The sequence below is a fragment of the Cavia porcellus genome, unplaced genomic scaffold, assembly GCF_034190915.1.
Source record: "Cavia porcellus strain 051 isolate PalLab524CR breed Dunkin Hartley unplaced genomic scaffold, mCavPor4.1 scaffold_23, whole genome shotgun sequence".
NCBI classification, from domain to species: domain Eukaryota; kingdom Metazoa; phylum Chordata; class Mammalia; order Rodentia; family Caviidae; genus Cavia; species Cavia porcellus.
Window position 1 is genome coordinate 32,199,887 of NW_026947506.1, and position 282,622 is coordinate 32,482,508.

General features: G+C 50.8%; 4 protein-coding genes across 25 annotated transcripts; 2 read left to right on the forward strand and 2 right to left on the reverse strand.

Moving 5' to 3' along the window:
* Positions 1-7,239: 7,239 nt before the first annotated feature.
* Fbxl18 (F-box and leucine rich repeat protein 18) lies at positions 7,240-34,645 on the forward strand. 2 transcript variants are annotated; one of them, XM_003469913.5, is made up of 6 exons: positions 7,240-7,397; positions 15,178-15,326; positions 17,006-17,239; positions 18,110-19,644; positions 26,005-26,223; positions 30,557-34,645. In XM_003469913.5, exons 2-6 carry the CDS (start codon positions 15,297-15,299, stop codon positions 30,711-30,713), a joined length of 2,175 nt encoding a protein of 724 aa, XP_003469961.2. In that variant the 5' UTR covers positions 7,240-7,397; positions 15,178-15,296; the 3' UTR covers positions 30,714-34,645. The 2 variants fall into 2 exon arrangements, with proteins under 2 accessions (XP_003469961.2, XP_013008139.1); XM_013152685.3 differs by lacking the exon at positions 15,178-15,326 and having other exon boundaries at positions 7,244-7,397.
* A 39,561-nt stretch (positions 34,646-74,206) lies between these two features.
* Positions 74,207-163,031, forward strand: Tnrc18 (trinucleotide repeat containing 18). 15 transcript variants are annotated; one of them, XM_063234059.1, is made up of 30 exons: positions 74,207-75,297; positions 79,014-79,438; positions 101,422-101,577; positions 103,697-103,822; positions 104,636-106,237; positions 112,288-112,390; positions 112,542-112,747; positions 113,069-113,215; positions 113,463-113,656; positions 114,569-114,998; positions 116,566-117,564; positions 124,556-124,731; positions 125,491-125,627; positions 125,848-125,976; positions 127,697-127,868; positions 129,560-129,920; positions 133,373-133,648; positions 138,140-138,400; positions 146,201-146,628; positions 152,051-152,203; positions 152,698-152,839; positions 154,036-154,153; positions 154,407-154,482; positions 154,571-154,679; positions 157,272-157,388; positions 158,490-158,654; positions 158,947-160,310; positions 161,797-162,033; positions 162,136-162,213; positions 162,341-163,031. In XM_063234059.1, the coding sequence occupies exons 2-30, from the start codon at positions 79,252-79,254 to the stop codon at positions 162,545-162,547; spliced, it is 8,856 nt and encodes a 2,951-aa protein (XP_063090129.1). In that variant the 5' UTR covers positions 74,207-75,297; positions 79,014-79,251; the 3' UTR covers positions 162,548-163,031. The 15 variants fall into 15 exon arrangements, with proteins under 15 accessions (XP_063090129.1, XP_063090127.1, XP_063090126.1 ...); XM_063234057.1 differs by having other exon boundaries at positions 79,017-79,438; XM_063234056.1 differs by lacking the exon at positions 74,207-75,297 and adding an exon at positions 76,728-77,136.
* A 1,695-nt stretch (positions 163,032-164,726) lies between these two features.
* On the reverse strand, positions 164,727-188,523 carry Slc29a4 (solute carrier family 29 member 4). Of its 4 annotated transcripts, none has more exons than XM_063234071.1 (11): positions 188,399-188,523; positions 176,218-176,406; positions 173,782-173,913; positions 173,443-173,556; positions 172,979-173,107; positions 171,154-171,228; positions 169,484-169,731; positions 168,245-168,374; positions 167,967-168,154; positions 167,132-167,372; positions 164,727-165,767 (listed from the first exon to the last, which is right to left on the reverse strand). In XM_063234071.1, the coding sequence occupies exons 2-11, from the start codon at positions 176,393-176,395 to the stop codon at positions 165,625-165,627; spliced, it is 1,578 nt and encodes a 525-aa protein (XP_063090141.1). In that variant the 5' UTR covers positions 176,396-176,406; positions 188,399-188,523; the 3' UTR covers positions 164,727-165,624. The 4 variants fall into 4 exon arrangements, with proteins under 4 accessions (XP_063090141.1, XP_063090142.1, XP_005003782.2 ...); XM_063234072.1 differs by lacking the exon at positions 188,399-188,523 and adding an exon at positions 179,664-179,823 and having other exon boundaries at positions 176,218-176,401; XM_005003725.4 differs by lacking the exon at positions 188,399-188,523 and adding an exon at positions 179,664-179,823.
* Positions 188,524-208,859: 20,336 nt separating this feature from the next.
* Wipi2 (WD repeat domain, phosphoinositide interacting 2) lies at positions 208,860-251,695 on the reverse strand. 4 transcript variants are annotated; one of them, XM_063234075.1, is made up of 12 exons: positions 251,468-251,695; positions 242,389-242,471; positions 228,598-228,767; positions 226,829-226,925; positions 226,134-226,231; positions 225,482-225,574; positions 217,565-217,635; positions 215,745-215,852; positions 214,235-214,399; positions 213,580-213,687; positions 212,729-212,853; positions 208,860-212,160 (listed from the first exon to the last, which is right to left on the reverse strand). In XM_063234075.1, exons 1-12 carry the CDS (start codon positions 251,539-251,541, stop codon positions 212,048-212,050), a joined length of 1,305 nt encoding a protein of 434 aa, XP_063090145.1. In that variant the 5' UTR covers positions 251,542-251,695; the 3' UTR covers positions 208,860-212,047. The 4 variants fall into 4 exon arrangements, with proteins under 4 accessions (XP_063090145.1, XP_003470102.1, XP_063090146.1 ...); XM_003470054.5 differs by having other exon boundaries at positions 212,702-212,853; XM_063234076.1 differs by lacking the exon at positions 242,389-242,471 and having other exon boundaries at positions 212,702-212,853; positions 251,468-251,648.
* Positions 251,696-282,622: the final 30,927 nt, after the last annotated feature.

A 282,622-nucleotide genomic window follows, 5' to 3' on the forward strand; every position in this document is an offset into this window, starting at 1 on the left:
CCTGGGTTGGGATGGCCAGCTTAAAAAACTTGACAGCAAGGGTGGTGGCATGGGGTGGAGCTCCCTTACTTGGAGCTATAGCTATACTGAGGATCTCCATGCTGCTGTCAACCTGGGCAGGGGACTGTAGAAGTAAGTGCCCCTGGGTAACCCGCGGAGGGGCGGTTCCAGCAGGAACACCATGAGCTGACCCGGAGGTGATCAATAGGGACCCTGCCCTGGAGTAGTCAACCTGGAAACAACCATGTTTATCCAGCCAGCCACTTTATCCAGCCGTTGCCTGGTACTGGGGGGACAGGAACAAACCAGGTACCTCCCTGCCCTCCCAGGATGCCTGATACAGGGAGGGTTGCAGGTGCAGGGGGAGGCAGTGATAAATGCAGAATATGGCTATCCATATCCAGGGGTTGTGTTGTCCCATGTGGTTCCACAGGTGGTATAAAAGAACTACCTCCATGAACTGCAAAATGTAGGTTGATTTGTTTTCAAACAGGTTCTCATTGTAGGCCAGGCTGCCCTCAAACCCAATCCTCCTGCCTCAGTCTCCTGAGTGCTGGAATTACAGGCATGTACTACCACACCCAGCTAGAAATACAGATTTCTTTAAAAGGCAACTATTTTTGCCTTTTTTGGGTAAAAAGGCAATAAGCCATCCTAGAACTAGGCAGGCTAGGGCGCTGGGAGACATCCTCAGAATTCCTCAGGGCGGACACTTGAACTGGCCTTATGGGGCCAGAGGACAGCAACCTGGGCAGTGGTGTGTCCCGCATGTCAAGCAGAAGCACAGACTGAATGGGGACCAAGGCCAATAGATGAGCCTAGCTGCAACCCCTGGGACAGACGGTGGCTAGGGACACGGCTTGATTACTTGCATCTCCTGAGGTGTCATGCCACTGATCAAGACCCCACCCCCACCCCGTCAGTGGCTGTGGGAGGCTGGACACTGCAGGGAACAGGTGCTCCACGGTCCTTGCCTTTAAAGGCTGCGGAAGTGCAAGGGACACGCATTTGACCCCAGTCAGTCCTCCGGTCCCGCCCCTCCGCCCGGTCAGCATCCCGCGCCATCAGAGGCCGGGCCTGCACAGAGCGCACAGTGTCACCAGACTCGGCCTGGGCTGTATGAATCCTGAGGAAGCCACAAATCTGGTGGCTTCTCCCCTGCACCCACTGTACAGGTTGGGAGCCCTATGCTTAGGACAGGTGGCTGTCACTCTGCACTGTGCCTCCTAGAAAAATGGAACCTCCGCACCCCACCCCTCTGCAAGGCCCATGAGCTGACTGCTCCCTGCCTGCAGCCCCATGGTTCCTCCTGGGTTTGAGCCTCCCAGGGGCAGGAGGCTCCCTGCTTTTTCTTTTTCTTTCTTTCTTTTTTTTTTTTTTTTTTTTGTCTTTTTCATTTTTATCGGTACCGGGGATTGAACTCACGACCGCCTTCTGGCAAGGCAGGTACTTATGCTGCTGAGCTAAATCCCCAGCCCGGCTCCCTGCTTTTTCAAGGTGACTCCCAAAGCTTGAACCCCTTAAGTAAGTTCACTTTCTTGTCGCTTGCTCCTCTCTTTCTTTCTTTTGTCTTTTTGAGGCAGGGTCGCTCTATGCAGTTCAGGCTGGCTTTGAGCTCACTTGGTAGCCTAGGCTGGTCTCTCACAATGATCTTCCTGCCTCAGCCTCTCAAGTGCTGGGATTACAGGCATGAGCCACCACACCCAGCTTCTTTCTTTCTTTCTTTTTTTTTTTTTTTTTTTTTTGGTACTGGGAATCAAACTCATGACCTTGCACTTGCCAGGCAAGCATTTGTGCCATTGAGCTAAATCCCCAGCCCTCTCTTTTTTTCTCTTTGCAGTGCTAGGGATTGAATGAACCTAGGGCCTTCAAACTGAGCTATAACCGTAGCCCTTTTTCATTTTATGCGTTTGCTTTTTTGTGTGTACCAGGAGATCAAACTCACAACCTGGCATTTGATTCTGCCAGGCACTTATGCACTGAGCTAAATTCCTGGCCCATTTTTTGCTTTTGACACAGGATCTTGCTAAGTCACAGAGTTATCTAAGCTAGGTTCAAACTTGGAATCCTCCTGCCTCAGCCTCCCAGACACTGGAATTGCAGGTAGGCACTCCCACATCCACTTTGACTCATCAAATTTAATGAAAATTAAGACTCCATTTCCTCAGCAGCACAAGCCACATTTCAAGTGTCCAGCAGCACAGGACACGAGTTTATGCAGGACTGATGGGGATGATTATCCTTGGGCACAAAGGCCAATGAGGCCTGCACTGAGGGGCAGTGGCAGAGGATGTCACAGGACTGTGACCTGCTCTTGGTTTGGTTTTGTTTTTGGTGCTGAAATGGAACTCAGGCTTCTGGTGTCCTAAGCACACACTACCACCCCAGCCCAGGGTACACATTGGTATTTTAAAATCGTTCTTTTCTCTTTTTATTTTTATTTTTCTGTCTTTTTGAGACAGGGTCTCACTCTGCAGTTCAGGCTGGCCTTTAGTTCACTTGGTAGCCCAGGCTGGTCTTGAATTTGCAACAACCCTCCTTCCTCAGTCTCCCAAATGCTGGGATTACAGGTGTGTGCCACCACACCTGGTTTAGTTTTTTAAAATTTTAATCAATTATTTATTTTTGATTTTTAAAGACAAGATCTGAATGTGTAATTTAGGTTGGTCTTGAATTCACTATGTAGCCCAGGCTGGCCTGGAATTTGAAGGGACCCTGACGCCTCAGCCTCCCAGAGTTCTGGGATTACAGACATATGTCATCAGGGCCAGCTTTAAAAAAAATAGTATTTATTTTTCTTTTAGAGTAGTTTAGGATCACAGAAAAAATGGGAGCTTAAGCACAGAGAGTTCCCCTGTACTGCCAGTCCCCACAACCCACAGCCTCCCCCACTGTCAGTGTCCTCCAGCAGACTGCTACATTTGTTACCACCTTGTTACCATGGCAAGCCTGCCACCCAGGGTCCTGGATGGCTCCCCTCCATAGGGTCTGCCCTGTAGGTTTGTGCCAAGGTTGATCAAGGGAGTGTGGGGCAGAGTCTTTCACTGCCTGAGCTCCCCCGAGTTCCCTCTGCTCACTGCCCCCACTCTGGCAGCTCCTGGTCTCCGATGCTGAGATTGAACTCAGATCCCATCTGTGCCAGCCAAGTGCTCTACCACTAAGCTCTGTATTGCCTGCACACTTCTGTCTTCCAGAATGTTCTACAATTGTTTTTGTTTTCTTTTTTTTTTTTTTTTTTTTGTAATTATAAAAATTTTATTTCACTCTTACAGTAATTAAATCTTTAGACGCACCATGTCATGAACCGGCAATCTAGAAAGAGGACACAGGAACAAAACTGCAAGCTGCAAATGAGACGTGACAGCTACGGGGTGTTTTTGTTTTCTTGAGATAGGGTCTCAAGTATATTATTTGTACAGTATTAGCTTTTTCAGGTTGGCTTTTTTCTTTTTAAAAAAATTTTTTTTTTGTTTTTGGAAACAGGATCTCACTCGGTAATTTTGGTTGGTCTTAAACTCACTATGTAGCCCAGTCTAGCTTCGAACTCATGGTAATCTTCCTGTCTCAGCCTCCAGAGTTCTGGCATACACTACTGTGCCCTGCTGGCAATATATATGTATATGTGTATATATATATATATATATATATATATATATACACACACACACACATATATATATACATATATATATATATACACACATATATACATATATATATATATACATATATATGCATGTGTGTGTGTGTGTGTGTGTGTGTGTGTGTGTGTGTGTGTGTGTGGTAATGGTATGCGTGGCACCAGCTCCTGGGAGTGGAGCTGTCTGTCTGTCCTGGACACTTAGGTGCAGCATCTCGTTTCACCCACATCGATGCAGTCTTGTCATCCACCAAGGATCTGTACTGTCAACCACTGCTCCACAGCAAGAAGCAAATAAGCATGTCAGGTCACCCACGGTAAAAGCCACATGCAATTACAGATGTCGTGGGTCCAGGAGCCTGGGAGCCCCAGCCTGCTGTGAGGAGGAGTATGACTGGAGCCAGCAGCCCTGAGAGAGGGTGCTGTCTCCGAAACTGCTGGTGTCTTCTAGGTGTCTTCTAGGGTTTCGTCTGAATCTGGCCAGGGTGGCTGGAGGGGAAGCCAGGCAGGGGCAGCGGGACCAGAGAGGGGACTCTGTGAGTTCCCCAGATGGTTGTCAGGGTCAGAATTGGGCTCCAGCCCAAAAACAAAGGAAAGAAAGGAAAAGAAAAGAAACAATGGTAGGGGCTGGGGATTTAGCTCAGCGGCATAAGTGCCTGCCTTGCAAGCAGGTAGTCGTGAGTTCGATCCCTGATCCCTGGTACCGATAAAAAGGAAAAAGAAAAAAAAAAATACACTATGGTAATAGTAAACAATGGGAGCCCCATTTACACCTTCTTTTGGGGGGTTTCTAAGACAGGGTCTTGATATGTAGTTGAGGTTGCCTTTGTACTGACTGTGTAGCCTATGCTGGCCTGGAACTCAAGGAGATCCTCCTGCCTCAAGTTCCCAATGCTAGGGAGTGTGCCAGCATGCCCTGTTTTTTTATTTTTAGTTATTTCACAGCCCCAAAACTATGGGTTGGATTCCTATCTATATTCTGTGCGTGCTTGTTTGTTTGTTTTTTGCAATCTTATTGAGGTGCACGCTAGTTAATTACTCTAGAAGTATCTGTCCCACATAGTTCCTTAGCTAAGACTGAGGACGCCAATACAAGAGCAGCAGAAGGAAGTCCACGGACAAGCTTCTTACAGTGCCCAGCTCCAGAAGCTATCCAGCACTCACTTGCCCCTGAGCTGGGTGTCCAGTCATCACTGTACCCTGGCAGCCACTTCAGATGCCAGGAAAAGTAGCACCTCACAGACCACCCAGGTCATTCCATGGCAAACCAGGGCTCCCCCAAAGCAGGAGCCATCATTCTAAAGAGGCAGCCACAGCATCCTCTCAGGCAGTGTCACCTCTCAGGACCAATCCTGAGCTCTGGATCACCAGAGAGGTTGGCTGTGATTACCAGGATTATCTACACTGCCAGCCAGGTGCCGCCCCTTGCCTTTGTTTTCAACCCAAAGCTTTTGTCAGCTCTCAAAGACAGATCTTCAACCTCCTTATCTGGCCTTCCCAGGTTTGGCTGTGCTGAACAAAGCTCCATCCTGCCCTTTACCCTGTTCCTGTCCCTTTGGTTGCCATCATGGGTTACGTGGCTGAGCCCCGTCTGTTGGGATTCCTGGAGTTGGGGCTTTTTCCCTTAAATTTCTAGAACACTTATGTCTCAGCCTCCAGGTAGCTGGGACCACAGGCCTGCTCTTCTGCACCCAAACACTTCTTTTTCAGAGTTAGGGTTACCCAGTACCTGTGTGCGCATAAGTTAAGCACTGTACCACTGAGATCCTTGACTGCAAAGCTATGCCTCCTCCACTGCCCTGTTCTGACCTCCAGCTGGTGCTCACTGGAGAGTTTCACATGCTCAGCTGCCGAGCCCTATGCAGTGAGAGGGAAAAGAGGGCTGCAGGGGTTCTGAAGCCTGTATTGGACTGAAGAGTGTCCCTCAAAGATTTCTTTGTTCAGTACTGGGCTTGAACCCAGAGATTACAGAGCTACATCCCCAGCCTACCACTGCTATTTTTTTTCAGGCAGGGTCTACCTATTTAGTTCAGGCTGTCCCTGAAGTTACTAGGTAGTCCAGGCTGACCTCAAACAACCAGCAATCCTCCTGCCTCAAACTCCCAAGTGCTGGGATTATAAATGTGTGCCACGACGCCTGGCATCGCCAACCCCTTTTAAATTTTTTTTTTGTGAATTTTTTATTTTATTTTTTTTCCCTTTTAAAATTTTACTTTGAGACAAAATATTGCTAAGTTGTTAATTGCCTGGTCTGGGCTTAAACTCACTATGTAGTTTGTGCTAGCTTTAAACTCATGGCAATTCTGTTGCCTTAGTCTTCTGAGTTCTAGGATTACAGGGATAGACAGTAAACTCAGATGTTTATTAATAAACTATTCAAAAATGAAAATACTTAAGAATAAAGGCATACCATTCATATATCACTTACTCAAATCAAATACTATATGTTCAGAGCCTACTGCATGCTAAGGTTATATAATAATCCAGCCCCTTCTTAGTCCCCCCCCCTCCGCAAAAAAAAAGATGCAATAGGTCACTTTGGCCTAATGATGCATGTCTGTGGCCCCAGCACTCTGGGAAGCAGAAGTAGGGGGACTGCAAATCGAAGTTCAAGTTCGGGTCTACATGTTCCCCCAAAACCTCATGCAGTCATAGGTGGATCTATTTCAGAGGTGGCTAAATCTAAAGTGTGTTTCTGATTCATGGTGCAATACTGGAATTAAGGGTTACTATATCAATCCACTGATAGTTTTGGTACCACACGGATGCCGATATTCTAAATGGAGTACAAAAGGGACACAAAAACGCTGTCAAGGCCCCTTGTGGGCACCATCAACTGTTCCCTGCGATGCCCCTCTGTCATGTGCCACCCTTTCTTGGAGCCAGCCAATTATGGACTGAAACCTCTACAAACTGCGATAAACCTTTTCCCCTTTCAGGTGTAGGGAATTTTGTCTCAGAAACGAGAGAAAAATAACAAAAACAAGCCGGGTGTGGTAGTACAGGCTTGTAATCCTCGCATTTGGGAGGCTGAGGCAGGATTTTTGAGTTTGAGACCAGCCTGGGCTACAAAGTGAGTTCAAGGACAGCCTGAATTGCAAAAGTAACTAAGACACGTACCTACCTTGGGCGATAGTGATTTAGCAAGACTCTGTGGCCCCCAAAATAATAAAGGCTGAGGATATAGCTCAGTGCAAAGTCCCTGGGTTCAATCCTCGGTTTAAAAAAAAGAGAGAGAAAGAGAGATTCAGCTCTGTAGAGAACATCATTCAGGATAAGCGGAAATTCAGGTCAGGTGTGAAGGTTGGGGAGGGGCCGTGTTATTTTATGCCGGGGGCTCGGGTGATCTGACAGGTGGCTTGGGTATACAGAAGCCAGTGAAAAAGGTAAATAAAAAGACCTGGCAGCGAGGACGCGTTGGGGCTGAAGGTGCAGACCAGGATGATTGGAAGGGGGCGTGCAGGGGGCAACTAGAAGGCTTTCCGGGCCAGCGTAGAGAAGACGCCGCTGGGTTCCGCTTAAGCGCCAGACCGTGCCACAGCTAACATGGCGACGCGCGGGGCCCGCTTGCCGACTAGCGGAATGACGAGTCAGTGGGCGCCGGAAGTGATGGGCAGCCCCGCCCCTTGCTGGGGTCTCTATTCAGCCGCCGACGCGCCGGCTTCGAGCATCCCTGGTGGGGCTGGCTAGAGGCCCCGGGGCTGCGGCTCCGGAGGCCGTGGCACAGCCCGCCTGTGACATGGCCAGCTCCGGAGAGGTACGGCTTGCGCCTCTCCGCGCTCTGCTGCTGCCTCGGCGGCCTGGGCCCCCCTCGGTCCTTTCCATTCCGACCCTGACCCCTCCCTCCTGGACCTTTCCCCTGGACCTTGGTTGTGCTCCTGGGCCCAACCTGGCCCCATCCGGTCCTGCTCCCATGCTCTCGCCCTGGCTTGCATCCTGTTCCCAGCTCCACGTTCCTGATCACACCAGAGTGGCTCCTCCCCTCCGCCCTCTGAGTTTCAGGTTGCTCTGGGCCTCCCAGGGGTCTCTTCCCGTGTCCCTGTACCTGGGCTCTGGTACACTGTCCCTCCGTGCCTACTCCTCACCTTTTTTTTTTTTTTTTTTTTTTTTTTTAATATCTCCGAGTGCTCAGTTTTAGTCCGGTCCCTTTCCTTCTGGAGCTTGCTTATTGTGTGACTTGGTGGAGGGGGTGAAGGAAAAGCCATTTTACCGGGGCATTTGAGATTACCTTGCAAGTCCTCCAAACGGTGCACAGATTGGGGGACTATGAAGTGGCCCACCTCGTTCCGTTAGAGGGTGCATGAGTTTTTCTCTTGCTATCAAGGACGTAGTGGGGATCTTTACTCTTGACTAATGGCTTCTTACTATTGCTTCTCTCCTACCTATATGTATACCTGGGTTTATATCCGTCTTTTTTTTTTTTTTTTTTTTTTTTTTTTGTGGTATTGGAAATCGAACTCAGGACCTTGTGTTTTGCCAGGCAGGCGCTGTGCCCACTGAGCAGTATTCCCTGCCATTGTCTTGCAGTACTCAGGAGTGGGTGAATGCCTGAGTCGTAGGAGCTTGCTTGGGTTCAAACCCTGAGACATTCTAGGTTTTCCTGAATTGATGGGGCTTGGGTATGTGAAAAATGGCTCCTTGGGGCTGGAGATTTAGCTCAGCGGCATAAGCGCCTGCCTTGCAAGCAGGCAGTCCTGAGTTCGATCCCCGGTACCGATAAAAAACGAAAAAGACCAAAAAAAAAGAAAGATGGCTCCTCATCATTTGAAGCAAGTTTTGAATTTGGTCCAGAATTGGCCCTCGTGATTCCTTGACACAGAAGCGTGCAATGGCCCAGCTGTTGGCTTATGGTGGGATCGAAGGACTAGAATCCTCCAGCTCCCTGAAGAAAAGATCTGGGGTAGCCAGGCTGTGTTGCCAGATTGCAGTAGGGTGTGTGTGTGTGTGTGTGTGTGTGTGCTGGAGGGTCCAGTACTTTGGGCTTAGGAAGTGCTGTCTCAGAGGCTCCTCTGTTCTACCAGCCAGGCCTCCCTCTTGTTGCATCTTAAATGTCTTTAAAAAGAAGGGAGATCTTATTTTACGATGGTCAGATTTTAAAATTTATTTATTGAGCACTGGGCATGATGCTGCATGCTTATAATCCCGGAACTTGGGGGCTGAGGTAGGAGAATTGCTGTGAGGTTGAAACCAACCTGGGCTACATAGCAAATTGAAGGCCAGTTTGAGTTACCTAGTGAAACCCTGTCTTCCCCTCCCTTGCCATATTTTTTCAATTGAAATTTAATTCACATACCACAAAACTCACATTTTTTTTTTTTTTTTTTTAACCAGGGATTGAACTCACAACCTTGCACTTGCCAGGCAGGCACTTAGGCCACTGAGCTAAATCCCTGGCCCAAAACTCACTTTTTTTTTGTCTTTTTCCTTTTTATTGGTACCAGGGATCGAACTCATGACTGCCTGCTTGCAAGGCAGGCGCTTATGCCGCTGAGCTAAATCCCCAGCCCCCAAAACTCACATTTTTTAAAGTGTGTAATTCCATGGAATTTTTTTGGAGGGGAGTGTTATTGAGCCCAAGGCTTTCTCACTGAACTACATCCCAGACCTTTTTATTTTTTTTTCCAGTGGTAAGGATTGCACTCTACCTTTGAGATACATCCTCTTGTTATTTTTAAGTTTTGAGTGGGGTCTTGCTGAGTAGCTAGGTGGTTCTCATATTTGCAGTCCTCCTGTCTCAGCCTCCCTCAGTATCGGGATAACAGGTGTTTGCCACTAAGCCATCTTCAGGATTGTGCAATGATCCCCACTCTTTGATTCCAGAATGGAATCTCCCTCAGTCTGCCACAGTACTGAGCTCATCTCTACCCCTTTTCTGTTTTTATTTTGAGAGAAGGTATTGCTAAATTTCCAGGGCTGGGATTGAAGTTTTAATCCCAAGTACCTGAGTTTATAAGCATATTAGCATCACACCTGGTAGTTTTTGAGATGGGGGTCTCACCACATTACCCAGGCTGCTCTTGGAAGTTGTGTGCTCAAGTGATGTGTGCTCAAGTGATCCTCCTGGTTTCAGTCCACATAGCTCAGACTGCAGGCATGAGCCACCCATACATGGCTCATTTTTTCTTTCACAAAAGGTAATAGAAACCTAAAGAACAAGGGAGAGAGACTACTAATTGAAGATCCTGTTTACTAAGCTCATATCATAATCCCAGTTTGAGGCCCTTCCCAGCAGAAGGGTGATACAGCAAGAGGTGAGGTGTTGGAAATCCTAATGCCTAGTTATTAATTGTGGCCTTATTTTTGATCTGAGGCAACACAGGGTCTAGAGAAGAACAAAACTGCAGGTGCGGGAGACAGAAACCAAAGCTTTGGGCTCAGAAGATAAAGGGCCCTCATGGGATGTCAAACCAGTGTATCCAGAGGGACTGCTGGGTTTTTCTAGCATCAAGTCTTTGTCAGTTTTTTGAGCCCTTCCTTCTGCCCCATTAAAACCAGGGCCAGGACTGGGATACAGCTCAGTGGCAAAGTGCCTGCTTCATAAGCATGAGCTCCTAAGTTCAATTCCCAGTACATCTCTCTCACCCCCAGAAAAAAAATAACAGAAAAAACAAATAAAAAAAAAAAAAAAAAACAAAGAAAACCCCAAGGCCCTCATATTGAGTTACATGCACAGCCCTTTAAAAAACTTTTAATTTTTCCTGAGGCAAGATTTCTCTAAGTTGCCCATTGGGTTCAAACTTGGGATCTTCCTGCCTCAGTCTCTCAGAGTATTAGGATTATAAGATTATAACTGTATATTACTATACCTAGGTAGTTTCTTTGGTTTTTTGTTTTTTTGCCAGGTTTGATACATCATAGTTCTGGGCCAGACGTATTCCAACTACATTGTCAAAGGTGAATCCATGGGCACTGTGGGAGGCTGAGGCAGGAGGATATCTTGAGTCCAGGAGTTTGAGGCCAACCTGGGGAACATAACAAGATCTTTGTCTTGAAACAGGAACCGCAACAAATCCCTGGTAGCAGCCTTTGCAGTTGAGTCTGGGGCTGGATGGGTGCCGCGATAGTAGAGGAGGAGCAGGAAGAGAAGCGCGTTGTGTCCTGGGGATGCCTGGAGGGGCTCCCTGAGGAAGGAGCTTTTGGGCTGCTGCTCCAGGGAGCTGCAGTTTCCCTGTGCAGAAGCTGTGATAGGGTCCACAGTGTACAGGAGGACAGCCCAGAAAATGCTACTGGATACATGAAGACCAGAGCAGAGAGAGAGAACTCAAATTGTGCATCTCTTAGATCGCACTTATGATTTCAGCTTTTAATTTTATTTTTGTATTTTTGGTACGGAAGATCGAACTCATGACCTTGCACTTGCCAAGCAGGCGCTTATGCCACTATGCTAAATCCCCAGCCCCAACTTTTTTATTTTCTTGAGACAAGGCCTCAGCTTCCTGAGGGCTGGGACTATGTGCATGTGCCACCACGCCCGCCTTGGCATTTCTTACGCTGTTCAATTTCACACATTTGTGAAAGGGTGGCAAAAGGGACCTGTGTGCCGCCGTTGCCAAGTCGTAACAGCTGTCAAAGCATGCCCCAGCTTATTCATGTGTCCCCTCCATCTGCATGATTACTCAGAGCACATCCCAGACACTTCACCCCCACATTGGAATCCTGTTCATTTACCCATCTGTCCTTCCTTTCTTCCTTTATCCCTCCCTCCCTCCTTCTGGCCCTTCCTTCCTTCCTCCCTTTCTTTCATGGTGCTGGGTATGGAACTAGGGCTTCTTGCATGGCGGGCAAGTGCCGTAGCCCTGAGATGCACTCCTAGACTCTTAAATTGTCTTGAGACTGATTCACTAAATAGTTCAAGCAGGTGTGGACTTTGTGATCCTCTTGCCTCAGCCTCGGCAGCTGGGGCTACAGGAGTATCCCACCATGCCAGGCAAGTCTTGTGATTTCTTTGGGTGTCTGAGTAGCAAGCAGTTCAGGGTCCTTTTGCAGGGCTGTCTTTGAGGCAGGTACTGAGATTTCATTTACTAATTTTACTTAACTTTTAAAAAATTATAAAATATTGTACCATATTTCCCCCAAATAGGATCAGGTTTTATATTTTTTGTTTCAAAAAGTACAGTAGGGCTTATTTTCAGGGATGTCACTTTTTTTTTTTTTTTTTTATCGGTACCAGGGATCGAACTCACGAGCGCCTGCTTGCAAGGCAGGCGCTTATGCCACTGAGCTAAATCCCCAGCCTTGGATGTCTCATTTTTTTTCGTGTTCAACACTCTACGTCTATTCATGTACAAAAATCTACATTTGTTGGAGTACAGTCATGTCAGCACCCTTCTGGGACAGCACCCTAGATCCTGGACTCCAGCCTCATTTTGACTCTGTTTCTCTAGAAGATTGGCCTCCATCTCTCACATCCAGCAGTAGAGCTCTCCTTTACTCTGAGCCTGCTCCTGGTGTGTGGGCAACGCCTGTTGGCCGTTGATTTTATCCAGTGAATTGTTCTCCACCCCTTGGAGGCTGGGCTTCTCAGTTTCCATTAAATCAGATGTTAATTGAGGACTCTTAAGACAGGAATGGCAACAAGAATAATGAGGGTTAAGATCAATGGGCCAGCTTGGGTGTGGTGACAAACACCTATAACTCTAGCACCGGGGAGGCCAGGCAGGAGGAGCACCTCGAACTCTAAGCCAGCCTGGGCCAAGTAGTGAGACCCTATCTCAAAATAAGCAAAAACCAATCCAAAAAATGGTAATCTGTACAAAAACAACAAATAATTGCTGGCAACAAAATTCAGAGAATGTGCATTATGCAGGTTGCAACACGTGACACATTGAATTCTGGAGATTTGTATTAGACATAACCACGTCCATTTGTTATCGGGTGTACACATTATTTGTGAGTTGTGTCTGTACTCCAATTGGTTATTTAGTCATTTGACAATAAGTCTGACATTTGTCTGTTTACATAGCCATTTATTTCTGGTTCAGAGATGCCCACATGGGTATTGACAAATACGTAATTATAGTCTATATTCTCATTTATTTTAAGTATTATTGTCAGTAATATTTATATTCTATATATAGTACGTGTGTGTGTGTTTGAGACAGGTCTTACAATGTAGTTCAGGCTGACTGAGCTGACTTTGTCGCCCAGACTGGTTTTGAACTTGCAACAATCCTCCTGTGTCAGCCTCCCAAATGCCACTATTACAGGCGTGTACCACCACCCAGGCTTCATATATTATTAATATTATTATTTTATAATTCAATCTGGCCACCCTGTGTTGCAATGCGTGGATGTAAATGCGCCTGTCTGGGTGATGTCTTAACTGGGTTTATTTTCCAGGTAGGGCTATGAGCATTGTGAAAAATCATGCTAAGGTTTAGCAGTTAGGTCTTATTTTCAGGGAAATAAAGTTCTATCTGAGAAGTACATAAAGCCCAGAGCTTAGTGAACATGTGAACTTTCTTTATGCCTTATCTTTTGTACTGCGTGCATTCCACTCACAGCCCTAGTTTCACTTACTTGCATTTGGCTTTTTGATATTGGGTCTTGCTGTGTAGTTCAGGCTGCACTTGAACTCACCACAGGATTCCTTCTGCCTTAGCCTCCCAACAAGACTATTGGAATGTACTCCCCCCTTTTTATTTTGAGACAGGGTCTCACCGAATTACTAAATTGCCGGGACTGGGCACGGACTTGTGATCCTCCTGCCTCAGCTTCCCAGGGTGCTGGGATTATAGTGATGTACCACCCTACCTGGCTAATATCTAAACTCTAAACCATTTTTTTAACTTGTCCATACCCAGTTCCAGCTGGATGGTTCACCAAGGCCTAATTCTAGGGTGACATCTTACCCCTGGGGGGGAGATTGCAGGAGACTCCTGGAATTTGTGCTGGTAGGACCTGTCCAAAAGGTGCTTTTCCAGGTTGGCCGAGGGAGTTTTGTGCCTGCAGGGTCAGCCTTGTAGAAGCATGGCTTGCCATCTTCCCAGAACTATTACCTAAATTTTCAGATGGGGGTGTGTCCGCTTCAGTTTCCCCAGCGGCTAAGAACATATTATCCAGGTTGACATGGGTATGGTGGATCTGGGGCTGCCTCCCAGAAGTTGGGGCACAGGAGTGCACAGGCTGGTGTGCCCTCTCCTGTCACCCGTCCTGGGTGTGAGATGCTGGTGCTTACATAAACTCCTGTTCAGGGAAGTCGGCAGCTGCTATAGACTGGCCACAGCCAGGCATAGTGGTGCATGCCTGTAATCCCAGCACTCAGGAGGCTGAGGCAGGAGGATTGCTACAAATTCAGGACCAGCCTAAACTGCATAGTAAGACCTTATCTCAAAACACCAAAATAAATAAGTAAATAAATAAGACTGGACTTCTCAGTCCTGGTGTCTCCTCGAATCAACTAGGCCACCCTGCACGGTGCCTGCCAGCCCCAGCACTGTTAGGGTGCCAAGTCTGGGGCCCAGAGATTGCCTCGCTTTCATTTGGGGCACAGAGAATAGGAGCGATGACCTCGTGGGTCATGCGGATTCTGGGCTATGAGGAAGGAGTTGGATTGCTTCCTGGTGTGCTTGCCTGTATTCTGAATCCCTGTGATTTGGAGGTGATTTAAAAAAAAAAAATTCAGGGGCTAGGAATGTGGCTGAGTGGCAGAGTGCTTGCCTACCAGACAAGGCCCTGGATTTGATTTCCAGCACTGGGGGAAAAATAATCTAGTGTGGTGGTGCACAGCTGTAATCTCAGCGCTGGGAGGCACAAATTTGGGAAGATCACAAATTTGGGTATAACCTGGGCAATATAGTGACTTAGTAAGACCCTGTCTCAAAATAAAAAATAAAGAGATAGAGATGTAGCTCAGTGCAGAGGCTCTAGGTTTAGTCAGTGGCACACAGAGACAGAGAGCGAGCAGCATTGAGTATCACAGTGTGCAGCCCTTGTGGAAATCACAGTGCACTGGCGCTGGGGACGGACCTGGGCCTGGCAGGGCTGGGCAAGCACTCTGCCATGGTGCCACTGCTCAGCACTTCTGAGAGGCCCCCATGCTCACTCTTGCCCATGTGAGCTGCAAGGTGGCTTTCTCTGAGAATTCTACAAAAATTAGGGGCTAGGAGAGGAGCTCCTGGAGCCCTCCCTTTTGGACCCCTGGCCTCCTGGGAGCCCCATTTGCATGATAGAGGTTACTGCTGGTTCTGGTGGAGATGGTCCCTGCTCAGGGTCCTGGTCTAGAATGTGTGTGTGTGTGTGTGTACCCATGTTTATGCAATGCTGGGATCAGACCCTAGGCCTTACACATGCACAGGCAAGCGCTGTGCCACTGCGCTATCCCCAGCAGGGACTCTGGTTTTGAAGCAGTCCCTTAGTGACTGCAGGATGTGCTGTGCTAAGGGAAGGTCACCTGCAAGTGGAAACACAGGGGTCAGAATACCACTTGGCACTGCTGTGGGCAGGGTCACTGGGCCACCTCTGTCCCCATGTTGTGGAGGTAAGAGGATGGGGTTGGGAAGGAGGGAGTGATGTCTGCCTGACACTTCTCCCCAAAGGAGGGAAGGTGGAAGAGACGGTGCTGTCGAGACAAGTCCTCGAACTTCTGACAGTGGTGAATACCCTTCCTGACCTGGCAGTGTCACTCGGCGTCCATCGTGGCTTCCCCCTTAGGAGGATGGAGGACGCTGCTTTGTCCCCAGAACAGGTGAGAAGCATTCTGTGAGGCTCTGGAGCAGACAAGGGCTGGGCAGGAGCAAGGGGTGTGCAGGAGGCCTGAGCCAGTGCATCCTGTGCCTTTGCAGCTGCATGGTTGCCATGGCAGCGGAGGGCTCTCAAGCTTCCATTCATGTATCCACACACAGGAAGCTGAGTGGAGCAGGAGCAGGAGCAGGCTGGTGACAAGCATTTTGTAGGCATGGTCTCTGGAAAAGGCAGTGGGAGGGACTGTGGGCATTCTCTCAGGGAATGTCATTTGGGAGAGAGCCCCCTGCATGTCGTTCTGGAAGGTGAGGGTCTCCTGCCTCCTGTCCCCTTGCTGTCTCTTGCTAATTCCTTTGTCCTTGATGTGGCTTTGCTGCATGGAGTCTCCATCTCCATGGTGTTCACATATGCACCAAAGACCCTGAGTGTTTGGACCAGGGAGGGACTCTCCATACTTAGCCAGCTGCATACAGCAAAGCCGAGGGAAAGGTGCAGATGTCTTCCAGAAGAACCAAGACAATGAAAAATGGAGGGAATCTGTACTATTTTTTCTGGTTTTTTTTTTTTTTTTTTTTTTTTTGTCTTCTTGAGACAAGGTCTCACTGTGCAGTTCAGGCTGGCCTTGGGCTCACTTTGGAGCCCAGGCTGTTCCTGAACTTGCAACAATCCACCTGCCTCAGTCTCCTAAGTGCTAAGATTACAGGAGTGTGCCACTATGCCTGGCTTGTACTGTTTCTATAAAATTATAAATCTTAGTGCTTATAAGATTTTAAAATATTATTAGTCCTTCTGGGCATGGTGCCTGTGGCTGAGCCAGAAGGATTGCATGAGCCTAGAGTTCAGGACCAGTGCGGGATTATAACAAGACACCTCATAATTTAGAAAAATAAAGACATCATTTATAGCTGTGTGTGGTGGTGAATGCCAGTAATCCTAGTACTCTGGGAGGATGAGACAGGAAGATTACCCAGCATGAGCAACTTAGTGAGATCCTGTTTCAAAAAAATAAAGGGGCTGGAGCCAAGGGTGGTAGCGCACGCCTGTAAACCCAACACTTGGGAGGCTGAAGCAGGAAGATTGCCATGAGTTCAAGGCCAGCCTGGGCTGCATAGGGTGACCCTGTCTCAAAAAACAAACAAACAAAAAACTCGGTTAAAAATAAAGGGCAGGGGGCTGGGGATTTAGCTCAGCGGCATAAGCGCCTGCCTTGCAAGCAGGCAGTCGTGAGTTCGATTCCTGGTACCGATAAAAACGAAAAAGACAAAAAAAAAAAAAAAAAATACAGGGCAGAGGGCTGGAGATGGAGCTCATTGTCAGAGCCCTGGGTCCAAGCCTCGTACCACAAAGAATGAAGCACACAAAAACAGCAGGAAAAGACATTATTCATGAGCAGGTGCCACTTGCTCCTGTAAGGTCGGGTCCTCTCCACTCCAGTGCCTACGAGGGCTCTTGTGTCACGCTCTGAGCATTCGATGTGCTGAGGCTCCCTGGCCCTCTCCCCACCCATCTTGAGGTCCAGATGGTCAAGACCCTCCACAAAATAAAATGAAAAGTGTGAAGGGCCTGAGTTCAAACCCCAGTACAACTGCTAAAAAAGATTGGTAAGAGAGCCTGCTTCCCATAGGTGCTAGAGTTGGCTGCTCTCGGGGATTCCATGGCAACTTGAGCTCCTTTTCTTTTCAGGACATGACCAGCGCTGATGTGGAGGCCCCGGACACCATGGCCCCAGACGCCACAGCTGAGACGGGGGGCAGCGTCCACCTGCTGGGCTTCTCCGACGAGATCCTGCTGCACATCCTGAGCCACGTGCCCAGCACGGACCTGGTAGTGAACGTGCGGCGCGTGTGCCGGAAGCTTGCAGCCCTGAGCCTGGACAAGAGTCTGGTGCACACCGTGCTGCTGCAGAAGGACTATCAGGTGCGGAGGGCCCAGTGGGTGCCAGGGACGGTGGCGCCAGGAGGGGCCCAGGCTGCACTGAGCAACAGGCAGGGTGGCAGGGGTGTGGGTCCATGCTGGCCAGGAACAGAGCGTAAGAATGCGTTGACCTGGTGTTGGGAGGGATCTGTGCTTTGGGCACAGGGATAGATGGAGACCTAAGAGCACTTGCTGGGTTCCAGGACAGATGACATTCTTTGTGAAGTCCGACCTACAATTTGATGGTGCCATGCTGTGTGGTACTAGAGATCGGATGCGGAGCAACCTGCTAAGCTACAGAGCCCAGCCTTTTACATTTATTTATTTATTTATTTTGGTACCAGGGATTAAACTTGGGACCTTTCACTTACCAGGAAGGCACTTAGGCCACTGAGCTAAATCCCCGGCCCTTTATAGTTTTGTTTTTTAAAATTTTGAGACAGGTTCTAAGTTGCCCAGGTTGGGCTAGAATTTACGACCCTCCAGCCTCAGCTTCTCAGAGTGCTGTATTGCCCCGCTCAATTTACATTGTTCCTCGCTGTGGCCAAATAGTATTCCGTGGTGAGGAGCAGCCACTGTCTGTGGTCACACTCCCCTGTTGAAGGACGCTGGGGTAGTTCTCCTCTTTTGGCTCTTGCGGTCAGCGCAGTGGTGCTCCTACCTCTGCTGGAGTCCCTGTCTTCAGGAGACAGCGTGGATCCTAGGAGCACAAGTGCTCACCCATCTTGTTCGGCTTCCAGCACCCTTTCTCCTGTGGTTGTGCCACTTTGCATTGCCACTTACAGGGTCTCTTGACACCTGTCTTTCACGCCCCTGTGGGACCACAGAGCTTTAGCCTCTACCTTTCCTCTCCCATCCGTCCCTGTCCTGCAGGCAAGCGAGGACAAGGTGAAGCAGCTGGTGAAGGTGATTGGCCGGGAGATCCAGCAACTGAGCATGGCTGGCTGCTATTGGCTATCTGGTTCCACCATCGAGCATGTGGCCCGCTGCCGTGGGCTGGTGAAGATGAACCTCTCTGGCTGCCACCTGACCTCCCTGCGCCTCTCCAAGGTGCTCTCAGCCCTGCAGCAGTTGCGCTCGCTGGCCATCGACGTGAGCCCTGGCTTCGACGCCAGCCAGCTGAGCAGTGAGTGCCGGGCCACGTTGAGCCGCGTGCGGGAGCTCAAGCAGACACTCTTCACACCCTCCTACGGCGTGGTGCCTTGCTGTGCCAGCTTGCAGAAGCTGCTGCTGTACTTCGAGATCCTGGACCGCACACGGGAGGGCGCCGTGCTCTCGGGCCAGCTCATGGTGGGCCAGAGCAACGTGCCCCACTACCAGAACCTGCGCATCTTCTACGCGCGCCTGGCCCCTGGCTACATCAACCAGGAGGTGGTGCGGCTGTACCTGGCTGTGCTCAGTGACCGCACACCCGAGAATCTGCACGCCTTCCTCATCTCCGTCCCCGGCAGCTTTGCTGAGAGTGGGGCCACCAAGAACCTCCTGGAGTCCATGGCCCGCAACGTGGCCCTGGATGCCCTGCAGCTGCCCAAGTCCTGGCTGAACGGCTCATCCTTGCTGCAGCACATGAAGTTCAACAACCCTTTCTACTTCAGCTTCAGCCGCTGCACGCTGTCCGGCGGCCACCTGATCCAGCGCGTCATCAATGGTGGGAAGGACCTGCGGAGCCTGGCCAGCCTGAACCTCAGCGGCTGCGTGCACTGCCTCTTGCCAGACTCCCTACTCCACAAGGCTGAGGACGACATCGACAGCAGCATCCTGGAGACGCTGGTGGCCTCCTGCTGCAACCTGCGCCACCTCAACCTGTCAGCCGCGCACCACCACAGCTCCGAGGGCCTGGGCAGGCATCTGTGCCACCTCCTGGCCCGTCTCCGCCACCTGCGCTCGCTGTCCCTGCCTGTCTGTTCTGTTGCTGACTCTGCACCTCGGGCTGACCGTGCGCCAGCCCAGCCTGCCATGCACGCGGTGCCGCGGGGCTTTGGCAAGAAGGTGCGCATAGGTGTGCAGACCTGCTCTGGCCCCTTTGCGGGCCACCAGCCCTCTTCTGCATTTTGGTCCCTGCTGAAGAACCTGCCCTTCCTGGAGCACCTCGAGCTGATTGGCTCCAATTTCTCCTCAGCTATGCCACGCAACGAGCCCGCTATCCGCAACTCCCTCCCGCCCTGCAGCCGTGCACAGAATGTTGGGGATTCGGAGGTGGCTGCCATCGGCCAGTTGGCCTTCCTGCAGCACCTGACACTGGCCCAGCTACCCGGCATCCTGACTGGCTCAGGGCTGCTCAGCATCGGCCTGCAGTGCCAGCAGCTGCAGTCCCTGTCCTTGGCCAACCTGGGCATGATGGGGAAGGTGGTCTACATGCCCGCCCTGTCTGACATGCTGAAGCACTGCAGGCGGCTGAAGGACCTCAGGTGAGGCTGTGGAGGCCTGCGGGGCCACGGGGTGGAGCTCAGGGGCCGGCTCAGGCCTGTCATGGGCATGGGACTCTGTGTGCACAGCGAGGAACCAGGGAGGCCTCGGGAGCTCAGTGCAGTGGGGCTGGGGTGCAGGGGCATCCTGGGGTAAAACATTGCAATCAACCGTTGTAGCTCCCTCAGCAACTGTTCTGCTTGGTGTTGTGTACACTGTGCCCGACTTCTTAACTGCCCTGCGAGGGGCTTGATTTTGTGTATGCGTTGTGGTACTAAGAATTGAACTCTTCACACTGAGCTACATTCCCAACCCTTTTTAATGGTTTTCAAAATTTTGCAGGTATTGAGGTGCATACCTGTAATCCCAGCAATCAGGAGGCTGAGGCAGGAGGATCACCAGCCTTTGAGGCCAGCCTGGGCTATATAGCAGGACCCTGTCTCAGAAAACCAAAAAGAAAGAAAGCAAGCAAGAAAGATAGATAGATAGATAGATACATAAATAGATAGATAGATAAAAGCTTGGGGTAGGGTCTTGCTGAGTCACTGAATTGCCCAGGCTGGACTCAGACTTGCTATCCTTCTGCTTCAGCCTCCCAGAGTGCTGAGCCATATCCCGTTCAACCCAGGGTGCTCTGGCCCAACCATGGGATTCATGGGGTATGTGTAGGAGTTAGCCAGGGGCTACAGAGCCGAGGCTTCTAGGTGCTTTGCAGCATGTGCAGGAGCCCTAGAGGTTGAACATTTGCCAAAGCCACTTAGGTCAGGGTGTTGTAGGGAGGTAGAAGGGGTGGGGAAAGTGAGGCAAGAGGGACAGGCAGGTGAGCTGCCAAAGGACTTTTGTAGAGACCTGCTGTCATCCCATGTCTACTGTGTGTGGGCCAGAGCTTGGCTCAGAAGGGGGTCTCAAGCTGGGCATGGTGGCACACGCCTGTAATCTCAAGACTGTGGGAGGCTTAGGCAGGAAGATGGCAACATAGTGACTTAGTGAGCTCCTGTTTCAAAATTCAAAAAGGACTGGATGTATAGCTCAGTGCAAAGGCCCTGGGGTCAGTCCCTAGTATCACACATAAAAGAAGGTTGGGTGGATGCAGACTCCGAGGAGCAGTGGCCTGGAGTTGGTGGCAGGAAAGTGGAAGGAAGGGGAGCCACAGGCCAGTCATTGTCACTGGGCCCCTGGCATTTCCAAAGCCACTTATGGGACAGACCCATGCTGAATTGTGCTTGGAAGGAAGTGGGTTCCCATCACATCCCAGCATTTAAAGGGTAAAAATTCAGAAATTCATCAAATGCAAAAGATGCAGTGCAGGCAGCGGAGCCCAGCCCCATACGCCGGGCAGCGCCCTGCAGGCAGGAGCAGGAGCAGCCACTCCGTGAGTCCTTAGCTGTGGGATGAGCGGGTGCTGGCATCGTGGGGGCCAGGAAGTCTTGTGCTGCTCCGGGTCTATGAGGATATCTGTCGTGTCCCCAGATCATGCCGTGCTGACTCTGTGCCTTCCCTCTGGGCCCGACACTGAGCCATAGTCCCCTCCACAGTCCCTGGAGGATGGCGTCCTCTGCAGTCCATTGCATGGCTGAGGTTTGGCACTCAGAGCAGACAGAGCCAAGGTCTCACTGTCACCATCAGCTTGAGTTTGGCCCCCAAGCCCTGCACATACAGCAGAGAGGACCTATCCTCTGTCAGACTCAGTCATTCCCTCCTGGCCTCAACCTGGCAGGAAGTGAACCGGATCAAGCTAAGCGCTGGTGTTTCCGATGCAACCTTGTACCTTCCTGACTGGGCTGAGCGCCCTGCCCCATGACCTCCCAATGGCTACACTGAAGCCCCCTGGATCGCTGCTGGTGCTGAATGATAGGCCAGGGTCAGCAGGCTTCCAAATGGTCCACGTGGCCTGGCCTTGATCCATACCCCAAGGCCTGTGGCTGAAACCTGGCTGTGAGCGGACACAGGCAGGTTGTCTATACTCTGGGCCTCGGTTTGAATTTGCAGTCCTCCTGCCTTAGCCTCCCAGAGTGCCAACATGACAGGTGTGGACGTCTAGGTGCTCTGTGTCCCCCTACTTGGGTCTCGCCATGCCTGTTCGTGCGTGCTGGCCTTTCCTGCAAGAGTGGTGGTGAGTGTGTGGTCAGGGCATACGAGGGAGAAGGCTATTTGCCTGTCACTGGGTCTGCACACCCTGGGTGGCTCTCCTGTCAGTCTGTGAGTCTTTCCACTAGGAACCGAAAGTTTCCTAAGTCTAGGAGCCCAGTGAGTGTGTGAACAAGTGTGTGAGTCAGCTGAGGTCTTTCTGGGTCTCTGCTGGCCATTTTATGCTTTCCGCTGACCCATTAGCCTGTGTGCTTTTTCTGGCTGGACCGTGGCCAGAGTGTCTGGTGATTATCAGGGAGTGCTGGGCAAAGACAGAAGCCAGGGACAGTAGAACAGGGCCTTCACAGGCCTCACAGAGCGGGCTCTAGGGGTAGTCGTGGGGGCAGGAACTGGTCAGGAAGAGGATGAAGAAGCAATGGGAGACCCGGAGCAGGCACTGTCACAGGGAGGGGCGGCTCTCAGGCAGGAGCAGCGGCTGATGGGGCCAGATGTCTGCCCAGGGACAGCTGCAGGTGCTTGTCACAGGCCGACTTTTGGGGAGCGGACCTGACTGTGGCATGTACCGGCATTGCGATGTGTAAACGCCGGCCTCTCCTAGAGCCACAGAGCCACAGTGTGTGCTCTGAGCTGGGCCCTGCCTATGTGTGGCCCCTTCCCTCTGGGTCCCTGTGTCCTGCAGCAATGTGTCTGCTCTCCGAGGGCGGGAGCCACACAGAGGGACCATGTCCTAGGCCAGGGGGACTCCCAGGCCTGCCTCCCTAAGGAATGTTCCCGAGGTGGCATCCTCAAGACCGCAGCTGACCTCCCTGCTCCTGCCACCTGTCTCCAGCATTGTGACTCTGTCTGCCAGCCTGGGCTCCTGGTGGGTGAGCTGTTGTAGGAACAGGTTGTTCCTGCTACAGACAGACGCAACTCAGGGCAGGAAAGGGCACCTTTCCACAACTGAGTGATCCTGCCCTAGCCGCGCTGGAGGAGGAGAGAGCCTCACCCTGGCTGCCTGACCTCAGAGCCAGGACAGCACCAAGGCAGCGCCAGGGCGGAAGCAGGAGCTGCAAGAGCCAAGCCTGGCACCACCCCAGGAGCACAGGGGCTGGGCACTGCTTGCTGTGCTGCCAGGATCCAAGCACCCAGGCTGATGTGGGGAGCCAGATCTGGAGCCTCGTCCTAGCTGGGAAGGAGCAGGGCTGGGGACCCCTAGGGTGCCTGTCAGGTCAGAGGTGGGTTCCTTTTCCTGCAGACACCAGTCATTGGTGGCAGCCTTGCCCATGGCACAGCAGGCTGGTGGGTCAAGAGGGGAGGGACAGGACACTCCCACAAGGTCCCCTTCCTGGACACTGTGCCAAGGACATCTTTCGGGGAAGGAGGCTGGGGGTGCTGCGAGGTCTGGAAGTATGCATTGGGCTTTGTGACTCAGTTGGCCTGGGAGATCTGGGGCCAGTAGTGCAGATCCACGTCGCCACCTAGTGCCGAAGGCCACAGGAGCGGCCTGGCCATTTCATCCCTGCAGTGTGGGAGGGAAGAGTGCTGGGTGACTGTGGCTGGCAGCCCTCCTGCTACCCCAGTTGGAGTGTGTGCAGGGCTGCAGGGCCCAGACATTCCCGGGCCTTGGACCTCACACACCTGTGCACACACACCCTCCAAATAAAGGAACGAAACTGTGTTTAAATATTTTGAAATCAGTTCAGAATGATATCCAAGGTAGCACGGTATATAGGTATATGCCTATAATCTCAGTACTTTGGGAGGCTGAGGCAGAAGATGGCTTTTTTTTTGGTTTGGTTTTTTGTTTGTTGGATTTGTTATGTTTTGTTTTTTGAGACAGGGTCTCACTATGTAGTTCAAGCTATTCTTCAATTCACTGATGTAGTACAGGCTGGCCTCAAATTCATGATCTTTCTGCCTCAGCCTCCTGAGTTCTGGGATTATAGGGCTCCACCACCACACCCAGTAGATGGTGTATTTAAATCTAGACTTGGCAGTTCACTGATTTAGTGAGATCCAGTATGCAAAGGCCTGGGTTCAATACCCAATATTTACAAAAATCCAAAAAAAAAAAAAAAAAAGACTCCAGAGGCAGAGGAAGAGGGTCTCCAGTTTGAGGCCAGCCTGAGCTACATGATGAGATCTTGTCTCAATAAAACCAGACTCCTCCCCCCAGAAATTCAAACCTGGAGGTGGAGTACCACTTCTTAGCTGCCTGGGCTTTATTGATGCAGCAGGCTGTTGTGTCCTTGGAGAGGGGGACAGAGCCACATTGCCACCTTAGCAGCCTAGAGAGCGTCTGCCCTGCTGCTGACTATCGAGGTTCCTCCTGTGTCTTTAAGGGTAACATTTGTCACGTGTGCCTGTGAGGTGAGGCTTATCTCCATGCACAGGACTAGGAGCAGCCCCCAGTGGCTGCCTTCGGCCACCCCAGTGCCAAAGTGGGCAGGGGGTGCTATGGCTTTTCTAGCTCTTTCCCTGGGAGGACCTGTACTCCCCCACATTGAAGAGCCCGTAGGAGGTCGGAATACATCAGTTAAAATAAAAACCAGTCTCTAGCTGGGTGTGGTGGCGCATGGTTGTAATGCCAGTCCTCTGGGAGGCTGAGACAGGCAGGTCACAAATGAGCCCAGCCTAGGCAACTTATGAACCCTGGTTCATAATTAAATATAAAGTGACTGGAGATAGAGCCCAGAGCAAAGCCACCAGGACTACAAATAAAGATAAAATAGGAGGAGGCCAGTCTGCATTAACTGTAGTCAGCTGTTGAGAGGCCACAAGGGACCCTTGCTGTCCCCTCCCTCCTTGGTAACCCCAGGAGTGTCCCAGTCTGGGGTGCCCTGTTCTGACTGGGCCAGCTCTGTTCTGTCTCTGTGGTGCTGAAGGGAGCCCAGGCTTCCCACAGGCGAGGGCAGCAGAGGGCTCAGCCTCTGTGGGGGTCCAGCCTGTGTTTTTGCAGGTACCCTCTGTCACCTCAGTCTCATGCTCATTGGTTTCCTGGGTGACAGGGACCTTGGGGCTGTGGCCCATGATTCTGGACCCTTGTCTGGCTTTGTGTCCTGGGGCACAGGATGCCCACCTTGTCAGCACAGCACAGTGTCACTGTTCCGTGCAACTCAGTACAGGGCTGAGAGATGGCCCTGCTGCCATGGAGGGCATGGCCTATCCTGCTGGTCCTGGAAGCTCCTCTCCCGAGGACATCCCACAAGGTCACCAGCATGGTCCAGTCTGCATTCCCTGAGTCCCCTCATGGACAAAGCTGGCAACCATGGGCTGCGCCACTGCAGCTGGGTGTGGTTTTTGCAGGGAACTAACCTTTGCTGTGCCATGCATGGAGTTGGGTGGTGGTGGCGGCCACCCTGTCCAGTAAGAACATTGTCACGTGTCCCATCCCTCTGGCCAGACACAGGTAACTGCAGGAGTAGAGGTGAAGCCTGCTCAGGAAAGAAAGCCTTTTGTTCTTCTGCACTTCTTCCTCAACCATCTGGGTAGGCTGGCGTGGTACTGGGCCCAGCCCTAGTCCACAGAGACGCACAGATGCCCTTCCATGTTCACCAGCTCGTGGCACCCTTGTGCCTGCCCGCCCAGTCCCTCTGCCTCCTGCCCGCTTCAGACAGATGTCCCTGCCTGTTAGCACAGCCTCCACTCTGCTGTCAGCCTTGATGCTGCTCCGGCACGGTAGCAGTGCCTCCTGCAGCTGTGACCACAAGCTTTTAAAGTGGGAAAAGGTAGCAGGGTGCAGTGGCACACACCTGTTACCCCAGTGCTCTGGGAGGCTGGGGCAAGAGGATCACGGGATTGAGTTCAGCGGGGGCAGTTCAGGGAGATCCTGGCTGTGACAAGCAGACTCCTGTTTCCTCCTCTCTGCCCCATGCCGGCCCTGCCCTGTCAAGGTCCCACCCAACTTTCTGAAAACAATTGTGGCTGGGCAGGCTCCTGCAGCCCTCTGGAGTCAAATCTTGGTTTTTTGGCTTGGCCCTCCAAATGCTGTCCACCCTCTGTCATGGCTGGAGTGGCCCCTACCCAGCTCTGGCCTCTGCCCTGCCCTCTGGGTTCCTACCCTCTACCCAGCTCCTTCCTTTGCCTTTCCAAGGGGCGAGCTCCAGGGGGCGGGGATGCGGGTGAATCCTGTCTGCTTCCTCTCCAGCATGCCAGAGAGCAGGATGGGGTGGTGGGGGACTCGGTGTGCCAAAGCCTCAGGCCCCCTGGGGCCCAGATCTCCCTGGGGTCACAAAGAGGAGAAAGCTGGGAACTAGGGTCCCCGTCGCTCTCACATGCCCCTCTGCCCACAGGCTGGAGCAGCCCTACTTCAATGCCAACGCCCAGTTCTTCCAGGCGCTGAGCCAGTGCGCCTCGCTGCAGCGCCTGTGCCTGGTCTCCCGCAGTGGCACCCTGCAGCCCGATGCCGTACTGGCCTTCATGGCCCGCTGCCTGCACCTCGTCGTGTGCCACATGTTCACCGGCGAGTCACTCACCACCTGCAAGAGCCTGCAGCAGTCCCTTCTCCGAAGGTGAGTGGTGGGCAGGCATGGCTGCCCAGTGGGGTGCGCCGGCTGCCTGCATCGACTGGGATTCTGGGGAGCAGAGGTCTGGCTCCTCCCTGCTGTCCCACCTCCGTGTTCTCCTGGCTGCTGGTTTCCTAGATGCCACAACACCCACCACCAGCCACCAGAGTTAGGCATTTACCCACATGATGCTATAAATATTTCCCTGGTGTATAAAATACACACCCCTGAGTTCTCCTCCCTCCAACTTCTACTTTAAGCTAATTTTAGGAAGTTGGGGAAAAACACTTTACAGCTACCAGATACCATTAATCCTAACAGGGCACTACGGTTACGTGGGGCACAGTGATTAAAGCAGAGACACTGGTTTGATTCCCAGTACCAAAACAAAAAGAAAAAACAGAACACTGGTGGGGTGAGAATAAACAGACCTTAAGCCACGTGTGAAGTCCACTGCCTATAATCCCAGCATTTTGGGAGGCTGAGGCAGGAGGACCCAAGGGTCAAGCTATGCTTAGGCAGTTTAGCAATTTATGAAGAGCCTGTCTCAACTTAAAAACGTAAGAAGGCTGGAGGCACCTCAGTGCAGAGGCTGTGGGTCCAAGCCCCAGTACTAGAAAACAAATACAAGGCTTTAGCAGCGTGGTGGCTGAAAGAGTGAGTTAGAACCTGGCCAGTGTCCTGTGGCATCCACGCTGCATTCTGGGATCGGCTGCCGAGCTGGGCCCAGCTCCTCTCGGTGCTGGTGCTCTGTCTCCCACGTCCGGTCTAGTCTGGCCCTGGCTGCGGCTCGGTCTCCTGGTCTTTCCCAGCCTTGATGCTGAGGCCTTGGCTGGTTGCTTGGCAACGCACCCCTCAGGCTGGGTTTGTCTTGGTCCTTTTTGCAATTGTGATTCTACATTTTTGGCAGAGAAACCCATGGGAGACGTGTGGGCTTCTCAGTGTGGCGTGTTCTGTCCCGGGCAGTGTGTTCCTTGATGGCCTGGTTCCAGTGGCATCTGCCCAGTTTCTCTGCTGTGAAGTCATTCTGTCCCTTGCTTTCTTGATGGAACCTAGAGCCTTGTGCATTCTAGGGTCACAGTATGGCCAAGCATACCCAGCAATTCCTGGGCTTAAGGGACAGTCTTGCTTCAGCTTCTGACCAGTCTGGATTACAGGCACACATCACCATGCCTGGCCTCCAGTGACTGTTTTCTTTTTCTGTTCTTTTTTTTTTTTTTTTTTTTTGTCTTTTTCCTTTTTATCGGTACCAGCATCGAACTCATGACTGCCTGCTTACAAGGCAGGCGCTTATGCCACTGAGCTAAAACCCCAGCCCCTCTTTTTCTGTTCTTTTCAATTTTCTCTTTTCTCTCTCTCTCTCTCTCTCTCTTTCTCTCTCTCTCTCTTTTTTTTTTTTTTTGCCTTTTTTGAGACAAAGTCTGGATATGCAGTTCAGGCTGGCCTTGAACTCACTTTGTAGCCCAAGTTGGCCTTGAACTCACAACAATCCTCCTGCCTTAGCCTCCCAAATTATAGGATTATAGGTGTGAGCCACCACACTGGCATCCAGTGACTGTTTAATGTCTATTTGGTGCTGGTTTTGTGGGTGTCATAGCTGGTTCTGTTTTTCCGCTGTCAGGGATAACTGTTTCTGTCACTGGCCTTCTTGTGCCTTAGATTTTGACTTTCCAGCTCTGGAACTGGAGGTCCAGGCATGGGGAAGGGTGTTCAGCTCAGCCTCTCCCACACCACTGCACCCCTGGATTCCTGGTGTTGGGAGACAGTGCTGACCCCTGTGGAGGGGCACTTGGAGGCTCCGTGGCATTTTGCTGGCTGGGTCATGGGACCCCCAACAGCTGGTCAAGGGAGGTGTCAGCCAGGTGGGACAGTTCCCCTGCTGGCTGTCCTTCCCTCTGTGTGGACCAAGGGACAGCCAGTTCGGTCACAAGTGTCTGAATGTCCCAGCCAGGGAAGCTGATTTCCTTCCGATTCTCAGGCCTTCTCCACAGGGTGGAGAAGCTTAGGCCGGCTGATTGGGCTTGGCACGAGCCTCGCCCCTCAGACATGCGCCCCCCACGCTGGCTGCCCAGAGTGTGCAACCCCTGGCCCTCTCGAGGAGAGGAACGCAACACGCCCTCCAAGGGTTAAGTTCATTGTGCCTCCCTTCAGATACTGGGCTCACTGGGGGCCGGGTAGGTATTGAGTACAGTCAGTATGGGAAGTCATTGCCAGACCCAAGACTGGAGAGGCCAGGTGGACTCCCAGGTGAAGCTGAGCTGCCCGCTTGTTCCTTTACTCTCCAGTTCTGTCCCTGTCCCATACCTGGCCCAGTGCCCAGAATTCTGTGACTTGCTGCTCCCCAAGAGGGCTCAGGACTGCAGCACCTGTCCTGTCCAGTTCCCAAGGTGATCCTTGGTGTGCTCCAGGGCATGAGCCATGTGGGCTGCTCAGTGCTGCAGCTGGCCGTGTGTCCCCACACCTCCCAGAGGAGAATCCTCCCGGAGGAGAGTCCTCAGCACATCACCAAGGGGACACTGAGGCCCTAAGAAGCATGCAGGCTATGACAGGGCCAGAGGCCACTGTAAAGGATGGGGGTTCCCATCGAAAGAGAGCCCCTCCACCCCGAGATGCAGCTCCAAGGTAGAGGTCCGGCCTGTGTTAGACCCTGGGTTTCAAGCGCTAGCACCTCAAAAAACAACACAGGCACACAAACAAACAAAAGTAGGGGAGACCCTGCTCTGGTCCAGGCCTTTTTCCTTCAGCCACAGCAGCCAGCGTGGCCCCAGGGGATGGGAGAGACCCTGCAGCGGTCACCTCTGCTCGTGCTTGCCCTGGGTCCTGGCCCACCACCGGCTGCAGTAGCTCTTCCACAGGCTCGTTCCGCGGGCTGGACCTGCAGACCAGTCAGATGCCGGCATCATCGGGGCATCCCGCGCTGCCCCTGTGCCAGCAGTTTATTCGCAGGGTCCCAGTAGATGGCGCTGTGGCGCTCAGCTTGCGGTGCCCACCGTCGAAGAGGCCGCAGTTGGGGGTGTTTTTTCCTGGAGCTTTGCTTGTCTTAACCTGTTGCTGTCTGGAGGGCACGGGAGCTCCTCCGTTCACCTGTGTGAGGTGGGATCGTCACTTTCTCTGTGACTCGGCAGCAGGCCCGGTGGCCCCACTGGAGCGCTGCTGTTCCCCAGGTCCCCCCTTCCTGCCGTCTCCACCTTTGGCATCCCTTCTTGTCCCCTGTGGTTTTGGTGCTGACTCCGCGGAGGTGCGAGCTACCTAGGTCTCTGGCTGCGGGGACTAGCTTGCCTCAGTGGCCTGGGGTGGCTGTGGCCCAGGAGGGCTTTTGTGTGTCCTGCGCATACCCCGGCTCGAATCACATTTGTTCTCCGTGTTCAGGACCCTGCCTTGACTGTGCTCTTCCAGATTTGAGACTGAACCCCGGGGCCTGTCCTGCTGTTGTTTTGGGTAGTGCCTGGGATTGACCTAGAGCCTTGGTACTGACCCACATCTTCAGCCCTTTTATATTTTTATAGTTTTGAAACAAGATCTTGCCAAGTCTCCAAGTTGCCCAGGCTGGGCTCAAACTTGCAATTCTCCTGCCTCAGTCTCCCAGGTGCTGGGATGACAGATGTGTGCCAAGTACCTGGCCTTTCCTGCTTTTGTGTAGCACACGGCCTGCTAGGCTTTGGACTTGCTTTCTTCTGCATGGTCCCCCTATGTGGCCCCATGTTGGTTTGGATTTAGAGTCTAGGGACACGTCTCTGAGGCCCTGGTAGCCCCAGAGGTTTCAGGCCTTCCTGAGGGTGAGATGAAGGCAACTTTCCTATGCTCCCTGCTCCTGCCACACGGCCTGGGGTGTTGGCCTCCCCTGACCTTGGCCTCTGATCGCTCCTGTCCTCCTGGAGACCCAGCCAAGCGAGCGTGCAGTCTGCAGCACCGGCTGCTGACGGCCCAGTCGGAGCGTCTGCTGCCTTCGTCCTTGGCAGGTCTCAGTGTCTATATTGTGGCTTCTCATGGCGTCCTCCGCCCATCTAGGTGGCCTAAAGGTTTGGGATCTTGGCTCTGCCACCTTGGGGAGCCCCCAGATCTGGGATTCAGGGTCCCTTCTGCCAGCCCCCATGCCATGGCTCACTGTGCCCAGGCAGAAGGGTGACAGCTTTACCCTGCTAACCCTCCCTACTGCCCCCATCCCCGGGCCCCAACTCTGGCTGCTACACAAAGGGCCGTTAAGATTGATTTCTGTATCCGCCATGTGTCAAGGTGACTCATGTGGGATCTCAGGCTGGGCTCGTGGGGAGGTGGGCACGGTGCCTCATGTCCCTGGAGGCCTGCACCACGCCCCATTGACCACTGGTCTCTGCTTCAGTTTCCAGGCTGAGAGGCCCGCCCTGAATGTTGTCATCTTTCCCCTGCTCCATGAGGGCCTGACAGACGTCATCCGGGACGTCCCCATGGTGCACCTGGATGAGATCACCTTGTTTAAAAGCAGAGTGGCCGAGGAGCCCCCAAACCTGTGGTGGTGAGAGGGCTACCTTCCTCTGCTGCTCACTGCCGCTGCCACTCTCACAGAGCCTGCAGCCGTGGACCCTTCGGTTTGTCACAGACAGAGGGAGAATCTCTCCGCCGCCCCGCAGCCGCAGCCTGGCGCCCGTCTCTCGTCTCACTTTCCTTCCCAAGGACTTGTCGTCACTGGAATCTGGGGTGAGGGTGTGCACTCCGGATGACAGGGAGAGTGGGGTGGGGTATCACTGTGGGGGCAGCGGTCAAGCTAGGTGGACTGTGGATACCGTCTTCCCCCAGCCATGTCTCCTCTGGCCGAGGAGTGCCCCTCTGCTGTGCTGTGGTCAGCGGGCGTTGGGCTCCGTGGGCTGGGATGAGGCGGCTCTCTCTGCCGAGACGTCCACGCTGATGTCTGAAAGTTTTGCACCTGCAGAAGTGGGGCGCCCTGTCCCCCTGAGAGGTATCAGGCTGGGGTGTGGCTCAGTGTTGGAGCACTTGACCAGCAGGTGCGAGGCATGTGGATCTAGCCTAGAGCCACCAAAAAAAAGGACACATTTTAACCCAATTATGTCTCTGAGATGTTTCCAGCTGGATGATGTTTGTGGCCCAGCAGGGAGCCTAGAGCAGGGGCCGCCGGGCAGGCCCTGGGGGCTGGGCCTGTTTTCTCCCCGGGCCACCTGGTCCATACACGATCTGTGGCATTGTTTGGCTTCAGAAAGCCCAGGTGCCATAAAGGCCACTGTGTGCCTCTGAGAGACAGATACGCATTTGGCTTTTTGTTAGAGTACCTAGAAACGTTAAACCCAGAACAGTGTTTAAGCCTTGGACGTGGTCAGGCAGCCATTCAGGGAACTTCAGTTAAGATTTAGGGAAAACTCAGCAAAGCTGTTCCAAGGCCGAGGACGGACCTGCTCCATCCAAGGTCACGCTGTGCCCCAAGGCTGTCTCTGCCTCATACTCGCAAGACTTGACCCCTCTGAGGAGGCTGTGGCTGGGTCCTGTCATCCTGGACTCCCGCCCCGGTGCCTCTTGGTCATGGGTCTTCACAGGCCATGGGCATTGCCAACCTGGGCGCTTCCCAGCCTCCCAGGGGGTGAGGAGTGTAGAGGCCACCAGGCCTTGCCCACTGCCCTCTTCTATGTTTCCATGGTAACAGGTCCCCCTGTCTATATGGTGTCTGGCACATCGCTTTGCTGATGTTGGTACCGCTCTATACTGGGCACTCGGGGCAAGCAGTGCCCATCAGCACTGCCCCTTGGGGCCTAGGGAGTCAGGGAGGCTTTCAGATGGGCCTAGGGCCAGGGCAAGGGGACACAGCCCTCTGCCTGCCTTGATCCTGGCCCCATTAAGTTGTATGTCTGGTCTCTTTCTCTTCCCTGTGTCCAGCCCTGCTCTGTTGGGAGGGGTCCCCAGGCTGCAGCCAGCCAACAGAGGAACCTGCTGCAGCTGATCCCTGGAGATGTGTGTGACATGGCATCCAGAGCCACAGACTGGTCCCACCCTCCCCACAGTGCAGGCCAGGCCAGCGGGGGCCAGTGTCCCACATAGCTATGGACCAGGCCCCAGCGAGTGACCGGAACTCTGTCCCTGTTTCTTTAGAGCTTTAAATTGGCACCTGAATTGGCCACCATGTGATGAGAAGGGAGGCCCTGGGGCTCTGGGTGCCCTGGCTTTGTGCCCTCTCCTTCCCTTCCCAGCAGCCCCCGCTTGGGCAGGGAATTGTCTTCCCGTGAAGAATTTACTCCAAAGGCTGACCTGTTTTTGTGATGTGGCTCACAAGCCTGTTGTCCTGAGCAAGCGGTTTTACCCAGCAGTGTAATTTGTGCTCATAAACAGGGCTGGGGGAGGGAACCATGCACAAGAGGCTGGGCGCACAGACACATTGGAAGGCCCCCCAAACAGTAGACCTAGTATTTTTACTGTCCCCTGCAATAGTCTTTTGACTTAGAGCGAGAATTTCCACTCCTTCTACACAATTCAGCAGATGTTAATAACGTGCTTATTTTTGCTAAGTGCTATTTTGGCACTGGTGTTAATTGCGATTTATATTCTGCAGCATTTTACGCTGGGAAAAGAACCCACCCTAATGGTCCCCAGTTGGCAGGACTGGGCTCTTAAGTGGCGGACCATATGCTGCCTGCTGGAAGGCGTGCGGTCAGCTTGTGTGCTGTAGCCTGGGTGTGCATGCGTGTGTGTGCATGTGTGGTTGTGTGCTGGGATGTGTGTGTCTCTGTGTATGTGTGCATGCACATGTGTGTGGCTCTGTGCAGGGATATGTGTGCCCATCTGTGTTTGCAAGTACACGTGTACAGGCCAGCATGAGTGTGAATGCTTGTGTGTGTGCATTTGCATCTGCACTTGCATGTTTGTGCACATGGTCTGTATGTGCACGTCTGCAGCACATTAAGTCTGCATCTGCTGAGTGTGTAAGAGATGGGTGGGAGGAGGGAGGAGATCAGCAGGTTTGTCCTTTGTTCTTATAAAGAGAAATCCCCTAATCTGCCGTGGCCACCTCCACCCCTTGTCCCAGGAGCAGATACAGTGTCCTTCCATCCTGGGCCCTCAGACCCCATAGCCCTGTGTCCCGAGTCCCTGTAACCTCCTCCTCAAGCCACACTGGGCCTCTGGCCTTGCGAAGTGAAGGCGTTTGAGGAAAGCAGATGAAAGGTGTGTTTCTGAGCCCCAGGTCCCCTGTTCTGTGTGGCGTGGCTGACCTCATTCTCATCATGCTGTCATACTCGGGACAGGCCTGAAGGCCAGGTAGGGGCTGTAGCCAGCATGGCTCAGACTCTTGGGCGCTAGACCTTGCTGAGCTCCTGTCCCTCAGCAGCAGCCAGCGTCTCAGCCACTCTCTGACCAGGATGCGGTGCACAGAGCAGAGGCCCACATGGCCAGCAGGCCTGGACCCAGGGCAGCAGGGCTGTGGGAGCCAGGGGTGCAAGGGCTCAAGACTGGGCCCCTGCAGGATATTTTCCAGGGAGGACAGCAGGGCCACCCTAGTTCCCCTCTGAGTATGGCTGTTCCCCACTTCCCTTGTCTCCAGCGATCAGCCCCTTTTATGGTCTAGAGATTACAGAGCTCCTATAAAGGGAAATGGGTTGGGGGTGGGTGTAACAGCAGCGTGGGATCCAGCCATGAGACCCGGGGCAGGGGAGTGCCTTCTGGAAAGGTGACAGGACCATCGCTGCCTGCCCTTCCCAGTGGCCTCAGCCACAGCACTAAGGCTCATTGTGACTGGTCCCTTATACATTTGGGGTTCAGGATTCCAAAGGAAGCTTCTGGGGCCTACTGGGTACAGTAAACCAATGTTCCGAGCTGTGGGTCCTAAACAAGTGACCAATGTCATCCCTGCCATGACTTTACAGGGCATGCAGGGCCTTGCACAGACACCACATTCAGGTGCTGGGTCTTGCACTAATGGCACGGGGTCACTGCCTGGCTGTGTCCCTCGCAGGACCTGCTTGAGACCTGGGGGCCCAGGGGACAGCCTGATCCCCCTGTTCATGTGAAGCATCGGGAGCCAGGCACGCAGGGAATGTGTGTCCAAGGGAGGTGTGCAGTAGGGCGTGCGCTGGCTTCCCAGGGTGTGCTGTGTGAACGAGTGTGTATGTGCCCATGCCGCCTGTGCAGGCAGCCTGCAGCTGGCCGCAGCGTCTCCCCCAACCCATGCTGTCCTCTGATCGTAACTTTCATGTGTGGCTTTGCCCGGAACAGTGGGGCTCAGTGGGGCTTTTTGGTGGGTGGAGCTAAAGCCTTTCCCTGCCCCAGGCCTCTCCCATCCATGTGACCAGGTGCTAAATGACCACCCCCTGCCTTTTGGTGACCAACCATCCCTTCCCTGCCCAGTGGGGCATCTCATGGTGACACCCACTCCTAACACTTCATCCTGGGTGGGTGATTTCATGTGAATTTGTGGCATGTGGGAAGTTTCAAATAAAGTGGATTCATTAAGAAAGCTGATGACTGTGGTCCTTCCCGTGGCGACACTATCCACCTGCCATCCCTCCTGGGCCAGGTGGTTGGCTCCATTCACTTCCTCGGTGGGGGTCAGGCACTGAGCTTGGGGGCCAGGGCCCAAACAGATGCTTGGATGGAGCCCTGGCATCTACACAGGGGAATCGGGGTATAGTGGGGCCAGCCTGCTGGGCTGGGGACACCAGGGAGGGAGAGTCTGCATCAGGGCAGGACTGGCCAGTAGGACACAAGGCTGCTGGTGTGGCCGGCTAAGGGTAGGCAGCCTGTTTGCCACACAGTGACACCATTTGACATCCCCACAGTGACAGCAGAGGATTTATATTTCTTCATATCCTTGCCATCTCTTGTTATTTTTCTTCCTATTTTTTGTGACACGGGATTAAACTAAGAGTTGGGCATTCTGCCTCGCCATGCCTTTTTACACTTTTATGACAGAGTTGCGGGGCCGGGGATTTAGCTCAGCAGCATAAGCGCCTGCCTTGCAAGTGTGTGGTCATGAGTTCGATCCCTGGTACCGATAAAAAAGAAAAAGAAAAAGGAAAAAAAAAAGAGAATTGCCATCTTCCTCCCTCAGCTTCCCGAGCATCTGGGATTAACACTGGGTAGCTGGATTCTCATCCACATGCAGGATGGAAATAGTTCGTGGGCTGCTTGTTGACCCTGCTGATGAAGGTCCCAGCTGAGGGGACCGTCCCAGAATGGTAACAGCGTGTGGGGTGGGGGGCATCTTGCTAACTGGTGTAGGAACCACAAATGGGCACAGCACAGGCCTCCGTGTGGAAGGCCCTGGGCTCTGGTCCCCAGCAGCTGTCACTCAGTGCTTGTAGCTCTGGTTGCCACTCCCTGCAGGTCTCAGGGCCTCGTCCCATCCATGCACGTGTGCTATGGCCCTGGTGTGAGCAGCTGGGTGCGCTGCTTAGATAGGAGTGGGAATGGGGCGGGAGCGTGGCAGGTGGCAGAGGCTTCATGAGGACTCCTGTCCCAGCGGGAGGGACCCAGGCTGACCGTCGCACCGTGGTCGCAGCGGGGTGAGCCTGGGAGGACCTGACTGAGGGGGTGTGGGGCCAGGGTTGCCTGGGACAGACATCGCCCCGAGTGGCCATGGCACAGCCGCACCCAGGCCATACCCAGGGCTCAGGGCTGCCGTAGACTGAGCAGTCTGGAGAGTGTGGAGTGTTGGGTCTCTCCCCTGGTCACAGGGTTACAGGCCTGCACTGACATCCCCACTTCAGTTTCTTCTTTTTTGGAACTGAGGACTGAACGATATAGGACCTGGGCACTGAGCTATATTCCCAGCCTTTTTAAAAATTTTATGTCCCACTGAGTTGACCACGCTGTGCTCCAACTTGTTATTCTCCTGCCTTGGTCTCCCAGGATTCCAAGCTTGGGGCACTGCACCTGGCTCTCTGGTTTTTTTTTTTTTTTTTTTGTTTTGTTTGTTTGTTTTGTTGTTGTTGTTTCGACACAGTTTTGCCATGCAGTTCAGGCTGTTCTTAAACTCACTGTGTAACCTAGGCTGGCCTTGAACAGCAATCCTCCCGCCTCAGCCTCCCGAGTGCTGGGATGACAGAGCTTGTAAGTTATTTACATGGTGTGGAAGCTAAACCCCATGAAAATTATCAGAATCAAAATGCAGTCTCTTGTTTACCTCTGATAAAAAATAAGATGAAACAAGAAATAAATGAGCCAGGAGGCTGTGAAGCAGGCTCTCAGGTGCCCTCACCTGATAACCAGAACCATCACAAAAGGCGCTGCTGGACCCGCAGTGCTCGTGGGGGGCTGCGCGGCCCAAAGAGCACAAGGACACACGCTGCCATCTCCGTGTGCACAGCCTTGGGCTGGTCCTTGTGCCCAGAATAACTCAGGTGGCCTCCCGGCTCCGCTTCACCCCGGCCCCCACGAGCGCGTGTGGTTTCCATGGCACTCGCATCCCGCATTGCAGTGCTGCCTCCTCCTCCCAAATACGCATTGTGCCTCCTTAGAGAATCCGTGCTTTTATTTCAAGGCTGACAATCCTTTTAGACACAGGACTTGAAAATTTGTGGGTTGTCTTTTCCATTTTCTTTTCTTTTTTGGTACCAGGAATCAAACTCAGGACCTTGTGTTTGCCAGGCTGCACTGCTGAGCTAAATCCCTGGCCCCTTTATTTTGTTTTTATACTGGGGATTGAACCCAAGACCTTAGCACGGAGTTGGCATGGAGCTGCATCCCCAGGGCTTTTATTTTTAGTTTTGAGACCGTCTTCACTAAGTCACAAAGCTGCCCAGGCGGGGCTCTGAGTTGCAGTCCTCCTGCCTCAGCCTTGCGGAGTGTTGGGGTACAGGTGTTCACTAACACCTCTGCTTCCTCTTCTTATTTTATTGCAGTACTGACGTTTGCACCCAGGGAAAGGGCTTTGTCTCTGAGTTACACCCAGCCCCTGCATCTCCTCTGCAAAAAACGGGGTGCCCCGCAGAGAGCCAGCGCACACTAAGTACTCTGTAAGTGTGAGCTGCTGTCTGCCCTTGTCAGGTGTCCCTGTGTCCCAAAGCTGGGCACCGGACAGCCTATGGCTGCCGCTGGCAGAGACCCTGTTAACACGCAATGGATTCTTAGCTGGTACCCAGCTCCAGGCTGGGCAGGTGCCAGCAGAGAGGTGTCTGAGATGTCACCCTAGCTGGAGATTTATGACATAAACACAATGCTTGAGTGTGCAAGGAAAACATTTCTTTGAACAAATAGGACCAGCCCTGCTTCCCAGCAGCATGATGATCTCAGAACAGCTCAGCTTCCAAAACAGAAAAAGATACTGCAGGAGACGGAGGGAGGAGGAAAAGCCTGTGTGGGGACTGCTTGGGTGCTGCGGGGTGCAGTGGCTGTGGAGGTGGTCGGTTCAGGACAGGGGAGGGGTGGCGGCAGGCCCCGCTGAGGGGAATTCAAACCTGTTACAAACACATTGCTTGCCTTGAGAGTCATCTGGCATTGAAGGCTTTGAAAAACAGCGTGTTTGGAAGGAAAAACAGCCAGGCGTGGCGATGCACACCAGTCATCCCAGCACTGGGGGGCTGAGGCAGAGGACTGGGAGTCCAAGCCCAGCCCAGGGAACGTAGTAAGCTAGTGAAGCCCTGACTCAAAATAAAAATTAAAAAGGGCTGGGATGTAGCTCAGTGTGAACGCATGGGTTCAATCTCCAGTACCACAAATAGACAAAAAGTCCCATCTTCTTGGCATGGCCATCAAGTCCTGTACCCCTTGTCACCTCCCTGACCTGGGTTCCCATGACCCAAGCCTCTTGAATCTCAGATAAATCCTGGTGCCTGCCTGGCCACACTCAGTCCCTGTCAGCCTCCCTGCTGGTCCCCTGTGGGGGCTGAAAGTTCTGCTTGTTGTGTGTCCCTCAGGAAGGGTGGCCTGGGCCTCCCCTATCCCCAGCATTAAGCATGTGCCAACCTGGGGCCGAGGGTTATGCCCATTCTTTGCTCCTGGGTCCTGAGCATGGCCCTGCAGACAGGATCAGGGGATGGCAGTCAGGATGCTGGCCAATGGCTCTCCTTGTCCTTAGTCTCAATGCACCAAGGAAGGCACAGGAGGCCAGAGGGCAGAGCCCACCATCGCCCAGAATCGGCCCCCACCAGTTTTGCCCACCTGCCTATTGCCAAGGCACGGTGTAAGCTATCCAGGACTCTGGGCCATTTGGCTTCTTAGCCTTGTCCACCCAGCCAGTGTCACCTTTACCAGGCAGGCAGTGGGGAAGCTGGCAGAGTGGGACGCTTTGCTTAAGGTGGAGGGGCAGCTGTCTGAGGTTGGGTTTAGACACCAACAGGAGCACCCCATGAGCTGGTGACCCCATGTCACCACGGCCAGCAAGAGGGGAGAGAGACCTAGTACCACACTCAGCTCTGCGAGCCGTGTAGGCACATGTGTGTTGCATGTGGCACATGTGTGCACTGTGTGTTCAGTGCTTGTGCATGTGAGCATATGTGAACATGTGGGTGCGTGCATGTGTTACATGTGGGTGCACTGTGCATACATTGAAGTTCACACATGTGCCTTGGGACAGCCAGGTGTGACTTCTATTTGGGGCACGTGGATGCAGTGACACCAGTCAGGGCTCTGTCACACAACCGGAGCCACAAGAGGTTTAGAGGATGTTGGTACAGGATTGTTGCTGTCACCTCTGGCCCTGGGATGAATGAATGAAGCCAGGGACAGTGCTGGAGCCAGTACGGCATGGATCATTCCGGGTGAGACACTGCTTTGCTATGTGAAGCCCTCAAGGACCCTTTGCCTCCATGACTCTGTCCCAGACAGTAGTTGTTTGGCAAGGCTGGGTCCCCAAGTAAAGGGAACATGAGATGGAGCCCCAAGCTCTGATGAGCCTTCAGAGTGGGAGGTCACATCTGATGCTCTGCATTACCTGGCAACAGCCACTAGTGAACCGCCTCTGGTGCAGGGCCTCCGGCTGGGCTCCAGCCACAGCAGCGCCAGCCAGGAGAGTGACCACAGTGCCAGAAGGATGGCTCGGTCAGAACCTCCCAGCACAGTGCCGGGGGGAACTCATGGCTGTGGGGCAGCTAGGAAGTCCAGAGATAACATCCTATATAGCCACCACTAGTCCTGCAGGTGTGTGTGTGTGTGTGTGTGTGTGTGTGTGTGTGTGTGTGTGAACCACTGTGCCTGCCTGGAGTGGCAGCAGCACAGAAAAGGGACTGCAGCAGGGGGAGGAATTTTCCACTGTCAGGAATCACAAAAGGCTTCTTGGAAAAGGTGAAAATTAACAATAATAGAAGCTGCACCTGGGAGCATCACTGGGGGGGGTGGAAGTGACAGAGTCGAACATCACCTGTGTGATGGCCTCAGCTGCTGGCTTCTCCTTCTAGGAACATCCTTACATGGAATGTGGCAACCTCTACAAAGTCATAGTAAGCTCACTCTTGTGGATGACTCGGGCATTCTGATTCCTCTCCCTCCATATTAATGCCTGTAACCCTCACAATGTACGAAGTAGCAGCCATTGTTATGATCATCATATTTTATTATGATTAATATTGTTTTTGTGGTGCTACGAATGGAAGCCAGGCCCTTCCCATGCTTGGCGAGTGCTCTGCGAGTGAACCACGTCTCTGGCTAGGTTTTCTTTCTTTCTTTCTTTCTTTCTTTCTTTCTTTCTTTCTTTCTTCCTTTCTGGTACTGGGGATTAACTCTAGCACCTTTGCACTGAGCTACATCTCAGCCCTTTTAAAACTTTTTATTTTGAAGCAGAGTGTCGTGAAGTCGCTAAGTTGCTCAGCATTGCCTCAAACCTCCATGCTCCTGCCTCTGCCTGAGATTTGCACGGGCTTATTTCCTCTATTTGTAAGCAGTGGACCACAGGGTGTGCGACCGCAGGGTCCCTCAGGGCCTGCAGGGTTCAGTTTTGTCATGCTGGGGTCTGCCGTGAAATAATGTTTTTGTTTCTCCCGCTTATTGGGTCCAGCTCTAGATTTGATCAAGCGACCATTATGCTCTAATGCCACTTACTGATTAGTTAGTGCACTAAGGCTGAGCAGAGGTGTGAGCCCCGTGGCCCATCCCTCAGACCCGTCTCCAGAATGTCCATCACTAAGAACACTGAAGCTCAGTCTGGGTTCTCCAATGTGACAAGCGTTGGCTACTTATTTATTTTTTCCAATGTTGGGAATTGAATGTAGATTCTTTACACTGAGCCTTTATTTGAAAAAGCGTCTTCCTCTGTAGTTCAGGCTGGCTTTCCTTGAACTCACTATGATCCCCAGGCTGGCCTCCAACTCACAACAATCCTTCTACCTCAGCCTCCCAAATGCTGGGATTACAGGCGTGCACCACCACACCCAGATGAGTCTCCTCTTTTTTATTTTGCCACAGACTCTCACTAAATTGTTAAATTGTCCAGACTGGTTTCAAATTTGGGACCTGTCTGCCTCAGCCTTGTAGAGCGCTGAGATTATTAGGTGTGCACTACCATGCCAGCTGCATTTACTTCTTTTTGCGTGTGTGTGTGTGTGTGTGTGTGTGTGTGTGTGTGTGTGTTGCTGGTGATCAAACCCAGGGCATCGTGCATGCAAACTGAGCCCCACCACCAGCCCCCCACTTCCCCTCAGAACCCCCTTCAGTCCCAGCGGGAGCTGCACACAGGAGACCTCTTCTCAGCCCCAGCCTGGTGGGTGAAGCCCCCTGCGGAAGAGCAAGGCCTGGGGGAGCTGCTTCCTGGGGAGTTTAGGGGAAATGCTGCCTGCCACTTCTCCCTTAGCTCCCTGCCCGGTTGCCCAGGCAACTGACTGCTCTTTATCAGCTCCCAGACAAACTCCAGGCAAATCCTGAACAGGCCCAACCTGGTTTTCAGTTTGTGGTTTAGGGTTTTTTTTTTTTAGGAAGTGAAATGAACAGCATTCGCTCTGGAAGGGAAGATAAGGCTCAAATCCGCCGACCGGTGTCTGTTGGAAAGAAATCTCTTTTAACTGTGGGCAGTTTTCCAGCCTAGCTTGGTGGAGAGGCAGCTGGCAGCATCGTATGGGTGAACAGAGAGATGGGCAGAGGCCCTGGTGAGGCAGGGGCTCTTTTCCTGGCAGGCGACCAGCCAGGTACAGCAGGGATTTGATGAGCTGAGAGCCTTGGGCCCCGGTCTGAGCTCTCCTGGCCCACAGTGCCACTCAGCATTGTACATTTTAGACCTCCTGTTGCTCTTAAAATCTAGCTTGATCTTCCTGACGCTACAGAGTTGGTCTCTGGCTGGCTGCCATGTGGAAGGCATTCTGTCTGGCTTCTGATGTGGCCTGATTGCCACATCGAGTCTCGGCAGGAACTCAGCCTGTCCCCTGTATCAGGATGTGTGGTGGCAAAGATAGAAAACCTCACTGAACATAGCTCAACCATCAAGGGAGTTTAGCGTAGTGAAGAAGATGCAAGAGAAGGGTAGGCGTCAGGTCCAGATTGACCCAGCTGCTCAGCTGGTTCCTAAGGACTCAGTTTAGCACATCACCAGCCACATGGGCTGGGGTTCCATGTTTCTTCCTCTCTGATTCCTTCATTTTGATGGGGGAGGAGAGGACAAGAACATCCGGATTTGCTGGGCTGGTCAGCTGCCCCAGGGGGAGACAGACTCCTGTTCTGCTGCGTGGTGTCATGGTGATGGGCTGCGTGGAGCTCGGCCCATTGTCCCTGGCCATCCAAGTGTTCTCAGGGGAAATGGCCCATGCTGGGTCTCAGCTCAGCATTGTCCCCTGTGCCATGTTCTGCTCCATGTCTTGTACACTCCGCAATGTCACCACCATCTTGGGACAGTGTGCCAGGACCCCAGTGGAAGGTGGACGTGCAGGCACCTGTGCCCACAGGGTTCCCCCAGCACCTGTGCTGCGGTTCACCTTCTCACTTACAGGCGATGTCATCACTGGCCTGTGTTTTGGGCCACTGGTGAGACAAAGGAGACTTGAGCACAGGTCCCTGATACTGTGACCAGGAGCCTAGAACTCGGAGGACTGGGGGACTCGAAGGTGGGGCAGACAACGTGGCTATGCTGGGTATGGCAGTGGTGGTGAGATTTCATCATGCTTCTCAAAACTGATTGCGGTTGAAACTTGTGAGGTGTTTAGTTGTGGAATAGCCATAGAAGTAGAGGCCAAGGATAAGGGAGGATTCCCACTCAGTCTGCCTCAGGGCCTCTGCACAGCTCCCTGACAGTGCCCAGGAGTGCTCTCCAATAGCACCCAAAATGTTTTCCAATGGTATCCAAGAGTGCTCCCCAAGAGTGCTCACAGAGGGCAGCTGGGCACCCCCCCCCATCCAGGCCATGGGTTTGGGATGAGCTCCTACTCATGGTGCAGCATGGGTCAGAATGTGCCCTCCTGCCCCAGCCTCCTGGCTGAACAGCAGCCTTAGGTATGGTACTTATTAAGCCAGCCCAGCTGCCCTTTAGGATTCAGATTTGCAGTGAGACCCAGGAGAGTCGGAGCTGGCATTTTCTCCAGGTGATGGCCCCTCTCCTGGGCACCTGAAAGCTGACCCTCACGGGGTGGCCCTGGGTGGGCCCCTCTAAGCCTCACTGCGGCCTCATTTGCAGGATGAGGTCCCATCAAGCTCCTCTTGGGGAGCTCACCTGGTTCCTTCCACTCAGAACCCAGCTGGGTGGAAAGAGCTGGCGCTGACACAGCGCCCTCCAGCGGTGCCCATGAGCATTTACTCTGCGAGCAAAGGGGCAGCTATGCAGCAGCGAAGGTAGCTCCCCTCAGTGTGAGGAAAAGGCCTCTGCGGGCGCTGGATACGCAGAGGGGCCCGGGATGCTGGTCCCTTCCTCAGCCCTGTTTCCCCTCTGTGAAGGGGGAGGCCGGGGAGGATGACCCCACCCGCAGCCGGTGCTCAGCAAGCCGTAGGTGTCCCTGTCCCACGGAGGTGCGCGTCCTCCGGGAGGTGGCCTGGCAGTGGCGCTGTGCTTGGAGCGGCCTGTGTTTGAGAACCTGGCGCACAGCGACAGCTAAGTGGATCTGCAGATTAGCAACACTAATCCCCAGGAGATGGCGAAGAGCTTAGGAAGATTCCTGTAAATGCCAGACACACAAAATCCACCTCCGATTAGACGCAGCACAGTTGAGCCACGATCGAGGTGACAGTGACACAGCCCAGGGCCAGTCCACTGTTACTGACCAGGCAGCCAGCAAGGACCCTCCTGCTGGCCCCGCCTGAAGGAACCAAGCCCTGTGAGGTCACTCAGGAGACTCCCCCCCACTGCGGGGGGGAGATGAGGGCCCTGGGCACTGGGCACTGCAGACAGGTGCAAAGACACCGCTTCCCAAGCAGGCTGAAGTGAAGAGACAGGCACCTGTGATTCCAGCCCTCTGGAGGCTGAGGCAGGAGGCTGCAAGTTTGAGCCCAGCCTGGGTGATTTAGCAACTTAGAGACCTTTCCTTAAAGTAAGAGATTAAAAAAGGGCTGGGGATGTAGCTCAGTGCAGAAAGCCCTGGATTCAACCTCCGATACTTAAAAAAAAAAAAAAAGCGCTGTTTGTCAGAGGTTTAAGTTTATTTTATTTTATTTTATTTTGTCTTTTTATCGGTACCAGGGATCGAACTCACGACTGCCTGCTTCCAAGGCAGGCGCTTATGCCGCTGAGCTAAATCCCCAGCCCCCAAGGTTTAAGTTTTTGGGCAAAAACTTAAACCTCTCTGAGCCTCAGTTTCCCTAAATTGAGGATCTGGGACCACCAGATGAGAGGTGGGGCCTTTAGATGGTGGAGGGTGGGACTAATGTGGGACAGGCATGGGATCCCCTGGCCTCCTGTCCTTTGCTGCCAGGGACCTTGAACTGCCCCATGTGACCCTGGTTTGTTTGTCCAGTGAAGGCACAGTGTGTACGCCAGGTTCAGCGTGGGCTGCTGTGTGCTTGGCCCCAACGCAGCTCAGAGCATGGCCTCGCCCTCCAGTCCGTCTTTGCCCATGGTTCTTTGCCCAGAAGTTCTGCTGGGCAAGGTGCTCCACGTGGAGAGATGAACAGGCCGGGCAGTCCCGCCGGTGGCTACAGATGCCATGAAATGGGGCCCCACAGCTGCGGCCACACCAGTGTGTGCCACTCATCGTGGCAGGAGTAGTTTAACTACGAGGCTATGGTGACCGTGGACGTGGTGGCAGTGGCTGGATCAGTCAAGGTTCAACTATAGAAACAGAACCAGTAGGAGATGGAGAGATAAAGAGATGAAATAAAAATTAGCCAGCATGGGGCTGGGGATTTAGCTCAATGGTTCAAGGGCTTGCAGGGCAAGCACGAGGTCATAAGTTTGATCCCTGGTACAAAAAGCAAAAACAAAACAAAATTTAAAAAATTTGCATGAGGGGCTGGCGAGTTAGCTCAGTAGCATAAGTGCCTGCCTTGCAAGCACGTGGTCGTGAGTTTGATCCCTGGTACCAATAAAAAATAAAAACAAAATTAAAAAAACAGTGAACTGAAAAACCCTGCATGGTGGCGCACCTGTATCATGCCAGCACTCAGGAGGCTGAGGGAGGAGGACTGCCACAATTTCGAGGCCAGCCTGGGGACAGAGTGAGGCCCTGTCTAAAGGAATGAAAGAAAGAGGAACAATGGTATAGCTCAGTGGCACAAGTGCCTGCTTGGCAAGCACAAGGTCCTGAGTTCGATTCTTGATACTATTAAAAAAGATAAAATAGGTCAGGGATTTAGCTCAGCACCATAAGCACCTGCCTGGCAAGCTCGAGGTCATGAGTTCAATCCCCAGTACAAAAAACCAAAAACAAACACACAAAAAAAAACCAGATAAATAAGAATGAAAGAAAGAAAGAAAGTTAGAAATCCGGATGTGGTGGTACACACCTGTAATATCAGCACTCGGGAGGTTGAGGCAGGAAGTTTGTTGAGAGTTTGAGACCAAGCTGGGCTATAAAGTGAGCTCAAGGCCAGCCTGAACTGCATAGGGAAACCCTGTCTCAAAATGACACTAAATAAATAAATAAATGTGTGGGGTGGGGTGGGGTCAGGCTCACTGTGTAAGGCCTTGGGATTAACCCCCCCAACAACAAATAGACACTGTATGCTTCATCCTGAAGGCAGCATCCAGTACCGCTGGGCCTCCTGTGTCCAACTCTGTCATGGACCCAGGGCCCCTCACCCCTTCGCCATGAGGGATCTTGAGCAGAGTATGTGATCCAGAGAACCGGGATGACCTTGTCCCACTGGGCTTGAGTGGAATCTAAATCTGGGTTTGTGGCCTGAGCAGTGATCACGTTGGCCCCTCCGTGGCTGCTATGGCCCCTGTCGTTGGGCTGGCTTTGGTGCTGGCTCTGGGTGGCACTGGTCAGGAGCACAGGGGCTGCTGGAATCTGTGGCCCGGCTGAGTCCACAGGGAAGGTGCTAGGTCCCCAGCCTGTGTGTCCTGGGTGCCAGTGCCAGGGCTGAGGGTGGTGTCGTCAGCCTCAGTGGTGGCTCATCCTGAAGGGTCACTGTCTCTTCAACAAAGACCTACAGTGGGGGATGGGGGAAATGGAGGCAGAGAGGGACAGAGACAGAGAGAAATGGGAGAGGCAGGCTGCCTGTGCTGTCCCCAGGCATGACAATCTCCCCTGTCCCCAGGTTCTATCCCCAGCCCTGGAAGCCAACCAAACCAAAGCAGGTAATGGGTAGGAGAGAGAGTTACAGGCAAGAAGTGGTACCTGGCTGGGCAGGTTGCCTGTGGCCGTCCCCAAGTCCCTCCGGGTCAGATATGTGGCCACTGTCCACGTGGCCATGACCAGACCTGGCAGAGCATCCCTGACATCCGGCCTCTCTGGACTGTCGGCGGACACCAATCAGAGCCATGAGTAGAGGGCAGGTCCTGGCCTCTCACCTGTGGGCCAACCTTGTCCATGGCCTGTTGAGGTTTGGGGCTCTCAGGGACATTCCAGGTACTGGGGTGGTGTCACCAGGCTGCTGTGTGTAGGAGCCAGGAGGATCCAGAGCCAGAATCCCAGGGCCAGGTAGGCATCAGAGAAAGGGCCAGTCTCCCTCAGCCACCATGGGCTGGCCAATATCTCCCATCCGTGGGCATCCTGTAGGCCAATCTGGTCCGAGCAGATAGAGAGACTGAGCCAGCCCAAGACAACAGGCCACCCAGGGTAGGCTGGGCAGAACCAGGGCTCCGGCGCCTGAGGCTGCCTCCCACCTAGACCGAGGTGGTGCCTGCCCATCTTTCAGTAGACCCCACCTCCTTTCCCTTCCTTCCTTCCTTTTTTTTTTGTCTTTTTCATTTTTATCGGTACCAGGGATCGAACTCACGACTGCCTGCTTGCAAGGCAGGCGCTTATGCCGCTGAGCTAAATCCCTAGCCCCCCTTCCTTTTTTTTTTTTTTAATTCCAGAAATTGAACCCTGAGCCTTGGCACCGAGCTACATCCGCAGCCCTTTTTTTATTTTTTACTAAGTTGCTGCGTTGCTCAGGTTGAGGTCAAACTTGTGATCCTCCTGTCTCAGCCCCCCAGAGTGCTGGATCTCAGGTGTGTGTCACCACGCCCAGTATGGAGACTCCATGCTGTCTTCCTGTCCCTGAGGACTCATGTGAGGCCCCAAGATAGGGGTCCCCAAGGACCGTGCTGGGAACCTGGGGCCAGCTGTGCCGAGGGCTGGCCCAAGCCCCCTCACTCAGCAGGATTTGCCTCCTTGATGCAGCCAGGCAGAAGCTAGTCCTCTTCTCTCTCTCCCTGGAGGCCCAGGAGCAGTGACAGGGACAGGAGTGTCCCTGAGGGATGGGGTTGGGGCCTGGAGGAGGGGCAGACTAAGTAGGGACCAGGTCAGCATGTATCTCTCCAGGCAGCCTGGGGCTGGGGTTCCCCCAAATCATGGCAGCATGTGGGACACCTTCACAGAGATGGGACAGTCACTGTCCCCAGGAATGGACAGTTTCTAGTAGGAGATAGGAGGAACAAGGCTCAGATTGGTCGCAGTGAACAGAATGTTCCAGAAGCTTTGCTAAACTGATGTTAGCAAGAGTGGAAGCCAGGGGAAGCTCTCAGAGGTGGCACCAGCACATGCAGGGGCAGGTGTGACGCCCAGATGCAGGAGACAGGACATGGAAAGGGAGATGGTGGAGTGAGTGGTGGCCCTGTCCTGTGTGGCTCGAGGACCCAAAGGCTGGGATCACTGCCTGAACCAGGGACCCTGGAGGCACCGAAGGAGATGGGAGGCCACCACCTGGGCTCCGTGGTGAACACGGGGACTGGGCAAGGGCCCCGCACACCAGCTTTGGGGGACAGGGGATGGGATGGTGGCCGAGGAAGGAAGGAAGACCCCAGGGATGTCTTGCTGGGTGTGCTGGCTCCTCTCCCCCTGTGCAGGGCTGCTCTCCCCATGCCTGAGCCCTGCAGTGGTTGCCATGGCAACAGGACACTTGGCCAGCAGGTGGCACTAGAGCCTGAGGAATCAGGAGGAGCTGGCAGGGGTGAGAGACTCCCTGACCCCTTTCCCAGGGCCTCCTTGGCTATGTTAGGAGGGAGCAGTGTCCCCGGGCCTCACAGCCCTCAGAGCTACCTCTGCCAGGAGCTGGGGACAGCAGCCTTGCGCTAGGCACAGAGCCCAGGGCCCAAGAATTGAGGGGCTGGAGGACAGCATTCCTTCAGCAGGTTGGTGAGAACCCCACCTGCCACCACCAGTCCTGGGCAAGGTGCTGTCCTGGAGCCTCAATTTCTCCATCTAGAAAACTGTGCCGAGAGCTTGCCCAGAGCAGGAGCCAGGTATGGTGTGCACAGCCATCATCCCAGGACTCTGGGAGGCTGAGGCAGGAGGATGGCAAGTTTGGGCCCAGCCTGGACGATTTGATGAATTGGTGAGATCTTGTCTCAAAATAAAAGATAAAATGGGGGCTGAGGATTTAGCTCAGCGGCATAAGCACCTGCCTTGCAAATGTGTGGTTATGAGTTCAATCCCTTGTACCAATAAAAATGAAAAAATTAAAAAAAAAAAGATAAAATGGACTGGGGATGTAGCTCAGGGCCAATGCCCTGGATTTAGTTTGCAACATGGAAAACAATAACCAAAAACAAAACAAAACACACTAACAACAAAGGAACAGGGCTTGCCCAGTGTCAGGGCTCAAAAGATCTCTGGTCAGAAACTACTTGAGCTGAGAAACCAGTACGTGAGGGACCCACGCCAGCATTTCCCTTCCACCTTCTGTGAATCATTCTTCCCTCTCCCTCTCCCTCTTCCTGTCTCTCTCCCTCTCCTGTTCCCTCCTCTTTCCTCTCTCTATCTCTTCCTCTCTCTATCTTTCTATCTTTCTTCCTTTTTTTTTTTTTTTTGAGACAAGGTCTTAGTGTGTAGTTCAGGCTGGCCTCAAACTCATTATGTAGCCCAGACCGGCCTGAACTCCGGTGATCATCCTGCCTCAGCCTCCTGAACCCTGGGCTTATCGCTGTGTGCTGCCATGCTGCTTTTCCATGAGCTCCTGACGCAGCCTCTGAGGTCTGAGCTGTGGGTCTTGGATATTGCTCGTTGACCACAAGCTCTTCTCTGTCTGTGTCTCTCCCTCCCTCTGTCTCTTTATCGAGTGGCTCCACACCTGGGGTGCAGTGTGGGATGTGTCTTGGCCCCCAAGGGTGTTAAATCACCTCCCCTGGGCGGGGCAAAGACCAAGCCTGTGGGAGTGACAGATGGGGAAACTGAGGTGAGCTGGGTAGAGCAGTGGCAGGCCAGCAGCTGTGGAGCTGACCACCCTGGGACTGGAGGAATCAAGGTCCCTGGGCCCAGCCCCTCCACCTCTGTCCCCCCACTGCCCATTGGTTCCGAGGGAACACGGCCAGGCGGGAGGCGCTGAGGCCTGCTCTTTTCCTAAGTGAAGTCTCCGCTGCCTCCACAGGTTTATTTTCTCCACAGAGCAAATTAAAGAGGCTGCAGAGGGAAGTGATATGGAGGTCACAAGAGCTGCTTCCACCTGCCCTATGTGAGGGCATCTGGCCCATTGGCCTCTGTGGCCCCTGGCCCTGTGCCCAGCCAGCGTTTCTCTTTGCCAGCCTCGGGAAGGGCTGGCATGGTAGGGCGCGGCCCAGCCCCCTCGATCCCTGTGCCTGCAGGTCCCGTTCTGTCCCAAAGCCCCCAGGGCCATGGCGGAGGCCCTGCCTGGCCCAGCACGCAGCATTGCTGTGTGGCTGCTTCTCCAGGGTACAGTGTCCTTAGGACTCAGGACATTCTGTCGGCTATGAGAGCCTGGGAGAAATGTTGGAAAACACAGAAGCCAATAAGAAGTGAGACTCTACTTGCTTGTCCCTTCCCCTCAGCTCTGCCCTGTCCCCTCTCGTGTCCCTGTTCCTCCCAGGAGGTAGCAGGAAAGTGGGTGGGGTGTGCTGGACCCCCAGCTTCCTGTCTGTTCCCCATGTAACCCTGCTCCGCAGCTATTGGAGGAAGAAGGAGGCCATTCATAGCCTGGGGGAACAGGAGTGTAGCATGGAGAGGGGGACCCCAGGGAACCCCGCAGCAGTGGCCCAGGGCAGGCCCAGAAAACGCCCCATGGCTGTCTCTCTCCTGCCAGGGAAGGGGTTCTGGAACAGGCTTCCCAGACCTGCGGCTCTTGGTGCGGGTAGAACGTGGCTTGCAGACTGAGTCAGTGTGCAGACAGCTCTGGTCCGTCCACCCAGTCACCTATTCACTGTGGCCACCACCTATGGTCTTGGATGACAGACTAAGCAGGGACTCTTGGATGGGCTGGGGTGGCTCACACCTGGAATCCAGCGCTCTGCAGGCTGAAGGAGGGTCATTGTTGGGAGTCTGAGACCAACTTGGCTACAAAGTGAGCTCAAGGCCAGCCTGAACTGCATAGTGAGATCCTGTCTCAAAAGAAACAAAAAAAGAAAAAAAAAACACACATACATACACGCACACACATGGACACACATGCACGCACATACACACACACACACAGAAAAGAAAAGAAAAGAAAAGAAAAGAAAAGAAAAGAAAAGAAAAGAAAAAAGAAAAGAAAAGAAAAAAGAGAAGGGAAGGTTAGGGATGTAAGTTAATGGTAACCTGCTTTCCCTGGGCTTAAGGCCCATGAAAGAGAGAGAGAGAAAAAGCAACCAAGCAAGCAAGACAGGAAGGAAGGAAGGAAGGAAGGAAGGAAAGAAGGAAGAGGGAAGACAAAAGAAAGGAAGTTTGGGCCACAGGATGGCAAGGCACCGGGTGGGGTGGTGGCCATGGGGAGCAGGTGGCCTCCCAGGACACGGCCATCCCTGGTCGGCACTTCCCCGTCAGTGCTGGCCTCTGCCCCCACCAGGCTGCTCTGTTTCAGCAGTGCTGAGGGGCTGCACACCCAGCTCCTGGGCTGTGTGGAAGGCGCCAGGCTTCTCCTGGCAAAGGCTCCTCTCTGGCCAGGGCTCCGTGGAGATAGCGGGGCACGGTGGGGAGCCTGGGTGGGCCCAGCCTCTGGTCATGAGCACCCCACACACACAGGCCAGCTCTGGGGCCAGGCACCCGTCTCTTTTGCATTCACCAGAGGATAATGGGACAGGACAGACCGTGGCAGGAAGAAAGGAAAAACATTCAACAAACTAAGAAAACATTTCGGCTCCCCTAGTCTGGGCGCCCCGTCTCGGACTCCTTTCTTCGGTGAGAAAAGTGAAATTCAGTTCAAAACAGTGTTTATGGAAAACAGACTCTGTGCGCAGCACTAGCTGAGCCCTGCAGGAGCCCACGGCCTGCGAGGGAAGCTGACATGGAGAGGCGTTGTCCACAGCTACCTGGGCATCGGGGGGCGGAGGCCAAGGCCACACGCCACAGCCCCCCACCTGGGGAGCAGCCAGACCCCCGGGGAGACCCCGGGACATGGGCCGACCAGCACCCCTGGCTGCCTCAGCCCTCAAGCCGGGCTGGGAGTTGTTGTCTCCAGCTTGGGAAGCCCATGGTGGATCTGACTGTGGAGGCCAGCGGTCTTTGGCATCTGTAGCTTGTCACCATCTTGTAGCCACTCAGCCTCCTCTCTGAGTCTCTGTGTCCTCTCCCCTTCTCCTAGGGGCATCAGCCATTGCACCTGAGATCCTGGGCAGTGGCTGTTTCCAAATAAGTTCCCATTTCCATACCGTTTCGGGGGTGCCATGCTGCCCACTGCAGTGCGCCCAGCAACCAGAAACACCCACCCCTGCTTTGTCAGCCCAGCACCACTTGCGTGCCTCGGGCTTCCTTCTCCCCTTCCTGGGACCCAGCAGACGCAGGTCTGGCCTCAGACTTGCCAATGTGAGGAGGCTGAGAATCAACCAAAATCAGAGTCAAATCAAAAACAGAGATTTGGAAGACACTGTTGGAGGAGCCTGGATCCCCTTGGTCTTCAGACACATGGGCTGATTAAACTTCCCTTTCAAGGCCTGGCATAGTGGCACACACCTGTAATTCCAGCACTCGAGAGGCTGAGGCAGGAGGATTGCTGTGAGTTTAAAGCCAGCCTAGCAAAAGTGAGTTCAAGGCCATGCTGAACTGCACAGTGAAACGCTGTCTTAAAACAAAGAAACAAACACACAAAAACTCCCTTCTCAAATCATTTTGATTGATCATTTTGAAATGTGTTGCTTCCACATTTGGATGCTCTGTGTATGTAGGAGGGGCACTAAGGCACCATTGAGAGTCTCCTTGTATTGTCATTGTTTTGGGTTTTTTTGTTTTTTTGTTGTTTTTAGACAGGGTCTTGCTAGATAGTTCAGACTGGTCTTAAACTCATTATTTAGCCCCAGTTAGCCTTGAACTCTCAACCATCCTGTCTCAGCTTCCTGAGTGCTGGGGTTACAGGTATATACCACCATGCCTGATGAGATTCCCCCTGATGAGACTTTTTTTAGTACTGGGAATCACACTCAGGACCCTGCACTTGTCAGGCAGGTGCTTGTGGCCCTGAGTTACATCCCTAGCCCCAAGACTCCCTTTTTGCAAATGCCAAAACTGAGACTCAGAGTGGTAAGGTTAAAGTCTTGTTGCATTCACAAGGCTTATTTATCCTGCTAACGCCAGCCCCCTATTGCCCGAGCTCCCTTGACTGGCTTCCAGCAAATTGTAAGCCATGGAAGTTTCCCGCAGCAGGTGAGGGGGGGGGCTCAGTGTTGTTCTCCAGGCCTGCGGTCTTTTCTGAAGCCATGGTGAGTTTGAATCCTGATTTGGGAAGGCAGGGATTTTAATTCCGAACAACTATATTACTCATCTTAAGAAAACGAGCAAAATTACAATTTTTCCCTCCAAAATGTTTATTCTGCTAAACACAACAGCAACTGAAAAACACCCATCTGGGCAACACAAGCTGCTCGGTTTGACCTTGAGAAAACAGGCCGGCTGTCCTTCAGATACCCGACCAGGGAAGGGTTCTCCCAGCGCTTCTGATGAGGCAGACACAGCACAGAGCTGGGCTTCTTTCCCTGCTGAGCTTTTTGAAGGAACTGAACCTAACAGTAGAGTGCCAGATCTTCAGACTCCAGCTTGCTGCTTTTCTGTAAGCATATAAATAATTTGTAATCTTTCCCACCACCTATGGCTGGAGGGCTGTTATACCATGTGACCAACTGATAGATTAGGAAATCGAGGTGCAGGGAAGAGAAAAATGAGGGCTGTGATGGTCACCTTTCTATTGCAGAAAACACCTGAGGTAATCAATGTATAAGAAGGAAAGTTTTGTTTTGCAATACTCGGGGTTAAACCCTGGGGCCTTTGCACTGAGCTACATCTCCAGGCATTTTATATTGGAGACACAGTCTTGCTATGTTGCCCAAGCTAGTCTTGAAATTGTGATCCTCCTGCTTCAGCCTCTCGGAGTGCTGGGATTACAGGTGTGGGCCACAGAGAGGTTTCTTTTGGCTCCTGGCTTCAGAAATTCAGTTCATGGTTGTTTCGAGCCTGTGGCAGCACGGCCCATCATGGCAGGAGCCCATGATAGAGGGGGCCTGCCCAGCTCATGGAAGCCAGGCAGCAGAGAGACAGGGCCAGCTTTCGTCTCAGAAGGGGGACACATCCACAGTGACCTCGCTTCCTCCCACTGGGCCCCACCTCCCAACAGCACTGCATGCTGGGGACCAAGCCTTGTTCTGTATGATGGCCTTTCGGGGACACTTAGAGCCAAGCTATACTCTGGGAGGAGCGATCCAGGAGGAACACAAAATTGAGCCCAGCCTGGGCAACTTGGCAACTTCATGAGTCCTTGTCTCAAAATAAAAAGGGGTTGGAGATGCAGCTCAGTGGGAAGGCCGAAGCTTCAATCCCCGGTAGCACTTAAAGTGGAGGTGGGGTCGGGGGTGCTTTCTGTGCCTCGCACATGAGAAGAACTTTATATAATGTAATTATTGCTGGGCATGGTGACTCATACGTGTAATCCCAGTACTCAGGAGGCTGAGGCAGGAGGATTGCTGTGAGTTTGAGGTCGTCTGGGACAATACAGTGAGAACAGCAAGGGCCAAGGGGTTTAGCTCAGCAGAGTAAGTGCCTGCTTGGCAAACAGGAGGTCATGAGTTCAATCCCTGGTACCAAAAAAAAAAAAAAAAAAACAAAAAACACAAAAACAAACAAAAAAACAGCAGGAACTAAAACAGGATAGTCCAAGAGGTCAGAACTCCAAGATGGAGGTGAGAGCTGGAGGCTTCGGGGAGCTGGTTGGTTCCTGGCACCTCTCCAGCCTCTAGAGCACTCCTGGGCCTGTAGATATTCCTTTCCACTCGTCCTTGTCACTGTCACAGCCTCCTGTGTGGCCCTGTATTTTCCATCATCACCCCATTTCCATCTGGAAGACCTTTCTTCCTGGTGGGGTTCCCTCCTGAGCCGCCAGGCAGATGGATCAGGTGGGGGATGCCAGGCGGCCCTTGGGACCCTAGCTGTGGCATCAGAGTGACAAGCCAGCCTGGCTGAGCAGCTCAAGTGCTCGGCCACATGCAGCAAGCCAGGCTGCAGTCCCATTGTCCTGAGAGGCCGAGTCTGCTCACCAGGTTTGGGATACAGGGACCCTGCAGCCCCCAACCCCCTTCTGGAGAGGACAGAGCCCTGCCTGACTGCCTTCCCCTTCCTGAGCCCCAGAAATTGTAGTACTGGGGGTGTTGGGGGCTCAGAGAGGGGGTGGGGACCACGCGGCCTCCAGGGCTGTGTCATCCCTGTGAGCATCCCTAGGGTCTTTTGAGCCTCCCACTAAGAGCTAAAAATGGTCCCAATTAAAATGAGAGGTTGCTGTGGCCTCGGGCTGGCGCTTGCCTTTCTCGGGGCTTCCGTGGCAGATTCTTTTAAATCCCCACAGGATGTGGTCTCCAGGGAAGAGTGGGTTCCAGGGAGAGAACCAAATTCAGCTCCCCATAGAGCCCTTTCCAGCTATCAGATTCCTGCAGAGGTGGGTGAGGGTGAGCGCTGCCCTCTGCCAGTAAAGACAGGGAGAGGACAAGGGCCAGTGGACTGCAGTGACCATTGCAGTGACCACAGTGATGCTCTGCAAGGGAGGCTGTGAGATCCTCATGGGATGGGGGTGTGGGGCCAGTGTGGCCGTGGAGCAAAGCTACCCCCAGGCCTCCAAGGAGATGTCACTTTGTTTGCAGTTCTAAAAATTGTGTTCAAAGCCAGGTGTCATGGCTCACGCCTGTAATCCCAGTACTCGGGAGGCTGAGGCAGGAGGATCGTTGTGAGTTCGAGACCAGCCTGGGCTACAAAGTGAGTTCAAGGCCAGCCTGAACACCCTGTCTCAAAAAGACAAAAACAAAAACAAAACAAAAAAAATTATGTTCAAAGCCAGGTGTAGCCAAGCTTCAGGAACTGGGAGCAGAGCCTGGAGCCAGCCACAAAGGTAAGAGCTCCTTATTTCACTCCAAGTCCCACGCCCTTTGGCTGGGCGGTGATCTTACAGGGTTCCCCAACTCCATCAGACCACTGCCCCCAAGACTGTGAACCCTGGGCAGGCAGGATCAATAAACATGTTGGAAAAAGAAAGAAAGAAAAAAGCCAGACATGGTGGCGCACACCTGTAATCTCAGTGGTCCCAAGGCTGAGGCAGGAGGATCACTGTGAGTTCAAGACCAGCCTGAATTACAGAGCAAGACCCTGTATGGGGGTGGGGTTTAAATATTACATGTACTCAATATGTGTGATTCTCATGTTTTTATCTAACATTTATAAGTACGTTTAAGGCCAGGCATGGTGGTGTGGGTTTATAATCCCAGCCCACAGGAGGCTGCGGCAGGATTGCCATATATTCAAGGCCAGCCTGAACTACACAGCTAGACCTTGTCTCAAAACCCTCCCAAAACAAATAAATTAAAAATAAATAAAAATTGAAAATAAATCAATTTAAAACATTTTGTTTGGTACCAGGAATTGAACTCAGGACTCATCAGGTTCATGCCACTGAGCTACATTCCTGGGCCTCAATTTAAAAATTATAAAACATATAGATAAGTATTGTAAAATAAATAACACATGATTTACCGTTTTAACTTTTTTCCCCCTTGTGATACTGGCGATTAAATTCAGGACTTCTACTTTGAGCAACTTCCTCAGCCCCTTTTTATATTTTGAGACAGGGTCCTGCTAACTCACCAAGTTGCCTAGTGTCTTAGTTACTTTTTACTCATTGCTAAGACAAAATACCTGAAGCCCAAAGTTGGGAAAGGAAAGGTTTATTTCTTACAGTTTTTGTTTCAGTCCACACTCAGTTGGCTCCAAGGCAGGCGGGCTTGGCAGAGCCACAGTTCATGATAGCTGCAAACAGCAAGCAGGAACCAGCAAAGAGCAAGACACACCTTCTTCCTGCCATTGCATCACATCCTGGCTCCACCCCTTTGTGGGTGGAGCACTAACACTATCAATCCAAGCACTAGACAATGAACCAATCACAAATGTACAATGCAAACTCATGAGGCCTGGGGGCCACAGACATAAACCATGACATTCCACCCCTGGCCCCCAGGACTCAGGTACATCCTTTATACAAAAGACATTTAGTCCACCTCCAAGAGTTGCCAAAGTCCTTAGTTTCAGCATTGCTGAAAAGTTCAAGTCTCAAGTCTCCTCCAAAGCATTGTAAACTCTTAACTGTAACCCCCTGTACAAATGATACAAGGTTAAACATTTCTGAAATACAAAGGCACAAGATAAACTTTACCATTCCAAAAGTTACAAACAGGGGAATATAAAACATTGGAAACAAAGCAAATCCAACATCCAGCAGGACAAACATTAAGTCCTAGAGTTCCCTGCTCAGCATCTGAAGCAATCTGGTTACAAGCTCCAAAAGGCTTGGGTGATTCCACCCCCAGGGCACTTCCAGGGATTTCAGCTCCCGCAGCTTCTCTCTTAAATCCTCTCTGCTTGCTTTTTGCAGTTTTCCTTGAATCACCACATTCCTGGCTTTTCCAAACTTCTGGGGTCTCCACTGCACCTTTGGCTTCACCTTTACATCTTCACAAATTGCCCTCTCAGGGGCACACTGCTTGGCCTCCCAGGTCCTTTGCAATCGAGGTAGAAGCCCTCTTACCCTCAGAATTTGTGCATTTTCCTTGCACCTAAAATCAGCACCTTGTGGATGCCGCCAAGGTCTGCTGCCAGCTGAAACAGTAGCCAGGCTTTACTCTCTCTTGGCTGTAGGGGTCAGTCGCCTGGATTGCAGGGCACTGTTTACCTGATTGTGATGAAAAGCTTCTCTGTGCTGCTGCCATTCTGGAAACTCACGTGGCCTCAGTCGCCATTCTGGAGCATGGTGTTCTGCAGCTTTCTCCTCTGAGCAAATTCTTCCACCTTTGCAGTGAGGCTGCGAATGGTGGGGACCCGCTTCCTGGGATGCCCTGGGGCCATCTTTCTTATCTCTTTGTTTCTCCTCAGCAATCAAAATCTCAACTCTGTCTTTACAATCCACCCCCTTCCTGGCATTTTCCTTCTGGCCAAACTCACAGTATGGCAAATTATCCTGCTGGGCTCTTTGCTCTTGATTTGCAACATAAAGCTGGATAAAAGCCCCCAACAATAGCCATGCCACAGACTCAACATTCGATTGCTTTTTAATTTCTTTTTCAAGATTAATCAATCCATTACCCTTTGTCTCAGTCTCAGGCAAAGTCTCTGAGCATGCAAAATGCAGACAAACTTTCTGCCAACCCATAACACACATCATGGGGAGTCCAACAACCAATGCAGTCCTTCTTCCCATCAGAAACCTTCTAAGCCTGGTCTTTACCATCAGGCTTTCAGTCAGCCTTCTGGCTCCTGATCTCTGACTAGTATCTCCTCTGCAGAACAGCCTAAGCTGCTCTAGCTCTATGCATCCAGGCAACATGTCTGAACCTTTCCAAACTCTGTCCATTTCCAAAGCTTCTTGGAAAACATGGCCAGGTATAGTCACAGCAAACGACCCCACTCCTGGTACCAAATTCTGTCTTAGTTACTTTTTACTCGTTGCTGAGACAAAATACCTGAAGCCCAAAGTTGGGGAACATAAGGTTTATTTCTTACAGTTTTTGGAGGTTTCAGTCCATACTCAGTTGGCTCCAAGGCAGGGTAGCATGGCAGAGCCACAGTTCATGGCGGCTGCAAACAGCAAGGCCGAAACTGGCAAAAGAGCAAGACACACCTTCTTCCTGCCATTACATCACATCCTGGCTCCACCTCTTTGTGAGTGTAGCCCTAACACTATCAATCCAAGCACTAGATAATGAACCAATCACAAATGTACAATGCAAACTCATGAGGCCTGGGGGCCACAGACCCAAACCATGACACCTAGGATGGAGTTGGCTTTGTGACCATTCTGTGTTAGAGTGCTGGGATCACAAGTGTGGACTACTTTGCCCAGCCATTTTAACTTTTTTTGTTTTTGTGGAAAGAGGGTCTTGCTATGTAGCCCAGCCTGTTCTAGAACTCATGGTGATCTTCCTGCCTCAGCCTCCCAAATGTTGGGATTGCATACATGCACCACTGCACCCAGCTTTTTGTTTTTAATTTTGAGATAGCATTTTGTTAAGATTCCCAAGGAGGGCTCAGATTTTTTCTTTGTGGGGTGGGGAACTGGGAATTGAACTTATAACCTCATGCTTTCCAGGCAGGTGCTATGCCACTGAGCTATATTCCCTAATCTTGAACTCAGACTTGTTATCCTCCTGCTTCAGCCTCCCAGAATGCTGGGATGACAGGCTGTTGTAGTCAGGGGTTGTACACAGAGAACAATTCAGATCAGGACATGGAGTTTATAATATTTTTATAATGGTCACCTGAAGTCAACACAGGAGAATGCAGGAAATCTATCCGCAACACCAACGACATAGATTATTTAGTCAAGAGTCTAAACCCCATGGCAATGTCCCACATGAGTCCAGATAAAAACCCAGAGCTCAGAACAACGCCTCCACGAGTCCAACTGGAAGCCCAGAGCCCACAAGAAGGACTCACACCAGTCTCTTTTACTGATTCATGCCGGGAAGACCCAAGGGTCAGTGGTGGAAGCCAAAAAGTCTATGCCAGCAGGATGAAGGAGCTGTGCTAGTGGGATGAGGGTTCTACACTGGAGCCGAGAAGTCACACTCACAACAAAGAGCGGGGCTGTCCTGAAAGGCACCACAGCTGTCCTCAGCGACACGGAGGCCCCGAGCTCCTCCGACCACAAGCACAGTCGGGTACGTGCCAGGAAGCAGCGTGACGAGTTCATCCTGGAGACCAAGCAGCACATGTCTTCCCCTCCGGAGCCAGGAAGCAATGCTCCATATGAGCACCAAAGCTTCTCCAGGAGAACCAACAGCTCAGACAGCAACTCGTAGGAGAACCCACAATGCCTCCTTAACGCCTCACCCCTTCAACACCTCCCTTCTTCTCCACCTATTTATCCTGACAACCCTCCTCAGGTGGAGCATCTTCTCTCAATGCATGCTGATGTAATCCAGCTGGCGTTAAGTTGACCACCAGTTTTCAAACCATAATACAGGCACATACTACCATGCTTGGTCCCTGGGTCTTTTTTTTTTTTTTTTTTAATAGATCTCATTACCAGAAAGTCCTTCTACCACAGAGGTGACCTGGCTTCCGTGCAGTACCCCCCACCCTGTCAATCTCCTGTGGTTGGGTTTACTGCCTTCATGGGATGAATGAGGCAGAGCAGTCATGTGATCTCTAGTTGCCCCTGCCCTGTCCCCATTCTCCTTTAGCTGAGGCGCTGTCAAGGTCACCCCCACCTGGACGTATCCCCCTCACTCAGGGAGGCTACACTTGCTGGACAGAGCCTCTGCCTCCTTTCTGGCACTGGGTGATTTGTGAGGAGCCTGGGGGTGGGGGCAGAGGCTCGAGTCTCTATAGATGCACTGTCCTGTGTCCTGTTCTGAGGTGCTTCCTGCAGCACACAGGGGTATCATCACAATGCCACTGGTGCGCCCAGCCCAGGCCCTGCCCTCTGGGCCACAGTGGCTGGAACAGAATCCAAGGCCTTTGCTTTACACTGAGCCACATCCCCAGCTCTTTATTTTTTCTCTAAGAAAAGCCTCATTGGGCTGGGGATTTAGCTCAGCGGTATAAGCACCTGCCTGGTAAGCATGAAGTCGTGAGTTTGATTCTCACTACAGAAAAAAAAAAAATCTCACTAAGTTTCCCAGGCTGGGCGAAGACTTGTGATCCTCCTGCTGCACCCTCAGTGCAGGGACTCCAAGCCTGCACCGCTGGGCCCAGCTGGCGTTTCAGTATTTTATCCATCGGCTGGTGTGGAGCTGCCTGTGCCAGGCAGAGGCTGGGGCATTGCATGGAGCAGCGTCCTTGGACCCTGCTGTACCTGCTGTGTGTCTGGGATGTTCTCCCACCATCCCGTGTGTGACCAGGTACCCGTGGCCTCCGGGGTGTGGCATGAATGTGGCCAGTACTCGACACTCTCGGCCAGGCAGGGACAGGAGTCCAGGCCAGCTGGGGCTGAGGAGGAAGATGGAGAGGTCAGAGGAGAGGCCTGGCGGGAAGCTGACTTAACCTGGGATGCTGCTGGGGACAAAGTCTTGTTCCCAAAAGACAGGCTGAAGCCCTAACTCCCCACACTGGCAGCTGTGGCCTTATGATTTTCAGATGCCAAGCTAAGAGGATGCCAGTGGAGCGGAGCCTAAGCCAACAGCACTGGTGTCTCCTTTTTTTTTGAGAGAGGGTCTCACTATCCAGTTCAGGCTGGCCTTGAACTCACTTTGTAGCCCAGGCTGGTCTCAGACTTGCAGCAGTCTTCCTGCCTCAGCCTCCCGAGAGCTGGGATTACAGGCACGCACCACCATGCCCAGATTCTTCTTTTGTTTGCTTTGTTCTGGTTTCTTTCTTTCTTTTTTCTTTCGTTCTTTCTTCTTTCTTTTTGAGACAGGATCTTACTCTCTGTAATTCATGCTAGCCTTGAGTTCACTATGTAGTCCAGGTTGGCCTCACATTTTTTCTTTTTTTTTGCTATCAGGAATAGAACTTATGACCTTGTACTTGCCAGACAGGTGCTGTGCCTCTGAGCTACACCCCCAGTTCCTTGCCTCAAACTTAGAGTGAGTGCTGAAATTACAGTGGTATATCCCAGGGGCTGGAGATTTAGCTCAGCGGCATAAGCACCTGCCTTGCAAGCAGGCAGTTGTGAGTTCGATCCCCGGTACCGATAAAAAGGAAAAAGACAAAAAACAAAACAAAACAGTGGTATATCCCACACCTAACTTGATTTTTTGAGACAGGGTCTCACTATGACATTTAGATTAGTTCTAATGTATTATGTGGCCCAGGCTGGTGGTGATCCTCCTGCCTCAGCCTTCCCAGTAGTGGAATTCCAGGCCTATGCCAGGCTATCTAGCTTAGGACTGGTGTTTTATAAGAAGAGGAGACAAACTGGGTGCAGCAGTGCACAAATGTTATCCCAGCACTCGGGGAGGCTGAGGGACTGCAAGTTTGAGCCAAGCCTGGGCAACTTAGTGATTTAGCAAAATCCTGTCTTAAAATGCAAAGGATTAGAGGTACATGTGGTGGTAGTGTATGCCTGTCATCTCAGAACTGAGGAACCTGAGGCAGGAGGAGCGCTGTGAGGTCAAGGGAACCTGGGCTCCATAGTGAGTCTGAGGCCAGCATGAGTCTACATAGTGAGACCTGTGTCAAATACATACAGAAACAAGTAAAGGGCTTGGGGTGAAGATCTTGGGTTCAAGTCTCCAGTACCAAGCTGGGGGTGGTGGTGCACTCCTGTAATTCCAGCACTTAGGAGGCTAAAGCAGGGGGATCATTGCAAGTTTAAGACCAGCCTGGGCTACAAAGTGAGTCCACGCCAGCCTGAACTGCATAGGGAGACCCTGGCTCAAAAAGACAAAACAAAAAACCAAACCCAAACCAAACCAAAACAAACGGAAAAAAAAAAAAAAAAAAAAAAAAACCCAGTCACTTCTCCAGTACCACAAAATAATAAATAAGTAGGAACAGACTTGCGACACATGCCCAGGGAAGACATCCAGATGACTGCCAGCTCTCAAAGCCAGAGAGAGGCTGGACGGGTTCCCCTAGGTCTGAGAGGGACACAGGCCTGCCATCCGCTGATCCTGGACTTTTGGGCCCTGGAACTGTGAGAATGTAAGTGTGTTGTTTTCAGTGCCCAGGTTGTGGCTATTTGACAGCAGCCCCAGGACACCGATGCCCCGGATGAGCAGAGGCACAGGGCCTGGGCGAAGTGAGGCACAGTGCAGCCTTGCCTTGGTGTTGGGCGGCCTTCCTGGCTTCTCCAGGAAGCAGACGTGAGTGTATGTGTGTGCCTGAGTGCATGTGTGTGTGTGTGTGTGTGCACGTGTCTGCACGCCAGGGCGTCTCTGCTGTGCTAGGGGAGGATCAGGTTCCAGCCCGGGTGAGGCACCGGTATCTCCGGCAGGCAGGCAGGCAGGAGGGTGGGCGGGCGGCCCTGCAGCCCAAACAAAGCCGTGTGCTATTTTCAACCAGCCCCTGGCAGCCCTGTCCTGACCCCTCTCCCTGTGTCTGTGTCGGTGCAGGGCTGGGCCAGCATTTGAGTGGCAGGTTGGAGAGGTTCAAAGGTGCCAGGCTCCACCCCAGCTTCCCAAAGGCCAGCAAGGGTTTCTCTTGCTGGGGTGCAGCCAGGATGGCCTAAGTGGGGTCCTCCCTGGGCTCTCAGCTTTGGTCCTGACTTTATTGCCAGTATCCTCTGGCCAGCTTGCTGCTAGCCAGCATTTTTCTCTTTTCTTTTGATCAGGTTCTTGCCAAGTCCCTAAGCTGGGCTTGAACTTGCGATCTTTCTGCCTTAGCCAGAGTGCTGGGATTACAGGCCTCCACCACCACACCTGGCTTCCACCCCCTTTATTTATTTATTTTTGTCTTCTTTTTTTTTTTGAGACAGGGTGTCACTATGGAGTTCAGGCTGGACTTGAGCTTGTTTTGTAGCCCAGGCTGCTCTCGAATTTGTAACAATCCTCCTGCCTCAGCTTCCCGAGTGCTGGGATGACAGACATGCACCACCACGCCGGCTTCCACCCACTTTAATAAGCACCATCCTGCCACGGACTCATTGGTTGCCAAGCAATTTCTAGTAAAAAGGTGATGCTGTACCTTCGCCCACCTTATTCACAGGATCTGGCACTGTGTGGCTTCTGCCTCTTCCCTACTAAGGCAAAATGACTGGGAAGGGAGACCTGTGGGATTGAATCAGAGCATGAGGCAGCAAGGCGTTCAGGAAAGAGGACTCCAGAACTGCTGCAGAAACTGGCAAGAACAGCCCGGCATGCCTGTAATCCCAGCACTCAGGAGGCTGAGGCAGGAGGACTGCTGTGAGTTGAAGGTCACCTGTCTCAAAAAGACAAAATAAATAAATAAAAATAAACACACACACACCATCTTTTATATTGCTATACAACAAACCACCTCAAAATTTAGGAATTTGGAACCATCCATTTACTACAACCTACCTCATCTGGGTTTTTACTTTCTGTGGTACGGACAGTCAACAGCAATCTGATATTATTAAATAGAAATTTCATAAACTCTAAGCACTCAGGAGGCTGAGGCAGGTGGATCACTGAAAGTTTGAGGCCAGCCTGGGCTACACAGTAAGACCCTGTCTCAAAAATAAATAAAACAAGGGGCTGGGGGTTTAGCTCAGCGGCATAAGCACCTGCCTTGCAAGCAGGTGGTCATGAGTTCGATCTCCGGTACCGATAAAAATGAAAAAGACAAAAAATAAATAAATAAATAAATAAAAATAAATAAATAAATAAATAAAACAGTAATTGGAGATATAGCTTGGTGTGAAGGTCCTAGCTTTAATCCCAGTATGAAAGAGAGAGAGAGACAGAGAGACAGAGAGAGACAGACAGAACTGTCTCAACACCAGTGGCTTAAAACACTGATCCTTTATTTCACTCTTGAATTTGCAGCCCAGGTAATCCAGGCAGGGGCAGCTGCCTCTGCTCTATATAGCACTGGTGGGAGGAGCACAGGGTTTGGGAGACCCTGAGCCTGCTGGCAGCTGGGTGTGGGCTGCTTGGGCTTCCTGGCAGTGAAGTGGCTGGGCTCCCTTGTGAGCATTTCATGGCACAGAAGACTGGGCTTGAACTCGGGATCCTCCTGTTTCAGCCTCCCAGAATGCTGAGATTATAGACCTGTGCCACCATGCTCTGCTAAGACCCTGCTTTTCAATACTAGGAGTGTCAAGGTGCAAGGCCAGGTGGGAGGCCAGATAAGAAAGGGCTGTGCCTGCCAAGGGCCAGCCACCCCTCTGTTCCCGCAGCGCCCCTGCCATGGTCCCAGTGGCCTACAGAGGGCGCCATATGCCCAGGCTCCTGTGGGCCTGGACACCAGTGCCAGGCCACTCACATGATGCCCACTTCCCAGATGAGGAGCCAACAGCAGGCAAAGGACGTGGGTGGGATTTGCCTCCTGGCTGCTCCCCTGTCCCCCTTGTTGTGGCCTGCCCCTGGTGACTCTGGAACAAAGACTCATTCAGGTCCCACCAGCCTTGGCTTCCAGGACAGCCTGGGCCTCCTAGATGGGACCTGGGTGCAGGCTGACTGACGGGAAGCAGAGCTGACACACGATTTGTACCTTGACTACGAAGATGCGGCTGTTGCCAGAGGAGAACCGAAACCAGCCATGAATAATTCTTATGCTTTCAACAAAAACACCAATGAAATGAAAGCCTGAATAAACACCACTCAGCCCAGTCAGCCGTGAAGGAGAAAAAAAAAACAAAAGAAAGCTAAACCACCGGAGTTAGGCTCTCAGCTCTGTGGGATCAGGCCTGGATCTGCCTGTGAGGGTGACTGGTCCCTTCGCCTGGTCCCCAGGAAGCTCCCTCCCCTGCATCAGGCCCAGCACACAGGGAGCCACACAGGCCTGCAGGCCTCAGCCCAGGATGTTCTTTCAGTTTGGAACACACTGCTGTGCTTATGCAGCCTAGTAAACTCCTACTCATCCTTGAAAACCCTTCTAAGATGATGTTGCCTCATTCAGTCATTGGATAAATGTTCACAGAGGCCTCCTGGACTTGGCACTGGGAGAGAGTGAGGATATAGAACAAAGGTCTGAACTGTGTCCTTCCAAATGCTGGTGTGAAATCCTAGCCCTCAAAGGGTTGCGGGGAACAGCAGCCCTAACGCCTCACAGCTTTTGCCTGGCCCGGTACTGATTGGCAAAGTCCTGGGGTCACAACAGCTTCTGATTAGAAGTCCTCAGGAGATGACAGGTGATGTGTATTTTAAGAACCAGCATGAGTTACCAACAATGTCCCCATACCATAAGACTTTGGTCTTTTGGGGGCTGGGGATTTAGCTCAGTGGCATAAGCGCCTATCTTGCAAGCAGGCAGTCATGAGTTCGATCCCTGGTACCGATAAAAAGGAAAAGACAAAAAAAAAAAAAAAAAAGACTTTGGTCTTTGAGCCAGGTGTGGTGGTACACATCTGCCAGTCCAGCACTTTGGGAGGCTGAGGCAGGAGGATCATTGTGAGTTCAAAGCCAGCCTGAACCACACAGTGAGACCCTGCTATGCAGTTGGAGGTCGGTGGGATGAGCCTGGGTTCAATCTCCAGTATGAAACCAAAAAAAAGGCACAAGCCACAAACATACACATAGATAAGGCGAAGACCCAGATGCAGAGGCAGAGACTGAAGCACCCAGCTGCATGCCTTGGACGGCAGGCTCCCCAGGGACCCCAGGAGGAAGCCTGGCCCACTGCTACTTTGATTTTGGCCTCTGGCTCCTAACTCAAGACAGACAAAAATTCTGTCATTTAAAGGCGCCGAGACTGCAATTATTTATTCCAGCAGCCACAAGAAAGCAGCGCAGTCAGCCAGTCCTGTCCTGGGTAGAAGTGAAGGGGCCAGTGGCTCGGGGACAGGCCTGGCCAGGGTCCTGCCAGTGATGTCGGGCTCACAACCAGCAGGCACCAGAGGCAGAGGAAGGGGGTCACAGGTGTGGGGCTGTCAGCATCCTTTGCTATCTGTTCCAGGGCTACGCAGGGCATTCAGCACAGCACCGTCTTGCCAGATCCTGTGGGAGGGGCTGGATCAGCCCTTCTGTCTAGATAGGGAAACTGAGGCAGTGACTGTGCCAGCCCATGCTAAGAAGGTGGCAGATGCAGGACTTGGCCTATATGCCCACTGCCCACACTGTCCCTTCGTGGTGCATTTGGTTGGCACCTGGTATCAGCAGGCACAGCCCCGCTGGGAGCCACAGAGCTGAGTTCTGAGCCCAGCTCTGCCCCTCTGTGTGACCCAGGAAGTCATGGAGTCCGAGCTTCACCCCCGCCCCAAGCTTGGCAGGCTCTGCCCTTCCTTGCTGTTGGCTGGGACCCTGGAGCCTAGTGGCCTCAGACAGTCAAACCTCTTCCTGGTGGTCAAGGTGTCACATCCAAGTATCCTAGCAAACAGGGCTGAGGTTGCCTGTCCCCACTTCTGAACTTGCTTTGGAAGTGAGAGTTTGTCACCCTCAGTGCATTTGAAGGGACAGAATGTGATGAGCTGAGCAGAGGCCACTTGGACACCAGCAGGTGGCCCACACAGGTGTTTCATTTTGGTCAGCAGTGGTTAAAAATAGTGCCAATAGGGCTGGGGACTTAGGTCAGTGGCACTGCCTGCCTGCCAAGCATGAGGTTGTAAGTTCGATCCCCGTACCAAAAAAAAAAAAAAAAAAAAAAAAAAAATAGTGCCAAGCACTAGGGGGTGTAGCTCAGTGGCACAGCGGTTGCCTGGCATGTGGCAGGTTCTGAATTTGATCCCCAGCACTGGTTAAACAAAGCAGGGCAGGGGCAAAGAATTTGCATAGACAATTCTCTAAGAAGATACACAAATGTGCAATTAGCATATGAAAAGGTGCTCCTTGTCACTGACCATTAGGGAAATACAAATCAAAGAGGGTTCCTATGGAAGAAAAAAAAGACCCAGAAAATAGCCAAGTGTGAGGGCACATGCTTGTAATCCCAGCACTCTGGGAAGCTGAGGCAGGAGGATTGCAAATTCCAGCCCAGCATGGGAAATGTCTCATAATAAAAAAGGGAGGGACGCTCAGCATGAGCCCCTGGGTTCAGTACCTGGTGCCACCACCACAAAATAAGACAAATACACAAGAAGGACAAAACCGGAACCAGGAAATAGCAAGTGTTATTTCAAGATGTGGAGAAATGGGAACCCAGGAGCGCTGCAGGTGGGCCCCAATTTCAGATGCTGCAGACTCAATTCCAAATGCATAAGCGGTCTGTGGAGGCTGGGCCTGTGGGAGGCAGTGACCAGGTCCTGCCACAGAGGAACAGATTGATGAGCTCCCAGGTTCCTGAAGGAGTGGCTCGTTGCACCAGCAAGCTCTACTTGGCAGCTTGTGCTGGCACGCTGTGCAATACCCTCCATCCCACTGTAACTCAGCAGCAAGGCCTGTGCCGGAGGGTGCTGCCACCAAGTTCTGTGATGTCCCATCCTTCAGAACTCTGAGCAAATTGTACTGTCTGCAAACCACCCAGTCTGTAGTACTCAGTTATAGCTACAGAAAATGGATGGAGACACTGAGTGTCCCTGGGCAGTTAAATGGATAAACAATGGAGCATATTTAGGCAAGGGAATATTACACAGCTCTGCAAAGGAAGAGCATTACATCCTCTTTATTTTGGACTGGGGATTGAACTCATCACCTCACACTTTCCAGGCAGGCACTGTGCCGCTGAGCTATATCCACTGCCCAAAGAAAGGGCACTGTTATCTCCTCCCTGGTGGACCCCAAGGACACACTGCTGCTACATGAAAGAAGCCATTTATGAAGGGCAGATAACAAAGAATCCTGTTTCTATGAGGTCTCCAGACTTTTCGGATTCCTAGAGGTGGAAAGTAAAGTGGTGAGAGTCTGGGTTTGGACAGAAGGGATGGGAAATTAGTGTTGAACAGAGTTTCAGCGTGGGAAGATGAGAACCTTCTGGAGTTGGGGATGGATAGTGGTGGTGATGGCACAACCCTGTGAGTGTGTGCATGTGTGCTTTAGATGGAGGCTTGCTAAACTGCCTCAAACTTGTAACCCTCCTGCCTCAGCCTCCTGGGTAGCTGGTACTATAGGCAGGTGTCATTGTGTCAGGCTCCGAATGTATTTAGTCATTGAACTATCCATTTAAAAATGGTAAAACTAGCAAATTTTGGCTGGGTGTTGCAGTACAGGTCTGTAATCCCAGCACTTGGGAGGCTGAGGCAGGAAGATCACTGTGAGTTCAAGGTCATTATGGGCTATGCAGTGAGTTCAAGGTCAGCCTGAATTACATATGGAGACCCTGTTTCAAAAGAAATAAACATGCCAAAATATAGCTCAGTGGCATCAGTGCCTGTCTAGCAAGCGCAAGGTCAGGAGTTCAATTCTCAAAGAAAAATAAAAACCCAGTAAATTTTGTTATATATACTATATTTCACAACAATTTAAAGAAAGTCAAGGCTCATAAATGAGGAAGTGTCCTTTAGTTGAGTGTGGTCACATAGTCTATGAACACCAGCGACATATGACTGGGCACTGACCTCCCCTGGCTTCATGTTCAAGGGAACAATTTGTGAATTCTAAGTGACCTGTGGTTTCCCAGGCTCCACACAGAGGTTGGCAGCTGGGGATAGCAGACAACCTTAGGTCACAGCACATCTTCCCTTTCATGTTAAGCTGTTGGGGATGTTTGTTACAGTGGCATGGCCCAGCCCACTGACTGATACACCAGTGTTTTGTGGACAGGGATAGATTTGGCCTCCTGGGCATCCTGGCTCCTGCTTGGCTGTCACAGGCATTTACACCTGGGGTGGTGTAGTCTGCTCTGGCTGCCAGAATAGAGAAACAGGCAGAGTGGCTTAAACAACAGAGAGCTACCAAGTTCCAGATACAACGAAGCAAGACCCATCCCTGTCTCATGGCTTGCAGGTAGCATCTCCTTTGTCTTCACATTCTCTGTCCCAGTCCATCTCTAAAGTTCCCCTTTTCAATGTGTTTATCTATCTATTTATTTATTTTTGTGGTATTGGGAGTTGAACCCAGGGCCTTTGCACTGAGCTGTACCCCCAGTCCTTTTAAAAGTTTTTGAGACAAGACCTTAGTAAACTGATAAACTGCCTAAGCTAGAATCAAATTTGTGATCTTCCTGCCTCAGCCTCAAAGATGCTGACATCACAGGCTTGCATGAAATGTGGCTTTTTTTAATACTGGAGGTTGAGCCCAGGGCCTCACTCATGCCAGCCAAAGGCTCTAGCACTGAGCCCCTGCTTTTTATGAGCACACTCATCATATTGAAATTGGGGCCGCCCGGCACCCTGCTCATCTTAAAGAATTATATCAAGATGACCCTATTTCCAATTAAGGTCCCATTTTGAGGAACTGGGGTTTAGGACAACACACATATTTAGTGAGGTCACTGAGCCCTAACAGGTGGCTTCCTAGGGCAGCGAGCTGGACCGGGAGAGCAGGGCAGGGCAGGGCTTCCTGGAAGAACCTGGGCCTTTCCGGAGAGGAACCCAGGAAGCAGGTCTTTCTGGAGGAGCAGCTCCGGAAGGCTCCCCGACTTCCCTGCAGCCACAGAGGCTGGGCGTGGGGGGCACGGGGGCAGGCGCCGTGTGCAGGGGAGCCTTCCGCCTCCTTGTGCTCTCCTGGTCTCCAGGTAACGATGGAGCAAGACTTGAGGATAAAGTACAGGGTGGCTTGGAGGGGCCCTCATGGGGTTTGATCTTTGCCGGTTTGTTTTTGACTTTGTGCTGACTGTAGATTGACGTGGGGGTAGGCGCAGGCTGGAGGCAGATCGGAGAGGAGAGATTTCAAAGCTACAGCCATGGGAAGGCTTTTCTTTTCTGCTTGAAAGAAAATGCCAAAGAAGGATAAAAAGCAAGAGGTTAAAAAGAGGGAGAGGGAGGTGAAGAGTGAATTTTGTGTGTGGGGGGAGCCCGGCGGCCCAGGGGCCCTGGACAGGGTCAGATCCTGGTCCTGTCACCTGCAGGAGGGAGCTGGGCAGAGCTGGCTGCCTGCTGGCTGCCACTCTGGTGGCCTTAGTTAGGGTGCCCACCTCCTTAGGTCTCGGCTCCTACCTCTTTGTTATACTGGGGATTGCGCTCAAGTGCTCCCACTGAGCTATCTCCCAGCCCTTTTTGCTTTGAGATAGAGTCTCACTAAATTGCCTAGGCTGGACTGGAACCTGTGATCCTCTGGGCTCAGCCTCCCACAGGGCTGGGATTACAGTGTGTGCTGCCTACTGTGCCCAGCCCAGGGACCCTTTTGCTGAGTCACATGCTTCACACAGCTCCAGTGTGCTGGTATTAGAGTGTAGCTCCAGGAACACCCCTAGACTGGGTGTGGGCGTGAGAAATCAGTAAGCCAGAGGGAGATGGGAAATGTGATCTTTTAGGTGTGCCGAGTCCTGGCTGCGCTGGCCAGGGCAGGCTGTAGCTCAGCTTCAGCCCTGTGGCCTCGGCTCTCCTGAACTCCTTTGGAATGCAGTCCTCAGTTAGTCTGACCTCAACCCACCCCTAATGCCCTAGGCTAAACCACTGACCTTTGACCTCCCCTCCTGTTACAGGAAGGAGAAAGTTCCCAGAAGACCACTGGGAAGACTGGCCGAGAAAAACGGGGGTGGTGAGTTGTGCGAGTGTGGGTGGGTTATTTGCCTTTTTATTTGGTGGCCTTGGGGATTGATCCCAGGATCCTCTGACTGAGCTACATCTCCAGCCCATGTTTTTTGTTTTGAGTCAGGCTCTTGCTGAATTGCCCCAGCTGGGCTCAGATTTTCAATCCTCCTGCTACAGCCTCCTATCCGCTGAGATTACCTGCAATGCATCACCACACCTGGTATCATTTCTTTTTTTTAAGGGGTTCAGCTCAGTGGTAGCCTGCATGCTTTTATGTATGAAGCCCTTAGTTCCATCCCCAGTAATGTGAAAATAAAAAACAAAGCAAAAAAGCCCCAACATTAACAAAAGCAGCGGCATGCTGGGGCTCCATGTCTCCTAGCACTCTGCCCATCGTAGTAGCTGGCCGTGTTTGCCACCACTTCCTAGCCCCAGTCTGTCACTTTTCCTTTCTGCCCTGAAGGTGTCTCAGCCACTGAATGTGTAGAATGGTACCCACATCCTAGGGCTGTCCGAGCCTGCTGGGGCTTGCTGAAATGTGCAAAGTGTGTGTACAGGGAGTTTTCCAGCTGCAACGTGGATGGGAGGGCTCTGCCACCAGTGCTGGGGGGGCCGGGATCTGGAGGCACTAACCATGTGGGTCAGAGAGGTGGGAGGCCTGGAGGCGCCTCCCGGGCGGGCTGCCCGCCAGGGATGTGCAGGGCCCCAGACAAAGCTGGGAGCCAGAGGGGGAGGGGGAGGGGCTTCAGAGACGCGGCAGCCTCCTCCCGGGGCACTCACTCCCCACCTAGGTGCAGTGTCCCTCCCCAAAAGCACGTGCTGCCAAGCCTCCATTAGTCACCCGGCACTGACATCCATAAATACCATCAGTCACACCCCGCACAAGCTCGCAGCAGAACACACCCTGTCACACCCAGACAAAGACCCCAAGTGCCTAAAGAGGCCCTGCGTGTCCACGGCTCGGTCCCAGGGGCCAGCACTGCGTGGTTCTGCAGGGCTTTCCGGAGCAGCCCCCAGCATCACAAACTCGGTTCCAACTGGGCTCTGAGGTCCCCAAATAACCACAGTACTCCAAACCTCACTCCAAACAGCCCCCATCCTCTATGGGCTCGCACATTACAATAAACACCCACAAATGCCCTTGGCCCACTCCTCTGCTTGCTGGGGATGGGGGAATCAGGCTGACATTGGCTCCCTCCCCCACGACTGTCCTCGGATGGGTCTGCCAGGCAGGAAGTATTCCCCAAGGTCACCAGAACTCTTCGCTGGCTGGGTCTGGAGCGCTGATTTATTGGCGGTTTATTTGGAGAAACGCTATCGCTCTCAGATGGGGGAGTGGGGGTGGGGGGAGAGGGCTGGCGGTGGACTTTAACCTTGGGCTGAGACCGCAGTGCTTTGTTTTCCAAGTCGCTTCCTGGGCTGAGGCCTCACTGGGGCGGCTCACCGCCTGCGCTCCCCAGCATCGCTGGGGCCAGCGCGCAAATTCCTGCAAGCCCGGCTGCCGGAAGCCCTTGGTCCCTCCAACTGTGCTTTTAGAAATCTGAGGAGGAAGCTGGAGCTCGTCGGGAGAGAGCGACCTCTGAGTCTGGTTTTCAAAAGCCCCTGCACCCGGCCTCCAGTCACCCAACCACTTGAGATTGCTGGCATCGTGTGAGGTTTGGGGAGGCAACCAAAAGGGGTCAATGTCACACCCCTCCACTGCTGTACCCACAGTGTCCTGAGGCCCCTTTTTGTGGTGGTTGATCATTGCACACTCCACTTGCTAGGCTGATACGGGAACCCGAAGGTTTGTGCGCCTCTTTGGCAAAAAGGGCAGGCAATCCCCATAACAGTAGTTATTACTGAAAACCCTCCCAACGACCTTCTTCAGTTAGTGTAGAAAGACCAGCGCCCCAACCTGCGTGGGATCTTTTCCCGTTTTCCCAGTGGTTCGGTTATTTGCACCAAGGGGATGGGCGGCAAACAGGGTCCTCAAGCCAACACCCCATAGCAAGCGCGAGGGCTGCGGGCTTCTAGGGTGAGGGACTAGGTCTGGTTTCGCGGAGGTGACCTGTGAGAAGCCATTGTGCCTGACCTTGGCATCACCCCTCAGTGCTGGGTATAGCTGCTGCACACCCATCCAAACCTCAGCAGACCCTCCTGGCAGCAAGTGCCCGGGCTGCATGCACCCCTACTCAAGGTGGTAACTGCTGAGCCCCAGGCCACCTCGGGGTCTGACACTCGCGGGGATGGCTGGTGGTGGCACCGAATGGCCAGTCGACTCCCTCTCTGGAGAACGGGGAAGTTCCTGGCTTGATTCCCTGCGCAGTGACCGGGAGAGCAGGATGCCTGGCGGGCTGGGGATGCGAGGCCAGGCTGGAACACTCGCCAGTATTCAGCGCAGCGGAAGGAGGGCTGGCACGGAGATTTATGGCCGCGTCGGCCCCCTGCGCACTAAGCGCCTCTCCCGTCCTCTCCGAGCCAAACAGTGGAGTGGAAGACCAGACCCGGGCCGGAGGAAGAGGCCAGGGTCGGAGGCGGGGCTGAGAGGAGTCGGAATCCTCGGCGGCCCGGCCTGGCGCTTCGGCCCGGGTCCTGCTTGCTGTGCACCAGAGTCCTGGTGGCCCGTGGGATGCGGCCGCCGAAATCTCCAACCTTACCCGCATGGCTTTCTGCTGGGCTGGCCTAAACTACCGCCTGGCCGGTCGAGCCACTGCTGGTCCATTTGCAGTGAGGATAGCTGTCCCGGGTGTGGCCTCTCCGGGTTTTAGCAGCGCCCGGCCGGGAGCTCCCAGGTTGCCCGACCTAGGACCAGCGGAAACTGGCTCCTGGAACCAGCCACGGCCTCCGGAGCTGGGATCCCCTTTACTACCGTAGTTGCTGGTGTAGTTCGGGGGTTCCCATCCTTCCCCAGCCCGGGAGAAAGGCGGCTCCAGGCAACCGATGGGGGTGACTTGGATGTCCACGCCTAGGAAAGAATGCTGGCTGTCCCGCCTTCCCCTGGTGAGGAAACGGGGACCAAGTATCCGCGCGGCCAGCAGCACCAGGGTTCTGGAAGAAGCGGGTTCGACCTTGCATCTGGCACGACTGAGGCAGGCGCGGGTCTGGGAGTCGGACCTGCCCACAGTCGCCGGGTGCAGTGCCGACAGAGGCCCGGCAGGGGACACAGCCGGGCTCAAGGTTGGCCTGTCCTTCGGCTTTATAATAAAGGGGGAGAATTTCGTCTTGTGGAATGCTTATGGAGAGCTGACTTGGGTGCACAAAGACCCCAGCTCAGGCTCATCGGGCCGGCCGCGGACAGGCGCCCTGGACCGGGCAGGCCGGGTGGGTTCTCCGGGAATCGCGGCTTGAGACTGCCTGGAGCGGCCCCCCCCCCCCCCCGCTGATTTTCCGCCCAGTCAGTACAAAACACACACCCACACACCCACTGCGTCAACACGGTTTTTGGCCCTGGATCCAGCCGGGTAAATAAGCGTGAGGGGGTGGAGGGTGTGGGGCGCGGAAGATGGCGACTGGGCCCGCACATTGGCCACCCGCACAGCACGGTTCACTGTGGGCGCCCAGGGCCCAGCCCGCGTACCCCTGGACCCCGAGGCCCAGCTAGGAGTGCCCAGAGGCTCCCCTGTGATGGCAGGGGTTTTTCAAGGGGCTGTGGCTGCAGTCAGTCCTTACACCTCTAGGGATCCGTCCCACGCCCTAAGATGGCTCCCAGAATGTTTACGCGGCCACTGCTGGGCAGCAGGGTGTGCGGCCGGGAGGGGCAAAGACCAAGGCGCGTACCGAGCTGCACGGCGGATGCCCCACGCACACCCGCAGCCCCAGAAGCAGGGCGAGCAGGCTCTGTCCCCTGTGCCCCGTCTCACGAGAGGGGCCCGGAGTCACCGCGTCTCCCGGCTCTGCGCCCGGTGGTAGCTTGGGGAGCCGCGTGGCAGATTGCGCGGGTGCGGGCGTGTGCAGGGAGGGCGGCGCGAGGGGGCTGGGGCACACACATTCCAGCGGGGTGGGGGCCTCATCTGCCCCAACCGCGGCCCTAATGAAATGCCGGCTTGGTTTGCCACGCCGACGAGGCGCACACTTGAAAAATGCAAACGCCATTGGCAAATCCAGGGCAAACAGGCAGAATTTTTATTAGCAACTAAATGATTTATGGCACACATACCCCGCCGTCACAATTACGGCGTCTTGAGCATCCAAGGGTGAAAACATTAAACATTTATAAAAATAGGCCTTTGTTTTTTCCACCCTGCAAGCCTTTTGTATTATTTTCCTGCTCAGACTCTCACGATACATGCTTTTTTTTTTTGAGCTACCTTAAAATACAACAAAATTCCAGAGCCCAGGCGGGATAAGGGCTGAGACTGGGAAATCATAGTGTGAGTTCTGAATCCTGGAGGGCGGTGGGGGTGGATGAAGTCTTAGGGACTTGGGCGCAGAAGCGTTTGCTGGGAACCCACAAAGGCCTCTAGATAAGACTGTGGGACGCGTGGCACCCCAGCCCCTTAGCCTGACTCGGCTTTAGCAGCCCGCGCAGCCCCACACTGCATTTTATTTCTGCAGCTCCCCCTTCCCTAAGGCACACACACACAATACCTCCTTTCTCTAACCCCCCTCTCCTCTCCGTCTTTGCTCATGGTCGTCCCGGGGCTGCAATGGGTGCCTCCCGCCGCCCGGGCCACCACTGAGACCGGCGCGCCCAGCTCCAAGCGCAGTCGCCGCTCCCGTTCCCCTCGGCTCAGGCTATTTTTGTTCCTTTCTCCTTCTCCCCCCTTTTTCCTCCCCCCAGTGGAGCTCCAGCTTCCCAAAGAGGGCAGCCTAGAAACCAACGCAGGAGGCTCCAGGAAGGGCAACTTGAAACTGCCCTCAAGAGGCCGAACTTTTTTCCTCAAATTTATCCTGGAATTAAATTAGACACCCCCAGTTCGCTTTCGAATCCTCCCTCCTCTTTTTTTCTAAAAGTGGAGAAAAGAAAATAGAACGAATGGGGCGCTAACTAGCTCATTTTTTCTTCCTCCAGAAAAGTTGCCTTAAAAATGGATTTTAAAAAAATAGAAATGCGAAAACGCTGATTCCGCAGCACAGGGCGAAAGAGCAGGCTTCTTTTAATTAAAAACCTGTCCCCACGGTTGCGCACTGAGGCAGGATCGGCAAGGATTTCTGCCCTTTCAAAGCTTTTCTTCGAGGGTAGGTAATGCCCAACTGGGCTTGGGAGCCTGTGGGGTTGCGGAGAGGAGGGTGCGGGGTTCCTACGACTGTCCCTCCGGCGGGGTTCGCGTTTTCAGAGTCCCGAGACAGGTTGATAATGCCGCGGGCAACTCCCCGCAACTCAACCCAAACGAATTTTGCTGAAAGCGCAAAATAAAAGTACAAAGTCTGGGGATTGTGACTCGACTCCCCTCCCCCTCCGGCCGCCATGGCCAGCCAAGCACTTTTGGGTTTGGCTGCTGCTTCCTCTGAGCTCAACAATTTTTTTTTCCCGGTCTCGCCCTCCCTGGAGGGGGCGCGGCGGATGGAAGGCGAGAGAGGTCCCCAGCCACGAGGTTTTTAATATTACACTTTAATAGGTTTCAGAAGGCCCCGTGGAGAAATGCTAATAGGCTGAAATGTCAGAATCGAGAGGGATTCAGCTCGCGCTCAGCCGATCTAATCCTTTTTTCTGCTCTGATTTTTTTTTGGGGGGAGGGGAGAGGAGGCGCCCACGCCGAGGGCTTTGGGGAGGGGCGCGAAGCGCCGCATCCCCGGCCAGGGCGAAGGTGGGGGTGGGGGGCGCCCTGGGCCCGCGTTTCTATAGGAACCCCTTTTAGAAGATTAGACTCACCCGCTGCCCGCCGCCAAGGCCTCTCCAAAATATTAATCAGTAACCATCTGACGCCGCGTTTCAGGGAGGGACCCGAGGCCGGGACAAGGAAAACGGCCTTCTCGCCTGCCCATCCCACCCGAGGCGCTGCTGGGGGAGAGGGAATGAATCGTCGCTTTGTTTTAAAAGGAAGAAAAAATGAAAAAGAAAAAAGCAGCCCTTGTCTGTTTTGGCGTCTCCTCCGTGCGTTCTGGAGGCGCACCCCAGGGGAGGTGGCGGGCAGAGGCGCGGGTGCAGGGTGCAGCCCGTCAGGCCCCAGGCCCATCCCGGCTCGCTGGGCTTGTCACCTCCTCCAGCGAGCAGGAAGCTGACAGGCGGCCCATTAAACCGCGCCTTGCAAAGCCCTGGATTGCGGCGACAACCATCTTCCTCTATTTTGATCACTCAGCCCAGACGCTGGAGGAGGAGGGGGGGAGGAAAAGGGAGGAGAAGAAAGAAGGGGGGCCCGGAGCTGGTGCAGGGGGAGGGCTGCCTAGAAACGGTCCGGAAAAATTCTCACCACCAGTTTTGATCATTCAGCCCCGCCGAGGGGAGCCTGGAAACTGCTGGAGCCCCGAGGTCCGTAATTGGTTTTATAGGAATGGCTGCGGGCCAAGGTGTTTACATGCGCGTGATGGGCGGCGAGCGCGGCCAATGCGCAGCGGCCGAGGGCCGGCCCTAGAGGGGGCGGGCGCCCGGGAACAATGCGTGTTTCTTAGCTTGCGAGTGCTCCCCTCCCCCAGCCCCCTTCTCGCCCCCCCCTTCTGCTGGCTTTTTTTTTTTTTTTTTTTTTAGATCCAGCGAGAGGAACTTGAAAGGGGGGTTGTGTAATGTACCTTTTCCAATCCCGGGCTGTATATGGAGATTTGGGATTCTTTAAACCGGCGCTACCTGGATTTTATTAAAAAGCGGGGAGCTCGGCGGGAGGAAAGCTGGCTTTTCCGGGGGCTGCGGGAGCCGGGCCGCGGGAGGGCGGAGGAGTTGGCGCGCGGAGCACTCGGCCCAGGGAGCGGTTTTCTACCAAAAAAAGGAAAGGCGGGCAAAAAGTGTGAAGCGGCTGCGGGTGGTGGAGGGGAGCGGCGGCCGCGGGATGGCGGGCAGCACGGGCGCCTAGCCGCGCCGGGAGCCGGGGCCGCCGCCGGAGTCGCTGTCGCCGGATCCCGGAGCTGGGAGCCCCGCCGCGCCAGGTACGCCGCTGGTCTGCCCGTCGGCCCTGCTGGGCGCGAGGGTCTCCAAACTCTGCAGCTCGTCCCCCACCACCCCACCTCGTCTGCCCCTCAGAGTGCGCAGGGGGTCCCCAAAGCCGTACAGCTACCCAAAATCCATTCGGAAGCTAGAGACTCTGGGGACAGAGCTCCCCGCCAGGGCTAGGGGCGCGACATTGCTCCCCGGGCGCCCACCCGAATCCCCAGCCCGCTCCAGGCTTCCCTGCCGGCACGGCCGATTCCTTGCCAGGATCAGGCCAGGCAGCGAGAGAGCCGGGGACGCCGGAGACCTTTTCGATTATGGGCTGTTTTTAATTAAAAGCCAGAATTCAGCCATTTTAACTGCGTTTAAGAGGGGGTGAAAAGTAGGGAGAACGCAGCGGAGCCCGCAGATGGCCACGCCAGCTTCTTTGCCATTGCCAGGGGGCTGCGGGGGACTTCACCTCGACTTCTCTAAACTGGGGTGTCTGGGTACGCTCCGAGTCGCTGGCTTTTAAAAGAAAGCTGCCCACAACATTATTTATAAAATCACGGGAAACTCATCGCCTCTTTGAGACATGTATCCTCGGATGTGGCGACCTTAGATTTTTCCAAAGTAAACGCGAATCTGGTAACTAGAGCCCGATGCGAGGGAGGGAGAAGGGGATGTTTGAAATCCAAAACATGGTAAAATAGTAACGTTATCTAGGAGGCGAGAAGGGCTAGTTTGCGGCTCAAGGGGTCTTCAGCTAGGGGGTGCTGGGTGCGGAGTCAGGGCGAGCACCCGGGAGCCGAGGGTTTTGGCGTGATGGGGAGACTCCAACAGCTCCCAGCCTCCGGGAATCAATCTGAGCTGACGCGGGCGGGCCGACGGAGAGCGAGGGAAGGGTGAGCTCCACGACCCGCTCCTTCCCCGCTGGGAGTCGGCATAAGACCTCTTTTAAACAAACACCTTGAAACTGGAACTACAGGGTGATTTTACCCATACATTGGGGAGGCACCTCTGGGTCCTGCCCGCGTTTCAAGGTTCTTTTTGTAGGTTATTTTTGGGGGATGGGGAATAGGATTAAGAGATCCTTGATTTCCTTCGTTCTCCTTTGACGCCCCCCAAATCTCCTGTGCGAGGCCTCTCGTCCTCCGGCCGCAGGATTCCCAGGCCCGGGCATTGGAAAATGAAACCAGAGCCATTTTTGCAAGATTCTTTCCAGTCCGCAGGGGAGAATGCCACGTCTGGGGGTCCTTGCACTCAAGACTGCGACTCCTGGTTACCCAACAAGGGTGGCCGGAGGGGGCGGTGAACCTCTTTAAAAATAATAAACCGGCTTTGCACCCTCCCCCCCTCCCGAAGCAATAACAACAAAAAGCCCCAAAGCAAACACTCCTTTGGTGACTTCCAGCGCCAGCACTGCCAAAATCGAACTCTGAAAAGGGAGACAGAGGCCCCCCAAAAGGTTAAATATTAAACTTTGCAAATCAGATAGTGACAGTGTTTAGGAAGACATTGCGAGTCACTCATGGAAAGGTTTCATAGCATGTGACGGCCAGGAATAAAACACTCTTCAAGGTTTGTATTTACACTGTCCGGGCGCGGTCGGCTTCCGTGGCCCTTCCCCAGTTTCACCAAGGCAGAGTCGGGGCTGGGGCGCAGCGCACGCTGGTCACTTTTCCAAGCCTGTCCCGGGAGACTGAAGCCACCAGGAAAAAAGAGTGTGAATTTTTAACTTTCTGCGGAAAGAGGGCTACTCCCGATTTCACTTGTGATCTACAGTTACCAACCCGAAAGGCGAGGCTACTTTCTGAAACTTGTTTTTTCTTCTTCTTTTTTATTTTCTTTTTTTCCCCCCTGTCTTTCGTGGCCTGTCTCTCCTCTCCCCGCCAAGAAGCTGTGTGCGCCACCTCGCGCACCTCCGCCAGGTCGCCCAGAGGGGCTCCACTGCCCGCTGGCCGTGCGCCCCGGGCCTCGGGCGGGCCCGCCACCGAGCGCAAGCCGCGGCCATGCACGCCACGGAGCCCCCGCCACCCGAGGACTCTGGGACTACATCGAGGCTGAAGTTTTAGGTCCCACGGAGCGAGGCCCGCGGGCCGGGTGGGGGGCTAGCCGCGGCACTCCCGCGGAGGATGGATGGCCGAGACTTCGGGCCCCAGCGGTCCGTGCATGGCCCCCCGCCGCCGCTGCTGTCCGGCTTGGCCATGGACAGCCACCGCGTGGGTGCGGCCACTGCCGGACGCTTACCCGCCTCCGGCTTGCCCGGCCCTCTGCCTCCCGGGAAGTACATGGCCGGCCTCAACCTCCACCCGCACCCGGGTAAGTGCCCTGCGTCTGCCTCTCCTGCCTTCCAGGGATCCAGGGAGGGAGGTCCGCCAGATGAACGTGGCTAGGGCTGGGCGCTGCTGTCCCACGGTGGTCCACTGTGTACCGCAAGCCCTCAGGGTGGGGAAATCCTCGGGTCCTGGGCAAAGGCCAGTCCCCACGTCCCAACCGAGAGGCGTTAGGCTGTAGTCTCCTGTGCGTGGAGAGCTTCCGAAGCCTAACCGTCTGCTGAAATCGGAGTCACCAAGGACCAGTTCAAATCCCCAGATGAGCCTGGGCTGGAGTTTGCAAATTTCTGGGCAAGAAAAGGACAAACAAGGGAGTCCCTGTGCCTTGGAGCTCGGATCATTTTCTCATCAAAATTTCTGCCTGGTGCCCTGTGGGCTTTGGGTTCTGCCCCCAGTTTTAGCACTCTCACCAATCTGGCTGGCTTATGGTTCCAGAATTCGAGGGGTTGCTGGAACCCGGGAAGTCACTAGGGAAGACCTTGGTGATATCAGCTCTGGCAACCTAGCCTTTGGCCGGCCCTCCGGAGCCCCTCTATCCCCCGGTAGGAGTGTGGCACCCCCCCCCCCCCCAGTTTTCTGGCTGGAGCCAGGGCACGCGATGCGGACGTTGAAACTGAGCCACTGCCACCGCGGTCCTGGGGAAAGAGGCCACCCAGAGAGCGGAAAGCCGGGCCGGGCGGCAGAAAGACACCAGGAGTGTGTGTGGTGGGGCGACACCCAATGCGGGACTGGGAAACTGCGTCCTAGGAGGCCTGGCGGCCTCCGCCATTTCCCTCGATGGCTGCCCAAGCTTGGCGGGAGTGCACGGGAGGGCACCACGGCCGGAGTGGGAACGCAGGACCGGTTGCCCTTCCCGTGGTCGCCCCGGGGACACATCTTCCTGCCAGCCCTTGGCTTGGGCCCTGGGCATTAAGGGAGAAAAAGCCTTTCAAACAGAAGTTTAGGAGTTTGCGATTTCCCGGGGTGCTCTCCGATGCAACCTCCGTCTTTGGGGTCTTGGAGGAAAAGCACCTCTAGATCTTTGAGCTGCCACCTCCGTCGGTTGCCTCCCTGTTGCCCGCCTGGCTGGCTGAGCTGCGCCTGCCGATTTTGTCTCTCTTTGATTTTTCTCGCGGAACTTTTCAGGAACCAGAGTCGCGGGGGCTCAGTGGGACAAAGGGCCTTTGTGAGGCGCCGGGCGGGGGAGGGGCGCACGGAGTTCCCTGGGAGGGGGCGACCCTTGGGAACTGGGGGTAGTGCTCTGATGAGGGCCCAGGTTTTCTCCCCAGGACTACGCCAGGCCCCCACTCCCCGAACTTGGGAACAAGGCTGGTGGAGGCTCTCCGCCTGTGCGCGCCCCGGGAGACCACAGGGTTCCTCCGTGCATTTGCCCCTGAGTCTTGGGCTCTTTGGGTCACTCTCTCTAGCCTGGGGCGGTGGCAGGGGCCCTGCGGTCTGGAATGGAACCCAGTGTTTCTGGCTGGCTAAGCCTTTGCCTGCCGTGCATTCCCAAACCTGGTAAAGCCAAAGTGTCCTCAGGAGCTCAGTGTCAAGAGCCACTGCACCGGCGTTGTGCCCATGTAGCCTCCTGGCCCGCAAGCTGGCCAAGCCTATATAGGGTCGGTTACTGATGGAGGTAGAGGCTTGGACCGTGAGAGGCTAGTTGGAGGCTGCCAGCGCCCTGGGTCAGGGCCTCCCGAAACTCTCAGCTGCCTGATTTTTACATGCTCCCGTGGCTGAGGTTGGGAAGGAAATGGCGGGAAGGCCACCCCTGCACCCTGAGCCTTGTTGGGCGTGAAGGGAAAAAGAGTGGGCTGCCGCTCCGCTTCCCAGTGCTCCCCATGCCCACCTCGGCTGATGCAGGGAGATTGGTGCAGGACCCCCGCCCTGTACCAGAGACAGTCTGCAAATTCTATTAAATAAGGAGTGAGGAGCTGCACCCCAGATACCTTCACTGCTTGGGGTGGTGGGTTAAGAATTCCTCAATCTAGAATTTCCCACACCCAGTTTTCTTTGTGGGGTGCAGGTGGTAAATTTTCCCTTCCCCACACCCCATCCTCTGTCTTTGGCTGTCAGCTTCTTAGGTCTTGCCAGCCGCTATCAGCTTCATCTTATTTGTTTATTTTTTGTACAAAAAGCTGGGAGAAGGTGAGCGATTTGCCCGGGTCACGGAGCCAGCCAGTGGAGTGAGGGTGAGAGGACGTTTCTTCTGGGGTGGTTCCCATGCAGAGGTTGGCCGCAGGGTTACCCTGTGTCCAGTAGGGTTGCTCAGAAGGGTTGCTCTGGGAGAGCTCAGCGTGACAAGCCCTGGATGAGTGGGGGGAATCTGTTGTCAGTGAAGGTGCCCTAGAGGAGGTGGGCTAAGAGCTGTGGATCTGCTAAGAGGTTTGATCTTTTTGCAGAGGAGGTGAAACTGGGAATGAATGGGGTTTGATTCAAAGTCCGGGTGGCTTTTCCCTTTCTCGTAGCCTTGAGTTTTGATGTAATCTGAGCAGTAAATGCTTGCAGTCTGGTCAGTGCAGGGGACAGTGAGTGACAAGTACCTGGCAGGTTGGGCTCTCTGCTCTGAGGTTGGGAGGCCCTGCACACAGTCCTCCTGCATTGCCATTTAGAACTATTTGCAAGAGTTGGTGCTTGGGTATTTATTTTTCCTGTCCTCACACCCTAGGGAGGATCAGGGTGAGGAGGTCTAGCCTTTGACCCAGCCAGTGGACAATAGGGTGTCATGGGTCTTCTGCGACCCATTGCTCCAGCTCTGGAATCTAGCCTGTCAGCCTACCTAGGATTGATTTAGAAAGATTAATCAGCATTGGCTGTTAGGGCAATGGGATAGGGAAGATAAGAGATAGATAAGGGAGGTTTGCCGTGCTCTCTTTCTGGTTAGAGGCAATTGAGTGGACTGGGGAAGGTTCTGGAATCTGGAAGGTCTTTCATAGCCCTGGGCTCTCACTGCCTTCTGGTGCTTCAGCTCCCAGGCCGAGCGGTTTTCATTCCTCTCTTGCACATTTACTTAGCAAATAATTTCTGAGCACTTCCTGTGTGCTAGGCATGGCCAGGGACTCAGAACTACGGGAGTGACCCAGAATGAAGTCTTTGCCCTCCTGGAAGCCCCTGCAGTAGTGAGAAGAGCCAGGCAATGAATATGCAGATCTGAGAAGGAAGTCATTCTGAATAGGGACACAGGTCTTCCAGACAAGAAAATGCCTCAGGTCTGGCCTGGCCCGAGGGCGGGGCGGGTCAGAGGGCCTGACCTCCTGGCTGCCTGGAGCGATCCTTTTTGTGTGTGAAGAGTGGAAAGTGCTGCTGGGGCCCGGGGTTAGGGATGGGGCAGGCAGATCCTGTCCAACCCGGAGGGCCTGAAATCAGGTTTTGGAATTTTACACTGAGGAATGAAAGAGGAGGGGCATTTTACAGAACCTGTCTGGGCTCAGAAACTGTCAATGGTATGCAGGACAAAGGAAGGTTGAGAGTTGCACCAGAGGAGAAAAGACTAAAAAAATTTAACAGCTCAAAGCAATGGACCAGTCCTGATGAGATCTTAGATCTGGGGAGAAATGGCTGTGAAGGAGATGTGGGGCCAATGGACGAAACTGAACTATGGACAGTAGATTAGCCGATGGCGTTGAATCAATATTATGTTCCATGAGGTTGATAGCTGCCGCAGTTATGTAAGGACGCCCTTGTTTTTAGGGAGTCTGCATGCGGAGGTGTGAGGGAAGGGATGCCACATCCACTCCTGCCTCTTGATACATGCGGGAGACAAAGATAACGTGAAAGAACGGCAAACAGCGGTGAGAAAGCGGTCCACAGTTGTGGGACCTGAGACAGGGTCAGATGGTGGTGTGTTGTACTATTTCAAACTTTTCCTCAAATTTGAAGTGATTCCAAAATAAGCATTTAAAGAAAAACTCAGCTGGATGCTGGCCCAGAGACTAGCAGACAAGGAGGGAAGTGGGATGGCTCTGTGGCGTTGGGGAGAGGCTATTTTGGGGTGAGAGTGACCAGAGAGGGTAAGTGGAGGTGGGGAGCGTTCGGGCCTTGGGGTGCCACTCAGGAGTGGTGGGTAGCCCCTGCTTCCAGCAGACAGGAAAGAAGTAGCTTGGGGGAGGGAGATGATGGGACATTCTGGTTTCAGATGTGGCCATTTGGGGTGTTCTTCGTGGACTGGGCTGCGGTCTGACCTGACTTTACTCTCCCACCCTGTGACTTCCGCCAGACTCCTGTCCAGCTTTGAAGGGGACCAGCTGGACAGCTGGCGCTGCTTTCTGGTGAGGTCTCAGGCCTCCCCAGGGCCTTTTTGAGCCCTGGCCGGTAGTGAGTCAGGGCCAAGGTCCTTTAATTTTTTTCTTTCTTTTGGCAGTACTGGGGATTGAACCCAGGGCCTTCATAGTGAACTACATCCTCTTTTTAATTTGAGATAAGATCTTGTTAAGTGATTAAGTTGCCCAGCCTCGGCTCTGATTTTTGATCCTCCTGCCTCAGCCCTCTACAGGGCTAGATTATAAACATAGATCAGTGTCTCCAGCTCTTTCATTTATTTTTTTGTAGTACTAAGGATGGAATCCAGGGCTTTGCTCATGCTAGGCAAGCACCCTTATCACCAGACTGCATCTTCAGGCCCAGGGCCAGGGTCTTTACTACACTGGCTCCTTGAAGAAGCCTGGTATCTCATTGCTGAAAAAGTTGAGGCTGGCAAGTGCCAGCCAGGAAAACTCCTTCCCACTTGTCCCAGGCCACACATGTACTGTGTCCATTATTGTATCTGAGGACCTCATGAGCTAATGCTCATGGATCCGTAGCCCAGAAAACACAGTAGGAAAAGGATTAAAAAAAACCCCACCGCAACCCAAGTCAAACCCCTAACAGTGGACACCAACAGTTGCCTACATTTCTGAGCTGAGAGTTTCAATCTGCAGCCCCCCAGATAAAACCTTGCTGTCTGGGGTTGAGGTTTAGACCTGGCTCACACATTTACTAAGGGATTAATTCTTTTTTTCCTTGTGCTTGTCAGGGAGGCACTGCTACTGAGCTATATCCCCGGCCCTTACCCACTTACTAGATATATGTTGACTCTCTAAACCTGTTTGCTTATCTCTAATGTGGATTGATTCCAGTACTGGATTTGTTTGGTTGTTGGTTGTGAGGTTGGAACCAGCAAGCTCAGGCTGGGTGCCTAACCAAATGGGGCCCTACTGCACAAAACTTAGAGCAGAAGTGATCGCTGTCTTTATGGTGCTCCTTAGTAGATGACTCACAGAACCCTCAGGCTATTCAGCCCTCTGGAGGCCTCTGGAATTTTGTATTCACGCCCTATGGGTGGAGCACAATCCTCACACTCCAGGACCCCAGCCTGAGCCGGATGTTTGGCACACACCTGCGGATCCAGTGCTCTGGGAGCCTGAGGCAGGAAGATTGCAAGTTGGAGTCCAATCTGGATAAAATTTAACGAGACCTTGACTCATTTTTGTCTTCTTTCCCGTGTAATGGTAAGGATGGAAATGGTTCAGTTTTGAGTGTTTGATTCATTGAACTTGTACAAAGTGAACATACAAACCCTGTTAACCACAGCAGGTTTAATTAAGCCCGGCTCCTTCCTAGCCCTCTGAGGGTCTGCTTAACTTCTTCCTGGTCACTTCCTGGGCTCATCTCAAGATTTTTTTTTTTTTGATGGGGTTCAAGCTGGCCTTGAACTCACTATGTGGCACAGGCTGGCCTTGAACTCGAAGTGTTCCTCAGCCTCCCAAGTGCTGGAATCCCAGGTATGTGCCATCTCATGTGGTTCACTCGGCATTCTGTGGTGGACTGCGTTGGGGTGGCGGTACTCAATGGCCTGTGGTGCTTCCTTATCACTGTGGAGTATTCCACTGTGTGTGCAGACACTGTGTCCTCCTGCTAAGGGACCCTAGGCAGTTTCCGGTCCTCACCTTGAAAGATGCCACAGAAATGACACATGCCTTGTGACATTTCTTTGGGTCTATACCTAGGTAGGAATGGGTTTGTGGGGACAGAGGGGGCAACCCCAACAGCTGTGGCTTCTCCATCGGCTGTGTCTGGTCACCTCACAGCTGGCACTGAGTTTGGGAGTTTGTGATCTTGTCAACAGCAGGTAGTGTTGGTTTTTTTGTGTCCTGTCCATGCTGTTGGGTGTACATTAGTATCTTGTGTGTGCATTTAAAAACACTTGTTTTGATTTAATTTTTTTTGGTCTTTTTTCCTTTTTATCGGTACCAGGGATCAAACTCATGACTGCCTGCTTGCAAGGCAGGCACTTATGCACTGAGCTAAATCCCCAGCCCTTGATTTAATTTTTAAGGATTTTTTTTTTGTCTTTTTGCAACAGGGTTTCACTATACAGTTCATGCTGGCCTTGAACTCACTTTGTAGCACAAGCAGGTCTCAAACTTGCAAGGATCCTCCTGCCTCAGCCTTAATTTTCAAGTTTTACTGAGGAATATTTTACATGTAGTAAAATATTCATTGAAAGTGTACAGTTAAGGCCTTGAATTCAGTATGTAGTCCAGGCTGGCCTCCAGCTTGTGGCAGTCTTTTTTTTTAATCGGTACCAGGGATCAAACTCACAACCACATACTTGCAAAGCAGGCGCTAAATCCCCAGACCCTGTGGCAGTCTTTTTGCCTCAACTTCCCAAGTGCTGGGTTTATGGGTGTGCCCCACCAGGCTTGGTGGACTGACTACAGGACAGAGTCTTTAGCTCAGGCTGGGTTTGAACTTGCTGTGTAGCTCAAGCTGGTCTGAATTCACAATCTTCCTGCTTTAGCGTCTAATGGCTGAAAATGCAGGGTTGCACCACCATACCAGACTCTTAGTATACTTTTAAAAATTAATTAATTGGGGGCTGGGGATTTAGCTCAGCGGCATAAGCGCCTGCCTTGCAAGCAGGCAGTCGTGAGTTCGATCCCCGGTACCGATAAAAAAAAAAAAAAATTAATTGATTGAATTTTTGAGATGGTGTCTTGGCATGCAGTTCAGCCTGGCCTTGAGCTTGCTATATAACCCAGGCTGGCCTCAAATTTGCAGCAGTCCTCCTACCTCAGCCTTCTGAGTGTTGGGGTTTTAGGTATGCACCACATGCCTGTATGTGCATTTTAAAAGAGTTCTGCATCATTTTGAAACCCAAAACATGTTAGGTTACAAAGCAGCATATTTCCCTAGTCTTCATTTCTACTTTTAACTCTGGCTTTTTTGTCTGTATTTTCTAAGAAATAATTTCTGCTGCTAGTTATGTTCAGGTTTTAAGATTTTGTACTGAGTTTGGTAAAAGGTGGAGATTTTGCGTAGATTGCCTGACTCTGAGTCCTGTTATTTATTAGAGTGAGGTAAGTTTCTTTGCCGCCCTGCACTTGAGTTTTCTCATTTATAAAATGGGGTAATAGTGTGCTGTATGAGACTGTTTTGAGGGTTGAACAGTTAGTACAGGACAAGCATCGAGAACTGAGTGGTTCCGCATGCGTGTAATCCCAGACTTGGGCGACTGAGGCAGAAGGATCCTACGAGTTTGAAGCCAGGTTGGGCTACATAGTGAGTTCAGGGTCAGCCTGGACCATAGAGTGAAACCTGTCTCAAAACAGAAAATCCTAGGGGCTGGGGATTTAGCTTAGCAGCATAAGCACCTGCCTTGCAAGCAGGTGGTGGTGAGTTCAATCCCCAGTACCGATTAAACAAACAAACAAACAGGAAATCCCATCTGACATATGAAAAACTCCTAGTATTGATTACTATGATTTTTGTTGTCCCCATGACTATTTATATGGTCCCATCTTCCCAGGGTATGTGAAATACAATTTTGCTTAAATCAGTTTGTTTTTTATTATGGTTTTGTGAATATTGTTAACATTTGAGCCACCAAGTGTTGTAATAAAGTTATTTTTAAATAAAAATTTTCTGATGTTATAATAGCTTCTTCTTCTTTTTTTTTTGGTTGGGATTTCTTTGAACCTCTGGCTTTCCATCTCAGGATACATTTTACCTTTGGCCTAGTATTGGATGCATTGTCTCTTTCCCTTCCTCCCTTTTTTTTTTTTTTGGTCTTTTTTCATTTTTACCAGTACTGGGGATTGAACTCACGACTGCCTGCTTGCAAGGCAGGTACTTATGCCACTGAGCTAAATCGCCAGCCCTTCCTCCCTTCTTTTAAATTGTGACTGGAATTGAACCCAGGGCCCTCTTACCGAACTCCACCTTTTTTCTTTCTTTCTTTTTTTTTTTTTTTTGAGACAGGGCCTTACTATGTAGTCCAGGCTGACCTCAAGCTCACTGTGATCTTCCTGCCTCAGTCTCCTGAGTGCTGGGATCACAGGTTGCCACCTTGCCCACACCGGGTATGAACCAGTGATCCTTCTGGCTCAGCGTCCTACAGTGCTGCGATGACAGGCCTACGCTGCTCACCGACCCTTTCTTTCCTTCCTTGGTGATTCTGTTCCTGGAATTTCCCACTATGCTTCTCCTGGTTGACCTGCCTGATGCCATGGGGTGTTGTACAGCCATCATCTCCCAGCTTGTCTGCCTCTGCAGTGTTGGATCTGCAGTGTTCTGATTCCCCACACCATCCTGTTTTACCTCCTTCTTTCTGTGGAGCACATACTACAGTAGCTTTCTGTGAAAAGGTACATGCAAAGACATCTTTTGGGTCTTAGTATGCCTGAAAATCGCCTTCATTGTACCTTCTTCTCACTTCAGGGATATTTGGAGAATAACCCTCCCCATCCTCAATTTTGAAGGAATAGCCATCACCTTTTATATTCTAGTGTTCCTTTTGAGGAATATAAAGCCTTTTTTTGTCCCTGTGGTGCTGGGAATAATTGAATGGAGGGCCATTTTGCCATTTTGATTCTTGTACTTTTTTTTTTTTTGAGATGGTCTCATGTAGTTTAGGCTGGCCTTGAACTCACTGTGTGGCCCAGATTGGCCTAGAATTTGTGATGCTCAGGCCTCAGCCTGTAGTGGCTGGAGTGTCACCACAACTGACCTATTTTAATTCTTGATCTTTGTATGTGAGTGATCATTTTTCCCCTTTTGCAAATGCTCAGCATCCTTTAGAACCACATACTAGCTAAGAGCACAGGCAGACTCACCTGTTTCATCACCTCCTGGCTGTGTAGCTTGGACATTTTACCCAAGGACGCCTCAGTTGTTTTTTAAAGAGGGTAGTAGGACCTGGGGATGTAGCTCAGTGGCAGAGCGCTCGCCTGGCAGGTGCCAGGACCTGCCTTTGATCCCCAGCACTGCAAAAATAAAGAAAAAAATAAACTGGGCCGACAGCTGCCCTTCCGTCTGTGTGAAAACTAAGTGAGTTATATGCATCAGTCCCTGGGACATGGCCTGGCCTTGGAGTTCTTGCTGTTTTTCATTGGATCGCTGTGCTTTTTTGAGACAGGCTCTCACTGTGTAGTCCAGGCTGGCCTCAAACGCACAGCAATCTCCCATGAGCAGCCTCACCAATGCTGGGATCACAGGCATGCGCCACCGTGCCCAGGTGAATTACTATTTTCATTAGAATTCTTTCCATCCCACTATTTTTGCTATTTTTTAATACTATGTTAGCCTGGATGGGTTTCTTGGGCTGATCATCAAATTTTCCTCCACTTGCTATTTGTCATGTCTTTCTATTTCTTCTGTTTTCTAGATGTCCTTAACAGGATCTGCTAATATTTCAATTTTAATTTTTTTTTTTTTTGGTTCTGGGGATCAAACTCATGACCTCATGCTTGCCAGGCAGGCGCTTGTGACACCACTGAGCTAAATCCTCAGCCCCTCAATTTAATTTTTTAAATTGGTTAAAAATGAATAGTCTCCAAGTGCTCTTATAATCTGGATGTTTCTTGTCTGACGGTGCTGGGAATTAAAGCACCTTGTACACATGAATCATGCACACTACTGCAGAGCTGAGTCCCCAGCCCCTGCTTTTTTCAAAATAGCATCTCCTTCTATTTCATGGGTACAGTCATTTTCATTACTTGGATGATGTTTATTTTGTGGTGTGGGAGATGGAATCCCTGGTCTTCACCCTGAGCTATATCATGGGCCCTCTTTTTTTTTTTTTGTCTTTTTGAGACAGGGTCTCTCTATGCAGTTCAGGCTGGCCTTGAGCTCACTTTGTAGCCCAGGCTGGTCTCTGGCTGAGGCAAAGACCCTCCTGCCTCAGCCTCCCAAGTGCTGGGATTACAGGCGTGAACCACCATGCCCAGCTAAAACAAAGTCTTGCTATTTTGTCCAGACTAGCCTCAAATTTAACGATCCCTCTGCCTCAGTCTCCCAGAGTGCTGGGATTGCAGGCCTGTACCACCATACCTGGCTGCCATAGTGATATTAATTGTATTTTTTTCCAGGAGTTTTCTTTTCTCTGGCCTTGTCTGTGTTTCTCCTAGGCCCCTGTCTGGGACTTGCAAGTGTCTCATTGTTTCAGAGGGCAGTCCCAGGAGCAGGTGTGGCTCAGATGCAGGGAAGGAGCTTAGTGGCCATTGAAAAACTTCCTGAATGTCAATCTCTGTAAGAGGTTTTCTTTTGACCTTGTAAATCTCAGGAGTAAAAATCCTCCAGTTTCTGCATGGGTAGGTTTCATCGTCTTCCTGAGGTCCTCGTGGAGGACCTGCACGTAAGATTCCTGTCTTCTGGTCCTCACCCCACTCCTGAGAATTCATGCCTTTCCTTGTAAGCACAGGGCTCACAGGAGGGCGGGCACAAGTGGGGCTCTACATTTGTCTGTGTGTGAAACCAGCTGTCTAATGTTTAGCATGGGGCATGCACCTGTAATAGCTCCTCAAGAAGCTGAGGCAGGAGGATCTCTGGTTTGAGAGGCTAATCTGGGTAATTTTGTGAGACATTCACAACAAAGCAAAGCAAGGCCGAAGAATTCCATTGGGCTTGTCCTCAGCCCCTCCTTGTGCCCTTGCCCTAGGCTTGGGGAGAGATCAGGATCTGAAATGGTTTTTTCTATTTTTCTTTGGTCTTTTTGAGACAGGGTCTCACTATGCAGTTCAGGCTGGTCTTGGTCTCACTTTGCAGCCCAGGCTGGTCTCGAACTTGCAAATGATTCTCCTGCCTCAGCTTCCAAGTGCTGGGATTGCAGGAGTGAACCACCACCGACGCCCGCCGGCTTTTCTGGAATGGTTTCTTGATTGTTCCCTTCCAGGTTAGGTTTCAGATGTCCCCCATTCACCACCCTGCGAAGCTGCTCTTTAGCTTTCCTGCGCTGCACCCCCATTTCCCTCTAGTTCTGATTTCTCTCCTTTTAAAACCACTTTACTTTCGTTTCCTCGAGGCACTGGCCTGGGGAGCGCTTTTCTAGGTCTGCGACTGCACGTGGCTGGTATGCCCGAGGCTGGCTCCTTCCCTGGTGCCACCTGGCTTCTGTAGGCCATTGCTGGAAGACCCCTGTCCCTGCTTCTGGTTCTTTGGGGCAGGTGTTCGGGCATCAGTGGGGACTTTGCCTGCAATAGGTTCAGCCCAGGGCTCAGGCTGGGTGCACGAATTTGCATATCACTGACTAGGCCGGGATTCCCTCTCTAATCTGAGCACCTTCTGGGTGGGGCTGAGCCTGGCTAGAGCCCGATTTGATGTTGGGAGGGCCTGGCTGGGTTTGCCTGGTCTGGGGTGGAATGTAGGGATCCCTGAGGGAGGCGGAGGCTGCTGGGGCCGAGTGAGAGCGGCACGGTGGGCGGGTGGAGGTGGTCTGCACCACCCTCGGGCCCTCCCCTAAGCCTCCTGAGGGTGAGTGAGGACTGATCCCGACTGCAGTCTGGCTTCCTACTGCCGGTTCCGGAGCTGCCTCTTGGCTGCAACCATGGGAGCTCTGGGATGTTCGTGGTGGCCACAGGTCCTCAGCCAGGGAGACAAGGATGTGCAGGGTAAGCACCTCCCCCAGGTCTCATCTGGAGAAGAGCGTGTCCCCACGCAGAGGAGACAGGCGAGGCGTGGTGCACATGTGATGCCCACTTTGTTGCCTTTGTCTTTAGTGGATAGGAAGGCACAGAGAGGTCAAATCACCTGCCTGATGCCCCACAGCCAGCTTGTAAGGCATCTGGGAATGAGGTCTGTGCCCTTTTCTAGAAAGAGCAGGGGGCGCAGGGGGGCCAGGGCTGTTGGAAGGTGGGTTGTTGGTGGGAAATTTCCTGATACGGTAGAAATTTTTCTGAATTGCCATTCGTTCATTTGTTTTTTTATTTATGTATTGGGGCAGTCACGTTTTGTAGTCCAGGTCACTCTTGAACTTCTTATATAGCTCGGGCTGACCTGGAACTTGTGATCCTGGGGCCTCAGCCTCCCAGAGTGCTGGGCTCACTGGTGTGCATTCCACGCCCGCAAAAGTCACTTTTGGGGAGTCTTCTTCCGTGTCCCCAGGGCAGCGCACATTCAGATGGGTACCTTCAGAGATTAGCGGGACTAGTGTGTCATGGTTTTCATTTGTTTTTATGCATTAACCCTGTGGGTCACTGCTAGGGTGGGTCACAGCTGCCCTAGACCTGCTGGTCTGCTTTCACCTGTGTATTAATATTTTCTATCTTTTTTCCTCCCCTAGTCCTCAGAATTGAACCCAGGGCCTTTGCATTAAGTTAATCCTGAGTCTTTTAAAAAGATTTCTTTTTTTAGTTTTTGAGACAGGATCTCATTAAGTTGGCTAGGCTGGGCTCCAATTTGGTGATCATCCTGCTTCAGTCTCCCAGACTTCAGTCTCTGGAATTAGAGGTATGCACCCATCTCTTTCTTGATATTTTAACCATTCTGGTGAATGTGTAGTAGTTTAAATTCACGTTTCTCTCTCTCACAGTTTATGGAGCTGAATATCTTGTCATAAGTCGACCAGCTGTTTGGGCTTCCTTAGTTGTGATTGCCCATTGCTTATTTTTTATGCTGAGTCACTGTCTTTTTCTTATTGGTTTCACACAAGCTCTTTATATAGCCTGGCCACCAGCCTTCATGGCTTGATATATGGTAGTGGTGATCTTCCATGCGGTAGCTTGCCTTCTCTGTCACTGAATGGCGTTGTCTGAGGTATAAAAATTCCTCATTTATTGTGGCCCAGGGTATCAGCCTCAGTTTTAAGTTAGTGCTTCTTCTATGACCTTTAAGGAACTTCTGCCCCAGGTCATGTGAGCATTATCCAGCATGTTCTTTACTCCAGGTGTCTGTGGTCTGCCTCACACATACAGCTGTATGACCCACCTGGAATTTTTTTTGTTGTTTTACTTGTTTTTAAATTAATGAATACAGGACTGGGGATTTAGCTCAGTGCCATAAGCGCCTGCCTTGCAAGCGTGCGGTTGTGAGTTCTATCCCTAGTACCGATAAAAAAAAAAAACTTAACTCATTATTTTTGTGCTAAAAGGATTGAATGCCTGAAGTGTTCTACCACCAAGCTATATCTGCAGGCAACTCTTTTCCCTCCCTCCATCTTTCTCTCTCCCTCCTTCCGTTTTTTTTGTTTCCTTCTTTTATTTATTTATTTATTTTTGGTCTTTTTTGTTTTTATCGGTACCAGGGATCGAACTCACGACTGCACGCTTGCAAAGCAGGCACTTATGCCGCTGAGCTAAATCCCCAGCCCCCTTCCTTCTTTTATTTAGTGGTACTGGAGATCAAATCCAGAGTGCTGAGCTATATTGTCAGCCCGAGGTGTTTTATTGTTTTGAGATGAGGTCTTGCTGTGCAGTGCAGGCCGGCCTTGAACACACCATGGAGCCCAGGCTGGCCTCAAACTCATGGCAGTCCTCCTGCCTCAGCTTCCCAAGTGCTGAGATTATAGGTGTGTACCATCACACCTGGCTCCTTGTAGTTTTATTTTGAGACAGGGTCTCCATACATTGCTCAGGCTGGGCTCTGATTTATGCTCTTTGTCTCTCTGTTGAGTAGCTGGACTGCAGGTGTGTGTCCCGGTGCCCAGCTGTAATTTTTGTCTCTGCCAGGCACAAAGAAACAGGGCAGCTGGTGTGGAATCGATTTCTGTGTACAGTGTAAAGCAAGTTGAGCTTGCGTTTATATCCTTCTGCCTCAGCCTCTCGCACTGCTGAGATTCCAGGCCTTTGTCACCTCACCTGGCTGTCACCGCACCTGGCTGACATCACTGCACCTGTAATACTTCCTTGTAATGCTAAGACTTTGAACTTTCTCTGAGTCTTGCTGTGTGTGGTTTTCCCTTTGAGGCTTGCTTGAGATTCTTGGAGAATGATAACTCTGTGGCCCGGGCAGTGGCCAGTTCTCTAGCTTACACTTGACACAACTCTTGGAATCTGGGCTCCCAGGGAGTACACAGGTCACTCTGTCTCTGTGTCCTTGTGCGGTTCTCAGCAGTGTCACAGGAACTCTGAAACCACACGTGGGTGCTTGGCCAGGCAGTCCTTTCCCAGGTAACAGCCAGGTGTAGTCCTGCTGGTGAGCTGTCCTGTGGTCTTTGGTGGCATCTTCAGGGATGCAGCTGCTCTGAGAGGCTAAAACATTTAAAAATCTGCAGGGCCAGGTGGTAGAGCTCTTGCTTAGAGGGTGTGCATGGCCCTGGGTTCCAATCCCAGCACTACAAGAGGAAACTAGGACAAGGGGCCTTTGGGATTGAAAATAAGCAGCCACTGCTGGCCTCTGCTGTGTCTGGAGGGGGTGTAGGTTTTGTAGCCACAGCTTCAGTTTCCCTGTCTGTGGAAAGACCAAGAATCTTTGCAGAGTTGAGGTGCATAGTCGGGGAGCTGTGAGAGACCTTTCCCAAGGCCTCTGTGCCTTCCTTCTCTCCCCCACCTTTGAGTATTAATTGAGCACTTATTGTGTTCAAGGGGCACTGGTGAAGTAAACCAGAGCCCACGTTATAATGCAAATTAAGGCCCAATCTTGCTCAATTTTTGCTTTATGTAAGCTGCATTTGACTGTATCACTGTTGGGGGGGTACCTCATTCTTGCCAGGCAGGTGTTGTGCTGCTGAAGTATATCCCCAGCCTCTTACTTTGTGCTTTTGTATATAAAGTTTTATTGGAACAAAGCAGTATAAGGTCTCACCTTGTTTATGGCTGCTTTTCCTGCAATAGATTTTTTTTTTTTTGTACCAGGAATTGAACTTGTGACCTCACACTTGCCAGGCAAACAGACTCTTTTTAAAAAACTTTATTTATTTTTAACTTCATTCTTTTTTTTTTTTTTTTCTTTTGATACTGGGGGATTAAACTCACAACTTTGCCCTTGCCCAGCATATGTTTGTGCTGCTGAGCTAAATCCCTGCCCCTCCTTTTTAAGTGAAAAAGATATTGAATTATCTCACCTAACAAGTTTCAACAGACTCTTTCCAAGAAGCCCAGGGTATGCTGGTCCTGATGGCATAGTTCTGTAATCTAGCACTCTAGCAGGAGAGGCAGGAGGATTGCAAATTCGAGCCCCTTCTGTGCAGCGTAGTGATTTAGTGAGACCTTGTCTCAAAAAGATGTAGAGATACAGCTCAGTGCAAAGGCCCTGAGTTCAGTCCCTGGCACTGCAAACAAAACCAAGCCCAGTGTATCAAATTTTTTTTGGTACTGGGGATCAGACTCATGACTTCATGCTTGCCAGGCAGGTGCTATGCCACTCAACTATTTCCCTGACCTTTTTTTTTTTTTTGCTTTTTGGAGATAGGCTCTTGCTATATAGCTCAGATTGGCCTTGAACTCACTGTGTAGCCTAGTCTGACCTCAAACTCTCAGGGATCCTCCTGCCTCAGCTTCCTGACTGCTCCTGACTGGGGATTACAGGCCTGTGCCAGGCCTCACCAATTGTTTATTTCTAGAATTTACCATTAAATATTTTCAGCTGTGTTCAAACTGTGGCTAAGGGGCAAGTGCTACACATAGCCATAGATGACTTCCAGAAGAGTCACAGATGGGATTCCCCTGGTCTGCAGAGTGCAGTTGTGTCACTGGCTCTATTAGGGACCTGCCATCCCCCCCACAGGGCAGTGCAGAGGGAGCGTCCTGCCTCAGCCCTGGCACACAGAGTCTTGGTTGGCTGTTGAGAGATGGAGGAAGGAAGGCAGTACCTCCTCTGGGTGCCAGATCCACCCTCCAGTGACCTCAGCCACGCTGCCTTTGTACACGGTGGGCGGACGGTGTGACTAACTCCTTCCTCCGATGGGTGTGATGAGGGTTCCATGAGCTGCTGATGTATGCGCTTGGCACGCAGCCTGGCGTGGAGTAAAAGGGCTTGGGAAAGTTCCTTATTATTTTTATTGTCTGTGTTAAATACTTATACAAGGAGCGGAGATACCCAAATAGATGCTCATTGTGTCTGAGAGGGGGGGCCCCTTGTTTCTCGCACTTCTCCGAGAACTTTGTTAGTTCTAGTGATTCATTATGTTGGTGGGGGTTGAACCAAGCACCTTTGCACTGAGCTGCAGGCCCAGCCCTTTCTTTCTTTTAAATTTGTTTTGTTAAACTTGAGACAGGGTCTTGCTGAGTCACTAAATTGTCTGGACTGGGCTTGAATTTTCAATCTCCCAGACTTAGCCTGCCACCGCGCTGGAATTACAGGGGTGCACCCTCACACTGGCTAGTCTGGTTATTGATTTCTTAGCACTGGAAATGGAACCCAGGGCCTCCCACTGGCTACGCGAGTGTTCTGCCACCACTGGGCCACATCTGTAGGCTCCAGAAACCTTGCTTAGCTCTTGGACCCTGAATTGTGATAGTGCTTTCTTTGTGAGCTTCAGTTTGTCTGATGGAGCTGACCTGTTGAGGGTCAGAGGTCATCGTGGCAGGGAGCTGCGAATGTTTTTAAATTTTTTTTCTTTTTGAGAGAGGATCTGACTGTGCAGTTCAGGCCGGGCTTGAACTCACTTGGTAGTCCAGGCTGATATTGAACTCTCAGCCAGCTTCCGAGTGCTGGGATCACAGGCATGCACCACCATGCCCGGCAGGGATGTGTGAATGTCACTGAATGTTTTGGTTTGGGGCTGAGATGTTCAGGAAGGAGGAGTGTCTGTCTGGGCAACACGGCTCGTTTTTACCAGAGCGATCTTGGCCTCTTTCCTGCAGGGATCTGTGTGGGCTTGCAGCTCCTGCTCAGCCTGGGTTAGGCTCCAGGGGATCCTCAAGGTTAGGGGGTGTATTTCCTTTCCAGGGCCTGTAACTAGAAGCTGGGGCAGGGACGTAGCAAAAAAACGGAGCCCAGACATGCAGTGAGGCACTGTGTTTGCGCTGGGACAGGCGCCAGTCTCAGTACTCACTTGGTCACCAGCTGGGTCACCCTGGACAGCCACACTGAGCTTCAGTTTCTTTTCCTTTTTCTTTTTTTTTGGTTGTGGTGGTTCTGGGGAGCCAACCCAGGAGTGCTCTGCCACTGAGCCATGGCCTCATTCCTTTTGTTTATTTTTAATTTTGAGACAAGTTCTCATTATGTTGCTTTTGGGTCTTCTTGCCTCAGTGTCCCTCTGGGCTGAGATTGCAGACTTGTGCCACCATGTCTGGTCTTTTTTAAAAAATGTTTTTGCTTTTCTTTGTTTTGGCTGGGGATATAGCTTAGTGGCACACTTGTCTGGCAAGGGCGAGGACCTCTGGTCTATTCCTGGAACCAAAAAAAAAAAAAAAATTTTTTTTTTTTAAAATGCCAGAGATCAAACTCAGGACCTCACACTTGCCAGGCGAGTGCCGTGCCACTGAACTATATCCCCAGCCATAAATAAAATTTTTGAGGGGGATTGACCCTACGGTCTGATGCATGCTAGGCAGGTGCTCTCTCCCTGAGCGGTACCCCAGCCCTTTTACAATTTAGTTTTAATTAATTAATTCACAGTATTGGGAGGTTGAACCCAGGGATTTTGTACTGAGCTACATCTTTAAAATTTTGAGATAAGATCTCATTAAATTGTTAACTTGCCAGGTCAGGCTCAAATTTGGAATCCTTCCTGCCTTAGGGGCTGGGGTTTAGTTCAGTGGCATAAGTGTCTGCCTTGCAAGTGTGTGGTCGTGAGTTTGATCCCCGGTACCGAAAGAAAAGAAAAAGACAAAAATAAATAAATAAATAAATAAAAAGGAATCCTTTTTGCCTCAGCCTCCCAGAGTGCTGAGGTGTTACAGGTATGTGTCCCCCTGCTCAGCTTCAGTGTCTTGCTGTATGGAAAACAGGATGTGCCAGGTTTCTTTTGTTTTTTCTGCTGAAAAAGGTTGAACTGGGAAGAGGCAGAGCAGAGCCTGTATTTTTGTTTGTGTTTGTGTTTTTCTTAAATGGAGGTGAAATTCAGACCACCTTCAGTTAACCATTGGCAGTTCAGCCATATTTAGTGCTCTCATACTGGGCACCCGTTAGTTTTCCCCAATTTGATTCTAAGGAAGGACAAACAGCCTTTGGAAGTGAGAAAGTGACCCCTCTTGGACCCTGACCAGGCATGTGCAACCCTAAATCAAAAGGAGAGCTGACGTAACAGGGCACTGTTGCCTGCCAGCCAACGTTTACAGTAGTTGACAAATAGGGAGTCGCTTAATCTTTGCATCAACTCCGAGGGAGGGATGTTGCTACATACCTGTTTCCCACAGCCCAGGGAAATTAAGAAAATTTCCCAAATCCTAAGAAGGTGAGTCCAGCAGCCAGGATTTCCTTCTTGTTCTGCCCTTCCCTGCCTGCCTCTCTGCCCTTACCCGTGAAGGTCCTGACCAGGCACGCCCTTCCCCGCCAGCCCTGAATGTTGCTAAATTAAATGTAAATTAATTAAAATGTAATAAGGCAAAGATTGCAGTTTCTTAGCTTTCCTGGCTGTGGTGCAGTTGCTCGATAGGCATGCGAGGTCATGTCCAGCACAGTGACAGACTGACCACCTGTGGCCCTGTTGGTCTGGCATCACCGTGTGTCCTTTGTCTAACTAATCCCCACCTGATGGACACACGGGTTGCTTCCTGTTTGTTGTGGGTGATGGACTGTGGAGGAGAATCTCTCTCCAGGTGTTGTGTGACTCTTCCCTAAGTGGTGGTGTAGGTGGGGGTATTGGACTCTGGAGCCAGTCCACCTCTGCCTCTGGCTTGTGTGCCCGAGTGACCTTGGGTTGTCACTTGTCCTCTGTGCATGAAAGGCTCATGTGAAGGTGGAGTGGCTGCGGGCAAAGTGGTTAAAAGCACTCACAGAGCCTGTGAGTTTTGTCTGCCACCGCTGGCATCGTTGGGGATGGTAATTTATTGCTACTTGTCTGTGCTGGAGATTTTGACACTGGGTCGTTGGTCTTTGCTGCTAAGGTGTCAGATGAGATAATTAGAATTATTGGGTTCACGAGTGACATAGAGAAAGCCTGCAGGCACCAGGGGGCAGCCCAGGACCAATGTGGGGAGGCTGGGTCTGAGCTCAGCCCAAAGCCAGAGGGAAAGGGACACCCCCCCTCCCAGTTTGGGCTTTCTCAAAGGGAGAGAGCAGTGGACACTGGGTCTGATTGTCACTGTCCCTGAAATCCTATGGCCCTCACTTTCTCAGTGACCTTGGTGGTTACTTCTTGATCTCTGGGGTGGGTGTGAGCAGCTATTGGATAGGGGAGAAGAGCGTGGGTCAGTGTGGGCCTCAGTTGCAGTCTGGAGATGTGGGCCACATGTGGTGGGACCCGTGCTGCCTTAGTCTTGCCCTAGGAAAATTGAACTCTGCAGCCTGGGTGACATGTGGCTTCTTGCATTCCCTGATATATATATATCTTTTCTTTTTTCCTATACTAAGGATTGAACTCAGGGCTTTTACACTCAGGGCTTAAGTTGAGAATTTTCCTACCTCAGCTTCCTGGAGTGCCGGATTACAGGTGTGTGTACTGCACCTGGTTCTTTGGGTTTTTTCAAGCCCCTCTTGTGGGTCGGGGTTGCCCTGCCCTTCTGTCCTGGAACAGCTTGTGTGTTTGTGCTCTGGCCCTGTGAGAATGGGAACTGATTCTCTCACAGTCTAGAAGTAGAGTAGCTCCTGGGACCAGGCTGTGGGCCCAGGGCGAGGCAGAGAGTCCCCCTGTCAGGAAGGGAGTCTTCTGGGGTGCGGTGTAGAGAGGTTGCTCAGGCCGAGAGGTCTGTTTCCAGGCTGTCACAGGTGGACCCTGTGGGGATCGTGTGTGTGTGTGTGTGTGTGTGTGTGTGTGTGTGTGTGTAGGTCCTTCTCTGAGGCCCAGGGAAGGTCACCATGTGGGGATGAGTGAAGCGCTCAGGGATGGGGCGCAGGTCCTCCAAAGAGTTCATGGAGAGGGATCAAGGCAGGGCCAGGGATGTGAGTGGGTGGTGACAGGCTTTGAATCTACCTGATCTGGGGAGGGATGGGAACAGTGAGTCCGTACAGACTGTCCCTGGCCCCGTGGCTGCAGTTGAGGGACCATGCACCCCATTTCAGAGCTGCAAGTGGGTGCCCCAAGAGAGCAAGTGGCAGGGATTCACCCCAGTCCCCAGCTGCTCCTGCCTAGCTTAGGACAAGCTTGGGACAAGAGAGCTTGAGTGCCGTTGGGCACTTGTGGCGGAGCCGTTGGTGGCATCCGGGCCCCAACGTCCTGCTGGGCCCGGGGTGCTGCTGAGCGCTTTCACAAGCCCAGGCAGGGCCAAGTGGGGCCACGGCTTCCGTGCAGCTGGGGCAGGAAGAGCTGGCGGCTGATGTCAGCCCTTGCGCAAACCCCTGGCCGCGGCTTCCGGAGCCTGCTGCCTGCCACGCTGAGGAGGAAGCCGAAGGCTCAGTGGGGCCCAGAGGCCGTGTTGGCTGGCACAGTCGCATGGACGCATTGAGCAGCCCCCGTGGCCCTGGGGCCCAAGGCCTTGGCACTGGATCTGGGTGAGGGGCTGGGCTTGGGTTACGGCCGGGCACAAGCTGGGGTGATGGGGCCTGTGGCCCCAGGGCATAACTCTGGGACATTGAGATGGAGGCCTTGCCCTTTGTTAACTCAGTTTCCCCTTGTGCACCCTGTAGTGGTGCACTGGACTTTTTGGACCCTATGTCCCTGGGAATTGGTGGGTGGTATGGTGATGGTCCTATACAGTGCAGTTGCTGGGGACCTGCGGGCTGGATGAGGGCCCCTGTACCCATCTGGGTGCCCCTTGCAAAGTCACTGTCTGTGCCACCAGCAAACAGTGCTCACCTCGGAGACTTGGAGAGGGTATAGGAGAGCTTTTGGGGTGCTGACTGGTGGGTGCTTGGTGACCTCAGTGTCTGCCATGGGTTCAGGGGGCCCAGCCTCGCCTCCCCAGAGGTGGGACTGGGGGGATCTGGACTCAGCTGCAAAGTGCTTGGGATGAGGTACACGCCTGCTGCTGCCACTGCTGTCAGGATCGTTTCTTATTATTTCATAATGACCGATGTTGCATGCATGTTCCTCCTATCAGAGGGATGCACGTATTCCCCCTCCCCTCCGTTCTTCTGATGAGCAACCAAGGCCCGCAGGGGGATGCCCCTGCCCAGGCCTAGCGATGCAGACCATACTGTTGGCATGGAGGTGTTGGGCACTGTCGAGGCAGAAACCCTGGGTGACAGCAGGAGGCGTCCTGCCAGCTGTGCTGTAGGAAGTGTGAGCCCAGTTTCCTTCTACGCTGCCATCCGCCACCACAGTCTCTGTGCCAGAGTCCTGTTCTCTGAAGGGAACAGGACTCCCCACAGTGGTCTCAGCTCCCTGCCTCGTCTAATTGGTGATGGACTCTCTTACCCACTGAAACTCAGGGTGCCAGCTTTCTCATCTGTGAAATGGGCACAGGCAGCCAACCGGGCTCCTGGAAGCTCATGGGTTGGGCTGCTGTGGGATCCTCCTTGGTCAGGAGTTCTGTGCGCCTCACAATATGAGCTCCCTTCCACCCCCTTGCTCTGTGGCCTTTGGTTCCTGTCTGTAGATGGGGTGAAGGAAGAAGGGTGCTCCCTGGATCCAGGTTGCTGTACAAGTGTGCTGGAGCCTGGGATGAGGTCTGCAGGGTGGCCTCCTACCTGGCTTCCTGGGTCACGCAGCCTTCTTTTGCCCTGGAGAAGTGGGGTGGTCTCTTTGGTCTTCTTGCCAGTGGGGGAGTGTTGGGGGACTTGGGCTCCGGTGGCCTGACAGCCCCCTTCTCTCTGCAGGCGAGGCCTTCTTGGGCAGCTTTGTGGCCAGTGGGATGGGGCCCTCGGCCTCATCCCAGGGAAGCCCGGTGCCCCTGCCCTCTGATCTCTCCTTCCGCTCCCCTACCCCCAGCAACCTGCCCATGGTGCAGCTGTGGGCTGCCCATGCCCATGAAGGTAAGGAGCATGCCAGGTGGGTAGGGCTGGGGGCTGCTGGGCCATTGCCCCACACTCTGGCAATTTTATGTCCCTAGCACTTCTCAAGTTTGCCCCTCTCCTCTGCCTCCACAGTCATGGCCTGGCCCTGGCCACCAGCAGCCTCTATGGTCTCAAATGGTCAGTGCTGCTTCTTGTTGCTGCCACAGGACTTTTGCATAAACTGTTTGTGCTGCTTGCAGCCCCCGACCCCAGCCTCCTGGGTGGCTCCTGCTCTCCTTCAAGGCTGAGCTCAGGCATCCTCTTCTGTCATTCCCTTAGCAACAGCAGATTTACCTGTGTGATTATTCCCAAACTGATGATTTCCACTCCCTTGGTGCACAGGTGGCTGGTTAATAACAGTGGGAGCTATGGGACCTGGGGCCCTGGCTTCTTTGCTTGTGGCTCTACGGAGACACCTGCTGTGGGGCTTGGCTTCCCCCGACCCTGAGAAAACGTTGGAGCCCCCTTCCTCCCTCCGGCAAACCCCCAAGACACTGTTCCTCCCAGCACCTGAGCACCCAAACTTAATGTCCTGCTCAGAGCCAGCATAGGGGCTCTTGTGCCCATTTTACAGTTGACAGCAGAGGGCCCTGATGCCTCCTTTGGAGTTATTTCAGGGATTAGATGAGATCATCTGTGTATAGTGGTCCTTTTCATTTTGTGGTACTTATTAATGTCATTAGCAGGTGATGCCAGAGAACAGCCAGGGACAGGTCCTGCATCCCTGACCTCAGAGCAGTGATGTGGGACATAGGGTACCTGAGTCCCTTGGGGATTGTCATTAGGATCCCAGGACCAGCATCAGGACCCTTGCTGGCACCATGGCATCTGCACAGCTGGCCTCCTGGCCTTCATTCCCCATGTGCCTCCTAGGTATCTTGCCTCTCTGTCCATGGCTGCCTTTCCTGTTGGTCCTGTGAGGCCCCGATTCTGGTGTCCTGGTGGGGCCTTTCAGGAGGCTGGAGGAATCCTAGCTCCTACTTGTGAGATCCTGGCAGCCAGAGATGGTGGGTCCACTAAGGTTCAGAAAAGGTGACTGTGTTAGTTACTGTCTCTAACTGGGACACAATACCTGACACCTGAAAATTAAAAAGAGAGGTTTATTTTGGCTCACAGTTTGTAGAGGTTTCAGTCCGTAGTCTGCTGGCTCCAGGGCAGGGCAGCATGGCAGAGGGCAGGCAGGAAGCAGAGGGATGAAGGGAGGAGGGAGGAGACAGGGGCTTCTAGGCCACGGCCCTAGCAGCCCAGCTCCTCCAATCAGGCTTCACCTTGCAACATCAAGTTTAGCCATAAACTTACACCTCCATGATCCATTGGTCTCCAGAGACCAAAGCACAGGAGGCTTTGGGGGACATCTAAATATAAACCGTAACAGAGACTGAGCAGTGCAGGGACACATAACATAAAAGGGCCTGTTAAAATCAGTCATCTGCACAGTACTTTAGGAGGCTGAAGCTGGAGGATTCCAAGTTCGAATTCAGCCTGGGCAATTTAGCGAGAACCTGTCTCCAAAAAAAAAAAAAAAAAAAAAAAGGCTAGGACTGTAGCTCAGTGCAAAGGCCCTGAGTTCCGTTTTCAGTACCAAACAAACAAAACCAAACAAACAAACTAAAACCTTGAGAAACAAAAAACGTTCCTCAGCCAGGGTACACATTGGACCTGGGGTCAGGAATCCAGACTGTAGGGTTCTGCTGACTTGGGCTCAAAGCCAGGCACTTGATGTGTGTCATGGGTAAGTGGTCCTCTGGGAGCCCGAGTTTTCTTTTCTGTAGAATGAGAGGAGGAGGAGTTTGGGCCTCCCAGGTTGGTTTTAAGCTTTAAATGAGAGTAACAATGGTAAAGCAGAATATTTGGGATCTGTCAGTGAACCCTCCCGGATGGATCCTATCTGATCCTCACCCCAAGCCCTGAGGGCTACCTGGGCTGGGGAGGTGGTGTTAAGCGGCAGGGTTGGGGGCATGTGTCTCTCTGGATGCTGGGGTTAAAGCCTGAGGCTTCCTGTACTGCAGGGTCACAGCTGGTGTGGTTGTTTCCAAGAAAGGGCACATGGGCAGCTCCGGAGGCTCTGTGGGCTGCAGCCCTGTTCTCTCCCCCCCAGGCTTCTCCCACCTGCCCAGTGGGCTGTACCCTTCCTACCTCCACCTGAACCACCTGGAGCCCTCCAGCAGTGGGAGCCCCCTCCTCAGCCAGCTGGGTCAGCCCAGCATCTTTGATACCCAGAAAGGTCAGTGGATGAGAGTGGGTGGGGCTGCGGGACTGGGGAGGGGATGGTACATGGGGGGCTTGTCTGGGGCCCTTATCAGTGTCCCAGCTGTTTATGTTAATGCTGTGATAGTCAGGCCTCTGCCCCTGTGATACAGGCCCACCCAAGATGACTTTTTGTTCTCCCCCTTTTGAGACCGATTGCTATGTATCCCAAACTGACCTTGCATTTGAATTCTTCCTGCCTCAGCCTCCTAAGTGCTGGGATTACAGGCTTGTGTCAGAGGCCTTTTTAAAAGCTTTTATTTATTTGTGTATGTGGTACTGGAGATTGACTGTGGGGCTTTCACACTGAGCTACATATTCAGTCTTTTTATTGTTATTATTACTATTTTTTGAGACAGGGTCTAAATTGCTGTAAGTTGCGTAGGTTGGATTTGGATTTATGATCCTCCTGACTCAGCCTCCCAGAGTGCTGAGGTTAATAGCTTGTGTGTATTAGGGTTGGCTTCTAGATGTCTTTTTGAGTCCTTACCCCTAAGAACCCCACCCCTACAGGCTCACTGAGGTGTCCATAGCCTTCTAGCTCCATCTTAGGCCCTCTGGGCAGCTTTGAAACAATCCTGGCCTCTCCTTTTACAGATGAGAAAACTGAGGCATAGGAAAGTTAGAAGGCCAAGGTGAGATTTCACCTCGGTTGTAGCCATACCCAAAGCCCCTGGGTCATCCCCAGGGGATGACCTGGGGACACAGGACATCCTCTCTGAGGGGTGGAGGAGGGAGGCCCTGTCCCCAGGTGGGCTTTGGGCTGCTCTAACTGTGCTTCTCTCCATAGACGGCTTCTACCTGCCCACACCAGGGGCCCAGAGTGCCCTGCACTCCCACGCACCCTCCTCCAGAACCACCAGCGGCCACTCCTCTGGCGCACAGGCCAAAGGCTCTGCGTCGTCGCGGGAAGGAACATCCAAGGAGCGCGTGGGCCGCAGCGGGGAGCCCACACTATTCGGCAAGAAGGACCCCCGGGCACGTGAGGAGGCTGCCGGACCGCGCGGTGTGGTGGACCTGACCCAAGAGGCTCGGACCGAGGGCCGTCCGGACCGAGCGCCAGCGCGCCTGGCCGAGCGCCTGTCACCCTTTCTGGCGGAGGCCAAGGGCAAGGGCGCGCTGCAGGCGTCTGCGCTGGGCATGTGCAACGGCACGGCGGACGCGGGCCTGGGGGCCAAGGAGGCGGCCCGGCAGGACGAAAGTGTGCGGCTGCTGCGCCGCGCAGAAGCACTGCTGCCTGTGCCAAGACCCTGCCCCTCACCGCTGCCGCCGCCGCCGCCTCCGCTGCCCCCAAAGGGGGCCCCCGGACCTCCCTCCTCTGCGCCCGCAGGCGTCTACACCGTGTTCCGCGAGCCGGGACGAGAGCATCGCGTGGTGGCGCCCACCTTTGTGCCTTCCGTGGAGGCCTTCGACGAGCGCGCAGGACCCATCCAGATCGCATCTCAGGCGCGTGACACCCGGACGCGCGAGCGAGAGCGGGAGGCAGGGCGGCCCGGGGTGCTGCAGGCGCCACCAGGATCCCCGCGGCCTGAGCGCCCTGAGATCCTGCGCGAAAAGAACTCCGTCATCCGCACTCTCAAGCGCCCGCCGCCTCCTGCCGATGCGCCCCCGACCCGAACCGCTCGCGCTTCCCCGGATCCGCGCGTCTACTTGCCGCCCAAGGAGCTGCCCAAGCCGGAGGCTGAGCCACGGCCATGTGAGCGCGCACCCCGGGGGGCCCTGCAGTCTGCCAAGCTCTTTGGCCTGGAGCCTGCGCGCGCCCCTGCACCCCCAGGTCCGGAGCCCAAGTGGAAGCCCTTTGAGCTGGGCAACTTTGCCACGACGCAGATGGCCGTGCTTGCCGCACAGCACCACCACGCCAGCCGGGCCGCTGAAGAGGATGCCTCCAAGAAGGCATACCTGGACCCCGGCGGCACGCTGCCCCGTGCCCGGCCGGGCGCTGACCTGCATCCTGGGGCACCGGCGGCCCACGGACCTGGAGAGGCCTCCGCCATGCAGAGTCTCATCAAGTACAGTGGCAGCTTTGCTCGAGAGGCAGTGGCTGTACGTCCTGGCGGATGTGGCAAGAAGAGCCCCTTCGGGGGTCTGGGTACCATGAAACCTGAGCCTGCGCCCACCTCTGCAGGCACCCCACGTGGCCAGGCCCGACTCCCACACCCTGGGGGTCCTGTAGCCAGTGGAGGCCGGCAGCTAAAGCGGGACCCGGAGAGACCGGAGAGTGCCAAGACCTTTGGGCGTGAAGGCTCTGGTGCCCAAGGGGAGGCTGAGGTGCGGCACCCGCCCGTGGGCATTGCTGTGGCAGTGGCTAGGCAGAAGGACAGTGGTGGCAGTGGCCGGCTGGGACCTGGGCTTGCAGACCAGGAGCGTTCCCTGTCCCTAAGCAATGTCAAAGGTAGGTCCTGGGCCCCAGCCCTGCACTTCTGGTTTCTCCTTCTGCTTGGCTCCTGCACCCCCATTCCCTGCCGTGCATCCTTTGGGCCACTTGTGCTGCGAGGCTGCTATTGAACGTTTTATTGCATTTTCCCATTATGTGCATACAAAGGTGTGGAAAGTACAGAAAAGGAGCCTGAAGAAAGAGAACCATTATGTTTTCTCAGCACCCTGAACGCTTTTATGTCTCTCCCTGAATTCATTTTCTGTGCAATTTGCGTTTACCTGCAGAGCTGCTGGTGCACACACGATTTGGGTCCTGTGCGTGGCTCCTGTATTACGGTGTAGCTCTTTCCCTGCTATCACAGGCTCTTTATAAGTATCATTTTTTTTTATGGCCTTTAATATGTTGCGGAGAACACGCACCAGCAGGTACTGTGGTTCAGGTTGTTGTTCTCTGGTGAGCATTTTAGTTTTTTTGCTGCTCTGATGTTTTGTGTTGAGCTTGTTGCACGAAATGTTTTTGTGCATTGTGCTTTCATGATATTTTGAGTCATTTTTCTAAGAATAGAGGTTCATAGAAATTGGCTCATATTAAGCCTTCAGTGCTAAGTCTTAGGAAAGTGTAAACAGACTTATTCTGCTTCAGGGTCTCTACCCAGTGTGAGAACTGGCCCAGAGTAGGTGTTTGATAAGTGGTGAATGAGCCAGTGTGTGAGGGCAGAAATGAGGGTCCCCATATTCTTTTGACATTCAGTACTTCAGTGACTCTTTTTTTTTTCCCCTTGGTACTGGGGATCGAACTCATGACTGTGCTTGCCAGACAGGTGCTTATGCCACTGAGCTAAATCCCTGGCCCTGTGACTCTGTTTTTAAGTGCTTGGTAGCAGTATATTAGTCTCTGCTTTACTTTTATTTTACTTTCGATGGTACTACGAATAGTGTGCCTCTGTCACCGAGCTACATCCCCAGCCCCTTTTGTTTTTTTATTTCGAGACAGAGGCTCGCTAAGTTGTCCGGTGGGACTTGAACTTGTGACCCTCCTGTCTCAGCCTCCCAGGGTTCTGGGACTGCAAGCAGGCACCATCATATCTGGGTTATTTTATTATTTTGGAGGTCCTGGGATCAGACTTGGGCCTCTTTCACAGCAGGGAAGCATTCTAGTGTTAACTGTACCCCCAGCCCCATCTGTGTTGCTTTACCTGTCTTGGCACCGTACTTTAACAGTTGCTAATTTCAGTCGGGAAAAAATGATAAAATGGTGCCCGTCGCTTAGTTTCTAGTGAGTTGGATGCTTTTTCAGAACGTGGTTTGTTGGCCGGCTTTCTTTACGTTCTCTTGGGGTGCTGAGACTCGGTATTTGTGGTGTAGCTGTGGAACTTGGGGCCCAGAATCCCGCCCGCTGGTGAGCTGAGTGCCCTGTCTGCTGGCTGGGGACCGAGGCTGGGTAGGTGTGCCGTGATGTACGGTCACAGGCTGGGAAGGAACGTCAGCCTTTGTCCTCAGCCACAAGCTCCCGACTCAGCTCCACGCCCATTGTTGGGCCAGTCTGGATCCCTGTCTGTGGTGCCCCAAAAGCCCCCTTCCTCGGCTGCTCAGGTGCCTCATGTGCCCATCTCCTGGCCCCCTCCCCACCTTGGCTTGGCCCAAGCCAGTTCTGAGCAGCTCAATGCACCTCTCCCTGTGTGTGGCAGCTACTGGAGTTGGTCTTAGTGTGTGGGGTAGGGTCCAGGACCTCGGTCTCTCCAGCTGGATTGCTCAATAAGGTGTTTTTTATACCAAGCTGATTGTCTAACCAGTCCTTGTGTATCTCTCTGTGTCCTGTGCTGTACTGCCCCTCACAGTGCCCTCTTCTTGCTCAGGGTTAAGAGTTACCTCCCTGAGGCATTTTTGAGTTGGGAGCTGGGGCCCTATCTGCTCTGCCTTTTCCTCTTAGAGGACAGATAGTTGAATGATGCTTCGTGGATATTTGTTGACTGACTGACTGAGTCCATTTTCTGCAGAGACCCCTTGAGCTGGGAAGCCCCACCCTGTGACTCAGGGGGTTTGCAGGAGCACTTACCTTGTTCTGGGATACAAGAGGAGGGTAAACAACAGCTCTTTTTTGGAGGTGACCACTTGGTGGTGGACACACAGTGCATCCACCCCTCAGTGGTTCAGGTCTATTGCCCTGGAGAGGTCTCGATCTCTTGTGTCTTTTGATGCTGTGCGGCAGCTGTTTCAGGGTCATGGTCCTTAGAGCCTGTTCTGGAGCCCATGGGGCCTGTGCCCATAGTGTGGCGTGTGTGTGTGTGTGTGTGTGTGTGTGTGTGTGTGTGTGAGAGAGAGAGAGAGAGAGAGAGAGAGAGAGAGAGAGAGAGAGAGAGATTGTGGGCACACACCTAAAAACAGTCGACGTGGCTGAGGCTTGCGTGAGATGCCGGGATCTGGCAAAAGCTGTCTGCCTGTCTTTTGCTGCTGACGATTAACAGGTGGTGGCTGGAGTCTTCCTCTCCCTAAACCAAGTGCTCTACGAAGTGGTGGCTTAGGCCCTGTGCTGAGTGGCCTTGAGAGAGGCTGGGCACCCCCTGGTGCCTGTGCACACGAGTAAAGCCATCACTGGCTGATTGCCAGCCCCAGTGAGTCTCCTGGGTCTTGGGGGGGCGGGTCTCACTATCTTATTTTGTGGTACTGAGGAGGGAACCCAAGGTCCCTGCACTGAGCTCCATCCCTAGCCATTTTTACTTTGTATTTTGAAAGTCTTGCTGAGTTGGCCAGGTTGCACACATTGGATTCAAGCTTGTGTTGTTCCTGCCTCAGCCTCCCAGGGTGCTGGGACTATAGGCTTGTGCCACCACACCCAGCACACATTGTTTTATTTTTTGGAAGGAGCTTTCTGTTGCTGCTATAGTCTGATACGGATTTGGATCCTGGCATGATTCTTTGTAGCTGTGTGACCTTCAACAAGAGTCTGCTCAATCCCGGGCAGGCTGATGGGCACAGAGGAGGCACTTCATGAGTGGCAGGCCTTTCTTCTGCTCGCAGTCAGGCCCTGGGACCTTAGTTCATCTGCCTGTGTACCTCAGCTTACTCGGAGAGTCCCAGGTAGCCAGTGCCCCATGCCCAAGACACCCAGCAAATAGGAGCCGCCACTGCCACCTAGACAGCTGCTGCCGTGTGCTGGCAGCTCTAGGATCTGTGCCCCGTGGCATGGCTCAGAGGATGCACTGTTGCTCCCCCCATTTGCAGATGGGGAGCCTGAAGCCCACCAGGACAAGGAGGGGCTGAACTGGGGTCCCCAGCCAAGGCCTGTCTCTCCCACCTCCTCCCCTGCCTGTCACCTCCGTGCCACATGTCACAGGGACTGGGTTGTGGCAGTGTAAGCTGTGCTCATGGTGATGAGTGGGTCACGTGCACAGATGGTATCCAGGTGGGGGTTGCCATGGGAACCGAGCTGCATCCAGGCCCTGGGCCTGTCATAGCTGAAAAGTGAAAACTTGTGACTTAGGAAGGGACACAGCACCTTACCCTGATGGAAACTGATGATGCAATGGTGCTTTCACAGAACCCACCCATTCCCCTGCACGGCCAGGAAGACCTACCCAGACCCCCTGCCGGCCCATCTCTGTATTGGTCATGGGACCCCAGCAGTTTTTTCTGTCTTCCTGTGCCTCAGTTTCCTCTTTGGGGAAGAGGGAGGTGAGTGTGGGATCAGCCTCCAGGGTTGGCGGTACTGCAAGAGCCTGTGGGACAGAGGCAGTGGCAGGTGTGACTCCGCTTGGCTCAGCCTTGGGTTGGGTGGTGCCCTGTCTGTCCCTGGGTGTCTGGCCTGGGCCAGCCCTGTGCCCTGCACACGCATTCCCTGGAGCAGCTGTGCCCATTGCCAGGCGGGCAGCTCCCTGAGACAGGGCTAGGTGTGCATTCGACCCTACCCTCCACTTGGCTTAGAGGCGAGTGCCCTTGTTTGTTGTCCAGGAGGACAGGATAGCTTTCAAAGCCTCAGTGAGAACGTCTTGTTCACATTGTCCTGCTCAGACCTGCCTGAGCTAACCCCCTCACCTGAACAGAGCCTAAACCTTGTTCCTGTTCCTGGCTGAGACTCCTGCTCCAGGAGATCTCCTATTTCTTTTCTGGCTCCCCTGGCCTTGTGCTGTTGCTTGGCACATTACTGCCTCAGGGCCTTTGCACTTGCTTTTCCTGCTGCATAGCTTATTCTTCCTGAGACATCTACATAAGCCCATCCCTGACCACCTGTTTATTGTTTTCTCTGTCAAGGATAGAATAGGGGAGAGGTGGACAGCCAGAAACAGAACTGTTAGAACTGACAGCCATGTACAGTCTGGCAGAGGAGATGGTAAACCAGCAAAAAGTAGAAAATCTGTACCCTGTGGCCAGGGCTGGGAGGGAGGTGGTCAGGGAGGGCCTGCTGGAGGATGGGGCACTTGAAGCCAAGGTCTAGGTGGAGAGAGCAGTATGTGTGTGGCCCTGGGGCTGAAATGCAGAGACACTGGGGACTTCAAGCAGAAGAGCAGGGCCTTGGTTCCATGGGGTGACGGCAGAGCCCACCTCAGAGGCTGCAGGACAGTGCAGGGTGAGCTGGAGCACAGCCAGGTATAGGGCCTGCAAAACGGCCTGGGGAGCCCCTGGGGCCCCTAGAAACAGTGGTGCCTCAAGATGGGATAGGCCTACAGACAAGTTACTGGTAGCACGCAGTGCTGGGGATGGAGAGCTCTGAAATTATGGGCTGTACACCCCAAGGACTGGCCCCTTTTGGGGGTGCCAGGGACACAGAGCCCATAGCCTGTCCCAGTGGGCACGAGGGTGGCTGAACCCTTGGGAACCTGGGCCTGGGTGGCTGCCTTCCCTGCAGAAGGGAACCTGAGACCTTCCTCTCCCTCTTCAGGGCAGCCATGGGCCCTGGGGTGGCCCTCTGGGCCTTGGGTTCCCCCGTGGAGTCCACAGGCAGGCCCGATCCTGTCCTGCCACTCTTCTCTGTCCCCACCAGGGGCTGTTGGGAGCTGGGCTGAGTAGTGTGACCCCTGCAGCTATCAGTTCCACACTCCTCTGCCGCCTGGTTGTGTGACCTTGTGCCAGCCATGTGGAGCCTCTGCTCACTGCAGCCTGTGTGAAAACAGCTTAGCAAGAAGCCAGGGGCACACCTTGCTGTGGGAACTCCTGGGCCCCCGAGGGGACACAGTGGCTCCCTGCCAGTCCTACCCTTCCTGTCTCCCCAGATATTTGCTCACTAGTCAGATGTAAATGGCAGATCCAGGGACTCAGGGAGGCCAAGACAGGAGGAAGGCCAGTTTGAGGCCAGCCTGGGCAACTCAGTGACTTATAGTGACCTGTGTCAGAGCCCGACAAAAAGAGCTGGGTGTAGCTCAGTGTGCGGGCCTTGGGTTCAATCCTGGTTGTGCTGGCTCCACTGCCAGACGGCTGGGGGGCCTCTGAGGCACCTGTCAGGTGGCCCCACTGGCCATCTCCAGCCACCCCAGCAATGGGCTGCCCCTGTGCAGGCTCCTAGCTGTCCTGCATCTTTGGTCCCTTGGCCATGGGCGTGTCACATGGCTGTGCCCTCCCTCCGGCTCCTCTGCTCTGCTTTAGGGCTGGTGGGTCCCCCCTTTCTTGGTGCCTGGTACCCTGAGCCTCTCCTAGATTTGGCCTTTGATAAGTTTGGGGATACAGAGCATGGAGGGGGTGCTTGATGGTTGTGTCTAGGGTGCTGACCCTTGGTTGAGGCGAACTGTCTATGTGCTGCCATGAACTGTCCATGCGATCAGACTCTGATGTTTTATTATAGTGTCTTCCTCTAGGCTGTTTGTTCTGGCACAGTTGACTGTGAATGTGACTGACAGACTTTGGGGGTGCAGGAAAGTTTCTTGGCGTGGAGGACCCTGAGCAGGGCTTGGAGGGAGCTGAGTCATAACGAATGGCACTGTGGGGATAAGGAGCTGCGGGATGGGCATGGGCAGCCCTGGGGGTTGGGGTCCTGAGGGTTGCAGGAAGGGGCATGGGGGAGGGGTGGCGAGGCCATGGGCAGGGCAGATGTGACTGCTCAGGGTGATGGGGGCTCACTGCTGCCTGGGCCCCCAGGGCACAGCCGGGCTGACGAGGACTGTGCAGAAGACCGGGCCAGGCACCGGGAGGAGCGGCTGCTTGGGGGACGGCTGGACCGGGACCAGGAGAAGCTGCTCCGGTGAGGGCTTGGAGGTCTGGGGCCCCAGGGGTAAGGGGTCCCCAGCTGGGCTTGGCCCCTTGACTCTGGACACTGTGGCCCCGATGTATCCTGTCTCCCTCTTGCCCCTGGGTGACCTGGGCTGTCCTCAAAGCCTCTGTTCTTCTTCCAGAGAAAGTAAGGAGCTAGCCGACCTGGCCCGCTTGCACCCTACCAGTTGTGCTCCTAATGGCCTGAACCCCAACCTCATGGTGACTGGGGGCCCAGCGCTGGCGGGCTCAGGGCGCTGGTCTGCTGACCCTGCGGCCCATCTGGCCACACACCCCTGGCTGCCCCGCTCGGGCAGCACGTCCATGTGGCTCGCTGGCCACCCGTACGGTGAGCAGGGTCTTGAGGGTCCCCTTTCTGTTTGGGGGGATGGCAGGGGCCTGGGAATAGGGCAGGGAGCTCAGAGCTGGCGCCTGCCCTCCCTTTGTGGGGCCTGGCTTTCTCTTCTGCCCACCAGGGAAGTACCAGGTGGGGCTGCTTTGCAGTGGCCATCGGCCCCGTGCCCATGGCTCCTTCCCAGAGGCTCTGGGACTGGGGAGCTGGCCAGGTGGGGGCTGCACTGGATTCTGGTGTTGGGCGAGCTGGGGCTGCCTGTAGACAGATGCTCAGGGGCCTCCTGGTGTTGATGTGCACTTTGGTTCCTCCTCCTAGGTTTGGGGCCCCCCTCGCTGCACCAGGGCATGGCACCCGCCTTCCCACCTGGCCTGGGGGCCTCCCTGCCTTCGGCCTACCAGTTTGTCAGGGACCCCCAGTCGGGCCAGCTGGTGGTCATCCCCAGCGATCACCTGCCTCATTTTGGTAAGTGACGCAGTACCTGGCCCTGCAGAATGGGGTGGGACAAATGGGCTCAGGAGAAAACATCCCAACCTCGGTGGCACTCACAGGACCAGGCTTTGGGGTCCTTGTTTCTGTGAGCGGACCTCAAAAGGAGAGCTTGGCCAGGCAGCCCTAGGGGCTTTGGTGCCAGCCCTTGGGGGTCCTCGGATCAGTTGAGGCTGGGGTCTGGGAGGGGATGGGCCGAGGGTGACACCCTGCTGTGTCCCAGCAGCTGAGCTGATGGAGCGGGCTGCAGTGCCGCCCCTCTGGCCAGCGCTGTACCCACCGGGCCGCAGTCCTCTGCACCACGCGCAGCACCTGCAGCTCTTCTCACAGCAGCACTTCCTGCGGCAGCAGGAGCTCCTTTACCTGCAGCAGCAGGCCGCCCAGGCCCTGGAGCTGCAGCGCAGTGCCCAGATAGTGGTGAGTTGGCCGGGAGGAGTGGGTGCGGTGGGGGGCAGGGGGATGTGACCCGGAGGTAGGGTTCTCTGGGAGGGCTTCCTGCAGAGAGGGAAGAGATGACCCTCCAGCAGAGAGGAGTAGCTTCACGAGGGTCCTGAGAGTGCTAGGCCCAGCTGCTGGCTGTTGATGGCTCTGAGCTCCTTTCTGACAGGGCGCTTGGGGTCCTCCCTGGGGTCTAAGTCCTCATGTCTCCCTGAGGCATTGTGGGAGAGCTGTGCTTGGCTTTGCCGTGTCCCCTCTCCCTTGGGCCGTGACCCTGCTGGATGGAGAAGGCAGTTCTGTGGCCCAGCAGGCCCTGGGTGTGAACCTTGGCTCTGCAGCCCTGCCTGCAGGTGCTCGGGCAAGTGACTTAGTCTTCGAGTGAATGGAAATCTGGTCACTGCCAGTTACTGGGCTGCTAATGGTGTCTTGGTGACAGCAGAGCATCAGGTCTTGGTTGGTTGACCTGTGTGCTAACTGCTGGCCCCACAAGCTGTGCTCATTGGCTAGCCGCCCCCTGCTTTCCAAAAACCCATTTGTCATCAGCCCTAAGCACAAGCTCCTCTGTCCTGGGACAGGTGACAGTGCAGTGGCTGCTCCTCAGGGACACTGTGTAGGTGCCTGCCGACTTCAGGAGCCCCATACCCCACCGCAAGGGTCCCAGCAGGGGTCTAGGTGAAGGTCCCCACTTGCCCTGGGGAAGGAGTTGGGGGTCCATTGAGATTCCATGGAACCCTCTGCTTATTATGCGTGCGCCATGACGGAATGTCTGTCTCAGGCCAGGGCGGGTGGGTGGGCAGCCGGCCTGGACCTCGGGCCCTGCCCTGAGGCTCCCCCCAGGCTGGGGGACCCCAGGGCTGGCCAGGCTGACCCTGCCCACTGTCCCCTCTGCAGCAGGAGCGTCTGAAGGCCCAGGAGCAGCGGGCTGAAATGGAGGAAAAAGTGAGCAAGCGGAGCTTGGAAGCTGCCGGCAAGGCTGGCCTGGCTGCTGCGGGCCCAGGGCTGCTGCCTCGCAAGCCCCCGGGCCTGGCCACCGGCCCCGCGGGCACCTATGGCAAGGCCGTTAGCCCACCGCCGTCCCCCCGCGCCTCCCCCGTGGCTGCCCTGAAGGCCAAGGTCATCCAGAAGCTGGAGGATGTGGCCAAGCCGCCTGCCTACGCCTACCCTGCCACGCCCAGCTCCCTCCCCAGCAGCCCACCCCCTGCCTCCCCGCCACCCACCCCCGGCCTCACCCGTAAGGAAGAGGCCCCCGAAAATGTGGTAGAGAAGAAGGACTTGGAGCTGGAGAAGGAAGCCCCCAGCCCCTTCCAGGCTTTGTTCTCAGGTAGGAGCAAGGGCCGCCTGAGCCGGCTCTGCCTGGGGACACATGGACCCCGTCTGTCTGATTTTTTTTTTTTTTGTTTGTTTGTTTATTTACAGGGTCTCGCTATGCAGTTCAGGCTGGCCTTGAGCTCACTTGGTAGCCTAAGCTGGTCTCGAACTCGAAACAATCCTCCTGCCTCAGCCTTCTGAGCACTGGGATTATAGGCTTGCGCCACCATGTGTGGCTCTTTTTGTTGTGTTATTGTTTCTTTTTTGAGGTAGGGGCTCACTGTGGAGTGAAGGCTGGCCTTGAACTTGCTTATGTAGCCGAGGCTGGCCTTGGACTCATAGTGCTCCTCATGCCTCAGCCTCTGGACTACTAGGATTGCAACCATGTATCTAGTGTGACTTTTTTTTTTTTTTCCCCCTTTCCTTCCCTTTTTTTTTTTCTCAGTACTAGGGAATGAGCCCAGGCCTTTGCACTAAGCTACATCCCTGGCTCTTATTTTTTTTATTTTGAGATAGATTCTCACTGAGTCACTGAGTTGCCCAGGGTGGGCTCAAACTCATCATCTTCCTGCCTCAGCCTCCTATATGTTTGAGATTCTAAGTGTGTTCTACCCAACCAGGCTTCATGACTTTTTTGTCTTCGTTGAACACCTGTGTGTGCCAGCCTTCCTGCCTCCTGTGGAATGTGTCCACATGCACACGTAGTCAGTGGTGCTTGTGCTATGGACATACGTGAAATATCAGTCTTTGCTCCAGGAGGAGGGGTCCTGAGTGTTCAGTAGAACAACACCATCAACTTCTTGCACTGAGTAGCTCCGAGGCACCCGTTCTGGGCGGGAGTTGTGTTGGCCTCCTGCATCTGCCGGGACCTGCTGCAGGTGGTTTGGGGCTGAGCTCGTGCCCTCCTTTGCAGTCTGCTAAAGGAGTGTGTGCTTGCACTCAGAAGGATGTGGGTTCTAATTCAGATTTTGGTCCCGGTGTTGTGCAAGCTTGGCAAGGTGGCTGCCCCTCTATTTAGTGTGATTCCTGGGCTGCTCGGATTCCTCTTCGCCTTCCTTGGATCTCTCTGAGCACCCATGACCTGGCCACTCTGGGCTGGGTCTGGCACTGTAGCAGTCACTGTACACCCTATTCTCAGCCTGGGTTGCGGGTGGGGGACAGAACTATGGCACTTTGATGTTTTGAGCATCTGTGTCATTGGGGTGGGGTGCTGTGTTCTCCTGCACCAGGATCCTGAGGCACCCCGGTGGGGGGAGGAGGTTCAGGTCTTTGGAGCTCATGAAGGATTTGCTTCTGGCTGAGCCTTATGCTGAGTACCCAGGGGCTAAAGGTGCCAGGATGGCCATGGGTGACCCTACCCCAAAACCCTTAGGGATGAGGGATAGCTTGTTATCTCCAAGGCTTGGGTGCATGGATGGGCCCTGGCATTTCTCAGATCACCTGGGAGTACTCCCAGCCTTGCAGCCTGTCATGCAGAGCATGACTGTGGCCGGGCTCTCTGTGCTGGGTGGTAGAGAGGTGAGGACATGGGATATTGGGCCCCTGGGGCCTCTCACACTGACCTCTGGTGTTCTTGGCAGACATCCCCCCGAGGTACCCGTTCCAAACCCTGCCACCGCACTACGGGAGGCCTTACCCATTCCTGCTGCAGCCCACAGCAGCTGCCGATGCTGACGGCCTGGCCCCTGATGTGCCACTTCCGGCCAATGGCCCCGAGCACCTGGACCTCTCTCCTGAAGACAAACCCATCTGCCTGTCACCCTCTAAGATCCCTGAGCCACTGCGGGAGGCCCCGGAAGAAGAGCCACTGGCTGACCGGGAGGTGAAGGCCGAGGTGGAGGATGTGGAAGAAGGCCCTGCAGAGTTGCCACCCCTGGAGTCACCGCTGGCCCTGCCTGTCCCTGAAGCCATGGTGGCAGCAAGCCCTGCGGGCAGCTGTGGAGGTGGCCTGCATGAGGCTCAGGTGCTGGGCACCACAGGAAAGGGCTGCCCAGAGCCCTCTGAAGACTCAGATTTTGCAGAGGGGGCTGAGGTACAGGCGGAGTTGCCAGGCCGGACAGAGTCCCACACAGCCGTCCTGGAGCTGGCAGGGCGGTTGTCACCTGAGCCACTGGTGGAGACTAAGGAGGAGCCAGTGGAGGTACCCCTTGACGTGCCCATGGAGACTCCCGTGGCCGAGGCTGGGCCCGAGGAAGGCCTGGCACAGCCGATTCTGAGTGAACCCCAGCCCAGCCTTGAACTGCCAGACTGTGACCTGCCTGCCAGAGAGGGACCGTGCCCCAACCTGGAGGCCCAGGGGGCTGTGCCTGTGCCTGCCAGCACCTGCTGCCTGGAAGAAGGGTCCTCAGACCAGTTTCTGCCTGGCCTGGAGGACCCACTGGCTGGCATGAATGCCCTGGCAGCTGCGGCAGAGATGCCTCAGGCTAGGCCTCTGCCCTCCCCAGACTCTGGAGCCCAGGCTACGGAGAGGCTGGATACAACCCCAAGTCTGGTCCTGGAGCAGGGATTCCTGCAGGGCATCACCCTGCTGAGTGAGATCGCAGAGCTGGAGCTTGAGAGGAGGAGCCAGGAGGTAGGAGGTGAGTGTTGCACTTAATGGTTGGTTCTATGATTCTTTTTTTAAAAGGTTTTTTTAAGCTGGGCATGGTGATGCACATCTGTAATTCCAGGTTGCGGGGCGAGGCTGAGGCAGGAGGATTGCTGTGAGTTTGAGACCAACCTAGGCTACGTAGTTCAAAGCCAGGCTGTACTACATATACATAGTGAGACCTTGTCTCAAAAAGCTAAAAAAAACCTTTAGAATAAAATTTTCTAACTTTGAGCCAGGGATTTAGCTCAGCAGCATAAGTGCCTGCCTGGCAAGCACGAGGTTGTGAGTTTGATCCCCAGTACCACAAAAAAAAATAAATAAATAAAAAAAGATTTTCCTGAGAATAGAGCTTGTTCATACAAATTTTTTAAAAATTGTGATAAAATACAACAAAATGTACCATCTTGGCAACCTTTAAGTATTCAATTATGTAATGTTAAGCACATTCACATTGTTAGCTTGTTATCTCCAAGGCTTGGGTGCATGGATGGGCCCTGGCATTTCTCAGATCACCTGGGAGTACTCCCAGCCGGAGTACTCCCACACAGAGAAGTGAGGCGCTGCGGTGCCCCACGTAGGACTGGACATTAGTGCTGAGGCGGGGTTGGCATGGGCATGTCTTTGTGTTCTGTGGATGCTCTCAGCACTTCTCCTGTATCAGGGTCACATAGGTTTGCCCCAAAATGATGCAGGCAGTGCTCTGCAGTCTTGCTTTGTTCAGTTACGAGATTCTTTTATTTTGCTCAGGCTGGCCTTGAACTCACTTTGTAGCCCAGGCTGGTCTCGAACTTGGCAATGATCCTTCTGCCTCAGCCTCCCGAGTACTAGGATTATAAGTGTGTGCCACTGTGCACGGCTGCTTACTGGATGTTTAATGAAACATTTTTCAAAGTTGTGATGTTTATATTTGTTTATTTGTTTGGTATCAGAAATGGAACCCGGGACCTTGTGCTTGTCAGGCAGGCACTGTGCCACTGAGTAACATCCCCGGCCCTATTTATTTACTTTTGAGACAGGGTCTTGCTGTGTAGTTCAGACTGGCCTTGAATTTACTGTAGTAGCCCAGGCTGACCTGGAAACTCCCTCCCCATGGCCATCCTGCCTCAGCCTTCTGGGTGCTGGGATTTATAGGCATGCACCGCCATGTCTGGCAAAGCTGTGGCTTTTAGAAAACTTTGCTAGTACTGGGGATTGAATCCAGAGCCTTTGTACTGAGCTGCATTACAGCCCTTTTTAAATTTTTTATTTTGAAACAGGGTCTTGCTATAAGACTAGATTTCCCAGGCTGTGTCCTCCTGCCTCAGCCTCTTAGAGTGTGTGCCTGGTTTAAGAAACTATTTTTAGAGACTGCTTGGTTGTCTGCCTGGCCATGGCCCTGGCATTTGGTGGCCCATTCCTAGGTTGTCGGGCATTGTTTGCTTTATTTTCTTATTTTCCTGTTGCAGATAGCAGGATGGTAAACTTGTGGAAAAATATGGCCCTGCTCTGATTCTCCTTGGCTTGTGTTCCCAGCGGTTAAACTGTTGTGTTAGAAGGTTGCTTTTTAAAGGCTTTTTGGTCCCTATGGTCAGATGGTGTCTTAGTTACTTTTTACTCGTAGCTGAGACAAAATACATGAAGCCCAAAGTTGGGGAAGGGAAAGGTTTATTTCTTACAGTTTTTGGAGGTTTCAGTCCACACTCAGTTGGCTACAAGGCAGGCAGGCATGGCTGGACCGCAGTTCATGGCGGCCGTCAACAGCAAACAGGAACCAGTAAAGAGCAAGACGCACTTTCTTCCTGCCATTACATCACATCCTGGCTCCACCGCTCTGTGGGTGAAGCACTGACACCATCAATCCAAGTACTATACAATGAACCAATCACAAGTACACAATGCAAACTCATGAGGCCTGGAGGGCACAGACATAAACCATGACAGATGGCCTCCAGGAAGCTGGGGAGGTATCCCATTGACTATGTGACAGGACCCCCCCCCCCCCACCTTCCACAGAGACCTGGTCTGTGTGGTTGTCCTGACCTCCATTGTGCTCTCTCAGTCATTAAAATAGTCATGGGAGCTCGGCATGGTGACACACAGCCTGTAATCTCTACTCTGGGAGGCGGAGGCAGGAGGGTCTCAAGGTTCGAGTTCAGTTTGGGCAACTTAGTGATTTAGCAAAGTCACATTTCAAAATAAAAAACACAGAAAGGGCTGGGGATGTAACTCTGCACAAAGGTCCTGAGTTCAATCCTCAGTATCGCCCAAAACAAATACAAAAGTCATCCGAATTTTTTTTTTTTAAACAGAAGAAACTGAAAATCTTGCTGATTCTACTAACTGGTGGTGGGTTTTCTTTCAGTGAGGCCTGAGGAGGGACCAGACAGTACTGGGAAGGTAGGGACTGTGTTTAGGAAGTGGCCACAGGGGTGGGGATGTGGTTTGTGGCTGCTGCCCACCTCTGCCCTCTGCCTGGTGCTCTGTGGCCTCATCTGGCTGGATCAGTGTTTCGAGGGCCTCCCCTGGACGGAGCGGCTTTGACAAGAGAAAGACTGCGCCTCGCAGTTGTAGAGGCTAGAAGTGTTTTGTTTGCTTGGTTTGGGGTGCTGTGCATTAGAACCCAGGGCCTTTGCACTAAAGTACATCCCAGCCCTTTTTGTTGAGCCAGGGTCTCAGTAAGTTGCCCAGGTTGGTGTCAAACTTGCAGTGATCCTTCTGTCTTAGCCTCCCGAGTGCTGGAATTGCAGTGTGCCACCAAACCCGGCTCCTTGCCACTTTCTGAAGCAGGTCTGGAATTCTCTTTCCGAGTGTCTTCAGTTGCACTCTTGTGGGTGCCTCAATATTTCTGTATCTTTTTTTTTATTTATTAAAAAATTAAAAGAAAGAAGGAGATTAAGATAAAAGAGGACATAACAAAATAATAACACAGGGCAGAACAGAACAATTTAAGCATCATAGTGTTTCACCACAAGATAACCCGACATAACAGTAGCTCCCATAGTGTCTTTTTCCTTGAAATATTTGAGTATAACTTCGTATACTATAGCATCAAACACAACATGACAGTGTAAAACCATTCAAGAGAATGTAAGTATTACAGGGTATTTAGAACCAACTAACAGAAAATGAACAATGCTTTCTATATTATCTCCTTGTCTATAAAAAATTTTGTTAGGGGCTGGGGATTTAGCTCAGCGGCATAAGCGCCTGCCTTGCAAGCAGTCAGTCATGAGTTCAAAAAAGACAAAAAAATTTTTGTTTATATTATCACATATAATAAAATCCAGTAAGATACAACATGATAAACCGATGGAGACAGAAGAACAAAAGCTTCATGGGACTTCAAAATAAGATGATAATGTATCAGCACTAGCTATTATATTGTCTTGTTTTCTTCAAAATAACTGTTCATGCCATCACAGACAATAAAATCAAACAACCCAGAATAGAACCATTCCAATTAATGAAAACATTATAAGGCTTCAAAGCAATATAATGGGGAATCATGTTTACCGCACGCTTTTATGTATTCTTAGCATTTCTTACACTAGGGAAACTATTCGGTATTGATACATGTGAGTTTGATTTATTTCACTTATGAGTCTGGTCTCAAGCTGCAACAATTTATTTATAAATATCTCAATGTGATCATTCTTTATAGCTGAGTAGTACTCCATTGTATAAAAATACCACAACTTTTTTATCCATTCCTCTTGACTTAGGACACTTAGGTTGTTTCCAAGATCTGGCTATTACAAACTGTGCTGCTATAAACATGGGTGCACATATATTGCTGTGGTATGATGTTTTCAGTTTTTCTGGCAATATGCCTAGAAGTGGAATAGCTGGAACAAATGGGACTTCCAATTCCAGCTCTTTGAGAAATCTCCAGACTGACCTCCACAATGGTTGCACCAGTCTACACTCCCACCAACAGTGCAGGAGAGTTCCTTTTTCCCCACAGCCTCTCCAACATTTGTTGGTGGTTTTCTTGATCCTGGCCATTCTTTCAGAAGTGAGATGGAATCTCAGTGTGGTTTTAATTTTCATTTCTCTAATGAGTAATGATGATGAACATTTTTTCATGTATTTATTTGCCATTTGTATTTCTTCATCTGAGAAGTGTGTATTCGTCTCAGATGCCCATTTTTGGATTGGATCTTTGAATTTTGGGAGTCTGAGTTTTTTTTAATTCTTTATATGTTTTAGACAGTAGTCCTTTGTTTGAGGGGCAGTACACTAAGATTGTTTCCCAGTTTGTGGGTTTTCTTTTCACTATGCTGGAGATTTCTTTTGACATGCAGAAACTTTTTAATAAGAGGCGATCCCAGTTATTGATTCTGGGAAGTATTTCCCGTGCGGTTTGATTCCTCTTTATGAATTCTCTACCTACCCCTGTGTCTTCAAGGTTCCTACCCACTTTGTCTTCCAATAGATTTAGTGTTTCTGTTTTAATATTCAGATCTTTGATCCATTTAGATTTTAATTTAGTACATGGTGATAGGCATGGGTCTAGTTTTAGTTTTCGGCATGTGGAGAGCCAGGTTTTCCAACACCATTTATTAAAATATTTTTGTATCTTGAGTTGATTGAAAACATTTCCCTTTTACGGTCATTTTGACTTTGGGGCAGAGCAGAAGTTGGAAGACGCCAGATCTGGTGAATAAGGTGGGCGAGGACAGTGTCATGTTTTCCCAATGCTGCCTGTCCATCGGCTGGCCCTCCAGCAGGAGCACTCAACAGCGTTTTTGATCACACGCTGTAAAGACTTCCAGAACTGCTTCAGAAAGTGGCAAAACAATGGGATAAGTGTGTTGGAATCAAGGCGGATGATTTTAAGGGAGGTGCGTGCCCATATGTCTTTTGCTATAAGTTTTTAAAATTTAAAAAAAGTTTTTCACCACTATATTGGGATCATCATTTACAAGAGCAAAACCAGAGATGGTCTGTAGCGTGATTCTGCCCCCTAGGGGACAGTGGTGGTATCATCTCATCTGTCACAACTTCAGGGTGCACTACTGACATCTAGTGGGAGAGGCCAGGAGCACTGCTAGCCTGCTGCAGTGACAGCCATGCCGGCAAGGCCAGGCCCCAGATGTGCCAGAGCCTGACGGAGAAAGCATGGACCTCCATGCTGTCCTGCTGAATGGTCCACCTTCCAGCACTTACACCAGTGATAACAGAGAGTGGCATTTTCCCTCAAGCACACCCATAACATTCATGACAAATTTAGATCAGAGGAGAGCTTGTTTAAATTTGGTGGCGGTGGAACCCAGCTCCTTTCTCCTGCTGCTGGGTTCTGGTTGGAGGTGACTTTCGGAGGGCAATGAATGCTTTTTGGGGGAAACAACTATGTTTTGACCTGGGGATCACCTTAGTTGGGGGTTTCCTATCACCGGCTGTGCCCCTTTTTCCATTGAGGGAACAAAATCCAAAGCCTGGTGTGGAGGTGCATACCTGTAATCCCAGCACTCTGGGAGACTGAGGTACAAGGTCTCAAATTGGACCTTTCCCTGGGCAACTTAGACTGTGTCTCAAAAAATGAAACGGACTGGAGATGTAGCTCAGTGGGAATTCCCTGGGTGCAATCTCCAACAACTTAAATGACATGAGTGATGATTTTTTAGACTAATTGAAACTCATTAGCACACGAAAATCCTACACTGGTGTTAACTTTTTCTAAATAAAACCTGTGACATTCTAGTGTTTTATTTTGGTTTGTTCTGTTTTTTTGAGACAGGGTCTCATTATGTAGTTTAGGCTGGCCTTGAATATGTGGCGATCCTCTTGCCTGAGCCTCCAGAGTGCTGGGATTGTGGGCATGCACCACTGAGCCTGGCTGTAGTGATTCTGACTTTTAGAAATGGTGATTTTGCTGGGCATGGCGGTGTATGCCCATCATCGCAGACCGAAAGATGCTTCGAGTTCAAGGCCAGCCTGAACAACACACTGAGTTCAATACTGGTCTGAACTGTGTAGTGAAACTCTGTCTTAAAAAAAAGATGATTTTTAGAAGAATCAAGCTAAGCATGAGAATCAGGCAGACTTATTTGTTGTGTGCTGACAAAGACATGAAGCAGAGAAAGTGAACTGTCTTGGTTGATTCCATTTTATGGTTTTCCAGGATGGCTGTGTCTGTTGGGATATTATTACCCACATGTAAGCATTTCTGGAACTCCTGAACAGGGACCACATTGTGAATGGCTTCCTCAGGGAGGGGCCTGCGTGGTGGGAGGAATCACACTTTGCTTTCTCTATACCTTTATGCTTGCTGTGGTTGGAGATGACTTTCAGAGAGTAGGGGATGCTTTTTGGGGGAAACAACTTGTTTTGGCCTGGGGATCACCTTAGTTGGGGTTTTCCTATCACTGACTGTGCCTCTTTTTCCATTGAGGGAAAATCCAAAGCTGGTGTGGTAGTGCATACCTGTATCACCTTTCCCCTTTCCCCCTTCCTCTATTCTCTTTTATTTTTTTTTTTTCCCCAGTGCTGAGATTGAACTCAGGGCATTTGTACTGAGCCATATTCCCATCCCTTTTTAAATTTTTGAGACAGGATTTCAGTAACTTATGAAACTCAGCTGCCCAGTCTGGGCTGGCACCTGTGATCTTCCTGCCTCAGCCTTGCAAAGTGCAGGGATTTTAGGTGTGTCCCATCATGGCCAGCTTCTTGTTTTCTGATGGGAGCTGTGTGTATTCACTGAAGAGAGTACCCCATTCCTAGAAAGGATCTGTTGGGCTCTGATGACTGTGCTGAGCGTTCTGTGCTCCTGTACACGGTGTAGGCTGAGACCAAGCTGCATACTGCCTCTTGCCTGTCTGATCACGTTAGCACTGTGTCCTGCATCTCCGGAAGGCCCCAGTCCAGATGTCTCAAGGTGCCACGAAGCCTGGGGCCTGTGTCAGCTCTGGGCATCCATCTTCCTCCGTGCTTCAGGTCACTGGCTACAGTGCCAGCCCCTCCCCGTGTGGCTCACTCACGCTCTTCCCGCCTGCCTGCAGGTGTGGAGCCCGGCCTGACCGTGCGGCCCTCACTGGAGAGCCTGTTGGCGGCCAGCAGCCACATGCTGAAGGAAGTACTGGACGGCCCCTTTACAGACCCACTCAAGAACTTGCGGCTGCCTCGGGAGCTGAACCCCAATAAGAAGTACAGCTGGATGCAGAAGAAAGAGGAGCGGGTAGGTGGCCTTGGCCTTTTCCCTGTTGCCCTGGGCTAGAGGTGGAATACCAGCCACACAGAGGTGCTTTCTTCCTGGAATGAAGCTGGCTTTAGAGCCAGAGGGGCTTCACCTGTACCTGGCTTCTTCCATTGACCTGGTATGGGCCCCTGAGTAGGTCACTTCTCTTTTGGGTTTACTTATTTTTTTCATACTACTAGGGGTTGAACCCAGGGCCTCTATAGTATATAGTAAGCTCCATTCCCAGCCCTTTTTATTTTGAGACCGGGTCTAAGTTGCTCAGGCTGGGCTCAAACTTGCCATCCTCCTGCCTCAGCCTCCCAGCATACTAGGATGGTAGGTGTGTATCACCAGGCCCATTTTGCTTTGGTTCTCTATCTGATACTCACTGGGCACATCAGCATATGGCAGCTGGGTGGACTGAGAAGAAAGCAGCCTGGGTGCCAGGGTGGCTCTGCCCTTTGCTGCCTGTGGGGCCTTGGGCCATGCTGCCTGTTCTCTGAACCTCTGCCCATGCCCAATACCAGGCTTGACTTCCTCCCTGAGCCCTCATAACAGGAAGGGCACCATGCTTTACCCACAGCTCTTAACCGAGTGCTGACACTGTGCCGCTGTGTTCTCTAGCACAGCGATGGGGCCCAAGCCACAGGTAGTAAGTGACAGCAACTCCAAAGGCCTGGCCTTCACTGACAAGGAGCCGAGCAGTTGCTGGCATTGTCACCCTCACTGCTTTCCCATCCCTCTCCCCGGCCCCTCCAGATGTTTGCTATGAAGTCTTCCCTGGAAGACATGGACGCCCTGGAGCTGGACTTCCGGATGCGGCTGGCGGAGGTGCAGCGCCAGTACAAGGAGAAGCAGCGTGAGCTCGTGAAGCTGCAGCGCCGCCGGGACTCTGGGTGAGTGCTCGGCCCGCACCCCATGGGTTGGCTGGCCTGCCAGGTGGTCAGGCAGTGGCAGGCAGGCGCCCGGGCCATGCCACACTGGTGCTGGGCTTGGTAGGTAGACTGTGGCAGCTGCCAAGTGTGCGTGGACCCTAGTGACGTGTGCGCAGCGTGTGCCCCTCTCCGCGCCTGGCTTGCCCCCAAGTTCACAGCCAAGCCTGTGGTTCTCTTTAAGGGACAGGCACGAGGATCCCCATAGAAGCTTGGCACGCAGAGGCCCTGGCAGGCCACGGAAACGGACCCACGTCCCGAGCGCCCTGTCGCCCCCCTGCAAGAGAGGGAAGAGGCACAGCAGTAGCGGAAAGTAAGGCTGGCCCCTTGGTGGGTCGGGAACTGGCACCCAGCTCGGAGGGGAGGTGCAGTGGCCCAGTGAGGTTCCTGCGCCCGGGGACCTTGAGTCCCCCGGGCTCTTAACCCCCAGAACAGCAGCTTCTAGGGAGCTCGGCGTGCTTCCCAGGCATACAGGGCAAGCCAGGCTGGAAGACTGATCCAGTGAGAGGGGTCGCCCTGTGCTCGACCCTGCCTTCCTGCCAGTCTGCTTCTTTCACAGCCAGGGTCTAACTCCTGCCTGCTCCACGCACCTCCCTGCTGCAGAGCCGCCAGCCTTGCTGTGACTGCCTGACACATGCTGTTGCTTGAGTCCTCCCATGCTGGACATTTCCCCGTTCTCCTGTTCCAAACTGCTGGCTTTTCCTGCCTGAGAGCAGGGCCACTGCTTCTGTGTGCTCTGGGAATGAGGTCCTTGATGGCAGTGGCAGCAGATTAGTATGGCAACATTGGAGGTGGTCTTGGATGCTCGCTGGAAAGAGCGTCTCCCCCTCAAGGACCAGGCCTTGTTTTCCCTGGGCATTGCTGGGCGTTGGGTGACAAGCCGAATGAGGAAGGGAGCTGTGGTATGCTGTGGCCTTGCAGCCTGGGCTGTGACAGTCCAGGATAGGGAAGCAGAAGGAAGGAGCCCCTAGTCTTCCCAAGGGTGCCTGAGAGACAGCGGGGCAGCTGAGGGTCTTCTCAAGAAAGCTGTGCACACAGCCCCAAAATCACTCATTTAACCTCTTCAGACGTTCCTGACCAAGAGAGGATGGAGAGAGGAAGAGATGCAGAGTTGCCAGCTACAGCAGAGCAGGGCAGTCTCCTGAAGAAGACTGCATGTGGCCATGGCCCGGCAGTGCAGGCTTAGTGGTCAGGGGTGCAGGTCCAGGGGTGTTGAAGGTCCTGCTGAGTTCCAGGCCCACCTCTCCTGCAACCTCAGGCAGGTGTTAGCTTTTTCAGACCTCAGTTTTCTTATCTATTAAAAAAATAAATAAACCAACCCCCTTCCCCCAAAATACTGCACAGAACACCATTGTTCTGTGACTAAAATAGAAGGCACTAACAGTATCAGACACAGTATAAGCACCAAATCAAGATGAGCTGCTTTTATTACCTGTGAAGCTTCAGCTTAAAGCGAGGAAGAAAAAGCTTTTGTCTGTGTCCCAGCTGCCTGGACTCACAAGGAAATGGGAGGCGAGCTAATGGTTCCTTCATATAAGCTCCTCATCTTAATTTCCTTCCCATCCTGGTGGATTTCCTTGGCATTTCTGATTCTTGCTTCTGACCCTTGTTTTTGGAATGTTTGGTAGAGAGGAAGATCACTGTTTAAAGGTGTGTGTGTGTGTGTGTGTGTGTGTGTGTGTGTGTGTGTGTGAAAAGAGATGAAAGCAGCCAGCAGAGAATGCTGACTTGTTTTTCTTTTTTGTACCAGGGATCGAACTCACGATCTTGTGCCTGACAGACAGGCACTGTGCCGCTCAACTGTATCCCCAGCCCTGGTGTTTTGTTTCTTCTACATGATATTCTCTGCCTCATTCACAAATATCTCAGCATTCTAGCACTTTGGTTTTGCAAGATCTGTCTCCCCAGATTGGTGCTATAGCATCCAAGACTGTGCTTCAGCTTCCAGAGCCCAGCCTTCAGGGCCACAAGGTGGACCCAGCCCTGGAGGGTGGCCTGGCAAGCGTGCTGACCAGTGTGTGTTTGGGTTTCAGGCTGAGCACCAAGTCCCTGCTGACATCAGATGACTATGAGCTTGGAGCTGGGATAAGGAAGAGACACAAAGGGCCTGAGGAGGAACACGACACGCTCATTGGAATGGGGAAAGCCAGGGGCAGGAACCACAGCTGGGATGAACAGGAGGCCTCGTCTGACTTCATGAGTCAGGTCAGTAGCCCAGGCTTCCAGCTGTGCTGTGATCCTGGGGTCAGGGGTCCGGAGGTCATGCTTGAGAGAGTGCACGTTCCCTTTGCAGGTCTGTTGGGCCCTGTTGCTGTAAGGAATGGTTAGTTTCCCTAAGGGCCAGAGGAGATGAGGGACTTGGCAAAGCATTGCAGCCTTAGAGGCAGAACCAGAACTAAATCCCTTTGTGTGCTTCTTGACCCTTTGCTGAAACCAAGCAGGGAGATTGCAAGTTCTTAGCCAAATAATGCAATTACTATGTGGTTTAACAGTGTAATTGTTTAACAAGCAGCTCCATGGTTTTGAAGTTTTAAAAAACAAAGACCTGGTGCCATTGTAATTTCCTCTGTGAATTCTCCAGGGGTAATGGGGTGAGAGCCAACTCCTTAAATTTCCTTATTTCTGCAGAGTATTGAAATCTTCCACTTAAGGGCCTCATCTCTAAATGCTAATGCACCTTGTCGTCCCTCCCCATGAGGCCCTATGTTATGGAGATGTTTTGATTGATTTGGTCATCAGAAGGGAGGACAGAGAGAGACGGGTCCAGGACCAGAAAGACTGACAGTTTGTACATCATGATCCTTTTTCATCTCAAATTGTGCTGAGGGATGCTTTCATTTTTGTTTAAATGACAGTGTCCCGGCTTCTTTCCTCTGTATGAAATACTACTTGATTGAAGAAAACAGAGATAACATGTTGAAATGCAGGGCATTAATAGCTTTGAAACTGCATTTCACGTCAACAAATGAATACAGTTAAAGATAGACCTGAAAGCAGGAATTTAATCTCTGAAATCTCTTAATTATGCTTTCTGCTTCAGGCATTCAAGACACACTTCAGGCATTTGCTTGGCAGTTTTGGCCCTTTGAGTTAGAAGGGCTGATTTAGACGCCAGCAGTGTCCTTCAGCTACTGTAGGTGGTTGAGATAAGCACAGCAGCATGCTCTGGTTTAGATTATTTATTTATTTTACACTACTGAGGATTGAAACTGAGCTACATTTCCAGCCCTTTTTATTTTTTGAGAGACAGGGGCTTACTAAAATTGCCCAGACTGGCTTCAGCTTGCAGCCCTTCGGCTCTGTTCTCCAAGATGTTGAGATTACAGGCCTGTGCCACACTGTGCCTGGCTGGCTTTTCAATCTTGCTTTGTTCTTTCCTCTCTCAACTCAGAGCTACCTTCTCTGGGCCATCAGCAGCTGTGCTTTCTTAAAGTGCTTCCCAAGGAGGTAGCAGATAGTGCTATGAAAGGCCAGTGTGGAAATGCCAGGGCCAGTGCTGACTGTAACCATAGTAACAGCTGTTTAATAACTGGTTACTTTGGGCCAGGCATTTTGATAAATCTTTTTTTTTGAGACAGGGTCTCACCATACAGTTCAGGTTGGCCTTGAACTCACTATATAGTCCAGGCTGGTGTCAGACTACTGATGGTGTTCCATCCTGGCCTCCCAAAGAGTGCTGGGATCCTGATAAATGTTTTCTGTGCGTTATCTTGGTTCATCTTCAGCCAGGTGATGTCCAGACAGAAATGTCCTCTTTTTACAAAGCACAAGGACTAAGGAGCTCAGCAAGTCAGTCATAAGGAAGGACTGGAGCCCAGGGTTGTCAAGACTGTGTACTGAAGCCCACTGTCTCTCTTGTCAAATGTCCTAACCTGTAACCCAACTTCCCTCCCTAGCTAAAGATTAAGAAGAAGAAGATGGCCAGCGACCAGGAGCAGTTGGCAAGCAAGCTAGACAAGGCCCTCTCCCTCACAAAGCAGGACAAGTTGAAATCGCCCTTCAAGTTTTCGGACAGTTCTGGGGGGAAATCGAAAACTAGTGGGGGCTGTGGCAGGTTCTTGACTCCTTATGACAGCCTGCTGGGCAAGAACAGGAAGGCACTGGCCAAAGGCCTGGGCCTGTCTCTGAAATCTTCTAGAGAAGGTAAACACAAAAGGGCTGCCAAAGCCAGGAAGATGGAGGTGGGGTTCAAGGCCAGAGGCCAGCCCAAGTCGGCCCACTCCCCTTTCGCCTCGGAAGTGAGCAGCTACTCCTACAGTAAGTAGCGGACGCCATGCTGCCTCCGGGCCGCTACTTCTCTCCTTTTTCTGTTCATTTTCTTCCTCTGTCTGGGGATGCTCTTTCGGCTTTGCGCGGTCTCTAGGCCGGAAGTGGGAATCACCTGAAGCGGACGTGCCTGTAATTGGCACATGTGCTGCTGGCAGGTGCCTGTGATTGGTGGGTGTCTATGGTGGGCGGGAACTGGTTTGCCCGCCCTCGTTTCCACTGGAAGTCTTCTATTTGGAGGTCTAGCATACTATAGAGTTTGCGGCTGCTCGTCCTAGAGAGTCCAGGAATGTTACTGTTTTTGAGAATGCTAGAAGTGATGAACTCGTAGTCGCATTTTGGAAGCTCATAGTTAACTTCAGGCTTGGCTCCGAACCGAAGGCTTCGTGGGTGTGTTTCATTTGTGACAGCCCCACAACTGGGTACCCCCATTTGGTTTTTTGAGGCCATCAAGGCTGAAGGGGGTGGTGGAGGGAAGGGTGTGCGCCTAGGTGGGATACGGAGAATCAGGCTGGGTCAAACTAGCTTCCGCCTAAGTGCTCATAGTCTGCCGGTCTGTAGGCTACGATCATAATTGTGTTTGTTGGGCCCTTCAGGTGGAGCAGGGGCCATGGCTGTGGAGTTATTCTAGTTTTCCCGAGCTTGGCGTCTTCCCGGGGTCTGTGGGCTGATGCTACATGGTGGATATAAGGTCCTCACACAGTGTGTGTGGGCTGAGCACAGCCCATGGCTGTGGTGGGCTGGTATTGAGCATGTGGTAGCTGCAGGAGGATCCTCTTGGGTCCAGGCCCATGTTTGTGTCCCTTTATTCTGAGAGTCCCCAGCCCCTGCATATACAGAGCGCTTCTGTTGGGCGTTGCCATACTCTGTGTCTTGGGCTTTCTATGGGCTATGACTGGATCCTGGGAATGTGTGTATTTAGAGGAGAGAGACAATGTAAGACATGCAAAAATGGACACATTTAATGTCACAAAGTGTGTTTTCTTCTTTTCTTTCTTCCCTCCTGTCATTTCTTTTTCCCTCTCGTCTTGTCTAGTGTTTCTTTGTTCTTCTGTTTCCTCTCCTTTTTTCCTTTTGTCCATCTATCCTTGATTAAACCCTAGGATCTTTGCATTGAGCTCCACTTGCATCCACTTTAAAAATTTTGAGACAGAGCTTTTTGTTGTTAAATTGCCCAGGCTGAGTTTGAGCTTGAAATGCTCCTGCCTCAGCCTCTCAGTACTGAAATTATAGACATGCACTACTGTGTTTTCTTAAGAAAAATGGCTATGGATTTGGATGTTAAATCTCATCTACTCATCAAGGTTCTTGGAAGCCTTGAGTGAGCTCAGCTGAGCAGAGCTGAACACTGCACTGGTGCAGGATTGAACTAATGTTATGTTTTAGCAAGTGTGTTTTTGTTTTTCCTAGACTAGCAGCCTTCCAGGACCAGTGTGCCATCAGGTGGGCCAAGCAGAGTGTTTTATGTGCTTGGGCACACAGCACACAAAGTCACCATATATCTTCAGTGTCCCTCTGACCTGGCTGGGTATGTTCTGACAGGACTTCCCAGGTCCACGGTCATGTGCAGGAACGAGGAGAGGGTGGCAGGGACAGACTTGTTGTTCTGAAGAGAAAGAGGATTTTCCTTGGTTCTGTTTCTGCTCAGTTTGGAATAAGGAGGGCTGAGCAGGAGGACTGCTTGGCTGCTTACTGGGACACCACTGCACTCAGCTTACTGGTGGACATGAATAGGGTAGAGGTACAGGTCACAGATAGTTGGGACCTAAAGTCTTTGGGGTGCCCCAAGCAGTCTTATCCAATGCAGCAGGGGTATCGTGTCCTTGGGAGTGTGAGGAAATGTTCCAGTTGTCCAGCCAGGTATGGTGGTATATATCTGTAATCCCAGCCATCAGGAGGCTGAAGCAGAAGAATCACCATGAGTTTGAGACCCTGTTTCAAGAAGAAAAAAAGAACCAAAAAACTGTCCCAGGTGTCCATCTGATTTCGTTACGCCTTTGTAAGGGAGAGAAAATGGATTAACATTCACACAGGGAAGTCATCGGGCCTGTCTCCACTTCCATGCTGGCTAAGAGAAGCACCTGGTTGTGTAAAGGGCCGCTTTCTTCTCTCCCTTCATACTGGGGATTGATTGAACCTAGGTGCACTCTACCATTGAGCCAGATACATCTTTGGCCCTTTAAAAATCTTTTAGTTTGAGACAGTCTTACTAAATTGCCCAGTGAGACTTGTGGTCTGCGTGCCTCATCCTTCCTAAATGCGGGGATCACAGATGCATACCAGTGCACTTGGCTTTTTTCTTTTTCTAGCTTGCTTTAATGTAGCTCTGGGTGAGTGAGCAGTGTCAGCGTGGAGATGCTGTCGTGGCAGGAGGAGGAAGAGAGAATGGTGCCTCCTACTCTTCCAGTGTGGAGTGTAGGGATGGGTAGTGTGCCTGGCGGTTCTTGAGGGACGGCAGGTTGTCTGTGGTCATCTCTGGGCTGGAACGTGGCCTCAGAAGGGACAAGTTGGAACACGTGACAGCAGGAGCTGGGGCTGTAACAAGGGCTAGAGGCTTGGTAGAAGTTGACCTTGCCCTGCCTTAGATTTGCTAGGCTGTCCAGCTCTTGGAGTCTTGGTTGGAACAGAAAGCAGAGCTATTGGTGGAAACAGCCAGGGACCCCACCCCTTGTGTGTGCTTCTCTTGGACTTGGGCAAGAGTAGGTGTTGCCAACAGTGGCTGTGGGCATCAGCATTCGTTTTGTTTGGATCAAGAGCAAGAGGGTGCATGTGGGGGTTGAGGTAGGAAGGGACCAGAGCTCTGCCCCCTCATGGGCTCCCCCGAAGGCTGTTGGTTGTCTCCCAGGAGGGCTTGAGTACCCTGGTGCTCAATCTTGTAGCTCAGCTGGAGACACCAGAAGCCAGGGCTGGTGGGACAGGGGAAGCACAAGGGGGTGCATCTGTTGTGACATCACCAACTTCCTTGGTGTGAGTATTCTCACTGAGGCCCATTTGGAGCTGTCCTTGCATTGCTGCTGAGCAGGGAGTGGGAAAGAGACCTGTGTGTGCCAGCCACCCTTAGGAGCCCTTTCCCCAGGGGGCCTCGTCCTTCCCCAGAAAGAGCTGCTGGGCTGTGTGCAGCCCGTGCAGTAGCATGGAATGTGTGGCAGTAGCTACCAGGATCCAGAGAGTCACGGGGCCCACCAGGGCCTGGGAAGGCCATGGTGACTGTGGTGGGTGACTTGGCAGTGCCCTGCCGATAAGGTGCCTGGGTGTACACTGCTGGCAGAGCCCAGCTGTGCAAGACTCGTGCTGCCCATGCTTGGAGGCTTCCCAGGTGAGGCTGAGGCCTGGCCAGCACACCCCAGTGCGTTCTCAGAGCCACTGATCACAGAGAACTAGACGCCACCTCTCCCCCCACCGCGCCTTGTGACTTACCTTGTTAAAAACTACTTTGACTGCAGATACGGACTCAGAGGAAGATGAAGACTTCCTGAAGGATGAGTGGCCTGCCCAAGGCCCCTCCGGCTCCAAACTGACCTCCTCCCTCCTGTGTGGCATGGTGGCAAAGAACGGCAAGCCAGCCACCGGCCCCAAGCTGACCAAGAGGGGCCTAGCGGCCCCCCGGACTCTGAAACCCAAGGCGGCCGCCAGCAGGAAGCAGCCGTTCTGCTTGCTGCTCCGAGAGGCCGAGGCCCGCTTGTCCTGCAGCGACTCTTCGGAGGACTCGTTTGACCAAGGTTACTAGCTCCACACACAAAATCTCTTCCATGTTTTAGCGCGAGAGTGAGTGTGAAGAGCGAGAGCGAGCGAGCGAGAGAGAGCACGCGTGTGCACACAGCAGGGATGGCAGCTGTGGCCGTCGCCTGATGGCCCAGGACGGCAGCCGTCTGGTTCTTGGCAGCGTAGCCTGCCGTATCCGCCTCTTTTTGTTTTTGTTTTTATTTGTACTGTATCATTGTGATTAATGCCATTGGCGAGCTCTTTGGAGCTTCACATGGACTGGTTTTTGGTCTCCACTTTTCTCCTCTCCTTCCTCTGCACCCCTCCCCACCCCGAGGCCCTGCACCTTTCCTGTCCCCCCAGACCACAGGTCTGAGCAGGGCTCTCTTTTGGCCTGGGCCCGGCCCTGGGAGCATTTTGTAAATGGACCTCTGTCGTGTGGACGTGTGACTTGATGTTTGTACCGCGATTTTGGTAATACCAAGCTTTATTAAACATACCGAGTTCATTTTTAACTAAACCGTGTGCCTTGTCTCTCTTGCTGTGTCCTTACTAGACATCAGGTGGCCGCTTCCCTTCATTTGTTCCTCCTCCCTCCTCCCTCCCGCTCCTCCTCCCCACCCCAGAGGGAGTGGAAGCTCTGCTCCTCTCTATTATTCAAATATCCCTGGGAGCTCTGGCATCCATTCCATTTTTCAGGTGAAAGTCAGCCGCCCTCACCTCCAGCATCATCTTTTTTTTTTTGCTTGTTTGTGTTTTATTTTCTTAAAACTTTGCTCTTACTCACTAGTGGTTAAACAGAATTAACATAAACACTTGTCTTCTAACACATGTTTCTGTTTTGAAGGGCATGTAGGCAGTGCAAGATCAAGGCCTTTGGCCAGCCTTGGTTTTTGTTGTTAAATTTGAAAGCGTTGGCTTCCTGGCCACTTCAGGGGACAAAGTGCATACTTTGGGGGAGAGCTCTGGCTTGTGGGTCTCTGGCCTGGTTTGGCCTTCGCTTGGCCAGTTCCTCGGCCAGCTCTCCTCTCAGGAGGTCAAGCTCCCTGACCCCCAAGAATGTTCTCTCAGAATGGAACTCTGGGTTTAGAAATATCTGAGCCTTCAGGCCCTTCAATCAGAAATGTCCCAAGGAGGGGAAACAGGTGAAAAGCTTCCCTAGCCCTGGTTTAGGGTCTGCTTCAGGATGGATTCCCTATAGGGCCAGGCTACAGGGATCCTTAGAGCCTGGGTAGCAATACCCAGATGTCAGCTGCTTCCTCAGGTCGGGGGTCATAGCGAATCTGGATGTGTCCTAGCTTGGGCCCCTGGGACCAGAACACTGCCCGTTTTGGCTTCTGCTCCTTGTCTACCATCTCCCCTCTAGATTGACAGGGTTTGGAGACAGCACACTGGGAGCCTGGTGTCCTTTGGGCTCGGGTTCTCCTGTCCCGCTGCCACATCTGAGTGAGTGCATCCTGGGCTAAGAAGAGAGGCCACCAGCCACCTAGTGAGATCTCCCCCGGCCGGCTTGGCTCACCCCTTCCCCTCCCTTGCCTTAGTTGGACCTCTGTGCCCCTCTCCACATACCCTTAAAGCCAGACTTGGAGCTTCCTAGCCTTTGAACACTCCTGGCCCCGCTTGGAGCCTACAGAGAAACTGGCAGCCCCTACCAGACCTCTCCGGAAGGGGCCAGTTGCCCCAAGTCAGCATTCAGGGCTGGATACAGCAGGGCCAGTGCACAGAGCCCAGATAGGAAAGTGGAGTGGGGTGGGGGGAGGGCACTCAGCTTTTTGGTCTGTCCCCCACAGCAAAGCAGATGGTTGATGAGGTCTTAAGGGATATTTGGGTAATAGGGCCTTACTGACCCCCTGGTACTAAAACACTTAATTGGCTTGGCTTTTCTAGTGTGTCTGCTTTCTCCTCCCAGCAGCTTGACCATACCTCCACCCTTGACCCCTACCCATGATGCTTTGAGTGTCTGTTTCGGTCTCTTGCATTTGCTCTCCCGCTGCACTCTGGACGCAAAGCGAAGGCTGGGAGTAGGGCAGACGGCACAGCGGGTCACGGAGCTTGGGTCCGAGCCTGGCTCGTTGCTCCGTAGGTAGGCAAACCCTTTTCTTTCTGTCCTCTGTACACCCACCTCCTCGGGGTCTGCGCCCACCGGGTCTGGCAGCAGCACATCACCTTGGTGCTTATGGGTTTTGGGAAACCAAACCAAGTTACAACAGCCAACCCCTTGTCCTGAGCCAAGATTTTAAAAAAATAAAAAGTTTTTCTGCATTTCGTTGGGTATCTTTGTTGGGACTTTACTCCCCCCTGCCCTTGGCAAGCTCTGCCTCAGGTGTGGACAACTCCAGAGAGGCTTTCTTGGCCTTGGTCCCCTGCTCCTCCCCTGCACCTCAGACATGGTCTGAGCAGGACCAGTGTGGCCTGCCCAGCTCCAGGGAGGCCGGGAGGATCATGGGATAATTCATATGTCCCTTATGCAGTTGCTCCGTGTGGGCTTCTGCCTGCCAGCATTTTTCCATTGCAAGGTGCTGGGCCTGGCCTGCTCCTAGCTTTCTGGGATCTGACATGGCCCCTGCAGCTCCCAGAAACCCAGGGCTTCCAGCCTCCCCTACCAACCTACTAGCTGAGCTCTGGAGGGAAGATTTCTGGTCCCCACACCCGAGCAGCCAGGGCAGGGTATTTTTAGAAGGGAATATGCCCAGCCCCTCACCTAGCCCTGTGCCCCCACCCCAGCCAGCTGCCCTCCCAACACCTTCCCCTAATTGGACAACCCCAGGGGGGCCCGATGTGGAGGACCCAGGCGCTGTTGAAAGTCTGCCTACACTTAGCCTGCTTTGCCGCGCTGTGGCCCACTGGGGCGGAGACAGAGCCATGTGACGTCGCAATGTGAATGATCGCAAGTGTGCACTGCCTGCCTGCCCTGCCTGCCCCGCTGGCCTCCTCCCCAGCCTGCTTCATCCATCGCCTTGGGAGCCCGCTCCCGCCTGCACCCCTGTAACAAGCCTCCTCTCTCTGCTCCTTTCTCTCTCTCCACCCTTGTATGACTTCCCTTGCTCCTCACCACCTCCCCCTTCCAGGGCTACCCTGCCAGGAATCCAGGCACCTTCCAGTAAATGGGTGGGGGACAGAACTCTTGCCCATGGTAGTACTCATGGGGCTGCATTTTTGGCCACTTTTGGCCGCTTAAATCAAGTGGTAGCTTGGGACAATGGCAGGAGAACTGTGGACTTGGTCACCTGTCTCCCCTCTCCAACTGCTGAGCCCAGGGGATGTGTCCTGCTACTTCTTGCTTCACAGAGCCACTTTCCAGTCCCATCTGGGCCCTACTTTGGCCAGCAGCTCTCAGTGCTCTGGCCTTCTAGGCAGAGATGCACGGGCGCACTTGCCCTTGAAGCTCCTTTGCTGTGTGTCAGATGCCTCAGTGGGGCTGTCTCCTGCAGAAGGGCGGGGACAGCCTCCCTCTTTGGCAGAGGGACTGGTTCACTTGCATGGATCCTTGTGCTTGTCTTTTGTGGCCAGCCCCAGCGCCCAGCCTGCCTGCTCCCAAGAGCCCTAGCTGGCTGCTGGGCCAGTGGCTTGGGAAAGGCCTATCTCCACCCCCAGGAGACAGCCTGAACCTCTTCTGCCAGGCCTGCAGCTGGGGCACTCAGCCTGAGGCTCTGTCTCCAGTTCAGCTTGGCCACCCCCAAGGGTTTCCCCAGAGTCTTGAGCCATAACCAGCTAGGGACGGCACAGCTCCTCTCCGGGTCACAGATACAGCCCTGTTTGTCTTGATCCTCCCCAGACTTGCAAAGCACATTCTGTGTGAACGTTCTTTTTGCTAGGCCAGTTGGGAGGGTCACCCGTGCCACAGCTGAGAAAATGGGGTTCCAGTGAGGGTGGGCACTTGCTTCCAGGCTCTCCAGGGTGGGCTGTTGCTGGATGTGTGTTGGACTCTACAGCCCTATACTTGGAGCTGGAGCCACAACATCCTCCCCAAGTCCCAGAGGAGACCAAACTCCACCTTCTCCTGCCAGCAGGCCCCAAGTCTCCAGCTGGCAAAACAGCTGCAGTCCCTTGCCTGGACACCCTTCTTCCTCCTCCTCCTCCTCCTCCTCCTCCTCCTCCTCCTCCTCCTCCTCTCCTGCCTCCTTCCTAAGCCTTCTTGTCTGTTGGGGTATGTGTGTGTGCGCGTGAGACTGTGGCGAGCGCTGTCTCCAGTCCTGTCTGTGTGTCTGTCCCCTGCCCACAGCACACATGCATGTTGGTGCTCCCCGCACAGAAGCCCACCCTGACACTCAGAGCTGCTGCTTCTCTGGGCTGTCCAGGATGCCCATGTGTTGGGCTCCGTGGGTTGAGGCCCTGGGCAAGCATGGGTGGGACCAGGGGATACTTTGGGATCTCCCCCAACGGCCACGTGGTGAGGCTGCGGGGTAAGGCTGGAGCTGTGGGCACTCCAGTCCCAGGGGTGGTGGGTGGTGGGGGGAGGCACACAGTGGGCCAGAGCCCTGACTTATTCCCTGTTTTCTGCACGCCAGATGAGACCTCCGAGGAGGACGAGGAGGAGCTGGAGGAGGAGGAGGAGGAGGAGGAGGAGGATGAGGAGGCTGCTGGTGGCTATAGGCTGGGCACTCGGGAGCGGGCGCTGTCACCAGGCCTGGAGGAGAGTGGGCTGGGCCTGCTGGCCCGCTTTGCAGCCAGTGCCCTCCCCAGCCCTATGGTGGGACCGTCCCTGTCTGTGGTGCAGCTGGAGGCCAAGCAGAAAGCTCGGAAGAAAGAGGAGCGGCAGAGTCTAATGAGTGAGTGTGGCGGGGACTGCAGGGAGGTGGCACTTCGGCCCATCCCACAGATGAGGAGACTGAGACTCAGCTGTGGGTACAGGCAGAGCTGGGGAGCGGGGGAACACCTGAGGCCAACCCTGTCCCACGTAGAGCAGTGCTGGTGAGGAGAGTCCTCGCAGGGCCTCTGGCTGCTCAAGGTGTAGCTGCTTGAGGCTGAGCTGCTCCACCTTTGTGCTCTGATAAACACAGCCTTAAGACAAGTCCTGGAGGCTATGGAAGCCCAAAGGTGGCTCCAACCCACTCTAGCTTGGTGACATCCTTCCGGTCCCTGAGAGATGTAGGTGCTGGCTGGAGGGAGGTGGTGGGGGAAAGAAAGAACAGCCTGGAGAATAGGAAAGCTGATGACATCCAGGACCTTGGAGCTGTGACCCAGTGGGTGGGGCAGCCAATGGCCAAGTGTCACTGGCCCTGAAGGAGTTGGAGTCAGCAGATTCTGTGTCATCACCCCAATGGCCCAGCATGGTCACAGCACTAATGCTCGGGCAAGAGGCTCAAGTTCACCCTGGCTTTGCTTCCTTCCTGCCTCTGCGTCTGATCACACCCTGCGTCAGGGCCTTGTGTGCTTTTCTCAACAGTGAGAGCAGGCACCTCCTTACCGTCCCTGCAGGGCTGGGTGGGACATGGGGACTGCAGACCTGGCCCCCTCCAAGTCAGTCTCTACTTGGTGTGTCAGGCAGCAATATCTAGAGGACTTTCCCACGAGGCCCAAGCCCCACCCTGCCGCCTCTCTGCTCAGAATTGGCTCCCTGCTGCCTTTTGGTAGATGCCACTTGTCTGTCCCTGCACCTGCATCCTGTCCACAGCCCCTGATTTGCCACCAGCCATTGTAGTCCTTCAGGTTTTCAAACGTCTGTCCCTGCAGCCATAGGCACCCGTGTCATCATGATTATCAAATGTATCATCACGTAATTTGAATTACTTCCTTTGTACACCTTTCGTGTTGGAAGGGTCTGTAGTGATGCTTCCTTTTTCCTTGCAATACAAATAACTTGTGCCTTTTTTTCCTTGTGGATCAGACTGGCTAGAAATTATCTATTTCATTGATTTCTGCGATATTTCCTTCTTTCTGTTTTCTTTGGGCATACTTTGCAACCACCTGTTTCTTAAGGTAGAAGTTTAGGTCATCAGTTTGGGACTGTTCTTTTTGCCGGTAGACATCGAAGGCTCCAAATCTCTCTACCTACACCTCCCACATTTTGATATGTCATCATATTTTCACTTCTCATTCTTTTCTCTGGTGATTTCTACTTCGAATTAGTGATTATTTAAAAAGATATTTCCAACTACTTGAGGGAACTTGACTGGTTATCTTACTGATCCACATGTTCATTGGACTTTTCAGGTCCACTTCTATCAGTTGCTTAGAGATGTTTAAAATCACTAGTTCTCCTTTCGATGCTGTCAGGTTTTGCTTTGTGTATCTGCAGCTCTGTTACTCGGCACAGACACGTTTGCGAGCATCATGGCTTCCCCTTGACTCATCTTTGTTATAAAGTGTTCCTTTCTAACCCTGGCGTTAGATTCTGTTTTGACCCATTTTATCTGGTACACGCAGTCTCTTCATCTTCCTTGTCCTTGCCATTTCTGCGGTATATTTTTTTTTCTCTGCCATTTTGTCATTTTGTTTTATGCTGTGTGTGTGATACTGGGGACTGAACCCAGGACCTTTGCAATGAGCTAAATCCCCGGCCCCTTTTTTGAGACGGGGTTGCTCAGGTGGGATTTGAACTTTTGATCTTTCTGCCTTAGCCTCCCAAAATGCTAGAATGACAGGTGTGCACCACAGCAGCTGGCTACCTTAATATATCTTTGTCTTGGGGGCTGGGGATTTAGCTCAGCGGCATAAAGCGCCTGCCTTGCAAGCAGGCAGTCGTGAGTTCGATACCCGGTACCGATAAAAAGGAAAAAAAAGGAAAAAAAAATATCTTTGTCTTTATATTTACTGTAAGCTTCTTATAGACAATATATTCTTGGGTCTTTTTAAAAACATTCTTTCTATGATTTGTATCTTTTCATTGGAGGGCTTATTATATTTATTATAATAAATGCATAATATATAATAATATGGGTGGGTCTAGCAGCTGGGCATGGTGGCTCACGCCTATAATCCTAGCACTTGGGAGGCTGAGGCAGGAGGATCCTTTGCAAGTTCGAGACCAGCCTAGGCTACAAAGTGAGTTCAAGGCCAGCCTGAACTGCATAGCGAGACCCTGTCTCAAAAAGACCAAAAAAAAAAAAAAAAAAAAAAAAGTGGGTCTGACTATCTCTTTATAATAGCCTTTTCTTTTTAAATAGCTTTGTTAAGATATTTAACACGGGGCTGGGGATTTAGCTCAGCGGCATAAGTGCCTGCTTTGCAAGCAGGCAGTCGTGAGTTTGATCCCCGGTACCGATAAAAAGGAAACAAACAAACAAAAAGATATAATTCACATACCATAAAATATACCTTCACAACCTACCACTGAGTGGTTTTTGCCATGCAGGTGCTTAACGCAACTGAGCTAAATCCTTGGCCCTCAGTGGTTTTTATTATGTTCAGAGTTGGGGAACTATCACTGCTATCTAATTTCTGAACATTCTCATCACCTCAAAAGGAAACCTCACATTCACTGTGTTCCCGCACAGCTCCAGCTCTGGGCAATCCCTTCTTTTGGATTTACCTATTAACTTTTCGTGTAAACGTCTGTGCAGTGTGTGGTCTTTGTTTGGCTGTGTGGTTTGCAGGCTCACCCTCGGGGTAACATGCAGCGCCTCCTTTCGCTCTACGGCCACATCAGCTGCCACTGATAGCCACTTGTGTGTCTCCTCAGCAGCTGATGGGCATTCTGGTTGTTTGCGTTTTTAGGTTTTTACGGCTGATGCTGCTAGGAATGCATGCATACAGAGCTTTGTGAGGCCGTGTTTTCAGTTCTCTTAGTAATGGAACTGCTGGGTCACTGTGTAATTTTTGAGGAGTTATCGAACTGTTTTTCCAAAGCACATTCCACCAGAGTGTAGGAGATTCCAGTTTCTCCACATCCTGTCTGTCTGTCTTTGGGATTACAGCCGTCCCTGCAGATGTGACGTTGTGTCTCAGTGTGTGGTGTGTTTTCTGGGCAGGAGCTGGAATCCAGGGCCTCCTGCATGCTAGGCAAGCACTCACCACTGAGCTACATCCCAGCCTTTCATTATGGTTTTGATTTGTATTTCTGTAATATCTAATGATTTTGAATATCTTCCCATATATGTATTTCTGGCTTACTTCTGTCTATATCTGTTTTCTTTTAATGTTGTTGTTGCTGTTGTCCAAGACAGGGTCTGTCACTGTGTAGTGCAGGCTGGCTTTGCCCTCTGTGTAACCAGGCTGGCCTCAATCTTGTGGCAATCCTCCTGACTCAGCCTCTGGCGTGCTGGGACTCCAGGCATGTGTTGTGTCTTCTTTTAAGACGTATCTTATTTAAACCAGGTATGGCAGTGCACACCTGTAATCTCAGCCATTCAGGAGGCTGAGAGAGTATTGCAAGTTTAGGGCCAGTTGGCCAATTTAGGGAGACCTTATCTCAACAATAAAAAGGTCTGGGATGTAGCTCAGATATAGAGTCCTTGCCTAGTATGCATAGGCCTCCTGGATTTGATCCCAGTACTGGAAAAAGAAATCATATTTAAATCTTAGTTTTTGTTAACTTTTCAAAAGTTATTAAGCAGTCTTTATATATTTTGATTAACAGTCAGATAAGACTTATCTGCTATAATATAATTAGCAGGTATTTTTTCTCTGTGAGTTTTTTACTCATTTTTTTTTTGTATGGAGAATCGAAATCTATTCACCTTTTTGATATCATTATTCAAAACAAAAGTTCCCATCTATCTGTCTTATTCATCTATCTATCTGTCTTGGGGATCAATTCCAGGGACATGTGCATGCTAAGCAGTGGTCAACTATTGAATTATATTGCCATCCCTTTTTATTTTTATTTTGAGACAAGATCTTGCTAAGTTACCCAGGCTGGCCTTGAACTAGCAACCCTTCTGCCTCAGCCTCCTCAGTCATTGGAATGGCGAGTGTATACTGCTGCTCCCAGCAAATGTTTTTAATTTTGATGAAACCTGATTTTCTGTTTCTTGTCACCTGGCTCTAGGGTCGAATGGAAGAGAGTACTGTATAATCCAAGGTCACAAGGATTTGCTCCTGGTTTTTCCTAAGACTGTTACGGTTTGGGCTGTTTTGTTTAGATTTGCGATCCATTTCTAGTTAATTTTTGTGTGTGGAATGATGCAGGGGACTTTTCCGTGTTGATACTCAGTTGTACCAGTAGGGCCTTGCTGCTTTGTTGAAAATTAATTGAGCATAAATGCAAGGAATTATTTCTGGACTTCCAACTCTTTTCCAGTGATCTAAACATCCATTATATCTATTCTTATGCCAGTGCCACATTGTCTTGGTTTACGGTAGCTTTGGTGTAAGTTTTGCAGTTAGAAAATGTGAGCTTCCCAAATTTTTCCTTTTTTTTCTTTTAAAGTTGTTTTGGCACTTAGGCATTCCATGTAAGTTTTAGAATCAGCTTGTCAATTTCTGCCAAAAAAGACAACCGGCATTTTGACAGGAACTGTGTTGAACTGGCAGATCATTTTGGGGCAGATTGGTCTCTTAACATTATAAACCTTTTGATCTGTGAACATGGATTCTTTCTATTTAAATGAATCCTTAATTTTTTTAAAGTAATGGGCTTAAACTCAGAGCCTTCACACTGAGTTATGTATCTAGCCTCCCCCCACTTGGTTTTTGGGGGGTGGGGTCTTACTACATAGCCCAGGCTGGCCTTGAATGCATGGCAATTGTCCTGTTTCAGCCTCCTGAGTTCTGGGATTACAGCCATGTGTCACCATGCCGAGCCTTTTACTGTTTGCATCTCGAGATAGTTCTTGCTAAATCACTTGAACTCAGACTCATGTCCTACCTTAACCTTCCAGAGTGCTGGAATTATAGGTGTGTACTGTCACACTTTGCAATGAATTTTCTTTCTTTCTTTTTTTACTTGGTATTGGGGATCGAACTCAACCTCATGCTTTCCAGGCAGGTGCTTAGAGTGCTGAGCTCAATCCCCGGTCCAAGATGAATTTTCTTAGTGTTCTTTCATCTGAAAATATTTCCATTTCACCTTCATTCTTGAGTGATGTTTTAATATTTTCATTGAATATAAAATTTTCCATTTCCAATTTTTCTCCCAGCACTTTAATGATCTCTCTTCTAGCTTCCAGTTTCTGATGGAAAGTCACCCATTAGTCTGATGGTTTTTTCTAAGTGTTGGTCAGCTTTCTGTTATTGCAACCAATACCTGAGACAATCATATTAAAAAGAAGAAAGCTCCGTTTTGGCTCACGAATTTGCCAGTTGAGTCTAGACTGACCTGCTGTGGACCTCTAAGATGGCTAAGGAAGCTCTTCGCTCTGATAGGGAAAAGAGGGGGAGAGGAAGAGACTGGGGTCCACGGTTCCCTTTGAGACCCATCCCTAGTGACCGGATGCTTTCAGAGGGGCCCCCGGGTCCGAGTGTGGCTTCTCCTGCCGTTCTTTCTCTGGGCTCTGCTTTACTCCGTCTCAGCGGCACCGCGATGTGCCTCGGTACAGTCGGTGCAGACTTCCTGGTACTGCCTTGTGTTCACGTAGCACTTGGGTCTGTTTGCAAATCACTGCTTATCCTCAGCTTGACTGCTGCCTGAGTGTTTTTCCATACCATTCGTTACCACCTGACAGATCTCAGGCGCTGTGGTTCCTTCTCCAGACTCACCTCTCTTACTCAACCCCCTTCTGCTCCTAGGTCCCTTTTGTCAATTTCTTATTTTCAAAGTGGTAATTTTCAGTTCTAGAACTTCCGTTTGGTTCTTTTGAGTTATTTCTATTTAACTGCTGGCCATTCCCGGTTTTCTGTTGCTGTAGAGGCTGAACCAGGAGGATCACAAGTTGGAGCCCAACCTTGACAATTTAGCAGTTTTGTGAGGCCCTGTCTCAGTAATGTGAAGGGTGGGGATATAGGTGGGGGTGAGGGCTCTAGGTGCCATCAGCAGGATAAAACACAAAGAGAAAACCCACACGAGTTTTGCTTTGCCTCCTTAGGGGTCTCCCCAGAGAACCCTCCCCGCTTTGTCCCCAGGTGGGCTACACCTTGGCGTCAGAGGTGGCCAGAGGTGGCCTTCTCTCTCCAGAACGCCGCACACCTTCCCGCTCTTCCTCGTTGATCATCTTTGGCTCGGGTGCTGGGAGTGGGGTGGGCTGTGGATGTGGGGTCCGGATGCTCTGGTTTTCTTCAGTGAGTGGTGTTGCCTTTCCACAGGGGGTGCCTTGGTGGGACTGGAACTCCTTTTTCTGTTCCCTGGGTGGCCAATGGGGTCTCTTTTTCGGATCGGCATCTGCTACTCACTGGGCCATGTCAAATCTGACCCACCTGTGGACAGGCAGAGCCCAGGGGTCCTTCTTTCTCCTCTCCTCTGTGTCATCAGCATCTAACCTCCTTTTTCCTGCTGCTGAGGCCAGAAGGGCTCCTTTCTTTCCACCTGTGTGCAGCCCTGCCTGCTCTGACCGCCAAGGAGCCTGTGGCCTGGGCTGGGGCAAGGATGCAGGGCAGTTTGTCCCTTTTGGGGCTGGGGATTTAGCTCAGCAGTGTAAGCAACCTGCCTGGCAAGCACAAGGTCATAAGTTTGATCCTTGGTACCACCAAAAAAAAAAAAAAGCCTGTCTCTTCCACAGGCACCTTCTCAGTCCACTGTCCACCTGCCCACACAGGGCATACCTGTGGTGGGCTGTCTTGGGGCCAAGTCATAATCTGTCTAGTCTGTCCTCAGCCAGAAAGCCCCAGCTGCCTCCTTGCGCTGTGGGAGATGAATTGTTGAGATCCTCAGGCTTTGCCAGTACCCCCAGGTTCCACTACTTAGGCTGCCTCTTCAAGGGTGGCCTCCCAGGAGAACCCTTGTACCTGAGCCAGTTGGGCTGGTCTTGGCCTGTGTGCTGTCGGGACGCCACAGTAGGTCACTGGCCATCCCTGGGACCTCATCCAAAGTCCCCGTCTCCATGGAAGTGTCAGCAACCCACACGCTAATGCTTTTCCTGGGTGTCAGCTCTGTCCAGGCTCAGCCTGTGTGAGCCTTGAGACTCCCTAAGAACTGAGAGAACCAGCTCTAGGGGACAGGGCAGGCCAGACGTGCTGGACACGGTGTACCAGCGTGATGAGGGAGGTGTGGGCAGAGGGGTGCTAGGCAGTCCCGTCACAGCGGACTGGGGGTTTTCCAAGTCGAGGTGGAGTGAGATGGTACATCTGTGGAGGGAGGAGGAGAAGGGAAAGCCCAGAGGTCTGCAGGTGGGGTTGGGTGGGAGCCAGCAGTGGCAGTGGCAAGTAAGGTAGGTATCCGAAGCCCCAGAGGGCAGGTAGTGGGTTCCTTGGTCTTCGGAGGACAGGGCTGGTGAGGGGGCTGGGCCTCCTCACCACTGTGGTGGTATCCTACATGGTATGGGTGAGCCTGGGGTTCCAGCGTGCAGAGGGCATCAGGAGAGGCCCTGGGCACAGGCTTTTCTGGGTTTTCCTGTTGCCTGTGCTGGGCCCTCTGGCTCCCCTGCCTTTACTTGTAGGGTTCCAGGATACCTGGAGGCACTGGCCAGCTTTCCACACCCCTGGATCTCTTGGGGTGAGGGCCACGCTGTTCGGGTGTGGGTCAGGCTGCGTACCTGCCCCTCTCCTGGCAGCAAGTGGGCCCCCTAGCTCAGTGTCGCCCCTTCCCTTCCTTCCAGGCACGGAGTTTGAGTACACAGACTCGGAGAGTGAGGTCAAGGTGCGCCGGCCGCCCCCCGCCACGCTGCTGCGGCCCAAGAAGGCACCGGGTGAGCCTGGGGCCCCGCTGGCCACCCCCGCGCCCTGCGCCCGTGGCCCCAGCAGCCCCGACAAGGCCAAGCTGGCCGCGGACAAGGGGCGCAAGGCCCGCAAGCTACGGGGTCCCAAGGAGCCGGGCTTTGAGGCGGGGCCCGAGGCCAGCGATGACGACCTGTGGACTCGGCGGCGCAGCGAGCGCATCTTCCTGCACGACGCCTCGGCTGCCGCATCGGCACCCGCTCCCAGCAGCAGCACCCCGACCCCTGCCAAGGCCGGCCGCTGTGCCCGGGGCCCGCCCAGCCCGCGCAAGGACGGCGGCCGCGCCCGGGACAGGAAGGACCCCAGGAAGGTAGGCAGCTGGGGCTCGGGCACAGAGCTGGGCTGGCTCTGCAGCCTCAGATGGGCTTCAGAGTCAGTGAGCCAGTCGAGGAAAGGAGCTTCACCACCTTCTCGCTTCCTTATGGAGGGCTTTGCCCCCCTGCACCCTGTCTTACAGCATTTAAAATTGTGTGTGAATGGGAGGCTGAGGCAAGAGGATCTCAGGTGCAAGCCCAACTTGGGCATCTCAGTGATTCAAAATTTTAAAAACACAAGAGGGACTGGGGACATGGTGTGGCAGCCCTGGGTTCCTCCTCCAGTACCACAAGAAGAGAAAACAACAAAAAAAGATGTGTAAATGAACACAACATCTAGGGCTCATGCTGGCCAGCTTTCCATCACTGTTTGATTTTTTTTTTTTTGGTAGTGGGGATCAAACTCATGACCTCGAGCTTGCCAGGCAGGTGCTTATGCCACTGAGCTAAATCCCCAGCCCAAAAAATTATTTTTGAGACAAGGCCTTGCTATGTAATTCAGTCTGGTCTTTTTCTTTGGTACCAAGAATTGAACTCAGGACCTTACACTTGCCAGGAAGCACTTGTGCCACTGGGCTATATCCCCAGCCCCTACTGTTTGAGAACCTAGTTAAGTGACTCAGAGAGAGAAGAGGGCTAGCATAGCTGTAGCTTGCAGGTGGGAAGTTGCAGCCCTGGATCCATTAGCCCATTGTTTCTGGCCCGTGGGAGGAGGCACTTCATGGAGGAAGAGGGGGAGCAAAACCACTGCCTTGCCAGCCAGCTGTAAGGACGGAAACCAAAGGGTCTCCCAGTGTGCTTGAGGGCACCTGGCAGCGGTGACCCGAGGTCCTCCTGCCACGCCCTCCTCCTGAAGACTTGACCTCCCCCTGGAAGAGCCAGCTGAGAGCCGGACCTTCTGGCTGCAGGAGACACAGCAGGTGGCCACAGCTTCCAAAGGCCCAATGGTGTGGACACTAAGGAGGAGCACAGGGTTCAGTATAGCATGGAGCCACATGTGTAGCAGGGTAGGTAGTAACTGTTGTGGGCTGGGGACCCTGTGGTTTCTGTTGGTGGCAGTGTCACTGGCATTACCCACACTATTGTGGTTTGTGGCCTCCACTGTCACCTGCAGGAAAACCCCATCTCTTTAGAGGTAAAAATGTGAAACTAGATATGGGCTTTTCTTTTCCTTTTGTTGCTGAGGATGGAACCCAGGGCCTCTTGTATGCTTGGCAAGTGCTCTACCACTGAACTGAGATAGGGTTCTTTTCCTACCCAAGAGAAAAATTGTTTAGATTTTCTTGATGGACACTTCAGAGTAAGAATGCTTGCTTTTCCAGAAACGCTATAGTTAGATGTATTGCCCTTTTTGCATTCACTGCTAGGAAGCTAATGGCTAGTGGTTCCCCCACTAAGCAGTTGCATTCAGACTTAACTGGCTCTGCATATCGCTCTGCTTCAGGCCTTTCTATTGAGTCCTTGCAGGAGAAGGAACCCTCAAAAAACAGTGACATTCAAGGAAAAAATCACCAAAAAGGGCTGAGACTCAGAAGTCAAGTTTCCTCAGGAGGGAGTGATAAGGAGAATGAGAGGGGTTGTGGTCAGGCACCATCCACGGGCATCGAGGTTTGTGCCCAGGGCCAGCTCATGTAGTCAGGCCTTGCAGAAAGGATACCAGCATAATAAATAACAATGTTCCTACTGGGGCACCCCCAGCAGGTCCAGACCTGCTGCAACCATTTAACCACAGATACAGTCGCCCCCCATCCTGCGATGCGTTCTAAGGCCCCATGAGTGCCTGAAGCCACACTGAGTAGAGTCCTGAGTGAGTTTGGCCACACAGCAGCTGTCCCCAGTTCCCAGCTGGTGCCCAAGCGACCAAGGGGTGCAGCTGGACTCCAGGGACAGGGATGCTATGTCCCCGCTGAGATAGGATGGGACAGGGCAGTGCAAACGTTCCTCGTGCACTCAGGAGGGCATGCAGTTGGAGACTTCGTAGGTGTTCATTTCTGGCATTTTCTTTGTAGCATTTCTGGACAGCAGCTGACGTCAGGTAACTGGAACCAGAGACGAGAGACTGAGGTTAGGGGAACCTAACTCAGAGCACACCACGGTGCAGTGGGTCCCTCTGCCAGCCCAGGTCCCAGGTGGCCCTTGAGAGGGCAGGAGCCTCGCCTTCTTACGGAAATAAAGGGGAGAGGGGCTCCCAGCAATGATTTTTCTAGTCAAAGGGCAAAAGAGTTTCTGGTTTGATGTGATAATAAAAGAGGTTTGGAATATAAAGAAGTGGGAGAAGGAAGTGGGCCTAGCCTGGACTCTCAGGCTGAGGCAGGAGCATTGGAGATTTGAGGCCAACAGGGGCAACTTAGTGAGGCTGTCTTCAAGTAAGCAGCCCGAGGGCTGGGGATTAGCTCGGGGGCGTAAGCACCTGCCAGGCATGCGCGAGGTCATGAGTTCAATCCCTGGTGCTGTGGGGGAAAAAAAATAAGAACGTGCTGGAGATGTGGCAGCAGGATTGAATCCCCGTACCAGAAAAAATAATGTAAATAAAAAGGAAGAAAACATCTGTACAGAGAGGGCCTTTTCCCCTGCCCTGGGTGCGCAGCCTCAAAGCTCTGAGGTAAAGCACCCGTCTAATAACAGGTAGTAGAGACCCAGACGGTGTGTCCAGGGTGCATCCCCTCGGCATGCCTTCTGCTCTCAGTGCTACAAATGGGATGAAAACGTCATCAAAACAGGAAAATCCAGAGTACACGCGTGTGTGTGTCCCCCATGGAGGTGAAGCTGCAGACTCTAGAACACAGCTCTTTTTGTCCCTTTGAATGTAATTGCTTTGAATTTCTTGTTTCTTAATTTCCTCCTGCCTGCCCTTGGTGGTTTTGTGTTTGACCTGTCTCTTTTTAAATCACTGAGCCAGGCTTGGTGTTGCACACCTGTGATCCCAGCACTCTGGGAGGCTGAGGCAGGAGGGTTGAAAGATGGAGACCAGCTTGAACTAAGCAAGACACTGTTAAAATAAAAAGGGCTGAGGGTGTGGCTTGGTATAAAGGCCCTGGGTTCAGTCCCCAGTGCCACCAAACCACAGTAGAACAAACAACTGGAAGTATCATGTCACTTGGGCCAGACCCCACCATAGCCTCTGGGTTGTACTAGCTGTAGTTTGGCGGCTTTCTGCAAAGACCCAGCATTTCCAGTATCTTACACCATCAGCTCTTAGTTACTCTGTGATGCTAGCTGCATAACCAAGGCTTAAAGCTAGGGGTGTGTGTGTGTGTGTGTGTGTGTGTGTGTGACCATTTCTGGGTCAGGTGGCCAGGCATCCGATTGCTTCCAGTTTTTTGCTCAGATCCACAAACCTCTACAGGAGGCCCTTTCTTAAAAGAGACTCAGCTAGGGGCTGGGGATTTAGCTCAGCGGCATAAGAGCCTGCCTTGCAAGCAGGCAGTCGTGAGTTCGATCCCTGGTACCGATAAAAAGGAAAAAGACAAAAAAAAGAGAGAGAGAGACTCAGCTACCTCCTGCCCACCTTGAAGCCACAGGTTCTTTCTCCATCTGAGATGGGTGAGGCTGGTCCTCAAGTAGGGCTCTGGTTTTCAGTGCCCTTCCAGCATACGTGTCAGGTCGCATGCGTGCATGCGTGTGTATCTGTGTCTGTCTCTGGGGAACGTTATTTGAAAGAGTTGAAAAATAGAGGCAGCTTGGCTGTCTGCCCCCGGGTTGGTGAAATGCCTGACAGCATGACAGAGCCGCCCCCACAGTGCCATATCCTGCAGCCGTTAGGAGCCTCCCTTGTGTATAGCAGCTGTACAGGGCTAGGGGATTTACAGCAGGACTTTGGGTAAATTCCCATGTCTTAAAAAGAAATGTGTGTGTAGCTTCAGCGTCCACCTGCCTGCATGTGCTGGTGGAGAGTTCTGGAAGGCTGTGGCACACTGTTAGCAGCAGGAGGATGGTGGGACGGGAACTCTTACATCCAAGGGAAGGTGAGAGTTTACATTTTTTTTTGTCTTTTTCCTTTTTATCGGTACCGGGGATTGAACTCACGACTGCCTGCTGAGCTAAATCCCCAGGCCCTAAGAGATTAAATTTAAAAATATACTCCAGTAATGACACATCGTCCGTCATTGATCCTATCACTGACCCCATTGTTCGTGCCTGTGTCATATATATATTTATATTTAGTTTGGTCTGTTGGTTTTTTGAGCCAGGGTCTCACCATGTAGCCAAAGTTGGCCTCAAATTTGCAGCAGTCCTCCTGCCTCACAGTGCTGGGCATGCACCACATGCCAAGCCTTGTTCTTTCATTTTCTTTTCTTTTTGTATCAGGAATCGAACTCAGGACTTGTGCTTACCAGGCAGGCACTTGTGCCACTGAGCTATAGCTTCAGCCCTCTTCTTTTATTTTGTGAAGCAGTTCTGAAGTTCTCTTTCCTGAATGCTTTTACAAGGTCTGATCAAATATCCTGTGAATGTTCCTCCAAGTGCCAGCCAAAGGAAAGTCAGGCTCATAAAAACATGACTGTGTCCACACCCACCTTTTTACCAGATCTGGCACCGTCCAACTTCTGGCTCTTCTCCAAAGTCAAAATGACCACGAAAGGAAAACATTTTGAATCAGTTCAGGACAATGAGGCAGTTATAACCATGCAACTAAAGATACTCACGGAAGCAGACTTCCAGATCTGCTCTGAATATGGCCACAATGGTGGGATAAACATGTTCACAGTGCGGGAGCGGATTTGAGGGGACTGATGACAGTGTGTCTTTCACTATACTGCAGTTTTAATCATAAACAGTCACAGTGCTTTTTGATCATACCGCTTGTGTATACTTCCCAGCCTGTCTTTTGGGGCAACAAAATATACAGAGTAATGAAATGATTGAGGTTAAGCTGGGGATGGGGGACATGCCTGTAATCCCAGCACTGCCTGCATCCCAGGAGGCTGAGGCAAGAGGATTGCCACAAGTTCGAGGCCAGCATGGCTACATAGTTCAAAGCTAACTTGAACTACATAGTGATACCCTTTCTCAAAAAACAACAACAACAAAAAAACCAAACTACAAAAAAAAATTTTAAAATGACAGATTAGCTGGGCGTTGTGGTGCACACCTGTAATCTCAGCACTGGGAGGCTGAGGCAGGAGGATCGTTGAAAGTTTGAGACCAGCCTGGGCTACGAAGTGAGGTCAAGGCCAGCCTGAACTGCATAGGGAGACCCTGTCTCAAAAAAACCAAAAAGTAAACAAGCAAACACCATTGAAGACACTTGCAGAGAGTACAGGGTTTTGTCCCCAGCTCTGGAGTGGCTCTGTCTGGGTTGCTCCCGCGGTGGGAGGGATGCAAGGTGAGTGACAGGAGGGAAGGATGGGGGCCCTGTCTCCCCTGTCCAAGCAGCCTGGACCCCACCCTCAGGCTCCTCCTTCACTTCCTTTCCAGAAGAAGAAAGGGAAGGAGGCCGGGTCTGCTGCCACGCTGCCACCGGCCCGCGTGCCCAGCCTGCCCACTGAGGCCAGAGCCGCTCACGCAGGCCCACTGGCCACCGCCAAGAGGAGCAAGGCCAAGGCCAAAGGGAAGGAGGCCAAGAAGGAGGTGAGGCTCTGGGCAGGTGTGGGGCCAGCGCCCGAGTCCGCTGGAGACGGGCGTCCTGTGAGGCCAGGTGACCAGCAGCTGCCCTTGCACTCTGAGCACAGCGACCTGAGCTGCCTCCTTGGGTGTGTCAGGCAGCGGGAGTACCTGGCTTAAAACTGGGTCCCCACAGTGGTCCCTCAGGCTTTGCTCAGGTGATGGGTTGGGTATATACGGTAGCACTAGCCCCTGCCAAGGCACGCATTTGAGATGCCACCTCAGTTTCTCTTGGAGGACCAAAGTATTTGCTGTGGTAATGGACAGGACAGTGCTGAGCACTGAGCACTGTGTACAGTGCTCAGTATGGGCAGGTTTCACCCCCCACCCAGGGTCATCCTCCTACTGCTGGGGTGTGTCCAGCTAGAGCCCCCAGTGTATCCACAGCAGATCCCACAGCAGCAGGCCCAGTTTAGCCCAGGGCAGTGTCTTGAGCCATTGGCCTGCTGTGCTCTCCCTAGAACCGTGGGAAGGGAGGTGCAGTGAGCAAACTGATGGAAAGCATGGCTGCAGAGGAGGACTTCGAACCCAACCAGGACTCAAGCTTCTCGGAGGATGAGCACTTGCCACGTGGGGGCGCTGTGGAGCGGCCACTGACCCCAGGTGAGGGCTGCAAGGCTCGAGCCTGTTGGGAGCCTGATCTGAGACCTGGCTTGAGCTGCAGCAGGCAACAGCATGTGCAAGGGCCCTGGGGCCAGTTTGGCACTGGCTGTATATAACCTGGGGGTGCCAGAGTGTCCTCAGGACTGGGTACAGGCAGAGCAGATCTCCCTCAGTCTCCTGCACCTCTGAGGAGCTTGGTGTCCATCCTAAGAGCACCTGTGGCTGTCCTGGTTACAAGTGGAGAGTGGTGTGGTCAGGTCATGTTGAAATGAGCCTCCTGGCTGCTTCAGAGAGAATGTGTTGGGGGCCCAGGAGTGGGGTACCCATAGAGCATGATCACCATCCTGACAGAGCTGGCAGTAACTGGGGCCCTCCATGGGGACTGCAGGGAGGGGAGTGGCTGGGCTGTGCAAGCAGAGAGGCTTGAGAAGAGGACTGGTTTGGGGGCCCATAGAAAGCTGTGGGATCACACATGCATGGAGGTTCAAGCCTCAGATTCAGAGTACTTGGAGGAGTCTCCAGGGCGGTCACATCCAGTGGGTACTGAGACCCAGGGCATGAGGAGTGGGGTGTCCCCAAGGGTGTGCCTGGGTAACTCCCATGTGGGTCTGGGGTCCCAGGGCATGGGCAGCTGTGTTGACTCCCAGCAGCTGTCTCCTGGGGTGCGGCATGCTATTCTGCCCTGTGTGACAGATCCCAGTGGCCCTACAGTGCGACTGAGGTTAAGGGCCAAGTGGACATAGGGGCCTCTCAGGGCTCTGGCTGGAACCTGACTTTCAGCTACTTCTGTCCCTGGCTGAGGCAAGTGACACAGCCACGCCCACTGCGCAGGCATGGGAAGTCTCCTTGCCCTGGATGCAGGTGGGGACAGAAGAGTGGATCCCTGCTGACTGGCCCCAGTGCTGCCTGCATCATCTTGGTTACAGCTGGGTGGAGAGAGAGGACCAAGGTGGAGAGTGGTGTTGGAGGACACCACCAGTGGGGCAGCCAGGAGGGGACCTGACGACAGGGGCCTGCAGGGAAGCTCAGTGCCAGGCTGCACGGTCACAGCAGAAACCCTGCCCAGCGGGCAGTGGGGTAGGGAAGGTGCCCTGGACAAGGGGCAACCCCAGGGGGCTGACATTCAGGGTAGGGTGAGGTGGCACAGGCACCTGGGCGCGCACATGCCCGTCCCCTCATGGCCCTCTGCCCTGCAGCGCCGCGCTCCTGTGTCATCGACAAGGATGAGCTGCAGGATGGGCTGCGAGTGCTCATCCCCATGGACGACAAGCTGCTCTACGCCGGCCATGTGCACACTGTGCACTCGCCTGACATGTGAGTTCCCTGGGCCCGAAGGGGGGCAGGCCGAGGGCACCCCCGGGGCTCCTGGAGAAGGGCCAGTGTGAGCTGGGCCCCAGCATCCGGCTGGCCTGGCCCCCTGATGAAGATCCCAAGCTGGCAGGGAGAGGACTCGTCCACTCACACAGCTGCTCCACAGACCTCCAGCTTCTGTGGCCCGGGGGGCAGGTAGAGGTCTGGGGAGGGGGCGCTGGCCTCGCCCCTCATGCACAGGACCCTGGCCTCACAGATACCGCGTGGTGGTGGAAGGCGAGCGCGGGAACCGGCCCCACATCTACTGCCTGGAGCAGCTGCTGCAGGAGGCGGTGAGCGGCGGGGAGCCCGCCCTGGGGCGGGGCGGGGGTGGCCAGAGGCGTAGCCACAACCCAGTGCCCTCCATCCGTGTCCTCCCAGATCATCGACGTGAGGCCGGCCTCCACACGCTTCCTGCCGCAGGGGACCAGGATCGCGGCCTATTGGAGTCAACAGTACCGCTGCCTTTACCCAGGCACCGTGGTCCGAGGTGAGACGCACCCTCCTCCCGAGCACTGTGCCGGGGTGCATTTGGCCAGTCCCCAGAAGCCTGCTCTGGCAGTGTAGGCTTTTACTGGCTTGCAGACCTGAGAACAGCAGGGTCCTGAGGCATGGCTGGCCCAGGTGCTGCTCAGAGGCGCCCCCCGGGTCTCGACTCCCCTGTCCCACGGCACCGATCTTGCCCAGGCTGGTTCACTCGGCTTCGTGAAGAAGTCTTAACATCCTAGCAGGCTGTCATCTCAGACTTCCTCCCTCTCTGGTTTTTCCCTGGCCCGTGTCAGGCTTGGTGCATGGGTGTTTGCCCATCCTGCCACCGTGGTCTGAGGCACTGACCAGGGCCAGGTTCTTGTCCCTGGAGCTGGGGATGAGGAAGGTGGTATCCCCAGGAAAGTTGGGGTGTTGATGGCAGCGTGGACAGTGGAAACTGGGTAGATGAAAATAAGAGGTGCCCAGAAGAAGCGGGTGGGGTGTCAGACAGACAGCAGGACTGGGGACACAGGCAGCTCTCCCCTGAATTGTTGTTAGGCCAGCACATCCAGAGGTGGGCTGTGGGTGCCGGCAAGATCAGAACTCACATGCAGATGTGGCCCATTCCTGGTTTCTGCCCATCCGTGTGCATGGTGGACGAAAGCGGGGGCAGTCGGCTGCAGTCCAAGCCAAAGGCGGTTGAGCTGGGAGAGTCAGTTTTCCATCTGTTAGTCACACTTTTTTTGTTTTTTTGGTCTTTTTTTTGTCTTTTTCGTTTTTATCGGTACCAGGGATCGAACTCACGACTGCCTGCTTGCAAGGCAGGAGCTTACGCCTCTGAGCTAAATCCCCAGCCCCTAGTCACACATTTATCACTAGTACCTTGGAGCTGTCCCTCTGTATGGGAAGTCTGTCAGGGATTCTGATTTCTTGGAGCTCTCTGTCCTCTGGCCCGAGACGGGCCACCTCCCGGAGCCTCCTGGGGAGCATCTTGCTGCTTTCGTGGTCTCCCCAAGTGTGGCATCTGCCTTTTTGTTTCTTGGTCAGCTCAGTAGAGGGCCTTTGAGTAGCTTCCTGAGGAGGAGCCCCGGGGTGCATCTTGTGCTCGGGTGTTGTAATCTCTTTCTATCTATCACTCTCTAAAGAGAGCTGAGTTAGGTATAAATTCTAGATTGGAAACAGTTTCCTCACACCATGTCAAAGTCCTTGTTTTTTATTTCGCTTCCAATATAGTCTGAGAAGTTCGCGGCTGTCACAGTTTTCAGGTCTTTGTAGGAGACCGGCTTTTGTCTCTGGAAACTTGCAGTCTTTTTTGTTACCTCTAGGTCTGGAAGCCCTGGGCCTCCCCAGCCTTTCTCTCTGCCTGTATTTTCCCACGTGGGGGTCTGGGAGAGGCGAGGGGCTGTGGTTATGTAGCGGATCCCTTCAGCCCCGGCCGGAAGCCTTCTGCTTTCCGTCCTGCACTGTCTGGTTTCTCGTCCCCACTGCATGCCTGGAGCTCGGACAGTCCCTGGTCCTCAGATTGTCTCTTTATCTTCTGTTCAGTTTCCTGGGGGGTTTCCTCCACTTTATCTTCTAACCCCTTTCTGGTCTCTTAAATTCTAAAAATTTCATACTATCGTTTGAAAAAAAAAATCCCCAAGAGCTCTGTCTTAGTCCCTGGATGATTCTTTCCACAAAATGTGTTTCTGCTCTATCAGTATATTATCTTCTTAACAAATGTTTCTCAGGGCAGGTGTTTTCCACTTTGGATTTCTGCAGCTCCTTTTTCTCCTAAGCCCCTGCTTGCTTGTGTTTGTTAGTTCTTCTCTCTTTCTTTTTTGTGGGTTTTTTTTTTTTTTTTTTTGACATAGGGTCTCACTGTGTAGTTGAGGCTGGGTTTGAACCCTTGATCCTCCTGCCTCCTTCCTCCTGAGTGCAGGAATTTGCCACCACGCCTGGTTTGTGCTCTTTTGTTAAGAGATCTTCTGGATGTCGCCACCGGTCCTGAGTGAAGAGAAAGGGTGACAAGCTCAGTGCATGAGTGCAGCCTCTTGTTGAGGTGGCAGGGATGTTCCTTGGGGACACCCAGACAGGCAATGCCAGCCTGCAGCAGGCAGCCTCCCGAGCCTGAGTCCTGGGGACAGAGGCCTGATGTCTGCATCTAGAAGGGACCTGGGGTGTCACTGCTTGGGGTATGGATGTCCTGGCGATGCTCAGCTCTACCTAGTGCCCTTCAGTCTGGAGCTGGGTGAACCTCCTGGCTCCTGCAGGCCTCAGTGTGTCCATTCGGGGGCCCCTGGCCCCAGCTTGGTTCTTTTTCACTGCTCTGTCTCTTCCAGGGGACCTGGCAGTGGCAAAGCTGAGACCACAGTCACTACCTAGGCATCTGTCCCAATGGCAGTGTTCTTCCTCTCCCAGCCCTCAGGGCTGACGGCCGGGGGTCCCTTCACTCTGTTTTGGGGAGCATCTCAAGCACGACCCACTGTCTGGTGGTGCTTAAATGCAGGATGTAGAGAACCAGCCCTGGCCTGGCCCATGCACCTTCCACACTCACGCTATGTAGGCTTTGTCCACCGCTGACGTCCCCAGCTGGAGCTTCAGGGGCCCCTGACCTCTCCCCCTGCCCCTGCAGGGTTGCTGGACCTGGAAGATGATGGGGACCTAATCACCGTGGAATTTGATGATGGAGACACAGGCAGGATCCCCCTCTCGCATATCCGCCTCCTGCCGCCCGACTATAAGATCCAGTGTGAGTGAGCAGCCCGTGACCCATGACCAAGACCCTGCTGCCCTCCCAGGTCCCTGCCAGCCAGACCCGGGGCAGCCTATCAGTTTTGCCATCAGAATCCACAGGGGTGGAAATGGCGGAGATGGTAATCTTGGCTCTCCAGGCAGGTCCTATGATCCATGATGGCAGCCACAGACAGGCCTGGTGGCCTAGGCCACGGGAGGCTGAGCAAGCAAGTTTTTTTTTGTTTGTTTGTTTTGTTTTTTTGTACCCAGAATCAAATGCAGGACCTTGCGCTTGCCAGGCAGGTGCTTGTGCCCCTGAGCTAACCCTAACCCTAATCCCAACCCCAACCCTGGCCCTTGATTTTTTTTTTTTTGAGACAGAGTCTTGCTGTGTAGTACCGGCTGCCCTTAAACTCACTTACGTAGCCTGGACTAGTCTCAAACTCACGGTGATCCTCCTGCCTCAGCTTCCTGAGTGCTGGCATTACAGGCATGTGCACCCCATGCCTGACAAGTCAAGTGTTTTTGATGTTTCCAAGCAGTAGTATCAAATTCTAAACTTGCTCCCTTGTGGCCACTATCTTCTTTGACCTGTATTACAAAACAGGAGCTCAAAGAGGTTAATAAAGCTGGGCATGGTGCACACCTGTAATCTCAGCACATTGGGTGCCCGAAGCAGAAGGATCACAGTGTTGTGATCAGCCTGTGTAACTTACTGACATTGTGACTTAATGAGACCCTAATCTCAAAATAAAACACCAGCAGGGGCTGGAGTGGTAGCTCAGTGCAAAGGCCCTAGGCTCAATCCTAGTACTGCCCCCTTCTTCCGACAAAAAAGGTTAATGATTCATCCAGGGCTCTGGCCTTCTCAAGGAGGAGGGGCAAGACTTGCCCCACACTGACCTCTGGGGTGCCACCTTCAGGGTGTTGAACTTCCCTAAGTGGGTCACAGCAGCCCCCCTCATTGTGCGCAGAGCTTTGGTTGTTCCCAGTCATTCGGGGAGTTCACCTGGAACCATCCCCACTGTGTCCTGTTCCCTGCCATGTGACAAGCATCACCCCAGAAGTTGGGCCAGCGGAGACCCAGGCTCAGGCTACCATCTGCTGTGTCCTGTAGGTGCCGAGCCGTCCCCGGCCCTCCTGGTGCCCAGTGCCAAGCGCCGCAGCAGGAAAACCAGCAAAGACACTGGGGAAGGCAAAGAGGGGGCCACGGCGGGGTCTGAGGAACCAGGAGGCAAGGCTCGAGGCCGAGGGCGGAAGCCCAGCACCAAGGCCAAGGGCGGTAGGTTGCCTTGGAGCTGGCTGGGCCTGGGACAGAGCAAGGTGGGCTGAGAACACAACCTGGGGCCAGCACCAGGGGCATTTCTGCCTCACTGCAGACTCCAAACAGGCCAAGGGCGGGAAAGTGTGTCACAGCAGAGCTGAGCTTTAGCTCAGTCTCTTCACATCCGGAGACGTGCATCAGACTGTAAGCTGGGTTGCACGCAGGTCCCCAGACAGGTCCTCTTGCTTGGGTCTGGCTTCCTGCAGCCCCATCCTGGCCTCCATTTCATTTGTTGTCTTCTGTTTTCTAGACAGAGCCACGGTCCTGGAGGAGGTGACCTCCACTGATGAGGTCCCCGTTACCCCCTTGACCCTGGAGCCAGTCAGCACCCCAAGTTCCAAGAAGAGCCCCCCAGAACCTGTGGACAAGCGGGCGAAAGCCCCCAAGGCCCGCCTCACTGCTCCGCAACCTGGACCTGCACCGTCCACTTTTGCCAGCTGCCCAGCTCCTGAGCCCTTTGGGGAGCCACCAGCCCCTGCCACAGCCCTGCCTCCAGCACCCCTTGTCACCATGCCCATCACCATTCCCGCCACCCGCCCCAAGCCCAAGAAGGCGAGGGCCACTGAGGAGTCTGGTGCCAAGGGTCCCCGGAGGCCCGGGGAGGAAGCCGAGCTGCTCGTCAAGCTGGACCATGAGGGAGTCACGTCCCCCAAAAGCAAGAAGGCCAAAGAGGCCCTGCTCCTCCGGGAAGATGTGGGGCCTGGGGGCTGGCAGGAGCCCAAGAGCCTGCCGGGCCTGGGTGGCCACCCCTCGGCAGCAGGCAGCAGCGAGGCCAAAACAGCCTGGCCCAAGGCCTTGGAGGGGGACCTCGCCCAGGAGCCTGGGGTGGGGCTCCCAGTGGAGGACCCTGGGGACCCCAAGAGCCCAGACAAGGCGCAGGCTGAGCAGGACGGGGCGGAGGAGTCCGAGAGCAGCAGCAGCAGCAGCAGCAGCAGCACCAGCAGCAGCAGCAGCAGCAGCAGCAGTAGCAGCAGCAGCAGCAGCTCGGAGACGGAAGGCGAAGAGGATGGCGACAAGACCGGCGGGGATGACCGCGGTGCTGGGGGTCGCACCTGCAGCGCTGCCAGCTCCAGGGCATCCTCCCCAGCCTCCTCTTCCTCGTCCTCCTCTTCCTCGTCCTCCTCCTCGTCCTCCTCTTCTTCCTCTTCATCCTCCTCCTCCTCCTCTTCCTCTTCCTCCTCCTCTTCTTCCTCCTCCTCCTCTTCTTCCTCTTCCTCCTCTTCTTCCTCCTCCTCCTCTTCCTCTTCCTCCTCCACCACGGACGAGGATTCCTCCTGCAGCTCGGATGACGAGGCAAACCCCGCACCTACGCCCGGCCCCTCCACCCAGCCAGCCCTGCCCAAGGCTCCTAAGCCAGCCAGCAAGGCCCGCTCCTCGGGCAAGAAGGCGCCTGCCGCCCAGCCACCGGCACCCCCGCCCCAGCCTGCAAAGCCCTTACAGCCCAAAATGCAGGCTGGGGCCAAAAGCCGTCCCAAGAAGCGCGAGGGTGTACACCTGCCCACCACCAAGGAGCTGGCCAAGCGGCAGCGCCTGCCGTCTGTGGAGAACCGGCCCAAGATCGCAGCCTTCCTGCCTGCCCGGCAGCTCTGGAAGTGGTTCGGCAAGCCCACCCAGGTAAGCGGCCGAGGTAGCTGGGGCTGGAAAACTGGTCTCCCAGATGCTGTGCCCCTCACAGAGCGGCCTTACTGCTGCAAAGAAAAAGAGACCCAAGATTGACTTAAACCCACAAGGTCAGACTTACGGGACTCTAGCAGAGAGGCTCTGGGTATCCAGCTTCAGGTTCAGGTGAATCCAGGGGCCAGAAATCGGTCTTCAGATCCCTCCTGGGTCCATGGCCCAGGCCTCACCTTTCTGTCCTTCCTTTGTACTGATCTCTTGGGCAGCCATGCTTCCCGAGCAGCAGGAAGGGATGGACAGTGGTTTGTGGGACATGTGCTCCCAACTCAGGAGCCATTGTAGGAAGCAGGAGTCTCCCACAGCTTTAAAGCTGGCTGAGTGTTGGCCTGTCTCATGGCCCTCCTGAACTGGTCACAGTAGGCAGCAGGAAGCTTGGATTTCTGACTGCCAGAGCAAGGTTCCTGCCCACCGGGGGCATCTACCAAGGGGAACAGGTGCTGGACAGCAAGAAGCACCACTGTGGCGGTCACTCAGCCACCTCAGCAGTCCCCTGTGCCTGCGCCAAGGGGGATTTGAGACCCAGGCAGCACCGTGTCTGTGCGCCTGCAACACAGATGGGCTGTGAGGCCGGCAAGGGGGGGTCTGTACAGGGCGCTGTGCTCTTGCAGGAGCTTCCATCTCGGAAGGCTGGCTTTAGATTTCAGTTAGCGCTGAGGGTGTGCAGCTAAGGGGTGGGCAGAGCCTGCTTGCTCTCCTTCCGGGGAAGTTTCTCCCCAAAGGATGGTGTTACTGGAGCTGGTGCTTCTGGGAGCTGCCCCAAGCTGGACAGGAAATGTTTGTTGAATGAATAAGTGAACCTGCAGCACATGAAGCTGGGCTGGCACTGGGTCAGATGGCAGCTGTGCCAGGGGGCAGGTGAGGCTGTCCTAGCTAGGACAGCCCTTAGGGTCACACTTGAGGTAGGGTGTGACTCCCAGCCACCTGCTCCTGATGGTCTAACCCCCCACCAGGATGCCATGCGGCAGCAGCTCATCTTAGGCCATGTTCTTAGGGCAAAGGTTCTTTTCATTTTATTTGGGTGGGGGGGGGCCTTTTCTAAGCCGTGAGCAAGACATTCTCCCGCCCCCAGGGCCCCACTGTGGTTGTAGACTGGGTAGATGGAGATAGAGTAGCTTAGGGCCTGCCCCCCACCCCCACCCCACCTGCCCTGCCTGGAAAGTGGGTTTGGCAGGGACCCCCGATGGCCTGTAGGGGCTGTGTCACAGGTGTGTGGGCCTTGGGGTCTGGGCCAGCGCACTGGGGCGGGAGTCCAAGGCCCTTTCAGCTTCAGGAACCCCCATACATCAAGTCCCTCCTTGCACTGGCCCCTCCCAGGCAGCACCCCAGCCAGGCAGCAGGTGACCAGGAGGGGCAGGGCCAGGGCTAGGGTGGCACAGAGGGCCTTGAGCAGTGTGCAGCCCCTGACTCACACCCGCACCCGCAGCGGCGTGGCATGAAGGGCAAGGCCCGCAAGCTCTTCTACAAGGCCATCGTGCGCGGCAAGGAGATGATCCGCATCGGGGACTGCGCCGTGTTCCTGTCCGCCGGCCGCCCCAACCTGCCCTACATCGGCCGCATCCAGAGCATGTGGGAGTCGTGGGGCAACAACATGGTGGTCCGTGTCAAGTGGTTCTACCACCCCGAGGAGACCAGCCCCGGCCGGCAGCTCCACGAGGGCCAGGTGAGCCGGCTGGGCTAGGACACCGGGTTGCGGGTTAGGCCAGGGTCTCTGGGTGGGGCGCGGGGACCGGGACAGGCTCACACCAGCCCCATGTGTCCCCAGCAGCCCTGGGACCAGAAGTCTGGCCGCGGCCTCCCTGCGGCCCTGCGGGCCTCCAGCCAGAGGAAGGACTTCATGGAGGTAGGGCAGTGGCCCAATCTGTGTCGTCCTCTGGTCTCACTCCCCCCCCCGCCCGTCTCACGTCCCCTGCTCTGGGTCTCTGTCCTCTGTCTGTCTCTGCCTCTTCCTGACGCGCCCCGCCCCGCAGCGTGCCCTGTACCAGTCCTCGCACGTGGACGAGAACGACGTGCAGACGGTGTCGCACAAGTGCCTGGTTGTGGGCCTGGAGCAGTACGAGCAGATGCTGAAGACCAAGAAGTACCAGGACAGCGAGGGCCTGTACTACCTGGCGGGCACCTACGAGCCCACCACGGGCATGATCTTCTCCACGGACGGCGTGCCCGTGCTGTGCTGAGCCCGCGCCTGTGTCACTACCCGTCCCCCAGCCCCCGGGCCCCGTGCCAGTGCATGTCGGGGGAGAGAGGCGTGCGTGTGCCCGTATGCATGCACGTGTGCACACGCCCGCCCCCTCCGGCCGGGCTCCTGGGCGCCCCGGGTGTGGCGGTGCCAACGCAGGCGACAGGGCTTTGGGGAGCCGGGCCGCCACTCTCGCTGCGCTGCGGTTCCCGGTCTGGTCCGAGACCCCAATGGACAGGTCACCCGCTGCGCCCAGTGCGCCAGTGCCCGGCCCCACCGGGACACAGGGGCGGGGCGGGGGAGGGGAGCCCAGCCCCCCACACTACAGACCCCCCATGGTGCTTACCCCCCCAGTCGCGCCCGCCCACCCGGAGGGCGCCGGGTCCTTAACCTGTACAGTTTTATTGTACTGAGAGTGACTCCCCTGCCCCTGTATCATACGCCTTTAAATGGAGTCAACTTTTTAACTATATATATAAAGATAAATATATATAAATATATATAAATATAAACTTTTTAAAACTGTGAAAAATAGCTATGAAATTATAAGAAACAAACACATTCTGACGTGCGGAATATTATTTTTTATTTCCTGTTAGATTGTGAGTGTCCAGCACCCGGCTTCACTGCCCAGCCCCCGCACCCCACCTCACAGCCCCCCACCCCCCGCACTGTGCTCAACCCCAGACAGAGGAGGAGGGAGGGAGAGGCCGGGGAGCCGCCAGCCCAGCGCCCCCTCCACTCGCTGGGCCAAAAAGCACTTAACCAGCCCCCCGCCTTCCGGAACCCGAACCGGAACCCACCGGAGGCCTCCGGCAGACAATCTAGGGAAGGGAAAGCCAGACTTTGGTTTTGTTATTTCGGGGGAATTATTGTTTTTCTTTTTTTTTTTTTTTTTTTTTTAAGTTTCTTTTGAAATTTTGTTCGTTGGCAAATTCTGTGTGATCTTTTTCATAAAAAAAAAGAAAAAGAAAAGAAAAAATTTAATTGGAAAAAAACACCGTTGCTTGGAGTGATTTATTTCAGGGGCTGGGATCTGGGACCACTGGGGCATCTGTTCTGTGGGGCCAGGGTTGGGGGGATGTCATTCCAGGCACTCCGAGGTGGGCCTCCGGCTACACATGGCTTTCTAAATTTTACAGTTAATTTATGCCAGATGTGATTCATTCCTTGTAACCCTGGATACTCAGGAGGCTGAGGCAGGAGGACCACCAGTTCAAGGCCAGCCTGGGCATTTTAACAAGAGCTTATTTCAAAAAAAAAAAAAGCTGTAAAAGGTGTCAGTACTGGAAAAATTAAGACAATAGAAATTTGGTTAGGTAGCACTGCCATGCCTGGTTTCTCTGTAGCCAGGCATAGCTAGTGGCTTCCAACTGGGCAGGGAGGAAACAGGCCGTGTTCCCTTGGCCAGGAGTCCATGGAGGGCTCACATCAGCTTTTCCTGTAAAATTAGAGCAAAGGTGTTCCCAGCTGTGCACATTCCTATGCCCTAAACCCTAAGCCCATACCTCTGGGGCCTGGAGAGGCCACCATGGGGCCTGGCTGCCCATGACCTGGTGAGTTTGGATGGCTGGTGATGTCATTCTGGGTTTTGATACTGTATTTAGAGTTGCAAAAGAGGCAGAATGATTGCAAGCATTCAAGTGAAGGCAGCGCATGCGAGGGCTGTGTGGCAGAGAAACTGAGTCACTAGCCAGGTAGACATGGGAGCTAAAGGAAGAATGGGATCCTGGCGCCACCTGGCGGCAATCTCTGACATTACCTCCTGGCTTGTGCCTGCCCGTGTCCTGCAGGGTGATCACTCGTCCCTGGATCCCTAAGACTACAGGTTTGGACCGTATTTGGTTCTCTGGCCCTCTTCCAAGGGACCTGTACCCCAGTCACATTCCTTGGAAAACCGAGGCACAAAACTGCAGGAACCTGAGTTGCACAAATCAGCAACAGCAGAGCCTGAGTCAGAAGGCTCAGTGCCCGGGACGGGGCTTCTCGAAGCTTCTATTTTCCACCATGGGCTGGGTTGTGACTGTTCTCAGCTCTTCTCAAGGGCTGAAAGGTCACCTGCGATAAATCCCAGGGCTCCTGCACTCCGCCCCACTGAGTCCTGGCACCCCTATAGCCCAGCAGCCTCATTGGTCCCAGCCTTGCACCCCAACAAGCACTTCCTGGGAGGCGCAGGGGGCAATCTCAGCCGCTGTCATTTAATGGCCAGTGCGGTACAGTCAGAGGACACAGGTGGACGAGACACAGCAGGCGAGGAGACAGCATGGTCACAGGGAGGGCGCGGGATGTAGGAGTCTGGCAGGATGTCCTGGAGTCAGCCTGGTTGCCTGCAGTGACACCAGCCCTCCCAACTTGCCGTAGACCCTCTGGCACATGTGTCCCTTCCTAAAAGCCCACTGTGAGAAAGCCATGCCAGGGCTGAGGCAATCTTGGAGGAACTGCCTCATGTCCCCCAAACGCAGGCCCCTCTCTGCCAGGGTCACCTGAGGGGAGCTAGGGAGGTAGTGAGGACCCGAAGACAGGGCCCAAGCCTGGGGTAGGGGTGTTCCCTGTGCTGGGGACACTGAGGCCAGGGCCATCCTCCTTCCACAGCAGATGCACATGTCCAGTGCTTGAGGATAAGTGGCAGGATCGAGGCCTGAGGGGGACAGGCTGGGGGCTGTGCCACTCCTCCAAGGGCCAGGAGGAGGACCCTCCCCCAACAGGGGTCATGGACAGTGGTGACGACGACCAAGGGATCTCAAAGCAGACCCTGCAGTGGGGTCACCAGGAGGGGGATGCTGAGGCTCTGGGTCTGTCATCCTGGACAAAGGACACACTGAGTGCTGGCCTGGCTCAAGCCTGAGCCACTGACACAGATGTGGCGGAGGGTGTGTGACCACAGTGCCAGGCAGACTCTGGGCCATGGAGATGTGGCCCGGGCTGGCCAGGTGGCTGCATCCAGAGAGGTGGGGCTGTTGGCACAGGAGGGGGCTCACTCAGGCCCTGAGGCACTGCAGGCAGGTAGCAGGTGGCAGGTGGCCTTGGCCGTTCCTTGCTGTGGAGCAGCCTCCCTGAGCGGGTGGCAGGCAGCACTCAGGGCCCCGTGATGAGGGACCGGTTGGCAGTGGCGGCTCGGAAACAGCTGCTGTGGGCGTCGCGGGTGAGGCTGTAGGTGCAGTAGGCCACAGCGGAGCCCAGCGTCAGCCCCGACATGTAGGACACGGTCATGGTGTTTCCTGTGGGGGACAGGGGCCTGAGCAGGCGGGTGGGCAGCCGTGCCTGTGAGGCCATGCTGGGTGTTGGGTGTGCAGTGGGGTGGCAGTGCTGGCCCCAGGAGCCTGGGAGGCCGCATGTACCACCAACAGCACCTGCTGTGCCCTCCAGGTCCAAACCTCCACTGGCTGGCCCCGCCTTCTCTGCCACAGGCCGGGGCCTCACCCGCTTCTCTGCCCCCAGCTGTATCTGTCTCTAGCCTCTGTCACCAGTGTCTTCCTTGTCGAGGACAATCTGGCAGTCCAGTGGGCATCTCCGATGTGTCTGTCTCAAGCCTGACACAACCCCTCCCTGTCTCAGTCAACTGTAGTGCCAGTCTCTTCCCCTTCCCCTCCTCTGCTTGCTTTTTCTGGAGGGGGTGGTGTCACTGGGAATCCGACTCAGGACCCTTACACTGAACTACATCTCCTGTGCCTTTTATTTTTATTCTGAGGTAGAATGTTGGTAAGAGTCCCAGGCCGAGCTTGAACTTGGGATCCTCCTGCCCCAGCCTCCCAGAGTTTTGGGATCACAGTCGTGAGAGCCACCAGCTTCCACACTGAACAGTACACCGTATGCATGGGAGCATCCCCCAACTCTCTTACACCTCATCTCCCATCATCACCTGGCCCTGTGGGCTCTACATTCAAAACAGATCCGAAATCCAGCACTTTCTCCCGGCTCCATGGCACCACTCACTCTGTTGTCTTGGGCCTGGATGGCTGCAGCAGCTCCTCACAGTTACAGATCCACTCGCTTCCATGCCTGTCCCTGGCTGTGGCACATACACCTGCTTCTGCCTCAGGACCTTTGCATGCACCACTCCTTCCACTGGGCCCCACTTCCTTTGCATCTTCATATGGCTGGCTCCCCACTACTTCCTCCCAGCCTGCTTAAAAAACACTTTCTCGGGAAGGTTTTCCGAGATTGCTGTTTACATCATGAACCCCCAACCTCCTGCTGCGTTTTGCTGCTTTTATTTCCATTTTTTGTTGTTTTTGAACTCACTATGTAGCGTAGGCTGGGCTTGAACTCAGTATGATCCTCCTGCCTCAGCCTCCCAGAGTGCTGGGACTACAAGTGTGCACCTGCACCCATTTTTCCAATTCTTGTTTCCCATTACTTACCCACGATGTGACCTCACGTCTAGTGGTCATCTGTATTTATTGGCTGTCTCATCTTGAGACTGTGATCCACAAGTGTGGGGAGACTCTGTCCCCAGCACCAGGAGCAGTGCCCAGAATGAATGACACAATGGACAGATGTCCCCCTAAATGCACCCGAGGCTGCCTGGCTGTGGCTCCTCCTGGCCTCGGTTTCCCTGCTGTCCTGGGGACAGCAGCCTTACCTGCCAGCTCACGCTGCCGGGGGCTCACTTTGCCGGCTGCCAGGATCATGGGCACACTGCCAAAGTAACCGTTGCTGATGCCCATGAGCAGGGAGAAGACGCAGGGCCAGGCTGGGTGCCGGAGCGCGGGTGCCCCACTTGGGTAGACACACAGGATGAACAGGGGGATGAAGACCACGCGCAGGCAGGAGCAGGCCAGCAGGTGGGTGCCCCGCCAGTCCACTGGCAGGGCGGCCAGGATCTGCAAGGAGTGAGCGTGTGGGTCCCCAGTTCTGCCTGTGTCCCCACTCTCTCTAGTGTCCCCAGTACCCTCCAAATCCGCGCAGTTTGAGCCGGGCGTCAGCACACAGCCCAATACCTCCCGTCCCCTCCTTTCGCCCCATGGTGCTCTCAAGAGGTGGGACCAGGACTTTCTTTGAGAAATGGGGTCACAGGACTCAAATCCCCTCATCAAACAGCTGGACAGTAGCAGGACTGAGATTGGGACGCACAAACAGCTGTGCTCATCTCTTGGGCCTGTGTGCTGTGTGACCCAAGGGAATCAGTCTCCCCCTCTTAGCTCATGAGCTTCCTCGCCCCAGACCAACAGTAGGCCTAGTCTCTGACTAGCCTTCGCTGCTCTTCCGAGTTCCTGCCATCTCTGGGGACTTCAGGGGCGCAAGCTCAATCTCCAAGGGTGGGACCCCACTGCCTCACGAAGCTAGTGGCCCGGTGAGACCAGGCTGGGGCGCCCTCTAGGGGGCGCTGCAGGCGCGGCAACCTCGGTGGTGGCTGTTCCCATCCGCCACGCCTGGGTCCAGTCCCGCCAGCCTGGACCCCGGGTCTGCACACCCACCTTGCCCACGAAGTCTGACAGGTTGAACACGGCCATGACCAGGATGGGCAGCCACTCGCCCAGCACGCAGTGGCGGATCTCGGACTCTAGGCCGGGGAACAGGCACAGCGTGATGAAGTAGGTCACGGCGATGGACAGCATGTCGGCCCAGATGACCCGCGCCACCACGTAGCGGTGCAGCAGCAGGGCTGAGGACACGGGCGGGTCAGAGGGCGGCGCCCGCGGGGGCCCTGATGCCACCCACCTGGCACGCATGCGCGCACGGGCGCCGCCCTCACCTCGGAAGCTGGGCCAGCTGCGCTCCACCCGCGCCCGCGGGACGTCGAAGCGCACGTAGCCGGAGGTCGCCTCGTGGGCCGGACTGTCCTTGGGGGACCCACTGCTGGCGAGGGCTGGCGCCTGGTGCTCCTGGAAGGACGACGGGGCTCGGTGGAGGGGACGTACCAGGCAAACACCTGACCCAAGGGGAGGAGCGCTGCCTCAGGCTGCTGTCGAGTTCGCACCTACGGTTTGCAGATCTCTCCCTCACTTACCTCGGCCTTCCATTTTCTTTCTTTTTCCCCAGTAGTGGGGATTGAACTCAAAGGGCACTGAGCGAAATCCCCTGCTCTTCATTTGAGTCAGGGTCTTGCTAAATTGCCCAGGGTGGGATCCTCCTGCCTCAGTCTCACACGTAGCTGGGATTACAGATGTGTAAACTTCACCCTAAGTGCTCACCTTTCCCAAAGCCTCACAGCCCACCCCACCCCGTTCCCCTGCACACACCCCAGCCTGAGTATACAACTGTGCCATGTGCAGAACCCTCCAGTGGTCTCTGCATGCCCGGCCTGGGGTCCCCCCTGCAGCCCCTCAGACCTGTCCTCTTCCATCGCAGGCCATCTCTGGGTCTCTAGGATCCGTGGGGGACACCCAATCAGTGCCTGCCCCACCATCGTGGCTATTTGTTGAGGGGTCGAAAGGTCGCCCCTGCCCACCCCAAGGCACCTCAGCGGCTCTGCAGCCCTGCGGCCACCAGAGGGCACCCGGCTCCCCAGCTGGGCTCGGCCCTCAGCAGAGCTGAGGGCGTCAGAACTGAGCCGGGCCCTCCCTCTCGGCCTGGGTTCCCGGGTCCTGGATGGTTCTGGTGACCTCTGTGTGGGAGGCTGGGGGAGGGGGGCTTCCCTGCGTCCTGGGTCCCTCTTCCTGGGACCGGCAGAACCTAGGGAAGGGGAGCCTCTGTGACCCCCACCCCCCGGACTGTTCAAATGACAGTGGGTGGGCTGAGGTTTCAGGCTGGGCCGGCACAGAGTCCCGCCCTGCGGTCCCCGAGCACAGGAGCCTTAGTCAGCAGTATGTGGGTGCCACTGCGAAAGGGGACCATGCACACCCCGCGTGGTGGTACAAAGGCAGCTGAAGGACCTCGAGCCTTTGTGACAATGGCAGCAGCAGAGAAACTCAACCAGATCGGGGCTGGTCCCCTCTGCATCTGGTGACAAGGATAGAGGCCGAGCTACCCCGGGCCTGGCACAGGCACTTACGAAGTGGATGTCTCCCGTGGCGACATCGTGGTGCACGCGGTAGCCGGTCCTACAGCCCCGGCGGCTGTCGCGCGGCCTCGTGGTGTAATAGAGCACAAAGCGGCTGCGCCGCACCAGCAAATGCAGCAAGAAGCACAGCAGCTCCAGGCCCACAGAGACCAGGAAGAAAATGAGCGTGCTGGCGCGCTCATCCGGGAGTAGCAGCTTGGTGAGGATGCGGCTTAGGGAGATCATCACCCCCGCCGTGCCTGGGGAGGAACGGGGAGGGGCTGGGACACCACGCCCTCGACCACGCCCCCGAAGCAAACCCCGCCCACTTCATCCTGTGCATCACTCCAACTCCTCACAACTCCGCCCAGCCCAGCCTGGGCCAGCACCCTCCCAGCCCTGATCCATCCGGTCCATGGCCCGCCCCAACTCTCTGAGCCTGTCTCACTGTCCTCCTAACTCCAGGAGGTACCAGCTTCCCCAGGCCACTATCCTGGGCCCCAGACACTGCACAGCTCCCCCAGAAGTTGTGCACACTCACAACCCACCGCACCTAGCGCTTGAATTTGCAGCCTGTCTCAGCCTCAGGACCCACTGGCGACGACACGGGACCCTTGCTGTGCGAGGTCCCAGACAGGACACAGGATACAAGAACAGCAAGGTCCTTGAGGGAGCACAGGTGTGCACAGTGTGTGTGTGTGTGTGTGTGTGGTGAGCCTGTCTTGGGAGAGATCTAGAAGCCAGGGTCTACGTGGCAGGGGAGCCAAGTGCAGACCTGAGACGGGAGACCCTGGCTGGGGCTGATATAGTCCTGGGCTGGCTAGGGCACAGGTGAGGGGGCCCAGCACAGCAGGGGCAGGGCCCCAGAGCAGGATCTGATTTCTGGAGGCAGGCAGTGGTGGGTTCCTGGCAGCCACAGCGGGGGGTGGGGGTGGGGTTAATCCAAGTTCAACCAAGGCCCACGGGCAGCAAGCAGCAGGGTGGGTCTGGCCTGGGCCATAAGCAAATCTTTCTTGGTTACACAAACCATCCCCACTCTGCCGGCAGCCCAACCTGGCCCACCCCGCCATAAATTCCACCAGCAGGCAGAGACCTGTGTGCTGGGCTGTCCTGCTGGAACCAGGGCCCCAGAGCACAGCTTCGAGCAAGCATCATCGAAGGCTGCAAAGGCCACCAAGGGGAGTAACAGCCAGGTAGGCCCTGCCCAGGCCAGCCCAGGATGAGGGGGCACAGAGCACAGGGCTCTGTGTGTGGACTGGGCTGGAACCTGGCGTCAGCAGCCGGCACCCAGAAGTGGAGGAAGGCAGCAGGTCAGGAGTGGAAGTCTGGGTTCTGGGTAATTCGAGGGCAGTGTCACCCCTTACTGAGTAGCAGGGTGGTGGCTTGGTGCTGACTGGGAAGTCACTGGGACCCCTGGGTAGGTGTGCTTAGCAGGGATGGGGACAGAGCTCTGAGGGCAGCCTGGTGCAAGGGGGCAGCACCCAAGGTTGAGGGACTTAGGGCTCAGCTTCCTGCCATGCACACACAGATGTGCGAATGCACCCGGAATGCAACCTTAAGGGCCGTCCACATGCACTGAGCTGCTGCACTGCTCAGTCCCCAGCTGAGGGGCCCCAGGAAGAAGTCCTCAGACACCTCCCCCCACCTCACAGCCCAGGGCCCTCAGGGCATGGAATACTCACTCTCCCCGGTCATCACCCCCTGCGTGTACCTCTTGGGCAGCATCCCTGTGTATCCATAGAAGCTGGATTGCTGCACTTAAGAGAGAGACACAAAACCTGAGACACCGCTTGTCCCAGCTAGAGACACACTACATGCACGGCTAGCGCTCCCTGCTGGCCAGCGAGGTGTGAAAAGAGGACAGTGTCCAGGGCAGAGGGGATTGACGCTACCACCTCACAGCACACCATCGAGACGGTGCTGCCCCTGAATAGGGCACCAAGGAGGCTCAGGGTTCTGCCCTCGGAGTGGTTCAGGGTCATCGCCAGCCCTGCTCGCAGGACGGGAGCAGAAACGCAGGCATCACTGCCGGAACAGGCAGTGCAAACCCAGCCACTGCCCCACAACCCGGCCACTGCCCCTGCGTGGGTGGGTGTCCAGAAACTCGATTCAAGAAGCTGCCGGTACCTTGGCCTCTGCAGTCCCGTTCACACCCGGAGGCCCAGCAGGACCAGGTGGTACGGCTGTTCCAACCTGGACTGAGCCCCGGCTCCCATGGCTCTCCCTATTCTTTCTCCTCTCTCCTTTTTTTTTGGTACCAAGGATCAAAATCAGGAAGTCCTGAGCTACATTCTCAGTCTTTTTACATTAGAAAACAATATTTGCAACAGGGTTTTGCTAAATTGCCCGGGCTAGGGCCAGAGATATAGCTCTGTGGCACAGCACCTGCCTATCGAGTGCAAGGTCATGGGTTTGATCCTCGGTATCTAAATAAATAAACTGCTCAGGTTGGCCTCCAGCTACCAATCCTCCTGCCTCAGCCTTCCTAGAGCTGGGATTATAGGTGTGTGGCATCGGTATTTAAAAATATAAAAAATGTGAGCAGCGGAGTGCCTGGGTGGAAAACATGGTTTCGTGAGGCCTTGACTTATACACATATACACACACACAGGCATTTAGGAGATCATGTGTCAGACCTGCTTCTTCCTGGAAGTCATGGTTAAAGGCAACCTGTGGGCGTGTCGGTGCCCACTTGTAATCCCAGCACTCCGGAGGCTGAGACAGCAGGATTGCCAGCCAGGGCTATATAGTGAGTTCAGGAGCAGCCTGCACTACACAGGGAGACCTTGTTTTAAACCCCTCCACCCCTTCTCTACCACCCAAAAAGAAGCGCTACCATCGTGTCAGTGGGAAAATTTTGAATTTTGGCAGCTGGGGTGTGGCTGACAGGAGAAACAGGTGGAAACATATCCTGAGCGTGAGTCTCCAGTGAGCAGAGGTACTGACGGGGAGCTACATATGGTTTCACATGTGTCCATAGTTAGAGGAAATGAATGTGCATTCAGGAGAGAGAGGGAAAGGGGCATGTGGAGTCCACTGTACTATTCTGGCAATCTTTCCATGGCTTTGACATATTGTATTTATTTATTTATTTATTTTGGTTTTTTGAGACACAGTCTCACTGTGTAGCCTAGGCTGGCCTTGAAATTGCAGTGATCCTCCTGCCTCTGCCTCCTGTGCTGGGGTTACAGGTATGTGTCACCATACCCAGTAATTTTGACATATTTTATATAAAATGTTTTTTCAATGTGAGAGGCTACTGATGGAACACACCAGTCACCTCAGCACTCTGGGAAGCTGAGGCAGACGGACCACAAATTTAAACAGCGATTTAGCAAGACCCCTGTCTCAAAATAAAAAAAATAAGATCTGGGAATGTAGCTCAGAGTGAACGCCCTAAGTGCAGTCCCTAGTACCACAAAAAAGTTTGAGCCATAGCCCAAGAGAAGCATTGATGTGGTGATGAGGGTGGGGTGTGCGGAGCTGAGCCTGTGGCCTGACCCCTACCTGTGCAGCCGAAGGCCACGGTGCCCACAGCGGCCAGGTTGATGGCGTAGGCCTGGTCATGCGCAAAGAGCTGCAGCCACACATCACAGACACTGATGAAGAGCAGAGGCCCCAGGGCCAGGAGGTAGCCTGTGAGAAGAGGGACTCAGTATTCCCTTCTGCTCCCCACCACCCGTTCCCAGATGCTGGGACATCTGGCCGGTCCGGCAGGGCTGGCAATCCTGAGAGCTTCCTAAAGGAGGTACCCTTAGGGGCTGGAAGTCTCCATGAAGACCCACAAGAAGGAATAGGGCACTTCGAGAAAGCAAAAGTTTGTGCAGAGCCCAAGGCTGGAGCTCAGAGCTTTCAAGGCTGCAGAGGAGCCCGGCCTGGCCCTGTTCTCCAGCACAGGAGCCCACAGTGTCCTGGGAAATGTGCCCATTTTACAGAAGAGCACAGTGAAGCCAGGCAGCGGCAAAGCTTACCTGTGGTGATTCTGCTGTGCAGGCTCAGCCTCTCCACCAGGGCGTTGTTGAGGAGCACGGCTGCCAGTGCCACCAGGATGTAGGTGAGGCTCATGTCGAAGACAATGGAGGTTCCTGTGAGGATCAGGGTGGGGAAGGGTCCTGGGACGGGTGCTGGGGTAGCCAACTTGTAGGTCCCCACCTGAGTTCAGAGAGGGCAAGGGGCTGCCCTGAGGGCACTCAGTGATGCACAGCTGAGGGAGATTTGAAAGGATGGCTGGGCAGGGTCCCAGCTCTGTGTTGGCTCACACTATGTGGCCCGGGTTCAGGGCACCAGCCCACACTGGCTGGCAGCCGTACCTGGGAACTTGTGGTGCAGGTAGTCCACGTCCGTGATGAAGCTATTGTAGGGCAGCAGGAAGCCCACACCGGCCAGCAGCATGGCAAAGTAGATGGCGTGGTAGCGGTCCTCGGGCACAGGCTCCTCTGTCACTGAAAGAGACACAGGCAGGGTGGGCACCATCCTTGGCATCAGTCACTGTGGCCACCCAACCCCACAGCCCCTTCACCAGGCCACCCAGAAGCAGGAGCACCATCGCCAAATCCATTGTCCACCATCACCATGTCCGTCGTTACCATGACAACTATCACCATGGCTGCTGTCCACCACCAGGGGGCCATGGCCACCATAGCTGCACACCTCACAGCAATGGAAGCAGCTGCTTTTTTTTTTTAAAGTTCTTTTGTAGTAGTGGGGGTTGAACCCAGGGCCTTCACCCTGAGTTACACCCCCAGCTCCTTTTTATTCTGAGGTGAGGTCTCATTGAGTTGTCCAGGTGGGGTTTGAATGCATGATCCCCCTGCCTCAGCCTCAGAGAGCTAGGATGTGGCTGTGTACTTCCAAGCCTACTTTACCAAATAGTTTGGTTTATCCACTCTGGCCTGGCCTGTCACTAGCACAGACTGGGCTTGTCCCTAACTTTGGGGCTTGGTGCAGGACCACAGGACACTGAAGGAGAAGTGCAAACGCCTTGGGAAGATGTCGCACCATCCTCTGGGAAAGGGAAGATGCAGTTCTGGGGGAGTAGGGTGAGTTGTACCGTGCTCAGAGGCACTAGGGCTCTAGAGTCACCTCTCTTTGGAGCAGAAGTGTGGTGCCCAGAGCCCTATGCAGGGTGGACTCTGATGGTCTGGGGTTGCTTTTTGTTTTTTGTCATTTGGGGACAGGGTCTTGCCATGCAGTTCAGGCTGGCCTTGAGCTCACTTTGTAGCCCAGGCTGGTCTCAAACTGGCACTGATCTTCCCTTCTCAGCCTCCCGAATGCTGGGATTACAAGCATATTCTACCACACCTGGATGTTTAACTCCATTTCTTTTTTTCTTTCTTTTATTCTTATTTTATCTCTTTTAATGGTACCAAGAATCGAACTCAGAACCTGCACTTCCGGGCAAGCGCTTGTGCCACTGAGCTAAATCCCTGTTCCTCATTCTTTGGTTCTTTCAGACAGGGTCTCACTCTGCATCCCAGGCTGGCCTCAAAATTGCAGCAGTCCTCCTGCTTCAGTCTCCTGCGTGCTGGTATGATATGGTGCACCATCAAGCTGGCTTGTTTTATTTATTTATTTATAGGTACTGGGGATTGAACTCATGACCTTGTGCTTGCCAGGCAAGTGCTTGAACCACTGAGCTAAATCCCCAGCCCCATACTGGCTTATTTTTTTCTCTCTTTATCTCTCCATTTCCTACTGGTTCTGTTTTTATAGCTGAACCTTGACTGATCCAGCCACTGCCACCATGTCCATGATCACCATGGCCTCATAGTTAAACTACCCTGCCACGATGAGTAGCACACACTGGTGTGGTCGCTGCTGCGGGGCCCCATTTCATGGCATCTGTAGCCACTTGGCGGGACTGCCTGGCCTGTTCATCCCTCCCCGTGGACCACCTTGCCCAGCAGAACTTCTGCTGCCCATGGGTAAAGACAGACCGGAGGGTGAGGCCATGCTCTGAGCTGCTTTGGGGCCAAGCACACAGCAGCCCACGCTGAGCCCAGTGTCCACACTGTGTCTTCACCCAACGAACAAGTCAGGATCACATGGGGCAGCCCAAGGTCCCTGGCAGCAAAGGACAGGAGGCCAGGGAACCCCATGCCCATCCCACATTAGTCCCGCCCTCCACCACTCTACAGGCCTCACCTCTCAGCTAGTGGTCCCAGATCCTCAATTTGGGGAAAGTGAGGCTCAGAGAGGTTTCAATTCTTGTCCAAGGTCACACAGCTGGGCTGACAAACAGCTTTTATTTATTGATTGATTTTTTTAGCATTGGGGGTTGAATCCAAGGCCTTCACACTGAGCTACATCCCAATCCTTTTTGTCCTTTGCTTTAAGGAAAGGTCTCACTAAATTGCTAAGTCACCTCGGCTGGGCTCAAAATTATGATCCTCCTGCCTCAGCCTTCCAGAGTCTGGGGATGACAGCATTGAACCGCTATGCCAGCTATGACAATCACCTCCAGCCCTGGACTGTCTCCTCTGCAGTTGGGCACAGCTGGCTTTGTCTGATGAACATGACCAAAGCGCCCCAAACAGAAGCATAGGTCAGGGCTGATTCATTGTGTGCCCCTCACCTTCCTGGTGGGCACGGAACCCATCCATGGGCACAGATGGCTGCTGCAGGGGATCACGGGGTGTGCATCTCTGCATGTGCTACAGCCCGGGTGCCCCTGTCCAAGGGCTGCCTAGGGCCACGTGGCTGAACCCTGCCTGGGGCAGATGCCTCTCAGCCCGTGCCACACTCACCTGAGTCCACGAAGGTGGGGACACCCCTGGCCCTGATGCCCTGCTCCCGAGTCGCATCCACCATGGCTGCGGTGGCCTCAAGCTGGAAGCTGTCGAAGCTGAAACTGGTCCCCACATTCCTATCGGGTGTGCCCACCACACTGGGCTCCTTGAGGCGCTGGCTTCCCACAGAGCCCATGGCCGCCTGCACTGTGGGAAAGAGATGGGGCAAGTGTGGGAACAGAACGGGGACTTCCCTGGGAAAGACCTTCCCATTCGCACCCCCACTTTTGAATTTTTTTGTTTTCGTTTCTGCTTGAACTTGAACCTTTCTGACTTAGTCTCCCAAAGTACTGGGATTACCAGTGGGCACCACTGTGCCAGGCTTCACTCCCCCTTTTAGTATTCACCAAGAAGGACACAAACTCAGCAGAGGGGTGATGTCACCTCAGGTGTTGTGAGGAGCTCACCCTCATTGCTATGGAGATGAGGTGAGAATAGTGGACACTGGAGCTCAGAGGCCACAGCTGGAGCACCTGAGGTGGCCTGCATGCAGGCGGCTGCAGCAGGCATGGGGAAGGGGAGGCAGCATAATGCCAGGGCTGGGTGAGCACTCAGAACCCGGGCCACACAGTGTGAGCCAGCACAGAGCTGGGAACGCGTCCTGATATGCGTTTGTTATTCAGCCAATGGACATGGGTGATGGGGTGGATAACACCCACTCTGGTCTCAGGCAGAAAGCTGTAGGGCCTGGACCCCCCCCCCCACCAGGTGCCACAGCTGTGAGCCACTCAGGCCTACCATTCTAGGGCCACCATGCTCGGCAGGTCCCCTAGTGTCTCCCGAGGAGTTTCCTGCTGTACTTGGGATCTGCCATCCCTGATCTTTCAGCAGTGGAAGGCGCGTAGGATCTGGGGTGCTGAGTTACCCTGCTGGGTGGGCAGCCCCATGTGCACTGGGGGTGTCCAGCTTTTCCCCAAAACATTATCAACTGATTTTTCCAAGAACACAATTCATTTCTGACTACAAAAAGGATATGTGCTCACTGAGGGGCTAGGGACAAACGTCACACCAGGGGCCCCTCAGCCTCTGACCACACAGCCCCGTGGGAGCACAGCTGAGGAAGGTGACAGGGGCCACCCTGTGGGAGCCCACATGCTGCAGCCACTCTGTCATCTTCGGGCTGACCAGCCAGCACCCCTTACACCCTTTTCCTGGATTTCATGTTCCCAGCTCTCCTGCCTCAGTTTACCCTCTCACCAGTCTCCAGGTGCCAAGCTCTCCCTCCTCCTGGCTCCATGACTGCCCTTCTCTGCCTCTCCACAGAGCTTCCCTGAGCCAGGGACGTAGGCTGGGGCTCAGGGGTGGCAGCCTTCTCTGTTTGTGGTCTTGGATGGCTGGGGAAAGTGACCCTACCAGCTGGGGGCTGACCCAGTGATTGCACCCACAGCTGGGGGAGAAGAGGCTGGGGGCTGGGAAGCAGAAGTGTTTCCCTTCTGTGCTCAAGGTGGCCTCCCCATAGCCCCCTCGCCTGCCCGCCCCTCCAGCCACATCTGTAGCTAGGGGCCACAGCAGGGGCTTAGGATGGGCTGCCTGCAGTTCCAAGTCAGTGGCCTTGGATTCACCCTTATACTCGACTGTCAGCCAGAATGACCTCAGGAGGTGGAGGTGGGTGGAGGCGGGAGCCCTTTGCTTGGACCCAGCCCCTTTCCCCAGCCTCCCGGGAAGAGGACAGCTGGCAGAATAACAGTCCATAACAATTGAATGCTCCTCCTGCCTAGTGAGCGGCTAAGGGGGATGGGAGCTCATCCTGGAGACACCTGAACCCCGAAAGGCTGGGCTTGTGCTCAGCAGGGCTCCTGAGATGCAACCCCTGCACACGAAGCATCTTGGACACGCCTGGCGGGCAAGCGAGGTTTCCGCCCGGAGGAGGCAACGCCATCTGGGAGAGCGGACGTGCTCAGCATCGCGCTCAGCTCCTTCAGTGTGGCGGGCAGCCGCCACGCACACTGCGTGCTGGCCACTGTGCCCGCGGCCTTCCACTCTCCTCCCTTGGCCCTGCGTACTCCACACCAGCAGCCAGAGACCCACGCTCCTCCTGTGTCTCTTTTAACTCAAGCTTAAGGTTAGGCGCATTCAGACTCAAAGACCCAACTGATACACGGTTACTCTCTGCTTCCCACCCTGAGCTGCTGGGATCTCAGAAACGTGTCTGTCTCACAGAGCAGCTGAGATGACACAAGTCATTTCTTTGGCCTTAGGATGACCACTCAGAACTCAGTTTCTCCACTTCACTATTGCAAGGACTCAGTAGAGGGGAATGAAAGCAAGAGAATAATTCACGGAGGAACGAGTGTTGGCAGGAAAGGCCTTCCACACACCGCAGATGTTCAACAGTGGCAGGAACTACCACTTGGAGAGCACGGTAAGGGCCAATGAGAGCCCTTGCCCCCTATCAGCCCTCCCAAGGGATGTGTGTGCTTTCATTTTGCAGAAAGGGCCCTCGAGGCAGTGAAAGGCCAAGTCCAGGACTAGGCAGTTCACACCAGGGCCTGGCCCTGCTGCCCGCCCTGGGCCCCTCCCACTGCAGCTGGGACTGCTGTGCTGGGACATGGTGGAGGTGCTGGGCATCTGGGCGCCAGACCAGTGTGGGCTGGCTCCACCCATCTGGGACCAGCAAAGCAGTGAGGATGAGGGGAAGATTCTGCCGGGAGTGCTGGCCTGCTTGCCCACCTTGGGCCTTGAACTTCTGGCCTCTTAGCCGGATGCCCTTGGATGCCCCTGTCCCCTGTGGCCTCAGGCTAGGCTTACGACAGGTTCCACAGCCCAGCTTTTAGGGAGCCCAACCCTTCTTGCAGTGGAAGGATTGTGAGCTTCAAGACCCTCCTGCTGCCTGTTTCCAGGAGTCCTGAGGACACCAGCTGGGCCAGCCAGCCGGGCCAGCCAGCCCGGATGCTGGGGCAGTCTTGGCCCACCCTGCCTCCCCGGCAGGCTCCCCACAGGTTCCCGCAGGTTCATTCCCAGGGGCTCCACCTGCTTGCAGCAAAGTCGGACCTCAGGTCACCACCCCGGGCACAAGGGTCACCCACGAGGTGACCCCTGTGCCCAGGCCCCGCCTCTTCCAGCAGGTTTTCCAGAAACTCGGAGGAGGTGGCCGGGGGAGGTGGCCGGGGGGAGGTGACAGGGGGAACTTCGCGAGACGGAGGAGCTGGGTGTGCCGGGTGGACCAGCGGTGCCCAGACCCAGCTCGGCCAGGTCCACTGGCGCTGTCCCTTCCCAGTCTGGATCTCGCACTCGCAGCTGGGAACCGGGGGCTGCAAGGCGGGACGGGGCGCGGGGAGACCCTCTTCCCGAGACGGAGTGCTGGGGGCCATGCGCCCAAGGAGGGCGGCGAGGGGGGCCGCGCCGCAGACAAAGGCTCCGACAGGTCCCCGCGCGGCCCGCACGCCGCTCCGCGCTACACTCACCTCGGCTGGGCCGGCGGGGTCCGCGGCGCCCAGAGCCCCCTCCCCGCGGGTCGGGCCGGTGCCCAGGTCTGTCGGGCCCGGGGTCCCAGCGCGCGAACCGGGGGTGGGGGGGGTGGCCAGCGGCGGCTGTGAGCGCAGCCGGAACCCGGCCCCGCCCTCGCACCCAAGCCACGCCCATATCCCCGCCCACTGCCCGCCCCTCCAACACCAATCGCCCGCCCAGGGCCTAAACCCTGCCCCGCTCCTCAGTCCCAGCCCTCGCCCTCATTGTCCCTCCCATCTCCCCCGCCTTGTCCTGCCCTCCCTATGCCTCTGAATACGCAGGGTGAGGTGGGGGACCCAGACTGCAATGCCAGACGCTCTTGGCATAAGGATGAGTGGTCCCAGTGACCTCAAGGTGGCCTGCCACTGACCAACCGGCCATCCATGCTGCTCACCCCTTCAAACTTGGTGCCAGTCCTATAGTCTTCTCTTTTCCTTCAGCTACGACCTGACAGGGTTTTGCAGGGTGAGGAGGAGTTCTTGAGCGGTACCAAAATTCAGAAGGGATTCCAGCAAGGTCTGGGGCTGTGACCGTCCCCTGTGCTGTCCTTGCTTGGTCCCCATCTCTACCCAGCCCCTTTTTCCTCCCAGCTTTAGATCCAGCTCTGGCTTGGTCGCTTCCTATCACCAAGCCTCAAGTTTTCTCCCAGGAAAATGGAATTTTTAACTTCAGACTGAGATGTGGGATGGGGCTGTGTCCCAGCATCAGCAGAGTAGAGCCTCATGGGGTTGTCTGTGATTTGCCCTGAGAAAGACCTGGGACACCTGGGAGAAGTTGTGGGTCGGCCTGCTGTGCGCATGGTGAAGGGGTCCATTGCACAGGGGAGTCCAGACCCAGGGGAAGCAGAAGGGCGAGGCCTCCTTGTCCACGCGATCAGGACCCACACGCAGAGGATGGGCACAGGTACAGCTGGGCACTGGCCAGTCCCCCACCACATGCGTGCTCACTCTGCTTGGAGCCCCGTGGCTTCTGCTCCTCCGGGCACCCAGGGCTGCCTCACTGCTGGAGGTCTGCAGACCTCCCCCATCTCTCCTAAAAGGTGGTGGCCTGGAGAGGAGAGCCTGTTTTACAGTCTTGGGGTTCTGGAGCAGAGTGCAGGGTCCCCAGTCCTGTCATCTGGGCCAGGGGCACTGGCCTCAGGCTCCTAACATGTCTGGGCTGTTAATGGGTGTCCTCAGCTGCTGCCTGAGACTCTGCTCTAAATGCAGAAAGCATAAATCAGGACCAAACTGTAGAGTATATGTCAGGAATGGGAGGACGATATTCAGATGGAATGGGGAGCAAGGGAGAGAGTGAGGGGAAAGGAAAGGAGGGATAAGGGAAAGAGAATGAAGGCAAAAACTGGACGCAAAGCTTTCATAAATCAGGAAGGGAAGAGGGTCGAAGGGAAGAGAGGGGAATGGGAAAAAAAGAATCAAGATATATATCAGGAAGCTGGGCGTGTTGGCTCACACCTGTAATCCCAGCACTCGGGAGGCTGAGGTGGGAGGATTGTTGCGAGTTCGAGACCAGCCTGGGCTACAAAGTGAGCTCAAGGCCAGCCTGAACTGCATAGCGAGACCCCGTCTCAAAAAAAAAAAAAAAAAAAAAGACACACACACACACAAAGATATATATCACGTACAGGTACAAATTCCCTAACATGAATGTGATCATTATGTATATCTAAACTTTTTTTGGGGGGGAGTCTTTAGGAGACAGGGTCTTGCTATGCAGTTCAAGCTGGTCTTGGGCTCACTTTGTAGCCCTGGCTGGTCTTGAACTTGCAGTGATCCTTCTGCCTCAGCTTCCCCAGTGCTGGAATTGCAGGCATGCACTACCATGCCCAGCTGAGGACCAATAAAATTTTTTTAAATGCAAAAAAAAAAAAAAAAAGCAGGAGCCACTCTGGGTCCTTGATGCTTCTGTCTAACAGGGAAGACGGGTATGAACCAAGTGCCATAGTTGTGAGAACATCAAGCGCCTGGCAGATAACCAGAATATGCTGGAGGGGAGTTTGTGAGGGAGGGGCTCTAGGGTGGGCAACTGTCCAGGTGGCCATGGAAGGAAAGCCATGCTCAGAAGGTCACATCAGAGGGTGACATCCAAGCTGGGAGGCAGAGTATGGAAGGATCCCAGGGCAGATGGTGGGATGGGCAGTGCCCTGTGCAATCATGGAGGCACTCCTTACAGTCAGGCAAGAGTGGCAGGGGGTAGGCCCAGGCAGGAGAAGGGGTGGAAGGTGGGGTTGGTGACAAGCAATGGCCGGAGGGCATCCTGCTGGTTGCAGGGAGAGTGCCCCTCTCCCAGAGAGTCTTCATCAGCATTGGAGACAAAAACAGATACCTCCTTCCTAGGTTGCTGATGCAAACTGGAACAACCCTTCTGGAAAGCAAATTGACCCCAAAATGTGTTTACCATTTGGTCCTGAAAACTCAGTCCAAGGAAATAGCTCTAAATATAGAAAAGGCTTTCTATCCAAAGATGTTCGTCATAATGCCCAATGCAGCAATCTGCCTGGCACCCCAAGGCAGCCACGAAGCCTGCGGAGCATCCCTGGGGCCGAGTGTGCAGAGAGCCAGGTTTCAGGATGATGTGGAAATTTGGCTGTGAGTGAGTGTTAGGAGACACCGAAATAGGAAGTGGGAAGAAATGTAAAAGACAATTTCCACTCTTGGGAGCAATGAAAAAAAAAATTGGAGACGCTGAGTAAAGTGATTTTCTGGGAAACTATAAATGAGCAGAAAAGCTGCCCTCAGAAGAGAAGGAAACTTAAATAGAACAATCCCTGACCAGGAAAGAGAAATGCAGTACCAGCCAGAACAACGTAGTGAGTCCAAGGCCAGCCTGACCAACACAGTGAGACTGTGTTTGGTTTTCTCAGAAAACCAAAATCAATCAGTCAAACAGTGGACAAAGGAATTAAATTATTATTATTGGTAACAGGATTACTTAGCTGGCAGATCCATGTGACCTGAATAAAAAACTTTTAAGAGACTCCCGTGGCCTTTCTTCACAGACACAATGAGCAGCTAGAAAAACTCAGTGAAAGAAAACATTCTCTCCCATGCCAGCCAGGTAGAACACCCTGGAATCATTTTAATCAGAACAGGTCAGCAGTTTGCACGGAGCCTTCAGCAGGGGTGTTTATTAAAAAGTGCTCATGCAGGACTGTTTTGAGAAAACAAAGTCAAACTGGGTTTTTTCTACTATCTGCTTTCAACATGGATCACTTCTGTGGCCCCAAAAGTGTTGGGCGTCTCCCCAGGGGCAAGGGAGCTGGCAGGAAGGCCATGGTTGATCACAAGGGTGTGGCCCAGGGTGCAGATGGGAGTCGCCCAGGGCCTGGGTGGGGGCAGAGGTGCAGGGGCGTCTCTGGGTGCTGCCCTCCCGACCTCTGCGCTAGCAGCTGGGCTAGAGATCTGAAGATTCGCTGGCACCTCTGTGGTCACTGTGAGCACATGCCTGGGCAGTCTCCTAAAGCCGAGCAGCACAGACAGAGCCACTTGCAGGCCTTTCAGCCCATTTGGCAGTCAGCTGCGCCCGGGCAGCCAGGATGGGGAAGACTCATACATGGCTGTGCAACCCTGCTGTGCTCAAGGTGTTTGTTACTCAGCACTGTGTGGCCAGAGATAACTAATCCATGGGCTGCAGGGCACTATCAGAGGCCCGGGCCATAGTGTCCTCAGCGCTGGTCTCCAGTGCCCACACTGCCTCACCTTGCCCCATGACACAGGGATCCTCTTCTACCTCTGAGCTGTGTGACCTTAGGCTGCTCACCTTCTCCCTCTGTTTCTGACCCATAGCGAGTCTCTTCTGGGGTCTGACACGTGCCAAGCCCAAGTTCCCTTTAATTCTTCCAGCTGCCCCATCATGGGTGACTAATATTTGCCATCACCCATTTCACATGTGGAGAAACTGAGGCCCAGGTGTGTCCTTGGCTGGGAGTCAAAGCTGAGCCTTGTGGCTGTGCTGTGCTGATAGGTGCAAGTGCTTCAGTGTTGGGGGTCAGGAGCAGGCTTTCGCCATGGGTGCTGTCCCCACCAGTGACCCCCAGCCCGCTGAGTAGCCTTCTTTGCTGACCACAGCCACTCTGGTCACTAGTGTCTGTCTGGCTGCTCTTGCTGGCAAGTGCCCTTGGAGCAAAGCCATCTGGGGTCAGGCATGGTGGTGCTCAGCTATAATCCCAGCACGCTGGGAGGCTGAGGCAGGAGGATTGTGAGCTCGAGCCGAGCCTGGGAAATTTAGCAATTTAGCAATTTAGCAAGGTCTCCAAAGAAAACAGAAGAAAGGCTGAGGGTGTAGCTCAGTGTGAGGCCTTGGGTTTGCTCCCTAGTACCGGAAAGCAAAAACAAACAGAAAACCCCGTGGCTGTCTGTAGAATGACAGATGTGTCAGTGAAGGCACACGGAATGAGCAGGTGACAGTGTGGCAGAGTGAATGAGTGGGTGAGTGACCTCATCCTGTGAGGAGGGAGCTCTCTGTGGTCTCTTGGCTTCCTCCACTCCTGCACGAGCCTGCCAGCCACAGGCTGATGCCCGCTTTGCCCCTCAGTATAATTTCTGCTGTGGCTTCAGAGCAGGTTGTAATGCCCTGAGGCCCAAGAGAGCCACGCCACACAGCTCTGAGCTGTTGCCTCCCTGCCTTGGGACAAGACCTTTAAGATTTTGTTCCCAATGGCTCCTGCTTGTAATCTTAGGAGGCTGAGGCAGGAGGATCGACATGAGTTTGAGGCAAGCCCAGGCTACAAAGTGAGTTCTAGGCCAGCCTGAATTGCATAGCAAAACCCTGTCTCAGGAAAAAAAAAAAAAAAATTCCCCCTGTGCTAGGGATGGAAGCCAGGGCCCTGCATCTGCTAGGCAAGTGCTCTACCTCTCACTCAGCTCGGCCTTCAACTTCACCCTTGAGACTTTTAGAAACTCTGGCACTTTTGTTTGTTTTTTGTTTGTTCCTTTTTGAGACAGGCTCTTGCGGTGTAGTTCAGGTTGGCCTTGGATTCTCTGTGTATCCTAGGCATGCACCACCATGCCTGGCTCGAGATTTTTAGAAACTCTGTAGTATAGCAGAGAGAGTCTAAAATACTAATTTAAAAAAAAAATTTATAGTACTGGGGATTGAACCCAGGTCGTTCAGATTGAGCTACCTTCACAGTTCTTCGCCCCACTTTTTTGTTGGTGGGGGAGGTCTCACTATGTAGTTAAGGCTGGCCTCGGACTTGCAGCAAACCTCCTGCCTCAGCTTCCCAAGTGCTGGGATTACAGGTGTGTACCACTGTTCAGGTAGTTCCTTTAAAAATGGCTCACCAATTAAATTTATTTCAATTCCTTCTTGTCTCAAACAAAGAAACAAAGGACAATCCCAAAACGGTGCCAAAAATCTATACGAAGAGTGATGGGAAGGGCTGGGGATATAGCTCAGTGGCACTGCGCCTGCCTGGCAAATGCAAGGTCCTGAGTTCGATTTCCAGTACCCCCTCCCCAAAAATAAAAGAAAAAAGGAAGAAGAAAAAAAACTGGCTCTGCAGAGCAAATTTGGGCCAAAAAGAGAGAGAGAGAATCAAAAATAAAAGTACACAAGTACACTCTGGTCCAGAAGACAGAGAGGCTATTTGAAGAGTCACTGTAGCAGGCTCCATGTGGCCTCTGCGTCCTTATGTCATGGGGGCCATGGCACCCTGGGAATTTGGCACTGTCCTGGGATCTTGTAATGACAAATCCCACTCATTTCCCCAGCTGGCTTTGCTACTTCCTACCTCCTGTCATCTGCCACGCCTGGCTACCCCAGGCCTTTTCATCTTAGGGCAGAGTGCTATGGTTTATATCTAGATGCCCTCCCAGGCCTCATGTGCTCATAGACCAGGCTTTTGAATGGCAATTGGATTATGGGGAGGCAAAGCTGATTCACCCTAGGGGGACAGCGTCTGTGCAGACCAGGGTCTCCAGGCGCATGGCCTGGGTCATCTTCCTCCTTGGCACCTCCCTGTCCAGAGATTCTGCCTTGGAGTTGGCTGATTAGGGGCTGAAACTTCTAAAAACAGGCTGGGTGTAATCTCAGCTATTTGGGAGGCTGAGGCAAGAGGATCTCAAATTTAAAACCAGTCAAGGGAATTTAGCATGATCTTGTCTCTAAATACATAAACAGGGCCCTGAATTCCAGTATTACAAAAACCAAAAACAAAACAGAATACCAAACTGAAACAAAACAAAAATAAAACGAACCCAACAAATGAATTCTGGAAAGAGCCCAGGTCATCAAGAGGAGATGACTGAGGAGCTGGTGGCCACAGCACAGGATCTCTGCTTGGTATATGAAGGATGGGACCCCTGGACCCCTGCAGCTTGAACAGCTCTTAGAGAGACCAGAGTCAGATGCAAAAGACAGAGCAGTTCCCTTTCCACCGACTTCCAGAGCAGGTGAAGGCAGACTCAGGGGTGCCCCCCTTGAGGATGGTGGTGGTGGAGTATGCACTGTCTAGGACGGAGATGCTCTGTCTCTTGGTCATGATTCCAGGCACCTTCAGTTGTCAAACTCAGCAGAAGTTCACTTCTGATCTATGTATCACTGCCTGGGATGCCACTTTAGCCCTGCGCCTGCCCTGGGCTCAACCCCAGCACACACAAAGCATTTCACTATTATAAATTCTGCCTTAACAGCAACAACAAAAACCCCAAATGCTGGCCTCTAAGAATGTACATTTAGGGCCGTCATGTCCTTATGTCTGCATCTGCCTTTGAAATGCATTTTTGGGAAGATGGACCGTTGGCTGGCACATGCCTGCCACCCCAGTACTCTGGGAGGCTGAGGCAGGAGAATCAAAAGTTTGAAGCCAGCTTAGAAAACTTAGAAAGACCCTATCTCAAAATAAAAGAAAGAATAAAGGGGTAAGGGCTGGGGTGGAGGCCAGGGGTGAAGCCTTTGCCTAGCATGCCAGAGGCCCTGGGCTCCATCCGAGTACTATGTAAGTGAACAGCTGGCTAGAAGGCAGGCAGACAGGGAGAAAGAAAGCCAAGGCGACCAGTGTGTGCATACGAATGCTCACGACACTGTTCCTTCCGACCTCCTTTAAGGTTTTCCTAGTAAGAAGTTAAAGTATGCCCCACCCCTGCTCCCGAGGGGCTGTTCCAGGCCCTGGCTGCTGGCCAGCAGCTTTTTGCCAGTGCAAACCTAATTTATTCCCAACTTATTAACTTAGAGCGCATTAGGCTGTTTCCCATCAGCCCCACCTGCCGTGGAGAGCCACCCGGGGCTGTGGAGAGGCTGTGGGAGCGGCCGTGGCCATGGCTCCCGGGGGCTGGGGTGACTGGGGCCTCTCTCCTGCCCCCACCCCTGCACAGGCTGCGGTCTTCACAGAGGTCACCTGAATTCTCCCAGCATTGGTTCCCCAGAGCCCATCACAGACAGGGAAGCCAGAGAGTTTTGAAAGGGGAAGCTGGGCCTCTGGGGGTGACACCTGATGGTGGGGGTGGGGAAAGTGACACTCGGCCACACAAGATCAGGCCAGCTCGGCTTGCGTCTAGTTGGCTGCTGCTGGTTCTTCCTCCACCCCTCCACCATGCAGCAAGACTCCCCGAGACAGTGAGCACCATCGGTGTGGGCAGAAAAGACAAACTGAAGGCCAGATGGAGCGTAGCCTGCGGCCCGGCAGGCCAGGTAGGGGTGGCCTCGCCACACAGCTGTAGCCGGGCTGGGGTGAAGGATATCCCTGCCAAGATGGCACAGAGTGTGGCAGGACCTGCCCAGAACACACAGCAGGGCCAGCAGATCTCAGGCCATCCTTATGCCGGTTCCCTGGACACCCATACCTCCGACCCCTGGGGTGGAGACCCGACAGCTGCACCCGGCCAGGCCTCTGAGACGAGGCCCCAAGCCACCTTCAGCCTCCCTGGCTCTAGTCCCAGGGGTCCAGGTCTTGAAGCGAGTGGACTCCCAGGCCTGCTGTGGCTGCTGGCTGTCAGCCTAGGACAGGAGCCGTCTGGCCCTGGTCCAGAGCTGTCTGGAAGCAGCTCTTCATTACCAACTGCTGTGGGTGAGGTGGGGGGGGGGCAGGAGGCTCTCCTGGGGGTGGGAGCCTCAGGTGACCCCAAGGCTACAGCTACCAGTAAGCTCTGGCCTGTGTCTCTGCACCAGCCTCAGGCCACACTCCGTCACCTGTGGCCCCCACATACCACGAGGCCCCTCTTTTACACATGGCTCATCCTTGAAGTTCCTGCTGCCTGCACACACACTCCCCGTCCCCACCGGGTCCCATGCTTCTGTGAGGTTCCAGGCCACACCTCCTCCCAGAAGCCCTCCGGACTTGGGTGGAGGGATGACCCTGCATGCTCATTCAAGGCTTGATGACGCCCTGCTTGCAGGTGGGGTGAGGCCTAAAGAGGTGAAGGCAGCTCCCCAAGGTCGCACCGCTCAGCTTGGGAGCCCAGAGGACTTGGACAAGGCCAGGGAGAGGAGGCCCCAAGAGTGTTGTTGAAAGAACACTGAGATAAGACACGCAGGAGAGTGGGCGGCCGTGACCCCAGCCACCCACCACCCAGGCAGATGAGCCAGGATGGGTGACAAACTGGGACCCATCAGTTCCCCTGGGCAAGTGGGGACCCATTTCACAGGTAGAACGAGGAGCCTGGGGCTGGCCGTGGCGGGGGTGGGGCAGAGCCAGGGTCTGACCCCAGGGTGCCCCGACCGGAGCCAGTACCTTCAGATCCCACATGGGCCTTACCTGAGCTCCCCCGTGCTCCTCCACGCCTGTCCTCACTGTCTGCTGTCAAGAGGGCTGCAGGAGCCTTTGTACTCTTTATTTACAAGAGGAGACTTGTGAGCAAATTAGCAGGGTAACCAGGGAAAATGTTTGGCTTCCGTGGGCGGGAGCTGCAGCCATCTGTTCCCAAGTGCTGAGAAAACACTGGAACTGTCGCTGGCAGAGGCTCAGGGGCCAGCAGAGCTTTGGAGAGTCAGCCTGTCAGGAACAAGCTGTATGTCTCCAGCCGCGCACTCGCCCTCTCTGGTGTTAATGTCTGGTTCTGTGAAGCTGAGGACCATGTCCAGCGTGTAGCTCCTGGGTGCTGCCTGCCTCCCCACACCTCCAGCTTCCCCGTGCTGACCATACCCTTTATCCTCCAGCCCCAGGACCAAGTCCCTCCTAGGCAGGGAAGGCCACCCGTCACCACTAGGGCACAGTGGCCCGAGGGGTTTTATTAGGGAGGACCTCATTTGATCCCAACTGAAAATAGCTTTATTGTCTTCTCTGCATATAAATGTGATCATTCATCCAAAATGTGCGCGGCAGCAAGACGAGGAGACTCGTCCTGCCTGGGGATTATCTGTCCAGAGTCCTCTACAAGAGGGTCACCATGGTAAGTCCCGGGTGGGGGGGTCTCACCACTGGGATACTGCAGGGACAGGGAGAGACAGAAAGGGGGTCACTCACCTTGTTAGGGCTTAGGTCTAGGATGGCCCCCAAATTCTCCTGTGTTCAGGGGTTTAGAAGAGGATGGGGGACCAGACTCCTCAGTGGAGCCCTCCACGGGTGAGTTCAGGGCTGAATGTGCAGGTAGGAGGAGGGTGACCCGAAGGGTAAGTCTTTGTCCCTGGCTCCTCCCTTCTATCTCTGCTTCCTGGTTGCCATGGCCCCCCAGACCCTCCCACTGTGCTATTTCTGCCTTGGAGCCAATTGACCATGGACGGAATCCCCTGAGCCCTGAGCCAAATGAGATCTCTGTTGCTGTAGACTGTGAGTGTGACGTGTGGTGTCCTAGAGATGGAGAGTGGACAGATACACTTCCCAGCCCCAGACTCTTTGCTTCTTCACAGGGGCCCTGGAGATGGTGATCTGGAGGATGAGGTTTCTTGGGGGACGTCACCCCTCGTGGGTCTGAGCCTCACCACCTCCTTCCGGTCTAACCTGAGACAGCCTCCTTAGCCTCAGCTGTGTCATCTGTAAAGTTGGGTAACAACAGGACCGTGTCAGGCTGGGGATACAGCTCAGCGGCATGGAGCTTGTGTGGCAAGCACAAGGTCCTGAGTTCGATCCCTCATATACAGAACTTCTGCAATGGTAAACAATAGGACCAAGTCATAGAATTGATGGAATTACATTAGTGACGTGTGACGATTGTCAAGCCAGGGCTGGCCCTGCATAAATAAATGCCCAGCTTCTATTAGCTTGGCCAGCAAACCAGCAATAAATGTCTAGTTTTTTTTGTGTGTGTGTGATTGGGAATTGAGCCCAGGGCCTTTACACTGAGCCACATCTTTAGCCCTTTATTGATTGATTGATTTTTTTTTTTTTTTGGTCTTTTTTGAGACAAGGTCTCGCCATACAGTTCAGGCTGGCCTTGAGCTCACTTCATAGCCCAGGTGGTTTTGAATTTGCAATGATTCCTTTGCTTTAGCCTCCTGAGTGCTGGGATTATAGGCATTCACCACCATGCCCGGCCTATAACAAAGCTTCCTTGGTGCTAGAGATGCTGGGGATTGAACTCCGGGCCTTGTGCATGTCGAGCATACGCTCTACCACTGAGCTACACCCTTGTTGGATCTGTAATTCTTAATCATGGTGTGTGGCTCTTTTGCCCTTCAACCCTCACCAAATTTCAGGGTTGTCAGGGTGGGCCTGACCCCATGTTCTACACTCCGTGCCTTTGTTGATGCTATTTCTTCTCCAGGACACTGTGGTCCCCGGCTGCCTTCTGGAATTGTTAGCATCTCTGATCCTGTGGTTGTTACAGACCCAGGCTGTGAGTGCCCTGCAGCACGCAGGTCTAGGGCTGGGGATCTGGGAGTGGAGTCTGTGGGGAGGTAGTGATAGGGAAAGGGGCTTATCCTGACTTGGGGGGGGGTTCAGGAACCACACTGAGCACCCCCTGATAAGGACCTTCAGGATTTAACAGGTCTCACACTTCAGAGAGAAAGCAAGAAGAAGAATAAAGGAGCTTGCTTGGACTCCAAACTCACTGGATGACCTTGTCCTGTGCCTCAGTTTCCCTACCTGTAAGGGTCAGAGCTGGCAGAGGCCTGTGGTCCCTGAATGTTCGTGCTTCTGGTGAGCTGCAGTGGCTTCAGGGCATCCCATCAGCCCCAGGGGGAGGTGGAGTGGCCGGCGAGGAAGACTCTGGGGCAGTTGAGATGGCATCCCTGGGTCACAGTGACCCTCTGGCTTCCCTCCGAGTCCTGCACACACAGCGCTGGTGGCCTCCTGGTCATGAGGCTGTGTAGGATGGGGAGGATCCAGGTCTCCACACTCCTGCTGGTGCCCACATCTCAGCTCCGGCTGAAGGAGGTGGAGTGCAGCTCAGCCCTCCGTGTCCCAGGGAACCTGCTCTGGGGTCCTGCTGAGCCCTCCTGCATGGGGGTCCAAAGTGAGGAGCCAGGAAGGACAGGCAAGGCTGGGCTTGGCTGCCTCACTTTCACCGCCATCTGTCACCCTGCTGCATCTAGAAAGTTCTTCAGAGGAAGCAGTGAGCCTGGAATGCAGTGTAATTTTTTTTCTATTATTTTTTTCCTTTTTTTTTTTTTTTTTTGAGAAAGGGTCTCACTATGTAGTTCAGGCTGACCTTGAACTCACTGTGTATCTCAGACTGGGCTTGAATACATGGTGATTTTCCTGCCTCAGCCTCTGGAATACTGGGATTAGAGGTGTGGGCTACCACGCCCAGTGAATTCCTCGGAATTGAAATTCTGAGTTTAGTGGGGAGCAGAGCTCTGAGTCTATTCCAGTCTCTTTGATCCTTATTGGTATTGTAAATTCCATGACAACACAGACCAGCGCTTTTAAACCACAAGTGACTTTGTAAGCAACAAAGCTGATATTTTTATCCATGTGAGGCCTCTGGTTAATCATGCTCTAGAGCTGTGGTCAGGCCTGCTGGGGTCCCCAGAAGGTCTCGATGCCTCCCAGGGTGCTGGGCCCAGGGGTCCCCAGAGGAGCCCTTGGTGCAGTGATGCTGGGGAGCTGGGACTCCTCCACGTGACTTTGCTTCTGTAGCTGGGCACTGTGAGTCCCTGACGCCACCTCTTTCCTCTGCTTCTTGAAGGACACTTGCTCAGATATCAGAGCTTCGTGATGAGCACCATCTAGTCAGCCTCTGTTCCACTTGAAGGCATGATCTTCAGCTAGAGGGGCTACACACATGACAAAGTGACACACAGAGACAGTGACACAGGCATGCACAATGACACGGTGATACATACGATGGCACAGTGGTATCTGCTGCTTGCTGGGGTACCCAGTAAGGGGTACCCAGAGCCAGGTCCACTCTAGTGAGGGACAGCGTGGTATTACACAGCTCAGGGTGGGCATCTGTGGCAGGTCACTCACAGCAGTCAGATCAGCCCAGGCTCCCTCCTTACCCCAAATCCCAGCACCTGACACCCTGCTCACATCCTGTTCCCTGATAAAAAAAAAGGTACCTAACTTTCCCAGAGAGGCTCCCAAACTCCTCCCACAGGGGAGACACTTGCTTGCCTGGGGCAGCTGCAGACTGGGAAGAAGGCTGATGGGGGCAGAGGTGTCCTAGAACCTCCCCTGTGTCCCTGTGTCCCTTACTGCACCCACCTTCCCAGCTCCAGGACAGGCACTGGGTCCCACTGGGCCGGCCCCCAACTCCATGGGGAGCCATGGAGTGACCCAGGTGCTCCAGGACTTCTTGCTCCCAGGGGCTCATTTAAAACCCCTGTTCTAAGCAAGACTCAGCCACGCCATCTTGCTTTTTAACATTCTCCAAATAGGACAGAGCAACAGGCAGTGATGGCCACAAGTGACAGAACAAATGTCTCTGTATCTCTTGGGTGAGCCCCAGGGCCAGGTCAGGGACTGGGTTCCAGGGACCTGCTGAATGGTCCTGCTAGGGCCCCCCAGCTCCAACAGAGGGAAAACAGGAGTGGAAGGCCTGGGGGGCAGGGGCCGTGTGGAGCTGCATGAGGCCCAGACCCCACTCAGCCACCAAAGTGTAGATGCTCCCGGAAAGCCAACCAGGGCTCATCACCGCAGATGCTCCTTGTCACACAGGCCGCAAACTAAATGCCCAAGGATGGGACACAGAGAGGAAGGGTTCCTGGGGGCCAGGACACCTGCCAGGCACAGTGGTGCCCATCACATTGGAGGCTTACTGGGTACACACCTAGGGGTGCGATGGTCCCAGAGCATGGGTCAGAGTGTTGGGGTGAAGATGTTCCAGCAGGAGCCAAGGTGGAGCCCCTGTCACATCACTCCGGGGCTCTTTTCACTCAACATATGTGACATCCACATATGCTGGGACCCATGCTGGCACCAGGGACAGCAAGACAGAGCAGACAGATGCCAGGCCTGGGGTGGGATGGAGCAGATACCTGTGGCTACAGCCTTTCTCACCGTCTCACAAGTTAGTTCCTCTCTGGGGGCTCAGTTTCCTCATCTGCCATGTGCACCATAATAGCATCCACCTTCAGGGCTGTCACCACGCCTGAATGTAAATGATTCAGTCACACAAGGAACTTGAAATGGTGCCTGGCATGTCGTTGGTTGTACGTACATAGCATCCAGCAGGAGCTCAGCCAGGGACCCTGGGGAGGCCGCAGAGCGGCCCAGCCGGTGGAGGGGTGGTGAGAGTGATGGATTTGAACAGCAGCCCCCCTGGCATAGCTCTGTTTCTAGTCAGGGGTTCATCAGGGTCCAGGAGAAACTGCTCTAGCCGGGGGTGGGGGTGGGGACAGCCTGGTAACAAAAATAATTTTTGTAAAAGGAGCTTGTTCTATCGCAAGTGCCTATCTACTCAAGAGCTCAGATCTGTGCCATAGTTTTCCAAGGAAAACATTTGTCTGTTTCTATTTCTGGGTTTTCCATCCTCTCCCATTGGTCTATTTGTTCTTTCACTGGTACTGGTTTCTTGATTACTATAACTTTACAGTAAGTCTTGACGCCAGATTATGTTTATCTTCCAACCTTATTCTTCCTTTTGATACTGTGTTGGCTGTTTCATTTCCTTTCCATATAAACCTTAAAATCAGTTTGTCATTATCCATGGAATTATTTGCTCTGCCATGTGTGGTGGTGCATGCCTTTAATCCCGGCATGCAAGAGGCTGGGACAGGAGGATCGATACAAGTTTGAGGTCAGCCTGGGCTACATAATAAGCGCAAGCCTGTCTTCAAGAAACAAGCAAACAAACAAAATTATTTCCTGAAATTTTGGTTGGAATTGTGTCAAATGTAAAAGTAAGGAGAGTTGACTTCTTGGCAATACTGAGTTTTCCTATCCGTGAACATGGACTATGTCTATTTATTTGGGCTCCAACTTAATTCATTAGTGTACTCTACTCTTCTTCATAGAGAATCTGTATACATTTTGGTAGCTTTCTGTGTATGCCGTGTTTCCAGTACTAATGTAAATGGCATTGTGGTTTTAATATCAAATTCCAGTTGCCCATTGCCGGCACATAGGAAAGCAATGAATGGGTCTTTGAGTATTACCCTTGTATCCTACCATGATGCCACAAAGGACCTACCCAGGCAGTTTTCGTGTGGATTCTTTAGGATTTCACATATAGACCATGAACTTAACTGAAAACAGAAGTGAAATCGTCGACTTAGAAAAAATCTTTTTTTTTTTTTTTTATTGGTACCGGGGATCGAACTCATGACCGCCCGCTTGCAAGGTAGGTGCTTATGCCGCTGAGTTAAATCCCCAGCCCCTTAGAAAAAAATCTTTTTATTGTGGAAAAATTTTAAACATATGACAAATCAAGAGAAGGATGTAATGAACTCCTAGGATCCCATTACTAGCTTCCATAGTTGTAAACTTGGGGGCAGCCTTGTTCAGTCTATACCTGTTTCTCTTCCTCCTACTGCATCTTAGATTGTGAAAATCCCAGGTATCATATCATATCATATCATATCATATCATAGCATTTCAGTATATGTCAGGATAAGACATTATAAGACAAGGATAAGTCAAAATAACCATCACACAATGCCATTATTTCTTAAAAATCAACAGGGTTTGAAAAAAAAAATCAACAATGTTTCCTCAAGAGAAACAGATATCCAGTCAATGTTTCAGTCTTCACAATGACTTCATAAACTTTCCAATTTTTTTTTTTTTTTAGACAGTGTCTCACTATGTCATGCAGGCTCACACTGAACTTGTTTCTATAGCCCGGGCTGGCCTTGAACACACAGTGACCTTCCTGCCTCAGCCTCCCAAGCGCTGGGATTACAGATGTGCACCACCACACAGAAAAAAATTTGACCTTACAAAATGGCTAAAAGAACAGTATAGCAAGCACCTGTCAACCTGTCACCCAGACTCCTCAGTCAATTAGGATCACCACCTTTCTTCTTTTTTTTTTTTGGCACCCGGTATCGAACTCATGACCTTGAGTTTGCTCGGTGCTTGTGCCACTGAGCTAAATCCCCAGCCCCATGCTTTGTTATTAGTCCTTTTTTCCTCTTAGCTCAGCTATGCTGTGTTACTCAGCTTTCTGTTAGTGTAGAAAGCTTAGGTAGAGAGGAGCTTATGCAGAGCTTGCAGTTTTGGGGTTCAGTCCATGGCCAGTTGGCCTGGTTAATTTTGGGCTAGTGGTAAGTAGTGTATTGTAGTAGCTACGGTGGGAAACCTGGTCACTTCATGCCAAGGACAACAAAGAAAGAGGAAGAGGAAGATGCTGGGGTGCCCATATTGCCTTTTAGACCACATGCCTGCTCACTGGGAGGCTGCCCAGCAGGCCGAGTCTCTTAAATCATCTGGCCACCACCTCCCAAAAGCCCCAAGCTGTGGCTTTAACCCGTAGGCCCTTGGGGACTTTATCCAAACCATGGTGCGCACAATGTTTGCAGCTGGGACATCGCTGTCCACCGAGTCCATCCGGTTGCTAAGACCCCCGCATTTGTTCCACCTTCCCACACAGCTCTGACGGCAGCCTTCCCGTCGACATCCTCCGTGCGCAAGGAAGCTCGGGCTGGGCTCTCCAAAGAGCATTGTGCGTGCCAGCGATGTTCCAAACATAAAGCTGGTGGCCACTGACGGGGCCTGGAGGCCGTGCATGCGCGCCGGCGGCTGCGGAGTCTCACCGCCTCTCTGCCGGCCTCTTTCTTCACTGGGGTCTATTTTAAGAACCGCTGAGCATTTGGGCTTCGATCGCAAACCTCTGCACACAGCTCTTTTGCAGCCAACCCTCCCCCGGCTTATGCTAATGGGAAGCCCCCACACCGACTGCTGTAACAGACAGCAACTCCACAGTCAGGCTCTGGGAGTTATCACCAGTAAGAGATGTGGCCCAGAGGCTGGGCAGGCAGAGGCTGCCCAGAGCCCACTGCTCAGCTGTCCTGAGCAGAGCTGGCTCAGTGAGCCCGGGACACAGGCTCAGTGAGCTCTGCTTTTCTTGCTGGGGAAAATTCTGAATGTTAAGCTGGGTGAAGTGATGCACACCTGTTATCCTAGTATTCAGGAGGCTGAGGCAAGAGGACCACCATGAACTTGAGGCCAACCTGGATTGCACAGTTCAAAGTCAGCCTGAACTACACGGCACTGATTTTGTTTCAAAAATCAATAAATAAACTTCTGAATGTTATGAAGATGCTCAACAAGATAGAAGGGATGAGCCGGGCGTGGTGGCTCACTCCTGTAATCCCAGCACTCGGGAGGCTGAGGTGGGAAGATCCTTTCGAGTTCAAGATCATCCTGGGCTACAAAGTGAGCTCAAGGCCAGCCTGAACTGCATAGCGAGACCCCATTTCAAAAAAATACACACACACACAAAGGAGGGATGTGAATTTACCAAATGCTCCCACGTTGCACATGGAGGTGGAAATTGGTTACTCTTTTTCTGTTGGTTTATTCATTTGATTTTTTGAGGGTCTTGCTAAGCAGTCCAGGTTGGCCTTGAACTCGTTGTGTAGCCAAGACTAGCTTTAAACTCACAGTGACCCTCTTGCCTTAGCCTCCTGAGTGTGGGATTACGGGCATGTGCTACCACTTGTAGCCCTCACCCTTTCCTGCACCTGCTGTTCCACTACCAGATGGGGAATTGGTTTCTCTTCCCTCAAACCCACCCTGAGTTTCTGACTTGGGGGTAGTGGGTCTTGAACCCAAGGCTTTTGCACTGAGCTACATCTCCAACTCTTTTTAAAATTTTTTTGTTTTATTTTGAGACAGGGTCTTCCTAACTTGCTAAATCACCCAGGTTGGGTTGGAACTTTCTTTCTTTCTTTTTTTTTTTTTTTTTGTCTTTTTGTTTGTATTGGTACATTGGTACTGGGGATCGAACTCATGACTGCCTGCCTACAAGGCAGGCGCTTATGCCGCTGAGCTAAATCCCCAGCCCCGGGGTTGGAACTTTCAATTTTACTGCCTTAGCCTCCCAGAGTGCTGGGATTAGAGGTACGAGGCACCAAGTCTAGCTTGATTTGTTTAGGCCAAAGGAAGGAAGCTGTACAGAGTAGTGAGGCAGGTCTGGGTTGAGGTTTTAAGACTGGCATTGCCAGTCATGGTGGTGCATGCCTGTACCCCAGCATTTGGGAGGCTGAGGCAGGAGGATTGCTATGAGTGCAAGGGCAGCCTGGGCTACACTGCAAGACCCTATGTAAAAATGAAGAAGAAGGAGAAGGAGAAGGAGAAGGAGAAGAAGGAGAAGAAGAAGAAGAAGAAGAAGAAGAAGAAGAAGAAGAAGAAGAAGAAGAAGAAGAAGAAGAAGAAGAAGAAGAAGAAAGAGAGAGAGAGAGAGAGAGAGAGAGAGAGAGAGAGAGAGAGAGAGAGAAATCCTAGCATTTCCCACATCCTTGGAAATCAGAGAAATCAGAGGCTGCTGGATACTGCCAGGTTGTGAGCCAGGCCATCATGACAGAGGGAGCTGACTGGCTGTCATTGTTGTACCCGCCGAATGAGAAAAGAACCTCTCTTTTGTGATGTCCTAGCCAGTGCAGAGCCTGGGGCCAACCAATGACAGGAGTGGAGAAATAGCAACATGTGATTAGAGGCAAGAGGAGTGGTTTGTTCTGCAGTGTCTGATCTGTGAAACCATCTCATAGAAACCCATGTGGTGCTACCTTGAGCTCCAGCAACTCCACTCTCAGATGGAGGATGTAAGAATGCGCATGCTGGATATGGTGGCACACGCCTGTGATCCCAGCACTCTGGGAGGCTGAGGCAGGAGGATTCTAAGTTTCCACCTAGCCTTGGTAACTTGTCAAATTAGGAAGACCCTGTCTCAAAATAAAGTAAAAAATAAAATAAAAAAGAACCAGAGATGTAAGTTAGTGCAAAGGCCCTAGGTTCAATTTCCAACACTGCAAAATACAACAACAACAACAATAATAATGGTTGGGGATATAGTTCAGTGGCAAGCACCTGCCTGGCAAGCACAAGGTTCTGAGTTTGATTCCTAATACCACAAGAAAAAAAAAAAAAAAGAAAAACAAACCTGATAATGATAATCATAAATGATATGGGGATACTATGGTAGCCTAAAACAAAATAATCACGTCTATCAACAGAATGCACAGACATCTGTCACCTTCACAAAGGACGATTACCCAGCAGTGAGGGCTGCCCTGCCAGCCCAATGAGCCTCACAGATGCAGGACTGGGGGAAGCTGGTCACAAAACAGCAGAGGTGACGGATCGTAGCCCCAAAGCACAGAACAGGTGATATGGAATCTCAGGTGGAGGAATGTCGTAGTCCTTTTCCTTAACCCTGGGACAAAAATACAGGACACTCACAATTTAAAAGAGGAGAAGTTTACTGAGGTGCACATTTTTCATCCATAGCTGGCTGGCTACATGGCGGGTAGGGATACTGGAAGGGTCTGGCAGAGGAGAAGTTGTTGGCTGGAAGCAGAGTGGAAGGAGGAGCTGGGGAAGAAGACAAACTTTCCGGTCACACCTCAGTCACTGCCTCCTCTAAGTAGCTCATCTCTTTCCCACATACTTAGCCCCAGCGCCCCCACGGCCCAAACCTCATCTAAAAGGCCTGCCTATGAGCATGGGACATCTAGATATGAATCATAACATTCTTCCCTGGCTCCCAAAAGGCTCTTCTCTATCCAAAATGCATTTAGTCCATTGCTAAAAGTTGCAGTCTTAATAATTTTAGCAGCATCCAAAGCAATAGATAAGGCCAAAGTAAAGGCCACATCTGCCGTCACTTTAACTAGCCCACTGTGAGCCATTTTGAGCTGACTTATGGATGTCTTAAGAAATTTTTGATGTGCTACAAGGTTTGTGTTTTTTTTTTGCATGTAAGTATCCAGTTGTTCCAGAATATTTATTGACGGTACAATCCTTTTTCTACTTAATTGCTTTTGCACCTTTGCCAGAAATCAATTGTCTGTTTTGTGGGTATCTATTTTGGGACTTCATATTGGTACTTTGGTGGTTTTTCTATCTTGATATCAATGCCATTTTATTATGATTGGTGTAACTCTGTGATAAGCTGTGGGACTGGGGAGGGTTGGAGCTCTAATTTTGTTCCTTTATCAAAGTCGTTTAGACTGTTCTGAGTCTTCTGCATTTCTACAGAAATGTTAATCTTTATGAAAAATGATTTTGGCATTTTGATAAGGGATTGTGTTTTCTGATATTCATTATTTTCTTCTATTTATTTTTGGTTTTATTCTGTCTTTTATTTTTAGTTTCTTAAGGAAAGATATGAGGATATTTCATAACTTTCTTCTTTTCTAATAAATGTATTTGGTGTTAAAAAATAAATAATTTCAGCAGTGCTAAGAACTCTAAGTGCAAAATCTTCCATTGGACTTTAAACTCGTAGCTGTGAGCCCCTATAAAGTTAAATCTTGTCAACCTGCAATGCCAAAGGTAAACATCTCAGTTCCAAAAGGAAGAAATAAGGGGAGAGAAAGAAATGGATCCAAGTGTGACCAAAACCCAGCAAGGCAAACCTTATACCCATAGCTCCACATCTGGCACCTATACAACATTTCCACCTGCCACTGCCCTCCTGGTCTCTCTTGGGGGAGCTTTGCTCACTGCCTGTAGCTTTCCTTACCTGTTCCATGTTTCTGGCATCTTCAGCTTCCTGGGGTTTCCACTGCATTTTTGCCCTCTCTGTCTCAGCATCGCACACTGCCCAGCCTCCCAGAACTTCTTCCAAAATCTGAGTGGAAGCCTTCCTGACCCCACAACTCTTGCATTCTGCATGCCTGTAACACCAGCATGATGTTGATAGTGCCAATGTCTGCTGCAAGCTTGAGCAACAGCTGGGCCCTCTTAGATGAAAGCTGAAGAGGCCTCCAAGTGCCTCCAAGTACCAAAGCTCTGGGAAACTTTCCTAGCTGGCCCTAAATGAGCTGAGTTCCTTGAGGTTTCTTTCTTTGTTTCTTCCTTCCTTCCTTCCTTCCTTTCTTTCTTTCTTTCTTTCTTTCTTTCTCACATTCTTTCTTTTTTTTTTTTTTTTTCTTTCAAGACAGAGCCTCACTGTGTAGTTCAAGCTGGCCTGGCCTTGAGTTCACTGTGAAACCCAGGCTGCCCTGGAACTCATGGTGATCCTCCCATCTCAGCCTTTCATGTTTTGAGAAGTGCCACAATACTTGGCAGTTCTCTTCTCAAAGCAAAGTTACAAATTTTTACATCTTGTAGCCTGTGAGGTTGGAGTCTTGATGGTTCCTGGTATGCCCTCAGGAATCCTTCCTATTGTCCTTCTATAAAGTACATGGCTTATTTTAAACCTTTTCATCACCTAAACTCTCCTGAGCCAAAATTTTACAGACCTGGACTTTATAGAAGCTTCTTCTTTGGTGCAATTTAAAACTTTTAAAATCACTCAGCTCTGTCATTTGCTCATGATTTTCAATGTGGAGCTAGCTAAAAGTCTATAACAGTACCCAGGCCACAGCATTAGTGTTGTGCTGTCTTAAAATTTCCACTGCCCTTCATCTCAATCTTCTGCAAAATTTCAGGACTTGAGTAAAATGTGGACAATTTTTCTGCCAGAGCATAATGTACCTGGTCTTGAGTTCAGCTGCCAACAGAGTCCTCATCCTCAACTGAAATCTCCTGGGTTTTGCTTTTACCATCTGCTTGTTTGTCAGGATTCTAGTTCTCTAAGCTCCAACCAGAATTCTCCATCAAATTCAGTTTAACAGCAGTCTACGGCTGTTTCTTCAGCTAACATCTCCAAACTTTTCCAAATTCTCCCTGAGAACCAGTTCCAAAGGCTTCTAAACAAAACAATCAGGTACTAGCATAGCAATGACTCTGCTTTCTCTGGTACCAAAATCTGTCTTAGTCTCTTTCTCCATCACTGGGATACAATACCCACCACCTACAATTTAAAGGAGAAGTTTATTTTTCTCACATTTTTAGTCCATCGTTGGCCAGTTACAAGGTAGGACAGTATAATGGAAGGGTCTGGCGGAGAAAAGCTGCCCATGGGGGCCAGGAAGTAGAAAGGAGAGAAGCGGAGGATGGAGATATTCCTCCCCACGTCACGCCCCAGTGACCTGTCTCCTCCTACTGGGCCCCACCTCATAACGGTATGTTTAGCTATAGTGCCCCGTGGTCCAGTCCTCTCCCAAAATCCCTACCTATGAGTACCTGAGGCCTTGGGGGGGATCTGGATATAAACCATAATAGCTGTCAGCACAACCACTTTACCTGTGAACACACAGCAGGCTCTGCACTTCGGTGTCAATTCTTTTCTGTGTTATGCCTCACTCATGTTGTCTTCCAAGAATGTGGAACATGAGCCGGGTGTGGTGGAGGATTCCTGTCATCCCAGCACTCAGGAGGCCGAAGTGGGAGGATCACAAATTTGAAGTGAGATAGAGTCGCTATCTCAAAAAACCAAAACCAAACAAACAAGAAAAGCAGAACACATGTCTCTGTGGCATATGGTAGGGCTACTGCCGTTCAGACAAGTGTGTCCACTTGAGAGCAGGGACTGGAACCCCAGTGTCAGAATGGACACAAGTCTTGTGCTTGATGGCAACTTCCAGCCCCATCTGGGCAATGTAGTGACTTAGTGAGACCTTGTTTCAAAATGAAAAAAGAAAAAAAAAAAAAAAAAAAAAAAAAAGGCTAAGGATATAGCTTAGTGCAAAGGCCTTCATTTCCAAGGCTCAAAAGCAAGCAAGTAAACCAACCCTGAGGATTGGGCTGGCTCTCTCTAAGGAGCTTTATGCAAAATTCTTCCTCCTTAAACACCCAGGGCCACCAGGTGTGGTGGTGCACACCTGGATTCCCAGCACTTGAGAGGCTGAGGCAGGAGGATCTTTGTGAGTTTGAGGTTCACCTGGGGTACATAGTGAGGCTAGCCTAAACTGTACAGTGAGACCTTGTTTAAGAAACAAAACAAAACAAAAACCAAACACCCAGGGCCTTCCTGGCACTACCTGTATCCATGGGGCTCCTGTCTGGATACATATCTGGGGACTGAAATGGGACCCCTCTCGGGCTGCAGCTGGCAGAGCTCAGGCTGAGCTTGGTCTCCTGAGCACCCCCAAGTCAGGCCTGGTTCCACAGGGCTGCTGCTGGCAGGGATTCCTGTGATGAGCAGGCAGCTGCAGCCAGCAGGCTCCCAGGAGGGCCCACCAGGCTGCGCATAAAATGAATGATAAATTAGAGCAGAGAGGTGTTACTGACCTGCCTGGGCCTTGCTGGGGAGTTCTCTGATGCTGTTTCCTGCCTGGCGGGGAGGGCAGCCCCTGGGAGTGGTTGTCCTAGTCCTGCCACTGTCAGGGCCATGGAGGGGCAGCACCCAGGCCCCCACGTGCCTTGGTGCAGGCACAGTGACCAGCAGGGCTCCCCCCTCCCCACCATCTTCGCTCAGCTCTGGGCCCTGAGCGACTGGGCTCTGCACAACCTTGCCCTAGCTGGACACTGCCCGGAAGTGCAGTTCCCCTTGCTCCACCACGGCCGAGCAGAGATGCTTCACATGCTGCACGACGCTTTGCCCGCTTCGAGGGGGAACCCGTTGCCATTTGTCACCATAGCTGATTTTAGCTTGGGGTCACTGCCCCAAGAGAAACACAATTCCACCCCCCTGCAAGCGCCTCACTGTCTCAGGATTTACCACCTCCAGCTCTCCTCTCCTCTCCTTTCTCCTCCTCTCTCTTCTCTTTTCTTTCTCTTCCTTCCTTCCTTCCTTCCTTCCTTCCTTCCTTCCTTCCTTCCTTCCTCTCCACACTCCTGTCTTTCTTCCCCCACCTCTTTTTTTGGTACTGCTGGGAGTTGAACCCAGGATCTTTGTGCTGAATTCCATCCTTAACCCTTTTAAAATTTTTAAAGTTTTTATTTTGAGACAGAGTCTTGTTCAGTCACTAAGTTGCCTAACCCAGACTCGAATTTGAGATCCTCCTGCCACTGCCTGTGTGAGCAACATGAAACAATGCATGACATCTTGGAACTCTGGGAGGCCGAGGCAGGAGGACTGGAAGGTTGAGCCCAACCTGGGCAACTTAGTAACTTAGCAAGGCTCTGTCTCAAAATAAAAAATAAAAAAGGCTGGGTGTGTAGCTCAGTGAAGAGCCCATATGTAATCTCTAGCACTGGGGGGAGGGGGAAGAGGTGAGAAAAACTATCAAGAAGACAGCTCTGGAGGGTTCTGAGAACAAGCCCAAAGGCCAGCAGAGTCCAAACGAGCAAACTGAGTTCATAATGCACAGGAAAACTGAGTTCTAGTCACAGAGCAGGTAAGAGCAATGTGTGAACATCCAAGAGAAAAACAGTCCTAGGTGTCCCATCCTGCATGTGTACCATGGGTCACCATGACCACATCCACAGAACATGCCAGAAGCCTTTGAATCCTCCACCACGGCACTGTCACATATCTATAGTCACAAAGTTCCTGGACTCTGAAACACGCAGTGGACAGACCAAGGTGGTGGGGCTGCCCAGTGTTTGACCAGAAGGCCGGTGGAGACTATGAACGATGACTTCGCCAGGAGCCAGGTTCATGTGGGGGAGGGGGAGGGGCTGTGGCCTGCGTGGCCTTTGTGCCCGAGCATCCACAGCCACGCAGCCTCTCACAGCTCAGCCCAGAGCCCTCATACCCAGACCACACACACCTCACACAGGCACAACTGCACACACAACCTATACGCATGCACATCACACATGTATCACTTATGTATGCTCCACATACTATGTAAGCATGAAACACAGACCAATGAGGCCAGGCATGATGGCATACACCTGTAATCCCAGCACTATAGAAGCTGAGGCAGTAGGATCATTGTGAGTTTGAGGCCAGCCTGGGCTACATAGTGAGTTCAAGGCCAGCCCGAACTATAGTGAAATCTGCCTCAAAAAGACAAAAAAATACAAATAAAAAACACAGACCAAGGGGCTGGGGATTTAGCTCAGCAGCATAAGCACCTGCCTTGCAAGCAGGCGGTCGTGAGTTCGATCCCCGGTACCGATAAAAAAGAAAAAGACAAAAAACAAAACAAAACAAAACAAAAAAAACCCCCCAAAACAAAAAACAAAACAAAAAAAAAACACAGACCAATGATGGCACATACAAGTATACACACATATACACATGCATGCACACACATACACACATGCACACATGCATGCACACACGTGTACACGCACATGCACACAAAGTGCATATTACAGGCCAATGTCCCACATGTACCACCTGTGCTTTCCAGCCCCCACCTCATGGTTGCAGTCTCCATCCCTCTGTAGCTGCCATTCTTGGCGACTTCTTTTGCCCAACACACGAGTTCCTTGTCAGGCAGCAGAGTCCAATTTTGGGATTAGAAAAATAAAATCCTCATTAATAATTCAAGGAGAACACAAAGTCGTTGTCGAGCTGTGTGCTAATTTAGGAAATCAGCACGGGAAATCTCTCATCTAGAGAAGTCGCTGAAGGAGCACCCCGCAGTGCCCATCCTGAGCTGCCTCTGGCTGTGACCACCAAGGGGACCTGTGTTCTGCCTCTGTGATGTCCAAGCCAGCCTCTTATGCTTATGATCAGAAAACTGTTACCGCAGTTTATGTCTGAGCTGCAGCTCAGTTGCAGTCTGCTTCTGTTCACTTGAGGTGACTCATGAGTGGGTTATGGTGGTGATCCCAGCACTCACGGAGGCCAAGGCAGGAGGGCAGTAAGCTTGAGACCAGCCTGGGCAACTTAGTAATTCAATAAGACCCTGCCTAAAAATTACAAAAGGTTGGGGATGTATCTCAGTGCGAAGACCCTGAATTCAATCTCTAGCACTACAGATAAATTAATTTACTATAGATTAAAAAAAAATAAAAGACTGCTGGCAGGTGAATATGTGCCTGGTGTCCAGGGATAGCAGGGGTCCTGAAGGCGGAGGGGCCTAGGTGGGGTGGCAGGGTAGAGACCAGGAGACTCAGGTCAGCTGCCTTCAACACTGTCACCAGCTGGTCACAGGGCCAAGGCCTCAGCTCCGGTCCAAGCACACTCCTCCTCCTTTGTGTTCCCGGCCTGGGTCCCCGGCCTCAAAGGTTTTAAGCACTGCACCTCTGCTCGGCAGTGCCTGTTACTGTCTTACAAACTGAAATCACAGGAAATGACTCCTTCTGGCACACGATGAATCCAATCACCATGCCGTGCAACCCAACCTCTGTCTGTGGAGCCCTTGAGTCTCTCCCACGGAAACCCACTGGCACCCACTGCTCTGCTGCTGCCTGTCCCTGTCCCCCTCCCTGGGGTCTACCTATTCCCAACATGTCCCATAAATGCAACCATGTGTGTGTGTCTTGGTAGCAATGCTTCATCCATGCAGTTCCATACGCCTGGCCATCATTCCTTTTTTTGGTGGTACTGGGGATTGAACCCAGGAATTTCTCACTGAACTACAGCTCCAGCCCTTCAATTTTATTTATGTATTTAGAAACAAGATCTATAAATTGCCTAAGCTGGGCTCCAATTTGGGATTCTCCTGCCTCAGCTTCCCAGAGTGCTGAGATTACAGGCTACTACACTCCTTTTTAAGGCTGAAGGTACTCCACTGTGGATGGAGTGTGGGGGGCATCCATCTGTCTGGGCCTATGGGCCACTCCCACATTCTGGAGGATGCAGATGATGCCCCAAGGACACCCATGTGTAGGTGCCTGTGTAAGCCCATGTCTCTTGGATGCCTGTCCCAAGGGGACTAGCTGGGTGGATAGTGACCCTGTAGAACTTTCTAAGGAGGTACCAGGTTGTATTTCCTAGGGCAGGAAAGGGGGGCCCTATGGCTTGAGACCCAACAGGGTCAGAATCCCGATGTGCACTTACAGCTCTGCGTGCTTGGGCAGGTAGGCGACTTGCTCTCTGGGGCGGAGTACACAATGGGCAGCACCACCTTCCACAGCAAAGCAAATGGACGCGAGGAGGAACCTTGTATCTGTGCCACATTGTGCACACAGCAGACTCAGTAAGCAGAGGCCAGTGTCATTGGGTCCCCAGCAGCTGCCTGATTTTATGGTGGTGACACGGGTCCCTGTGGTCCTCTGGGCCCTCTAGGACAGCCTGTCCATGTATGGTGCTATTATCCTTCCCTGTCCTGGTCTCTGGTGACTTGGTGGCCCTTGGGGATCTGGCACCGAGCAGCCCCACTCTCCAACCATGTCTCCTCCAGGAGGCAGCCTGGGGCCCTGGGGTGGACAGGCAGGCTGCCCGTGCTTCCTCTCCAGCAGAGGCAGGGCCAGCCCAGGCAAGCTGTGCTGGGACTCGCTCTCCCTGTCAGCCATGGTGACACAGCATCTCCATGGCTGCTGCTGATGTAACCAGGGCAGAAAGATCAGGGCTGGGGGTCCTCATGGGGGCCACTTGTCCTGCCAGGAGGAGCCAAGGCTGCCAGGGAGGGAGGAGGTGTCTGGGCTGTGAGAGCACTGCACTTCTGCATCTCTGAAGCAGTGTAGCGGGGGGTGAGGCCAGGCTGCCTCCACCGAGCCACCTAGGACAGCCACAGAGGCCAGGCAGGGCCTGCTAGGCCAGGCGCTCGCTCTCCCAAGACCCCCACTGCTCACCCTGCCCAGGAGGCAGCCCCAGGTGGGGGTATCCTGGGGTGATGCCCTCTCACGCAGCATCACCCTCACCCAGGACATCATTTAGTTCCAACCCACAAGGGCCAAGCAGTTGACTTAACCATAGTCACGAGTGGTGAGCCACACCACTGTCACTGTCTGGACAGGAAGGAAGGGACAGGTAAGCAAGTCATGTATGCTGGGACCAGGACCTCTCACTGAGCTGTATCTTTAGCCCATTTTTTAGTGACAGGGTCAATAATCCCCCCACCCCATTAGCTTCCTACATCCCTGTCAGGATGTTTGTGTTTTTAGCCTGCATCTTCTCTCCCCACAGAGGCTGGCCTGGCCCTGCATCTTCCTCTGGGGCACAGCAGCAGCAGGGTGCTGGCTTCCCAGGGGGCCTATGGAGCATGGCTGTCTTGAGACTGAGGATAACCACATCCCTTCTTCCACAGGGCAAAGACACACACACACTCTTCTTAAATAGGATGGGGCCGAAAGGGTATTGGAGGTGAGGCTACCAACAGAAAATGCCGACTCACCCCAGGCAGCAGAGATGTGATGGGGTGGAGGGCTGTTGCCTTGGTGACCCCTTCACTGTCCCGAGTGAGGCACCTCACAAATAAGTTGTCAGCCAGGTATGGTGGTATGCGCCTGTATAAATCTCAAACCTGGGAGGCTAAGGCAGGATTCCAAGTTCAAGCTCAGACTGGGTTACTCAGCAAAAAGGTCCTGGGTGAAGCCCCAGTGCTATGCTTACATGCCCAGAACCCTACCACCCTACTCAGATCTTTGCCTTTGCCTTCAGCCTTACCTACCAGCAGATTGTCTCTGGTTTAGTATTCAGATCTTTGATACATTTAGCTTCTGGTTTGGTGTGGGAAGAAGGGTAGAGGTCCACATTCAATCTTTGGCCCATAGGGAGCCAGTGTGCCAGCACCATTTGTTATGGAGGCTGCCTTTCCTGCAGCCAAAGATGCGGCCCCTTCGTTTTCAAAGGTAGGATAGCCGTGTGTGTGGGAAACGAGAAAATGACAGCAGGAAATAGTGAGGTGAGTCTTTGGCCTATGTGAAGGGAATGGAAGATGGAGGATGGAGGGAGAGGATGTTAGGAAAGGGGGGAACTAGAAGTGCTGTGTACAAGCACCAAGTTCCTATGGGGAAGGCAATCGTGTATGAAATGGGTAAGTGTGGGAAGAGGCTGAGCCACGCGGGGCGGGTGAGGACTGCGAAAGGTCGCCGCCTGCACCAACTCCCGCCCTGAGGGTAATTATAATGGACTACAAACATGTACCAGAAGATAAATACGAAGTCCACCCTCCTCCGTCCTGTCACTGCCTTCCAAGTATCTTGAGTAAAATGCACGGCTGTTACGAGGAACTCAAGCACACCTTCATGTTGATCCATTAAAAAATGGATCCATTAAAAAATAGTGCAATGTAGTTGAAAGAAATGTTCCAAAAGGCAACTGAAACCAGCATGATTAAATATGGGGTCAACTGTCCTTGGGGAATGTGACGTTAGCCACTCCCAGGAGGGTGTGGTAGTCTCAAGGAGCCATGCATGTCCCAGCCAATGCCTGTCACCACTGCAGCTAGCGGGTGTAGCAGGACAGCGTGGGAGATGCAGGCAGCAAACCCTCCACGGCAAGCCCTGGACCGAGATCACCCTGGACAGGCAGCCCCACTTCTTGAAGAAGCCACCAGCACTGCCTTGAAGGAGGCACTTAAGTCACACCTGGGCTGCATATGGACCAGGGCAAGGTCAGCTGTCTGTGCCCAGCACAGGTAGGCCATCCACCTGACCAATGTTTTGTGGCCTGAGTCGGGGTGGAGTACAAAGAGGGCAAGTACAAAGAGACTCACCTGCCTCAGCCTGCTCTCCTGGCCGTCCGGTCTTACACTTTTAGGTAAGGTCATGAATTCTAGTGGAAAGAATTCATTTCATACAAGACAAATGTGAATTCTGGATGAAAACCTTTAGACGAGCAGGATTTGCACCTTTCTGTAACAGTCTCAGTAGAATCAGCACCAGCTATAAACTCGCTGTTTAGCCTGGGAGTACACAGTGAGTGAAAAGAATCAGAATACAGGCTATCATTTCCTAATGGGTTTCTGATGTGCTGTGAACGTCATTGGTGAGCACACCCACTGCACCCATGCATGCGTGCATACCCCACAGTACACCCTGGTACACCGACAGCTTTGCCAGAAAGGAAAATACAAAAATACACTGACATAAAGACAAAAAATTTTTTCGAATCTTTTCAGTTTTGGGTCTTTATTTTTTTATAAGAAGGAAAATTAGAGGCATGAAGAATCACAACAGTCCCCTTGGGTTCTCAGCTCTGAAAAGGGTTTGCTTTTCCAACTCAGAGCTGTTTCCGGCCCGATATCCGTGCTCTAAGGGCTGCTTGCACCTCGAGGCCCAGCTCGGTGCTGGTTTGTGCTCCTCAGATGCTCACCAGACCCAAGTGGCCTTTGCCACCACTGTCATGGCATGCTGCAATGACAATGACTGCCAAGTGAGCAAGCACTCCTGCAAGCCCAGGCAGACTCAGGCCCCTATGCCGCCGTCTCTTTCCCACAAGAAGACAAAGCATGCTGGGAAAGAACAGCTGGGTGCTCAGCTCCTGATCCAGCCGATGCATACTCAAACCAAGTGATTTGGTCACTGCACAGAGAGGGGTGGCCCCACAGGATGTGGACACACAGAGACACGTTTATGCCAGCCCTGTCTCGATACTGTAGCAAGGAGCAAGGAACGCATTTCCCATGCCTGACGGCCCTCTTCCCTCTGTGGGCTGTGGGGACACAGGAGTCTCCTCTGGTCCTTCTGGGCAAAACTCAGCCTGACATCACAAGTCTAAAGCTTCCAGCTCCCAGAGCGACACACCAGGTGGTGAGATGGTGGCAGTCAGTGCCCGTCAACAGTGCACAGGTGGCTACAGCTCAGGCATTCTCACTGGAGCCCTGCGTGTAGGAGACTCCTCATGTCCCCTACACCACCCTCAAGAGCCACTCACATGCGCCCTGGGGTAGCATGAAGGAGCAGGAAGGGCAGGGTCAGACACCTACACAAAACCTCCAGCGTGAACCAGACTCCCACCTCTCTCCCACCAAGCCTGGAGTTCAATTTTGAAAATGAGTGTCCACCCCACAAAACGCTTCAGCATTTGTATAATTGTATACCTGCATGAGCCAGGCACTGTGCCAGGCAGTCACACTGAAGCTGGCAACTAGCCTGAGGGAAGGTGTTCCCGCCACAGACCAGAACCACGCCTACAAGCCCTGCAGCTTATGCTGGCTGTTGGAAGGGCTGACTCCAGGTTTAATCCAATTCTTGGTTTCACTGCTTTAGAAAACACAAAAGAAGCCTAGCATGGTGGCACATCCCTCTAATTCCAGCCCCTGAGAGGCTGTAGCAGGAGGACCTCTGTGAATTCAAGGCCAGCGTGGGTTGTAAGAGTCGTCCAACGCCAGTCTGAAGTATACAGTGAGCTCCTGCCTCATACTCAAAAACAAGGAAACAGAAGATTTGGTCCAAATTCATGCAAAAATTTCTGTGTTCTGTATCCAATCCTGAGCTCTATTGTCTTTTTCTGAAAAAATACAATTAAAAAACTCCTCTGGTGAGTGGTCTGAACTATGTAAGTACTGCTGCTCAAGTCCCTTTCCCTGGGCCTCTGGTCTGGTGGAGAACCCTACAACCTCATGGTTCACATTTCTTGCCTCTCCCTGATCCCTCCTGTCCATGCCCAAGGTCTGTCTGTGACACACAGACTCCAGGCCCAGGAGAAAAGGGGCCCTGACAATGAAACTGGAAGGGAAATTGAAGGGCAGATGATCTCTAAATTCTTTTCTAGAGGGTTTCCCGACATTGGGAGGAAAAGCACTCACCCAGCACTGGGACCTCCTCCCTGCAGGAGGCCAGGACTGACAAGTTTCAGGACAGCATAGGTATCAGAGAGAAACGAGTTTCCAACAACTCTGGGATGATCAGTCTCAAGGGAAGCTGGGGATAGCTCAGTGGCAAATCTCAAGATGAAGCTGGCAAAGCAGATCCAAGTCCCCAAACCCCTGCAAGCCTGACAGCCATCAAGCAGGCATCACACGGGCCACATTCTAATGCAGCCCCTTCTGAAACACACATTTTTGGTCCCTAGAACCTCAGCTCACGCCTGAGTCTGTCCTGGGTGCATCTGGCCATCTCTTCCTGCAAGCCACTTGCCTGGCTTTTTGACTTTAAGGGACAAGTCTGGGCCCACCTAGGTGACGCTGTGGAACCTGCAGATTCACAAACTCTACCTCCTAAGCCCTTGAAACTTGCATTATTCCATGCTTGGCTAGAAACACTGATGTGTGAGTTGCCTAAGGTTGTTTTAATTCTAGGCAAATGAAAAGGAAAGCTAACTAAGCACTGCAGCCTGTGACCAAGACCTCTCTCTGCCGAACTGATGCTCTAGGACTGCAGCAGACAAGGCCCATATCACCTGATACAAGGTGCCAACAGCCACCACGTCACTCATGCCTCCATTTCTCACTTTTTTTTTTTTTTTTTTTTTTGGTTTTTTGAGACAGGTCTCACTACGTAGTCCAGGCTGGCCTTTGTGGCAATCCCCTGCCTTGGCTCCTGAGTGCTGGGATTATGGTGTGTACCGCAGCACCCAGCAGTCAGTCATGTATGTGCTTGCTTAGGATAGCTGAAACTCTCCTGCCATAAACTCAGTTAATTGACAGGACGCAGAGGAGGAGGAAGAGAGGCAATTTAAGGCCCCAGGACACCACTCCTATTGGCTCTAGGTATTCCAGGCACTCAGTCAAGTCCCCTATCAGGGAGCAAGGGTTTTAGCATCTCTCTCCCAACATCCACTTGGAGAATAAGATCAGAAATGGAAGTCCGCCATGGAAGAATCCCAGAATAATCCAATTTGGAAAGAATTTAATTAACAAAATAAAGTGTGTGTAGGGGAGAATGGTCCAGATGGGGCTGCAGGGCAAGAGGACTCTTGCCCAAGGCCGATGTGTACCAGCACCCAGCAGAAACAGCTTTGACAACCAAACCAGAGCACTGCACGCCTCCTGCGCCATTGCTACAGACATGGAAGCCAGAGGACCGAGCTCCACTGTGCAGACAGTCAGCTTCTGGGCACCGGCTTGGCACATCACGCATGCAAAGCAAGGAGACTTTGGGCTTCACTGGACACTTAACTTTGGCAAAAAAAAAAAAAAAAAAAAAAAAAAAACAAAGAGCTGAAATTCATAAGCAGGATTAAAAGTCACTGCAGTGAAAACAGTGTATTTTCTCAAAAGTATGGAATTAGACTATCACTATGACTTTTTAAGTCTCTGCCATCCTTTCCCCCAGTCCAGGTCAAAGTTCATAGCAGCAATGCACAAAGTCCTCCATCAAGCCTGTTCTCTGCGCTCAGGGTCAGGCTCAAGGTTAAGCTCAATCAGTCCGCAGGATCATTGGAGGATGCTCGCTGTCTTCGTCCAGGCGCAGGGCACTGGTCTCATCCTCCAGGCATACGCCACCTACGGCACCCAGGTCGTCTGTGTAGGCTGCAAGGACACAGGAGCTGCCCTGAGTGCTAGGCATGAGCAATGGGTTCTGGGGCTGCACTCACCAAGACCTGAACTGAACCATTTCTCTGACTAATGGATTTCTGCAGCCTTAGGCAACACAAGAGAAAATCCTTTATCTGTCCAAATTCATCAGTGTCAAAATGAGGGATGCATAATGAGCAAGGTTTCCAAGTTAGCAGGCCATGTGCTTTCCCCACAAACAGGGAGATGCTCAAACTGGCTACATGGACACGGAGCCCAACAGTGCTGACGTCTGAGGAACCTGGGGAGCAGGATGCCATCCCTGTGACTCTCACCCAAGACTCCAGGGTGTAGAGAGCCAGCTCACACAGAGTGAAAGCCACCATGTAGGTGACCTCAGGTCCCTATCTGCATGCTGCCCTGCCACACAGCCCCACCAGTCTCCCCTCATGCTTCCACCCAGGGAGGATGACCACTTCCTTTCTGACACCATGCAGAAGGTGGCAACACCAGTGCAAACACAGAGAAAGGATCCAGTCCCTGCGGCATCAATTACCTTCCAGGTTCGTGTCCTGCCCCTTACCAAGCCTCGTGGGGGAAGAGGGTGCATAAGCACCTTTTGCTGTGCCATAGGTTTGTGTTACTAAAGGGCAGTCGTGTGAGGCAGAGTCTACGATTTCACTGGTCGTCTCCATACTGCCATCCAGCCTGGAGAGAGCCATGGGAACAGGATTGAGTGCTTCCAGAAGGACACCCAGCAGCCACAACATGCAGACAACAGGCCACTCACACATGCACACTGCTGTTTTTTATACTATGGCCACTGACCAGTCACCCTGGGCACCTGTCCCCAGAGTTTCACATGGAAAGCCCAGTGGACAAAGTTACACCGAGTGAGGCATCTTATGTTAAAGGATGACCAAGGATTGAATCCAGTATCAAAAAACGTTTTTCCACTTCCACCCTATGAAAGTATTATAGTGCTTTAGTTAGAACTTTCAAGGAAATGTCAAAAAGACAAAGTACATGAACAGACATGAATTTTTTTCTTTTTTTGGTACTGGGAATTGAACTCATTATCTTGTGCTTGCCATGCAGGTGCTTGTTCCACTGAGCTAAATCCCTACCACAGATGTGAAACTTGAAGCCTATGTTCCTGCGAGATCCGTGTGGCATGAGGAGGCCACTGTGCCCTGGCCTTTATCACTAAGGTCCAGTTTAGGCTGGACTGGGTAGCCTATGCCATTCTTCACACAGAGGCACCCACAGCACAGCCCTCACCCACCCCCAGTTCTGCTCTAGCCAAGGAATCCTGGCATCAGGTGGAATCAGTTTCATTTGGGAGAGGGAAGCCTCAAAGGGCACAAAGTAACACACGGAATCGCCTTAAAGTCCCTGGTTTTTACCCATAATGGCAGCAGTAGAGAAGCTCACCTGTGCTGTCGCATCAGGGCGCACTCGCCGCCCTCCTGGGGGTCCAGGTTGTACATGTACAAGTAGCCGTCAGAAGCACCCACCAGTAACCGGGGAATCTTCTGAATTCTAGTGGGAATTAAAGCAGCCATGTTCTAGGAGCACAATTTTCACAAATGCATCTCACCGATGGAGGGTGCTCCTGCAGGCTGCACTGCAGAACCTCCCAAAGCAAGCACAGATGGAGTTTCTCAAGCCTCACAGCAGCAGCACAAGAGGACAGGCACTGCACTGGAGGCCCCTGGGCGTGACTATGCAACATGTCCCAAGTGGCAGGGCGTGGCCAGGTGAGTGCACAGTCTCTTTAGTCACTAGAGCGGTATCCGGCAGGACGCTCAGTGATGCTCAGCAGTGCAGTACAGGCATGGGCTGGAGGGCCCAGGCGGCTCCCATCGCCATGCCTGTTTCTGTGTCGCCAAAGGGTTCACTTAACGTTTTTCATCAACAATAAATGCTCAACAGGAATGGCAATGGATGGTTTTGTGAACCACCACAGAAGAAGCGCTCAGGTCTTGGGTCTATCCAAACCCACCATGGTCCTCTCCCCCAACGACTCCCTGAAAAGCCACTGTGGCAAGGAAGAGAGGCTGGGAGGTACGCGCCTGTCCGCACTCACGTGGCTAGGGAGCAGATGTTCTTGTGGCCACAGAAGGGCAGGCGGACAGTGGCAAAGGCTCTGCCCTGGTTGAACATCTCGGTCACTTGGGAGGGAAGGTAGCTGGTGGACGCCATGAGCACTTTCCCGAAGTAGCCAGTCCAGGTGGTGGGCTCCTCGGGGGGTCTGTGGGGAAAGACCACCAGACTCATTAGGGGGCCCTCACCGGAAGGCACGCGTCCCTGTTATTCACCAACTGCCCTGTTATTCACAATGGCTAAAGTCCCACTCTATATAAGTGGGGGCTACAGAAAACAGAGGCTCAGGCCAGAGGATGTCCCTCAGAGGAAGGGACAGAGTCAGAACAGGAGGAGCCTGGCTCTCCTGAGCAGCCAGCTGACTTCTGCAAAAGCAGTTCACTAGGCCCTGCTATGTAGGAGGAAATCTCTAAAAACTTTGAGCACAATCTCCAATTGTTCATTTCCTTACTGCAGTATTGTGGGCTGAACTAGGGCCTCCAGCATGCTAGGTAAGTACTCTTATCACTAAATTACACCCCTGGCCTCTCATATCTTGGTCCAATCCAGCTGACAGTTTAGCCGGAACTTCTCCCTTCACTGAGGTGGGTGTGGTGGCATAACCCTGTCATCCTAGCACTCGGGAGGCTGCGACAGGAGGACTGTTGAGAGTTCAAACAGCCTGAAATACACAATGAGACCAGTCTCAAAAAATCAAAACCAAAAAAAAAAAAGAGTCCCTCCATCTGCTTTGCATAAGACTCAACCTAAACAATACTGAGACTTAAAGGATTTTTTTTTTTTTAAATTTAAGGACAGCTAGGCATGGTGGCACATGCCCGTAATTTCAGGACTTGAGAGAGGCTGAGGCAGGAGGATCACACAGCCTGAAGTACACAGTGAAAGCCTGTTTCAAAAAAAAAAATATAGAGAGTATTCAAATCACCTACTATGAGACTGAAACAACCCTGTCTCCCCACTGAGGGCAGGTTGGTGTCCTTCCAGTGGGTGCTCTGAGCCTCACTGACTCTGTGTATGTTGGGTGAATGGAGGGGTCCTGGCCACAAGATGCTTATGTGATGTCTGAAGCGCCAACCTGGCCTTGTTTTTTTTTTTTTTTTACAGAGTGTTTTGCTATGTGGTCTAGGCTAGCTTGCACTCCTAAGTGCTGGGATTATAGGCATGTGCCACCAGTTGGCCTGCCTCATCTTGTGGCCCTGCTGCCCCCATCAGAAGTCAGGGAGTAGGGTCCACTGGCCATGTGCCGAACCTGGTGTGGTGTCACCAAGCCAGGACTGTACTGGATAATGAGGCAGGGAGACTTTATACTACGCTTCTATCTGGACAGTCAAGGTACACGGTGTTCCATGAGTTTTTAAAAATGTGGGGGCAGGGTGTGGCTCAGTGGTACAGCATGGACCTAGCATCTACAGGGCATTGGCTTACCCCTCCAATGTCTCTTTCGGTCTCCAAAATACTAAGGATAAGAAAAGAGATCTCTCTTTGCAACTCACTTTTCCTTTACAGTCTCCAGCTTGAAGATGTGCACGGTCTCTGTGTTGCTAGACGCAGAGAGGAACATGCCGTCCATGCTGAAGGCCAGCGAGCAAATGCTCACACACCTGTAGGACAGGGTACGTGAGAGGTGCCCCAGCTCCCAACAATGCTTCTCTGAGATGGAAGGACAGCTCCAAGATGGGTGGACTTGGGTCTACCAGTGCCCTCTCATTCGTCTCCAGCATCTCCTCAGAAACTTACTTGAGAGAGGAAAATGTTCAGGAGGTAAAATCAGGTCTGATCAATTCTGTAATACCTTCTTAGATAGAACCATTTGCTCTGCAATTTCAAATAAAGGGAATCAGAATGGTACCGAACCATCTTAGCTGCATTGGGATGGACTTAGAACCCTACAATTAGTAAAAGAAAACCCAGTACTTTAAATTACTGAAATTTTTATCATGTCAGAGGGTAAATCACCAAGCTTGATATTTACACAGAGCACAACCTTCCGCATGCTAAGTCTTTACAGTGAATCTTACACATCACTGAAAAATCTCAAAGCCCTTATATCAATAGGAATTTTCTCCTAACTCTGGAAATGTAAGGTACCACTTGCAATAGCAATAGTGTTTTATTCAATTTAACAGATTTTTACACAGTGTTTACAACCTATTGCCCCTATACTTAGCCCCAAGGGTAAGTGAGGCAAGAGTGGTGGAGCCTTAATGGTGCTGATGTGGGTGTGAAGATATTAAGTATGCTAGAAAGAACACATGAAAGTTTCTGTAAACTACAGAGCAATGAGATGTCACTATGTGACGGTCCAGCAAGGCCTCAGTGAGTGGACTCCAGTTATGAAGCTGGCCAGGGAAGGGACAGTATTGTGGGACCCACAAAGCCACTTGTGCTCTGCTGAAGACCTGGACATCCAGGGAGGCTAGAAGGGGAGGGCAGGTGGGGAGAGAAAGGCAGGGTAGATGCAGAAGGACTATGGGCCTGGGGCAGAGAGGCTCATCCTATAGGCAGAGGGGTTGGGAAAGTTTTGGGTAGGCTATAACCTGGCTATCCTGACATCGTCTGTCAACACCAGGTGAGTACGAGTTCAGGGCACATGGCCGGAGATGGGGGGCACAGTAGGAACTACTTAGATGTATTGGAGGAAAAGGGCAATGGTGAAGCTCTGGCTGGGCCCTGAGTCATGTATCAAGGTGAGGGATGTAAGGGACGAGGAGCAGATGGGCACATTCCAGCCTTCAGTCTAAAGTGCCCAGGGTCAGTGGGCAGGAGCACAAGAAGAACCATCTGGAAAGAGGAGTGTGTGAAGTCCAAGGGATAAGAACAGCAGGGAGTCACTGGCAGGGACCATGACATTTGGCCTTGTCTTTGAAATGGGGCACCGAGGCACACCTGCTCTATGTGTGGGGCAGTCCAGGGGATCCTCATGGTGACTTCTGGCCCTAGTCATCTGCCAGTGGGTAAAGAGAGCTAGTGCAGTGCTGGGGGCACAGACAGAATACAGGCATGCGCTTGTGTCTGCACTGAAGGGTAGGCGAGGGAACAGCAGCTTTCCCAAGGTCCTGGGCCCCCTGACTAGCTGTCCATGCAGGGGATCCCAGATACAGAGATCTACCACGCTTTCATGAAAGTGCTATCTACCTGCCCTGACCAAAGTGATTCTGAACGCTGGTAAGTTGTCCTGGTGGGTAGAAAATGGCTTTGTATTTAAGCAGAATTTCTCAATTGTTCTTTCAAGTCATACTTGTGTGTCACAAAAAACTGAAATCAAAATCCAGATGCAACTTCCAGAGTTAGCCCAGGGAATTACACACTTTACCTCTTTACTCCTCTCCGGAACTCAAAAAGTTTTTGTCCTTCAGGAATGGAAAATACCCTAATCACGGTCCCCTGCAACAGGGAAAGAAAAAAGGCAGATTTTAAGCTGAGCAAATTGACATTTTATGTTTCTTTTGCATCAGATAACAATGAACTTTGTGGTCCATTTCCAGCGACAGCACCTTCCTGGGAGAAGTGTAGGGCCTTCTCCTCCATGCCCGCAACTCCACAGGCTGACTTGGGCTTCCCCATACCACGGCATGTACCCAGCAGCCCACCTGTCTCTGTCAGCCTACTTCAATTTATTGTTATTCTAAACACAACAAACAGCCTGGAAGCCTAATGTGAAATGTAAGACATTTGAACTATTAGAATTTGGTAGTGGAAATTTTACCTGGCTGCCTTAGAAGTAGTACATTAAAACATAACAAATTGCTAAATAAACTTTCATATTTTTTCAAGAGAAAAAATATGAATACTTGGAAAGCTGCAGCACTTCCCTGCTTTACAGTGAACAGCCTAGGAGCATGGCTTTCTCCACGTCTCCTATCTCCCTTCCCTCAAGCAAGTTAACAGGGCTATGCATGGGTGAGACAGAATGTGAACACAAGCAAGAATGAGTATGAGTCAGAAGCCAAGAGGAGAAGTGAACAGGACTTCCAACGCGAGACTATCAAAATGTTCAGTTAAATGCTGGCATTAAAGGAGCACAAAAAGAAATAAACGGGCAAACAGAATGGAAACCTTTTAATAGCCCACATTTCAGATTTGCACGTAGGAAGAATTATTCAACCTTTAACCTCACACCACAGTTTAGAAGGTTTAGACTGCTACATATAAAAATGGTTAGGGCAACCTTGCATGTTTATAAATAGCTAGAAAGGTGCAGACCACTGAAGCACGGCACAGAAAGGAGCTGTTTATCTAACTCGCAGTGGGCCGAGGAGGGGACACAGTGCAGGTGGTTAGGAAGCAGACTGTGGCGGGCGAGGCAGGTCATTTCTGGACATGGAGTTGGAGAGCAGTGGTTCCCTCTGGATGCAATGCAAGGACACCACTGAGTGAGCAGCTCTAAGAGTCACAGGGACACGATGTTTTACGCATGCACACACAAAAACAAGGCGAAGGGCTTCTCTTTTACAGCTCAAACCCAGGGCCTTTGCACTGAGTTACCTGGCCCTTTTTTTGAAACAAGGAGTCATTAAATTGACCCCAAATTTGTGATCCTTCTGACTCAGTCTCCCAGAGTGCTGGGCTTAGAGGTGTAGGCCACCAACAGCAATTCACTCTGTCGTACTAGTTAAGGGCTGCAAGGGGACATGATACCAAGTTCCTTGAAAGCGGGATTAAGTTACACGCCTTGGTGGCCTGGTCCCAGAACACAGCATGCCTGAGGAAGCCCAGTGATATCATCCCAAGACTGGATTCTGTTTAAATGGAAATGAAGAGGTTTTCTTTATTCTGGAAAAAATTATTCTACTTTTAGTGGTTTTGAAATCCCAAGTGCTTGAAGTACTAAGAGCTAAGAAGAAACATAACAGCAAGATTTTGATTAAGGGGTAAGGACTTCACACTCCCAGAGGAGCTGGGCAAGGGGACATGTGGGCTGGTCTAGCACACAGGTGCCCAACCTTGGGCTTGCCTGGACTGCACTGAGTGAAGAGGAACTTGTACTACATGTGAAACACATAATATAGTTAATGTACACAGGTAATAAAGTGTCCTTTGTAAAACATTTTAACTTACTAAAATACCTTGATGAAATAACCCAAGCCCAAGTTTAGTAAGAAAAGCTACATATCTGCATAATAAGAACAGACACTTTCAGGTGCACAAGTGCAGGCAGGCTGAAATATAATTGACAGGCAGCTGTGTTTCACATGCCCAGGGGCACAAGAGCTTCAGGGGACCACTGTGCTGCAGGGCACAGGATGTGGAGTTTGCGCTGCTCTGGTCCTTCCCAGTCAAGTGCCCTTGCTGTCCACACAGTCCCTGCAGGAGTTAGCTGAGCACCAGGATTATGATCTGTGGGCCATGGATGGGATATACCTGGCTACTAGCACAATCAGAGGCTTGGAGTCCAAACCTGACAGTGAGCAATGGGAGAAGCCCAGGCAGCTGCTCTGAGCTCTTGGCATGAAATGAGAGAATGCTATGCTGTGATCAGGTGGCACAAAGAATACAACAAGTCCCTGGGAAGTGGGACTGAGGGAGGCGCAGACTCAGGAGGGGAGGACGATTTAGAACTTCAGGGAGAAGGAAATGAAAATCCAAGTGCAGCTGGCATGTGCAGAGGGGACTGGTGCTCCGAAAAGAACAATGACAAGAAAACAAACACAGTCTCCAAGAGAGAAGAGCAGGACAGAGCTTTGGAGGGAAAGCAGGACCAACATGGCAGATGAGGTGGGGGTCTAGGCCTGGAAGACCAGGAGAGCCTGCTAGAGTCATGCTGACATCTGGCAGCATACTGCTCTGTTCTGGGAGTGGAGGTATTTAAAGAAGGCTGTGTGGAGCCTGGTGGATGGTGCATGCCTACAGTCCCAGGACTCAGTGGGGTTGAGGCAGAAAGAGCCCCTGAGCCTGCAAGTTCCTGGCCGGCAAGGACACTGGAAATAACCTACTGTAAAAGCAAAGAAAAGAGGCCACAGGCCAAATCTGTGATCATCCCTCTCTGAGAAAACAGCAATTTCTTAATCACATCTGGTTTTCAAACCCCTGTAGCAGCTATGGATGCTTGGGGTCACCTAACGCTGATAAAATGAAGCACGACTCAAAGGGTGTCTTGAGTTAGGATTTAGGATGCACAGCATGGGGACAGAGGTGAAAGGTGTTACCACGAGGGCGTTCCAATGGGTGCCACCACTGGCTTGTGAGCACACAGGACTCTGCTTATACACTTGGGCCTGCTATTGACAGAACAGAGGCAAACAGATGGCCATCAAGCTTGTTATGGAAGACAAGAGGATTTCAGGGGACACAGACTTTCCAGAGCACCACAGTGGGGCAACTCATCAATGTGGGTTTCCAGGAGGAGATGGCTGTGTGCAGTGCTCAGAATGCATTTAAAACTCAGACTGTGACAGCAAAGCAACCATCAGCCCTGAGTGCATGTGAGGAGAGCCACTGCTCTACCCTCCCTAGAGTGAGACAGCTGGATGCAGCATAAATGAAGGGGTTTGTGAGTCTTTCTGGGAAATTCCTTTCTCAGGTCTGCTGACATGGCTGTGTATGTGTTCTCAGTAACATATACATACATACATACATATGTATATATGTTGGGCTAAATAATGTGTGGGTTAAATAATGCAAGTGCCCCATCCTCTGTATGACCTTGGTTTTGAGAGAGCTGCTCTCAGAGAAACAATTCAGATGCTAGAATTTAATATCATGGAGAAGACCAGATGAAAGGAGAGGGATTCTCACGACCCAGGAAGAAACTAAGGAAAAAGAAAAAGAAAAAAAAAAAAAATTTAAAAAAAGAAGAAAGAAAGAAAGGAAAAATGTGGACAGAAGGCTGGAACCAGACATGCTCTCACTGGAGCTGGTCCCATGCTGTACTGGGCGCCTTGGAGTCAGATGACTCATGGTCGCGCTCAGGTCGTGGTGACGCTGAAGTCAGGGGTTGGTGAGCCCAGGGCCCTTGGTGGGAGGATACACCACACTGGAGAATGGAACTGGCATGGAGAGCTGCACTAACTGGTAGTGAGTGCTAGGAATTTAGTCCCATAGAGGGGGTGACCAGCTGCACGACATACTGGTGTTGGGCAGGACTGGCCTGAATCCAGAAATGCAGTGGCATCAGCTGGCTGCTCCTGGCCCAGAGTGGTCTGGTGGGATCTGCTTGGGCTGAGTCACGCCCCTGGTTGGGACCCAATAGCCATGGATGAAACTGTCCCGAACCTGTGACGTCCGCATGGCACAGACTAATGTGCTGAAGGCACTCGCCAGTTGACTGGCTTGATGGAGAGGAGCCAGCCCACATGTGCACCTCACAGATCAACAGTAAACTGGAGAAGGCAGCCAGCCCCTAGCCAGCACACTTCAGAAAAACCTTAAGCAGTATGGAAAGGGCCTGAGACCTCCACCATACACCTGTCTGAAAGAAACCAGAAACATGTCAAAGGAAAGAAACAAGAAAAAGTCTCCAGCCACTGACCCAGGGAAAATGAGTCAAGCAGAGGTAAATACAAAAGAGATTAAGAGGAGCAATCATGCAATATTGGATACAGCATCAGCGGACATAAAGAAATATCTTCATGACCTCATAGACGAATTCAAAACTGAAATTCTAATTCAAGCAAAGCAAGATATAAGAAGATTAATAAAAGAAATGCTAAGCATCTATCAAAAAGACACAGATGGAAGAATGGAGGAACCCATAAAAAGGAGAGAAATTGTCGATGAAGCATATAAAAAAACCTAGAATACATGAAACAGATCCAAAGAGATTATCAGGTAATTAAAAACTCCATTGAAAGCTGGCAAAATTACTTGACAGAAACTAAAGTTAGACTTTCAAAACTTGAAGACAGGTTTGCAATGTGTGATCGAGAAAAGGAAAAATCTCTTAAAAACAAGAAACTAGGAGGTAACAATATAAGGATCTACAATTTAAGAATAAAAAAGGTGAATGAAGAAGCAGGAGTAATCACAAATGAATTACAAGGCTATTCACAGAAATAATTAAAGAAAACTTCCCAAGCATAAGAAAAGAAAACAATATCCAGATATGAGGCATACAGAACTCCAGCCAGCTACAACCAAAACAGAATACACCCAGACATATAATCAAGATCCCAGAAATTCATCACAAGAACAGAATATTAAAAGCTGTCAGAGAAAAGAAAAGAATCACCTATAGAGGAAAACCCATCAAAATCACGACAAACTTCTCAACAGAAACCATCAAATCAAGAAGAGCTTGGAGTGAAGTATTCCAAGCCTTGAAAGAAAATAACCTCCAACCCAGATTGATATACTCTGCAAAACTGTCACTCAAAATTAATGGAGAAACAAGATACTTCCATGACAAAGAGGAACTGGGGGAATTTGTGACTACCAATTCAACCCTACAAAAAATATTAAAGGACATTCTAGAGAGAAAAAAAATCACCAGGATTCTAGGAACAGTGGCAGAAAGGCCTCAGTGAATGGGGCAGACAGTGGAATGAAGGAGAAAAGTAGACAACCAACGGCAGAAAAATAGCATAGCCGAGATGAGGCAGAGGAGGTTGGCTATAATCTCTAACACAGATGGCCTTGATACACTAACAAAAAGAAACACAGGCAGAGTAGATCAGAAGATAGGGTCCATTGAGATGCTCTGTATAGGAAATATAATCTACCTGAAAGAGGGTTAATGAACCGAAAGTCAAAGATGAGAAAACAATGCTCTATGTGACAGGGGACCAGAGAGAAATAGGGACAGCTTGTTCAGCAGCTGAAGATAGATTGGAAAGACATGACACTTTTGTGCAGTGGAGAACTACTCAGCTATCAGGAAGGAAAACCTTGAGGCTTTAGTAGGTAAAGGAATACAACTGAAGATCAAGCTCAAGAGTAAAAAGGTTCAGAACCACATAGGTAGATAACGGGTTGCCCCCCTAATCTAAAAACTAAAGGAGTTAATGGGACCCAAAATGTACAAAGCACCCTGTGAAAAGTAAAAGGGGAAGAACTGTCTTTAAAAAAAAAAAAGGCAGGCAGAGGACATTATTAATAGTGTATCAGGATTTGAAATTCCCATTATTCTTACCACTGTTTAGTTTGATTTTATTCTGTTTCAGTCTGTTTATTTGTACTAGATTTGATTTTTTTTTTTTTTTGGTCTTTTTTGTTTTTATCGGTACCAGGGATCGAACTCAGGACTGCCTGCTGGCAAGGCAGGCGCTTATGCCGCTGAGCTAAATCCCCAGCCCCAATTTGTACTAGATTTGAAGACACAGACAGCTATTCCAAAAATAGCAGGATATACTATGGTAACTATCCTTAATTTCCTATTAACTTAATCTGAAGCCCTGAATTACTTATGCTGTCTTACTTATGACTGACCTTTTTTGAATCTGGTTTGTTAGATCCCTGTTTTGTCTTGGCTGATTTTATTCGAATCTGGTGTGCTTGATTGTATCAGATCTGGGAGTAGAGGCAACTACTCAGAAGATGACAAGATGCAGTAGGATACCCATTCCAGTTTGATTACTAACTGCTTTTGAAGTCCTATACTATCTATAATGTTTTTTGTTTTTATTAATATTGCTATGTACTGCTATGTTCAATTATACTATGCCTGATGATATAGACAATTCTATTCAAAATAACAAGAGACATCATAGTAACTACTGTAGATCACCTAGTATTGTGGCTTTATATGTTTTTTTCCTTTCGTGTTTTTCTAGGAATTTGTTTTGTTTTGTCTTGGTTTGATTTGTTTTTCCTTCTAATACAGAAAGGATAGGTAGACTCATGCATGCACATAACTTCCAAACAGTTTACGAGAATTGATTATACAATGCATGATGAAATGAACAGATACTCTGAAGAAAAAGACACACTAAGGTACCCAGCGCTAATTCCATAGCATCATGATATAAAATCTACCAATATTATTATTCTTTGTTCACAGTGATATTGGTCTGTTTTGTTTTAATTTCAACATACTTGAAGGTATGGACAACTATTTTCAAGAGAATGAGACACACTATGGCAGCTATTATTGACTTCCCTACTGTGTGGTCTTGAAGACCTAAAATGCCTTCATCATCCTGTTCTGATCAGTTTTATACTATTTTATTTGGTATGAATTCACTGTGTGTGAAGATATGGATAACTATTTGGAAGAAAACAAGAGACAGTATGATAGACAGTGAAGATCTCCTGTGGTCTTACTTCGAAATCTGTGTTTCTTAAATTGTTTTCTTATGATCTCTTTTGTTCTGTTTAATTTTATCCTCTTTAAAATAAAATTTAAAAAATAGTGTATCATTTTATAAGTGCTTATAAAATCACTCAATTATATTAAATTAGCCTGTGCGCCTTTATTGTTGGTGCTTAGCCTGAAGAACAAAATCCAAACCTTCCTACACCCCTCAAAAAAAGCCAAAAAGATCACTTTCCCCCTCTTCAGTAATGGAAATTGAACTTAGAGCCACTACATGAACCTACAGCCGTGGCCCTTTTTATTTTGGAACGTGGTTTCAATAACTCACTCAACTGTCTAGGACAGGCTTGAATTTGAGGTTGTCCGACCTCAGCCTCCTAGAGTGCTGGGATTACAGGCTTGAGCCACCACCCCTGGCTAGGCCACAGCATCTCAACCCAGACGTTCTTACTGGCCTCTCTCTGACTTTTACACTTTTCCTTATTTTCTAAACTCTCCCCCACAGAACGTGAACATCACAGTTTGAAGACACACTGGGGACAGTGGCCTGGCTAGAAATGCAGTTGCATCTGCTCTGTGCCTTTCCGTGTTTTCCACGACAAGTGTGTGTCTTCTTGTCAGACAATGACACAGTGTCACAGTCAGGACAGTAAACACCCCCAAGGCCATGAGCTGGATGAGGGCAGTGCTGCTGCTGAGCGTAGGAGTTTAAGAGGCGGGGCCTGGTGGGGAGAAGTGAGACCAGTGCCTGGTCCCCACCTCCCCAGGCTGTCCTGAGGTGAGCAGCTGGGCCCTGCCCTGCAGCCTGTGCTTAGCTGTTCTGTGCCTGGGACAAAGTGCCAGTGAGCCCAGGCCTTCCTCCTTAGAAGACAGACTGTGGCTGGGACAGAAAGTGGACTCACACACGTTTCCCTTACTCCCTGGCAGTTACCATCGTGGCCGCATGGCTTCTCTGCAAGGCAGCATTACTAAAACCTGTCTGCGTGCACAGAGCTGGAACTGAGGCCTTCGACCCACTTCTTCCTGGGCCATAGCACCTACCTTCTCAGAAGCAGTGGCAAGTTTGGTTCCACTTGCATCAAAAGCCAGCGCCGCTAAAGGACTATCGTGGGCTGGGATCATGTTTGCAGCTCTCTGAAATAAACCAACAAAACATGGCTGCCATGCATGAAAGCCTGTGCCTTGTGCTACTGTCTGTCAGCAGACCGAAATGCCACCATTGAGCCACCATTTGGCCAATACGACATCAAGTCCACCTGACTGACTGGGGTGGGGCTACGCAAGTGCTGCTCAGACTCTAAGACACACAGCACTTTCTCCATGAAGGTCTCCACACTGCCTGGGACACCCCCACTGCAGGAGCTCAGCACTCGGGGACCCAGGGAGGCAGCTTCAACCAGCCCTGCTCCACCTTTGAGAGGAGTGATAACTGTGCAGTTGGGCTAAAGATTCCAGGGTACATGCTTGACTGTCCCATCGGGGCACTGGTGTCACTGCTGCTACACATGGATCTAAATACTTTTATCCATCTTTTTGCTAATAAAATGAGACAGTCACACATGTACCACCTTAGCACCTGTAAGCTGGCGGGAACCTAACATGTCCACATCAGAGCCGTCCAGCAGTGGGACATATGAATTATGGCCCCATGTTAGTATGTTAAAGACTTAACCAAATACAAAAGAGCCCTCACCAAGTTAATGGTGTCGAAGACCTGCACCTCTCCGATGGTGGCACTCCCTGGGTACGCCAAGTAGCAGTTGTCATTGTTTATTGAGAGGGCACACAAGCCTGTAGTAACACATGGACAACAGGTTCAAGTCAAGTCTGATAGTGTGCCTTTCTAGTTGTAATTCAGCATTTATTTTAAAAATCACAAATAAAATACCATTTTGATAAGCTAACAGCATTTTTAAAAATTTGGTATCCCCAACCCAACTTAGGTGATGTCAACACTATAAAAAGACTTTTGCTTTGCAATGATCAGTAACCTCAAAAGCCAGCAAAGGTTATGTATTGAACACTGAGCAAATCAAAGAGCTGGTACTGGCCACTGATCAGCTTTAATAGAAAGCTGACTGGTTTAAAGCCACAACTTTAAAAATTGGTCTCATCCATGGAACCTACATAAAGAAACAAAAAATCTCTCACCTACAGTTACAATTAAGAAAGTTTTTTAGCAGGCTCAGACGTAGCCAAGGACTCAGGGACTCAGAGAAGAGGTCCCTGTCTTGTTAAGTCATTAAGTTGTCCAGGCTGGCCAAAAATTGCAGTCTTTCTGACTTAGCCTCCCAGAGCGCTGGGATTACAGGTGTGTGGTATCGCACCCAGCATCCTAAAGCTGATCTCACAAGGCAAAATCAGAAAGATTCTCACAAACAAGTTTACCTGCAGGGTTTGGGGGGGTCTCCCTGATGGTGTGCAGTACCTTCATGTCCCGAATGTTGTGTATGTAGAGAGACTCCTCCAGGCACACAATGAGCCTCTAGAGAGAACACAGAAAACCTACCATGAAGAAACACTTGCTATGGCACATGTCCCTGGTTCTCTATTAGCCAAGTCCTGGTTAAGACGCTCTCCATTCCTTACTCATCCATCTACACAGGCTGGATGTTCAAGGTTTGGGATGCAGAAGGCTTCCTACTGCCAGAAGTGGGCACAGGAGCACCGGAATTCTAACTAATGTAACTTGCTATCATGCTGAACTACATGGAAAGCGGGCTTTGGAAAGATTTGATAAAGGCAACTGCTTTTAAGAATTGATACTAGGCCGAGCGTGGTAGTGCGTGCATACCTGTGATCCCAGTACTTGGGAGGCTGAGGCAAGAGGACTGCCACGACTTTTGAGGCCAGCCTGAGCTACATAATGAATTCAAGGCCAGCCTGAACTACACAGTGAGACCCTGTCTCAAAAAACAAAAAAGAAAGAAAAAAAAAAAAAACTCCTAAAAACCGGTAGTAAGTTAGGTGTGAGGGCACACGCTTGTAATTCCAGCACTCAGGATGCTGAGGCAGGAGGATCACTGTAAATCTGAAACCAGCCTAAACTACATAACAAAACTCTTGTTTCCAAAACAGACAAACAAAAATTTTAAAAACTCACAAAAATATAAAGACTGATACTGAATGAGGCATGGGTAAAGTAAAAATAAAAACATGAGAATTTTTAAAAAGTAAAAAATTTTATTCTGAATGAAGCTTATTTTGCTGCAAGTTCTTGCCCATTTTACAGAAAATGCATGCACATTTAGAGGATCCACTGAGGGAATGATTCAGACAAGAAAGACAACCTGGCATGCACACAGTTCTTTGTTGGGACAGGAAGGAACATTTATGTATCTTAAATTTTTAAAACCTTCAAGCTATTACATGCATTGATTTCCCAGTTTAACTGATTTTGTCACTTAACAGACCAAACTGGTGCTAAGGAGGTGTATCTTAGTGAGAGGGCTGCCTTCATCCAGTTCCAACCAGAAGTCAGTTCCAGCTATAGCATGCACTCTGTTCTGGGGGCCAAGTCAGCCTTCCCTTCGGGTGTGCAGCGCTGCCAGAGCTGGGAGACACGGAGGAGCTAATGGGCAGACCTGGACCGTGTGCTAACCTGAGCCAGAGGAGACTCCTGAACAAACCCAAGGGCTACTCACCAACTCTGCTGGGTTTTGGGGAATATACAAGTCAAACTGACAACTTAATAGAAGGAATAAAATGGTCTGAAACATTTTAAAAAAGTAACATAAGCAAAAGATACATAAACAACTGGACATCTCTGGATGAGTAAAGTTTTTTTTCTTTTTTGGCACCAGGGATTGAACTCATCACCTCAGCTTGCTGCTGAGCTAAATCCCCAACCCATGATGAGCAAATGAACAGACAGAAGCTTGTTAAGACTTGTGTCTTAAAGAATGGGTGAAACAGCCTGGCAGGGGAAGGCAGTGTCATTAATGAATGTGATGGTTGGGACAAAGCTGCTGAGGAGAGAGCAGAGCAGTCAGCCTCTGGCCAAGGTGTGCCCAGCACAGGGATGGCTGGCTGGTGGGAGCTGCATGGTGCAACCCTCTAATCCACCCTGGAGGCCCTGGAGGAGACAACCATGCCAGGCTGGAAGCAGAGGGACAGGGAGCAATGTACACTAAAATCCATACCAGAGCCTCACTCACCTGCCTGTTCAGTTTCACGGCCAGAATCGTGTTGGAGTAGCTATAATTACAGATCTCAGTCCCCTTCTTAAAGTGGCAAACCTTCAGCTTCCTGGGAGCTTTGAGGCTAACGATGGCCACTAAGCTGCTGGAGAACAATCTTTCTACAATGCACACATCTTCAGTGTCAGCTGAAACCAGAAAAAAAAGAAAAACACGTGGATACATGCATCTTGGAGTCAACAGGCTAAATCCACTCAACACAAATGCACTCCTAAGTAACACTTAAGGCAGAGACCCCTGGTGTGCCAGGACAGCCCAAGCGGGTGGAAATTCTGATTTTTTTGGCGTCCCAGGAATGCTGCCACTATGGATATAGAGATCATCCCTCTATGTGAAGACAAAGATTCCTTTAATAAGCTCTGTTGCTGGATTTAGAACAGAGGACTTAAAAATACATTTGCTAGTTTAGAAAACCAAACTAGTAGATGAAGTGACAAAACAAGATTCAAGAACCTATTTTATTAAGACATGAACTGCAGAAGGTTTTACAATTATCATGTTCTACCTTACAATTTTTAAACTGTATGACAATACCAAAGTGACAGCATTTGGTAGAAACTGTACTTTTGATTCTGAGTTTGCATCTTTTCTTGGACTGGTGATATGACCCCCAGTCATCCCCAAGACCACCAGGAGAAGAATCTGCACTCTGTAGGCTCTGGTTGTACCCCATAGGGCTGTGCTGCTGGGGGTGGCATTCAGGTCACGTATGGTAAATGTGATTCCATTTTTTGTATTTTCAAACCAGGATGGGTCTGTTGAGATGCAACCCCATTGTAAGTGGAGGAGTATTTCTAAGCAAGTACATGGTAGCAATCTATTCATGGATTTGACAAGCAAACAGCTGAACACCGGGCTAGGTACTGGCAACATAATGATGTGAACTGAAGAGTCAGACACAGCCTAAATGCCACAGCACATATTTGTTTAAAAACCAAAACCAAAACCAAAACCAAAGGTGGGTTCCAGCATTTGGGAAGCTGAGGCAGGAGGTTCTGCATGAGCTGGAGACCAGCCTGGGCTACACAGTGAGCTCAAGTCTACCCTGAACCAGATAGTGAAACCCTGTCTCAAAAAAAAAAAAAAAAAAAGCAAAGCTATTATTCAGAATAGAAGAGATAGAAAAATCAAGCGCATGATTCTAAGCTTTTCAGTTTATTCAGTTACTTTTACCTATTTACAGATGAAATCGTGTTCCCTTCTTTCCTACAGGAGTGCACAAATCTTTATTTCAAGCATCAAAAAGCAAATGGTTTAGAAAGTGGCCAGGGTGCCTGATGGCATCCAGAGCAGGTGCTGCCTCCTCATGAAAGAGCAGAGGTCTCAGGGCATGGCCCAGACAAAGCAGGATCTGAAGAAATGGATGTTGGGCTAGAATGTCAACTACATGTGGCTCGAAGAACCTAGCTAAGAACCAGACATAGGTTATCTGATGCCCCTTCTGCTGGAAACTCATGAGGACACTGGTTGAGACAAGAAGCCTGAGGCGGGGCAGGGTATCAGGAGAGCTGGGAGCTGGTCCCCATCCCTGGGCCACTGCATGGCTATGTGACTGGCCCTTCTTCATCACTGCTGGCCACCTCCACGAGCTGCCCTCCACCCCTCTTGGCGAGCCTGCTTTATCTCTGTTGTTTCCCAAGTGTTGGTTGAGCTGCATCTTTTGCCCTCACCCCTGCAAGTTACCAGCTCCCGTGGAGCATCCAGTTCCACTGATGGTAAACTTTTAGAGCTTTCAATGATATAAACAGCCCACTGTGGCATGTGTGCCACTGATTTGCCACCACTGATCTACGCGCAGGGCCCCTGCTGGAACAGAGGCATGCTTGGCTGTGCCCTTATCTAACATTGCCCAGCAGGAAGGGGGCAGCTCCACAGACCCTGGTGCTGGAGAGCAGACTCGGTGGGTGGATTCTGGATGTTCTGTAAACGCTTCAAACACTACTTTAGAGATCAATCTCTTAAATTGCAATGTTACTTAAACACAGGCCAATTTTGTGAGGTGTGGTTTTGCTCATGAAGCTCCATTATCCCCAGATGCTGCATCTAAGGAGCAGAACGGCTTTGGCTGAATTTCAACTGCTTTCACTCTGATACCTGCACTGGGAAGGCGACAGTACAGGGTGCCTCTCTGTGTCCTGGGAGTGCAATGGTGACCCAGGGGAGTGCCTGGGAAAAACCAGTTTAAAAATCAAGACTCTACAGTAACTAGTTGTTAGGCCTGGCATTAATTATCTCAACGGTGAAGTAGGAAGGTGCTGGACTCATAGCTTTTTAATTCTAAGACTGGGAAAACATGGTGCTTACAAAACCGACTGTTTATTAACAGTAAATTTTTCTTAAATTTATGGATCTCCTAAATTAAATCAGTAATGATAAGATCTTATTTCCAAATATGTTGATATTCTTTATTCAGATTCTGTAATTGTGAATCTGTCATTTTTGCTGAAGTTTATTTGTAATCCCAAAATCAATATTCATGGGTTTTTACAGCCTTTTGTAGACACAGGCAGAACACTAACAGATGGGAGGCCTCCACACTGCATACTCGAGTACAGGGCTGAACCATCAAGAAAAGGCAAGGAATTCAGGAGAACGCAGGGAGGAGACTGCAGAGGGCACCTTGGGGAAGGAACAGGTGCCTAGAGAGGGGCTGCAAGGACAGGTACTGTCAAAGCAAGTCATTGTTCCCAGCTTAGGAGCTACTAGATTCACGGTGAGGGCAGACACTGCAGTACAGATATCTCACCAAGGAGATGGGTGCCGATGCAGGGTGTGGTCATCTAGAGGAAAGGGAGGGAGCTCCCTGGGGAAGCATCCAACAGCTCTGGAGCAGGAGGAGGTGCTGCTGGCCTAGAGGCTCACAGAGTGGGGCAGGGATTAAAGGTGGCCGGAGATTAGTATGCCTAAGGATACAGCCTCACAACATCCCAGGGCTGTCTGCTGGACTGGGAAGTCCCTCATCAGTCAGAGAACAATCAGACCAGTTCAACAGAAGCAGATCACTCATGACAGATTTGATGCTCTTTCTGGTAAAAATTCTTTACAGATCTATGATTAGGAGGCAACTTTGCCAGTGGATCAGGGACATTTATGAAAAGTCTACGGTTCTTCCTTTTGAGACCCAGGGAGGGAGGTCAGGGTATCTGCTTTCCAAACCCTGTGCTGGAGATGTCTCCTATAGTGCAACAGGGCCAGAGTAAGGAAACAAAACACAGGGCCCAAAAGGAAGCTGTTCAATTGTCCTTAATGCAATCTTAAGGTGCCTATGAAAGCACTATTAGCAAAGCAAAGCATACAAGATGAAACCACAAAAATGAAGCTGGTGTGTAGCTAGCTCAGTGGTTAGAACACTTGTCTAGTGTGTTAAAGGCCCTGGATCCCCCTGACAAACTGCGTACCTCTCCCCAAAATGAGAGAGATTATTATACACCAACAGCAAATAATTGGGAAATGAAATTTAAAAATTAATGTAATACTGCCAACTCCCAAATTATTACATATTTGAAATTTAATAAGATACAAGACCCTCATATCAAAACCCACGATACACTACTAATATAAACTGAAGAACAGTTAAATTAATGGAGAGATATACCAGGTTCATGGACTGAAACTCAATATTGTTTGGTTCTTCATTCCCCTCAAATTGATTTCTAGTCCAACACAAACCTTATACTCTCAGCAAACTTTTATAGTCACTGAATGCTGATTGTATATGGAAAAGCAATTGTATATGGAAAAGCAAAGGACCTAGGATATCTAAGATTACCTCAAAAAAGAACAAAGTCAAAGACTGACAAATAGATCAAGGGATGAGAACAAAAGAACTCAAAAGCAAATTCACCTACCGGACTACTTTTAAGCACAAAAACAATCTTCACAAGGGAAACAGATCTTTTCAACACAGAGTGATGGAACAGGAATTCGTAGGAAAGTATCCTTGATTTATACCTTACAATACACACACACACACACACACACACACACACACACACACACACACACACACACAAACTAATTTGAGATATATCACTGGCCTAAATATGAAAGAGCTTTTATGTATCGTTATAACTACCAAGCTTTCAAAGAATGCAAAAGAAAATAGCTCTATGATTTGAGAGTTGGTAATGGTTTCCTAGACAGGACACAGGAAGCAAAAACCATTGAAAGAAAAAGACAAATCAGACTATATCACAATAAAAAGTATCTACTCAAAACACAGGAAAACTAAGAAAACAAGCAAGACTAGGAAAAAGCAGTCATAAAACAAAGGAGCTCACTCCAGAGTATCAGAAAAACTCTAACAACTCAATAATAAAAAGACAACCAAATTTAAAAAGGTGAAAGGACCCAAAGAGTCATTTCAAAAGAGAAGACATTCAGACAACAAGCACATGAAAACAATCAGTATCATTTGTCACCAGGGAAATGCCAATTAAAGCATAACAAGGGATAAGGATGTGTGTGAGGTCCAGGTCCCAGCCTCAGCACTGTGTATGTGCACGGACACACACACATATGCAAGCCATGATGGTGGGAACACAAACCTCAGAGCCACTAGGGGAGTTCTAGTGGCTTCCTATAAGCTGAGTATGTGCAATCTAATAATGCCATAAGACAGCTACTCAAACCACATGCAAACACGTGCACACAAGACTTCCATAAGAATGTCCACATGGATGCCCTCAGAAGCAGATATGCGTGGTCACACAGTATGTGCTGGCACTGACACAATGCTGATGTGCTTCCAGAAAATAGGCCACGTGAAAAATTCTGTGCCAATCTGAAGTTCTAGTTGGCACAGGTAAACTAGGAAAAAAGGTGGACCTTGGTTGTCTCTGAGGGTGGTAGGAGCCTGAAGAGCTCTGTAGAATGATGGTGAGCCTTGACCCAGCATAGCCCCTAGAGATGTGGGTGCTTCTCAAAACTCACTGTGCATAAATTTTACCTTACAAGAAAAAAATGAAAACTCTCAACCCTACTCAGATATGCTTGAGGTAAGATTTTGGGACTTTGCCCCGGAGTCTGCAATATCTTCTGGAACCTGCACAGAGTGAGGTGGTTGGTGGGCAGGTGATGAGAGCAGAGCTAATGAAATATTAGCAACACATTCTGAGTGGTAGGAAGGTGGATGTGAGCTGAAAAGTGCTTTTGACTTTCATTTGTGCTTAGAAATTTCCATTAACAAAACTTCCATTAATAAACCTCAATGCAGGCACAGAGAAGGCAAACAATCAATGGATTAGAACAGTGGTGGCAAACCTTTGGCACAAGTACCACAGTGGGCTGACTGTTATGACGGAGAGCTCTAAAAGGTTCGCCATCACTGGTTAGTGTCTGCTCATCTGTCCTACCCTGCATGGTCTTCAAGCTGGCTTTCCTGAAATTTTTAATGAAAGAAGTAGATTTCTTTGTGAACTAAAATAAAAAAATTAGGGCATGATACAGAAGCAGAAAAGCTTTTTTTAAAACTACAATTACTCACAGAACAATGAAATGAATTTCTACATACCCACAACCCAGATTTCACAAACACTAAATTCTGACATTTAGTGTCAACTATTTTTTCTTTCCTGAAGTTTCAAAGAAAAGCTCATCTTGACTAGCCTGGGCTACATTGTGAGACCTTGTCCAAAAAAAAAAAAAGTCATCTTCAATCACTCAATACACCAGTAAGGCCATGAGACAGATGTCTTTTCCAGATATGGGGTGAAAGTGAATGATTTCTTACATCAGACTGAAAGTGGATGTGTTTTACATTTCACGTAAGTAGTAGAATACAACACTGAAAAATGATTTAACATAGGATAGAAAAAAGCATTCCTGGTCCGGAGAATCCTTACATAAGAAGACTGATATGCTTGAATATGTATAAATTCAAAACCGAACTAGGTGTGGTGGTGCACACCTGTAATTCCACCACTCCAGAGGCTGAGGCAGGAGGAGCGCTGTTCAAGGTCTACTGGATTTATACAGTGAGTCTGAGTCACACCTAGAATACAAGAGCAAGGCCTTGCCTCAAAAACAAGAACAAGAAAATCAAGACTTTAGATTGGTAAAAAGAAATGGAAAAAACAAAACAAACAAACAAAAAAAAAAAAAACAAAAACAAATGATGACTCAGAAAAAAATATTCAAAACTCTTAACAAATGGCTAATTTGTGCCTGCGTACCTGCTTTGTGTTTTGTGACAGGGTTTTTCCGCTGCATAGTTCAGGCTGGCCTTCAGCTCAGTGTGTAATTCTGCCTGGCCTCAAACTCATACTGATCCTCCTGCCTCAGCCTCCTGAGTTCTGTGATTATAGGTAGCTAATTTGTTTTAGATCAGTAAGAAACAAGTAATCCAACAGAAAAACAGGCAAAGGAAAGAAAATGGTCAATTTAAAAAATAGAAATAAAAAGGCACATGACTCTGCACAAAAAAATTCAATTTCAGTTGATTCAAGGATTACCAATCCAAGGCAAATGGACATTTAATAAAGTCACACATCTTTAAAAACAGGAAAATGTAAGTAGCACCTAGAGGGCTTGAGGAAGTCAGCTTGCTCACTCCCCCACCTTGGCAATCCAAGCTGGCACTGCCTTTGTCAAGGGGCAATGTGGAAGCATCTATTGATTTTAAAACGTGGTTATCTTTTATGCATGCATTTCTTCACTGTAGGAAGCTGCCTTTCAGTAGCACACACACATGGGCAAAACAAAGATGCACACTCGGCAATTCCAATCCCAAGGTACTAAATATCCACATAGGAACTCGTACATCAAAGTTCACAGCAGCCCCCAAATGTCAAAGACCCAGAAGCTATCAACAGATGAATGGATGGACAAAACCATCTATCTAGACAATGTGATGTTATTTAGCAAGACACAGAAATGAAGTACTGACACATCATGGCAGGGAAGAACCATGAAAGCATCTATGTGAAAGAGCCAGCCAAACATGATTCCATTTATCTGAAACGTCCAGACAGCAAATCTATGGAAGCAGAAAGTAGATTGGTGGCTGTGTTGGGCTCGGGGTGGGAGGAGGAAATAGGGAGTGACTGCTAATGGACGCAGGCTTGCTTTTGAGAATTATAGAAACATTTCAAAATTAATTATGGTACACTTCACAAGCTAGTATAGATATACTAAACCCACTGAATTGTATGCTTTAAAAAGATTTATTTACCTTACGAGATACAAAAATTTTATCTCTAAAAGGTTTTTAGAAGCCACAATAAAGACCAGCTTAGGCAGCCTACTACAGAGATCTGAACTCTGACTGATATATTAAAGGTATGATGCAAGAAGCAGGGATGGTGGACATCCAGATGTGTTGCAACCATGAGACAGGACAAAAACAGGTTAGAGCAGACCCTCCCAGAGGGCATGAGTCCACAGACCACAGGAGGTATGTGGATAGGTGTCAAGGAGGTCTCTATAGCCTTTGAAATCAGAGCTATCTACAAGTTGCGTCAGATGTTCAAAGGAGCCAATAACCCAGGAGAGGACAAAACCTGTGCCAACGGCAAGGAAGGCTCCCCAAGACTCCTCAGCAAAGACGCAGCTCTGACATTTCCAATGACACTTCACACTCAATAATACTTTTTGTTTTGTTTTGTTTTTGGTACTGTGGATCATGACCTTGCGCTTGCCAGGCAGGAGCTTATACTGCAGAGTTAAATCCCCAGCAGTCAACAGAATGTACAAACACATACAAAGATGGGGAAATACTGTGTTAAAATAAACAATTTACTACAGTAAAAGACACATTGCCATTGATCCCCTCAAACAACCCTCCAACATACTTATCCCATCATTCTCGCTACTTTCTGAAGCAGTCCTGGGAATTCTATTTTGTGTCTCTACAAGGTGTGGTCAAAAATAGAGTGAATGCTACAGATGAGAGCCATGCAAAGGAAAGGCAGGTTCACAAAAGCATGATAGGCCATGCCTTCATCAGTCCTATTCAGTGAACTGGCACCATGAGACTTCTGGATCTTCCCCACGGTTAAAATGACCACAAAAGGGATAGGTGTTGAACTGCATCAGGACATCAGGGCGGCCGCAACAGCTTACCCAAAGGACACTTCTAAAAGAGGATTTCCAGATGTGTCAAAAAGTGGCAAGAATAGGGTGTGTTCAAAGTGAAGTGGAGTACTCTGAAGGGGATTAATGGCAATGTCTTTTACTGTAAAAAAAAAAAAAAAAGAAAGAAAGAAAATAAAACTTTAAATATTAAAAAAAAATTTACAGTAATAAAATTACAACCTGTACATGGAACCATGTACCCAACAATCACTTTCCACTAAGCTAGGGTACAGATAGCTTAGGACTCCCAGGAACAATGGTAAACAACAATCCACTCATGGATGGCGATTTAGCTCAGGGGCATAAGGGCTTGCCTGTTGATCCCTGCTACCAAAAACAAACAAACAAAAACAGTCCACACTGGGTTAAAAAAAAAAAAAAGGAGATGACAGTCAAATGAAAAGTAATAAAACAGGACAGTATCATTATTCAAGATGGCACACATTACCAGAACACTAGTGTCAGAAAGTACTCAGGCTGACACGAACAAAATCTAAGCATAAGCTTCAGTGACCACAAGTGGCAAAGGCCTGGCCTCACTCTAGGTGGCCTCTACCATAATTTCTGCAAACTTTCTTCTAGAGACTGCCTATCTATAATCTGACCTGGGAAATCAATTAGTTGATTGAAAAAAGAATGCTTCTTTTGCTTCTGCTGGCATAGTTTATAGCTGGCAATGATAAAGCCCCTAAAGCAGGAAGGGAAGAAGAGAGCCTTTAAATAATTGATAGAAATACACTTCCACATCAGCCTGTCCAATGTTGGGAGCTCTGTAGGGATGGGAATTAAGTCTAATATTCCATTACTACAGGTTCAGGCAAGAGAGGCAACCAGTTTCTCCATTACTATAAATCTCATTGAAATTAATATTCAGACTGGTGAGTAGCCTGTCAAGCAGGAACGATTCAGAAAATACCACTTCTCAGACCTTAAGATGTAGATGATAGCCAGTAAAGTAAATGGTGATTGGTTTCTTGGCCAAGCAATAAGGTTGACAAAAGGTGTTAAGAAATGATGGATGATTTGTATATCTATGGAGCTTCAGCACTTGCTGAGCTGGGAACATTTTCCTCATGTAGTGTCTTGGAACCACACGCTTCATGAGTGATGCTTCCTGGCTTAGAAAATGCTAAGGCATAAAGAAAAGGCATAATGTAGAATCTGAGTAAGCCAGCTCCTAAATTTTGTGATATTTTACAAACAGTAAATCCCCACCTATTCATTTTGGAGGACATTACTATAGTAGCATTTTAAGGAGGAGAGACCACATTTGCATACAATGTGTCTTCAAACAAGAACTGGCCTGCAGAGGAAGGAGAAAACGCACAGGACACATGCGGACAAGTGGCGAGGTGTGCCCAGTTCGTGCACCTTCTAAGTTTGAAATGACAACAGAGACAGTAAAAACCTTACAATGCTGTGGGGATTAAGGTCTTGACTCTTTAAAGAAATGAAATAAGCAGCTGTCAATCTTGTTTTCCTCCTGGGACAAACTCTGGCTCATTTGTTCTGTAACAGCAAGAGACAGCAAAGATCTCATTTTATGATGGATGCTAAGAGTTAGAAGGCTGTGAGCCAATACCCAGCCTGCACTAAAATATTGAGATAGGAAGTGAGATTGTTTGCTAGCTCCACCCACAGAAAAAAATGCTGAGAAGCAACCTGGACATTCACTCAGAGGCTACCCTGTTTCCCAAGAGACTCTCTTTTGTCTATTCAAAGAAAGTATGTGAGTGAGGAAAGGTAGACAGTACTCTAGGAACAGAACAGTGAAAACAGCTGCAGTTTAAAGTATTAACCCTGAAACTATTCTTGGCCCATTTCATCATCTATTTTTAAGGACTGAAGTTCACTAAGGGGAAGACAAATCACTGTTGTCAGTAAAGTCTCTCCTTAAAGACTAGCTGTCAAGACACACATTTGTTTCCATCCAAGCCTTTGACAAAAGGTGCCAAAAGCCAGTCAGCCAAGTTTACACCACGGAAGAGGCAAAACTTTTGGTATTCTTTTTCCCTTGCTAAGCCCCTGGCCTTCAAACAGGGAAGGAGATTCTGTGGGTTTCAAAACAGACAAGCGGCAACAATAGCACAAATCAGAGACTTTCTTTTGGCTGCAGATTTAATTTAATGAAAGTGTCAGCCATTATCAAAGCCACAGGAATCCTGTTGCAGGGACAGGGCTATGGTTGCAGAGGAAAGGTCCAGTGGGGAGATCTCCAGGAATAGTGGCTCTGGTTCACACCTCTTATCTAGATCACATCTTCAGTTACTCAAGACTTGGGAAGTACCAGGAGACCAGTGTAAGGACAAAAGAGGAGTGAAATCTGAGCCAGCCAGCAGGAACCATGGGTCAAGGAACCTAGTCTAAGAAGCCTAGTGCTGCTCTCTCCCTCTCAAGGGCTAGGTGCTCACTGTCAGGGCAGTGACAGCAGGGACAGCTGGGGGAGTCACCCACACTCCACTGAGGGGGCCTCCAACGGGGTTGGGGGCAGGGGAACACCGTAATTCCAAGCAAGTGGCACAAAGAAGCCCTGTTGTCTTTGCTTTATCCTGGGACAGGAGCTGTTATTCACGTCTGTGCTTGCCACTGTGCCCCCAGCCCAGCCTGACGCAAATGTATTTACTTTTTTTCTTTTTAAAGTACTGGGGGTTGAACCCAGAGTGTCTGCACAGAACTATATTCCCAGCTCTTTTTATTTTTCGAGACCAGGCCTAAGTCACAAAATAGCTTGGCGACCCTTCTGTGTCAGCCTCCTTCTCCGAGTACTGGGATTATAGGTCTGTGCCACCACGCCTGGCTAACATGTCAGCTCTCAGTTTTCTTCCAGTTAGACACCAGTGTCGTGAGGGCAGGAATGCTGTCCCTCTTCCTCTTCCTCTCCAGCAACCAGAACAGGCTGGCACAAGGCAGATCCTAAAGATTAAAACGTGCTACACCAGTGGATGTAACAGTGACAGGAGATGTCCATTCACATTATAGCAGAACCTCTCATTCTTGGGATTAGTAGAAAAGATGGAATTCAAAATGGACTCCGAAGTACAGAGAAAGCTAAGTTGGCAATATCAGAACACTCAGAAAGAAACACTGGCACGGGGCTGGGGATTTAGCTCAGTGGCATAAGTACCTGCCTAGCAAGCAGGCAGTCATGAGTTCGATCCCTAGTACCGATAAAAAGAAAAAAGAAAAAAAAAGTGTTAAAAAAAAAAGAAACACTGGCATTTCTAATATGGAAAAAACCTGATTTCCAAAACTTTATGCTCACTAGATGTGTCAGTAGCATGCCTGTAAGCCTAGCATTAGGGAGGCTGAGGCAGGAGGATCACTATGAGTTTGAGGCCAGCCTAGCCTTCATGGTGAGTTCATGGCCTATCTAAATTACCCAATGAGACCTTGGTCTCCGGAAAAAAACCCAAAAACCAAAAAAACCAAAAATACTTTATGCTCATGTAGCTATCAAAATGGTCTCTTTGTGAATCCATATCCCAGTGGACAAATCACAAACTATGAATGCTACACTCCTCATAAGGATCCTTAGGTTCCAGCCACAGGCAAGTTCAGGTCTACTCTAAGTGTTACATACAAAGTGGGTGGAAATACAAACCACACACCAATAATGACTGGTATCTATAGCATAGAAAGAATTCACAAAATGGCATTAAAAAAACAAACAATCCAATTACAAAGTGGGCAAACACAGGAACAAATGATTCACCACAGAGGATATACAGACAGCAATAAACACAACACAAAGATGTTGAACACAGTCAGTGGCAAAGGAACACAAAACCACAATGAGATAGCACTGCACACGCTTATCAGAGTGACAGAAATATACAGTGATAGCATCGGCAAGGGTGCAGAGAAACTCATGCACTTATTACTGGTTGGAGCGTAAATGCTACAGCCAGCCTGGAAAACAATGTGCAGTTTCTCAAACATCTGTGCACACAACTACTCTACCACCCAGCAACTGCACCTTTGAGCATTTACCTCCAAAAAATGAAAACCTGTGCACATACAAAACTTTCTCCTTTCTACTCCCATTTCCACTTTTTTTTGGGTCAGTACTAGGGACTGAAACCAGGGACACACTACTCTGATTTCTCTCCCCCTTTCTGAGACAAGGTCTTGCTAAGTTGCACAGTATGGGTTTGTGAGCCTCCTGAGTAGCCGGAAGTACAAGTGTGCACTACCACACCTGGACACACGACAGCTTAACTTGTAACAGCCAAAAATCAGAATCAGCCCACAGATACTTTAATAGGAAAATGGTTATAATGAGGCGTGTTCAAACCATGGGATATTATTTGTTAGTAAAAGGAATGACCGACCATACACAACTTGGATGAATTCCCCATCCCAGAATGTTACGTTCTTCTGCTATGGTCTGCATAGGTATGTGGGCTCAGCTTGGTCCACTAAATGACACTCCTGGGATATGGTGGAACCTCTAAGAGAAGGGTCCTTAGCAGGTCTTCAGATCACTGGGGTTTGTCGTCCTTCATAAGTGATTAACACAGACCCCTGAAATGCAAACCTAGGTTCACGAGCTCTCTGGTTTCCAGATGTCACTACCTGCTCTCATAGATGTGACAGATAGGGAGGGCAAGGATGTGTTTCACCAGAACTAAGCATAGGCAGCAGGCACTGTGCTCTTGAACCTCCAAAAGGTAACTAAATAAACTTAGCTTGCTTCAGGTATTTTGTTACAGTGATAAAAAACTGACAATTTCCAAACCTGAGAAATGGAAGACAGATTAGAGGCAGCTAGGGACCAGGGATAGGTGTGGGTGCAGTGCAGGGAGGCAGGTACAGTTATAAAGGGTGACCTGAAGGGTGTTTGTAGAATTGTTCAGTATCTTGATTATGGTAGATACAGGAATCTCCTCAGGTGTGAAACTGTAGAAAACTCAGACACACATCAGTAAAACTACAGTGACATGAACAAGAGAGATGGATGTGGGTATTCTGGTTGCAGTACTTTGCAGTTTTGTTTTACCACTGGGGGAAACTGGACAAAGTACACCTGCCAGCGAATCTAAATTTCAAAAATTATGTTCATGGGAAGAACGAAAGCTTCCCTGCCATCTCATGGTGGAGCTGTGCCTACACCACCATTTGTTCATTACCTCTAATCCTGACAGCATCTCATAGGCAGGCGTTAGTTGTTTTGCCAAAAGTAAAAGGAAACTGAGGCCCAGAAATGAAGTAATCCATCTAAAGCCACATGACAAATGACTGAGCAAAAAAACCCCTAAACTTATGACCATTCTGCTACTCCACGCTGACTCTGTGACATATTGCTGTTCAAAAGCTGCAAATGACAACTCAAGAAAACAAACAAAGGAACTGTTTCCATTTTCTGGAAACTATAGCAGTAACCTAAATGATTTAAATGGCATTTATATTTGATTAGAATACATTTGACTGAAAAAGCCCATAAAACAAAACTATAAATAAATATTTATATGTATGCAAAGGTACAGAAAAAGATCTAGGAGGACATCCACAGACTGTCACCAGTGTCACCCCTTGCAGAGACCAAGGTGGAAGAAGAGGCCTGGTTGGTGCCATCTAGATTCTGGCTTCTCCATATCTGAACTTTAGACTGCACCCCAATTCAAGTGCAACTGGTCTACGGTTTTTAAGAAGAGGAAAAATAAAGTAAACACTTACTGCATTCATAGATCTGTTCCAGCTTATCCACAGAAGAAAGGGAGAAAAATTTATAACCGGACTTACTACCAACAGCTAGGGACCTGCAAAAAAGCCAAATTCAGAAATAAGAGCTGATACATGTAGACAGTGATAATGCAAAATTGCTTCCAATTTACCAGTTAGTAACCAGTATTTCCACCAGAAATTAGCAGTCCAAGTAATTTCATATGTTTTGTACAGGTGTCCGGCACACCATGTTACACGTCCAATAGAGGAGACGATGTTACTTGAAACCTTTAAGACATTTTCTGGGAATCTAACATACCACCTGGTGACTACAGTGAGTAGGCACTGAATATTTAAAACTGCACTGCATTAATTATGTCACAACATATGAGGTAAGATCAAAATATACAGTGAATATGTAAACAAAAAATGTACTGCAGAAATACACATTACCATTAACTCCCCAGCAAATACTCTCCCCGCTTCAAACAAACATGTATCCCATTGTTCTTGCTACGTTATGAAGCAGTTCTGAATATCTTCTGTATCTTTCCAAAGAGTCATTAAAAAAATCAGTGAATATTGCCACCACTAACTGCCACGCAACAGAAAGGCAAAGTCACAAAAATATGGCAGCGTATTGTAACTCACTTTGTTCACCAGATCTGACACCATGGGACTTCTGGATCTTCCCTGAAGTCAAAATGACCATGAAAAGGAAATGTTTGGAAGCAACTCAGAATGTTAAGGCAGCCAGATACTCATGAAAGTCTCAGATACTCATGAAAGAGGATGTCTAGAACTGCTTCAGAAAGTGTTGAGAACAACAGGCTATGTGTGTTTGAAGTGAGGGGAAATATTCTAAAGGCAGATTAATGACAATTTTTATAAAATTATATATTGATAAAGCCAGGGAAAAATGAAAATAAATATGTAACAAAAGCAAAATTAAACAAAAAACCTTATAAAATAGAGGTTAAGTTTTAGCTACAAATGTAAGTATTAGCCCTAAATTGTTGATTCCCTCAAAAAAAAAAGTGGAGTTCCTCAAGTGGCATGATAAATATGCAGACTATGTGGAAGTCTGAAAGGAAAGTAAGCTAGTCCTTGCTCATCTCTGAGGTCTACGAGGACCCAAGACAATAGGGGTGGGAGGAGTGGACATGAGATGACCAAAAAGCAAACTTAGACCCTGGAATCAGAAGACAATACTGTAGGCTCAGAGGAAAGAGCAAAGGCCCTTTGCAATGGCTTTGTATTTAAGATGCCATTTGCCACCCCTGCTTTTGCTAAAAGGCTTAGAAGGACCCTCTGGACAATCCCCCAACCCACCAGTACAGTGACTGGTTATACCCAATGCAGGGATCCCTCATCAGGTGATCACCTCTCTACAGAACCCGACTGACCAAGGAGAGCACAAAGGAGAAAAAAGCACAGCCTTCAAGTGCACAAAAGATGAGTGAGAGCGGGAAGCAGTAGGACACACGCAGAATCAGGCACTAGGATGATTTGTTTTAAGTATCTGAGGGAATGTGAAAACAGATGAATAAAGCAGAAAACCAGAAGACAGAAATTTCATACTCTGACTACTGGTACCAAGATAAATTCAGGGCTATTTTAATGATCATGTCATCCATTAGGAACTTGAGATTTCCAGCTTCACTTATATACCTGTAGAAGAAACCTGCTCCCAGAAGGCAGTTACCATAAGCACTACTAAAGCATAAAATTCTATCAGTTTATCTTAGAAGTACAAATGAGCAGGAGCCAGACGTAATCCCAAACACTGGGGAGGATGAAGCAGGAAGATCAATAACACCAACAGAAAGTCTTCCTTCAGCTAATATTTTCTTTGCAAAAATACTAGCTGCACAAAGTGGTACATATCCATAATCCCAGCACTTGGGAAGCTGAGGCAGAAAGACTACAAGTTCAAGAACTTGTGTCAAAATAAAAAAGAGCTGACTGTTCAACCACTATTATCACAATAACAAAACCACTCTACTATATGGAATTATTTCAATTAAGCAATCAAGTACTAAAACCTGAAAATGTTTGTATGTGGCACAAGCCTGTAACCCTAGCACTCTGGAAGCTGAGGCAAGAGTATCACTGCAATTTCAAGCCCACTCTGAACTACACTGCAAGACCCTGTCTCAAAAAATCTGCAACCCAGAAATTTTGGAAAACTGGTGCTTAAGAAAATACTTTCCAGGTTTGCTATTTTAGGAAGACAACTTTTCCCTCTCACTATTTGATTTTTATTTTATTTATTTCCATTTTTTTTAAAAATTAGGGATTAAACTTGGCCTTGTGTATGCAATAGACCATTTCTGATTTTTCTGTTGCTGCTATTTTTTAAGACAGGTTTTCACTATGAAGTTCAGGTTGGCCTCGAACTCATTATGAAGTCCAGGCAGATCCTGAAATCAAGGCAATTCTCCTGCCTCAACCTACCCATTGCTGGGAGTACAGGCATATGTCACCACACCTGGATTTACTTCTGATTTTTTTTTAAAAAATCATTCTAGTATACTTTACTGTGTTCTTAAAACAAGGCAAATTTTTCTGAGCTGAGTTTCATGAATCCCACATCAAATGGCCAGACTCAAGCTGGATGTGGTGGTGCAAGCCTGTAATCCCAGCACTGTGGACAGTGATGCAGGAAGGGTTACTGTGAGTTCAAGGCCAGCCTGGGTTACAAAGTGAGTTTAAGGCCAGTGTGAACTGCACAGTGAGACAATTGTCTTTAACAAGATTAAAAAAAAAAAAGAAAGAAAGAGCCAGATTGTAGAGTTTTTATAAGAATATCTTGGAGGTAGGGGTGGGGGCTCAGGGGAAAATGCTTGAGGCCAGGGGCTGGATTCATAGCACACAGAACAAAACAACCCTTTCCTACCTTTTAGTTTGCTGAAAGTTACTTTTCCTGTGACCATCTACCTTTAGCCCCTCTCCTTATAATTTCTTGACTTGGAAACTAAATCACCATGCTTATTAGCATTACCTATAAAGTAAGCATGGAGTGGGCCTCTCTCTCCAGCAAGATTAATGAGCCGTAGAACCAGATCCCTGGGTATAAGACATCTCAGTTCTCAACTGTGTTCCCCATGGACAGAATCTGTTAAAACTAGGCTTTGCCCAATCCAGTTTGACGTTCTTTAGGAGACTGATTTAGAATATTAGATACCTCAGTTTGAATTTTAAGCAATTGCAAGTCTACAAACCTACTCCAATCAATTTAAAAAAAAAATAGAAGCAAAAACATCCCAAGTATTTACTGAGACGTGGATACTGCAGAACAAGTCTATAGTTTATTAGCTAAGGCTGTTAGTTAAAATGACACTAATAGGCTGGGGCTATTAATATAGCTCAGTGGGAGAGAGACTTCTGGGTGATTCAATTCTTAGCATACACCCCACAAGGATGAGATTTTCAACTCAAAACCCAACAATCAAGTTTGCATATGTCTTTTTGGAGATTTTGTTTTTAATCTTTTCACATACTGGGATAGTGGTTCATGCTTTGCAGGAGCCAGCCTAGAGAACATGGTGGTTTAGTAAGACCCTGTCTTGAAATAAAAATAATAAAAGAAAGGGGCTGGGGATGTAGCACAGTGCAGAGGCTCTGGGTTCAAACTCTAGCACCACCAGAATAAACACAATCCCTCATGATTTTCCTGACAGTAACATGGCAGACATAATAATGAGGGAAGTGGAGCAACAGGTATGAGATTTACACTTATAAATAATCTTAAGTGGGATCTTTGGTTGACAAAGGGAAAACTAGCAATGATAATTTTCAAAAAAAAAAAAAAAAAAAAAAAAAGATGTATTTGCTTTTTTTCGTATTTCACTATTATGTACCTGGCGCCTAAATGTGGAGACCCTGTTTTGGCCTCTCCAGAGACGGAACTATCTTCTGCCAGGGAACCAAGCAGTGACTGCTCCTTGAACACATTTATTTTCATCCCACCCCTCTCCTCTCAGCTTCAGAGGGTCCAAATCCAGAACCTCAGAGGACTCTGATTTAAACCAACTCTATGCTTTTCCATTAGTAATTTAGGACTCAGTTTCTTTACCTCCTGCTGCCTCCCAAATTTTGCTGCATCTCCTTTCTCCCACAAGGGCTTAGATCTTTAAATTATCTTTTTACGTGGGCGTGGTGGCACATGCATGTAATCCCAGCGTTTGGTAGGCTGAAGCAGAGGATTGCTGCAGTATGAACTACACAGTGAGACCATGTCTCAAAAAGGTGGGGAGGAGGGGTTGGGCTAGGTATATAGCTCAGTGTGAAGGCCCTGGATTCAATCCCCAGTAACACACACACACACACACACACACACACACACACACACACAAATGTGAACAAGATCTTATCTTCCTTGTCTTTACCCTGTTCCCAATCATCAAATAAAGCTCACTCCCTCTCGTTACCTTCTTCATGATTATGAGGTTAAGAGGGAACAGGCCAACACTGTAAACAGGAAGAAGCCTGCATGTTCCTGCCAGAAACCTGCTAGGTTCTGGCAGTCTCACTGAGGACCACAGCCACCATGTGTTTGGTGGACAGCTCCTCTTCCAACTCATATCTGCACCACAACCTGCATCTGGATGGCCCAAAGGCCTTTCAGGCTCATGAGTACCCAAGCAGAGCTCTTTCCCTCATTAATTACTTTTGTTGTGGTGCTGGGGATTTAGCTCAGCAGCATAAGCACCTGCCTTGCAAGCACGCGGTCGTGAGTTCGATCCCCAGTACTGATAAAAAGATAAAAAAAAACTATTTTGTTGGTCTTTTCTTTTCTTTTTGAGACAGGGTCTTGTTATGTAGTCCAGGTTGGCCTGGAACTTCAGTGATCTTCCTACCTCAGCCTCCCAAGCACTGGGCTTATAGGCCCAGTGCAGTACTTTGCTTGACTCCTTCACTAATTTTTTTCCTGAGGTGCTGTCATCATTCACAGAAACCATAGCAGAAACCAAACTCAGCAGCTTCTCTCGTACGTGCATTAAGCACATCTGTGGGTCACTATCCTTGCCACTGGCCACGGCTGATGGGCAGTGTCCTTCTCAGCCATATCCTCTGCACAGCAGGCAGAATGGCCATCTTTAAGGCTGAAGAAGCTTCAAAAACCATCTTCAACTTATAGATGAGGACAAAGAAAACAGTATCTCCCAGAATGGTAATAGTCACCTGGAAACAAGAAACATAGTGGATAAAAGCAATCAATACCTCCAGACACTTAATAACATCAATTCTTCAAACACAAAGCTTGAGAAGGCATAGCTTTTTCTTTAAGCTATCTCTTTCAGAAATTCCAATTAAAATAGACATGGTCGCTAACTTCCCATAGGCTATGGTAGCCACAGGAAAAATTTAGTCCCTGATATTTCCATTGAAGAGTCAAGTGACCACCTGCCACTTATTTACTGGTAACTTCACTTCAAAAAGCCAAGTGCTCCAATGTAAGCCTTCTACAGTGTTACTTCCAGAATGCAGGGGGGGAACTAACCAGGTAACATGAGGACGTCTGTGACCAGCTGTTCCTGCTTTCTTTTGCATTCTTCTAGTTGAAAAAACAAAAACAAAACAAATGGTAAAAAGCAAATAAAACTTAATCATACTTTTAGGATAAGAACCATGATGAAAAGCTTGAGATCATATTACAAGAAGAAAGGTAAGACAAATATAGCTTGGTTTGCAATGAATACTGGGTTGTTAAACATTTTAATGACAAAAAACAAACAAGTAAAATTGCTATATAACTTACACAGACTTGACTGAGGGAAATGGCCTGCAAGTGTCTGTAAGAACAGTACATGTGGATTCTAGATCAACATTCTGGCCTCACCAAAAATCATCTTCCTTTACAGTACTAACAATTTTAGAGTGGGGAAGGAAAGAGAGGGAAAGGCAGGAACATTTCCTTCAAGTGTAGCTTTATAACTAATTACAGGCAAATGTACTACAAGTTTGAAGCTAGCTTGGACTACATAGTGAATTCAAAGCCAGCCTGAACTACATACCAAGACCCTACCTCAAAAAATTAAAAAAAGAAAGAAAGAAAGATAAATATACCTCTCAAACTGGTATTGAAGTACAGATACTATATTCAGGGCAGGAGGATACTAATTGGGAACTCAAATAATCTTTCCCTGTTCTAGATATATTAACTATTAAAATATAAAAGCTGCTGGTGGTGGGGTTCTTTATGGCTAAATTTCTTAGTTCTCCAAAGAGACACTTTTAAGCTTCACATAATTTGGGAAACACTGACATAGCACTCAAAAAATAATTATCCAGGCATAGTGGCATATGTCTACAATGCCAGTACTCTGGGAGTCTGATGCAGGAAGACTGAGAGTTCCACCCCAGGCTTGGTGACTTCCTTAGTGAGATTCTGTCTGAAAATACATAAAGGGAGACAGGATTGACTAGGGCTGCAGTTCAGTGCAAAGGCCCTGGGTTCAACCTCAGTACCACCATCATCCCCATCAAAAACTAAACCATGCAAAGTCAAATCCAGAATCATCTTAGTCTAATAAATTTTGAATATAATTCTGATTTACTATTCCTCCCAATTTGTTCACTGTCCATCGAGGTCTCTTGGGCAAGTCAAGATTATGACACAGAGACCATGGTGGTAGTGCACATATCTGTAATCCCACCACTTGAGAGGCCAGCCTGGGATATACAGTGAGTTCAAGACCTGCGTAAACTGTATAGTGAGACCTTGCATTAATAACTTCAATACTAAGAGGGTAACATATGACTCCCAAAACTGAAAAGGTTCTATTTCAGGCCAGAGTGACATTTTAGTGTATGAGGAACTTGGCAGCCCATTTTAAATAACAACAGCTAGGTGTGGTAGCACACTCCTGCAATCCTTGCACTAGAAAGGCTGAGGCAGGAGGTTTGATGTGAGTTTGAGGCCAGCCTGAACTGTATAGTGAAACCCTATCTTAAAAAGAAACCAATCAAGAGAATCCTTTTCTGGGGCTGGGGATTTAGCTCAGTGGCATAAGCGCCTGCCTTGTAAGCAGGCAGTTGTGAGTTCGATCCCTGGTACCCATAAAAAGGGGGAAAAAAAAAAAAAGAGAATCCTTTTCTGTATTTGACCTCCTTCTGAAATAAGTAGTGAAAAGCTGAAAAATCACTAGAAAATATTTTGGAAATTCTCTAATTTAGAAAAGGCATAGAGGGTGGGGATTTAGCTCAGCGGCATAAGCGTCTGTCTTGCAAGCAGGCAGTCGTGAGTCCTGGTACCGGTAAAAAGGAAAAAGACAAAAAAAACAAAAACAAAAACAAAAAAAACCCCCTCTAACACTGTCATTTGTTTCTGTTTCTTTTTTTTTTTTTTTTTGGTACCGGGGATCAAACTCACAACCTGGCCCTTGCCAAGCAGGCACTTATGTCATTTGTTTCTTTTTTTTGGTACTGGGGATTAACTCTTGACCTTGCTCTTGCCAGGCAGGCAGTTATCCCTGAGCTAAATCCCTGGCCCTCTATTTTTTATTTTTTTTCCCTAAATATTTTAAAGTTAACTTTTATATCTTTTTTACTGGTCTCAAAATACTAAGAGCTTAAGCTGGACATGGTGGCACACTCCTGTGATCCCAGCACTCTGGTGGTTGAGGAAGGAGAATAGCCTCAAGTTCACAGCTAGTTTGGGTGACATGGTGAGCTCAAAGCCAGCCTAAACTATCTTACCTCAAAAAATCAAAATGAAATAAAAAACCAATAACCAAAACACTCTAAAGGTTTTAAATAAAACCAGAATGATTCAAAATTTCTTCCTCTCTCTCCACATTACCTCGTTGATCCCAGTTACAACAAACTGCAACAGGCTGTGTGGATTGGTTTGTGGTCACACACAACATTACAGTATTTGCTAGTCTTAATCTCTATAGATTGCTACACCATTGTTCTTGAACTGTCTTCAGAATTCTGCTCTGGAGATATGAAAAATAAAAACGAAAACAAAAAACAAGCATGGCACAGTGAAAAAGAACACTGCCAGGGAACTCGGGAGCCAAGATTCTGCGCCTACCCCTATGCCACACTAACCAACTGTTAGATCCAGGAACACTGAACCTTTCTAGACTTGAATTTCCTCAGGTGTCATCTGGGCCTCCGGGTGGGCACTGGATCTCCACAGCTGTAGGACTGTCTTTGACAACCACACAACTTTGGAGAAGGTGCTGTTGAGAGGGCACGTGCTGCACTTTCAACCTGGGGTTTGCCACTCTGCAGTTTACTTTTTAATTAGGAAAAAAAAATCACATTTTCTACTTTGTTCATTCCATTCTGCCACTAACAACCAAGGACTTCAAATGATGCCAAGTGACCCACTCCTCCTCCTCCTCTTACATCACTTCCTCTTACTCACTTCCCAAGATGGCTCTTCTCCCGTCCAGCCCCATTAACTCATCTTTCCTTCTCCAGAAAACTTATCTATTAACTCCCTTCAAGACCCATCGGAGGGAGCCTTGAAGAGGCCACTTCCGACCCCTATCATATATGGAGCTAATAAGCAGGGGTTCAAACCCCTAACTGACTTTAGGGTCTCTCTTGCCCAAGAATGCCCCGCCCCCTGCATTCTGAGACCCCTCGGGCCAGTCCCTGTACTCCTCTAGGCTCAGTTTCTTCTGGGCCGAGGCCAGTACATTACTAAGTTTGTTTGCTGTCTGGAAGAAACAAAGTTACCTGGCAAAGAGAACAGCGCGAAAGGAAGAAAAGCGACAGAAGGGGCCATGGGATGCGAGGGGAACGAGGAAGAGGCCGGAAGGGGAAAAGCAGGGCAAAGGCAGAGCCTGGAGGCGGAGGTGGGGGACAAGTCCACGCCGCGGGCGGGAAGCCGGGACCGCGAGTCAGGCCGCAAAGTTCCACTGTAACATGGGGAGAAGTGGGGTCCAAGCCTGAATCCGACAGGAAGCCTCCTCCACTCCCTTCCCGCCCAGAGCATTGCGCCTCAGCAGCGGCTCCAGAAGGCCAGGCCGCGACCCCTCCGAACCGGCGCGAGGCGGAAGCCCTAGGCCCGCTAAGAACTCTGACCCCTGACCTCTGGCCCCGACCCCGGCTGCAGACCCGGCCTTACGTGTTATCCTGGTTGAAGTTGGCGAACAGCAGCTGGCTAGCGCCAGCCTCGCCACTCTGACTCGCGAGGTTCATGGCTGCGCGCGCGGCGGGTCGGCCAGAGAGGCGCGCGCCCTCGGGGGACGGCTCGAGCTGCACTCAGGGTCAGTGCCGGGTCCCACTCGCCGCCGCTAGCTGTCCCAGACTCAACCGTCGCCTCATCCCGGCCCCACTCTTGTTTATGCTCAGGGGCCGGGGCGCCCTGCGCGCCTGCGCGGCCACGCCCCCACGACGCACGTTCCCTCAATGCGCAGGCGCAGGGTAAGTCCCCGCCTCTCCATCGCCTGCCAGAACTGTGGCTCGAGTTGAGCTCGCACGCGTGACAGGGCTCTGTGCGTGCTGCGGCCGCGCGTGCGCGTGAGAAAAAGGGGGCGGTGTCCGTCTATCTTTGGCGCGCCCTCTCTGCGTAAGAGTCAGTGTGCAGCTGAGAATTTAGCTCAATGGTGTAAGCGTCTGCCTGGCAAGTGCAGGGTCGTGAGTTTGATCCCCAGTACAAAAAAAAAAAAAAAAAAAAAAGTCAGTGTGCTGGGCATTGAGCCAATTACAAATGCGCACATATTTTTGGAGTGGAGTGTTGAAGGATTGATCCCAGGGTCTTCTCACTGAGCTACACCCAAAACTGTACGGTTTTTTTTTTTTTTTTTTTTTTTTAAAGCCAGACTTTGCCGGGGCTGGTGGCTCACGACTATAAGCCCAGCACACCGGAGGCTGAGGCAGAAAGATGGTGGTATGACATACCTGAATGACCGCTCAGGATTAAAAACTGCCACATCACTCCGGGTGTGGTGGTACACACCTGTGAACCAGCACTTGGGAGGCTGAGGTAGGAAGATCATTGAGTTCAAGACTAGCCTGAGCTACAAAATGAGTTCAATGCCAGCCTGAACTGCATAATGAGATCCTGTCTCAAAAAGACAAAAAAACAAACAAAAACCCTCCCAAAAAACCAAAACAAAGAAACTCCTTGCCACCTACACCCTTCCACACATCTCCTCCCCCACATGGTTTTTGTTCTTTTCTTTCTTCCCCTCTGAGATAGGGCCTCACTATGTAGTTTAGGCTGGCCTTGAGCTCATGGCAATCCTGCCTCGGCCTCCAGAGAAGTGGACTACCATGCTTGACTTCTTATATATTTTAATAGCAAACGTATCACCTTCCAGTGTGCACTAGGATGCCCTCTGTTGACCAGACTGAGCTCCAGGAAGGCACGGTTTCTGTCTACGTCACTCATTCTGCGTTCCTGTCACCACGACCGGGCCCCTGAAGAACCCCAGCCTCCTCCCCAGATTCCACCTGACTGTGGCCAAGGTGGCTGGGACTAAGAGTGGCTGCTCAGGCCTGTGCTTTAATTCATTGTTTATCAGCTTGGGATGGGGAGTCAGGGACTGGGGTGTGGAGAAGAGGCCTGCGTTCAGCCAGGGACCTAGTCATGTGTGACTCAGTGATGTGGTGCGTCCTGCTAGCTCACCTGGGGACAGCAGGCACTAACATTCCTGGTGGCAAGGAGAGCAGCATGGATACCTGGGAGCTGCCACCGTTCCTTCAGGATTCCTCCAGGGGACTGGTCTGACACCTGGGACTCACCTCCTGCCTGTCAGTCCTCAGCCCTGCTTCCAGCTGGCATAGCCAGGTACTGGACTGTTTCTTAGCCTTCCTCCCACAGGCGAGTCCAGAATAAATTCAGTGTCAGCAGCTGGTGTGGAGGAGGAGAATTAGCTTCAAGGGGAGGCACTGTGTGGGAGGGCCCTGAAAGTTGATGGACCTTCAGGGGTTCAAATCTGGGATTGGGTTTTAGGGTGTTTGTGTCCTTATCTAAGTCACCTGACCTCACTGACCATCAGTTTCTGCAGTAAAAACAAGGGCTAAAAAAACACTTCCTGAGATTGCTATTAAGATAGGATAGAGATCCTAACACTGGGGAGGCTGAGGCAGGAGAATTGCCATGAGTTTGAGGCCAGCCTGGGCTACAAAGTGAGTTTCAGGTCAGCCTAAACTTCATAGTGAGACTCTGTTTCAAAAACAAAAAACAAAAAACAAAGATTGAATGGAGGGCTGGGCATGGAGGCACAGTCCGATGATCCCAGTGACATAGGACTGTCAGATACAGGGAAAATAAATGTAACTCCCAACCTGCTAGATGTCCCATGTGCAGAGTTCGTGTTCCCCAAAATTGAAGAATAAATTCTATTTATTTGGTTTCTTTTTGAGACAAGGTCTTGCTATGTAATGCAGGCTGGTCTTGAACTCACTATATAGCCCATGCTGGGCTCAAATTTGCCTCGATCCTCCTGCCTCAGCTTCCTAAATGCTGGGATTACAGGCATGTGCCAACATGGCTGCTTGAGGAATGAATTCTAAGGAATGATGAGATTAAGAGTAGGAAATTCTATTGAGAGACAGCTCTTGAGAGGGACAGGAGACCCAAATGGCTTGCCACAGGGCCGACTTTCTAGAGGAAGTTTTATAGAGCAAAATCACAAGGTGGGTGCAAAATCATGAGGTGGGTACAATTTGGGACAAAACTATGATCAACCAATAGAGTTGCAGGGATGCCACTCAGGTAACACTGTTCCAATGGGAAAGCAAGCCATGCAGCAAGTGCACATGGAAAGAACAAGGAACTTTCCAGAAAGGGATGGGTCTGAGGGTCTTGGTCACACACTGAGGTGACTGATGTCTATCTACTTTATTGAACCAGGTGTTGCCACTATCTTACCCCTTGTGGAGGTTGGTAAACCTGGTTATTCTATCTTTATCTTGAGGCCTGAGCTCTAACAGATGAATCTTCAGGCACAGTTGTAATGGGCTTGCTTGCTTGCTTTTTTGTCTTTTTGAGACAAGGTCTCACTATGCAGTTCAGGCTGGCCTTGAAGTCACTTTGTAGCCCAGGCTGGTCTTGAACTTGCAATAATCCTCCTGCTTCAGCCTCCCGAGTGCTGGGATTGCAGGGATTCCACACCCAGCTCGTTTTCATCTTTTGTATTGACTCTCTTGAGAGCCTAGTCCTGTCTGACTGCCTAGGATATTTCTACCTAACTCAGCTGTGTATGATATCAGCACACTGGAGGCTGAGGCAGGAAGAGTACTTCAAATTCAAAGCTGCCCTGGGCTACATAGTGAGTTCAAGGCCATCCTGAATTACAAAGCAAGACACTGTCTCAAAACAACAACCAAAAGGTAAAGAAGATTGAGCAGAGCTGTAAACCTCAGTACTTGGGAGACGGAGGCAGGGGGATCACTTGAGACCAGGATTTCAACATAGTGGGCAACATAGTGGGATCCCATCTTTAAAAATTAAAAAGAAAAAGGATGTGAGGTAGCAATTCCAGAATAGTGAACAGTGAAGTGAGAATCTGTGAACACCCCACTCCTCCACCAAAACAGAAAGCTGAGAAAACATGTCAAATCCAACCTTTCCTGAGCTCTGCAAAGTACCCCAATGCTCTCAGCAATCTAGAAAGAATGGATTCAAATAAAGCAGCTGAGTCCCAGGAAAATACGGATCTCTGTGGCACTTGAATTTGTCCCAGAGCTGCCCCTCTCTGTCACATTCCCAGCAGCCTTAAAGAACAGCAGGACCTCAAGACCATGGCAGCTCGGGAAATGAGCACTTTCCTGGCTCCCTGGTGAGGCTGATAGGGCTTGGAGGATCCAGAAGATCCATCCCCTGAGCATTGTCACTGTCTGAAAAACCAGTGGGAGCTCACCAGAGACCACAGACAAAGCGAAGTAAAGCAAGACAAAGTGAAACAAACAATACAAACCAAAACTCTCAAAAGGAGGCTGGGTGTGGCCATGCATCTGGGTGTGGCTGAGCAGGAGGATTGTAACCCCTTCCCCCCGCCCCCCCCAAAAAAACCAAAACAAAAGTCGAAAAGAATAACTGTGGAATGGGATGTCCCTTGGAAAGCTGTGAAGACTTTCCTGTGTGTTCCCAAGAGTCCAGAAAGCAGCAGTGTGTCTGCAGGGCGTGTCTGGAAAGCACCTGGCACGGTGGTCTAGGACCCTGTTCTAGGGAAGGGGGTCTCTGTGCAGGCAGCTGCTAGCCGCCAGTTACTGGGCTCTGGAAGGGGCCCTAGGCTGTAGCACTGAGCCTTTCCAAGGTGTTAAGATCCTGTCCAGTAATCACCTCAAGGCCCAGATAACCAAAGAGACTTCGGCCTGGGGTGGTGGTGCACCCCTGTAATCCTAGCACTCAGGAGGCTGAACAAAGAGAATGGCTTTGAATGCAGAGCCAGACTGTGTGTGTGTGTGTGTGTGTAAGCAGACTTCACAAAATTAAATTAGTTCAGAAAAATCAGCAAACAAATAACAACACCATAATAAACAGTGATGTAAGATTCTGGGATGAGCAGGTGTGGTGGTGCACACCTATATTCTCATCATTCAGGAGACTGAGGCAGGAGGATCATTGCATGTTAGAGACCAGCCTGGGCTACAGAGTTAGTTCAAGGCCAGTGTGAACTACAGGCTTAGAAGTCAAAACAACTCACTGGAGAGGCTCAACAGCAGATTTGAAGGAGAAGAAACGCTCATTTCCATGCAGCGTCTTCAGTCTTTTTTTTTTTTTTTTTTTTTTTCAGGACAAGTCTCAGTGATAAATCTCTCCATTTTCTTTGTCTGGTGATGTCTTAATATCTCCTTTTCAGAGGAATGGGGGTGATAGGCAGGTCAATTGAGAATATTTAGGCTGAGGAACAGAAAATAAAAATTAGCAGGCTTCAGAGACTTGTGATACCATCAGACGCATCAATGTGTGCCCCAGAAGGAAGGAAAAAGAAACAGGAAATAATATTTGTAGAGATAAAAGAAGAAAAGTTCCCCAGTTTGATTTAAAATACAATTAGTTCAATGAACTACAAATAGGATAAACTCAGAGATGCACTGGGTCATAGTCAAGTTATAAAGAATCAGAGACAATTGTGAAAGCAGCCAGAAAAGGATAACTCACCACATGCAAGGGACCTTCAGTAAAATTGGTACTGAGTTATCAGGAGGGATGGCCACCAAGCAAAACTCAGAAAAGAATTTATTTTTTTTTTTGTACTGGGGATCAGACTTACGTCTTTGCTCCTGCCAGGGAGGTGCTTATGCTGCTTAGCTAAATCCCCAACCTCTTATTTTGTTTTTACATGACAGTGTCTTGATGTGTAGTTCATTCTGGACTTGAACTCACTATGTAGCCCAGATTGGCTGTGAACTCTAGGTGACCCTCCTGCAGTGAGCTGTAACTCTAGCTCTTTTTGAATTTTTTTCATATGCCTATTTTTTAAAAAGTATTTTTCTTTTTTCTTTTTTTTTTTTTTTTTGGTGTGTGTTTTTGAGACATGTACTCGCTATGCAGTTCAGGCTGGCCTTGAGCACACCTTGTAGCCTAGGCTGATCTTGAATTTGCAAAGATTCTCCTGCCTCAGCCTCCCAAGTGCTGGGATAACAGGCATTTGCTACCATGCACAGCTCTAAAGTATTTTTTCTTGTAGTGCAGGCTGGTTTTAGACTCACTGTATAGTCCAGGCTGGCCTTGAACTCATGACAATCCTCCTACCTCAGCCTCTCAAGTGGTGGGATTATAGGTTTGTGTACCATGCCTGTCATAACAATTTTTTTATGGAGACAGAATCTTGCTCAGTCACTGAATTGCCCAGGCTGGACTCAGCTTTTGATCCGTTTTCGTCTCCCATGGTGCTAAGCTTGCAGGTGTGTACCATTATGCCTGACTGGAAATTGGTTTCAGTGATCGTGTCCTCTCTAAAATTTATTAATTTACATTCAAACTTAAACTCTAAAACAGTGCTGTTAAGACACATGGCCTTGTTGGCTGAGGGTGTAGGCGAGAAGTAAAATACTTGACTAGCAGGTGTGAAGCCTGGCTTTGATCCTCAGCACTGAAAAAGACAGAAGTAAGAGAAAAAGGAGACAGGGATGGAAAGAGAGAGAAAGAGAGAGAGAGAGAGAGACAGAGACAGAGAGAGACAGAGACAGAGAGAGATGGAGAGAGGAAGAAGAGGAACAGGAAGAGAGGGAGAAAGGAGGGAGGGAAAGAGAAGTGCAGCCTCTGGGAAGTGATTCTGTCACAGGGCAGGGCGCACAGGGACATTGCCTTCCAGGAAGGCCCAGGTGGAGGAGGCCCTCTGCCCTTCCCCACTTTGCCAGCGAGGGTGGAGCAATCTGGTGCCATGTTGGAAGCAGACAGCAGCCCACAGCAGACGTTGGATGGTGGCACCTTGATCTTGGGCTCCCTGTTAGAGTTTTCTGGTGCAATAGAGTAGTGAAAAGTAAAAAAAGAAAATAGGTTAATTGGGGATGTGGAAAGGAGCACACAACCCATGGAGGTTGGGTTGTCTCCTTCAACCAGATACAGAGAGGCAGGGGGTTATATGACCTCTGCTTGGAAACAGAGCATGGGGCATGATAGGATTATATCCAGAAGATGAGAAGTATAAAACAAAAGAGGCCTTTATTCTGAGAACACGGAGAGAACCAACCAACACCCCCGACCACTGGAGTCCGGCTTTCTCTTTGGCGGACACGTGGCATCGGGGGTATGTAACTAGCCTCGGTTTGGGGTGGAACCTAAGGGGGCATCAGGGATGCACAGGTAGCCCATTGGTCCTAGGTTTGGTGCCATAAGTAAGTTCCCAGGGGCAGGGAAGATGGCGTCACAGGTAAATTCCTAGGGGTGGGGGAGATAGGAGCTCTTTGGTCCCGCCTTTAAGGCTTCACCAGCTACATTGTCCTGTCTGGGCCAAAACCCTTTCATATCCCATCTTATGATTTTTATGAAAAGGGGCGAAGATTTCTCTCTTTAACTACCTACTGCTGGCAGGAGGCGCTGTACTGGAGCCTAGGGGAGTCAACGGGATGACAGTTGATGCCCAGGTAGACGCTGGTGCCAGATGTTTTAGCCAGGACAGCTTCACTGGTGAATGCACGTATGTTAGACTGGAAAAACAAAGAGACAAGATGTTATGAAGAGACATGGCACTGTCATATTTAAGGATCCAGGTGAGGTAAAAGGAAAGGTGCCTTTAATTTAGACATGTCATTATAGCAGGACGATGTTGAGGTAGGATCATTGTCACGGTGAGGTGGAATTCTGAAAAATAAGTGTGGGGTTAGGAGAAGTGAAGTTATGAGAGGTGATTACTCCCCCATCTGAAAGCATAAAAGTTAAGAGGGTAGGTGTGTAAAACTTGTCTCTGGTCCAGGAGTTGAACTGGAAAAAATAGGGGGGAGTAGGGAAGGTGGTGGCTGTACCAGTACAGGGAAGGTAAGGGCTTAGGCTTTCAGGGATGTTTAACCACGTTTAGCTGAGGGTAGAAAGAACTACGACAGTCATCGCATAGAACATTATGAAGATTATCTTATGCATGATGTGGGAGTCTTTAGGAAAGACTGTCAAGAGTCCTGCTGTAAAAATGATCATTAATAGAACGTAAGAAATTAGGAACCAAAATGGATAACAAAACATGACTTAGCCTATTAACTGTGGCTGCGAGACCTTTGTGAAACGGAGATGTGTGGGTGACAGAAGATGAGATGACCACTCAGAATGATCAGATTTAGGGCTGGGAGGGCACCTCTTAGCCTGAGTGATGTGAAACCAGGATGGGAGTCCAGCAACTTTGACCACTGTAGGGGTAGCCAAGTAGACCAGACTACAATCACTCCACCTTGGTTGTAGTCCTGTGCATTTAGAACATTTGAGATAAATTAGATTTCCTGGGGATATTGGAGGATCTGGTTTGACCTCTCCAGAGGGTTGTGTAAGGCAGAGATCAGCATGTTGTCGCAACAGGTGTCAGAGGAAGGAGAGGACTGGGACATAGTCAGCAAGGGTAGGGAGATTTTAGGGAGTAGGAAGATTGTGGAGTAAGAATGGCTGGCCGTACATAAGTTCAAAAAGACTTAAGAAAGTAGGAGCCTGGGGAAGTGTCCTGAGCTTGGCTAAGGCTAAGGGCAAAAGTTGAGGCCAAGGGGGGTGTAGTTCTAAAGTGTTTTGTAAGGTGTGTCTTTATGAGGCCATTTGCCCTTTCTACTTTCCCTGAGGATTGTGGATGGTATGGGATGTGTAGGTGCCAGGTGATGTGTAAGCTTGAGGATACCTGTTGAGTGATATGAGAAATAAAAGCAAGACCATTATCTGACTGAATACTCTGAGGTAGACCAAACCTTGAAATGATTTCTAGTAATATGACTTTGGTAACTACATCAGCAGTTTCCCTGGTTGTCGGAAAGGCTTCTATCCATCCTGAAAAGGTACAAACAAAGGTGAGAAGATATTTGAGAGTTTTGTGGTGGGGCATGTGTGTAAAATCTATCTGCCAGTCCTGACCAGGAATGTGTCCTCAAAACTGATGGGTAGGAAAGGAAGGGGGTGCCATACGTCCCTGAGGAGAGGTCCTGGCACAGAGATCACAGGTGTGAGTAATCTTAAGAAAGATAGCTTTTAGAGAAGGGTGTGTGACTATTGGGGCTAAGAGTTTGTATAGGGCCTGTGATCCTATATGAAAATAGTTGTGTAAGTCAGTGATAATGTCTAAGGCCTATTGATATGGGAGAACAAGTTTAGATCCCTGAAAAATTCATCTCTGAGTGTTTTGTGTGTAACCTGGTTTATGAAGTAGCTGTAACTGCTCTGGTGAATAATTAGGCTGAGGTAGACTGTTTGGGACTAATGGGAGAAGATGAGAAGGACAGGGCTCTTGTGCAGCTAACTTGGCTTGTGAATCTGCAAAGACGTTGCCTTGAGCAATAGGATTTGTAGAGTTTTGGTGTCCTCTACAATGAATAACTGCTGCCTGCTTTGGAAGTTGGGCTGCCTCTAGAAGTTTAAGGATAAGGGGAGCATTAATGATGGGGGTTCCCTGAGTGGTAATAAAACCCTGTTCTTGCTGATAGAGGCATGAGAGTGTAAAATGCTAAATGTATCTAACTGTTTTGACAAGTAAGCTACTGCTTGAAAAGAAGGTCTCTTTTTGTGTCCTAGTACACCTATAGCGTTGTGGCCCTGACAATGAGTGTATAGGATGAAAGATTGGGTGAGATCAGGAAGGGTAAGAGCTGGAGCTTTTAGGAGAGCCTCTTTTAATTTTTGAAAGGAGGCATGTATGGGCCTAGAAGGGTCCAGGGGTTCTGATAAGGGACCCTTAGCAGCCTTGTAGAGGGGTTGAGGTAGGGCTGCAAAGTTAGGAATCCAGAGATGAAAGAAATTAGCTAAACCTAGGAAAGATGTAACCCGCTGTTTAATTGTGGGCACCTGGAGATCACGAAGACTTGCCTTATAATCTGAGGTGATGGAGCAAGTGGTGGGGGTGAGAGCAAGACCTAGGTATTTGACTTTTGGGGAGGCTATCTGGGCTTTAGCAGGAGAGACCCTGTTTCCATGACTAGCAAGGAAATTAAGACGACTGGCTGAATGGTGTATGGCTAACATATGGGTTGGAGAACATAATAGGAGGTCATCTATGTATTGAAGAAGAACACTAGGTTTGAGATCAAGTTCTGTGAGGTCAGTAGTGAGAGCTTGACTAAAGAAGTGGGGACTATCTCTGAACCCTTGGGGGAGTACTGTTCAAGTAAGTTGTTGAGACCTAAGAGTGTCTGGGTCAGTCCATGTAAACGCAAAGAGGTTTTGGCAATCAGAGTGTAGGGGGATAGTGAAGAAGGCATCTTTAAGATCTATAACTGTAAAGTGAGTGGTGGAGGGAGGGATATGAGAGAGCATGGTATAGGGCTTTGGCACCACTGGGTGAGATGGGGTAACAGCACTGTTAATTACCGTAAGGTCCTGTACCAGGCGATGGGACCCATCAGGCTTGAGTACCGGGAGAATGGGAGTATTGTGGGGTGAATGGGTATGTTTAAGAAAACTGTTGTCTAAAAGGTGTTTAATTATGGGTTTAAATCCCCTTAAATGTTGGGGAGCTATGGGGTATTGGGGAATGCAGGGAAAAATTGAGGGATCCCTGAGATGGATTAAAACAGGCGTGGCATGTGTAGCCAGAGTGGGATTGGATGTGTCCCAAACTATGGGGTCAACCAGAGAAGGAGGAAGGGGAGGGAATGGCTTTGCGACACATTGTGAGGCTGTTTGGAGGATTAGGGCTGTGGGGAGAGAGAAAGTGAAGAAAAAATTAAGCTTTTGAAGAAGGTCTCTACCTAAAAGAGGTGTGGGACATGCTGGGATTACTAGGAAGCTATGGGTAAAGAAAAGAGCCTGGAATCTACATGGGACAGGCTCAGTTTACAAAGGTTGAGTAGGCTGGCCGTCAATGCCCACAACAGAAATCAAAGACTTACTACAAGGTCCTGAAAATTCAGGAAGTACACTATATGTTGCCCCCGTATCCACAAGCAAAGATATTATCTTACCTGAGGCCTCCAGTGAGACTTGGGGCTCTGACAAGGTTACCGGAATGGGGGCCCCATCAATCTTCCTCAGCAAGTCCGAGCAGGTCAGTCAGTGATGAATCTGGCATTGACGGAGTCTCCTGTGAGGGTGAGGGATTGGAGGATGGCTTACCCACTCGCTGGCGGCTAGGACAGTCACTCTTCCAATGGCCCTTAAGGTTGCAGTATGGACATGGTCCTAGAGGAGTGCCAGAGTTAGGGCAATCTTTTTCCCAGTGTCCTTGTTTGCTGCATTTGAAGCACAATCCGGGTGGGACTTGGGCAGCCACACCTTGTTGTGGATTTCTTGTCCTGAGAGCTCTGAGTGCCACTGCTAAAAGGTCAGACTGATATTTAGCAAACTTTAATGTTTGAGCTTGCTTCTCCTCTTTTTGAATTTTATCTCTGTTGTTGAAGACACGGAAAGCTAATTTAAGTAGATCCCCTTGTGGAGTTTGAGGGCCATGTTCAACCTTTTGTAATTTTGCACGAATATCAGGAGCAGACTGGGAAATAAAATAAGAGTTAACAAAAACCAACCCTTCATGAGAGTCTGGGTTTACATTAGTAAACGTAATTAAGGTTTCCCGAAGCCAATTTAGGAACACAGCTGGGTTTTCATTAGCCTCCTGGACCTGCTCTAAAAGTTTGTTATAGTTAGTATGTTTGTGAGCAATCTTATTAAGGCCCACAGTCAGACACTCAATCATCTTGTGTAATTTTTTTGAACCTTGTCCATTTTGATAGTTCCAATTAGGATCTTGTTTTGGCACAGCTACAGGCCCAGGGTCGTTATCAGTGGTGTTTGCCTTATGTCTGTGATCGGCTTCTTTTCAAACTGCTTGCCACAGCTGATTTCGCTTTTGTGAGCGGAGAGTGGTGTTTAGAATCACATAAACATCCTTAAAATGTAAATCATAACAATTAGTAATAAATTCAAATTGCTTGATATAATTCTGTGCGTCTACAGAGAAGCTACCTAATTTATGGGTAATCTGAGATAAATCAGAAAGGGAGAAAGGCACATGTATATTAACAAGTCCCTTGGGGCCAGGTTGCTCCCGAAGTGGTAGCAGAGATTGAGGAGAAGATTGCAGAGTAGATGGCCACTGGGCAGCCATCCGTCTGATAGACACGTGTGAGCAATTATCTGTAGAGCGGCTACAGAGCGGCTGCCGGTTACCCTGGGACGAGAAAACACAGGCAGATGGCATGTCACTGTGTGCCTTGCAGTGATGAAATTGCAGTCAGCAGCACAATGAAGCATCATGTGGATGCTAACAGGGCGGCTGTTGCTGTTCACAAGAGGAGCCACAAGGGGATGCCCATTGACCATGAGATCCATCCCAAGATGGCGGCACCCTGTCACGTGGCAGAGGGTTGCAACATGGTAACTGTTCCTGGTACAAGCTGGAACAATCATGGGGCAAGCTGGAACAATCAAGGGTACAATGATGGAGACCGAGTATGGTGAGCAGGTGGCAAGAATGCTGTAGAGGACAGAGAATTATCAGGAGAATAAGAAGTCAGAGACTTTGAGAAAGTGCTAACAGACGGATTAGAGCTGCTGGGAGAGTCATGAGTCCCAGGAGATGGAGAGGAAAATGATCGCACAGTGGGAGGTAACTGCAGTGCAGTGGGATTAGAGCTGCTGGGAGAATCAGGGTCAAGGGACTGGAAGACGATTGTATGGCGGGAGGTAATGGCGACAAACGATTTTGGGGATAGGCAGGTGGCGGCTGAGAAAAAACCAGGGGTACATCATCCAGCAAATCCTGAGGGCAGGAAGGAACAGTTTGCATCGAGGCGGAGTTAGCTAAAAGTATCTGAGTGGGAGTATAAGACTTAATGAGAGATGGGCATATTCTCAGAATAAGGAAAGCCTGAATGTAAGGGAGTTCCATTAACTTGTCGCCGGCCTGACAGAAATTATACAGGTTTTTGAGAATGCAGGGGTCAGACATCCCCTCTCTGGGCCAAAGGTCGCTGATAAGTGGATAGGTCGGCCAAACCTCCTGGCAGTAAAAAATCAATCATTTAGTTTTTATGGTACCTTTAATCTTAAGAGTACATAGATTGGAAATTAGGCAGTGTAGAGGTGTCTTTTGGGAGTTAGAAAACACATTTCCCATGACTAATTCAGGCAAGAAATGAGCCGTGGTCCGAAGGGCGAGCCGTCACTCGTTCCGTGGCACCACACAACAGTTAAGGTTCCAAAAACTCGTATATTCCAATTGTCACTGAGAGATTTATGAGTGGAGTCCACGTGGGGTCAGTAACAGTTCTGCCCGTGAGAGCATGAAGCTCTAAGGTATGTGAGAGTCCTCCAGTGGGGGTGGTCCAGAAAACTCTGCCTTGGGCTATCCGAACCCAAAGGACGTGAGAGATTTTTGAGTGTGGACGCAGGTTGCCCAGAAAGATCCTGCCCTGGGCTGTCTTAAGGATGCGAGAGCGTCATGAACCCATGAAAATGGGGAGAAAACTTGCCTGGGGCGGAGCCCAGTGCCAAGAATTCTCTGGAGTGTGCTCACCTGAAATTAATCGGGCTGGTGTTGAGTGCAGGCAAGTGGCGACAGGTCAAGAGGATCCTGGGAGAGGAAAAGCAGATGTAATACGTTTTGTGAATCGGCTGGGGACTCAACTGGGAACTGAGTGTGTCCCAGGAGTCAATCGCCTGCCAATCGAATCACAGCACCAAATGATAGGATTATATCCAGAAGATGAGAAGTATAAAACAAAAGAGGCCTTTATTCTGAGAACACAGAGAGAAAGAACCAATACCCCCCTACTGCTGGAGTCTGGCTTTCTCTCTGGCGGACACGTGGCATTGGGGGTATGTAAGTAGCCTCGGTTTGGGGTGGAACCTAAGGGGGCATCAGGATCCATGGGTAGCCCATTGGTCCTAGGTTTGGCGCCATAGGTAAGTTCCCAGGGGTGGGGAAGATGGCATCACAGGTAAGTTCCTAGGGGTGGGGGAGATAGGAGCTCTTTGGTTCTGCCTTTAAGGCTTCACCAGCTACAGTGTCCTGTCTGGGCCAAAACCCTTTCAGGGCAGACATTGATGACATGTGAGGAACTGATTGGAATTTTCTTTGTGCACAAACAGGAAGGGAGTTGCAGTTAGGGCTGAAGAAGAAGGAGGAAGTGGTGAGTGTTCCCACTTTGCCTTCTACCGCGTGAGACCACCGCCATAACTGTACAGTAATTTATACCAGGGCAAGAACCTTTCACTCCCCAGGCTCCAAAATGGTAACAGGATGAATCTGTGTCCTTGACAAATTGCCCAGCCTCAGGTTTTACAGCAGCACAGACAGGCTGAGGCACAGGGTTTAATTCTCTTGAAATAGACCCAGGGAAAACATTTCTGGCTCATAGAATCACTTTATGGTGAACTTCTTAGGAGCCACCAAGCTGTGTGCCACATTGGTTGGACACCAGCTATATGAGAGATCAAAAGTCTTCACATCCTTATTGTCTTTTTTAAAAATGCTACTCATCATGGTGCTGGGGAGAGTCTAGTGATACCTCACTCCATTCATTTGCATTTCCTTGAAAACTGCTGATACTGAGCAGTGTTTTTTTGTTTGGTGAGACAAGTTCTCTCTGGGTAGCCCAGGCTGAGCTGTAACTCACAGTGATCCTCCTACCTCAGCCTCCTGAGTGCTGGAATTGTAGGCGTGCACCACCGCTCCTGCCAATACTGTTACAGGGTTCAGGACCAGACCAGAGCGAAAATGCAGCACCAAAGAAACTTTGGAAGCCATACAACTTTATTACACTAGTGGACTGAAAGGAATCTCAGTTTTAGATCATCAACCCCGAGTCAGCTTTGGATTTTGTTTATATAGGTTTGCAAGCAGGAAGTACATAAGCTGATAGCAAGTTAGTTTATAATTGGTTACATAGGCTGGGTCATGTGTTGTCAGGCAGATTTGTTCTAGGTGGGCTAATTAGGGTTATAATCTTATAACAAAGTCAGGATTGTGGTGAACAACCAAAAAAATCAGTCACTGTCTTTAACTGAGCCAGTCTGTCCTAGAAAACTTAAAAGCAAGCTAGTAAAACAAGATGTACTGTCCAGCTGAGTTACATTTATCTTACAAATTGCAGCTGGCAGGAGGATGTCAAGGCTTAGCCGAGTTTTACAGCTTTTTAATTATGGGAACAGGTTGCACTTTCCAGTCTCATCCTTAAATGGTATGAAAAATGTAAGTTTTGAATTTTTCTTCACAATCAAAATTGCTTTTACAAGCCTGGATTTCTTTTCAAGTGCTCCTTAGCTACTTGTGTATCTTCATTGGAGAAATATATATTCAAATACTGTTTTCCACTGTCTGAGTTGTTTTTTTCACTTCCTTGATTTTTAAAAATTTTTTGTCTTTCTGAGACAGGGTCTCACTATGCTGTTTAGGCTGGCCTTTAGCTCACTTTGTAGCCCAGGCTGTTCTCAAACTTGCATGATTCTCCTGTCTCAGCCTCCCACGTGCTAAAATTATAGGCATGCACCACCATGCCTGATGATTGTGTTATATGAAACATGAGTTTTTAATTTTGATGAAATCTAGTTTAATTTTCTTTCGTCATTTGTGGTTTTGGTATCATATCTAAGAATCTATTATCTAATCTAAGAGCGAAAACAATACAACTCTTTTTTTATGCTAAGAGTTGTATTGTTTTTGCTCTTACATTTAGATTTAGGACCCATTTTGGTTATTTATTTATTTTCAGTATTGGAGATTAAACCTGAGGCCATACACTGAGCTACATCCCTAGCCTTTTAAAATTTTTATTTTGAGACAGGATCTCACTGAGTTACATAGACTGGGTTTGAATTTGCAGTCCTCCTGCTTCAGCCTTCTGGTGGCCTGTGGATTCAGGCATGCATCACTGTGCCCATCTCATTAAACTGCCCAGGCTGTCTATGAATTTAAGATCCTCCTTCTCAGTTTCCTGAGTAGCTGAGATTATACCACACCTGCTCATTTTGGGTAACTTTACTGTCTCATATAAGACCTATGATAAAGGAGGTACCTCTATCATATGGGTTATACTTTGTTCTAGTTCCGTTTTGTCAGGACTCAGGCTCTAGATCTGGAGTATTCTAGTACTGAGGTACATCTCTAGTCCCTTTTATACATTTGGGGCAGAGTCTGTCTAAATTGACTGGGCTGATCTTGTACTGCAATCATTAAGCCTCAGTGTACTGAGAATCTGGGATTACAACCATGTACCACTGTGCTCCCCAAATTGCACTACTTAATATTCATCTTCTCCAAAAATACCTTCTTAGAAACATCCAGAATACTGTTTAATAACATATGTGGGTCATCAGTTTGAAAGATAAAATGAACAGTGACATAGGTGATGCTCAGGCTGAGATCTCCAACACCAAAAAAAAAAAAAAGTAGGAAAAATAAAGATGGAAAGAAGGGAAGGAAGAAAGAGAGAAAGAAGAAAGGAGATAAAAGGGAAAAGAACGGTCACCAATACCGTGCCATACACAGTGAGTATGATATAGGGGAAAGAAACTCCCAAACTACTATGTGTGGTGTGAGTTCCTGTTCTCTAAAATCAAAGAATTTTAGGAACAATGAAGGTTAAGAGCAGAATATATTTATTGAGAAAAGGAAAGCTTCTGTCTGAGAGAGAGAAACAAAAGGGGTCCTGAATGGGTCACTAAAGACTGTCTTTTTAGGGACTTTTATAGAGCAAAACCACGGGAACTCACAAGGTGGGCATAAGGTGGGACAGAACTATGGTCAACCAATAAGATTCATTGCTCTGGTACAATTGATTAAATCAGGAACAAATGGGGAAGTGAGTCACATAGCAAGCAGGCATAAAGAACAGTGACTGTCCTGTAGGGGATTGGGATGGTGACTTCTGGCTTCCTCAGGGTGATAGAGAACTATTTAGACTATCAATCCTTGGGATATGGGTGTATTTGCTTTGTCTTTTGTCTTGAGATCTGGCCCACAGTGGGAGGTATTTATCTTTTCCGAGGTTGCAAGGTATCTGGTCTTCTGCATTGGTTTCTTTGAGGGCCCAGCCCTCTCTGGCTGCCTAGAATATTCCTAACTAACTCAGCTGCTTGTAAGACTCCCTCAACCTTTTAAAAGGTTTTACATCAGAAAGTCTATGGATATAAGAGTAGCAGATCACTTGCCTAGCATGTGGGAGGTACTGGATTTGTTCTCCAGTATGTGAGAAATGGGTTCGCTTGCCTGAACTCAAAGAAAGGACTCAGAGGCAAGAAGATTATAAAAGCGTGGCTTTAATTAGTCTCGTGAGGCTAGGACTGTGCTGAGTAGGCGAGGGACACTCAGAGCGCTCACAGTAAGGAATTTTTCCTAGCACACAGGTCCCTTCCTACAGTTCCCCGGTGGCTGAGTACTATGAGGACAATGTTTCCAGATGCCACCTAGGTTTTCTTTTTCTCTTTATAAGGCAGTTCCTCGGTCTCACTTCCAATCTGAGTTTGGATTTCTTCATAAAATTGTCTGGGCTTTAGGACTTTTAAGAAGCAAATGTTCATGTTTAGAAATTTCATGGGACTTTATGATCCCCACATTTCTATTAGCCATAGCTATTTTGCCTACATTTTCCAGCACTAGCTTATTTCTCCCCCAAGGTCCATTTGCTTAGACGTGTTCTGAATTTGTGAATGTTGCTGGGCCATCAGGCACTCTTAATTGCCAGGAATTCTCCACTCATAGTTCACTAGTATTTTATCTTTTTTTTTTTTTTTTTTTTTTTTTTTTTTTTTTTTTTTTTTTTTTGGTCTTTTTCGTTTTTATCGGTACCAAGGATCGAACTCACGACGGCCTGCTTGCAAGGCAGGCGCTTATGCCGCTGAGCTAAATCCCCAGCCCTAGTATTTTATCTTAAAAATGGACCATTTAAGGATTGTTGCCAGTTTGAGATCAGCCTGGGCTACAAAGTGAGTTCAAGACCAGCCCGAACTGCATAGCAAGACACTGTCTCAAAAAGACAAAGAACGAGACCGAAGTGTGATGTGTCAGCACACTTACTGAAGCACAAGGACAGCCCAGAGCTTCTAGAAGTGCTGCTTGTGCCTTCCACGCCAGCCTCCTCTCCAGGGGCAGTGACAGGGTGACTGCACTCCCTGTTGGGAATTGTATAAATGGCTTGGTAACTTTGGAGCATTTGGTTTTCATCATAGATCCTAAGCCCGTACAGTGCATTGTGATGGTTTTGTTGAATTTAATGATAATCTTCAGTAATTTTTAGAATGAAAAGAACTTCTCTTTGCTTATTGGAAAAACCTTTCCTGACTGGTAGTACTTATAGTGTTTGGATCGAGTAGGAATGAAAACTCAGTTCTGTTCTGAGTTTTTATTTATTAAAGTTTTGAATTGTGGATAGATTTTTATGTACTTTAAGCAAATACTATGAAGAGTTATAAAAAGTCCACTATTAAAACAGTATTAAGAATGGCGAGGAGTGGTGCATGCCTGTTATCCCAGCACTACAGCAGGCTGGTATGGTAGGAGTATAAGTCCTAGCCCAACCTTGACAATTTAACAGTTTAGCTAGACTCTGTCTCAAAATGAAAAAGGGGTTGGGCATTTAGCTCTGGCACTGTCCCTGCCTAGCAAGCATGAGGTCTTGAGTCTGATTCATTGTACAAGAAAATCCCAAAAAACCAAAAACCCCCAGTTTAAATTTCTTTTTCTTAAAAGTACCACAGAAAATTTTACAACAAAATGAAAAACTACAAATTAAAAGGACAAGGGCTGTCCAAATTGCTGTAGAATTAACCTGGAGTGTGTGAGATTCATTTTTCAGCACCAGTTAAAAAAAAATACTATCTACACCAGGTGGACAAATGACCTGATCGATAAGTATATGGTATGAGGTGTTTCATAATTTTTTTTTTGTGGTACTGGGAATCGAATTCATGACTTCGCGCTTGCCAGGCAGGTGCTTACACTGCTGAGCTAAATCCCTGGCCAAAATTTGTTTATTTATTTAACTTTTTTTTTTTTTATCAGTACTGGGGATTGAACTCATGACCATGCGCTTGCAAGGCAGGTGCTTATGCTGCTGAGCTAAATCCCCAACAATGAGAAGTCCCAAGCTGTGAGTTTTATTTTTGTACCGGGACAATATTGAACTCATGACCTCGAGCTTGCCAGGCAGGCACTTATGCCACTGAGCTAAATCTCCAGTCCTCATAATGTGGTTTTGTGTATAACTGCAGTGAAATACTTTTTTGTTCTTCACCTAGTGCTTGTTCATATGAATGAAATTGTCCCTGTGTGTGTTTGGACCCAATCTTGTATGTAGTGCCTCAGATTTCCTTATTTCTAACAAAGGTTCTGGGTACCCTGCAGGCACATTGTAACTATAAATGAAATAGTTTGGGACATGACAATAACTAGACTCATGACAGCCTTCAGGAGCCTTCGTGGTGGCATTTGGCTGAAATCCCAGTACTCAGGGAGGCAAAGTCACTAGCACTCATATCTAGTAAAGCCTGGGCAAATTAGGGAGAACTTGTCTCCAAGTGCACTGAATTAAAAGAACTGGGGAGGCAGCTCAGTAAGAAAGTCCTGGACTCATTCCCTAGAAACACAAAACACACAAACAGCTGGCAGCCTCTGGTCTCTGCTTCCCTGCCTCTGCCGTGTCAAGTTTGCTCTCACATTGTGCTACGGTTAGAGTGTGTAAACATTAGCACAGAGCACAGAGAATGCAAAGTGTGTGGCATCCAACCTGAGTTCAAAAGACACTGCACCTTGCTTCTTGTTCTAAAGCTGAGTCTGCTAACAGCAAGGACGTGAGTCTGCAGACCCCCATTCCCACTAGAGCTCACACGTGATCCGGAGCCCTGAACAACCTCAGCAAAAAATGGAATAGAATCACCAGACCTAACCCTACAGAACCTGGAGGAAAATTGGGGGGGGGGGGGCACAATAATTCACATGTTAAAATAGACCTCAACCATCTAGTGAGGGTGAGGAGCGGCCTAGCCAATGGGGAGTGAGAAATCTGCTCATATGGCAGTATAGGTGACTAAATCAAACCAAACCTGGCTCTTGACATTTCTTAGTCAACTGAGATACTTTTAATGGCAATTTTCAGTGCCTACTGCGAATAGGAGTAAGTGGCTCCCATGTAAACGTCTGGACTTACCCTTTGGGTTTCGAGGCCTCAACACCCATACAATGTAAAAAAAAAAAAAAAAAAGGATTTTGTGATACTTCAAACTTTCTTAAAAAAATATTTTGTTGTGGCGAGTACTGAGATTGATCCTAGAGGCATTCTTTCACTGACCTATATAGCCAGCCCTTTTTGTTTTACATAGAGGCAGTCTCACTGTGTGTTACCTGGGCTGGCTGACAACTTGCCACCCTCCTGACTCTGTCCCTGGAGTAACTCAGAGGATGTGTGTGAGATACCATTTCCAGCTTAAAATATTTATAGGGAGTTAAAACTAGCAGGTATGAGATTTTGGTTAAGCTTTGACAAGTTTTAGTGAAGGTGAAGTCTCATAAGGAGGTAGAGCTGGGAAGATCAAGAGTTCAAGCTCAACCTGGGCTTCACAGTGAGTTCAGTGGCAGAACGGACTAGAGATTCTCCTGCTTCTGCCTCTTGAGCACTGGAATTACAGGCCATCTTATTTAAAATTACTTTTGATGCTTTTCTTTACTATTCCCTGAGAATGTTTTATGTTCACATCTCATATATTTTATATTTAAAAATAAAATAAAAATTTAAGCGTTGGTCCTAGTAACCAACATTTTACATGCAAGGTAAAAACTACTTTAACTGGAAATATCCAGATCCCTGTTTGAAAAAGTCTGGACAATGACTTAGCAGTGTCCAGTCTCAGTGTCCAGTCACCATGAGCAGTGTAATGTAGTCCCAGACCATGTCCAGGTACCATGTGTTTTCTTTTGTAAAGTTCCCTGGCCCTGAACAAGGAACACTGTCTTGTATAATTTGGGGGATGACTGCTTTGTATTTTGAGACAGGCTCTCACTTTGTAGTGTAGGCTGGCCTTGGACTCACTGTGTGGTCTAGGCTGACCTTGAACTCATGCTGATCTTCCTGCCTCTGCCTCCTGATTGCTGAGACCACAGGCTGTCCTCATTAAAATTACTTTCAAAGTTCTCCACTAGCATTCCCTGCGAATATTTTATGTTTATATCTCATAATCATCACATCTCCACACCTTGATGATGAATTTTATTTCTGGAATTGTTCAAATGTCATATATAAGAGTGAGTGATCAAAACCTGATGTCATTTTAAGGTGACCCTTAAAATTCAGTTTTATTATGTATAAAAATTTTTTTCTGAGTACATCCTCCAACCCTTCTGCGACTCACATCAATCACTAGGACTGCCTTTTCTTCCCTCTGTGCTGAAGACAGCTTTATGTACATTAGTCTAGTGCCTGTTCTATTAATTTCCATCTATGTATTCTTTTTCCATTCATTGAAATAGGCATATTTCATAATAAAATAGTAATTTTGGTGGATTTGTTAATTGTATACAACAAATGCCGCACACATTTTAACTGTATTTTTAGTTTGAAAATATGTTTTAGGGGGAACATTTTATGTTAATATAACATAATTCTCCAAATTTGATATTCCATAGTCAATTTAGCCTCCTCCCCACTGAATGAGATCAGGTCTTTTGAATATCGTAAAAATCTCAAAAACTGTCATTGGTACTCAGTGTATGTTCACAGGGAATACAGGTGAACAGTCTGCGATTTTACACATATTACTGAACCTGTGTCTCAGTCCTTAGTTTGTAAAGGAGGTGTTGATGTCAGGTAACCAACAGGCTTGGAGTCACATTGAAGGATCTCACATAGTTAAAAGTAGACTTCCTGGAACAGGTGCAGAATTCCAGGAGTTTCTTTGGTGAATATTTTGTCTTGGCACCTGAGAGATTTGCTTATAAGTTACCAACACTGTTGTCTTTACATACCGGAGTATCCTGTCTTGACCCAAGGCATATTTCTCGCCTGAAGGCTGTTCAACCACCGTTTCTTATTGATGACTTCCTATTTTTTGTGGCCTGAGGTGAGTTGGTCCCACATCCTCCAACACCTTCCCACAGCATCCAGCAGCTCCTACCACCAGGATCTGCACCCTGATCTTTCATCATTATTCAGAGCTGAGCCTATGTGTGAAGGAAACCCTTTCACCCATTACAGCCCTGTGAAGAAACTACGCGTTGACAATAATTGTTAGACAGTGAGAAATCTACTTTGCATTTAGTCCCTAAAAAAGAAACACTATACTATAGGCATATCTCCATAGCCCTGTGGAGAATAGCAGAAGGCAGATTTAAAACACTGAGGAGAGAGATGCCTGGGACACTCTCCTCTGTCCAGTGTTCTCTGCCATAAATATCCTTTCTTAATGATTATCCCTCACCTTTGCTCTTAGGAGGCTGATTCCTGCCAGTACCACTGACCGACATCCATCCTAGGTCAGAGGGTCTCTGACCCTGCTGGGCAGGGCCCCTCAGGGCCTTCACCCCTTAAATTTCGCTTAGTGGAGTCCTTCTGAGGGTGGATATTTGTCATCAACTCCTTAAGGAGAGTGAGACACTTGGCTTTCGTTTCTCCTGCTTTTTTTACACCAGTTTCTCTCCCAAGGCCAGCCATGGTTCTCTCCTGAGGCAGCAGGACCAGCTGTCTCTCACTGACCGTTTCCCACTTCTCTGCTGTCGACATGAGCTGGACCCTCATTCTCCATCACCTTTCTTAGCCACCTGGGGCTCTGCCACCTTGAACGTCACTCTGCTCCTTCGCCATCACTCAGGGCTGAGCCCATTTGCTTGAAAAACTGTCAGCTCACCGCAGCCATTTGAAGAAATTGTGTTTAATACTAATTGTTGAGTTGTGAGCAGTGTAATTTACGAGTACCCTGTAAGATAGAAATGCTAATGGCACCCAGCAGATGGTCCTGTGGAGAATAGTAAATGGCAGTGTCTAAAGCACTGAGCAGAGAGATGCCTGGGACATAGTCATCTCTCCAGTGTTAGCTGGCATAAGTGTCCTCTCTTAATCACCATCCCCTCACCTTTGCTCCTAGGAGGCTGATTCCTGCCAGTGCCACTGACCAACCTCCATCCTAGGTCAGAGGATCTCTGACCCAGCTGTGCAGGGCCCCTCAGGACCTTCAGCCCTGAATTTCCCTGTTTGTGGAGTCCTTGTGAGGGTGTAGTTTTTGTCATCAGCTCCTTAAGGTGAGTGAGACACTTGGCTTTCCTTCTGTCCTGTTTTCTCACCACACCAGTCCATGAAAGCTGCAGTGTCCTGACAGTGTGGACGTTAGAGATGAGAAGAGAAACAGTTCGCAGGCCTAGGAGGGGACAGGGATGAGGCTTGGAAGGAAGACACTAAAGAACCTCCAGGTCTCAGAGAGGAGGTTGCCCATGCCTGGTAGAACTAAAGGAAGCATCTGGTGGGACACAGGGCAGCAGATGAGAGTGAAGGGGGAGGCTGACCAGAGCCACTGAGTTGCAGTTTAGAAATGGCAAATTGAGTTAATTCCATTGGGCTTTGGTTGGGGAAGTTGCTAGGTGGGGGCACTATACCCTGGATGGTGTAGAGGGGGAAATATTGGGGAGATAGCCTGTGGGAGAGAGTTAGGTAAGGAAGGTCCTGGAGTATGGGCTCAGGAAAGGGTAGTTGGAGGAAATGCCTCCCTGTGGTGGGATTTTTGTTGCTTAGAAGAAATGGCTATGGCTGGAAGGCAGTGACTCCCGGGCCAGTGAGCTCTTTGAGACTCTGAAAAAGTAAAAAGCATTCAGCCGCCCTGCACCCCAGCACCTTTTCATTGTCTCCCTCATCTTCTCCTTCAAGGATATCACTGATTTCTTAGCCCAATTTTATAGGTAGCTTGAAAGCTCACTGAGGGCAGGGACTCTTTAGCACAAACACGTTGGTATCTCCCTGAAGGGCAGAGACAACCCCAGGTGGCTGAAAGGGAAAGTGTTTTAAAGACACAGTAGCCATAGATGACTGAAGGTCGTGTGGGGTCATCTTACAGATTGGAGTAACATCCCTCGGACCACCCTTGTTTCTTGCCTGAGAGCATAGAACCAGCTTTCTGTCACTGACGACTTTCCATTTCTCCTCTACTGAGCTGAGTTGGGCCCACATCCTAGAGCACCCTCCCCAAGTACCCTGGGGTTCCTGCAGCCCTGACCTACATCGTGCTCCTTCACCATCACTCGGGATGAACTCCATTTATCTAGGAAATCTTACAACCACACACAGCCCAGTGAGGAATATTTTTGTGCATACTAATTTCTTTGTCTTCTTGAGACAGTGTTTTGCTGTGCAGTTCATGCTGGCCTTGAGCTCACTTTGTAGCTCAGGCTGATCTCGAGTTTGCATTGATCTTCTAGCCTCAGCCTCCCAAGTGCTGGGATTACAGCCATGCACCACCGGTGACTACTGATTGCTGAATTATGAGCAATGCTATTTACATCTGTCTTATATAATGAAAGTAGTTTTGGAGTCTACTCCACAATTCTGTGCATATTTTTAAGTGGCATGTCTGAAACCCTGAGGAGAGAGGCCTGGGAATCAGTCATCACTCCTGGGTTAGATGGCATAACCATCCTTTCCTAATGACCATCCCTCATTTTGGCTTCTAGGAGGCTGATTGCTGCCAGTACCACGGACCGACATCCATCCCTAGGTCAGAGGGTCTCTGACCCTGCTGGGCAGGGCCTCTACGGGCCTTCTCCCCTTGAGTACCTGTTTAGTGAAGAGCCTTCTGAGGGTACAGATTTTGTCATCAACTTCTTAAAGTGAGTGAGATACTTGGCTTTCCTTTGCCCTGTTTTCTCACCGCACCAGTCCATGAACCCTGCAGTGGAGACAGAATGAGGAAGAGTTTGCAGGCCTAGCGGGGGACAAGAATGAGACTCATAGGGAAGACATTTATATACTTGCAGGCCTGAGAGAGGAGGTTGCCCATGCTGGGGAGAGCCCATGGCAACCATCTGGGGTAGTTCACGTAGCAGAAGACAACAATGGAGAGGCCAAGGCAGGGCCTTTACTGGGGTGCTGGAAGGTATAACAAGTCAAACGGAGTTGGCAGTTTTGAAATGGCAAAGTGCCCAGCTCTTAGGAGGCTGACAGGAAGATCACTGCAAGTTTGAGACCAGCCTGGGCTATAAAGTGAACTTAATACCTACCTGAACTGCATAGCGAGACCCTGTCTCAAAAACAAACTCAGAAAAACTCAGAAAACCCCCAGTAACTGAAATAATTTCATTTGCTTCATTGTTGGGGAGGTCACTAGATGGCAGCAGCAGGCCTCAAATGGTTTAGAGCCCGGGAAATGTTAGTGAAAGCAAGACTCAGGAAAGCTGTGTTCCTACCGGGAGGACATGTCTCAGGCAGGATGTACTGTGCTTGGAAAGATGGCTAGTGCTGGCAAGGGTGTGCCTTCAGGCCAGTGAGATATTTTAGGCATCCAAACATCATAAAATACAGAAAGTAACATGCACTCTCCCATCCTCCACCTGCACCATCCACTGTTCCCACCTTCTCTTCCTTCACAGCTGTCGCTTACTGGTCACCTGCTTTCCATAAGCAGCTTGAAAGCTCACTGAGGGCAGGCAGTCTTTGGCACAAACACCTTTGTTGTCTCCCTGATGGGCAGAGAATCCCTAGATGAATGGAAGTTTGAGTGTTTCTAGAAAAAGTATGTACATAAATAACCATGGGTCATCCTTACAGTTCCAAGTGTCCTTCCCTAAACCAACCATAGTTCTCACCTGAAGTCAGCAGAACCAATTGTCTGTCATCACCGACTTTCCATCTTTTGGCCACTGAAGTGAATTAGACCCACAATTGTCCAGCACTCTTGCCACAGCAACACAGAAGCTCTGCCACTCAAAACTGTACCCTGCTCCTTTGCCATGAGTAAGGATGGAGCCATTTGCCTAGAAAATCCTTCCAGCCCTGCAAAGAATGTGTGTTTCAAAGATAAGAATTGTTGGATTTTGAGCAATTCAATTGACTTCTAGCGTGTAGAATGGAAATCTTACTGGCGTGACTCCACGGTTCTGTGGAGAATAGTAAATGGCATGTCTACACATTGAGGAGCGATGCCTGGGAAGCAGTCATGCGAGCTGACATAACCATCCTTTCCTAATGACAAGCCTTCGTTTTTGCTCCTAGAAGGCTGATTTCTGATGGTACCACTGACCAGCGTCCATCCTAGGTCAGAAGTCTCTGACCGTGCTGGGCCTTCATCCCTTGAATCTCCCTGTTTGTGGGTGTCTCCTGAGGGTACATATTTTGTCACCAACTCCTTCAGGTGAGTGAGGCACTTGGCTTAGCACTCTGTTTTCTCACAGTCTAGTCTGTGAAATCTGCAGTGTTCTGAGAGTATAATCTTAGACACAGAATGATAAGGGGTTTGTGTTCCAGAGATGCGACAAGAATGAGCACCGGGAGGAAGACATTCGTGTAACACCACGTCTCACACAAGAGGTTGCCCAAGCCAGTGGGACCAAGCAGACGCATCTGGTGTGGGTCACCAGGCAGAAGATCAGAATGTGGGGGAAACCGAATCTGCCTTTATGGAGTTTTGGAGGAAAAGCAAGCCAGACCAGAGTAGGTAGCTACAAATGGCAGATTGGCAGATAATTTTATTGGGCTTTGGTTGTTGGGACATCTCTAGATATTTGTATTTGGGCCTGGATGGTTTAGGCAGGGAAAATATTAGGGAAATATCTAGATAAGTAAATGGTTGAGATCAGATCCTGGGTTGGTTGGTTTTTATAGGAAACTCATGTGTTTGGAGTGGCTCTGTGCTATCCAGAAAAAGCAACTATACATAGGAGAGGGAATTTTTCCCAGGCAAACACACTGCCTAAAATGTCTAAACTACATAAAATACAGAGCATATAAAACACCGCTGACACATCCAGGCTTGTTGATGCCTCACCTTGATTCCTTCCTGGACTTTCACATGGACTTGTCCCTCTGGTCACGTGTCCAGACTCCCTTTCCCTCGGAGACACCGTCATTGGATTAGGACCCATCCTAAAGACTTTATTCTAACTTTATCTCTAAGGATCTGACCCAGTTGATGTGATGCTGAGTGTTAGGACACAGTTCTCCCTCCTATTACACAGTTCCGACCATGATACCCTCCTCCCCTCGCTCTGGTTTTGCCTCCTCTCTCTGCACCTATGATTAAGATTATTTTCATTGGTTTTTATAATTGGATCCTGATAGTATGTGCTCATGTTCTCTTTTTCATAGATAGATGTATAACATGCAAATAAAGATAATTTTGTCTCCTTTCAGGCAGAAATAGCTTGGTTTGATGGTGATGTGTCGGTGGCAGACTTCCAGTATTGTATTTTTTCATTGTTTAAGAGAGCATGCATTCTTGGGATAGATATGAGAAGAGGAGGCAACAAGAAAGGGTCCTCAGTCTCCAATCCTGAGAACACTGATCCAGGAAAGGTAAATACAAAGGAAAATGAGGACAGAAAACATGCAATATCAGGCATGGCACCAATAGACATAAAGCAATATCTTCCGGACCTCATAGACAAATTCAAAAGTGAAGTATTTAACCAAGTAAAGCAAGATATAAGTAGAATAGTTAAAGAAATGCTAAGCACCTCCCAAGAAAAAACAGATGGTAGAATGGAAGAACAAAAAAGCGGGAGAATTGTTTGATGGAGAAAATAGAGAAAACATAGAATACATGAAGCGAGTTCAAAGAGATTACCAGGAAACTAAAAACTTGAAAAGCTGGCATAACAGCTTGAAAGAAACTAAGGATAGATTATCTGAACTGGAGGACAGATTTGTAATGTGGGAACATGAAAGGAAAACCTTAAAAATAACAAGGAGATAAGCAGTAACAATACAAAGGCTAGAAAATGATAAGAGGATCTATAACTTAAGAATAAAGAATGTAAAGGAAGACGGAGGGGTACAAACAAAGGAACTGCCAAGGCTACTCACAGAAATAATCAAGGAAAACTTCCCAAATGCAGGAAAAGGAAATGATATTCAGATGTATAAGGCATACAGAACTCCAGCCACCTACAATCAAAATAGAACTACACCCAGACACATAATAATCAAGTTTCCAGAAATCCAATATAAGAACAGAATATTAAAACCTGTCAGAGACAAGAAACAGATCACTTACAAGGGGACACCCAACAGAATTACAGCAGACTTCTCAGCACAAACCATCAAATCTCCAAGAGTGTGGGGTGAAATAATCCAAGCCTTGAAAGATAATAACCTTCAGCCAAGATTGATATATCCTGCACAACCGTCCCTAGAAATTAATGGAGAAACAAGGTACTTCTAAGATAAAGAGGAACTGGGGGAATTCGCAACCACCAATCCAACTCTATAGAGAATACTACAGGACATTCTAAAGAGAGAGAATAGTACCAAGATTCCAGAAACAGTGACAAAGAGGCCACAATGAATGGAGCAGAAAGCAAAATGAAGAAGACAGACAACTAATGGCAGGAAAAGAGCACAACAGAAATGAGGCAAAGAAGGTTGGATATAATTTCAATATAGATGGCCTAGATACACTAATTTAAGGGGAAAAAGAGAGAATCGCAGGCAAAGTGGATCAAGAGGTAGGGTCCACCGAGAGGCTCTTTATAGGAAATATAATTAGCCTGAAGCAGGTTATATGGACCAAAATCAAACATGAGAAAACGGAACTCGATGTGATAGGGAACCAGAGAGTAATTGGGGTAACTAGACCAGTATTTATGGATAGGTTGAACAGACAGGCTTTAATAAATGAAGACATATAACTAGAAATCCAGTCCAGGACTGAGAAAGTTTGGAAGCACTTAGGTAAATAACAGGTCCCCCTCCCCAATACAAAACCACGAGTGTTGGGGAGACCCAAAAATACACAGTTCATTCTGGGGGAGTAAAGGGGTGGAATAGTCTTCAAAAAATAGTAGAAGATATAGCTAATAGTGTATCAGGAATTAAAAACCCTATTACTCACACCACTCTGCTTGGTTGGAACTTGTTCTGTCTTAGTTTGTATACACGCACTGGATCTGAGGGCGCAGACAGCTGTCCTGAAGATATCAGGACATAGCATAGTGGTCATCTTTAATTCCCTATTCACTCAATCAGGATCCCTGTAAGACTTATACTGTTGTATCCTGACTGATCTTAGTTAAATCTGACTTGTTTGATTGCTGCTTATTATTGACAGATTTTATTCAAAACTGTTAGGTTGCTGGTATCAAGTTGAGGAGTATAGACAACTATACTGAAAATGACAATGATTCACCACAATATCCATTCTGATTTGATTACTACCAGTTTTTGTAGCTCTACATTATCTACAAAGTTGTATTTCTGTTAATTCTGTTATGTACTGATACGTTCAATTATACTTTATCTGATGATATAGTCAGTTCTATTGATGGTAACAAGAAATAGCAGAGTGACCATGGTAGAACTCTTTATACAGCAGTTTTATGTCTTTTTAGTTGTATGTGTCTATAGGAAAAAGTTTAGTTCTGTCCTGCTTTGTTCTGTTTCTCCCTCTAATATAGAAAGGACAGAAATACATGTTAAGACTTATGCTTGTGTAAAACCTATAAACAGTTTATGAGAATTGATCTTATGATACATGATGAAATGAACAAATACTTTGAAGGAAAGAAAGGGGCACTGCAGTACCCAGTGCTGATTCTGGAGTGTTATGATGTGAAATCCAGCAATATTATTCTTTGTTCAGAAGGATTTTAATCTAATAAGTTTTATTAGGTCTCAATATAAATGAAGATATGGATAAATGCATACATGCCTAACTGTATAGGATTGATAGCCATAATACTTATTCTTTGTTGGATAGTTGAACACGACTGTTTGCAGTCTCCCTGGTTGAATTACCATTTATATGTTCCACTTGTGTATCTTGAAGAACTATTTGTGGGGGGACAATATGTATACATCAACTAGTGATTTATTACTGTTTATTTTTTTTCTTTGAAAATATGTACTATTTCTTCCCATTTCCTATTTTGTTTGTCTTTCTTTAAATTAAAAAAAAAGAAAGCATGCATTCTTGTTTGTTCAGGAATGGATTTTCATTATTTACATTAGGAAGTGATTTTTTCCTTGTTAAGTTCTCATTTTGGACTTTAACCTAAAAATCGAAACTAGTTTTTGTCTTCACCTAGTCAAGACAGTTCCCTGAAAAATTATATGTGAACTGAAAATTTAATTATATTAGTAATAGTTCCTAATGTTAAACAGAGAGGTACAAGTAAGTACTTAGTAAATATGAGTATATATAGAAATGGAAATTGAAGTTCCTGATTAAAAACTGAATTATACTTTTAAAAGGCATGAATACTTTGTCAAAGATTTTGAAATGAAATTAATTGATATTTTTATGTTAGCATGATTCTAAATGTCCCAAGAAAATTATTAAAAAGTAGTAGAGGTCTGAGGATGTAGCTTTGTGGGAGAGTGCTTGGCCAGCATGGGTGAGACCGTGGGTTTAATCCCTAGTACTGTCTGCCCCCAAATACTAATGTTTTTATACTCGGATGATTTGTTTGAAAATAATTTAAAATGGCTAGAAAGCATTCCAAAATCTAACTGCAGGGTGAGTAGATTCCTTTGTTTTTTTGACTTTTGCAGAGTGAACAATGACCGTAATTGGCAGAGCTGACTCTTCAGACCCATCAGCCTGTCAGAATCAGCCCGGCCGTTCCAGGCAGTCTCCACTGGAGACTTGGACGCAGGCTCTGCCGGCTGGAGTGCTGTGTCTTCACTAAGTGATGTTTCCAGTCACACACTTTCTTTAGGACCAGTGCCCGGGTCTGCTTATTCAGATTCGGCTCTCTCTGATAGATCAGAGCCATCACCACCAAAGGATCAAGGTACTATTAAAAAACTCACTGCTGGGGGCTGGGGATTTAGCTCAGCGGCATAAGCACCTGCCTTGCAATCAGGCAGTCATGAGTTTGATCCCTGGTACCGATAAAGACAAAGAAAAAAAAAAAAACCCTCACTGCCAGAAACTCCTGTATAAATGCTGTCAGTAGGTTGGTAGTTTCAGAGAGGTGCTTATTTTGTAGGAGATATTTCCACACACGTGGCCAGAATTATATGATGCAAATTATTTTCCTTTAATGAGTAAGCATTCATTATTAATATATGTAGCATAACAGGCTATTTTTTTTAGTTCCTCAAATATGAATAGTTTCTTTTATTTCTAATTTTTAGAAGGATAGTATCTTGGAGAGAATGGAGAGGAGCCATTCTGTTTTCAGCTAACCAGTAGTTATTATGTTCCCTAAGCAGATACTGCATCTGTCTTTGGAAAAGAGCAGATAATGTAAACACAGTTACGTTGTTAAAATTTATCCACATGAATGAAACCTTGACACTTTCAATTGTAAGGCTTGTGTTTAAACCCTTGAAGATTTGAAAGGCAAAGACAGGTAATACTAGGGGCTGGAGGTTTATCTCAGCGGCATAAGCACCTGCCTTGCAAGCAGGTGGTCATGAGTTCAATCCCCGGTACCGGTGAAAAAGAAAAAAAAAAAAGAAAGGTAATACTAGAATTAGTTCCAATGGGAATTTGGTTCAGTTTAGAATAGTTCCATCCTGGTATTGTTTTGAGTCCTCTTAGTAACTTTGATACTGTGGTGTGGGAGTGGGTGGTGTGGTT

Coding starts and splice junctions, on each gene's coding strand:
- Tnrc18 (XM_063234059.1), top strand. CDS start 79,252: ATGGATGGCCGAGACTTCGGGCCCCAGCGGTCCGTGCATGGCCCCCCG. Junction 133,649..138,139: donor GGAGGACTCGTTTGACCAAG/GTTACTAGCTCC, acceptor TCTGCACGCCAG/ATGAGACCTCCGAGGAGGAC. Junction 154,483..154,570: donor AGCAGCTGCTGCAGGAGGCG/GTGAGCGGCGGG, acceptor GTGTCCTCCCAG/ATCATCGACGTGAGGCCGGC.
- Slc29a4 (XM_063234071.1), bottom strand. CDS start 176,395: ATGGGCTCTGTGGGAAGCCAGCGCCTCAAGGAGCCCAGTGTGGTGGGC. Junction 173,108..173,442: donor GCACAGCAGAATCACCACAG/GTAAGCTTTGCC, acceptor CTCTTCTCACAG/GCTACCTCCTGGCCCTGGGG. Junction 171,229..172,978: donor CGTGGCCTTCGGCTGCACAG/GTAGGGGTCAGG, acceptor CTCTCTCTTAAG/TGCAGCAATCCAGCTTCTAT.
- Fbxl18 (XM_003469913.5), top strand. CDS start 15,297: ATGGAGGACGCTGCTTTGTCCCCAGAACAG. Junction 19,645..26,004: donor AGGCGGCTGAAGGACCTCAG/GTGAGGCTGTGG, acceptor CTCTGCCCACAG/GCTGGAGCAGCCCTACTTCA. Junction 26,224..30,556: donor CAGCAGTCCCTTCTCCGAAG/GTGAGTGGTGGG, acceptor TCTCTGCTTCAG/TTTCCAGGCTGAGAGGCCCG.
- Wipi2 (XM_003470054.5), bottom strand. CDS start 251,541: ATGAACCTCGCGAGTCAGAGTGGCGAGGCTGGCGCTAGCCAGCTGCTG. Junction 214,400..215,744: donor CTGGAGACTGTAAAGGAAAA/GTGAGTTGCAAA, acceptor CTTTCCCCACAG/ACCCCCCGAGGAGCCCACCA. Junction 212,161..212,701: donor GCAGGACACGAACCTGGAAG/GTAATTGATGCC, acceptor GTGTCCTTGCAG/CCTACACAGACGACCTGGGT.